Source organism: Cydia fagiglandana, chromosome 6 (genome assembly GCF_963556715.1).
Source record: "Cydia fagiglandana chromosome 6, ilCydFagi1.1, whole genome shotgun sequence".
In the NCBI taxonomy this organism is placed as follows: domain Eukaryota; kingdom Metazoa; phylum Arthropoda; class Insecta; order Lepidoptera; family Tortricidae; genus Cydia; species Cydia fagiglandana.
Genome location: NC_085937.1, coordinates 846,875 through 1,102,328, shown reverse-complemented (window position 1 = coordinate 1,102,328; position 255,454 = coordinate 846,875). Strand labels below are relative to the sequence as shown.

At 39.0% G+C, this 255,454-nt stretch overlaps 7 protein-coding genes and 2 long non-coding RNA genes across 9 annotated transcripts; 5 read left to right on the top strand and 4 right to left on the bottom strand.

Moving 5' to 3' along the window:
• Window positions 1–18,642: 18,642 nt before the first annotated feature.
• Window positions 18,643–161,212, top strand: LOC134664921 (uncharacterized). The gene is made up of 11 exons (XM_063521643.1): window positions 18,643–18,839; window positions 83,414–83,505; window positions 87,257–87,344; window positions 98,930–98,980; window positions 109,222–109,337; window positions 110,710–110,916; window positions 111,087–111,239; window positions 147,389–147,523; window positions 158,375–158,570; window positions 158,820–158,981; window positions 159,128–161,212. Exons 2-11 carry the CDS (start codon window positions 83,432–83,434, stop codon window positions 160,385–160,387), a joined length of 2,442 nt encoding a protein of 813 aa, XP_063377713.1. The 5' UTR covers window positions 18,643–18,839; window positions 83,414–83,431; the 3' UTR covers window positions 160,388–161,212.
• Window positions 73,428–74,624, top strand: LOC134664912 (uncharacterized). The gene is made up of 2 exons (XR_010098322.1): window positions 73,428–73,791; window positions 73,881–74,624. It is a non-coding gene; the product is annotated as an uncharacterized LOC134664912 (long non-coding RNA).
• Window positions 81,870–83,053, top strand: LOC134665545 (uncharacterized). The gene is made up of 2 exons (XR_010098379.1): window positions 81,870–82,220; window positions 82,310–83,053. It is a non-coding gene; the product is annotated as an uncharacterized LOC134665545 (long non-coding RNA).
• Window positions 128,527–131,296, bottom strand: LOC134664911 (uncharacterized). The gene is made up of 2 exons (XM_063521623.1): window positions 129,631–131,296; window positions 128,527–129,551 (listed from the first exon to the last, which is right to left on the bottom strand). The coding sequence occupies exon 1, from the start codon at window positions 131,081–131,083 to the stop codon at window positions 129,809–129,811; it is 1,275 nt and encodes a 424-aa protein (XP_063377693.1). The 5' UTR covers window positions 131,084–131,296; the 3' UTR covers window positions 128,527–129,551; window positions 129,631–129,808.
• Window positions 161,213–167,212: 6,000 nt separating the features above from the next.
• LOC134665490 (protein PRRC2A-like) lies at window positions 167,213–180,439 on the bottom strand. The gene is made up of 11 exons (XM_063522464.1): window positions 179,749–180,439; window positions 179,229–179,461; window positions 174,045–174,148; window positions 173,355–173,508; window positions 172,553–172,729; window positions 171,945–172,114; window positions 171,308–171,545; window positions 170,644–170,927; window positions 168,354–168,537; window positions 168,015–168,122; window positions 167,213–167,571 (listed from the first exon to the last, which is right to left on the bottom strand). The coding sequence occupies exons 1-11, from the start codon at window positions 179,955–179,957 to the stop codon at window positions 167,342–167,344; spliced, it is 2,091 nt and encodes a 696-aa protein (XP_063378534.1). The 5' UTR covers window positions 179,958–180,439; the 3' UTR covers window positions 167,213–167,341.
• A 137-nt stretch (window positions 180,440–180,576) lies between these two features.
• LOC134664910 (E3 ubiquitin-protein ligase RNF185-like) lies at window positions 180,577–191,457 on the top strand. Its single transcript, XM_063521622.1, has 4 exons — window positions 180,577–180,977; window positions 183,198–183,336; window positions 185,456–185,618; window positions 186,529–191,457. Exons 1-4 carry the CDS (start codon window positions 180,823–180,825, stop codon window positions 186,624–186,626), a joined length of 555 nt encoding a protein of 184 aa, XP_063377692.1. The 5' UTR covers window positions 180,577–180,822; the 3' UTR covers window positions 186,627–191,457.
• Window positions 191,458–191,497: 40 nt separating this feature from the next.
• On the bottom strand, window positions 191,498–198,556 carry LOC134664909 (pre-mRNA-processing factor 19). The gene is made up of 9 exons (XM_063521621.1): window positions 198,403–198,556; window positions 198,063–198,212; window positions 197,275–197,408; window positions 196,214–196,351; window positions 195,634–195,816; window positions 195,142–195,297; window positions 194,641–194,726; window positions 194,101–194,245; window positions 191,498–193,362 (listed from the first exon to the last, which is right to left on the bottom strand). Exons 1-9 carry the CDS (start codon window positions 198,419–198,421, stop codon window positions 192,877–192,879), a joined length of 1,497 nt encoding a protein of 498 aa, XP_063377691.1. The 5' UTR covers window positions 198,422–198,556; the 3' UTR covers window positions 191,498–192,876.
• Window positions 198,557–199,195: 639 nt separating this feature from the next.
• Window positions 199,196–228,083, bottom strand: LOC134664907 (uncharacterized). The gene is made up of 13 exons (XM_063521618.1): window positions 227,730–228,083; window positions 226,882–227,649; window positions 224,071–225,927; window positions 223,288–223,509; window positions 212,850–213,075; window positions 207,879–208,018; window positions 207,128–207,299; window positions 206,458–206,626; window positions 205,298–205,369; window positions 204,705–204,765; window positions 203,962–204,120; window positions 202,809–202,958; window positions 199,196–201,956 (listed from the first exon to the last, which is right to left on the bottom strand). Exons 1-13 carry the CDS (start codon window positions 227,880–227,882, stop codon window positions 201,915–201,917), a joined length of 4,191 nt encoding a protein of 1,396 aa, XP_063377688.1. The 5' UTR covers window positions 227,883–228,083; the 3' UTR covers window positions 199,196–201,914.
• Window positions 228,084–234,642: 6,559 nt separating this feature from the next.
• LOC134665463 (BTB/POZ domain-containing protein 9) lies at window positions 234,643–251,271 on the top strand. Its single transcript, XM_063522436.1, has 15 exons — window positions 234,643–234,823; window positions 236,102–236,203; window positions 236,808–236,971; window positions 242,467–242,530; window positions 243,116–243,272; window positions 243,703–243,802; window positions 244,397–244,525; window positions 245,190–245,349; window positions 245,776–245,998; window positions 246,391–246,550; window positions 248,334–248,461; window positions 249,050–249,289; window positions 249,806–249,884; window positions 250,308–250,437; window positions 251,249–251,271. The coding sequence occupies exons 2-15, from the start codon at window positions 236,131–236,133 to the stop codon at window positions 251,269–251,271; spliced, it is 1,830 nt and encodes a 609-aa protein (XP_063378506.1). The 5' UTR covers window positions 234,643–234,823; window positions 236,102–236,130.
• Window positions 251,272–255,454: the final 4,183 nt, after the last annotated feature.

The window sequence follows — 255,454 nt, the reverse complement described above, 5'->3', positions numbered from 1 at the left end:
TTGAACTTGCCCTGGTAGCCATCTCATCCATAACTGCCTTAAGATGCTGTCATCTTTAGATGAGCCTGCAAGAGACTGTAGGTGGCGGAGGAAAGCTGACGGCTTGCGGGTTCCGAGCTCCTCGCTGCTTAACAGTCGCTCGACCCGCTGCTGCTCCGACACAGAGAGCCGCCGGATCAGTTCTTCTTTTAATATTTTATACTTATCATGTTCCGGCGGGCTCATGATAATGTCTTCAATCTCTCCGATTAGTCGTTGGTCAATTATGCTGATGACATGACTGAATTTAGTCATGTCTGCCTTAATTCCTGCCAAATGAAATTGTGCCTCTGCCTGGGCGAACCATACCGCTGGTCGGTCGGCCCAGAACGGAGGCAGTTTGACTGTAACACCGCATATGCCTTTTGTTGGTGCCGTGGTGTCGGATGTAGGTGTGTCATATGTTGAAGGCTGGTTCTGCTGGGCTTGTAGAGCCGCATTTTGCACCTTTAGGGCCTCCAACTCAGTCCGCAACTCCTCAAGAGACATTTTTAAAGTTTGATACCACAACCAAATGTTACACACACACAATCAGAACGAAACACACAGGCAAAACAAGACAATAAAAATGCACATAAATTCAGAAATTAAGATGAAATGTTTCCAAAACAGTAAGAAAATCAGTGGCAAAATCAGGGTTAAATCTAGCAAATTGTATATTGACAGGCAGCAACAGGAGCAATAAATGTCCAGTTAGTATTGTTAATTAATCAGCACCGCACACACCAAACAGTTAGTAAATTTCCAAAACCGGGACGTATTTCAATTTGTATATGTAGCTATTGGTTAGTTTGTTATTATTTAGGCACTGTATATAGCGTAGCACACACACTTTTGTTCTTTGAAATAAATTATCGGACGAAAAACACTGAAAAGTTCCGTGAAAACAGTAAAAGTTTAGGTTTTACTTGCGTGACATCGCTGACACTGGCGGGCGGGAAGTCGCTGGATGACGTATGTCAAGTTTGACGTATGACGTTTCGTAGAGCGATCCGCACTGGCCGATGAGAATGATGCGATCTCGGCGATTGACGGCGAGTTGACAGTGAGTGCTTGTAAGACAATCCGTCCGTCTGTGGGCACCTTTATGGACGAGCTTCAACAGGTGCCAAGGTTATACAAGGTTATGATCACGCCTTTGATTTTCTTGATGCACTTTTTTCTTTAACTCCATCCAGGCTGCGCTTTGTAGATCTTCTTTGTTGATCGATCGACGTCTACGATACGAACTTTGATTCACGTATGGACGCGGACGTTTGAAGAAGTCGGCGTTCTTTCTTCGGAGTCACCAATTTCCCGTCACCGGGCAGGGATGACGAGGGATTTGAAATGAGATGCAGTCACTTTGTATACGTTGTGTAATAGATGGCTTTGCACAATTTACATAATAAAATTACGTTATAGTATTTAATGTAACTAAAGATTACAGAGCGGCGTGTACGCCGGTGCTAGCTAGAATCGACAAGATGGCGTGTAGGGGGTGGTGTTGCCAGGCTTAGGTAAGCTGTTTAAGCTAGGTGTTAACACGCCACAATTTATTTAAATAGGCCCAACGAAAAAATTACTCTTATGGCCCTCTGTTGGGAATCTTCGGGAGGGCCTTTGTCGAGGGTCCTCCAGCAAATCGTACGTAAACAAAGGCCCAACAAAATCCCTACAAGAAAATGCTATTAGGGACGTTCCTGTTAGGTACCTACTTATTGGTCGACATCCGCATCATGCGGATGCTCCGCATCGATTTTATGCGAATGCGGATGTTGAAAATAATGCGGATGTTCCGCGGATGCGGATGCGAATATTCGCAACATCCCTGGTGCGGACCCCCGTATTACTTGACAGAAATGTGGACGATTATGCCGTTCAAAAATTGTGTCATATATATATATAGCCACGAGCGGTCCTGTCGCTAGATCACAGATGCTGCTTAATTATTTTAATCATCTGTAAATATATAAAAGGCCTGATGATGATGCTTTACGCGGCCATTGCCAAGATGAGGGGGGCGAAGTGCACCTGCCGTGTTAATGCGTCGTTTAATTGTACATAAGCCCGAAGTACGGTAAAACCTAGGATTTACCGGAAAACCCCAAGTTTTACCGATGCTGATCGGTAAAAGCCCGAAATGTCAATCAATAATACCGGTAAATCAAAGAAAAATCCGGTAAATTGAGGGCCGCAAGAACCGTTACGGGTTTGTATTTGTAACGTCATAGAAGCGTCGGTTCCGCCAGCATCGTTGTTTAATCTCTCTCCTCACACAAAACTAGTGTCCGACCGAAGGTTGGAGTCTGTGCTCAACTACTTATCCTGAAGCCTGAAGCACGGCTTTGACTCCACATGAAAGTTCCCCTCACGGGGGCACTTCAGACTTTTAGGCCCAGGTGAAGATCGATACCCAGCCTTGCGATATTGTCAACAAAAAATTTGGGGCTCGCTGCGCTCGCGTTTTTGGCTGTTTTGGTTGACCCTGTATCTACATGTTAGCTTGACTGGTGAATGAATAGAGTTAGACCAAGAAAATTCTGCAATGATTTTGATAGCATTATAAGCAGTGCAGTGCAACTAGTGCAAATGTTATTTATACGTCATAATTTCATAGAAGTTTTGACGTTTAATAATAGTCAGGTGGCCGGCTGCATGAAACAAACCTCATCAAAAAATAGAATATACCTACCCTGTAGATAGGGTTGCCAGATGGTCGGGATTTGGCGGGATTCTCCCGATTTTTGGCATGTGTTCCCGATTCCCGACAAGGTGTAAACTGTCCCGAAAAACAATAATTTCATGTTCCAACCTGCCCTCGAGCGAGCGAGCTGACGTAGTGCCAATAATGTGAAATATCATTGTTTTTAATACAATTACTTTAGTGTGAATGTATTTTTTTTCCCGGCTTAAGTCCCAAAATCCCGAAAAATGAATATTGTTTCCCGATAATAGCGCCTTTCGATCTGGCAACCCTACCTGTAGAGGTACCTGACATTTAGTAGCTTCCAACGCACTTGGTCGGCCTAGGCTTAACCTGGCAGATTTTGTACAAATGGCAAAAACGTTGGACAAAAATTCATCAAAAAAAACCTCATCGAAAAATAGAATGAAACTTGTATGGTAGGATACCTGACCTTGAGGACAGTAAAAAAAAAGTGGTCGGCCTCACCTTAGCCTGGCAGTTTTTGCAGTCCGACCAAATTTATTGGGTCACGTGAGAGCTACAATTTACCTCATCGAAAAATAGAATGAAACAAACGGATTATAATAGCTAAAATAAGCCTGTTGACGTATGTCTTGGTCGGCCTCACCTTAACCTGGCAGTTTTTGCAGTCCGACCAAATTTATTAAAAAATCATCAAAAATTTTTTATCGAAAAATCGTATGAAACTTGTATGGTACGATAGCTGCCTTTGAGGACAGTAAAAAAAAAGTGGTCGGCCAAATCCTGTGTTGGCAGGTTCCTGTGTCCGACCAATTTTGTGGTACCACGTGAGAGCTACAATTTACCTCATCGAAAAATAGAATGAAACAAACGGATTATAATAGCTAAAATAAACCTGTTGACGTATGGCTTGTTACGGATGGCTTTCACAAATTCAATGTGGCGGTGTGCGGCAGAATCCACTTGCATCAAATTTGATGCCACACATTGTGACTGGACATTAAGAGATGAAATGTATAAGATAAAATGGTTTGAAGGGCACATAACGCCTTTGCGAGTCGAAGAAATAACAAGATGATTATGATTAACAGTAATTATTAACAATAAAAGGGTTATTTCCACTAGTTCCCACCTTTTACCACTGGTAACTACTGAGAAAAAAAAATCCTAGTAGTTACCACCAACTCGGTTTGGTGGTACCTACTGGGAATTTTTATTCCCAGTAGTTACCACTGGTAAAAGGTGGGAATTTTTTTTCTACTAACCGAGCTTCGAAGGAGAAATGCTACAGTTGATGGAAAAAAGGCTGATTTGATACAAAGATAATCACTTAATATATGTGAGGTTATCTTGTGTATTTTACCATTTATTAAAATTTTGGAAGGCTCACGTGCAGTTTTTCCTGTTATATTACAAGTGTTCGATTGAAAACTAAGCTTTGGTGTATACCTAGATCACCTGCATGTACAAGAAGGCGTTTCATATACGCCCGCCCATCAGATAGGTACACAAAGTCATGATGCGTATGGAATACAGCATGTGTAGCCAAGCCATTATGCCCTAAATTATGTACTACTTCGTTAAAACTTAGCTTACCTGTGTATTTACTCTTTCCAAAATATTTATCTTCCTTAAATTGCAGCCTACACAAACGGTCTTTGTCATTTGCCTTAGTTTTTGGTACTCAAAGCTTTTTCTCACCGATTTATGCATATCGGGTCCTTGGGAAAAAAGGGAGATCCTATAGGTATATTGCAGTATTGTGGAGAAAAAAAAACATACAACCGCATTGATAACCTCTTCCTTTGGGATTTGGAAGTCGGTTAAAAAAGGAGAATGTTTACAATTTATTGGAAACAATGTATGTGATTTGACAGTGACAGCAACTCCACTATGGAGGCGCCACCTGGCGTGATAAAATGTCAGTTATGCCTCCTCATTCTATCTGTAGTGGAAAAGTAGGATATACGATTCAAAACTTGTCAAAAATCGATGAAAACCTTTTTATTTTTGACATCTGTGAGACATCATCTCAACGTAAGTGTTACTCTGAAACCACGTCGGTAGTTAGAAAACGTTATTTAGATATTAAGTAGATAGATTTATGAATAAAATTTGAACTGAATGTTTTCTTTTTTTTTAAAGCCCTCTAAGACCTCCATGGACTCATTTACTTATGACTTTTTTCAGTTAGCATTATTAAGTTAAGTTCAAGCTGCGAAGAAACCATATTTTCAATAAAGAAATTATTATTCTTTATAAATGTGGTCGGACTGCAAAAACTGCCCGGCTAAGGTGAGGCCGACTAAGCCATAAGTCAACAGGCTTATTAAGCTATTATAATCCGTTTGTTTCATTCTATTTTTCGATGAGGTAAATTGTAGCTCTTACGTGGTACCACAAAATTGGTCGGACACATTAACCTGCCGACACAGGATTTGGCCGACCACTTTTTTTTTTACTGTCCTAAAAGGCAGCTATCGTACTATACAAGTCTGCAGCGGATTTGATAGCCCACGCAGTGAAAGTGTTATTTTAAACGTCAAACTTCTATGAAATTATGACGTTTAAATGACACTTGCACTGCGTGGGCTATCAAATCCGCTGCAGACTTTTTTTGGTCCGACTCTATGAATTTTACACGCTTTGGAATGAAAATTGTCGAGTTACGAATTTTTTTCAAAAAAATGTATGGTGCAGAAACAAGAAATCATTATTAAGTACCTACTCAAGAAACGCAAAACAAACCGTAATATTCTCGCAGATGGTTATACTACGAATTATTTGTGATTTTTTGGCATATTACATATATCCGTCACGGGTGCAGCTTTTTAAAAAAAAACATTAATTGTTTCTATGGAAAAAGCACGAAAACCAAAGTCAACTGTTGTGAGATATTTTGATTTTTTGTACCGGCTAAATACATTTTGTTTGAAAAAAAATCATAACTAGTATTTTCGACTCAAATCGTCTGAAACTTACAACTTAGCATAAACATACTGGGCAAGACCCATTTCAGTCAAAAAAAATCTTAATATATATTATGTTGACTTTGGTTTTTGTGCTTTTCCCATAGAAACAATTAATGATTTTAAAAAAAGCCGCACCCGTGACGGATATAATAATATGTAGTATGCCAAAAAATCACAAATAATTCGTAGTATAACCACCTGCGAAGATATTACGGTTTGTTTTGTTTCTTGACTAAGTAATAATGATTTTTTGTTCCTGCTCCATACATTTTTTTGAAGTGAAAACTTCTTTAGCGGCGCTGAGCACTTTTTGAGGTGGGGAAAAAATGATAAACTCGATACAGCGTAATAGCGGAAGCAGTTATAAAGTTGACCCAAAAATTTTTTATTAAGCTATGAGCTTCATCACATATGTTCCTTGAGTAATTCTAAGCATTTCAAGCCTGGGAGCCAATAAGAAATGTGTGTCTACTCGGATTTGTAATGGATTCAAACTTTCAACCCCTTTTTAACCCTGTTAGGGGATGAATTTTACAAAACGCTGAAATTACTTTTCCTGTCTTTTAATAATATCCCCAAATACAAAGATTCAAGTCCCGCGTTCGAAAATTTTTTTGATATCCATACAAACTTTCAACTCCTTTTTCACCACCTTAGGGGATGAATTTTCAAAAACGCTGAAATTAGTTTTCTTGTATTTTAATAATATATCGTTTTACGAAGTTTCAAATTCCTAGCTTAAAATAAAACTTGAACCCCATACAAACTTTCATCCCCTTTTTAACCCCCTTAGGGGTTGAATTTCTCAAAATCGCTTCTTATCTCTTGTACACTTTATAAATGTAATCTAGTGTGCAAATTTCAACTTTCTATCTTTTGTAGTTTCGGCTCCGCGTAGCAAAAATCTCCAACCAAATTTTTCACCTTTTTACGTTTTTCTTGTAAAATTACTATGAAATTGAAAAAACAAATATCAGCAATGAATTCTACGTCTTTGGTTTATACGAAAATGATACCAAACTTGCCCTAGTACCCACCAGGATCAGAGTAGATTTTTTTTAAAGATGACGGATGGCGGCCGTCTTTGTACCCCACCCTCCCCCCCACTTCACGCTAGAAATGCTTAGAATTACTCAAATATCAGATGTGATGAAGCTCATAGCTTAAAAAAAATTTTTTTGGGTCATGTATGGCAGCGTTACATAACTGACTCCAGTATAACACATAACGCGTAACGACGACGACGACGGCTGACGTCATGTGTCACGCACAATGTTATTCACCAAAGAACTTTAGTCATAACCAGGTCATAACGTATCATAATCAGGTGAATTATTTAAAACTGGAACTTTTATATTATTTAAGCAATAAAGCTCAATGTTCTAATCTTGTACGGGCTGAAATACGAGAATCTCAGTTACATTCTAACTTTAGGTATTCAAATATAATTCAATAAAGCTGCATCTTGATAAAATCGCTAATAAAAGTGAAAACTCAGAATATCATGACCAAATATATTTAGATGCGAGGTCTGCAAGGTAACTTTACAATTTCTATTCGAATTTTAAACAATTAACGCTACAAATTTAAGCTCACTAGCCAGCAATTTCGGAACTAAAGTTTTTCAATAGTAAGGAGGATGGGTCAATTATACATATAGTTCGTTTTTTTTAGCATTAGAAAGAACTCCACAGAAGCAAGCGTGCAGTTTTTATCAAGCTCGTTAATGATTAATAATTATTGAATTATCTTACGTAGCATGGTCAATACATATAATTTACTTCAAATTATTACCGCTAAAAGTGCCGGATTTGGAACCACAAGCTTACTTCTGCGAAGTTCTTTCTAATGCTAAAAAAAACGGACTATAGGTAGTGCTGCAGACATTTTGGACTAGTCATTGAGTTTTCACTTCTGTCGGCACTCCAGGGGGCCTATTTTTGAAATTCGATCGTTCGATCGTTCGGAAATCTGTGGAAAACGGCGAAATGCTAATTTTTGAAATACTAGCGATAGAAATTGGGAATCGAGTGGTATTGACCACTCGTTTTCAATTCTATTAGTAGAATTTAAATGCCTAGTAGTAGAGATATTATTGAACGAAATTTAATACACGAAATCGAGTAGTCGAATTTAAAAAATCGGCCCCCAGGAGTGCACCCCGATTTTTTTTTTAATTCGTAACTCTCATTCCACAACTTTCATACCTAATCGTCTAAAATTCATAGGTTACTATAACAATGCCTAGCAAAACCGATTTCAATCAAGAAAACATAAAAATAACTTCGGTTTCTATGTCAATGACAGCCTAATTTCAGCCCACAGTGCCCACAGTGTGGCGTCAGTCCTCACAAATTGGTATTCAACCGTCCGCACCTCATTTTATCGGTAATATCGGTCAATATCGGCGGTTGAATTCGGCGAACCAAGTTGGTGTTTGCATCCGCACCTCCTGATTCGATTGGGCAATTTAATCAGATTGGCGAAAAATTTACTAGTCAGGATCTGGTCAGGATACGCCTTTAGCCCCCATTCCCACGGGCGCTTTTACAACGCGCGTTAAAAAAGCGTTTGAATGACACCAATAGATACATGTGTATTTATTCACACGACAGCGGTGGCGCTAAATAAATGACCGTAGTTATGCAGAAAACGACCAACTCAATTTTTTTATCAATGCAGAAAGAGACCAAAGCTACTGAGTTAGGGTGTAAGTCACTTTGACAAATATAAAAAGTTGGTCGCTTTCTACAGAACTACGGTCTTTTATCACGCGTTGTTAGATTTTCGACTTACCTAAGCCTTGGTCATTAAATCGAATTTAGAGTGCGGACAGATTCAAGCGCTTTTTAACGCGCGTTGAAAAAGCTCTCGTGCGAATGGGGGCTTAGAGTCCGTCGTTGCGACCGGCTGTAACGACCGATTTGTAAAAATGCATCGTTAAGTCCGCTCCACACTCGTGCGCGAATCGCGGCGCGAAGCCGAGTCTGGAGTCGATTTCGCATATCAGCAAACTAGACTCCACACTCGCGTTCGCGGCTTCGCCCGCGATTCACGCGCATAGTCTGGAGGGCGCTTTACATTAGGTCCGTGTTCTATGTATAAGCCCCTTTAGCAATCACCGCTACCTGATTGGCTACTAGGCTAATCAAATTCAAATTTTTCAGTTATGACATTTATAATGGGACCAACTTCGTAATCACTTAAGCTTTTTTGGCCGTTTCATACATTTTGATCGAGTGGATGTCGACGTTTTCTATGGGAAGGCCAATATTTTTTTTGGGATTTCGGGGTTGGTCCGATAGAAAAAGTTGTTCAGTATGACCCAGTATGACGGGCGTAAGCCATAATGCTATGTTGGGGGCTGCAATAGTGTCCTGGCTGCTCCTTCGTCGGATGCTATTGCAGCTTGTACGAAAGGCTTTAGTAGGTATATAGAATAAGTTAGTTGTAAGAATGTATAAATTTGTAGTTTTTTATGGAGCGACATGTTCACCTCAGTGACAAGCTCTAAAAATAAATAGAAAAAAAAAGTATGACGGGCGGCTATACTAATCTGTAGACACATATTATTAATCTGTAGCCCGCTCCACACTCGTGCGCGAATCGCGGCGCGAAGCCGCGAACGCGAGTCTGGAGTCGATTTCGCATATCAGCGAACTAGACTCCACACTCGCGTTCGCGGCTTCGCCCGCGATTCACGCGCATAGTCTGGAGGGCGCTTGTGAGCTAGTTCAGCTAATATTTCACGTGCATCTGTTATTTGTGCACGCTTTTTGGAAATAATTATATCTCTGGCGTCAACAATCGGAATCTTTTTTTTGAGTTGAGGGATTGCGATGTTGAGGCTTGATTTTTGATCTGAAAGAAATTCAATCAAGATTAATTTTATCGTGAGCAATCCAAGCTATAGTCCGTTTTTTTAGCATTAGAAAGAACTTCGCAGAAGTAAGCTTCTGGTTCCAAATCCGGCACTTTCAGCGGTAATAATTTGAAGTAAATTATATGTATTGACCATGCTACATTAGATAATTCAATAATTATTAACAATTAAAGAGCCCGATAAAGACTGCACGCTTGCTTCTGTGGAGTTCTTTCTAATGCTAAAAAAAACGAACTATATTCAATAGCAATACACAACAGTATAAGCAAGTTACCTTTTATTTTAATTCCGTCGTATTTGTATGATATCCTTTAAACTCTTGTCAATTAAAGGCATATCCAGATTAGTCAATTTTTCGCCAATCTGATTCAATTGCCCGATCGAATCAGGAGGTGCGGACGCAAATACCAATTTGGCTCACCGAATTCAACCACCGATAATGACCGATATTACCGATAAAATGAGGTGCGGACGCAAGAATACCAATTTGTGAGGTTAGTATTTTCGTTCTGGGGCATTTATTCAATTTCATCATCATCATCGTCATCTCAGCCATAAGACGTCCACTGCTGAACATAGGCCTCCCCCTTTTTTGGGGGGTGAATGCCATAATCGCCACGCTTGGCAGGCGGGTTGGCGATCGCAGTCGAGTACACCGAATTTGAGGGACGCTGCTGCCTGTCCACCGGTGGTCTTGGACGTGGTTTAAGGACATACCCGTTTATTCAATTAAGAGGGCTCTAATATCACCATAAATCTAAAATTGGAGATTGACGCCAATTTCATTACTGATCAAATCGACCGATTCGATCAGTCCCGAAGGAATAAGGAAGTCTTCGTTAAATAATACAAAAAGAGAGTGTGTAACTCAGAAACTTAGGTCAGATCCAACGGTCTACTTCTGTTAAAAACTATTAATAAGAATTCTCTGTAAAGGCTTCGTCACACAGGCGCGTTTTCCGGGCGGCGCGTGAGCGGGACGCGCCGCGTAACTAAAGCCCCTCATTCACACTCCTACCTTGTCGTCCGCCTCGCAGGACTACGGTGTAAGATATAGCTCACACACCATCCTACTTTGTAGTCCGCCTCACAGGACTACGGAGCAAGAAATAGCTTACACACGGTACTAAGGGCCTACCGCGAACCACGTTGGACGTGCTAGGCAGCACCCCTGCCCTGTCACACTTACGTACGAATTTACACGCGCGACGGAGGGGCAACACGTCGAACGTGGTTCGCGGTAGGCCCTCTGTTTTGCCGTCCATCACCAGTACTATGGCATCCTACTTGAGTTTGTAGGACGGCTCGTAGTCCGCAACCCCCATACACGATCCTACCCAACGAGGCGGATTACGAGGCGAACTACAAGGTAGAGTGTGAATGGGGGGCTTAACAGACTATCGCACCGCACCGTGACCTTGGAGTGTCGCACCCATAAGTGAGAGCGAGAAACGTATATCTCTTTTCTTTGTTAGTAGAAAAAGGCGGCAAATTGGAAAAATGTAGGCGCGAAGGGATATCGTCCCATAGAAAATTTTAATTTCACGCCTTTTTTTACTGACAAGATTTGCTTGACCACCTATAGCTACTTTACATATAAAACGCTCACGCCCCGCTCGCGCGCCACCCGTAAAACGCGCCTGTGTGACGAAGACTTAATTATAGTTCGTCAAACATATGTATCTCTGGTCAAACCAATTTGACAGTCAGTAAGCCCCCATTCGCACGACAGCTTTTTCAACGCGCGTTAAAAAAGCGCTTGAATCTGGGTGCACTCTAAATTCGACTTAACGACCAAAGCTTAAAGTCTAAAATCCAACAACACTGAATAAAAGCGTCACCGTTGTCGTGTGAATACATAAATGGTTATCCATTTGTGTCATTCAAACGCTTTTTTTAACGCGCGTTGAAAAAGCTGTCGTGCGAACGGGGCCTAAGAACCAGGAAAACTATACTCATTTAAAGTAGCTAACACACTATCGCACCGCACCGCGACCCTGGTGCGTCGCACTCATGAATGAGAGCGAGAAACAGATATCTTTTTCTCGCCCTCACTTACCGGTGCGAAGGGTCGCGGTGCGTGCAAATTGCAGGCACCTTTCTCTGTCATTCTATTCTAATTATAGCTGGTTTTGCAAATCTTATCAATAAAAAAAGGCGCGAAATTCAAATTTTCTATGGGAAGAGATCCCTACGCGCCTAAATTTTTCAAATTTGCCGCCTTTTTCTACTGACCAGATCTGCTTGACCAAGTATACATTTCATGGATCGAACAATTGTTTCCGTCTGGAAAGCCCCCTCCACACTCGTGCGCGAATTGCGGCGCGAAGCCACGAACGCAAGTGTGGCGTCGATGTTCGCAGACAGCGAAATCGACTCCACACTCGCGTTCGCGGCTTCGCCCGCGATTCACGCGCATAGTCTGGAGCGGGCTGAAGAAAAATATATCTCTTTCTCGCTCTTACTTATGGGCGCGACGCACCAAGATCGCGGTGCGGTGCGATAATATGTTAGCTACTTAACCTTACCATTATCTGCTTATTTTTTGCGCATGGCAACATTACTGAATCGTAAACTTAAAAATCGTCGCCCCATCCCTAGAATATCACTCTATGTGTCAAATATTTATAGTCTGTGGTGTGGAGCGAAAAGTGGACGCCAATTATTGGGCTGTACATTCTTGGGTTGAGCAATCCCGGGTCGAACATTATCGGTACGGGCCAATAATATGCGACCAATATTCGGCGTCCACTAAATGGATTCGTATTATTGGGTCGTGTATTATTGGGTTGAGCGTTATCAGGGTGTACAAGCTCGGTCCGTGCCAATAATACGAAGCCACTCTTTGAACAGGGCAGTAGTGTACAACCCAATAATACGCATCCAAAAAAGTGGACGCCTATTATTGGGCTGTACATTATTTGGTCGTGTATTAACCGGACTCCCTGTGTTCATAACTATATTATTTGATGCATTTTTAGTACTTCGATGCGTATACTATACTTAAATAACAGAAATAACGCTTTACATACTACGAAACTTGTTAATTATGATGTATAAATATGGTTTAAGGCTGAGAAATATTGCAGTCACAAAGTAGTCGCAATGTTTCGACTTTGTGTCGACTCTGTGTTGACACATGACACGCGCTGTCAAAAGTAATAACAAAGTTACTGGATTTGCAAAATGGCTCCTTGTGTTCATTCGTTTTCAGATATTCTCAAAGTGTAGGAGCCATGCCGTGGAATAAAAAAAAGTTAATCCTCATATTTTAATCGCGATTAATTTAGTCGACCTAACATAGATTGAAATTGCATTAATCTGAATATTAATCGAATAAATTATCGATTAAATCTCGATTGAAAGTTGACAGGGGGACATTTTTGTACGTAAATGGAATAGGATTTGCATGTAAATATTTCCCACCTTTTCGGGGCGGGGACAAATGGGAACACACAATTTTTGGATGTATTCCCATTTATTCCCGCAGGGAACAGATGGAATAGGATTTGAGAGTAAATATTTCCCATTTTTTCCCCCCTTATCGGGCTGGGGACAAATGGGAACACACAATTTTCGGACGTAATCCCATTTATCATTTATCCTCGCAGGGAACAGATGGAATAAGACTTGCATGTAAATATTTCCCATTTTTTCCACCTTATCGGGGTGGGGACAAATGGGAACACACAATTTTCAATGTATTACCATTTATCCCCGTAGGGAACAGATGGAATAGGATTTGCATGTAAATATTTCCCAATTTTCCCACCTTTTCGGGGTGGGGACAAATGGGAACATACAATTTTCAGATGTAATCCCATTTATCCACGCAGGGAACAGATGGAATAATATTTGCATGTAAATATTTCCCATTTTTTCCCACCTTATCGGGGTGGGGACAAATGGGAACACACAATTTTCGGATGTAATCCCATTTATCCTCGCAGGGAACAGATGGAATAGGATTCGCATGTAAATATTTCCCATTTTTTCCACCTTATCAGGGTGGGGACAAATGGGAACACACAATTTTCGGATGTATTCCCATTTATCCCCGCAGGGAACAGATGGAATAGTATTTGCATGTAAATATTTCCCATTTTTTCCCAGCTTATCGGGGTGGGGACAAATGGGAACACACAATTTTCGGATGTAATCCCATTTATCCTCGCAGGGAACAGATGGAATAGGATTTGCATGTAAATATTTCCCATTTTTCCACCATATCAGGGTGGGGACAAATGGGAACACACAATTTTCGGATGTATTCCCATTTATCCCCGTAGGGAACAGATGGAATAGGATTTGCATGTAAATATTTCCCATTTTTTCCACCTTATCGGGGTGGGGACAAATGGGAACACACAATTTTCGGATGTATTCCCATTTATCCCCGTAGGGAACAGATGGAATAGGATTTGCATGTAAATATTTCCCAATTTTCCCACCTTTTCGGGGTGGGGACAAATGGGAACACACAATTTTCAGATGTACTCCCTGGCGTGACAATGTGACGTAACGTGACAGGTGCGACATTTCGACAAGTCTCATTGTTGCTGACGTCACAGGCATCCATGGGCTACGGTTATCGCTTACCATCGGGCGGGCCGTATTCCTGTTTGTCACCATCATTGTATTATTTTTTAAAACTTTATTATATCGGCAAAAATAGGTATTTCTTTTGCGATGTTTATGATGATAATGATGGAAATTGTCACAAGATTTCAAAGAACTTTCGGTAATTCTTGAGTTCTGTGTCGGAATTTCGTGACAATTGTCGTATTTCTTGTGACAAATGTCATTAGCTTCGCAAAATAAGTACTTATTAACTGGCGATATAGTGGAGTTTTTTTTAATTAACATGTTGGTGGCAAACAACCACACCGCCCGTCTGATGGTAAGCGATTACCGTAGCCCATGGAGGCCTGTGACTTCAATTACAGTGATGTAGACAATAGGGAATATTAGGCAAAGCTCTGCGTAGGTGGCACTAGTAGTACACATACAAAAAAACTTGTCTTTGAAAACTTGTCAAAAAACAGTTTAAGGCACAGTATGTATAAGTTAGTCTATGAATTTACTGAGTCGGTAGTGCTGCACTCTGGCGGCAGAACATTGCAGTAATATACCCTGTTGTTGGACCTGTCACGTCCTAAAACCTATAAAACAATATTCATGACAAGTTTTATGACAACATGCGTAGCCGCCATCTTGGATTATAAAATGGTCATCATTTTCGAATTCTGCACTCCCTAAAACCTATAAATCGACATCCGTGACGACGCAAGTTATCTTTATTTTCAGATCTAACCAATTGCTACAGAATACAAAGGACAAAAAAAGAAGCAAGGAGGTAATGAAACAAGCAAAAATACTGATGATTCCTCGACGCAATTGGATGATTCTTAAATTGTGTCCAGATTTTCTTGTCATAAAAGTTTTTATTTTTCACATATAACTCACACAAGCTCCGTGACATTTCGACCTTGTAATTTTATTTATGTTTTTGTTTATATATGCGTATCTCACTAGAATAATATCATCAAGGTATGTTTATGTTTGATGGTTGAAATAGTAACTCTAAAAATTATATTTGTGTCTTATATTCCTGCCGAAGACTTTTATTTTTCCTTTTCCTTCTACACAAGTTAGGCCAAGTAATAAGAATTTAGGGCTCTCAATTTTATCTTGACTTCTACATCAGTAAAGCTACGAGGCCATGTTTGGTATCGTTTTCGTATAAATTCACAGTACCAAATTTAGTTATGGTATCACATTGACACCATTCCGAAGTAAAAACATATAAACTTATTAAAATACTTTCTTTTAAACTCCTCTTCACGCTTAAACTGCTGAACAGTTTTAATTTAAAGGTACACATATATTTTGAGTCCCGAGACAGGACATAATAAGTTATCTCAAAAATCATCTTTTAAAGGTGTGAAATGTGGTGCAGGGGGGAATTCAGAATTGAATTCTTGAAGTTAATACTTACTGTTTAAGTTTAGGTTTGAAGTCATGTTTTTTATCATTTTCAACTAAATCAAAGATGTAGAATTGTAGACCATCCCAAATTTCATATAAATCGGTTCAGCGGTTATTGATTGTCCGTACAAATTTTCACGCCACTTTTCACACCTTCAAAAGATGATTTTGGTTATAAGATCTATCCTATGTCCTGTTCCGGGACGCAAACTATTTCTATACCAAATTTCAACGAAATCGGTTCAGCGGTTAAGCGTCAAGAGGAGTTTAAAAAATACCGGCCAAGTGCGAGCCGGACTCGCGTATTAAGGGTTCCGTACATTAAGTCCGCCTCGCGCTTGGCTGCACATTTCTAATAGGTTTTCCTGTCATCTTAATAATCGTGATAGGTAAAGGACTATTTTGTGTATTTTTTTCAAAATTTAAGACCTAGTAGTTTCGGAGATAAAGGGGAAGGGAGGCAATGGTCATTTTTTGGGTATAAAATCAATTTGTTTACGTTATATGTCCGTCTTTGGGTCCCTAATTTACATATATGTACCAAATTTCAACTTAATTGGTCCAGTAGTTTCCGAGAAAATAGGCAGTGACAGACGGACAGACATACAGACGCACGAGTGATCCTATAAGGGTTCCATTTTTTCCTTTTGAGGTACGGAACCCTAAAAAAATTGTTTTTAAATTTTGTGGAACACGGCCTAGCACCTTCACTGATGTAGAGATCAAGATAAAATTGAGAGCCCTAAATAAAGTTTCAAGAGCGGATATCTCAAAAACTATTCAATATATGGAAAAACTTGACTAAATAAACTTGTAACAAATTAAATTAACTTTCATTTTCTATAAGTGGCCATGTCGCTACGATGCATAGTTTCCGAGATATAATCGAAAAACCGGAAAATGGGACCTTCAAAGCCCCCTCTCTCCCCCCCGCTCAAAGGCTACGGCCGAGGATTTTTGATATGTTCACCCCCTAACTTGTCCAAACCAAGTTAAGGAGCCAAAAATTGTGTTCCGAGCATTTCCCTCTACAACTTTATTGAGCATTCGTTGCCTGACCTAGTAGCGTATTGCATTTCTTTAAAAACTTTTCTGTAAAAGGTTGACGGGTGTTGGGTGTTTATATGGTTTTGGTCGATTTTTATCATTAGCATCGCCCATGATGACTTACTAGAATTACGAGCACACGAGACACTAATAGTAGTTTGACAAACCTTGGTTTTCAAGAGGTATTTTATATTGACATTTGCTGTCACAAATTTGCTGTCAGATTTAGTCGCAAACCGCACGCAAAGTGCACACAAATGTGTCGACACCTTGTTACGGAAAAGTGTAGACACGGCGACGACACTTTGTTTCGAAACAATTCTAGACACATTGTGTGGACTCTGTTACGACACATCTGACATTTAGTTACCACTTTGATGATTCTGCGACTGGAATGGTTATATGGGTAGTACTAGACGCACTCTTAACTGACCGTCTGTGAACCTTATTTCTTTGCAATAAGGTATACGAATCGTCAGTTACCTAAGTGTTGACGACATTCGCAAGAGTACACCGTTTATTATGTTGTGATCTAGAATGAAGAGCCGGAATTCTACCGGATTAACGATTATAACAGTTTGTATTGGAGTCACACGAATCTAGACGCCGTTATATATTAGAAGTTATTACGCTGTAATTTTTAAATGAACATGAAATTTGACATGAACATATTGAACATTCTAGTCCCTTTTATACATAGGTATGATAGCGTCGATTGTACGGCAGCAGTGCCGACAAGGTTTGGTGACTCCGAATATCGTCCGAAATTGGCCTGCGTTTCGCCTAAATTAAGCGACTCCATATATATTTACTAAATATCTTACAATCCAAGTAAATCCCAGTAATCATACCAATGCATAAACGTATCATCAAGCAGTCAATTTAAAATGATTGAACCGATAATTGAGTTCGTAAGCGGTGTACCGTTTCCGATCCCTCTTGATTGACACCGCGATTTCTATGCGTAATTATCATCATAACCGGTAAAACGCATTGTAATAGTCAAAACTAAAACGTCTTACATATCCATTACAATTATACGCATTTATTACCTTCTGAATTTGATAGGCTGTCATTACATTACATTGCGTAGTTGTTACTGAAACATGCGAGGAGTTATTACATTGTTTAATCGGGATATTCATTTAAATATAACATGGGTTTGGTTTTGATTGCACAATAACCGGAGCATTTATATCATTATAGGTACCTATGCTTAGTTAAGTGCTTAAATAAGTATGAGGTGCGATGGTTACGAATTACGAGCGGAAAGTAGATGCGATGGTTAGCTAGCGGAAAATGCTGTTTATACGTTGACAAGCAAGGTTATCAGATTAAACTAAGTACCTACCTACCAACCTATTATAAGATTTAGGATTTCTGTATTTCTTTAACTTCCTTGTTATGAAAAATAGGTGCTTTAACTTATTAATTATTATTATTCTTTGTAAGTTACTTGGTAGAGCTGTAGGATCGCCGACTTTTATATTTTTAAATTCATGCATATTAAAACCTACTTTTGTGAGCGAATTTATTTAAATAATACTTAATTACTTGTTATCAATTTGTAATAGATATTATTTTAGCTCTCAAAAGTGATAGTCGATAATTCTATTTTAAGCGCGAGCTTTGGTTTTATACAAAAATGCGATTGTTTAGCTTGGGAACATTAGATAGCATATATAGATTTATAATTGATCTTATGAATAGGGGTGTAAGTATATTTTAGCTATTAGACCCGCGGTTAATTGCAAGTGAAGTCTTTAGTTAGACACTGATTGATTGCATCGGGGTAGCACCCACTGCATTAAAGCCTACACTTCTCTTCTCTCTTAATGGCTAAGTACTTTTAAGTACTTAAGTAAGTAGGTACCTACGGTTTTATACTCAACTCTAACTGCTTTCTTTAACACTAACAATAAGTTATTAAATTTTATATTTAAGACTTGACGCTGGGCCCTTATGGAAGTCCAAGTGTCCCGGACTTAGGACCTTAGTCCCAATACGGTAGAGCGCGTCTCTTCGCCATGGGCCCAACGGTCGAGTCCAACTCGAAACTTCAGTCCTCTCGCGTACCCGCGTACGAACGCACGTCTCGTGAACGCGTTTTTATAGTTTTAAACTTTCCGTAACTCGTGTATGGTTTCCAACTGGACTTAACGATTTTGTTTTAGTGGGATTTGTGATGTGATTGTGACAATGTGGATTTATGTTTGTGTATGTTTAGGATTCTGAGGAGGATAATTTTGATTTAGTTTTTGTAAGTACATTTTTTTTTCTTTTTTTATTTTAGATGGGACAGAATTTAAGCCGGGGTAATGGCGGGTAATTATTTTTTATTTTTAAACTCTTGTAAGAAATAACCAGGTACAGTCAGCTGCAGAGAAAAGTAACAGCAAAATTAATTTGCTGGTTGTACGAGTACACATAGCAAGTCTAGTTTGTTTTTGCTAACATTATTAGACTTGAGTTGAGTAACTTTCGAAGTATTTTGGCAACTATCCAGGGCAAATGGGTCAGTTAAATAGTGGGTATCGTTATAGAGACATGCAGTCGCTGTATTTGTATAAATAAAGAACAAAAATTTTAGCGCGAGCGTCAAATTCTTAGAATCATGAGCGTTGATTGATGATGAACTGTTTCGGGTGACACACAACTTTTCTTCTCGAGTTATGGAATCTGTCTCTCCTTCCTCTTTCCACCGGTTGCATTTCGTTAAAGTTAGTTAAAAATATCATTCTTACTGTTAGTGTCCTCTCCGTGTGTTAAAATATACCTATGCTTACAAAAAAATACAGACTATATATATACCTATTTATCGGCACATGGAATGTCAAGCAAATACGCGTCTAATACTTACGTCCCGTTTAAATAGAAACGTCAAAACCGTTAAAGGGTTTAGTGTAATGTTGGTACAACGTACGACACCAGGAGGTGACTGTTGATCTGCCATGTTAGGAGTACTTAGTCTAGGTCAGGAGTAGTGAACCTTTTTACAGGTACTGTGCAAGTTACGAAAAGTTTTTTAAAAGCTGGAAAATCTTTCGTTGTGAAAATGGTTTTGTTTTGTTTAGCCGTATTCGTGTCAAAATGTGTGGAGCCACGTACATAAAAGTAGGTATCCTTAAATTATTGGATTTATACGATAGCACGGTAATCTTATTGAAATACAAGACCGTAACTGTCAAATTATTTTACACAAACACCGATAAACATACTTAGTGTTAAGGGCACAACTCACAGAAAAAATTAACATTACAGAATTATTTTGCACGATTGCCATGGGTTCACGATCTCTGTTTTAGGCGGTCTGAACTGTGTTGCAAGTTTAGTTTAGAGTTTTAGACTAGACTGCTTTACAGGTAAAGTTCTAGGCTTCTAGGGCCCAAGTCAAGGACTTGGATAACTTTAATGGATGCTAAAGTTATTTATAGTTAGGTACCTAAGTGCTCTTAGATTGGGACCTAAATTAACATATTTAATAAGCAGACATCGTACATTTTCCACCATTTTTGGTACAGCAGAGTGGTGTTAACGGAATTGGTATAGATAATTTCAACTGAAATGGTAAATTAAGGTTAATATTAACGTTATTAACGCTAATTAATCATTAGGGTTGAAATTTCAGATTATTTATACCAATTCCATTAACACCACTCCCCTGCACCAAAAATGTTGGAAAATGTACTATGTCTGTTAATAACTTTAATAAGTATTTATTACTTATATATGATTTGATGCTTATAAACGTCATAATAATTATTTTAATAGAAAATTTACATTAATGAAGACAATATACTTTGTCACGACTCTGTACAGGCAGACAGTAAAATACGGTTATACTATAGCTTATACTTTGGGTTCCCAAATTATAGTTCACTGGCTTGTGGTTCTATTATAGTTTTAAACCTAGTTACGTATTTACGTAGCTGTAATCCTATAATTTAAGAGCATTACCTGAGTCTTGTACTAAAGCACTAAGTCGTGATCTAAATCGGAACTAAGTAGTTGTTTGTTATTAAAAAAACTGGTTTCCGCCCGCGACTTGAGCACTACGACGATGAATGAATATATTATTAGGTATTTATTTATTCAACTTTTATTGCTCAAAAGAAAACCTTACAGTACAAACCTTTACGCAAAGCAGAGAGATGGTGGGCGGTGCTACTTTAACAACAACAACAAAATATATTATACCTAATAACATTATACCATACAGACATACAAATATACCTAATATATATAGAGGGTCCCCTTGACCTATAATATGGTGGAAAGATTTGCTGCCTATGGATGAGGTCTTGGTGGTTCAGTTGGCAGAGTGCTGGAGTATCGATCCAGAGGCCGTGAGTTCACCCAAGACAGTAATTTTTCCACCTTTAAATTTATTCTAAGCTTAAAAACATATAGGGCTTTTACATAACTACATTGAATCTTAAATATGTATTAAATGTTAATCGGTTTAATACCAGAGTTAAAAATTATTTACTATCGCGATAAGCGGTTAATGGTTATAAAATATGTCGTTGTTTATAGACATTTATGTAAGACCCGTTTTTATTAAACTGGAAACGTGGAAGTCCTAATGTCCATGGAAGCATCTTGGCGAGCTAACCAACCAGAAACTTGTATCTTGATAGTTCCACTACGGTTCAAACGCAGACCACTTACAATAGACGGATCACGGAAAACCACTGACGGTTCCGTCGCAAAGTTTCCAAAATTATCACCATGCATGAACGCTCCCAATTTAGCATTGAGTTCATGACCAGGCGGCTTTTTAGTGCTCCTATCCGTACTAAACTTTGTTCACGGTTCACGGAGCATTTATGGAATTCCTTCGGTCTTACATATCGGTTATTTCTCGGAGAGCGTTTGACGCAGATACCTAAAATTTGGAACAGTTATACCTAGTAGTAACACTACCACTAATACTATAAATTATTCAAACCAGTTTATTTCTTATTTAAGTATTTAAATTCTATTCGAACTTGATATCGCTCCTCTAAATAAGTAAGTATGTGTAGTACCTACATGTTTTGTATATACCCATAAAAATCTTGGTTTTTAATCTACACACTTGTCTTTTTAGTACAAAATTTGTACAAGTTAATTTTGCGATATAACATGGAATAAGGCTAACACTAGTAGGGAATCCTTACTCTTTCCGCAAGTAAAATAAACTATGTTTGTCTTACCCCATCTGACCTTATATTCGTAATACGGAGTCTCCGCGACGTAGTCTGTAGGGTCAAGTAACCATGCGCTCACGGCGCGGCCTATCTCGCGGGTCGCTAGTTCAGGCCCTGCGGTCAGTTTATATAATTCATCAAGTTGCTACTTTCTCTCTGGTACAAGAGAAGAGACCCGCGGGCTGAGGAGCTTAATGAACTACTCTCGGATTACCTATACATACACTATTAGTTGCACTGTGAGCTGTAGGTAGACCTCGCGTTAAAATTAATAAGCTTAAAAATATAAAACAAAAAATACTTACTTACTTCTTTAAATCATTATCACAGCGTACTCGCAATGTAGTCCTGCAGCGCTGGCTATATTTTGAGCCCTAACTTAAAGTATTATTAAAGTCAAATTTTGTTTCGCTTACGAATGCTGTTTTAAGCTGTTAATCTTACATTTTGTTTTGTGTCACAGATATTATTTGCTTTTTAAGTTATTTAATAATTTGTGGTAATTATTTTTATTTTGAATTATTTTGGAGAAAAGAATATTCGAGAGAAAACATGTAACTGTGTCGCATTTAGGATAGTTTTTTTAATGTGAAAACATAGTTTGTGTCAATTACGTCCATTGCAATCGGATACTATGTCATACTATTCAAAATTACTCAAAAAATAATTAAAGTTAAAAAAAAAATGCTGACGTCGCATTTAATCGTGTCAATATGGACATTACATGTTTTTGTGTCTTATTGAGGCACAGCTTCATAAGATTTTTGATAATTTTGTTCTAACAAGCTATTACCATAACAAAAGAATATTAAGGTTACTAGAGTTCACACCTTATTAATATAAAAGGCGGGATAAATAAGAAATATGAATTTGTGTCAGTTTCATCCATTGCATAAACAAATAATACAAAAATAATGTTCGCGTTCATACGACGCTAGCGGGTGGCTCTTAAAGGGCAACGCGGGCCATGCACGGGGAGCGGGCGCGGCGGGCGCGGCGCGACCTTGGCGTGGCGGCGGGTAAGGGCCTCTCTCTAAAAACCACACGTTGCGTACGCAACGCATGTTTACTTCGCCTGCGCGCCAAATTAACGCAACTTATGCAAAGTTATACTACTACAAAGAGAACTTATAAATATTGTACAATGTCACCATTTATCAAAAGAACTGTATCTGTATCTGTAACTGTAAAGAACATCTTATTGCGAGAATTAAGGTCTGTTTATAAATCTATACACATTATGGTTACGCATCATATACTTGTGACAATGACAGGGAATAGGTACCACTTGAGTAAAATTTGCTTATTAATACCGTGACTTGAGGTAACTTTCATTCTTTGATAAAAATATTACTTCTTGAACTTAATTTATATTAATGTTCTCAAAATTTTGATTTCTATATCTAATCAAGTCTAACTTCAATATATCTTAATTATATGGACTAATAAATTTTAATATAATCTTTTTTTTTTCATTATAAATAGCACAAACCAGTCTTTCCATACTTAACGTAAATTATGCACATTATTTTTTTTATGTATTTTTTGTTCTTAGCATTTTTTTATAATAGATATTATTAATTATGTACACGTATTGAGGTTATTTAATGCCTGTTTATTCTGATGTTTTGAATACATTTACCTTAAATAATAATTACCAACACTTTTGATAGTTCAAGGTTCTTGGATAATAATTACCTTTGGGTTCAATTGGCGTAAAGGACATTTTGGCGAAAATGAGTTATATCCACTACCGTAGCCTCAAAGGGTTTAACTGACAAAACGCCAGGATATCTTTCCAGGAGAGCCAAAAATCAGTTTTGTTTTGAGAAAAAAATCAGACCTTTTTTGTTTGTTTGAATTAACTGATGCCTGTATGTGGCTTATTCCTAACTTTTTGAGGTCTTTTAAACTGATTTCTTGAATACAATGCTTATTTACAAAAATAGCATGTCCGTTACGCCAAAAAACACGACTATTGTTAAAAAGGCGTCCCTTACGCCTCTTCTTTAATGTTTATCTTATCAGAAACAGAGCGTAATATACTAAAAATTAAACTGTTTTAGTACCATTTGGCGTAAATTCAACAATTTCATGGCAATATTCGCAACTTGCATTTAGGGAACACTGTACTTCTAAGTACTATAATTTCCATTTTTTATCTGAAAAATTATAGAGATGTATGTATTTACTGTCAAGTTTTCCCCTTTTTTTTATTTTGGATACTTAAACGTGGAAAAGGTCGTTTTTAAAAAAACAATGTTTTTTTACACACTACAAAAACAATGTTTTTTTTTATTTGTTTATATTACTTCAAGTATATTAATTAAATTAAATTTGGTAGGTGAGAAGAGATCTCTGCTAAAAACAATCGAAAACCGAAGGGGAAACATGTTGGGGCACCTGATACGTCACGATACTTACATAAAATCTATAATTGAAGGCAGAATAGAAGAACAGAGAGGCAGAGGAAGACCGAGACGTGCATATATTGACCAGGCCAAAGAGAAAATTAATGTAGTGACGTACCATGAGCTCAAAACAGTGGCAGAGAAAAGAACGGAATGGCGAATACTCCACCGACAAGAGCTAGGCTCTTAAGAACAATGATGATGATGATTACTTCAACATAATCACTGCTGTCCTACCATTTATACAGGGTGTCCAGTAATTAATGGACAACCTTCTAACCATCGACAGGGCACCTTAGGCTGGTCCAGAAAATGCACTTATAGGTTTAGTAAAAGTTTCGTGGTTTTCGAGATAATCGCACTTTTCTAATTTTGGTTCCTTGTTTCACTGTAATGATCGCTTAGGACATAAATGAAAAGATTTTTACCTTCTGTTTTTTGAAAAATATTCTCAAATAGGCCTGCTAACCGAACCGATAGGCAATACAGTTTTTCCATAGCCAAGGTATATTTTTAGAAGACCTTAATCCAAAAAAATACATTGGACTCTAACATTTTTAAGAAGTCTGATCGCTTGTGGTGAAAAAAAAAAACGTATGGAGAACAGAGTGGCCAACTTTTTTTTAAATAGTTTATCTAATACTGATTCTAAAATGGTATCACACATGCTATTTACATTTCTACAAACAAAGATTATGGCCTAGATGGTGGTTAAAGTGAAGTATGGTGCTAACTAGTAAAAAGACATAAAAGTGCGATTATCTCGAAAACCACGAAACTTTTACTAGACCTATAAGTGCATTCTCTGGACCAGCCTGAGGTGCCCTGTCGATGGTTAGAAGGTTGTTCATTAATTACTGGACACCCTGTATATATTGATATACAACAATTTGTAACAAATTAATTTTACTATAGAAAGTATTACGCGTTATTTCTGTTTGTAATGTTAATTGGATTATAAATTTTACTTTTATACATACTAAAGTACTATTAGGTACAGTAGTGGTTTTGAAATTTCGTATGTCTATTCAGTAAAACTTATTGAATATGATCGCATATTTATGACATTATATTAGAGTAGAAACTAATTAGTACTTCTATGGATTTAAATGCAAACGTTATACCTAGACAGTAACTTTCATAAGGTTAATCCTGTAAATTAGGGTTTAAACAAAAAAATATTTATATGACGTCTTAATCAATATTACCAATGACCCAGTCACAAACAAAACTAATAGTTATCAGTTTAAACTTAATTAAACGCCATAATTATCATTTGAATATAGTCATGTTTTATTATTTTTATAAAACTGATGAAAAAGTACTAGAGATGCAAGGGATAGTTGTTTGGCCGGATACCGGATACCGGATATTCGGCCTGACCATCGGCCGAATATCCAGTATCCGGCCGCCGAATATCCGGTCAGAGGAACTATACCTACGTTTGGGTTTTTCAGGTGCGCATTCTGCAGGTTTGACCTGTTTCCTAGTAAAAGTTCGCGCACACTCATTTCTAGGTTCGAAATGAGTGCGCGTACAAGTCAGTGGAATGATTAAATTGTTTTAAAATAATAAATAAGTACGATTATGACCGTGTCTGTTTCTTAAATCCAATTTTATTACTCCGAAATCAAGCAATGTTACTATCCGGTATCCGGCCGGATAGTAAAATAATAGCCGGATAGGTCAATACCGGATAGTAACCGGATATCCGGTGCATCTCTAAAAAGTACCCACTAGTTCAGTTTAAATTGTCAAAATTTAGTAACCCTATAAATAAAGCAATGAGCACATGAGCAGGTAATGCAAGTACCTACTTAACAAAAAAATTGACAAGGAAAGTAGGTAGGTATAACTAGGTCATCCCACGTAAACACAAAAAAGCAACAATTATAAACCCGAAATTATACACAGTATGGGGGCGCAGGCGTATCTCTTACATTGAATCTCTCTCTCGCATAAATATACAATAGTTATATATATTTTTTACATTAGTTGTGGGCGTAACGTACATTTAGCACTCAAAAATTTCCGATGCAAAAGGGCGTATCCTACACAAAGTTGGGAGTTACGCCAAAATGTCTCACAACATTTTTTTGAATTGATACGGCCAAATGCGTTGGAAAACTGTGTTCAAGCATTGATTTTTCATAGGGCTTAACGGACATTTTTTTCAAGTTATCAATACGTTAAATATACTATTCGATAGAGAAAAAAATACTGAGTATAACAGCATTTTTGCAATTTTGTCCCTTACGCCCTTTGAGCCTACGGCAGTCGTTATACGGTAGTCGGTTTTGTTCAGAATTCCAAGCGCTTTCGTTCTGTATAGTGAAATTTTTTATATCTCTTAAAAAGTTGCCTTTACGACCAAATTTTTGCACTATGAGCTTGTAAAAACAGCTTATCTAAAGGGGCGTAAATGACCAGTTATAAATTAGAAATTCCTAGATATTATCGTTAAGGTTACCGCTAAATATAAATATGATTGTAAATGACTTACATGTATTTTGTCGTCCTTTAAGCCCTTCATTTGTCTTGATGATTTTTCATATTGTATCTCGTATGGTCAATATGGTCGTAAAGGACATATTTTACTATTGACAATTTTTATTTTACTTGCCCTTTATGACCCGCCCTAAAATGATTTTACCATAAGTATATGAAGCGAACTAGGTTGTAAAGGACTTTTCTAATATTTGTATCGTTTACTACCACGAATTACTTTCTAAACTCTAAATTTAAAACAAGTAACATGGACTTAGCGAAACGGACTTACATTTCTCTTCAAATTAAAAACCTCAGCTCGGTGTTTTTCAGCAACTATCATCGTTTTACTCGCAGTGGAATTTCTTATAGTATATTATATATATACATAATTTCTTATATTCTATAATATCGTTGTTTATCGACTAAGCCAATCTGTGTAAGAATGTCCTATAAAATCATTCATTCATTCAATTGTTTCATAATCGTTCTAACAGAAAATATTCTGCTCCTCAAAGGAACATATTTTTTTCAATAACTTTTAAAATTTATGAAGTTTTGTATTCAATGTACACCATCATCATTGTAATTGGGGTTGCTTGCCACGCTTTATACATCACAAAATTAGCAATACATTGCATCTTAATATAATCTTAAAAAGTGTACTAAATATCGAATAAAAGTTATTTTTAAAAGTTGCTGATGTAACATTCTCATTCAAAAGGTAGGGACCACTTTGTCCTTTACCATAAAGACGAAATTTTATTGTATCTTTATACAAATAACCTGTCAGAGAGTCCTTATGGCAAGGATAAAGTGGTACCTTTTGATTGCGAACGTCACGAATGTTGGTCAGTATGAGGAGCCTACATTTTATTTTTAAATATACTTACAACATACCTACTCCCACACTATGAAAAGACTTAATATAATAATTATGCCTCCGAATGAAATAAATACACTGTAATGGCTCCTCTACACGATGGGCCAACGCCGGCCACTCCAAGGGAGCAAGTAGGTACTCGCTACCCGCGTAGGTAGCCTTCCCCGCGTACGCCGTTCATGCAAAGTTTTATTTTGCCAAATAGTAAAAAACCGTTGTTGAAAATGACCCAAATTATGAATGTTGTCTCGATGTGGCATTATAATAATGTAGACATAAACTTAATAACATGATTTTTTTTTTGTGGCAGATACATGAAGTTTATAAGAAAAAAAAAGATTAAAAATAAAAGCGGTGGATGAATTTGACACACATTTGTTTGAATAACATATTTTAATATCCTGTGAAGTACAACACTTCACTTACCGACTATAATTTTATTTTAGGCATTTTAGGTTCACTATTAGGTATTTATTAAATGTCATTATATCCGTGGATGAAAATGACACAAAATGCGTGTGTACGTCAGAAGCCACTTTGCTTTTACAGGGAAACAAAGAATTTCATCTCGAATATTCTTTTTACCGAATGCTGTTTAAAAAAAGAAATACCTAAATTTCTACCTAAGCAAATACCTAGGATGACACAAATTATTATTATTAGGTTTAGTATATGGTCTGAAAACTATATGTAAAAAATAGGCAACATTAATAATCTTATAACTTGAAAAGTTATTGCTATCGGACTAATGGTGCCGTAGACGCTAATGGCACTTAAGTTATTAATGCGAATTCAATTCAATTCAATTCAATATCTTTAATGTCAAAAAACACATGTCAAAATATACAATAGGTAACTACACAATAAAATTAAAAATACATAATCCACACAAATTAAAAAAGAATATATACAAATGTCAGAGTACATAATATATATAATGTCAAAAATAGCAAATGACAAACGTCAATAAAACTAACAAAAAATAAAATAATAATAAAAATACAAATGTCAAAAAATATTACTAGATTCATTTTACATTAAATTTACAATAAAATTCTTTCACCGTGTAAAAAGCCTGGTCAATCAAAAAATCTTTTAACTTTTTAACAAATAGCTCATAAGAAGCCGCCTCTTTTATTTCACGGCTCAGGCTGGGTTTACTAATATGTGGCCGAAAATTGTATGGCAAATTATCACTTCCCAAACTATTTTTCCCATAGTATCATTTGGCAAAACTAACAGATGGCAAACCAATGTTTCGCATATATAACATGTCGCAAATGATTATTTACATTATTATTGTATGGCAAAATATTTAGTTGGTCATGTTTCAAAATGTCTTTTATTGTTATGTCGAATGTATTGATAGGCATAAATTATTTTTCGCCTAATATTGTGATGCATACTACTAAATACCCTAATAATATAGTACTCAACTACTCATGGTACAAATTACAGTAGCATTTTATTTCGTTACGTAGGTAGTTTTTTCGAGATGTGCAGTTCAATGATGGAGGTAGTAATTTTGTTTACTACATTTCTGGCAACAGTTTGTTTTCGTGGGGTCGCAATTCTTACCTAACCTAACCCACTTTTCTGGCAACAGTTCGTTTTCTTGGGGGTCGCAGTTCTAACCTAACCTAACCCACCTTTCAGGCAACAGTTTGTTTTCGTGGGGTCGCAGTTCTGACCTAACCTAACCCACTTTTCTGGCAACAGCTCGTTTTCTTGGGGGTTGCTGTTCTAACCTAACCTAACCCACTTTTCTGGCAACAGTTCGTTTTCTTGGGGGTTGCAGTTCTAATCTAACCTAACCCACTTTTCTGGCAACAGTTCGTTTTCTTGGGGGTGGCAGTTCTAACCTAACCTAACCCACCTTTCAGGCAACAGTTTGTTTTCATAGGGTCGCAGTTCTAACCTAACCTAACCCACTTTTCTGCCAACAGTTCGTTTTCTTGGGGGTCGCAGTTCTAATATAACCTAACCCACCTTTCAGGCAACAGTTTGTTTTCGTGGGGACGCAGTTCTAACCTAACCTAAGCCACTTTTCTGGCAACAGTTCGTTTTCTTCGGGGTTGCAGTTCTAACCTAACCTAACCCACTTTTCTGGCAACAGTTCGTTTTCTTGGGGGTCGCAGTTCTAACCTAACCCACCTTTCAGGCAACAGTTTGTTTTCGTGGGGTCGCAGTTCTAACCTAACCTAACCCACTTTTCTGGCAACAGTTCGTTTTCTCGGGGGTCGCAGTTCTAACCTAACCTAACCCACCTTTCAGGTAACAGTTTGTTTTCGTGGGGTCGCAGTTCTAACCTAACCTAAACCACTTTTCTGGCAACAGTTTGTTTTCGTGGGATCGCAGTTCTAACGTAACCTAACCCACTTTTCTGGCAACAGTTCGTTTTCTCGGGGGTCGCAGTTCTAACCTAACCCACCTTTGAGGCAACAGTTTGTTTTCGTGGGGTCGCAGTTCTAACCTAACCTAACCCACTTTTCTGGCAACAGTTCGTTTTCTTGGGGATTGCAGTCATCTAACCTAAAACATGTTGGTACAGTCATCAAATCTATTAGCGTAGTGGCACCTGTCCATGGAAATATGTAGATACGTTTGTTAAAAAAAAAGCCACCAACAGGTCAAATAGCCATCAAAATATATTATGAAAAGTAAGTATAAATAAAGCAAACGTTTTTTGACAATTAAGAGTTAGCTAAGTTGAAACATTTGCTCAGTGACTATTTGTCTTAATGAATTTTGGTAAAATGAACATCTACTAAATAAAATTGTGATCAAATAAAAAGTATGCGAAGTTTCAATTTTGGCAAACGTTATGTAACAATAAATAGTTAGGTATAATAAAACATTTGCTTAGTGACTATTTTTCTAAATAAATCGTGGTAAAATGAACATCTGCTAAATAAAATTGTAGTCAAATAAAAATTATGCTAAATAATAATATGCTAAGCATTGGTTTGCCAACTAAAAGTACTGCAATAAGTTGGTTGGGAAGTGAAATTAGGCGAAAAATATTTCGGCGAGATGGCAGTACACCCTCAGGCTGTTATAAATTTTAATGCCAACTACCCCCAGCGAGTTGGATGATTTTACGAGCCTGACAAGGACAGATTTAATATCGCGATCAGTTTGCCTTTGATCAGGTCGACGCGTAACAAAATCACTCTTGTGCTTAAACATATATTTTGCTACCTCAAAAATGTATAAACACGGCACTGTTAGAATTTTTAATTCCCGGAAATACTCTTTTGTTGGAGTGAATGGCGGCACCCCAGCCAACATTCTAACAGCCCTCTTCTGCAGTATGAAAACTCTATCCCTGTCGGCTGCCAGCCCCCAAAGGTCAATACCGTACACAAGGATTGAGTTCACATACGCGTAATATGCCATACGGAGGTTCTCACGTGAAAGATTTCCACCAACCAGAATATTTTCCAAAAAAACGAAACGGCAGAAAAATTATTCAACTACTGAACCTGCTCACAAAATTTCAAGAGAATCGGTTGAGAATAGCGACTTGTAGAGGAGAACATTATACGAAAGCAGTTTGCTCGAGTCAAAACAGAGACCTTCGCTAACGCCTTGGTCAATTAATAGTAACATAGACACATAAGTAGGTATTTCCCTAAATGTAAATAGTTTTTTAAGCCTTGTTTATATGTAGATAAGTCAATATCATTGATAGAAGGTCGTAAATATTTAAATTGGTACTCCAGCGTTACCTAGTTAAGTAAAGTACTTATCTATGACTTAATTGTAAATAGGTGTAATTATTTAAATAACTTATGACTCTGAACAAATAGCTCCATATACGATAAACACCGTTTCCCATCAAATGGCTAATTTGCTATGTAACAAAAAAAGTAATTTAGGTATAATAAGAAAACTAGTCTTATTAACAATTTTAAACTGATTAAATATTTATTCACTACTAAGTAAATATAAAACATTAAATTAGCTTACAAATAATAATACAAACTATCTCTAAACTAAATAAACTTAAAATAAAAAGCCTATAAATAAAAAACGTCCCCCAAGTCACTGTCGATGGGCAGTGTGCCCAGAAGGCTGGCCGCATTGCCACGTTGTATGGCAATACTTATGCGTTGAGCAAAATACTGGCCAGCCCTCTGGTCTCCTGCGGCATCTATAAGGCGCTCCGCTAAGGCCCTGTATATACGGCGCGCGCTTGGCCCCCACGGCCCCAGCGTTTCGACCCCAAACGCCTCAAAAATATAACTACTGCCAAGGGTGGCATATTTGCGGCGTTTGAGGTCTTCTGCCATGGACGCGGCATGACCAGCATCTCTGCTGGTGCCTGGAAGGTGGGACGGCGCGAGGGTGTCAACACATGTGGCATCCCAGACTAGAGGCCGTCCCATCTTCCAAGGCACCAACGTCATACCGTCGGGCCTCTTGCCATCGTCCCTAGCCAAACCGACGGGCTCGAGTATGGCCGGGACTTTGACGCTGACAAAGGCCCTTCGGATGACGTCGTTTATGCTGGCGTGTCTGGGTATGCGTCCGGCGCTTCTGCCGCAGGAAAGTCCATGATGTCCAAATTTGTCCACCATGGCACCACAACGGCAGTGATGGGGGACGTTTGTTACAGTCCCTATGCGCAAACAAGTCGCCAGTCTGAAGGTGGTGTTGTCCAATAGGGTCCCTATGGATGGAGAGGGTAGGGCTTGTAGCCACAGACCCGACTCCCACTCCGCAGTGGCAAGGAGACGAGCTCGCTCCGCCGTACTAGTTGACGTATCAACGAGATTATTCCGTACTAGACGGCAGAGCGGCTCGTCCCATTGCCTCTGCGAGCAAGGATTGGCAGGCGGGTCCGTGTTGCTGCAGGTTAGTGACCAAACATTCTTGGCCTCGGTGCAATGTGCTGCCTCTATGGCCCCGAGAGAGCGAGATAAAATGCCTCCAATTAGGTTTTGAGCACTATGCACCGAGGACAAGAAGGCAGGCAGCGACACACTGGAAATTTTGCGGATACCCAGGCCACCGTGCCGAATAGGCAGAGAGGCCTGGGTCCAGGACTTTTCTTCAAAACGTATGTTGAGAACAGATGAGAGAGTATCCTGAATTAAGGAGTCAAGTTTTAAAAGTAGGGTGGGATGCTTCCAAAGGTGACTACAGCGGAGAACATATGTAAATTTGGGTACGAAAAGGCAATATCGAATGATGGAAAAGGCGGTATGCATATTAATTTTTAGTAGGCGTTCCGAAACAGAATTGAAATTTTGGATTTTGGCATTGACATATTCGTCGAAAGATTGGTCTAAAATAGGGCAGCCAAGAAGGTGAAGCTGATTGTCACTGATAATTTTGATTCCGGGGGCTATCATAGCAAAGCTGTCCTCTATAATTTTGCAATCGGAGGAAGGGTTCAAAACAAAGAGTTCGCATTTCGAAAAGTTCAGAGTAAGGCCGATAGATTTTAACTCTGATGTTAGTTTTTTTAAATCGTCTAAAACAGTATCGGCTTCACCTCCAAGGGTTCCGTCGTCCAGGTACCAGATATTTAATTTTGAATTTAGATTTTTTATGATAGAATGGATGGCGAGACTGAAAATGGCTGGGCCTAAAGGATCACCCTGCTGACAACCAACGGAGGAGGCCAAAAGGTTTGATTTATATAAAAGTTTCGTAGGTGAGCTGTAACATTGCCATAGGAAATTGTAGGTTTCCGGGATTTTTTCTTTGATTTGGGTCAGCAGGGCGCCTCGGTCCACGGAGTTGAAAGCGTTAGTTACATCCACCTTCAGCAGCACCTCGCCGGCCCGACGCTCCACGTAAGTACGCACGGCGTGGACGGCGGCTTCACAACCGCTTTTGGATCCAAAACCGAGTTGAAAAGGGCTAAATTCTCGGCCGAATTTTTCGAGAATGGCACGGCAGGCTATTTTCGCAGTGAGGCGACGAAAAGTGCATCCAACAGCGATTGGTCGGATACCGCCGTCTTTTTTTTGAAGGGCGCATAGGTTTGCGCCGTACAGGATATCGATAACGTCCTCGGGTACTTTTCCTGTAAGCATAAGGTTAACGAGTGACGTTAACTGTAAAAGGAGCTCGTCACGCGTTCCATTGCATTCACTACTTAAAACATCCTTTAGGTGTTGCGGTGTGAGACCATCTAGGCCGCCAGCCGATCCATTCGGGAACGACATGACGGCTCCTAGGACGTCTTCTGCTGTAGCCTTAAGCGGAATGTCACTTAATTGGGGAGCGTCGGGCAGGACGGAGCTGGCTGCTGGAGATGGATGCTTATTAGATAGTGCTGAAAGCGTGTCTGTACTGTTAGGTGCTATTACGTCGTTGGAGAATATGATGCGAGCGGCTCCCCTAATGTCACCATCGGCTACCTTGCTCTCTATTATTTTAGACATGTTTTGACTGTTAGTATATTGTTGATGTATGTTGTTAATGTGATGCATAGGAGAATCATGAAGGCAGTTTGCTTTAATTGCCACTCCACAATTTTAAATAGATATACTTACTAAGTTACTCTAATTCCAGCAAATAATATCGCTAAAACTTGCTAGTTGCTACTACATAATTTAATACAAATTGAAAATAAGCGCTTAAGGTGGTTCGCCTAGGTTACTCAAAACTTAACTCTCGCTAGATGGCACCACTTTTGCAAAATTTCAGGTTTTATTTTTTTGTGAAATGGTCATGGTATTTGTATACTTAAATAGTACATTTCGATGCTAGTGCGGAAGGTATGTCATTACTTCACGAGTACCGAGATATCTTGCCACGAGCCGCAGGACGAGTGAAGAATGACATTTCCGCACGTGTATCGAACGACGTTTTTTAATACAGTTGCGAAAAAATAAGAAAAACATTGTTAATCGTACACTAAACAAAAGTGGTAACAGTGACAGCTCGCTTAGACGTCGTCTTTAAGTATATTATATCTATGGGCGTTTGGCAGCTATTCCGTTCCATTCAGTCAACTTATTAAGAACGGAATTTTCAATATTGAATATTAAAAAATAAACGTGTTATAATGATGTAGAGGTAAGTAATTAAATATGAAATATGTAATATTTTTCGTATTCTTACATTAACGGTAGGTTTTTATGCTGCTTACGACGTTTAAAGGAAACTAATATTAACACTCATCAATAAGTAGTCGTGAATTGGAACAAGTATAAATTTAAAAAAATTGGAAAAGTAAAAAGCACTAGTTCGAGATAACCAACTTTCCGCACGCTAAACAGCTACGTAAAGTAGCACTTTTTGAGCAACTGTATTAAAAAGTATGTTTCGCGCACTCTTTAAATAAATATTGAACTATTAAAATAAACATTGAATACTTCATTGTGCAAAAACCACCTTTTTAATTCGACGGAGTGTTGCTGTCACGCTTTTTCCTACTATTACTCACACATGCAAACAGTGTTGCCGTGATCCTTGTAGTAGACAATTTCACACAACGTTAGTATGTTGCAATAGCGTAACGGTATGTTCGTGGAAATACGTGCAAGAGGATTGGGGTTCAAGACTGGTGCGAGTAGGTAATTTCTTTTTGTTTCTCCTTTGTGTTATCTTACCTTTAAACGAGCAATTATTATACAGGGTGTCCCAGAATTCGACGTCAAGCCGTAATCGGATGATAGACCAAGTCATAACAGTTATCATAAAAATACAAAAAAATATCCAACTCATGTTCTTTAAAAATTATGGTCACTTTAAAAATTCACAAAAAAATCCACACCCTGTAATTATTCAAGATTACACAATAATAAAAAAAATACAATAAATTATGGAATTTGTAGTAACAAGAGTTAAAGAACCATTACAGGTGTGGATTTTTTAGTGAATTTTTAAAGTGACCATAATTTTTAAAAAACATGAGTTGGATTTTTTTTTTTGGATTTTTATGATAACTGTTATGACTTGGTCTATCATCCGTTTACGGCTTGACGTCGAATTCTGGGACACCCTGTATATATATATGTTACTGTTAAAGCCCGAAGTACGGCAAAACCTAGGATTTACCGGTAAAACCTAGGTTTTACCGATGCCGATCGGTAAAAGCCCGAAATGTTAAATCTTACTAGTTTACTTCGGGCTTTTACCAACACCGATATGGTAAATCCTAGGTCTTACCACGGCGACCGGTAAAGTTTGAATCTTGCACTGATTCTTGAGATTATTAGATGAAAAGTAGGTAGGTTTGGATCTCCCGGTTCTGCTGAAGGTGAAAGAGAACCCTACTAGCCTGCATCGTGGCTAGGCACCCAGGTTTAAGTATAGTTAACTTTAAAACCGAATCTGCAGCTGGCCACTGTATTGGGTAATAGAAACGCGTTCCGTATGTGTTTCGCATTCCAGATGACCAGGTTGCCTAGCCAAGATGCCAATGGTGTACGCTCGCCGTAGCGAACGAAGCGCAACCGTGTCTGTCGCATTAATATGACAGAGTGATAGAGAGAGGTATTACCCTAACGTTCGCTACGGAGCGAACGACTGGCATCTTGGCTAGGCACCCAGATTTAGGTATAGTTAACATTACCGCCGAATCTGCAACTGGCCACTGTATTGAGTAATAGAAACGCGTTCCGTATGTGTTTCGCTTTCCAGATGACCAGGGTGCCTAGCCAAGGCGCCAATGGTTTACGCTCCGTAGGGACCGAAGCGCAGCCGTGTCTGTCGCATTAATATGGCAGAGTGATAGAGAGAGGTATTACCCTAACGTTCGCTACGGAGCGAACGACTGGCATCATGGCTAGGCACCCAGATTTAGGTATAGTTAAGATTACCGCCGAATCATTGTTTTCCTGTTAATTTCGCGCAAACGAATATTCGAAGGAAGATAAATGCGAAAATATTTATGTACTAATAGTGTGTAGTTACTTAATGAGCTTTGATTGAATTTTGTATGAAAATCGAACCACCTTAATTAATTAAAATTGTAGTTTTATTGGTATTTGACATAAATCAAAGAGCATAATACCTTTTTGTATTACGACTTTCCCCGCTTGTATGTTTTTGTACCTACCTAATTAAGGTTGTAATTGCTTAGAACACGATATACTTTCATTCCACCGTAATATTCATGAGCATGCATGAAGATTACTTGCATTGACTACAATAATAGGAGTAAATGCAGGAGCGAATGGAAAATTGTTCACTTGTTAAATATAGTCTTCCTCGCGTTATCCGGTATATTGGCACTGGTCGGGAGCCTGGGCTCCGCTTGACAATCCCAAGAATTGACATAAGATAGGGTTGGTATAGTAATTTATGTGGTTATTTTTCTTTCTTGTCTCTTGTTGTCATGGTTACGTTTTTTACTTTTCTCCGGGGGTCACTTATTAAGTTACACGATATATTTAAGCCATTCTACCCCACGATAGTTCTGTTTATTTTATTTTATCTTATAGGAAAACTTACAGCTACTGTAACAAGAAAGAAAGTGACATAGAAACAGTTAGCCAATTAAAAGCCTGCATGTGGAAGAAACTGCGTAAAATACATGCGTGCGTGCGAAAACTAGTAAGTACTAAATCTATTAATACCTAATTTGCTTATAATTATGTTGCTTAACAGCGGGAATGAAATTAAACATGGGACGTTAAGTAGATAATAGTGATCTCGTCTCCATGATCACTGATTGGCGATAAAACATTTAAATAAGCGCGAAAGCGCGTGCGCATCGCGTGTCGATTGTTTCATTATAATTAACTGCCGTTATTTTATTTAGATCACGCTACGATTTGATTGATATCATTTGGAAAGGAAGATTGATTTAGATTCTTTAACTTTTTATTTTATAACTATATATAAAATAAAAAGTTATATTATAACTTGCAGTTGGTTAAGTTATTTTGTTTTTCAATTCTTTGGATATTTAACCTACTCCCTAACCTACCTAGACCTATTATAAATGTTTCAATAAAAGAATACTCTGAGCGCGCCTCGGAGTCATGCCGATGCTATGCTATTATCATTAAAGCGTATCGTATCATTTATCTGACTGGAGCCTGAATGTAATTCCATTCCTATTGTGGTAATTACAATTATAGTTGGGATTCGAGTCCGTAGGAGCGAGTCTACTAAATATTTCTATAGATATTTAGGTAAAAGTGACTCATTATTTGCATAGCATTCTAGGACTTAATGTCTTCAGAATCTTGGGGGCCTTGCCGAAATGACAATCGTTTTCAGAAAACGAAATGAAACGCTATCATTTCCATATACAGGCCTACATATTATTATTTATTGGATTGGCAGTAACTAGATATCATTGCTGGCCGCGTAGATCGGAGTTGGCGAAGCGAGAAATTAATCGCCACTGATAAGATGGCTCATAAGCCGTAAATATCGGCCGACTGGCCTCTTGCAGGTGAGATTTGCATATTAAGTATAGCTCTCGATTGCATGAGCCTTTTGTTTAAATTAGCACTTTGTGAGTCTTGCATTTAAAGTACGTTCATGTATTATACTTTTTTTAGCGTAGTAACTTAAGGCTTCGAAGTAGCACTTGTATTATAACTCTTATAAGAGTTATAAGTAATGTCTCAAGGGCCTATTTTAGATTTAAGCTAGTTATTAATTTATTTAAGTAATACCACTGTATATGTATATCTTGTTAGTAATAGTTTTTTTTAAATGGTGCTGCTGTAAAAAAGCTCCACAAATTTTTATCAACATTGAATATTTTTGTAAACAATCACTAATTGTAACCATTTTTTTGTGTAAGATTATCGTGTAAAATTGTGTATAACTTATTAGCAATTCAATCCAATTCCAAAGTATACTTATATTAAATATGTACTTAGAAAGCATTCATAACTTAGGAAAACAATTTAGGAACTATCCGCTCTTTTCACAAAAATAAATGACGTATACCGGGAATAGAATCTAGGACCACCTACTTTGTCGGCGGGGTCTACTAACGTATTTGAAAATAACGTAACATATATGTAACGGATATTTGTGAAATTCTATTACAATAACTACCTACTCGGTGCGACACGGTAGTAATTTACAAGTGTAGGAAGTACTTTGTCAGTGTCTAAGCTAAGATGTACTATTAATCACATCTTGCACTAATCTAAGAACAACTTTAGAGCGATCACACGGTGTCAGCCAAAAAAGTCTTGCGTACACGGAATAAGTAGTGCCTTATATTACGCAGCGTAGAGGAAAAGGGGCACATGTAACTGTCAGAATAATATGACGATGTGACGTTTAAGACTTGCGTGATGGAGGGGCTTATGTCGCGCGGCAAAAAGCTCGACGCAAGCGCATAGAGTGCGCGAGCGCACGATGTGAAGCGCGGTATGTACATACTTAGTACCTACGAGTACTTAGACAGTTACGCAATAGTCCAAATAATACTTGTAAATGTGCAAGTTGCAGCATATTTCTAGAAAGTGAGAATAGTACCTATTCAGCAGATATTAAAAGTTTTACAGGAGTTCAAGGAAGTTTTTATTTTAGAAAATTACCAACAGTTTTTTTGTAATCTCATAGTTTTTTGTATGTGAGAATTTTTTCAATTTATATATTTTTGTTGGCACATATATGTTTCAGGATAAATCTAAAAATGAAAATCATCGATAAGACTCTACTTGTAAAATGCTTGTGGCAGACATTCAGCTTAAGAAAAATAAAATAAAAATGCTTGTGGCTTCAGTTATTAGATACGGTCTTCTGTTATGGGGAAACGCAAAAGTTATTAAGAGAGTCTTTATTAATTTACATTCATGCACACTATCGTGACAGTACCATTGCTATTGTTAACTATTTTCGCCCTAACTGTATCTTCAGAAAAACAATAAGCGTTTCTTGAAAGCAACGTCTATTATTATCAAATGTGTAACAAGTATCTTACATGTATGTACATGTCATTTCAAGACAGCTTTCTTGGTTATGACAGACGGTAAAAAGCTAACAAGCGAGGCTAATGGTTTGGAAACAAAGAGTATGTTTCCTGAAACTTGTCGGCCGCCATAATGGATCGCGTGCAGCGCTCGTTATACTCGGGCTGGGTTTGTTATATTATATTTTAAACTAAATACTGTGACTTCATCTGTGCTTCACAGATCGCACAAATTATGAGGGCATGCAAACAGTGCTTGCATTAGAGATCCAATCAACCACAATTTGACGGACTGAGCAACGTCACTCCGCAGTATAGTTGTGCTGTTCTCGAGAACACTCTCCGGTTTGTATAGGTAAGGAACATTCTCGTGCGAGAACATTCCCCATATTAGGGCTGATTTAGACGGCGCGCGAACTCGCATGCGATTTTAGATACATTGCGGTCTGTTGGTTACGTCTAATTCAACCAACCGGTCAAAACCCGCAATGGTATGAAACTCGCATGCGAGTTCTCGCATCGTCTAAATCAGGCCTTAAACGGAGAACGTTCTCTAGAACGGCACGACTATACTTTGCAGTGAAAAAACTTACCATACAATAACATTTTGCGAATAGTGTAGCCAGTTTGGTGTAGTGTAATGAAAACTTAAATAACACAATTATTGTATACCTACAAAATAATTTTAGGGATGCTCTAAATTAAGATAGGTACAAATGTTCATTGTTCATTTATAAATTTTACTCCAATGGTTTTTCTGGCGTTATAAAAATGCCACATTGCTATAATTATACCACAGCACTACACCATAAAACTTAGTCTCATTCACTTAGATATTCCGTTTTTATCCCAAATTAGTTCCATTGTGTACACAATAATGATTTAATGACGTGTATCATTGACACGAAGTATTGTGGTTGCGATTGGAAATATTTCACAAATAAGTGGTCTTATGACGGCCATTGTTCGACGGTTGAACGACCACTTTCCTAGAGTGATTGTTTGTAATGTAAACAATACGTTTCCGCATTTGGTTCGTTTGGTTTTTGTCCGTGAAAAACTGCTGCAATCATTTGTTTCGTACACTATAAACTTTATAGGATATCGACTCAACAATCTCAACATGCCCAAATTTAACTTAATTAAATATGTAGTATTAAATGAAGGCGACCACGTGGAAGAAGCCCAATGCGATGGATAGATCAGATCCGCGAAGGCACTAAATCTAAAATCCACGATGCACTGCACACTGCTGAAGATCGCAACAAGTGGAAGGAGTTAGTCCACAAAATAATTCGTGGAGGCCACGACCCTCAGCAATGAAGAATACGACACATGGAGGGAGGAGGATTAAATGAAAATTAGCTTGAAAATATATTGTTATCTATATTTTGTACACAAAAGATACTTAAGTTCTATTAAGTTAAGAACTATTTTCACAGATGATCGTGATTCGGTTCGGTGAATAATGTTTGATATTATATTATTGATTCAAGTGCACGCGTTTAAGTCTTTTGTTCGTAGTCTATTAGCGTAAGCGTAGTTAGAATATAAACGTAGGTATTTCGTGTTTTAGGTGAAATTAATAATAAAAGTACAATAATTATAATATATGTAAACATTTGGGGTATTTTGGGTATGTAAGAGTAATTTTAATTACTACCTAATTAGACAGTATTCTAATACTGTTTTTGATTAAGGTAATCGAATGTATGTGTTAATCATTTTATTTTAATATATAAATTGCTTAATATCAGCCCACTATATAAAATAACACTGTAATATAACGTATGTGCAATTAGAAATAAAAATTACTCGTCCTAATACTAACCCATAAATCTCAAGACACGAACCCCATGATTTCATTACGCCATTAAAAGCCCCTAATCCCAAATAAAAACCCTTCTGCTACCGAACACTTCACAAAAGAATATTTCTCTAACAAACACCATCACCTTACGCCCTTTCACGAAAAGGGTCAAAAAAGCCGTTAGACACCAAGGGTCCTAATTACTTCAAAAAAACTTGATTATATCGAGTCAGACAACCGGTATAATTATATTTACTATTTTGTTCCAAACTGGACTTAATGACTTAGTCAAGAGGGTATATATTGGCTTGGATATTAAGTTGCATTCCAAATCCTTTGTATTATAAGGAAGGGAGAAATGCCGCGAGTTTCGGCGCTAGGCGGACGTTCCATTGATGGTGATGGTATGCCAGGGGCAAGTAAGGGTTAAGATAAAAATAAAGATTCTGTCACTAAAGTTCTTCAAACTTTCTTGCATAATACCATCGTGTGTTACAAAAATTGCGTCACGTAATCGACACTGGTATAGCTCAAATCTGCACGTTAACTTCTCTTCTTTATTCTTGCCTTTCTCTATCCTTTTTTCTGTAAATTTCCTTTCCTTTTCGTCTTTGGCGGTGAGTTTGTGACGTGGCCGAAACATAGACTTATAATATATAAAGACGTAGTCTCAGCGAGCTAGCTGTCACTGTTGCCACTTTTGTTTAGTGTACGATTAACAATGAGGCCCACGTTGCTGTAGCCATGTCGATAAAGTCATATCGATAAACTATCGACATTTCTTGCAATTTTAATTTTACTTCAAAGGCTTAACGATACCTAAAATGACCAAAAACGCTTTTATTCTTTATTGTGGTTATCAGATCACAATTTTATAGTCACGCCCCAGCAGGGAACCAAGGGAAAGTTCAGATATTTAATTAAAATACATAAATACCTCCTAAAATAGGTGTCCCGCAATAATTGAATTATATTATTATATTATAATATATTCATTATCCATTAGCATTTCAATTATTGACACACAATTAACAATTCAATTAATTATTATTATTAATATTTATGTTTAACGAAGATATTGAAGCTTCACTTAATCGCTATTTCGTTCCGCTGTGTAGCGTTTATCGATATATAACATGATTAAAATCGACATTTCACATCCCTAAAAGAGCACACATACACGCTATTACGCACACATACACAGCCTGGGCGCATCAAGAAAGGCAACACTTGATTTGAAGTCCACCTTGTCAACAGTATGGTTGTCCTTTTTTGACAAACGGCATTTTAAAAGAGCGAGGAGAGAGAAATGATACTAGTTGCTGCGTCGTGAAAGAGAACAGAAAAGGTTGGGCCCTTGGGCCGAAAGGGCAATCTTCTCACAAAAAAAGCTGTCGCTGGTCACTATGTCGACCAAACTGTGTAGGTAATTTAAAAAAAAAGGTATACCCGAAAAGTGATCATAAATATGAAGGTTTCTTTTCTCCTTTTGATTGACGGAACCCTAAACATCACCGCAAACCTACCTTGTTACTTTTTACGAAATTAGTTAATTTTTTGCACAATGGTCACCCGATACTCTTAATACCCTGTTACAAAAACGCCATATTTTCGTAAAGATTTCTCTTGACATGTGACCATTCGTTTCAAGCTCACAATAGTCGAGATCCGATTACTGAGTATTTGTTTGAGACCGCTTCGTCAAAACAAAATGCAAGCTATTCACAGTTAAGAACAATAAGTCCATAAACGTGCGGTTTTTTTTATTCCTCTAAACATTATTAATAAAAAAAAAACATTATTAATTAGTCAAAGCTTATTGGTCTCGACAACGTTAATTAAAGTTTTGATAACATTCCAAAGCCTCGATATCGAGACGTATAAATTTATGTATCGTCCGTGTTGTGTCATATTTATTTAATTAATTTCTGGTTTTTTTTCAGGCACTGTAAAATAACAGTTCGACTGTCAAATTTACAACCCAAACATTCTGCTCTTTAACCAATTTTGTGACTCAACTGTAAGTTTTGGTTACATTAAAAGATGAGGAATATCAAAATCTGAAATACATATGTCAAAACAAAATGTAATGTAGGTAATTAAATGAACGCATTCGTGAAAGTCATATAAAAGACAACCCGACGATGCAAGCACATTGAACATTTCTTTTTCAATCTGACATTTTTAAATAATTTACATACATAACAACAATTGCGATATCGCAAAAACCGTGTCGACAGCGAGGTCTCCCGTTACAATAGATAAATAACAACGATTCATAACAACACTGTGCCAATGCCCATCCTTATTCGACCAAGCAAAAAACGTTTTGAAATTTAATACATACACAAAACCGTATTTGAAATTAGAATGATAAGTGTACAAAATATGTATTTGTGACCCCTTTCCAAGTTCAGTCCCCTTTAGACAAAGCTCCTTTCATTGTGGGAACTAAACTGGTTCTGAATAGAAAGTAACTATCTTGATACGTCACTGTTTTGGACGAATTTGCATTCAAGATGAGCAGTTTTAGTAATGTAGTTTAAAAACAGGCAGTTTGTGAGATAAGCGCGTGAATAATGGGCTTCTGAAATGTGTTGTTGGAATAAGTTACTCAATTGTGTTTGTTTAAATTCCGCATAAAAACAGCCGTAATCCGACGAGATGGATAAATATTTGGAGTTAATCCCACGGTGTTTTGTCCACTAATGTGAGGAAAATACCGAGTTTTTAAGTAAATCTAGACAATACAAATACAGGAATTTGTTTATATTTTGTCTTTAAATGATTAGTGCTAGTAGGATAGCACTGGGGAACGAGTTTCGAGTTTTCTCTTGGTAAATTTTCAAGAATTTATTTTGTATCTTAATTTTACTTTACACGTGGGTGATTTAAGTAGTAGTAGCTTATTGAGTGTGTTAAGATTATGATCGCAAGTTAATAAGATATTCAAGTGCGTGTTTTTGGTAGAAATTCATAATAAAATACATACATAGAGTAATGCATACAGCAATGCAATAGTTAAAAAAATGTAAATAAATAAGGCCACTTCTTTCAGAGTCCAAATAGATCTTAGTCCAATCCAATCTGTTCTGCGTGCAACTAAATCCTTAAATCCAATTAAAATTACAGTTATATTCCACATAGGTGCCTACCCTATCTAACACCAATAACGCCATGTTTGTTTTCATAAACTCATCACACCATTGAAATCCACTGCACATTCGCATTGAAATCATCCCCTAATCTTTTGTTAGCCGGTATTACATCATATTTTCACAGAACCTAAAGGTTATCACTATAAACCCAAGGGGTAAATCACTATAAACCCCCTTTAAGTTTGCCCTTTTGTTAAGGAATACCTCTGGAACCGGTAGTTCTATCCATTGTTCTGTTGCGCTCATTTTCCGCTACAGTAAAAAAGGTCTAATATAATTGGCGCTTACGTCTCAAGTGTTTGCTTTTATACGGTGTTTGTATGTGGTTAGTGTCAGTAAGGCCGTAAGAGCCGATCGTATTGGGGTGGCAATGGCGTGGGGTCAGCTATGAGTGCTCTAGATGACTCTGCTATTGATCGAACAGCGGAATCGGCTCGGTATCCCACTGTGCGCGCACAAGCGACGAAAATCGATCGGCGGTAAACATGTAATTGAAATTTAATTTAATTAAACGTCGCTGTTTATTGTTATTTTATATAGTTTTAACAAAATGGCAGTGTAATAAACGAACAAATGACTTATTATAAACTAAATATACCTGTGTATTAAACTAAATTAAATCTCTTACCGGCATAAATAAATCTAAATTTAAATTGTACTTAAGTACCTACTATTTAAATGAAATGCTACCTGTTATGATTTAAACTGGTGACGGTAAAATCTTACGCTCCCAATGATTTTTGGATGCTTTTTTGTAGGAAATTTGACAATGCCATGGTCATTAAAATTGTCAGCTTTCGTCACTATATCCTGTGGTTCGTTTTGTTCTCGCTTCCTCTTTTCCCTTACGCCAGCACACACACTCGACTGCCACTGCTTAATTTATATGAAGCTGTATACGTCAATTTGATGTCATTGTCACACGGGGGCACACCGGTGCTTTGTCGGTTGACTTTTGTCTGACAAACTAAACTCGAAAACGGCGTATCTCCATTGAATATACATGTAACATACGGCGTTTTTAAGTGAATGTAACGTGACACGGATATGTTTATTACGTAGAGCAAATCAAAATGACATAAAATGTTTGGTGGAGGGTGGATTGACAGTTACACACACAATACAGATAATAATACGAGTACCTACTTGAATTTATACTATTTGACAAAATTTGTCCCGAATGATGTCCCCTCGCGTGCTGATGCTGATTTTAATTTACTGAATACGGCTAACATATTGAAATAATTTTAAACTGTTTAAAGTACATTGGGATAACTTCGAAAATAGGGGTAATTTTCAAAATCACTAATGTCTACTAAGGGTCTCCCCTGATATATCGACGCGCATTCGGCAAAAGCCGATAGGAAAAAGCTTTATGTCTACGCAATAAGAGCGAAAAAGTCGTCGTTCGGCTCGGCTCGCATCGGCCGGCGCCTGCCGACGCGTCGACGGCTTTTTCGCTCTTATTGCGTGGACATAAAGCTTTTTCCTATCGGCTTTTGCCGAATGCGCGTCGATATATCAGGGGAGACCCTTAACTAGAAGCACTTCATACTTTGGCAATAGGTCTTCTCAACCTACAGTCACCTGCAATAATATGTAACACAACGAAGGCCGCAAAAATATCTGTAACGATCTTATTTGTAGAGCCACAAGATAATTAATTATGTTACATATTTTTGCGCTCTTCGAAGAGTAACTTATTATTCCAGGTGAGTGTACTAGTTAAGTGCTTCTATTATTCTAAATATCTGGAAGACCGAGCTTTGCTCGGAAAATATATAAAAACTCAAAAATGCGCGTTTTCCCAGAGATGAGACCTAGCTAGATCGACTTTCCGCCCCCGAAAACCCCCATATAGCAAATTTTATCGAAGTCGTTAGAGCCGTTTCCGAGATCGCCGAAATATATATACATATAAATAAATAAATTAACAAGAATTGCTCGTTTAAAGGTATTAGATAGATAAATAACAAAATTAACAAAGAAGGACAAAAAAAGCATGGTCGATTAATTTAATAATCTTGATGAATCAAGATCATATTATTATTGACGAGAACGTCTCAGCCGGTAGGATGCAATTTGTATGGAAACGTTTAACCAGGTGCAAGAGCTAATTTAAATTCGGCTCCTTCATGCATGATAAATATATATTTTTTGCCTTATTACATTAGCATAACGTTCAAAATTGTTTGACGCCGACAGTATAAACAAGTAAAATTGAATAGTATTCATAAAGAGAGGTGCGTTTAAATAAGATTTCGCATTTTGAACACATATATTTATTCATTTATCTCACAATAATAATCTAAATAACTAATAAATTATAATTTTCACTACAATATTAACATAAAACTACTAACTAATCTAGCTTACTGACTAACTTATACTAAAACTAAACTAAACCACGAATTAAATATAAAAAACCTCACCAAAGTCTCCTGCCTCTGGAATGGTGCCAAGGATGCTGGCGGCGTTGCCCCTTTGCACCGCCAGACTTAAACGCTGGGCAAAGAAGGAGCCTGCTCTGTGGTCGCCCGAGACACCTATTAGCCGGACCGACACAAACCGACCGCTACCGACCGATAAATAAGATTATTAATGTTTATTATTCATATTAAATGATGCTGCTAATTCGAAGGGCTTGCAATGGTTATTCAAATTATTTGTGTTCTGAATCTGTTGCTTAAACTAATAATCCGAAAACAAACGAAATTCGTTCTAATTTACTTATAGAATAAGGTTCAAATTTAAAAACTTAAAACATTTGAAGCGTTTTAATTTATTGACGTTAATATTTTAAATTTTTCATATAACTTAATTTAATAGTCCAAGGATCTCCAAACTACGACCTGTACAAAATCCGGCCCAAGAGCACTTACTTTTGGCACAGACTACCCAGACAAAACGTTTAACAGAGATTTAAAATATTGTGACTCAGGCAACAAGGCCCACATTACGAATACCTTATCGAATAATGTACTATACCTACATTTCGTAGAAACTTAGAACTAAACAGTAAACACTAATGAAGGCGATGAATAGAAGTAGGTACCTATATGTATGTGTACCTACTTAGTTAGCTAGGCTACTGTTACCGTTTTTCAAAAACTGTGTGAATGACTGCTTATGTAAATAGCGAAGCTGTTATTATATAATCTAGTAATTTACTACCACAAAGTATGCAAATACAGTCCATTAGAAGTAAATGCAAATCTGCAGTCCATCAGGAATACGAATATAGAAGTCCATGTTTTCATTAGACTTGTGCCTTACTGTAAAAACTGGGTTCAATTTGTACCAGTTACACGTTAACACTTTCCTGTATCGCTAATTAATTTAAAATGTAATTTATGTAAAGCGTGAATTGCTTACTTAGAACTTCTGGTTTAGAATTGCTACCATTTTAGGGATAGTCTATACTAGAATGTATTATGTAACTGGGATTTCTAAGGCTGTTAGGATCTTTTTGAGTTGAGCGGTGATGAAATGTCACTTGACGGAAGTATCCTTTCTTAAGCGCACGCGCCGAGGCGAGACTTAAATGGGGTTTATTTAATTATTGTCAGATATAGAGACGCAGTCCAGATTATTTATAGCAGTACTTCAACAACATCAACATTAATACTCTGTTCCTATAATAACAGGAGACTTAATAGTATTCATTTAAATGTCCAATAAAGTAAAGAATACATTTATATTTCCAATACTCATATAGTAGGTATTTTCCTGAGATTTTTCACAAGCCTGACTCTGACAAGAGAGCTTAGGGGCAAATTACGTCATTTCAAATTAAGGGCGGGGGAGGTCGGATCGGAAATCGGATGGTAGCATTACGTTAGAGAAAACGGGGTCATTCGGAGCATGATTTTTGGATGATTATAGGTGGGGGGGGGGGGGGGTCAAATTAATTTATGGGCAGCTCCTTAGGTAACGAGTAGGAAACAGTCATCATCCGATGTCATCATCAAATAGATAGCTTAGTTATGTATAGTATGATGGCAAAGGGGCGTTAGATATATTTGGCCACTTTGGCCGTCACCATCTAATGCCCATGATGTCGGCGGTCAATGCCGTTGTGCGAGCGGAACAGCAATATAATGAAGCGCGTGCGATAGAGATAGAAAATGGCGGGTCAATGTACGAAATTCTTCGTGCTTAGCGTTCTTACTTTTTAATGCTAACAGTATTAGATGCAGTTAAGCAACTGCTTGAATGTTTGTACTGTGACGGAAATGTCTTTTCTGTCAGCCGCACGCGTCGAGATCGACTCAGGAATGTGTCTAATTATTGGCAGTTCAGTTCTAGAGACAAGCGCCCGCAAATGCGGAAAGAGAACGCGTCGGTATGTCCTACTCGTTACTTTAGCGTTACTTGAAGTTCTGAGAAAGGACAGCGTATTATGATAGAAGTTTAATGGTCCTACGTATATAACCATCAATTTCCCCCGTTACCGTTGTGTTAGTATAATAGTAAGTAAATATTATTTAATGCAATCAATAAGTAAAATCTAAATAGTGTAGAAATTACACAAAATTTAGGTAATGACAGGCTGCCTTATGGCCAAAAAGCAGTTGTCTCTTTCGGATACCTTTGGGTACAGGTACTATATAAATAGTACGACCATTTTATGACCAAAGTGAGTAATTTCAGTATGCAGTATAATTTTCTAATTAGGATTTATACGAGTAAGACAAGTTCAAAGTTTATAAAGTGTTACACTCGTATAAGTTCCATTGCGCTAGCGAAGCGCGTGGGAGCGCGGCAGTGCGTCACGCGCCGCCGCGCATGCGCCCTGCGCCCTACGACACCGACAGACGGATATTCCTCTTGGGACCGAACAATAAATAGCCTGTAAAGCTGCGGATGCTACTTTTATGTAGTTTCTACTTCTACTAACACCAACACTCATTCTTTTAATAACAAAATTTCGGGTAAAACGGGTAACTCATATAATATATAGTTTAGTTTGTCTCTATGCTCCATAACGAGGACCTTCAACGGTATTTTAACGGTATTTTACAATTAATGTACAGTAAGAGTAACATAAATAAAGAAAATTAGATAAAAGTAACAACAAGCGGTCTTATCGCTTAAGAGGGATCTCATCCAGACACCCTTTGGTCATTGGATGCAATAGAATTGGAATATACTTACATATACCTACTTTAGCTATTGAAGTTTTCTTAGACAACACTTCTTTTACTAGAAAGAACGTCTCTGGTAGCAAGAGGAGCATCCCGTGCCCGCACCTGTCGCCACGCTTGGCCGCTCGCACTTGACCGATAACGACCGGAAACCTGAGCATTATAGAAACGTCTTCAGATGCTGTTATATATTTTGTTTCGTAATAATAATATTAAAAAAAGAAAAAACAGTCATTTTCGATTTGAAACTTCTACTCGCTCTGATGTCATCGTTTTTAATGAGAGCGTAACTTCGTTTGTATGGCGGTGGCTAGATTATACTGTATGCAATATTATTTGCGTTATTTGACACATTGTGACTGACGTATATAGAGATGTAACTAACCCAAATCGATTGTCACAGCAAGCGATTACGATTGGATGGCACGTAGACTGAGGTATCGAATGTGACGTATAATGAATTTTTATTTGAGATTTAAATAAAGCTAGAATTATATGGTTTTCCCGCAAGGTAAATGCATTTAATACACCGACCGAGTAGGTCGCACCCATCGTCAAAATCTAAACTAACTGGGGATCTATTTTAAAGTTTATTTATGTTATTTCTGTGTCAAATTTGTTGTCTGTTAGGTGACGATAAATATATCCATATTTACAGTTAATTATCCACCTTTTCCTTACTTTTATTAAAAGAAAAATGAAAAATTCATATCGATTTACTTAGACGACTACCGATTCATAACGATGGTGACCGGCCAACCCTAAAATTAAAAAAAAAGACGTAGAACGTAAACGTTTGCAGTGCAGTTGTTTTCCTTTGTGATTTCGATGTGCAAGACATTTTACGTAGTATTGCTGTTGTGAGTGACAGACGTCAAATACCGCAAATAATGTTGTATACACTATAGTATGACCCTTAAGAGTCTTAAGGCTGATTTAGACGGCGCACGAACTCGCATGCCAATTTAGTTACATTGCGGACTGTTGGTTACGTCCAATTCAACCGACCGATCAAAAACCGCAATGTAATGAAACTCGCATGCGATTTCTCGCATCGCATAAATGAGCCCTTGGCTTGTGTAACTCATTTTTAGCTTGTTGTTTAGTTTGCATTGCAATGCTTTTGCCGCTGACGGTACCTACAAAAATGCGTATTAGTGTGGGAGCGCGGCGTCTTTAATCTTCGACTAAGTCTAATAATTTGTGCAAATTGTAGAACGTATCTGGCGATTAAAGCTCATAATTGTTTATAAACTAGCTGCAAGCTGCCTTAGATCCCGCCGCTCTGAGTCAATAAAAAATACGCATTGCATTAAGTGCATATTATTATTTATTATGATGTCCATATAGCGTAGGGTGTAATCGCAAGTGGTCTATTTATCTGTATCTCAGCTTGATAGACGGAGCATTCCACGGACTGTCCCGTACAAACGCATTCTATTTCCTGTGTTGCGACTTTTTTTTGGGCATTTAAAGCAGGCGATTATTTTTCTGCCCATATTTTTGACCATTTGTCATTGAAAAGGAAATTCTTATACCTGAAAATCTTCAGAAAATTCGCGTTTGTCCGGGACAAACGGTAGACAATTTCATGGAATGCTCCTAACGTAATAAAAATTGTATTTGTATTTGTTGTTTCGGAGGCCATTTATTAGTACCTTTTCATATGGAAATGATTTCATTTTGTTATCATTCGCCCGTGCGTCAGTATCGTCCGTTTTAGACAAACTGTTTCTGCCCCATAATACGGTGAATTAACCTCGTATACAAGTAAATTGAGAATTTCCTGAATCATATCAACAATCACATTATATGCATTAAGGTTTCAAAGTTGTCAGTGACCAATTTGGAACATGGCACCTAACGGCAGAGAGCAGATCGACTTCGCAGCGGGGCCTAAACCAATTTCTTGCATCTTTTAAACCTATTATTGTATTTTAATCGTTTTGTGGTCAATAAGATAGTTATCAGTGAGCGTTTTTAGGGTTCCGTACCCAAAGGGTAAAACGGGACCCTATTACTAAGACTCTGCTGTCCGTCCGTCCGTCACCAGGCTGTATCTCGCGAACGGTGATAGCTAGACAATTGAAATTTTCACAGATGAGGTATTTCTGTTGCCGCTATAACAACAAATACTAAAAACAGAATAAAATAAAGATTTAAGTGGTGCTCCCATACAACAAACGTGATTTTTGACCGAAGTTAAGCAACGTCGGGCGTGGTCAGTACTTGGATGGGTGACCGTTTTGTTTTTTTTGCCTTTTTTTGCATTATGGTACGGAACCCTTCGTGCGCGAGCCCGACTCGCACTTGCCCGGTTTTTTTACATTCTGTGTTGACCTGGACCCGATATTATAAAGCAACAAGTTACATTTACGGGTGTGAAACGGTCTTTGACACGCGCTTGATTAAATAAATACATATAGAGGGCGTGATTAGTGTAGTAAAGTTGTAACACGTCAAACTGATGTTATTGTCCGCCTGCGCATTTCACTCGTTTCTCTCTTTCTCTCCCTCATGAATAGATCTATTTTTTAAGTCGTAGTCGGTAGCGAATAGTAGTAATTTGCCAGTGAAGCTTCGTTAGTAGATATGATCCTGGATTAAAATAATTAAACCGTTGCCCGTTTAACTCATTTGATCTTTATCGTATAAATACCTAGTGGTTCATTAACGATATTAAATTAAAGGTAGCTACGGTGAGTGGAACTTTAATTGATTGAGGCACGAGATAGGCATTTAATAAGATCTAATTTAATAAGATATCTGATATTTAGTATTCAGTATTAAACTACTAAATTACTCATGTACTTATTATTAACCTATACTATTTAACGGAGAGTAAGCTTCGCCCGCGACTTATGCGTAAGTAAGGTAGAAATTGTTAAAAACTTCCGACCTAAATTTTACTTCTCTTTAATTTCGAATCCTTCCTTCCTTAGTAGTGATTAGCGTCATTAAAAACTGTTGCAAACATTCCAGCTTTTACCTTTTCAACACATTCTGGCAATTGGTTTTCTATTAGTTATAAGTAATAACATAACGTAACTGTTTTACTAATATAATTTAGATCCAGTACTTGCGGCATAGGTCCAACGATAAAAAGTGTTTATTTAGATGTTTGCTTCTAATTTGACTAATTGCAAATTACCATAGCTGAATATTCACTCTACAAACTACACCGAAAAGGTGTCGACAAGTGTCATGTTATCGCGTTCTAATTCTAACAAAAACTTCGCGTGCCTGTTAAAGCACTGTCAAGCAAAATTGTTCCAACTACTAGCCGAACACGCGTGATTAGATTTTTCAGGCTGACCGCTTTAAAAAGATCTCTCCAATTAAGCATTTCATAAATTTAAGACACACTTAGGTTCAGCAACAGCGAATCACTCTTGATTTTAAAAGACCTACTTAGTTAAATGACATTTAAAAATCAGGGAATACGGACAAGAGCAAATTCCATTCATTAGCAATTTAAGTTTTAAGTTATGATTATGAAAGTCGAGACGAATGACATATTGTGAAAAATGGAATGGTAGTCGTATGTTGACAAGTTAAGATTGCATTTGCTTCCGACGCCTGAACCTGCGGTGATATAAAAAGTAGGTACTTAGTTAAATTCTAAAGTGTATTTTTCTAAGATGTATCGACTAAGTATAGGTAGTATCACTTCGAACCAGCTCGCTAAAAACTCATGAAAGCGTTCGCGTTACCAATGCGAATACTCGCCTGGTAAACACAGAGTTTTTAAAACCTAAATTGGCAGTTATTGTGCGGAACGGTCGATAATCAGCGGTTTTCCGTCGATTCCTTCGAGCCAGCTATCTGCTCGAGAAACTAATCATGCGCAACAAACTGGTCGCATCCTGATCGATTAACTATACCAGAAGTATACAACGTACAGTTTACTTCCTTCTTTGAAGCCGGTATAGAATATTTAATCAATATCATTATAATATCAGCCAAATCTCCGTAGTGGCCAGTGCGCAGCCCTCGCCCAATGATTACGTGCAATTTCGACCAAATAGTCGCTGTACCTTTGGAGGTCTTTTTGTTAATCCTCCGATACTGGCTTTACTATGGCCAAGTTCTACGAGCTAGTCCAGCTCACTGCCCCTTAATTCCGGCAAATGTTAGAGTAATGTCAATGATCTTGGTTCATAATTCAAATTCTAAATTAAAAAAAAATATTCTGTAACTCGTGAGTTAGTACTGCGTATTTCTCTTACAAGATCTAAAGAAGTGCTAATTCCACCTTACACTACCTACCTAGTAGTCGACATGTGCATGACTTACATCGAGTTGCTTCCGCGAAGTCTTTCAGTGAAAGTCGATCAAATCAATCGATGTGTAGAGACGCGGAAAATTCAGGAGAGAGATTAGCTATTGGAGATCTTAAGAAACATTAAGTAAGTTAAAATTGGAAAATGATGCACTGATCTACACCTGGGGGCCTAGCCAAGTGTCACAAAACTTAAGAAACTATTTATTACCTACGTGATTTTTCGTTCACATCTGTCCGATTACGAATACATTATTACTTTTTATTTGGCGTTTGTCGACCAACGATTATCTTAATTACATTCCCTGGGAAGTTTTTGATATACATATGTAGATATTTTATGCTTTATGCGTCTGGGGTCTTCCATCTTCTATAGTTATGTCTGTGTCAGCCCGACATTATGATGAAAACGTGCTCCTAAAACTACTGTACCAATTTAGTTAAAAACATGCAGATCATAAATACCTTGTCTTTTAAATATATTCGCACTGTGCTATAGGTACCTACTATACTATAAGTACTACTCGTATAATAACGAAGGAGGTTCAAGGGTAATCTCCACAAAAAGTAAAAAAATAACTTTCTTGCGCCGCCCGCGCCAGGAACCGGTTCCGCCTCAATTTGGAGCCATTTCTTTCATTCCTCTCGTATTCGTGAACCAACTTTATGTTCTCAGATTACATGATTACGAACTAAACGGTAATTGGTCGTAAAATAAAGGTTTTTTAGTCAATCTTACTTAATTTGGTTTTACAGGCCTTTATAAAGTATTGAATTAAAAGCAATTAACTGTACCTGCAGTTATTACTTTTTAGGAAATGTTATGTACAGTTTTGTCTCTTTACTTCCCAAAAAATAATTAAAAATCGTAAAAATACCTACATTAAACACCTATATTAAAAAAAGCAATTTATCTCCTAAGCATATCGAGTGAGGTGGAGGGATTTAAAATATGATAAAGAAATAACTTAGGTAAATGTTTAAAAATCTAATTTGAAAAAGTCTGCCAGCGGGTTTAAATTATTCTTGCGTAAAATAAAGTTGAACCCGCTCGCAGACTTTTCCAAATAAGATTTTCACACACTTAAGTTTTTTTTATAAAGAAGGCTCTTTAGAAAGTAGCTGCTTGAATGTACGCACTAACGGATAAAATATGGGTAAACAGTTATTAATAATCTATGGTAAATCCGATGACAGGCTATATGCGGTTTGATAATTTAAGATACCATAGAGTAACTTATATTTTAAATTATTTTATAGGTAGACAGGGCAATATCCTAGAACCGCATCAGCATAAAACTAACTTTCACATTCATAAGACAACATCTACGAGTATGTATATATTACAACCCTAGCGTCCATCTGGGTTGCTAATCTCTTCGCTTACAGAGTATCTAATACTCTGCTCACGTAAACCAGACTTTGTGAGTCCCAAGCCATATTAACGAAAATACTTTTCAACTGAATACTTACTTTTTTAGGTTTGTTTTAGAATAGTTAGAACTTTAGAATTTAACATTAAATTTAATAATATCGTTTTAACGCGGATTCCAGTGAGTTTTTTGTAAGTATAAGTAGGTAGGTACCTAACTTACTTGTGTACGAAATATCATTTGATAATACCAGTCGCTATTCGGTGAAGGAAAACGTGGTGAGGACACCGTGGGCTAAACCCAATAAAGGCCTAGTTTCCACTCATGGTTTGAAAGTCAGGTGGCAGTAGCTTTTGTAAAAACTAGTGCTTACGCGAATTTTTGTGATTTTTGATAGCAAAAAGCCGTGACAATACTAGAAAAATTATGGCCGTCTCATAAGGCTTTCCACTGAGGCGCAGATGAGCGGAGATGAAAGAAGACGTGCGGGTATTAACCAATAGCATTGGTTGTAAACCAGCGGAGCGGAGTAATCAATGTAATCATATAGATTACCAATTAATGTTATTGGTTGATTTCTACTCCACTTCTCCGTTTCAGTGGAAAGGCAGCCTAAACGAGCCCTAGGCCCTGCTCTGATGTGAGTGCTCGGTAAACGAATGGAACATGTCCCCGCTTTCTATAAACAACTAAAGGTCCCTTTTAATAAAGCTCTGTCATCACGCGAGTTATGGCGCGTTTGAATTTGCATTTAAAGTGTGGATCGACTCTCGCGGATTTATTGTTAGGACACTCCCACACTGCCGTGTTGAATGGACTTCTAAACAACATAACACAAACATTAGAAATATTACAATCTCCTCTCTATTAAATACGCTTTTATATATTAAACAAGGGTACACCACGCTTTTCCTGTTGGTTTAGAAACCTCGGTTCCTCATGGTAAATAAAAGAAGGAATGATTGAGTCTCTTTTTAGGGTTCCGTACCTCAAAAGGAAAAAAACGGAACCCTTATAGGATCACTCGTGCGTCTGTCTGTCTGTCTGTCCGTCTGTCACAACCTATTTTCTCCGAAACTACTGGACCAATTAAGTTGAAATTTGGTATATATATGTAAGTTTGTGACCCAAAGACGAACATGTAACGTAAACAAATGAATTTTAAACATGGGGGCCACTTTTGGGGGGTAAATGAGAAAATAAAAAAAAAAGGCTTTCAAACTATATTGTGTTACATATCAAATGAAAGAGCTCAATGTGAGAATCTCAAACATATTTTTTTTATAATTTTAGAATAAACAGTTTAGAAATAATTCAAGAAAATAGGCAAAAAATGACCATTCCCCCCCTTTATCTCCGAAACTACTGGGTCTAAAATTATGAAAAAAATACATAAAATAGGTCTTTACCTATAGATGACAGGAAAATCTATTAGAAATATGTAGTCAAGCGTGAGTCGGACCAATTACTTAGTTTTTGATCCGACCCCTACGGGTTTTTTAAAGGCAATTCACTCGCGTTTCACATATAAGTATATAAAAAAAATATTGTTAAAAATTTAGTAATGTACGAAACCCTTGGAACGCGAGTCCGACTCGCACTTGGCCGGTTTTTTCTACCTGAACTTTGTCCTGGGGTTTTTATCGGCATGGGAATATGAAGCTTGACCACTGCATCGTATAATTTAAAAGGTCACCTTAGCGTTGGTACCTACGTGTATTAATTTCGTAACAGACGATTTGTTATTTTTACTCACAAAGACATGCACCTCCTGCACCTTTTATAAGTATTTACTTCAAATGTGCCACAGATGATATCTCTAGGTTTATTTATGATCCTTCAATAAGATAAAACTCTCAAACCATCAATGTCGCTAATATCAGTCGCAGTAAGCCGCTAAATACATATTATGGGCCATAACAGTTGGCACCTCCGTTTCTTAGCGGCGTGGCAGCCAAGCGTAAGAGATAAGGAACGGTCTTCTCTAACGTTTCTTAACACATTTATCTCTCTCCTTCACGCTTCTCTCGTAACTGTTGCACAAATCCTTTCAAAACTATGTTCCTACTCGTATCATTCCAATTGTTAACGAGCATGATTGATTCAAACGTTAGAGGAACCAGCATAGGAATGCTCTAGCGATGATCTCCGTTTCAGCTTGGCCAAAAATGCTTTCATAAGTGCGGCTGTCCGATTCTCGTGAAATTTGGTGAAGAGGTTTTGATACTTTATAGATTTTTTTGGATGTAGTTTTCGGATTTTTTTAAAAATGGCGGCCAGCAGCGTTCGCGTGGTCTATATGTACAAATACATATAAATAGCCCACATTTGTATCTAGTAGTAGACCTAGTTTTGTAGTTAGAAATTTTGAATTTCGAAGCCACTTTACAATGGTTGCCCACCAACTTGCACTCACTCAATCAATAAGAATTACGTCTTTTTCCAATAACAGCTGGCCGATAATAGCTCCAAATGCTACTATATTAAGGTTTTGCCACTTAGGTAGCGGTTTCTCGGTTTGCCACGGGATAAACGCTCTAAACGGTATTGTATTAAGGTCTACTGTTATTAAATATGTTCAGGAAAGGCGCCATGTGCCGTCGGATCATCAATCTCGCGCACATGACGCGGCAGTTTGGGATACTATTATAAAGCTATCTTGCTTGTGAGACGGCAGTTTATGTTGACTGCTTGGGTGCGATCTTCGTAGCCTAATGCAGGCTGTTCACTCTTTTTTAAGGAACATAGATAGGTATTGATGTTCAAAAGAATGTACGGTTCGACGGCGTGTTAATATGAAAATCTAGGTAACTGGTTAAAATGAAGGATTAATTTTGGTTTTTTAAGGTGGAATATAATGAATAAAATAATGTTAATTTTAAATTAAATAAGGCACTTAGATTATACATATATCTGAGAACCAGTTTTGCTCTCCTTTTTATACACAACTTTTATACCGTAACTCGTGCCAGAACGCAATCAAAATTATAGCCAATATCCTTATATATTTCCTTATTATCTTCCCGAAATGGAGTGTAAGTTATATCTTGTCACCGAATTAATCGTTATTGATCGGCTGGTCGAGAAAGTTTTTTGATAAAACGGATACAACCAAATAAATTTCACATGGGCGGAAACGTACCCACATTCACATTTCTGAAGCTGATTACTTAAATAAACCAAAGCTAGACAAACACAATAGGTACCCTTATCTGTATATATATAGTTGTTATATTTTCTCGTTATAGCATAAAAAAATCTGTTAAAATAGTTTTATACACTAATGTGGGTAATAAAAATACCTATGTTAAAATTGTAAGTACATCATACTACGTTGCTGTGCGCGAAACGTGTACACTTGTACAGTGTCGTATCAAATCAAGTGATTTTTAAAGTTCGAATAGGCTCCTAGTTTTAGTTATTTCGTATGTTCGGCGATGGCATCTGCTAATGGGCGCGTTGCCAAATGGTTTTCTACACCACCATGTATCACTCGGATTATCTGACTGCTGAGAACTGATGACGTAAGCTTAATGGACTCCGGTTAAGGTTTCTTAAGTTGTAACATTTATTCGACTGTCAGTTGTTTTTAACTGAGATACCGTTATTGCAAAGTGTTAATTTATGCAAAATGTCTCGTAAGACAGATATATTTGACAATATCGTAACTTAAATGTCGTAATTAGCCTTTGGTATCGATATAAATGTTGTAGAATGTCTCGTGATTATTTTAAGCGCTGTCGCTTTGTTAAGTTTATCGGAATGAAAGTGATAAATACCTTATACGGGCGAGAAATAATTTAAAACTGGTCTGTTACGATGTTTTAATATATTGTACAATCAGCAGCAAAAGCTACTAAGCGAGTCCGGTTTCCAAAATGATTTATACATGCTCTTTTTGTGTTCTACAACGTTACGTTGATTAAGATACGTTTACGGTTTAACTACTTCTTTTTAGCCAATCGCGTGACATTTTTCGAAGAACCTTTTTATATCCATATTTTTTAAACTAAGCCCAAATTAATGAGACTTGATGGAACTGTCATAGGGGCTACCATTTGACGCGCGATGTATAGTAATACAAAGAAACTACCGATATTTTATAAACCTGTCATTATAGACTAACAAAGAGAACGTTACAAAGCTACCTATTACGGATAGGAAACGATAAATCAGAGTGTTGCTTGACATACCGTTAGTTATTGTCTATGGGCAATTCCCCGTCAATAATTTCCGATATGTGTGTTAGATTATACTATAGTTATTTTATTACCTATGGATCATTATACTAATTAGTTAACCATTTTTTGCAGTAATAAGTAACAATCATTATGCTAAATATTTACATCATTACTACCGTCGCCTTTCTTCTATTATAAGTAGGTATAAATTAAACATAAATAATAGTTAGACGTTAGACCATGCTATAATTAAAGATATACTTACCTACTAAAATAAATTGCCACTGAATTAAATTATTATTTAGCCCGCGATTTCGTCTCCGTATAATAATGATTATGCATGATTTCTAAAAAAACTGCCCCGTGTATCTCGGGCCACTAACTATGTATCTCCATACGAAATTTCATCTAATTCGTAAGTATGTATTAAAGTAAACTTCATAATCATATATGTACTGAAATATCATGTGGTTATTTGTACAAAGTGATTGGCAGTGATTGAGTGATTGTGACTGATACGATCAGCAGTGGCGCGTATGGACTGACAATGCTTGCTCTGACCAAAAGGTTACATACTCGTAAAGTATGAAATGTGATAGATATCGAAAGACGCGACATTTCAGATTAGGTATGCAGCATTTGAATGTAATCGTTTTAAATATGTTAGAAGAATCAGAAAATGTTTTTCAAACTACTGTCAGCAACGCAACATGCAAGGTTGCAGGGTCGACAACGCGCATGTAGCACCCCTGTAGTTGCCGGCGTCCATAGGCTACGGTGACTGCTTACCACAAGGCAGGTCGCATGCTTTTTTGCCACCGACGTCGTAACTAAAAAAGTTCACTCTTTCTAATTCTAGCTAAATATACTTAGTACGTGTTTGACGTTTGTGCAAGAACGATTTTGGCTAAATATTAAGATAAGATAAGATAAGATAACACCTCAGATTGGAACTGCCATCTACTAACATAACCTGTCAGAAAATCCTTGTAACGTCATCATTATTCGTCTTCTCCACATAATGAATTATATGAAAGTGGAACCAGACAAGAAGAGAAAATGACGACTGCTTAACTAATTGAAAACGGTTAACGATCGTAACGAACATAAAATGTTTATTAACACACTTAAGCGGTTATTACAGCGGATCCGCACGACGCTCCGGTTTATGAGCGAAACAGCGCTATGCACGTATATAGCGACGTCTTGTTTGCACACCGGCGCGGCGTACGGATCCGCGTCCAAAGTGCAAAACCGCCTTAGTGAGCTTTGTTTGATGCGCTGTGCCGGTAGTCTTTATCATGGTTATTTCCTGGCTGCCTGGAAGTAACGCATTAATTCCTGGGGTCACTTTCTCACAGTATAAAACTGTTTAATGTCTTGCCTATTAGAGTGGCTGATTCTGATTACCCTATTGTTCTCCCATTCCACATCCAAAAATATTGCTTTCTTGACTTACAAGGAGTTTCATGTTGTTCCACTGTAAACATTGACTCACCAAACAACCGCATGTTTCTCACTCAGCTAAACTGTTGGACAAACTGGAGTTTACAGATTAACACGAACCGGTCAGCGGTCCGTATTAGTGAATACCATAGATTATCTGCCGCTACATGCCGCATTATTAAATACAACTAATAAAAGGTGCCACGTTTAGTACGGTTCAAACGTCAAGGCCAATGATAGGGGACCTTATAAGGAAAATGTATGGTTTAGGAATAGACACCGACAGTGACACCATAAAATGAAATTATACTTGCATCGAAGCCCCACACACATAAGAAACGTTGCAGCAATTAACAAAATACGGTAAGAAATTGAATGAGTTTGCAACGGCTGTTGCTAAAGCTATTAGTTGAAACACATCGTAAATAATCATAATCATAATAATTTTATTCGTAAAGCTAATTTATATGTCAGTCTGAATACAAATTTAAAAATATACGGAAAAATTAATAATCCTTACATAGTAAGCATAATCCGATTAAATTCTATAAAGCTGAATTCTATAAAGCTAGAATTCAGCTCGTCGATAAAGTCGTGTAGAATGTAGATAGTAGGTATATAATTATGTACGAAAAACTATATGAAATAATGGGCCTCAAAATAATGTCATACTGCCAGCTAAAACTAGCTGTACCTAGTCAGTTACATCCACATAATACATACCTATAACATCGATGCACACAATGAGCACGGCCTCTAGTCTGGGATACCACATGTGTTGACACCCTCGCGCCGTCCCACCTTCCGGGCACCAGCAGAGATGCTGGTCATGCCGCGTCCATGGCAGAAGACCTCAAACGCCGCAAATATGCCACCCTTGGCAGTAGTTATATTTTTGAGGCGTTTGGGGTCGAAACGCTGGGGCCGTGGGGGCCAAGCGCCATACAACGTGGCAATGCGGCCAGCCTTCTGGGCACACTGCCCATCGGCAGTGACTTGGGGGACGTTTTTTATTTATAGGCTTTTTATTTTAAGTGTATTTAGTTTAGAGATAAATAAATATTTTCCAAAAAAAACGTGTAAAATAAAATTGAATTGCAGATTTTAAGACAATCTTAAATGCGACATCTAGTGGTTGTCTGTGATCTGTGATGGACACGGAGCGTTAAATGCGAGACGAACGGTAAACAAAGTGATGGCACGAAGTCATGTAGCCGGCGAAATGACCAAAAAAGGAAGCTAGCGCCATAGCATGCTCGTGCATAATGGAGCGTATCTCAGTTGATATCGTCGGAGTTTCTAAAAATACGATATGTAATATTTTTAAACATTTACTATAGTTCGTTTTTTTTAGCATTAGAAAGAACTTCGCAGAAGTAAGCTTGTGGTTCCAAATCCGGCACTTTTAGCGGTAATAATTTGAAGTAAATTATATCTATTGACCGTGCTACATTGGATAATTCAATAATTATTAACAATTAAAGAGCCTGATAAAAACTGTACGCTTGCTTCTGTGAAGTTCTTTCTAATGCTAAAAAAAACGAACTATAGTTAGGTATGTGTGGGCTGGAGTGACCAGAGTAATTAGATACGAAAAAACTGACATAATAAAATATTTTTTCACGCGACAATTCATTTTGTCCTGTTTTTATGTAAGCCTGTAGAAACCATTAGGTTAAGTTTTACGTAGATTTGTATTGTAAATACTTTTGCAAAACTGGTTTTTTCAAATACAAATGAAACATCATATAAAAAGCTCCGTGATACTTCAAAACTGTGATTCAAAGTTAGATATTTTTTATGGAACAATCTTTTGAATCGCAACCGAATAACTACCTCAAGCTTTTTATATTCAGTTCATTTCTTGTAAGTCAGTGCGTCCGTGTTAAAAAGCGAATGTGTAGGTTTAATGTTGGACTAAAAAAAACTGTCAATGAGTGAGCTCATCAAAAGGAAAGTATAAAAATCACAAGGTTGTTAGCATTGTACAAAACTACAGATAAAACTATGAATGAAAAAGTTTCTTCAAGCCAAACTCTGCTGCGTTTCTAGAGAATCAGACGGCCTACCGCGAACCACGTTCGACGTGTTGTAAATTCGTACGTAAGTCTGACAGGTAGGCAATACATCGAACGTGGTTCACAGTAGGCCCTCAGCAGCGTCCATATGATGTCTCTGATGTTCCAAGCTTCCATAAGACACGGTAACCGCTTGTCATAAGATTCATCGTATGCTTGTTTGCTTTCGATATAGTAGGCATTAACCAGTGAAATGAAATGTTTGATCGAAATGACATTTTGTTAATCTTAATACATCCCACAGAGGTATTTTCATGAACTATGTAGAATTGCCTACTCAAGAATAATAACTAGGTGATTCTATCAAAAGAGACAATTAAGATTCTTTAGGTGTGCTATTATATTTTTCATGTACATAACTCTAAACAATATAAATTAAGTGCGTAGATAATGTCAGAGCTTGCAGCTTTATTATTACATAGAGTGAAGCCTGTCTCGTGACGGCCTGAGGCCTTGCACACTGCACTGAGGCCCTGTTCGGGACGCTTTAATGACAGCTCGTTACATGGCCGATTGGCGGATGGTTCCATTGCAACGATATCACGCTAATGTAATATTACACGTGTACCTTGTACACGTGTAATATTACAAGTGATCAATTGGAAAGTATTTATATAAATAATTTTAGACTAGTCTCCCAGTTCTGTCGTAATTCGCGTGAACACGGTGGCGCATGTATTTATGTAAAAAACTCACTGAGAGTAAAAGAGTTAGACGTATTAACCGCCTTATCGGTTGAAAGATACTGTGAGATTGCTGCCATAGAGATTTTAGATTTTAATATGATAGTAGTTTGTTTATACCGAACAAATCTAATTAGAGCGTCAGACTTTTTAGATGTACTGGAGCGACTGCTCAACAAGATTAATGAATTAAAATATGATTGCGTTATAGTAGGTGATACTAATATAGACTGTTTGACCTTAACCATAAATCCTTGGTAGATATTCTGTCCTCATACAACTTTAAAAATATTGTGAACTTTCCAACTCGAGAAACTAGGACAACATCTTCCTCCCTAGATCACGTTTATATAAACCTAAACGACAACACCCTTGTAACCGCACTTCCAGCAATAACAAATATTAGCGACCACTACGGTGTCCGCGCCGTGATTGAGCGCGGGCGCATGTCAGTGCCACCGGCGCCTGCACGTACCCGCCGTGTCCGCGACTACACAGCTGCTTCCAGACTCGCCTTCGCGCGAGCCGTAGACAGCGTAGACTGGAACGAATTGTATAATAACAAAACCACCGTTGATGATCTCGCCCTTGCAATAATCAACGTTATTATGAATAAAATAGAAATCTGTTTCCCATTTAAACTTAAACCAAGCGTTTCTAAATATTCCACTTGGATTACAGAGGATATTTACAACACAAAACGACTACTGTTTGATCTTGTTCAACTCAAAAACAAGTTTCCCGATAAAGCGGAGATAGTGCAAAAAATCGCTGATCTTAAGAGTAGGTATGATAAGCTTACGTGTAATACCAAAGCAGACTTCTATGCTAGTAAAATCAATAATAGCGACAATAAGATCAAAGCCATGTGGAATATAGTCAACACAGAGACAAATAAAACCAAATCTTCCGCTTTTGACTATACAGATGTCATCAAAAAACCAGATGGCTCGCAATACTCTAGCAAATCTAGACACGCGGCAGCGTGTCAAGCCAAGTTCAAGCAAAGGAACTGGCTAGCCAGCGCCAAGTGTAATATTACACGAACCACTTGGTGCCACTTTTGGCCCTTCTATAACTCAAAACATCTTTAACGTAAACACATAAAACTACGTGTGTTTAATTATATCCATAAGGACATCTAGAAGCCCAAATTTCATGAAGCTAGCTCAAACGGTTATAAAGATATGAAGGTCAAAAAGTCGTAAATTTTAAGACTGACTGACATACCTATAGTACCTAAACCTAACCTACTTCCAGATGACCTAGAAGGATGAAATTTGGAATCCAGCTCAGTTATTGTGTGAAAGCGTAGGAAAAAATCTAAAAATTAAAAAAAGTTATAAAATAGGGGGGGTCCCCATACAAAAAAACCATTTTTTATTGTGACTGACATATAAGTACCTAAACCTAACCTACTTCCAGATGACCTAGAAGGATGAAATTTGGAATCCAGCTCAGTTATTGTGTGTAAGCGTAGGAAAAAATCTAAAAACAAAAAAAAGTTAATAAATAGGGGGGGGGTTCCCATACAAATTTCTTTTTTATTGTGACTGACATATAGTACCTAAACCTAACCTACTTCCAGATGACCTAGAAGGATGAAATTTGGAATCCAGCTCGGTAATTGTGTGTAAGCGTAGGAAAAAATCTAAAAATAAAAAAAGTTAAAAAATAGGGGGGGGTCCCCATACAAAAAACCTGTAATACGCGCTAAACAACCGGCCAACGGTGTGTCGTTGGCGGCGCGCGGCACCACATAATTAATACAAAGAACAGAAGTAAAAAACATGCAGCGGAAACACAAGAAAAAACATTAAATCTCAATACCTGCCTAGTTTTCTTTACAAAAAGTATTGATATCCCATCAAAAACATAAATGTAAAAAAGGAGAGCCAAGTTCAATACAAAAATTATGCTTGGCTGTGGGGTTCGCCGCAAAAAGAATGGAGATTTAAATGAGTGCCAAGTTCTATGCAAAATCCAAATATGTATTTATAGGAACAAAATAACATTATAAACAAGTATTAAACTCTATTTCTTTGCTTTATTGGATACCTATAACAATTGCTGTTATTTAAAAAAAATGTGAGATCTTAAAGTAGGTTAGATTTGGCTTGGCCAGTTTTTATCAGAATTACAAAATATATATGTTGAATAACTTTATAAAATGACTGATGTAATGAAAACTGGCCTAGTCAAATCTAACCTGCTTTAAGATCTCGCATTTTTTTTAAATAACAGCAATTGTTATAGGTATCCAATAAAGCAAAGAAATAGAGTTTAATACTTGTTTATAATGTTATTTTGTTCCTATAAATACATATTTGGATTTTGCATAGAACTTGGCACTCATTTAAATCTCCATTCTTTTTGCGGCGAACCCCACAGCCAAGCATAATTTTTGTATTGAACTTGGCTCTCCTTTTTTACATTTATGTTTTTGATGGGATTAAATTTATTAAATGCTATGAACGAACAATTCGTTTCCGCTGCGACGCGGTGCGGGGCCCCGCCTGCTCAGCCAGCGTGCGCCCTTGCCTCGCTCTCGCACGCGCGCTCCGCTGCTGATCGCTCAATACGATTTAAACCCTTTTCACCGGCAGAGGTGTATACAATTATAATAAAGTATATTGCTAATAAACCCACCCAAGATTTATATGGCATTTCGGTGGAACTCTTACGATTCTCAGCCACTTCCCTCATTCAACCTTTGTCTTTTCTTTTCAATGAATGCCCGAAATATCCGAAATCACTTAAGGAAATAAAGGTTAGCCCGCTGTACAAGGGGAAGGGGAAGCAAGACGATCCAAGTTGTTATCGTCCCATATGTATCATACCTGCGGTCGCGAAGGTTTTTGAAAATGGGCTAACTACCCGTCTATCTCAGTTCCTTCTAAATAACAACTATCTATCGGAACGCCAGTATGCATACAGACCGGGACGATCAACCACAATGATGGCGCGCGAGGTGGTGCGTCGTGTACTTGAGGCGCGAGAGGGCAAGCTTGAGGTCGCAGTTCTTTTCTGTGACCTCTCGAAAGCCTTCGACGTGGTCGACCATGGGTTGCTGAGTTCGAAGCTCCATCACTACGGTATTCGAGGACCTGCGCAAGCCCTCATGTCAGATTTCATGAATAAAAGGACGCAGTATGTAACGGGACAAAGAGGCACCTTGAACTCACACGGCCTGTCGGTCGCCATCGGCGTCCCCCAGGGATCGTCCCTGTCAAATGTGGTATTCTCCATCTTACTTAATGATCTACCTATGGCAGTCAGTGAAGGTGAGGTCTATATGTATGCGGACGACGTTGCGGCAATTGTAACCGCCCCAAGCATCGATCAACTAGAATCGAAGCTAAACCTAGTAGCTGGACAACTGTCGAACTGGTTTGAACAAAACGGTCTCATACTAAACCTAACCAAAACGCATTTCATCCAGTTTGATTTGTCTGGGCGCAAGCGCCGTCCGTTGCATGTAGGCCTCGCCGGCGGCACCATAGACCAGGTTAAAAGTACCTCCTTTTTGGGCTTCCACATGGACCAAAGCCTAACATGGGAGAGTCATATTAATTCCCTGTGCGGCAAATTGGGAAAGGCATGTTTCGCCCTTGGCAGGCTGATGACAGTACTTCCGCTTCAGGCAGGCCGCAGCTGTTACTTCGCCAGCATACAGTCCATCGTTCAATACGGGCTTGAGCTATGGGGACGTGCGGCCGATTGGCTACGTGTCTTTAGGCTCCAAAAACGAGCTATAAGGGCTATTGCCCGAGTTCCATGGTACGAGTCTGCAAGGCCTCACTTCACTAACCTAGGGATTATCACGTTGCCAGGTCTCTTGATACTGCAAATAGCCTCATACACGCGAGAGAATTTAGATAAATACCACAGGCGGGGTGACAATAGCGACCGTATTACACGATACGGGCATAAACTAGCAGCAGTGCCCCGTAGCTTAGCAAAGACGGCAAAAACTATACATGTCATGGGCCCCTCTGTGTATAATAATCTACCAGCAGTAATAACAGACGCACCTAATTTGTTAATTTTTAAAAATAAACTTAAAGCTTGGCTTGTTGAGCGGTCGTTCTATAATATAGAAGAATTTCTGACTTCGAAATATTAATGATAAAAATAGAAATCTACGCAAGTAGCTAATGTATTTAATTTTAATTTTTTAATGTTATTTGTACTAGTTATGTAAGCTGACATGTAATTACCTATTACCAATAAAGAATGAGTATAAGTATGAGTATGAGTATGTGAAGTTATGTCAAAATTACGAGTCAAATTCCCGTTGACTGATTTTTCGACATTGTTGGCTACCTATTAAATCCATATCCATACTGATGTGATATTATAAAGGCGAAAGTGTGTCTGTCTGTCTGTTATCTCTTTACGGTTAAACCGCTGAACCGATTTAGTTGAAATTTGATATAGAAATAGTTCGTGTCCCGGGTAAGGACATAGGATAGTTTTTATGTCGGAAATCATCCCTGAAGAGAGTGCAAAGGAGTGGAATTGAAAGTTTGAGTTGAGCAATTCATTATTGCCTAATAATTGAAGTAAGCAATGCGCGAATTGAATGATTGCTATTTGCATTATCCAGGCGCTATACCTACTTCAGCTGCTGTCACGAATTCCACGCAAACGAAGTCGCGGGCAAAAGCTAGTATGAATAATGCTATACGTATATAACATATCGGTAGTGTATTCGTAATAAGATCGTGTATACATATTTTTGGCATAAATCAGAAACAGTCGTCGTCATTACACACAAACAATAAAGTTATCCGCAACAGGCTTTCAGGCAGACAAGATTAACATGGTACTGACTGGTACCAACTGTATCCGTAAAGATTTGTTGGCTCCATAATGATGCCTTGACCTATGGTTTAACCGGCCGTGATATACGGCCATGTAATGGGCCGTAACGGTACGGTAGTGTAATGAGCGTAATGATATGTAATGACGATTGTAATGACAAGTGTAGCACGCGCCGCGGAATGCAGTCACAAGTTGGTTGTATTTTAATTAAATGATAGTTTTCACATCCCGCTGTTAGACTAATTATGGTGTTGTATTTGATTTAAAACAGTGAGTTAACTTTTCTTGGCAATCACGCGCTATAGTCAACGGTAAGTGATTGACCTTACCTTAATTCAAAGAAATGATCAGTTAAAAATGCTGATATTAAGTATAAGATTAAAAGACGCAACGCAATGGAACTGACTGGATGTCATTCGATACCTCCCTTAAGGAAGGTATGAGAGGCCGTGTCCGCCTTCCGGCTGCGACGGCTGTAGCGGGTCGCTCCCTACCGCGTTGGTGTGAGCCAGCTCTTCGCTACCGATTGTTACCCAACCCCACGACCCCTAGCCTGATGATACCGTTTGAAGTAACGCAATGGAATTTCTTTGGTAAGGTATCTCGGACATGCTCGGACCAATGATTTGGTCAAGGTTGTGTAGAGAGCCCCGCATGCGTTCGACTGACCAATGGGATCATCCCTTGGGGAGCATTTGTCCAGCAATAGACATTTTTGACTGAGATGATTTAAAACGCAACTTTGAGTCATCAACCTGTATGTCGATGCGCTTCGTCGATTTCTCGTGTGGATGCTCCTTTACTCATCTATTCCCACGCATGCAGTAAAAGTCCATTGGTTAATTCGTTAATTTACATATTGTCTGTTCTACCACTAGCCCACGGGTTTCAACCCACAGCGCTAAGCTTCGTTAGCAGATTATTTACAACTTTAATTTAATTGTAGAAAAATTGCTCATTGTTCACCAGTTCAAAAATGACTTGTTAATTATTTCGCGGTTATAAAGTAAGAGTTTTAAAAGAGACTAATTCAATTCATATCGAAAAAGCCCGTGGGATCGCGAAAGTGAAATGAGCATTTCGAAACTCGGAAAAGGTTGTAAAATAGTAATTGGTTTAGGCAATCAGAATTCTGGTCGGATTGCGTCACGCATTTCGGCATTTCACACGAATCTTCGAATTAAAATGTTTTTAAACTACATAAACATAAACTAAGAAATATTTGTTTGCTTGTTTGTAAATATTTGCGGTCTAGAAAACTTCAAGATTTAACAACGAAGTAATACAATCTTTCCCAATTCAATTGAATTTTTGCTGTTTTTCTTCAAGATGCTTTACTCGGAATTTCGGAGGTAATTTTAAAGCTTATACATACGTGATTAGGACCCTTTAAGGTAAATTATAATGTGTATAGGTAATTAATATTGTCAATGATCCAACCTTTATACATTAGCGCCGCCGGAAGAATCTACTATGCGGCGCGGATTCTAAATTTGAAATTGTCAACGACAAGAAAAAACAGCACAATTAATGTCAACATCTCAATGTAAAAGTACAATAAATATTACTAATTTAAGTATTACTAAACACTAGTTTTAATAAGTCTACAACAAAGACAAGAAATAAATAGTTAACGCCAAGACTCGCGTTAACAATATTTATAACATATTTATGATACATAGAGATTCCATATGTATAATATAAGGTGAATTTCGAAAGATTTTTGTAGCTATTTAGGTAAAACACGACGTCGAGCGAATCTAGATGCTTAACTTCTTAAGACATGAATAGCGAACAGGTTACTCATGAAATATCATCGCAACACTCACGTACTTGTTTTAGCGTGTAGATTGCTATCAGATTTCAATATTTATCTTAGTATAATGCATTTAAGTATATTAAAACGAATGAGTAGCAAAAATGTAGTAACATTCCACACAATAACATGACAAGCGATCTGATAGACCACTGCAGATTTAAAGATGATCGGTCACTTCGAATAGCTGTAGCTAAAAATGATCAAGAGACAATAAGTATAGGTACTGGTTGCATTTTGATCTTTTTTTCCTGCGGTGTCTTATCCGTCGCGTTCTGATCTGACAAATTATGAAACTCTACATAGCGGTAAAAATTAAAGACGCGTCCGTTAAGACACATCATAAGCCATTGATGAACTTTGATGAATGGTACAGGCCGGTTAATGTAATAAGTGACTATATTGAATCTTTTAGGTTCATTGAACTATTGAAAACTGGGACACTAATTAACGTTACGTAATGTTACATTAAAAGGAATTTGAGATAATCCTCTCATAAACAACTCGTTAACAAACATGTTCGACATACCTCTGTAATGGCCGTCATCGACCGCACATCAATATTATGTGACAAACAATACCACACATTATGTGCGGTTTACACGAACTTAGTGGTTTAATGTTTAGTATCCGTACTTTGTACAGTCACCTGCAATAATATGTTACTCTTCGAAAGCCACAAAAATATCTGACACGACCTTATTTGTAGAGGCATAAGAGCGTGTCACATATTTTTGCGGCATTCGAAGAGTAACATATTATTGCAGGTACAGGAGTCGCATTGTCTAATTTTAATTTAATTAATTTCTTAATAATTTTTTAATTTCTTCCTTAAAATAAGTTTGGCAGAGCGTCATATCATACCATGCTACAAACGACAGGTGTCACCAAAAGTACCAATTTAACCGACCTTACATAGTAAATAGATACTATTCGGTAAACTCTTTTAAAAACAAATTCGATGAACACTATCGAAGACTAATAAACACAAGTAGACATTGATGTGCACGTATCAGCTTCAAGCTGCCTGTGCATTCACATATATATAAATTATTCACACTAAGTACAAATTAATTTATTATACAAATTATCAATAATCAGGTATTAAATATAAATCAACACAAAGACGTCAAACAAGTTACCCACTCGGCATGTTGGCATGCGCAAGCCATATCTTGTTGCAATTATGGCCAGTTAGCATTGTCGACAATGGTACTGACAAATGCCTAGCTCGTGTAAACCTAGCATTATGCTTGTTACAATATATCGGTGTTACAGACCACCTGGCGAGCTTGCAACGCCCTTCGACTCGCCACAAACAACCTTTGCGGTGGGCCAAGGAGAAGGACACAGAAACTTACATAATTACAAGTTTAGTCGATTATTTGAAACGGCAATCTATTGTTCGTAAATAATCAGTTGTAGCTTGTGTACAAAAAATTATAATTGAACTTGGCCGTCATTAGAACAAGACAATTTGATTAAAATAATGTTTTTCTGTTGGATTATAATGTCTGTTTAAAGGTTGAGAATATTATCAACACTATTTATGATGAATATTTAAAATTTTTAAATTTTTATTTTGTAGGCAGCAGTGGCGGCGCGTCCATAAAAGCCGATTCCCACCGGTTTGCCTAGTTTTAGACGATTGAGCAGAGTTGGAAAGGAAATATGTAAGCCAAATTAGCACCGGCTTGCCTACTGATATGTTTGACGCGCCGCCACTGGTAGACAGACATATCAATTTAGGCACAAAAAAAGTGGTCCAAAATCAAAGAACTTTCTCTAAATTTAGTAATTAACTAATTAAACAAAAAAAAACATCTACAAAGATAATAATAAGATAATTCCTCTATTTAGAGTAAAAAGAAAGTTATAAAAGCAAACTGATGAAACCACTATAACGGCAATTTAAAAACATAAAACCATAAAATTGTGATTCTAAAACTAATCGCTTGTATTCAAATGACCGATAATTATGAGCTTAGCAGTAATTATTAACTCAGATGGTTTTTTTTAATTACAAAAAATTGCATACATTAATAAACTGACATAATAATTTCGTTGTATATCTCTTGAATAATCACCACCTCCTCATTACCATATATTATCTAGCCGCGTGAATGGAAAGAGAAAAGTTTAAGAACTTAAGTCGAACACATTCTGTGAAATGGTTTTATTCTATGAAATATAACTACAATTATTATAGTTTTTACGTCATCTACTTCTGTTCAAAATGAATTAGAAGTGCTAGACAAGGCATCCTATAAAGACCAGTAGGTACATTTTGTTTAAGTAGGTACCTATTAAGTTGTTTTACCCAAATTAAGTCAGGTATCTGGCGAAAGTTAATCGGGTTATTCCGCCCTATTTTTTTCACTTTGCAAAATTATTGGGATGTAGATTGTTACTCGTACGTCTCATGTGGCCTCCTGTGAGTATTGCTCAATAAAGCTAAGTGGGGCAAACGTTTTATCATAATGGATTGCGTAGGTACCTAGGTAGCTGATTTAAATACTCCAGGGAGCTTCTCTATTTTCATAATGTATTAGTCTATGGACCTGTTGCAAGTGTTGCTCACCATCGGTACCTAATCGTATTATTTCATAGCGAGTTGCCGTGAATTACTCGTAGCTGTAGAAGTAGAATACCATCTGATATTAATCCAGACAAGATATGCTAAGGCTGAATGAAATTGGCCACTTCTCTTAAATTCAGTTTTTTTCTACTTGATCGTCTTTAACTTAACTTCTGAGGGACGTTGCTGATATGGGAACCCATTTCTGAACGTGGCACAATAAGGTGGTGGTACTGGTGCCCGACGCGGTCCCAGTAGGTATGTCATCTTGAAACTTAAGTCATTGTCAATAGAGGTGACAGCAGGGTGTCATCTATTGGGCATTAGCATGTCGAGCACTAGTACCACATTACAATCTGTGGATATACATTGTAACGTAGTACATTTTTCTAAATTTGAAATAAATATTTTGGGTCGATTGATAATTAAAAGAAAAATACCTCTTCTTATTTCAACGTTTTTAACGGTGTCCAAAACAAACCTCATTGATTGCATTTCTATGCATAATCTGTTGCATTCAGATGCACCTCTCGATGCTTATCTGTTGTCGGGGTTGTCATATGACTAAAAATAATTAAAACTTGAGATATTTATGTTGTCACTTCAGGAAAACTTTGTATGAAGTAAATATGATTTATTAGATAAAAAACAATTTTGATGTAAAACAAAACATAGAAATTACAGACTTACAAAGTGGCTCTGGAATGAAACAATATTAGATTAAATGGTAAAAATATATTTCTTAGGCTCAGGAGTGATATTGTCTAAATAATTCAGACAGAATTTTCGTGGGATTTGTGTCTTCAAGGGACTGCCACCCTATTACCTTTTGTTAGGGCTCTCAGGGACTCCATATTGGAGATCATTCGAGAATGATATGCACATTTGATTCGGGACCCCCTCTGGGGACACTCGCTCGCAAGAGCCCAATTTGTGGGAAGGCCACACTTTCGGCATGGTGGTCTGAAAGATGGAAACGGCTTGAGTCCTTCGGAAGCTCCACTGAGTGAGTAGAAATTAATTTCGTGGTGATCGACTCCACAATGGCGCGAAACGTTGTGGGTTTGTTCTTAACCAAATTTTGGTTCTTTGCAGAGAGACTCCTGCTCGAGGGAAGGGAGCGCTCCGCCAGAAGGCTTAGCAGCTACCAGTGCGGTGAGCCAAATTTCCAATGGTTTCATCTCTTTTCTAGCGGCCATAAAGGGCGTAGGCTAATATAACCTTTTCTCGGTTTTCAGGAGCCGGGATTTACTGATTTATTCATTCATTTATTTCATTCGTTGAGTAATTTATCTCAAAAGCTTCAAAAATCCTAGAAGTCAATTTAGTTTTGGAGACCTCCTGGAGCGAAGAATTTAAACACGCCATCTACCTCTGCCACGTCATTTTGGTACCACGTGCGCGGCCCCTGAGCTCTACGTCTCCGCTCAGCATCTAGCTTCACCGGGGAAAGCAGCCTGTCACCCCGCTGCATCTGAGGAACGTTTAAATTCTGAGGTCGGTCCTTTCCATGATTTAATTTAGTAGGGCATCAGCGCCAGCTGCAAAGTTTAGAGTAAATTTGGAATTTTGAGCAACCACTAAAGTAAGATAAAGACATTTGAAAATCCTGGTACATAGTATTTAGTATAAAATAAATTAGTTCTTAAATAAGTAGAATTCTGTGTGAAGCTTTATCCTGGACCTGTTAAGCGGCCCAGCTTTCCACTGAGCTAAGTTCTGAAATTAGGTGTCGTCAAATCAAGTTAAAGGTTCACATAGAAGTCAACAAGTTTAGATTTATCAACTAACATTCCATAGGCAAGATATTTAGGCTTAAATAAAGTTTCTATAATATAATTTGTGTTCACCTTTTTCATCTCCCAAAATAGGTTCCTATAGCAAGCAATTTAGACACCACATTTTTTATTAAGATTTAATTTCATTTTTTTTTGTGCTAACGTGCTATAGCTTTCTTTGAACAAGCCGGAGCTTTGCAATATTATTTAACCCCAATAAAATAGCACGTTTCACTGGCGCCCTGGGTATAAACTTGCTAAAGGAATCTTGTGAAATTTCATGTACCAGGAAAGTTGTGAAATATTTACTGTGTTAATCACCTTTTTGTTTAGTCTTGGTTGCTCTTTATTCATTAAATAGTCTTTAGATATAGTAATTTGAAGATTTGATTGCAATCTTGCTGGTTTGCTGCAATTTATTTGATGTTTTTTGGAAGAGAAAGTGACAAGCAATTTTTTGATTTTTGAGGTTATTGCCAACCGTAAAAAATAACGTGGTTTTGTACTTTGCACCAAGTACATGCTAGGAAATTTCACTCATTTTAGATACTAAGATTTAATTTCAACATTTGTTTTAGATTTGTGTTGCTTTTAAGCGTAAAATTGAAATTTAAAAAGGTTTTTGTGCATTCTTTTGTAGTACGGACTTATTACAAAGATATTCGAATTTGAGAAATAACAATTAATTTCGAGTACTTGCTTACATTTCCCTTAAATTTCGTTAGTGTCAGCTCATTGTTACATATTTAAAGTAAAAAGTATTGAATTTCGTTGGAAATATTACTTTCTTGGAAGTTTGTGGTATTGTTTGGAACCAATTTCATAGTAGCTTTCACTTTGCAAATTTAAAAAGAAAGTTGACGTTTGAAAGTGTACACCTGTCAGTTAGAAATTATTTTCGGTAGAAAAAATACTTTACTCATTAAGGATTACAGTTACATTATTTGTAGATTAAGATTGGTTTAAAGAAAATAGTACACTATTTAATATTATTTAATCTTGTTAGAAAACAACATAGTGATACAGTCATACATACAATACATATTGTTAATACCAGAATTTTCAATACAGTAGTTTATACACTAGTTAAAAATGGAGCGCAGCATTCAATTTCACAGTCTTTTGAAGGATGAGTTGATTTATGAGGTTCAAATTCGGTCGGAAACTCCTGCAACCACGGTTGACGCTTTGAGAAAGCAACTTAGGTCTCTTATTTTAGAAGCGCCTAGCGAGGACATAGTGGAGACTGAACTGTCAGCGGAGTCGGAGCTAGGCATTGTCTCGGAGAAAGTGATCGATTTGGCTTCCATTGTTGACAAATATTGTGAGACAAAGGAGAGGTATTCTTTAAGTCGCGTTAAAGCCCTCGGGTACCATATTTATCATCGTCTGGCTAGGGTTCAGCCGGAACGCAACCAGACATTGCTAGAACTGAAGACTAGTTTGCAATCCAAGCTTGAGAGTTTATTGGCGAAGATTGAGGGTCCAGGTTCAAGTCCAGCAGCACCCAGCGGCAGCGCAGAGGTTTCAAATCCAAATCCTTTGGTCTCCGGCAATAATTCTGAAATGTTAACAAGCGGTATTAGGGAAGTGCAGGTTCAGTGCTCTAGTGATTTGAATATTTCAAAATGGCAGGTTAAATTTAATGGTTTAACAGACCCGCGCTCATTTTTGGAGCGTGTGGAAGAGCTTAAGGAAGCAAACGGGGTTTCAGATGCCAAACTATTTAGGGCGGCACCACATTTATTTGTAGACTCGGCATTGTTGTGGTTCAGAGGTGTCAAGGGTTCGGTTTCAAGTTGGCAGGATTTAAAGTCACTTTTGTTGGATGAGTTTGTCCCCGGTGACTATGATTTTAGGCTGAGACAGGAAATTCAAGCTAGAACGCAGGGGGAAAACGAACCCATCCACTTGTATTTTGCGGTAATGTCTGGCATGTTTGCTAGGTTGAAATCAGACTTACCGGAGGAGGCGAAACTGGACATCTTGTTGCACAACATTCGCCCACATTTTACTCAGCAGTTGGCATTGGTAGATATTAGTTCGGTCGCCGAACTGAAGGCTTATTGTCGCAAGGTTGAGTTTTCACAGCAAAGGGCGAAATTATTTGTAGAACCGCCCAAGGTCAGCGAGCATACACTTTGTCGTGATCATGTTTATAAAGGCTCCAGTGCCAAGCAACCTCAGGTGAATGCCATCGCTGCTAAACAAAGCTCAAGCTTCGCGACCAAGTCGGATAGTTCCTTTTCACAGCGAAAACAGCAACCAAGGTTTTCAGACGCGAAGTTTTCGAAACCACATCGTGGAGTTTGTTACAAATGTGGTAAACCGGATCATAATTTTAAATTGTGTAAAGAAAAGCCTAAATTAAATTCGTATAGCTGTTTTGGTTGTGGGAAAGCAAATACAATACGATCGGAATGTGAGATCTGTCAAAAGGGTAACGTTACAAAACCAATGCAACAACAGTCAAAAAACGCCTAAGGTTGAATCGTAGCAAGTGTCAATCGAATCGATTAGAGTTTAAATCGATTGAACAAAATACAAATGCTAGTTCGATTGCTACGATTCTGTTTGCTCCAAATAAAGACGATATTAGACCATATTTAAAATTTAAAGCGAATGATTTTGAGATTTATGGATTGGCCGATAGCGGTTCAGCATTGTCAGTTTTAGGGAACAATGCACATTTGGATTTTGTCAAATTTGGTTTTACATTTCAGGAAGCGTACTCTAGTTCGTGTAGGGTCGCAAATGGAGTAAATTGCGAGTCGATTGGGTACAGTTTTGTCCCGGTTACGTTTGAAAATACTACGAAAGTAATAAAGTTTGTAGTAATACCCTCGATCGTAAATTACGTTATTTTAGGGTATGATTTTTGGAAAGCTTTTGATTTATTGCCTGAATGTTTAAAAAATGCGGAACACATGACTCCACCTGAAAATTATTTTAGTTGTAACGGTTTAAGTGCAGAACAAGTACACACGATTCGGTCTTACGAGCATTTAACTGCGGCCGAGAGGGAACTCGCGGACACCGTCGTAGGGAAATTTAGAAACATTTCGTTCGAGGAGAAGGGGCTTGGCAGAACCAGCTTGACGGAGCATGTTATCGATACTGGTGATGCCACGCCCATCAAAACGAAACAGTACCCGTTATCGCCGGAAAAACGCGCTGCTTTAGCCTCCGAATTGGACCGTATGTTAAAATTGGACGTAGTTACACCCTGTGAGAGTCCGTGGAATAACCCGGCTCTTTTAGTTAGAAAACCTAACGGTGATTGGCGATTTTGTTTAGATTGCAGGAAATTAAATGCGGTCACAAAGGGAGATTCGTATTCCATTCCGTATATACCCCAGATTTTGGATAGTTTGAAGGAAGCGAAATACCTGACCTCGATCGATTTAAGTTCCTCATTCTGGCAAATCCCGTTAGCTGAAACCTCACAGGAAAAGACAAGTTTTTGCGTACCCGGTCGTGGAATGTTTAAGTTCAAGGTCATGCCTTTTGGTCTCTGCGGCGCATCGGCGCGTCAGCAGAGGCTGATGGACAGCCTTATTGATCACAATTTGACAGGTGACATCGAAACCGGTTTAGCTTTTTGTTACATCGATGACATCGTTATTTGCTCATCAGATTTTCAGACGCACTTGCTTTTGCTAAATCGTGTGTTGGCGAAGTTGGAAAAGGCGAATTTAACAATTAATTTTGAGAAGTCTAAGTTTTTCAGGCAGTCCATAAAGTACCTCGGTTACGTCGTGGACGAGTTCGGGTTGCGTACTGATCCTGACAAGGTTTCTGCCGTTCTAAACTTCCCCACACCCACGAATGCGCGTGACGTAAGGGCATTCTTAGGAACGTGTTCCTGGTATCGACGGTTTATCCGAAATTTCGCATCGATAGCCGCTCCTTTGAATAAACTTACGTCACAGGGCAAGAAGGCGCCACCTTTCGAGTGGTCTGCGGAAGCAGAGGAAGCATTTAAAATTTTGAAGAACGCTCTAGTGACGGCACCCATTTTGGCGGTACCGGATTTTAAAAAAGAATTTTCAGTACATTGTGATGCGTCTTCATACGGAATCGGTGGAATGCTTTCCCAGACCATCCAGGGGGTTGAGCATCCGATCGCATACGTTAGCCGCGCCCTAAACAAAAGTGAGCGGAATTACAGCGCCACTGAAAGGGAAGCTCTTGCGGTCATATTTTCAGTGGAGAAATTTCAGGCATATTTAGGCTCACGTAAGTTTAAAGTGATCACGGATCACGCGTCACTCAAATGGTTCATGAATCTTGAAAACCCGTCAGGGAGGTTAGCTCGTTGGGGTTGCAGACTGTCTCAATTCGACTTTGAGATTGAGCACAGAAAGGGATCGCTTAACGTTGTGCCTGACGCACTGTCAAGACTCATGCAAATAGATGCAATAAACGTGACAAATGATGACGTTGAGCCAGATGAATGGTATGATAAGATTTTAAATGGTTGTAGATCTTTTCCCGCAAATTTTCCAAATTTTTGTTTAAAAGACGGGAAACTTTTTAGACTTTCAAAGTCAAAGTATAATTTGTTGCGAGAGTTCGATTGGAAGGAAGTGGTGAAGAAGTGTGATCGTAAGAGAGTTTTGCAGCAAAATCATTGCGAAGCAACTGCTGCGCATTTAGGTGTTTTTAAAACTCATCGCCGGTTGGCGTTGACTTACTTTTGGCCCGGTATGTATAAGGATGTAGTCGAGTTCGTAAAAGCGTGCGATGTTTGTGCAGCGTACAAGCACTCGCAGAAACCGACTGCAGGCCTCATGGGACAGCCAAAGGTATGTCGACGACCATGGTTGGTAGTTAGTATAGATCTCGTCGGTCCACTGCCGCGCTCTCGCGCAGGTTATACATTTTTATTTGTTGTTACATGTTGCTTTTCGAAACACACACTGCTATTTCCACTTCGCCGCGCTACTAGCGCTTTGGTGGCGAAGAATTTTGAAAACCATGTCATGTTGGAACATGGCGTGCCTGAAACCGTGATTGCAGACAATGGAACGCAATTCACGGGATCAGAGTTTAAGCAGTTATTGAAACGCTACAACGTACCTAACATTTTTTATGGCCCGCGCTATACTCCGCAGGTAAATTTAGTCGAGCGTTATAATAAGGTAGTGATGACCGCCGTAGCGTCTTACGTAAAGGACAATCACCGTACATGGGACGAAAAGCTGCACCAAATCAGGTTTGCGATAAACAGTGCAGTAAGTGAGACCACCGGGTATTCTCCTTTCTTTTTAGTGCACGCTAGGGAACCCGTCATTAACGGCTCGTTTTATAAAGATACTGATAAACAGTACGATGTGGGTATGCCTAGAGAGGAGTATGCAGGCGAATTTGGTTGTATGAGAGACATTTTTGAGCAGGTTAGGTTACGTATGCTGCAAGCACATGAAACAAATGCCAAATATTATAATTTGAGACGCCGAGAGGCGAAGTTTTCAGTAGGGGATATTGTTCACAAGCGTACTTATACACAAAGTGACGCCTCTAAGTTTGTTATGTCAAAACTCGCACCTAAGTATGAACCGTGCAGAGTTAAAAAGGTTTTATCTCCTTTAGTTTATGAGCTTGAAAGGCTGGATGGTCACCCAATTGGGTCGTGGCATATTAAAGATTTTAAGTAGGAAATGGAAGTTAGGTTTTGAGGTGGAAGTTATCTCTGGACGCAAGACCCCGAGTCTCTTTTGGCTCGTCGTCTTGCCGCCAGAGTTGACAACCACTATCACCTACCTCTCATAACATAACAAAAACGGTTGAGATCGTTAGTAGTGTTAAATATTCGGTAAATATTTAATTCACGAATTTTGTTCGGAACGTGGCGAACAGTAAAACTGTTACGTTATTATTTTTGCATGGGCGATGAATGTTTGAATCTGTTAGTGCGTGATGTATGTGCGGTGCGATCGAAGCTGTGCTCAGTCTCGGAGCGATTTGGACTATAGGACTTAGTATGGTTTCAGAGTTTGGAAGAGTTATCCTTGGACGCACGATCCCTCGTCTTGTACCAGTCGTCGTGCCGCCAAGGACGACAAACCACTCACCTGCTAAGTACCTCTCAACCCCAACATCGGAGCTATCTTTAATATGACCAAATGGTAACGCATTGTTACGCTTTGTCCGGTACTTACCATACCCGACAAATATCGAAATAGTACTTTATTTTGTTTTTTTAACTTAGCGTATTTTTGTAATTCACGTGTCGTTAGGCGTAAGTCCTAATGATTTTTATAGTACTATTTCGCATGTTGCCGTACCTCATTTTGTTTAGGTATACCGTATTTTTTTGGGGGTGTTGTGCAACATGATTTGGGACGTTTCGTTTCCTCCGACAAGTCAGTCGGGGACAAATCTTTTAGGTAGAGATTAAAACTCAATTTAGCAACTTTGATGGTTTGAAACTTAGATTTTGTTGGATTGTTTTCCGGTTTGGATTTATGGTTGTTGGAGTCGGGTGATGGTTTATTGCCCAGACTTCATCATTTTGCCCGGACAAGGAGAGATTATATTGATGAATGCTGAACATCGGTCCTGGCGGTTGGAATTGGCTTTCTCAGTACAACAAGCTTTTTCCGCGTTGTGCTGAGAAGGCCAACGGTTTGTTCACTGGTTTGTAAGGTATAACGGAGGTTTTTTTCTATGTGTTGCGCAGATGGCCGCATAGTTTTTTTTTCACCTTCCGTATGTTAACGTGGGTTCGAGATTTTATATTTGGTCGTTGGTTTTTTAGATTCGGTTGTTCCATGTTTGTGGAAACGGTAGATTTGTTTTCAAGATATATAGAGTAGAGTCCTTATACTCCTGTGGGACAAAATCTCGAAGCCGCGTTAGATTTTTGTTCAAATTTGAATAGCTTGTTTATTAGGTTAGTTTTCTTGCCTTTGGTGTGTTGTTGGTCTGGTCCAATAAACAAATTTGTAGGATCCGAGTCGCTGAGGACAGCGAGCGGTTCACCTACGTTGAACCTTAAAATCGGGGAGGGGGGTATTGTAACGTAGTACATTTTTCTAAATTTGAAATAAATATTTTGGGTCGATTGATAATTAAAAGAAAAATACCTCTTCTTATTTCAACGTTTTTAACGGTGTCCAAAACAAACCTCATTGATTGCATTTCTATGCATAATCTGTTGCATTCAGATGCACCTCTCGATGCTTATCTGTTGTCGGGGTTGTCATATGACTAAAAATAATTAAAACTTGAGATATTTATGTTGTCACTTCAGGAAAACTTTGTATGAAGTAAATATGATTTATTAGATAAAAAACAATTTTGATGTAAAACAAAACATAGAAATTACAGACTTACAAAGTGGCTCTGGAATGAAACAATATTAGATTAAATGGTAAAAATATATTTCTTAGGCTCAGGAGTGATATTGTCTAAATAATTCAGACAGAATTTTCGTGGGATTTGTGTCTTCAAGGGACTGCCACCCTATTACCTTTTGTTAGGGCTCTCAGGGACTCCATATTGGAGATCATTCGAGAATGATATGCACATTTGATTCGGGACCCCCTCTGGGGACACTCGCTCGCAAGAGCCCAATTTGTGGGAAGGCCACACTTTCGGCATGGTGGTCTGAAAGATGGAAACGGCTTGAGTCCTTCGGAAGCTCCACTGAGTGAGTAGAAATTAATTTCGTGGTGATCGACTCCACAATGGCGCGAAACGTTGTGGGTTTGTTCTTAACCAAATTTTGGTTCTTTGCAGAGAGACTCCTGCTCGAGGGAAGGGAGCGCTCCGCCAGAAGGCTTAGCAGCTACCAGTGCGGTGAGCCAAATTTCCAATGGTTTCATCTCTTTTCTAGCGGCCATAAAGGGCGTAGGCTAATATAACCTTTTCTCGGTTTTCAGGAGCCGGGATTTACTGATTTATTCATTCATTTATTTCATTCGTTGAGTAATTTATCTCAAAAGCTTCAAAAATCCTAGAAGTCAATTTAGTTTTGGAGACCTCCTGGAGCGAAGAATTTAAACACGCCATCTACCTCTGCCACGTCATTTTGGTACCACGTGCGCGGCCCCTGAGCTCTACGTCTCCGCTCAGCATCTAGCTTCACCGGGGAAAGCAGCCTGTCACCCCGCTGCATCTGAGGAACGTTTAAATTCTGAGGTCGGTCCTTTCCATGATTTAATTTAGTAGGGCATCAGCGCCAGCTGCAAAGTTTAGAGTAAATTTGGAATTTTGAGCAACCACTAAAGTAAGATAAAGACATTTGAAAATCCTGGTACATAGTATTTAGTATAAAATAAATTAGTTCTTAAATAAGTAGAATTCTGTGTGAAGCTTTATCCTGGACCTGTTAAGCGGCCCAGCTTTCCACTGAGCTAAGTTCTGAAATTAGGTGTCGTCAAATCAAGTTAAAGGTTCACATAGAAGTCAACAAGTTTAGATTTATCAACTAACATTCCATAGGCAAGATATTTAGGCTTAAATAAAGTTTCTATAATATAATTTGTGTTCACCTTTTTCATCTCCCAAAATAGGTTCCTATAGCAAGCAATTTAGACACCACATTTTTTATTAAGATTTAATTTCATTTTTTTTTGTGCTAACGTGCTATAGCTTTCTTTGAACAAGCCGGAGCTTTGCAATATTATTTAACCCCAATAAAATAGCACGTTTCAACACCTCGACCACTTCTCATCATCGCAATTGGTGTTCTCAGCGGTCGTGTGTAAATAATCGCCCGTGATGGCAACCTCGGGCAGCGTCAGGAGCATTGAACAAGAAGGCTCAGTACCTATTTATTGCTCACTGCCAGTGCCGAAAAGTATAAAGCTTGTATTAATGTGAGATATGTTGTTGTTGCAGGTCACATGAGACGGCGCCATGTCGGCGGTGATGTCCACGCTGTCAATGATCAGCGGCGGCCGCCGCGCGCATCGCAAGCTGGCCAGCTCAAGGTAACGTATTCATAAAAGAACCTCAGTCCCCTTAATATTTGGGAAATAAACAGTTGACAGACGATATCAAGTTAGCAAAGAGTATCAAAATTCAAAACTAAATTTGAAACTACGAGGTCATTTTTTTGGCTTGCAAATAGGTAGCAGTAGGTAGGTACCTAAAACACAATAATTCTAACCGAGGCCGCCAGTAATTAGGTACTCGGTGTGAAAAACTGTATTATGCTATAACAGAGATATTATTATTTATTACCCTATGGTTTGTAGGCACACATTATTCATAATATTCCATTTCTTTTACGTGGGAAGTAGGTAAATGGAAATACAAACACTGCAATGAAAACAATAGATAAAAAAGAAGCTCATAAATTCATAATAGTTTGTAATAATTTACTGTAGTTATCATATATCAATTAAATTTGAACATCAGAAATCGTCATCATTTAAAAAAAATCAATGAAATCCGAGCATATCATGTTCTTCATTCACTAGCTATCCCGCTGTGTTAATCATCTATTATTATGGTGTTTCGACATCATCGTAAAATCACCAAGCTAATTGGAAAATTATGTTTATCATTTGTAATAAAAGAAACTAGTTCGTTGAGAAACGCTGCGGTATCTCCCATGACTGACTGCGAGAGCAGATTATTTTTTTACTCAGAATTAAAATGACGATTCGACTAAACAATAATAGGTGTAGTTGAATCCAAGATAATCAATATAGTTCATGATACAATATTGTAATCAGATAATCTTGCATAAATTAAATTACTAATAGAAATGCCAATAATTGCGTCGTGTCTTCCGGACCAATACACCGGAATCTAAAGCGGCATAAGTCTACTAAACCCAGCTCAATTATGCTTTTTGAGGCCAGCGTGCTCTAAGATAAGATAGCCATATAACTCTACTAAATCAAATAGTCGTATGATCGCTACACTTAGTAAGTTCTTTAGGACATTTTAATAGTCAAGGCTAGAAGAGCTGGCTAATGAGTAAGGCTACGATTCTCACTGATTGCTCAAGACTGCCCAGTATAACTGCACCTTAGGGAAGATCTTAACATTACCTTAGTTTGTTTAAATTACGCTTTTTGTTTTGATCCGGCCATCTAGCGAGAGTCATTCTAGGTGTTGGTAGCGAAGACTCTTCGCTATGAGACCAATAACTACCCACATGGTATGATATATCTAAAATAATAGAAAAAGAAGTAACAAAAACATCGTTCGAAAAATTTATAAGTAAAATAATAAACACACTTAAAAAATTTAATAATACATAAACATATATAATATGTTATATACGTAAATAAAGTGCCCAATATATATACATATATAATTATATATAATATTTGATATACCTACATAAACTGCATAATAATACATTCATAAAAACTAATGAAACGAAGTACTAATAGTTATAGGCCGCCCGTATTGAAAGCGAGGACCTACAACTACAATAATAGTTAAAAAAAAAAAAAAAAACCCACATGGTAGTTATCTCGTAAGCCAAGTCTATGCAGGTACATAACATAGATACATTTGTCCTTCTCGGCTTTCACGAAATTCTCATTATCAACGAATCTATCTACATATATCATAAGTAATAAATAACGATAAACACTGGTTTATTGATAAGGTAGATACAAATATTAAAAATGAAAATAAACTAACTTATCTATAAAATAAAACTAAATTAAAACTAAAAACTAATACTAAATAAAATAAGATAAAATTAAAATATATCTAAGTAATTGGGCCCCTTTGGCATGGTGCCGAGGACGCTGGCAGCATTTCCCCGCTGTATTGCTAAGCTAATACGTTGAATAACGATACATGTAAAAGATCAGTGTATACTGGTCCTCAGTGATATGATAAAGCTATGGGATTAACAGAGCGCTCTTGCGCACTGGTGGGCATTAACAGCGCTTAATTGAATTTATACCAACGGAATTAAAATTGAACGTGCTTTATTTTCTTCAAAGGATGGTCATTGGCAGCGGCACTGCTAAATATATTCAAATATTAAATATTTTAGGACAATCATACACAGATTGATATGATAGATTTCAGGACCGGTATAAAACAATTTATGTTTATGAAACAACGCTATTAACCTGCCATGTATGTCAAGATTGTCTAGCATTTTTATAACAGGACTATAAAACAACTTTAAAACAAAACTATCTGCAAAGTTTTTACGACCATGACGTTCCCACTTGCCAACCAAAGATACATCGCGATAAGTGTAAATATTTTATTGCAGTATTGTTCCTTGTTCAAGAGAATGCTATCGATATATCTGTTAACATGTTCCCATCGTATCAGATTGTGGTATCTGGGTAAACTTACCAAGGTTCGTGGTTGTTATGATACTCGATGTCGATGTTATCAAACTATCGTAAATTGTTATAGGTATAATGATGTCAACGATATTAAGAGTTATTGGGCTCCTGGGCTATAACCACGAAAATCGAAGTTCTCAAATTGCGGGCATTTTTCTCTGTCACTCTAATTACGCCTTCATTGGAGTAAAAGAGAAAGATCCCCGAAATTTGCGAATTTCGGTTTTTGCAGTAGCCCCTCTGAGTATTATGAAAGCTTTTTATTGGTTAGTTTAGGTTAGGTGGTTTGCGATGCATTTAAGCTTAAAAAAACTCAGTGCATTTAACCCACTCTTATAATGCCAATAAACATATAGGTACCTACAAATGCAAAAAACATATTGTAATGTAACAACATTGACCCCTATCCGACAAGCGACGTTTGACGTATCGTGTTGATCTCCCGTTGATGTGGGATAAATCATAAGTTCTCGAATACGTACAATGTCAACATTTGACATTAACAATCCACAGTTAGGGTGACAAGCAAACCAAACCAAACCACCCTTAGTTTAGAGTGGGGTTTTGGTTGTACCAAATGATATTATCCACCGTTGATGGAATCAACACTCAGTATGCAATAAAATCAACGGTTGATTTGACGTGGATGCGAAATTTGACAGTTGTACATGTCGAATTTGGCCCATTATCTGTCAGAGAAATCTAAAGTTAATGTAACATAAAACCCGGATTGTGGCAGAAACTCGAGCAACATCTCAAGGCTAACGTTGTGAAAATTCTATATTCTTTAGTTTCTATTGACAGCAGATAGTATCGCCTTAACTTACTATTTGAGCAGGTTTTACGAAATAGCACGTTCTAATTACGAGTATACTTCATCATCATCAAAAGTAATTTACCATATTAGCTTGTAAAGGCTCACTTTATTCGTTAAAAACTGATGATGTTCATTTTATCCACAGGAATGGCAAAGTAAGCTAATGCAATTTTTGAGTTGTTTCCTCATGTTGGCTGCATGGTAGAATTAACTTTAAGGTGATGATTTTGAATGATAAAAATTTAAAAACGTTCACTTGCACCTATTCGTAATGGATTTGTAATGTTTCACTATTAGTATTTTCCTCGCGTTGGTGTGTTGAAACATTTTCTATTTCACTTAAGTGCGATCAACTATGCCCCATTGTAAAACAAATAACTAATATGTAATCATTTTTAGTGTTCCGTACAAAACTTTGTTCACGGAACACTTATGGGATCACTTCGGTCTTGCAAATCAGTTAAATGCATTTTTCTCAGAGACCGTTTGACGTAGATACCTAAAATTTGGAACAGTTATAGCAATTACCACCCCTCATATTGTAAATAAGTCAAAACTGCTTATTGTATTGTTTGTTTTGTTTGTCAGCGGGCGCAAGTCGGGGCAGCTGTCGGACGCGGGCGAGGACCGCCGCCGCCACCACGACCTCACCAAGCAGCAGCGCTCCGCTTCTCTGGTGAGTGTCTACCGTCTACCAATACCTGAATAGTTGCTATCGAATTCACAGATGGGGTGGATGAAATACTCACATGAAGGAGCACGAGCTTTGCAAATGATAAATAATACCGGGTGTGGCCTGTAATATGACCAAAAAATTAAACTGTAGGCTGTAGTCCTCATACTGACCAACATTTGTTCAGCGACTTTTAAAAATAACTTGTGGTTTGATTTTTAATACGTTCTAAAGTTTGTTATGTTTAAGGCGCGACAAGCAACGTCAATCACAATGATATGGCGTGGCGATGGCGTCCATTGAAGATAATATTTATTTTGTATGAGAGTCAAAATACTTCATAATTTTTAAAAGTTGTAGAACAAAAGTGTCACCGTTTGAGGAGTACAATCTATGTTTTAATTATTTGCTCGTGTTACAGGCCACACCCGGTATATATTCAGTTAGGAATTTACTTAAGCCTATGATGCATGTTATCTCATAAGTTAGTGTTAAGTATATTGCTATACCCTTACAGGGTTCATGTGGAACTGTACTAGTAGTTTTTAAGAACTGTATACTAATATGAGTGCAATAAACAATTCTGATTCTGATTCAAAATGACCGATGAATACGGTATTCGTGTCCGGAGGGGCAGGCAGAGACCACGGATTTCCACTTGCTACGATCCTGACATACTTCTTTCGCTTCCTACGGTTTTCTTCCGTGGTCTCTGCCTACCCCTTCGGGTAATAGGCGTGATTATATGTATGTTTGTATTCGTTTTCGGTCGGTTTCAATAGTGAAGTTTTTCTATGATATACTTGGGAGGCTAACGAGCAGACGAATCGCCCGAGGCTAAGCAATTACTGTCACCTATGGACAACTGCAACACCAGAGGTTTGCAAGTGCGTTGCTGGCGTTTAGGATCGGGAGTACAGAAAGATCTTATCGCTGCGGAAATACCGCAAGCGACTGTTCATTCCACAGTTTAGCTGTGTGGCAGGAAGTTTCTGGAGAAACGTACAGTTGAGGACTGCCAGGCATCTAAGTAATGAAGATGGAAATGTTCGCGTAGCGATGGCGGAAAGAAGCCGCAGGGATTAATCCGAACAATTCCTCGGAGGACTCCCGGTTATGCGTATATTATTACAGCTTATTTTATGTTTTTGTGTATAACTTACTTTTCTCCCTATCATAATTATACACATTAAGTACTAGACCTACATAAAAGATTATCCCAGTATGTAGCAGTACCGTAGCAGATCACTCACAATAACTCCATGCTATCATGACGGCATCGGTACCAGCAATTAGCCGCGATGATCAGATTACATATACCATCGCGACTGCTACGTGACTCGCATGCAGCGCAGCGCGCTTGTTTTACGTGTATTCTGTATTGAAGGTTGTAAAAAATAAATTGTTTGAAGTATTTTTACAAAAAAACATTCTGAGAAGATATCTTAACTTTACGTAGAAACGGAAAGTTGTTTGTTTGAAATCTCAATCCTTACAAGATATAGGTATGAACATAGCGTTCGGGCATGCATAGTTTCACATCTGGTTAGCTAGAACATCCACATAGCACGAATTTCATAAGAGAGAATCAGTACTTATTATTCGTGAATAATTAAAATACGTGAGTGATCCGTTATAAATATACTTAAATTGATCATGATAGAATAAAGCTCTCGGTTGGAAGGTCAGATGGCACTCGCTTTCGTAAATACCATTTCTTGGGATTAGTTGGCAAGTGGACCCCAAGCTCCCATGAGCCATGTCAAGAAGCCTGGACAACGCGAGGAAGATGTGTCCTTTTAATTAATAAAAGTATCAACAACTATTCAGTATTTGCGGAGTAATCACGTAATAAACATAGAAAAACATCGTGTTATCCTCCGTTTTTAGGGTTCCGTACCCAAAGGGTAAAACGGGACCCTATTACTAAGACTTCGCTGTCCGTCCGTCTGTCACCAGGCTGTATCTCACGAACCGTGATAGCTAGACAGTTGAAATTTTCACAGATGATGTATTTTTGTTGCCGCTATGACAACAAATACTAAAAACAGAATAAAATAAGGATTTAAATGGGGCTCCCACACAACAAACGTGATTTTTGACCAAAGTTAAGCAACGTCGGGAGTGGTCAGTACTTGGATGGGTGACCGTTTTCTTTTTTGTTTTTTTTGTTTTTTTTTGCATTATGGTACGGAACCCTTCGTGCGCGAGTCCGACTCGCACTTGCCCGGTTTTTTAATTGGTGCCGTACTTAGAGGTAGGTACTTAATTCCCGAAGTGCGCTTACATCGTTGCATTTGATCTAAGATGGCTGCCCGGCTCCCCGCAGCGTTGTGTCTTCATTCCACTAATTACTACAGAATCTGGTCTTTAATGACTACACCCATTTATCACGTTAATGATCGTGCGCGCTGCAGGCTTCCACCGTGGCATTAGGAGTAAAGCCTCAGTTACACACAAAGTATTAGCACCAAAAGACCAATTCTAACTTACATTGTGACATCAAAACGATATCAAAATTATGTCAGTCACCCTTGCATCTGGCACATGTACACGTCAATACATGTACGGACATAATTTAGATATCAAAACCAATAATAGCATTATTAAAAAGTGCAGTGATATTTACAGTTGCCTCCAGAAACTCGCGAACTAAATTGACATGAGTTTGACAAATAAAATGATACCAGGAATAGCAAAGAAAAAATAGGCAGGGGTATATGTCGATAAAATGATATCGATAAGTAAGATGCACTTACTATACCCATGTGATAATTATAAAGGGGTCACAAACGATTTCGATTTGTATGAATGTGACGAGAAAAGTGGTTGATTCGATTGTAAGATTGTGACGTTACCAATCAAATCAGGAGGTGCAGATGTGAAACTGACAAATTTCAATGTTAAGACGAAACAGGAGCTGAGTTTTAAATATTTTAGGTAAATATACCCATCTCGGTTACGGAAGCGGCTCCTAAAACTAGTGCAATAAGGACAATGCGAAAAATCCTGCGTAAAAATCTCAAAAATCGAGGTTTCGTACTCGACTGTTTCCTCCTCCAAAACTTAACCAATCGTAACCAAATTTGGAAATCTAAATGATTATGAAATTATCTATGCCGGACGGTTTGCTTTTTTGGCTAATTGATATCAGTTTTGAATACTACGCCTGTCATTGCGGCATAGTCAATGAGGCCATTTTGAATGAAAAATCTTATCTTATTTCCCCGTCTGGGTCAGCCTTATGTGTATTTTGAGCCCAAATCAATGTTTCTATGTTATCACCTACAACTTGTTACTCTAGCTGTAAGTTTTCCTAACAAATAAAATTAAATAAATATAATAAAATATTTATTTAATTACCTACAATATGTTTATCCAATATCCTTGTATCGATTACTATAAAATTGCACAATTTTCGAAATACCAAGTAACATTTGTAAAATCATTTAAATTACTTAAAGATACATTTTAACTGACCTCGCAACAGTAGCGCCGATAGCGGTGAATTCTCGCGATATTCTCTAATTCAAACTTTTTTGAAAATATCGATATGAACAGCACTGGCCAAACTGTGGTATCATTTGTGCACATTGACCTGTCAATTTAGTTCGCGAGATTCTGGAGGCAACCTTAGTGTCATTCTGAGCACTAGCTCCATGCATTTTAGAGCTGATACTTAATTTCTCGTAGCTTGTATGTAGTAACGAATTATTGTTTTTATCTCTGAACATGCTAGGTGTGTTTATTTTGTATTGGAAAAGGGGTGCATGGCACTAAAACTGTTAGGATTAATATTACCTATATTCCTACCTACCACAAATTGCGTAGTAAGTAAGTAAGTACATATTCTTTATTGCACCAATAATTATACATAGGGGTTATGCTTAGGTGGGTTAAATGATAATATAGTTACCTACAACATATCTTCCTCCTACTTATAAACGTATAAAGATATCTGTAAGTATCAATAATATGTATCGTACAAATGTGGCCGTACAATAAAGACAGTTGACTGTGTGTATATTTATGTAATTTATAGGAACATCAGCTATATTTCACAGGAAACAAAGGAATCTTTCATTTAGTAAATGGATAATTAGGATTTCCATACAAATATAGTTTCCAGAAATTTTCCGTGTGGAAATTTCGCGATTTCGGAAAATTTCCTGCAGCACATAAGTCCTCGCACCCCAATACCATCTCTGACAAGACGCCGCTCCTGTGTTCCTCTCTCTAATTGACGTCTGAGCTCTCACAATGCTCCGTAGTGGGATGTGGAACGGGATATGGCTATTTCCGCATTATTACCATGAGAATCAGGCAATTATAGCACATATGGGCTAGTTATGAAAACAGAGGGCCAAGACAAGAAGACAATCGTACCTACATCGAAACTTTCCAAACGCAAAGAAAATAAAGTATCGGGATGACAGATGCCGCGAAAAGTCACTTTCAATCTTAGGGGATGAATTTGAGGACAAAAAGCATAAAAAATCTTATTTCAGTAGGTATACAACATTGTATCTGATCAATATGATGTAAATAAAAATAAATAGATGTAATTCATTATGAGAAATATACGTATTATGAGATTTAGATGCAAATTAAATACCGAGAATAATTATGTCTTAATTAATGTCAAATTTCTATGAAAATATGACGTTTTATGATGACAGTCCTTCACTTTGTTCTGTTCAAGTCAATGCAAAGTTAGCTTAAACTTAAACGGAATCTAATACAGACTTCCAGCAATCCTGTACATCTGCTGGAGCATTCCATGAAATTGTCTACCGCTGCCCCGTACGAACGCCAATTTTCTGGAGATTTGGTCAAATGGTCAAAAATATACACAGAAAAATAATCATCTGATTTAAATGCCGAAAAAAAAGTTCAAATACACGAAACAAAATGCGTTTGTAGGGGACAGCCCGTGGAATACTCCTGCATGACTCCTGCTGTATGTCCATAATAGAGCTAATGTTTAAAGTGTCAAACTGTCCAGTATAGTTACCACGCGCACGCGCCTTTGACGAATGCTCCATTGTCACCTCGTCTGGTCACTCTGGTCACGCGATTTTCTAAACAATGCCATTGATTGTTGACGCATTAGTCAGGGAGATGCAATGGCTTCCGGTCGACGTAGGTACTTAAAATAATGACCTTTTGCGCGAAGACAGCAATGACAGTAACATTAGTCATAGTCATAGTATTTTATTCATAAACAATACAGGATTGTGTTAGAAAATACATTTTACACATACAATTAAAACTAAACAAAAACAAGTAAATTACTCATTTCCCGCTACTGCAATAGCAACGGTGCTGCAGGCCGCCGAATGTAACCTTAGGGACCTTATAGTTCGTTTTTTTTTAGCATTAGAAAGAACTTCAAAGAAGGTAAACGATCTTGACATGTCTTTTAATTGAAAAACGCTTTTTAAAAATCAATAACTATTACTTATGAATGCAGAAAAATATAAATGATCGTATTAGATTCATAATTTTTAGCATATTTGCCGTGACTTATTTTTAAAATGTGTTTTTCAATTAAAAGACACATCAAGATTGTTTACCTTATTTCTAATGCCAAAAAAATAAACTATAGGGTAACATTCCATTTCTGACCGCAGCTGCACTACTAGTACGAACGCGTCGGTGTTATTGTCAACTTAAATAGTAAAATGAATGGTAGTGTTGGTGGTCACCTTTAAGGTGACAGTCCATTTCCAACGCAGCACTACCATTCATTTTACTATGGAAATTGACAACAACACCAACGCGTTCGTACTAGTAGTGCAGCTGCGGTCAGAAATGGAATGGTACCCTCGCTGTTTTGGTTGTACAATATTGTACGATTTGTAGCATTGATAAAAATTACAAAATAATCCATAATGTTTGCCTTCATTGTATCTATCACCAAGATATTTATAATACTCACTGTCCTACTAGATCCTAGATGATTTAAATTGCGTTATTTATTTAAAGTAAATAAATCAAATGTGGAAACTACAGTATAATGTCGCATATCGCAGTCAGTTTCTCTACACAAAATCATACAGTTTGTGGTTAAAACATTCGAGAAAATAGTAGGTGTGTAGGTACATTAAATGGGATGACTTTCTTAAGGGCACGGATGTATCTACGTGTACGAGTTAATTCGTCGCTTCCCGAGTATCTCGTGTAAGTCTATGCGACTTCTCTTCCGGGCGAATCCGGTCCGTCTTAACCGCAGAAGTAGGGCGATTAGGCCGCAAATGCTTGTAGTCAAACTGGCTAAGAAATTGTTTAAATGTTGATTTGTTTAACGCGATAACTTATTAAGGCTAGAAATTACAAAAGTGTTTAATAAAAATATAATGGAAATGTCAGTGCCATGAATAGGATGAAACGCTTTCGTTCGTTCGTTCGCTTCGTTTAATTTTTCTAATAATCTATTTATTGGTTGATAAAGATATATTTTTTGTATTTATTAGTTAACAATAATTGGTAATAATAAAAAAAACATTAAAACTAACTATGAATCAAAGATTTAAAAACTAGACTAAAATTAAAATAAACCTACTTAAAAATTAAACTAATACTTATAATATTATATAAAAAATAAAATATACTAATAAAATAGATGAAAATAAAAAAAAATTATAAAAAGAATACCCCTTCTAAAACCTTCTAAAACCTCTAATCTATTATTCTAATAACGTATCAAAATATTTTTTGCCAATTAATTTTGCGTCTAATATAAAATATAGTCTAATCAACTACATAAGTAGTTGATACGCGTGAATAAGAGCACTATCACTATTAGCACAGCAGATAAGAGGCCCAGCTATGGCAGCTATCAGGGCTCGGAACCGGTATTGATATACCGGTTAATATCGTTCATAAACCGTTATATTATTTCGTTCATTAATAAACCGGTTAATTGATGGAACGCGAACTTTAAAATTTAGTTCTCTCTTCTAACCGGTTAGTTGAGAGAACGAAATGTTTTCGTTCTCGAGGAACGATATAATACCGTTTAATCTCAGCCGTCTACAATATTAATACATTACCCGGCTACCCGCTCTAAGTACTCGATCTCGATGTTGACTTGACGGTGCTGCTTGCTGACTGAATTGTTTATTTTTTATACTTTTTGGGCGTGTGAGTTTTGACTGTTGGTGTTGGTGGTGTTTTGTTACATTTAAAATGGTTTCACAAAGTTGTAAATATGTTCCGGACAGTCAACCATTTTTCAATGAAGAAGAGACCGATAATTTCGATTCTTACAACTGTAAGTAAAATAAGTGGGTACACATTTTTTTTTGATAATCCTAGTCTGAAAGGATATAACGCTCTGAATTGTATTAGCAGCTTGCATTTTGTATGCAAATAAAAAAGAATATTAAATGTTGGTGGACGTCATTAAGCAAACAATGCTGACCCGCTGGCGTGCAAATTATTTATTGTCTATAGATATTTATTTTGAATTTTGTTAATCCTTTTATATGACCAATTAGGATAGATTTATATTATAAATTCCAGATGTTCCATTGAAAAGAAAAATGGAAGATCATTTTGTGACCCAAAGACGGACATGTACCGTAAACAAACGAATTTTAAACATGGGGCCACTTTTAGGGGGTCAATGAGAAAATTTAAAAATAAAAAAGTTCAAACTAAATCGTGTTGATATCGACGCCCGAAAGCAAACACGTAGTAACCCACAAAAACCAAATTGTTCACCAGAGACGAAAAACTATTCGAGTTTTGAAAAAAAAATCATAACTACGTTGTTTATTATCATAGCTAACTCAAAATTGGATACAACATTCTAAATTTTTTGAAAAATTAATTTAATTAATTTAGCCGCAAGTTGTTACAAGACCATATTTTGTGGGTTACTACGTTTTGATCTTTTTTACACAGTGCGCAAACTCGTAGTAAATGCCAGTACCAGTACAGTATGGGATAGCATTTCCTTAAAATTTGTATGGACAGAAAAAACACAGTAATCCTCCTGAATATGACAAAAGATATCCGTAATAAAGTCGTAAACGTTGTGGTTTAGAAATTTTGGGTGAACAAAATGCTGTAACAGTATTTTTTTTTCTTTTTGTAAGCAATTTAGAATGCATTAAATGTATTGCCAAAAATTTTACCACACCCTTAAAAATGACTTTAATGGCATCTAAGTAAATTGCACGACATTTCAAAAGTATATTTATAAAATGTGAAGATGTTTTCGAGATTCATAAACGAACATAACACATCTATTATGATGATTTGAACTATTAAAATCAATATAAGCATTCTTAAGACTAAACAAAACACATAAATTTTGTTTAATTTTCAAGAACATAATTAAATCTTATAATAGTTATAATGTTATTATAACCAACTAAAAAATAAGAAGTCCACCTTGGAAAAGACATAACGTAATGGAAGATCAAAATCTAACCAAAGTAGAACAACGACGTTTGATTAAAAAAAGTGGTTTCTACATCCTCTTATAAAATAAAAGTCCACTTTAGACAAAACAAACTTTCATCAGATACCATAAGACCAAATTTTATTTAAGTCCCATAAAAGCATAAAATCGATACACACACCGTAAATATTGCAATTTTACATGCTTACAATTGAAAAAAAATCCTTTCTTAAATAAAAATAATCACTTTATCCAAAATCCCCGTAATCTTTTACTTCGTTACAAACACGTCGACTCACTTTCACCCCCCGAACCACACTGAGCGACGGCGTAAACGTTCAATTAATGGCCGCGATAGCCGCGTTAAAACGAAATGGCACGTATTTAACCGGTCAACTAATTAATCGAAATTGGGTAGTTTAAAAAAATAGAAATGGGTACTAAAATTAATAGTTTGGCAACAAAAACGGAGCCTAAAAATATATCAATATGAGTTGTATTTTAATGCCGTTACAGCTTTTGATTATTTATAGGCAGGTACCAAGTATTTATTTGGCAACTGAATTATTATATTGGAGACCATTTATGAAGCACATTTTAAAAAGAAAACGGCTATCTATTAGTTCAAAAATAAAGTTCTTTTAAAATAGTTTGTTTGGTCATTACGCGGTCAACCTAACACGCTCCTCCTCGCTTTGCTCGTCGTCGCACCTATCTGTTGACTCTAGCAGAACACAGTGGTAACTATTGAAATTAGTAATTAAAAATTTAAAGATTTAATGGTATAATGGCCATTAGCCGTTTCATGATTAGAAATTTCGACTATAACTATACTGACCATTACGTATTGGTAAATTAATTTGAGGTGTTTTGTGTAAAAAGTGACCAATATCCATAAAATTTTACTGCTTTTGTGTTAAAATACTACCTAGCTGAAACGACATGCTCAGTTATGACTATAGTTGATTACTTAGGTGTGAACAACTAGATGACAACTAAATTTTATGATCGCTTTACAATATTAGTTGCCAATTTATTGTTTTAGGCGCCAACCTAACACTTTAAGTTCCCTATAATTTTTTGGGTGGCTTGTTTTTGCTGCCAGTTTTTTAAATAATATGATGCTTATATTTGAGGCTAATATATTTTATTTGGCGCTAAAATATTAATGCACAGCCAAATTATATTATTATATGCCCAATGAAAGTTCCTGTTTAATATTTTAGTTGCCCGGTTAATAATAAGCCAAACGAAATAAGGCGCAGAAGTTTAAACCTTACGCCCTACAACAGTGAAGTAATTATTATGTGGTTAGTTTTACTTGATCCTTCTAAACGTAGTAAAAGACATGTCTCTCATATTTTAATAGTGTGTGAATTTGTGTTAAACCACTACTCGACTAAACATTATTTCCCACCAAATAGCGTAACTGCAAGACATTCACATTCATGAGCGGCAAACACGTAGTAACCTACACTTGCGTCAGACCAACGGAGGTTGTAAATGACAAAAGTATAAATTATATGGAATTAAAAATGCTGTAAATACAATGATTTAAATTATTGAGTGTTTTTGCTATTACTGCGTGTTTGCTGAGTACATTTCAAGAAAAACGAGAACTTTTTGTGTTCCTATTTTCCCCATTTTTCATCGTATTGGCACGTGGATTCGGCCTCTCGACGCAGAAAAAATTGAAGATTCCAAGTATGCAATAATTTTTTTTTGACCTTCTGTGAGTTACTACGTGTTTGCTTTCGGGCGTCGATATGTATCAAATAAAAGAGCACATTGTGAGAATTCAAATATAATTTTTTTATAATTTTAGGATAAACATTTTAGAAATGTGCAGTCAAGCATGAGTCGGACTTAATTACTTCGTTTTTGATCCGACCCTACGGGTTTTTCACACACGTTTCACATAAAAATACATTGTTAAAAATTGTGTAATGTTACATTTCTAATGTACGAACGGAACCCTTGCAACGCGAGTCTGACTCGCACTTGGCCGGTTTTTTTTTAATTTTCAAGCAGATGGGCTAATTGATGGTGGCAAATACAAACTGATTCGTTTTCTTGTATAAATAAATAATTGGTTGATTTTAATAAATAATAAAAATAATTAATAATACCTTCTTCTATGGTCATTCTAAAGCTGCTATAAAAAAATATTAAATTAAAATTATAAAATAAAACATCGAAAACTATTTATTAACAAACAGGAAAAAACATGTAACAAACATACACTAATTAATTAATAAGTAGAAAAGTAATAAAAAAACAATAAACAAAAAAAAACATATTTCGGCGCACACAGCGTACTGCAGAACGCAAAATGATTCCTACGCAGCGATACGCTTCGCTATTTCGAGGAAAGCACTGATATTCTGCCGGTTACAAATAATAATACTCATTTTATCTTGCTGCGACGTTTTCAATTTAACCGGTTTATTTCGTTCCTCAAGAACGAAACGAGAACGTAATTGGTGTAAACCGTTATTTCAAAAGAACAGTTCTTTAACCGGTAACCGCAAACGGAAACGAAATCCATTTCGTTCCCGGGCAAATGAACGAAACCGGTTTGAGCGTTGAGAACGGTTTCCGAGCCCTGGCAGCTATACAGGAAATTCCGACACGCTTTATTACTATAAATTGTATAAGGAATTGCTAACTTTATAGTTTACTTTTACTATCTAATTTACTTTTATTGCGTGTGCGTTGTAGTGAAGATATAAACAATATTAGTTATTATAAGCAATGAAACTTTCACAGTTTAAGTATTTATTATAGACTATATATACTAGTGAGATAGGTAACATGCATACAAAGTCGTGAGGTTCTATGGTGGCAGATACTCTTACCACGTTTCATCCGCAACTATTGATGGTAACTTTACCCTTCCAAAAAGCGTAATTATCCTGTATGAGTTAACCATAGTCTAATAAAACATGGTATTCTCTTCCCAGAGTGACACAAGCCTACGTCACAATAACATGGCCGCTATATATACCGCTATCGCATATTATCATATAGCGCTAGCTGTCGCATGATGACGTAGGCTTGTGTCAGTCAGGTGACCTAGAAAAGACGGGAAGAGATAGGAGATAGTACCAGGCGGAGTATATTATTATTATTTATTATACCATGGAGTTAACAAAGGATTGTTTATTTGTTTCAGCAAACCCTCGAAGCGGGCGGGGTCGTCAACCTCGAGAGCCTGGAGGCCAAGGTCGGTACCACAGCACAGCTGACCTTTCATCAACCTTGTTGTAAAGAGATAAGGTCGAAGTTTGGTTACTGCGTGTTTTCGCTTGTAATTGTAACCCGTCATATCTGGGGGTCGATTTTTTAATTTCGATCGCTCGATTTCGTCACTCGAAAATCGGTGGATAACGCTGAAATGCCAATTTTTGAAATACGAGCGATCGAAATTTGGTATCTATTGGTATTGACCACTCGATTTCAATTCTATTAGTAGAATTTAAACGTCTAGTAGTGGAGATAATATTTAAAGAAGTACACGAAATCGAGTGGTCGAAATTCAAATATTGGCCCCCTGGTCGACATCGGCACGCTCCGTTCATGAAATGATGAAATGCAGGCCTATTCAGATAGTAATTTCTTGTTAAGAGACGGTTGTGGATATGATTTGCCTACTGTCAACATTCGTAGTATTTCAGATTGAAGAAATCCATATCCATCTATCTAAATATGCCACATTGCTATGCTGAGATGAGGTTTGTATGAATATGTCCACAGTTAAATTGTAATTTTTGTACACGAATTGTAATTTTGACGATTTATTCATACAAACGACTTCAACGCGCTATTCATAAGGTCAGTTTAAGAGGCAATTGAGCCTAGAAGATTTCTTTCTACTCTTTGGCGCTCAAAGACGGTCTTCAAATACTCGAATCTATTCAGATATTTAGCTTTACGTAAATATCGTGTTCCTAAATTGCATTGACTCACTTTAGTTTTTGCAAATCGTCTATACTCTACAGCTGTAGGTACCTATAGTTCGTTTATTTTAGCATTAGAAATAAGGTAAACAATCTTTATGTGTCTTTTAATTGAAAAACACATTTTAAAAATAAGTTACGGCAAATATGTAACAATTACGAGTATGAATCTAATACGATCTTTTATATTCTTCTGCTTTCAGTAATATAGTTATTGATTTTTAAAAAGCGTTTTTCAATTAAAAGATATGTCATGATCGCTTACCTTCTTGCAAGTTCTTTCTAATGCTAAAAAAAACGAACTACAGTGGAACCTGGATAATTGCAATCTCAAGGGACCGGCCATTTTTTGTCAATTAACCAGGTTTTTCATTTAAGCAGGTCGTGTCAATTAACAAGGTTCAAAAAATCGTTGTGTCAATTATAGAGGTTTTCATTAATAGAGGTTGCGTTCTGACAAATTTCTTTTATGGAGGTGCAAATAACCATTGAAAGTAGATTTAGACGCTTACGTTCTGGTTTTCTGGTCTATATATTGCTTCTAACTATACTTGCACTTTTACACTACATTAATTACTACTTTATTTTCTTCTCATTTGGGTTTAAAAAAATCCCTTGAATTGTAGAATAAAGTTTTATTACAATGTAAAAAGCATACTTTGTTTTTGATTTAATCTAAACTATTTCACCTACTACAGGCTGTGATAGATACCCAATAAATAAATTGAATTCTGGATGGAGATATAAATAAAATGATCATTGCTATTAAAATATTGTTTCTGCTGTCTACAACTACATTATGTATTTCAATTACAGAGGTAAAAAGTAAGACTCATTTCAATAATAGAGGTAAAAAATAACAGTTTTTTTTAGCACAGTGTCAATTATAGAGGTCTTAGTTGCGATGTGGTCAATTACAGAGGCAAAATTACGAAAAGCACTAAAATCTAAATTGCAATTATAGAGGTTCCAAAATTTCAATTATAGAGGCCCTTTGGTCTCAAGGGACCGGGACCGGGCTTTTCGTTGCAATTATTGAGGTTTTTCATTTATCCAGGTGCCAATTAACCAGGTTTCACTGTATATATATAATTATTCAGCTGAAGTCTTCTGCCAATACCTCAGCTATTATTAAACTCAAGCCCCAGGCTTTAATGGCCCCTTTGCAATTACTTTCTGTGTATCTTACACATTTGCAATATGGTATACTTTGTCCGTTAACAGTGTGGACGGCTCAAGCACATTCATCTCTCAAACGTTGCATACAACAACAATTACACATGCGTAAATGGTATTATGTTTCACCCTGCAATTTGCCGATAAGGGGCGTGTCAGATATTTTAATTGTAGCTTGCGATATCGTGAGGCTTGTGATATGGCGATCCGTAGAATATTGCATTTAAAATTGTACAACTATTAAAATGGAAATACCCAAAATGTACTTTATGTCTCACATTCTTCCTCCTCCTTGTGTCGTATTCACTCTGAGGGTCGTGGCCTCCACGAATTATTTTGTGGACTAACTCCTTCCACTTGTTGCGATCTTCAGCAGTGTGCAGTGCATCGTGGAGTTTGGATTTAGTGCCTTCGCGGATCTGATCTGTCCATAGCATTGGGCTTATTCTTCCACGTGGGTGCCTTCCTTGGACTTTTCCCGTTACCAGAAGCGTCTCCAGGTTGTCATTTCTCTTTCTGGCTATGTGTCTCACATTCTTAACATAAAAAAAAAATTAAAAACAATCGATAAAAACCCAAACGAACAAAAAAATAAGTGACGGATGCTACGAAAAGTCACCGGAATATTTCCATACATTATTTAAGTTTCGATTTGCGTTTTCGACAACGATTCTTACCGTGGCTAGGACCTCTGTTAAGTAGTCGAGATGTTACGAACTGCCGGCCTAGCCAAGGTTACAATCGCTATCGCTTCGACATCGAAAAGCATTATATCTCTCTATCACTCTTCGACAGTGACAGTTGCGTTTCGATCGCTACGGAGCGTAAGCGATTGACATCTTAGCTACGCGGCCTGTAATTAAAACGTCATGAAGACGGCCTCAATTCTGCCAGCGCTACAATCTACCGATCACATACAATGCAGCCTGTAATCTCCACCATACGAATTATCTAAAACAAACGAATGTTCCGTTTACCACGACACTAATCGCTGGTACACTTTCTCTAAATACTGGTATTTATGGTACAGTTAGCCTACAATTAAATGGGAGTTAAGTGCTCGATTATACGTATGGTAATTTATCAAAATGTTGATGTATCTCTGTTTCGTTTTTAAAATAAATAAATATGCGCGAGGTTCCGCACAACACGGCAAATTTAAAAGATGTGTATTCAGAGTTTTAAATCTGTTATGGTTTTGATATGACTGAAAAAAATCGAAATTTCAAACCCCTAATTACATACTCGTAACATGTAAATGGACTACATATGTAGTACCTATATAAAAACTATTGATAGATATGATGGCGTGTGGAATTTTTAGAACCGAGTGCAGTTTTGATTTTGGGTTGCCAAAGCGTTTTTATTATATTTTTTATTAATAAAGAGTTTGAGAAAAGTGACCTTAATATTTAAACTTGCGATAGGTATACCATCGTAGCGATTTACTGCCCCTTTATGAACTTTATTTTAAAGAGACGAGATCTAAAAATTGTCGTAGTTCGCACATAAATGAACTGAACTGTGTCGAGGGCATCGGACGCTTAGCTTAATTAGTGGCTAATTACCAAGGAAAGGAAATGCCATAAACAACAGTCCGTTGAACAATGGGACGGAAACCTTAGCTATTCGGCTGGAACATCCAACTCTTTGCCTATACTACTACCCCGCTTGAAGTACTGCCTAAGTACTGTTTACCCTTTATTGTTTTATTTGGACCTTTTTATTGGCGAAGTTGGTGGTGGGGGTCTCCATATGCCATATGCAGTCTCCAACCACAAGGGCGGCCATGACGCTACTGTTCAACTGGCCCTAAGTATGATTTGAAATCATTGATTTCATTAAATAATTTTCTGGCCGACTGCCCGACGCAAAGTAGCCCTACATGAAACTGTCGAGATCCACTAAAAATCTTCCCAGAAATAGCTCCCAATTATTTATGAATAGGACTCTAGGTTTGATTACATAGTTTTTGAGGTACAAATCGTATTCAAAATACCTACGTGTGGGCGGGTGAGTTGGTGGGCGCATGCGCGATCATGATTAACGCACGGTGATTTACTAATAGCATTGTTTAGACCGCCTGCCAGGGGCTGACTCGTTGTGCCATATTGTTTCCATTACAATAGGGACCTTGACATTCTTACATTGAGTCGGAAAAACAGGCATGGTGTCTTACATTTTGATATTACTGTTACGACAAACTTGCACCCGTAATCTAACAACTATATAAATTCCTGATGAAAGTAAAAAACTGGTCAAGTGCGAGTTCGGACTCGCGTTTCAAGGGTTCCGTACATCACACAATTTTCAACAATTTTTTTGTACATGTAACGTGACGTGAGTGAAACGTCTTGAAAAACCCGATTGGGTCAATTACAAACCAGATGTAACATGAAGTTTTCTGGCGTGGTGGCTTATAGGTATCTCTGCAACTATGCAAAGTAGCTTACATAGGAAGATTAAATGCCGAATAGTAGTACAAGTGTCCAAATACGAAGACTGAAGACCGAGCTCCGCCTAGGGCTAATAGCTCGCGTCCGACGGGTCGCGCTTCCTACAACTTCAACAAGTGTTTTAAAAGCGAAGGCCGAACAGAGATAATACCTACAGGGTGGCCAAAAAATAAGTGCATTCCCGTAGCCGGGGAGGTTTTCAGATTATACTGAGCTTTACAACTTTTACTATGGGACCAACCACGAAATCGCGAAAAAAAAATTTATCCTACCATAGAAAACGAACCACCCAAAATGTATGAAACAGCCAAATTTTTCCTCGCAATTTCGGGGTTGCACGTTGGCAACGGGAATACACTTAGTTATTTTTTTGGCCAACCTGTATAGTGCTTTTTAAAACACGTAACAATAGTAACCTAATCAATCAGTACTACACTTGTACCAATGCGGCTGTGTGCCAGATACAGCCTATAGTCACACCAATAAAAGTCTGCAGCGGATTTGATAGCCCACGCAGTGTAAGTGTTGTTAATACGTCATAATTTCATAGAAGTTTGACGTTTAATATGACACTTGCACTGCGTGCGTGGGCTATCAAAATCGCTGCAGACTTGTTACGGTTTAATTATAGTCGCATTTTTTGTCGTCATTCCGACTCATGCTTGAAGCTAAAAGCAGGCCTCTTCGGGATGCTTCGGGCCTTCGGCCTTATGCGGATATCGGCCTAGGGCCTTCGCAATAGCTGTCTACATCACGTTTCACTTAAACCATTGCGGCTGTGTCCCTAAAAAACCTAAACCGCATTTTTGTTCTTAAATCCGACTCACGCTTGACTGTAGATTTCTAATAGGTTTTCCTGTCATCTTTAGGTAAAGGACTATTTTGTGTATTTTTTTCAGAATTTTAGACCCTGTAGTTTCGGAGATAGAGGGGGGGGAATGGTCATTTTTTGTCTATTTTCTTGAATAACTTCTAAACTATTTATCGTAAATTTATAAAAAAAAAATATTTGAGATTCCCACAATGAGCTCTTTCGTTTGATATGTAACACGATATAGTTTGCAAAACTTTGTTTTTATGTTTTATCTTTTACCCCCCAAAAGTAGCCCTTACGTTTACAATTCATTAGATGACGTTACATATTCGTCTTTGGGTCACAGACTTACATATGTGTACCGAATTTAAACTTAATTGGTCCAGTAGTTTCGGAGCAAATTGGCTGTGACAGACGGACGGACAGACAGACGCACGAGTGATCCTATAAGGGTTCCGTTTTTTCCTTTTGAGGTACGGAACCCTAAAAAAAGGTAAGATAATTATGTTATCTGCGCTATAATAATATTGACAAAATATCTCGATTCATGAAAATCGACTCTGTATATTTTCTTCAGGCTGTCAAAGAGAAGGCAGGGGACCGCCAAACATGGAAATTGCTCCACCGACAAGAGTTATACTCAATATACTCATACTCTTAAATATATGATGAAGATGATGATTTTTGCTACACACACATACAAACAAACAAACACAATTTACAGCAAACTTCATTTACGATATTTACCGTTTGCAAAGGACTTTTAAAAGCGTATAAAAACATTTGCATAAACTTATTGAATAAAGCGGTTGCTTTTATTTTCTTGTTTGAGCGCGACCGAGGAATTCACAACGGCGCGCAGATTTCAGCTCTTCAAACAACCGATCTAAACTTGACTTCGACTAACGTAGGTTACAATTTACACGTAGGTACCTAATTCGGAACACAATAAATATTTCTACTTATAATATGTATGTTTTTTGAACAAAATAAAGTGTGATGAAATAGTAAAATTCACGTGTGACACTATTTTGTTTGGGCCGTTTTTACTCGCAGTCACCTCGCCTCGCCTCGCTTGATCTATTTTCGCGTTACGAAAATTTCTGGCTGGGATGCAAAGATTATGTAGAGATATGAATCTCACGGTAAATAGAATCGATTGACGTCTTCCGAAAAAAAAGCTTTCTTATCCAGGTTCTCGTCGACAAACGATTGGAATAGCCGTGGAACTGGTTCCCAATCATCCCCAATAAAGGTAACGCACGAGACTGCATCGGGATGATATATATATGACCGCGGAATGCATACTAATGCGTGTGCCTGTTTTTAGCACAGTGAAGATACGAGTGTTATAAACAGTATTTTGAATTCATGCCAATAAAGACCTCGCTAAAGACCTAGCCAATCCACAAACACCAAATTAAAAGAAATAATGTAACAGGATGACAGATGCTATGAGACTATTTCGATTGGCGTTTTCTATCAACAATTGTCATCTTGGCTAGGGCCCCCGCTGGACGCCTGTAGATTAGATGAAAGCGAAGTCTAAGATATAGCATATTATTACACACTTTTATTTAGCTTCACTGTGTATATACCTATATATATTTGTAACTATGGTGCTTCAAATCTTGTTACTTAAATTTGAACCTCTTCTGGTCTGATATAACTGAAATTTCGCATACTTCCATATTTCCGATGACAATACACCAATACAGTGGAACCTGGATAATTGCAATCTCAAGGGACCGGCCATTTTTTGTCAATTAACCAGGTTTTTCATTTAAGCAGGTCGTGTCAATTAACAAGGTTCAAAAAATCGTTGTGTCAATTATAGAGGTTTTCATTAATAGAGGTTGCGTTCTGACAAATTTCTTTTATGGAGGTGCAAATAACCATTGAAAGTAGATTTAGACGCTTACGTTCTGGTTTTCTGGTCTATATATTGCTTCTAACTATACTTGCACTTTTACACTACATTAATTACTACTTTATTTTCTTCTCATTTGGGTTTAAAAAAATCCCTTGAATTGTAGAATAAAGTTTTATTACAATGTAAAAAGCATACTTTGTTTTTGATTTAATCTAAACTATTTCACCTACTACAGGCTGTGATAGATACCCAATAAATAAATTGAATTCTGGATGGAGATATAAATAAAATGATCATTGCTATTAAAATATTGTTTCTGCTGTCTACAACTACATTATGTATTTCAATTACAGAGGTAAAAAGTAAGACTCATTTCAATAATAGAGGTAAAAAATAACAGTTTTTTTTAGCACAGTGTCAATTATAGAGGTCTTAGTTGCGATGTGGTCAATTACAGAGGCAAAATTACGAAAAGCACTAAAATCTAAATTGCAATTATAGAGGTTCCAAAATTTCAATTATAGAGGCCCTTTGGTCTCAAGGGACCGGGACCGGGCTTTTCGTTGCAATTATTGAGGTTTTTCATTTATCCAGGTGCCAATTAACCAGGTTTCACTGTATATGCTAACATGGAGCTGATCAGATGATGCAGTTGGAAGGTAGCCAAAGGAACTCTGCGATGGAAAAATATACCTAAACACATTGAGTTTAGGCTCATTTGTAAGGGCTCGAGAAGTACTTTTGATAGACATGAAAAGGAGAGAAAGTACAGTTGGCAATAAAAGTGTGTATCAAAAAGTATTTTTGACGGTTACTTGTCCTACATATTATTATTTAAGGCTACTTTATTTTCCAATATTTTAAAGTCCTTGTGAAAACAAAGTACTGCAAAAGTAACTATGATCGTGTTTCCGCAGTAAGATGGCAACAACGGCTTGTGCCGTTAATTGAGACGTTGAAATATGCTTTCAGATTACCGGCTTAATGTTATTGAAAGAACGATCGGGTTTTTGTTCAACATGTTCAGCAAAATGGTAGTGAAAACATACCTACAGTATCGGCTTTAAATTGAGTTAGGTACCAACACTACCAACGTGTTGCTACATGGCACTTGTAATGACAAAGTGTGGAAATATCATCATATATGTAACATTTCTAAGAAAATATGATCTTTAAGTATGATTAGAAATTTTAAAACGAAGGCACATATCGTCATTAATACATTGTAATTTATTCTCCATAATTTATCATAATTTTTGAGTCAACTTCATAACTGCCGCCAGTATCATCAATATCATCATATCATAACTAAAACGTAATTATCAGTCTATTTTTTATCACGAAATGGTTATCCTTTTTACACTTCGCGCGTTCTAAATACGAAACTATACCAATATAAATATTTACCAATCCGCACATACACACTACACACAGTACCTATATTCGACTTTATTTCATTGCAATAACGACATTGATGGGTGCCATAATTTTGTAGTTTGCTTCTTGATGTATAGGAAAACGGTGTAGTTATAGTTAATAAGAAAATGGCCGCATCATTTGCGTAACGAGCGTCGAGCAGCACTCGCTTCTCGGAACAGAAGGTTTATATCAGTAATTCAACTCCATAAACACTTTCATCAAACTATTATCCATGAAACAAAATAAGGTGCTGATCATGTATATATATTTGCATTTACACATCTGCGAAACATGTTTTTAGATATGTACATGACATGATACTCGAGTATAATGCTATGTGTTACCAAAAGTGCATACCCACTTTTTGAATGGTATTCATTCACAGCCTTCATAATCCACTACATCTTTCTATATGAACTTTGTATAAGGTGTAAATTCACAGCTTTGTAAATACCTGAAATGAAATAAAATACGTGTAAAATATTCTAAGCCTTCCTCGGTTTCCGTTTCTTATAGTAGCAGTTTGGAACACGCGAGTCAATAATCATGAACATGTGTAGTCGAGGTACTGCTTTCACGCTTTGTAGATACAGTGCTTACTTTTTGTTTATGCTCGGCGCTAAGTGCCTTCAATGATACGTTCATTATTTTCTTATTTAAGGTATTCTTACCCTCAGGACTTTCATCAAATCAATGAGAGGATTTCATACCGGCTGCCTCGATATCGTTTTCGTGGAGTTAATAAAAATCATATCACTTTCCCAACACTATTCAATATAAAAAACAAGTTGTATTATACGAGCCATATTAAAATTAGACCAAGAAAAATCTGGAACAATTTTGATAGCAAACGGTAGTGCTAGTGTTATTTTAGACGTCAAACTTCGATGAAATTATGACGTATAAATAACACTAGCACTGCGAGGGCTATCCAAATCGTTGCAGATTTATCTTGGTCTAACTATAAACGTTTATTAGATTCTTCTAAAGTACTTATTTCAAGTATTTCTAATTTACTGTGCAATGAATTGCGTATAGTAGAAGTGCAAATAAATTACCCAGTTCCGGACAGCACGTCATTCATTTCGCTTTACTCTATTAAAAGCTAAGAAAAGCTACAAAACCGTATATAAAGCTGAAAGATCAAAATGAGACAGTTGTGATACATACCTATATGTATCACTATACTCTACCTATATCTATTTCTATACTCGTAGTTGTCACGTATTCGTTATGGGGCATTGTGATCAAGGCGTAGGTGTTTTCGATGGTTCGAAACCACCACCACCACAATACAAATGCTTTCACCATTATCCTTGTACCATTGCAATAAAGACTGATGTTGTCTGATCCACAAATGTTCCTTATTGTTTTATCGGTGCGGGCATTTATCATGCGCAAGAGTTTATTTGCCAATGTCGAAGGCTTGTGAGTTTGTATTAGCATTAGGGTATCTTTGACGCTAATGTACTCATAGTGCACAGGAGGTTATGTAGGCAGTGAATTGGTAGAATACCTACACACCAAAGATATAACGATCTTTGATGGCTCCTCTACACGATGGGCCAGCGCCGGCCGCTCCAAGGGACGCATTGCGTTAGAGGGAGCAAGTCTCTCTACCGCATCTCATCTCATTCTACCGCATGGCTGCGTCCCTTGGAGTGTCCGGCGCTGGCCCATCGTGTAGAGGAGCCATTATTTGTAGATTGAACGCCCCTCCAATAACGGAGTTGTGATTAATATGGGTGATAAATGGCCTGTTTGTTTCAGATGGCCAGCATAGAAGTGTCGCTGGCGGGTCGCCGGCGCAGCGCGGGCGGACGCGACTCCCGTGAGCTAGATGCGCTGCGCACCACGCTTAATGACAAGGATGCGCTTATACACAGGTAATCTTTCTAAATATAATCAACTAGAACTGTATGAAAGTGAAAATAGTACAACAAGATTTTGACACATATTTCTCTTTTCATATAGTAAGTTTCATAAGTTGGCGGTGACTGTCGCCATAAATCTTTTCTTACGCTACGTCTTACGTAGGCGAACAACGCGCGAACGCGGCGCGGCGCGGCGCGGCGAAATCAATCCTTTGATGCCCATAGAAGTGTCCTACGTAAGCGATCTCGTTGCGAACGCGGTGCGGCGCGATTTGCACGCGAATGTCAGGCGGCGCGGCGCGGCGCGGCGCGGCGCGGCGGCGGCCGCTTTCGCCGCGCCGCGCCGCGCCGCGTTCGCGCGTTGTTCGCCTACGTAAGACGTAGCGTTAGCGTTCTTTGCACCGTATGTTCAACTTATCAGAAGGATTAACCGACAAGCAAATCGAGCACATGCTCTCTACGTTTAGTAGGTAGGTACGTCAAGAGTAGAGGTACCAAAATTTACGGAAGGAGAAAGGAAAGCACCATATTCTAGAAATGCTTAAAGCATCGAAATGTTCTGTTTGTGTTGTGACTTGCTTGAATCTCACTGGACCCGAGAAAAGTCAATTAGTGTCAGCCTAATATGGCCAGATCTGGCCGGAAACGTGCTTTCCATATACCGCACGATTTCTACAGTATTGTTGCCTAGTATTATAATTTATATAAAGCCCTTAGAGAAAGTTTTACAGAATTATCATTTGTATAACAAGTAAGTACTCATAGGGTTAAAATGGTAGGTAACCGCAGGTAGAAATTCACGTAACGATACATAATGCCGAAAATGATGTTCGTTGCAATTTGTATAATAAAATCTCACATGTGAAATTAATAAATAAAATAAAATAAAATACAAGATCTGTCACTTTATTTAGAAGTTTTCATACGTAGTGATATGTAGATGTAAAGACAAGGTTTAGGTTATTAGTTAAAATTAGTGAATCGATACACTCTTTAGAATCATTTCTATGCTAATAGAGTTCCCATTCACACGATCTCGTTTCTCTACCTAAAAGATATAATCTGTCTCGACCATCTTCGACTGTATTTTGTTTATGTACTTTAAAGGCGATATAGAAATAAGTTAGCGATGCTAGCGTAGCATTTTGCACGTAAAATTGAACGTATGTGTGCTGTCGAGTATCTTAATATAGTCGAGCTAATGTCATGTGAACTTTTTTCACTCCACCAGCCCAATCGGAAAAGTCCATCTAAAGTACCTAATCTCTTTATACAATAAGTACATAATGAGACCAATTAGTCTGTGACCTGAATATACCCAATGTAGGTATGTAAAATATGTTGTCTAAGTTTAGCCTTAATAGTAAAATTATATCTTCTACAGTCTAAAGAAGCAGCTAAGCGCGTCACTAGCTGCGGCGCGGTTAGCACCCGGTTCGCCTGGCGGTCGGCGTGAAACGCCAACGGCGTTATCGCCGGAGGAACGGCGCGCGTTAGACGAGCGCGCCGCCGCCGTGCGCGCCGACCTGGACGCGCGCCGGGCCAACATACAGGAGTTGAGGCGGCGGCTTGAAAAAACACATGTTACTGAGTAAGTTCTAATGGCAAATAAATAGAGAATTTTAAGGCACTTTGAATATGTCTAATAAAATAAAGACACCCTTTCCCTACTTTTGGTTAAATTGCACCCTCATTGGAGTGCAAATAAAATATAAATTCATGTGTCTCTTTTGTAAATTACTAAACTGACATATATTTCAGCAACATCGACACGCGGATTCAGCAAGCAGAGCTGCAGTACAAGCTGGGGCGAGAAGAGCTAGAGCTACTGACTCTGAGCGAGCAGGCGCGCGCGCTCGCGCAGCTGATCGACCACGCCGACGCCGCCGCGCGCGCCGACGCCACCTACTACAGGTATGATTCACATTAGCATCATGAATTCAGTCACCATGCCCGAATCCGGCCAAGAAAAGATGAAAAAATGTAAAACTTCTGCTGTTGGCTGTACTCTAGATTGCTTATCGTGTTTACGCCCATGTCGTCTCCTTTAACGCGAATTAACTATTGTGGCGTTTCTGTGTTCCCGCTCTTGGGAAATATTCGTAATTTATATTGTTAGCGGCTGAACAGGGTGTTTTGGAATTGATAAATCCATCTAGATAGCTCACGTCTCGTCTGTATACTTAATAGATGTGTGAGGCTATATGGTTGTTGTCTAAAGAGTTTTGTTTTTCGGCTTTTTTGTGAAAATCGCTACCTCTTTAGAAGATGAGGCTAAAAGTTTCTTCATCTTTGTTTGTTCCATCAATGCCATCTAAGCCAACTCTGACTGCACCACCTTACGACTACATATCAAATTCGTATGAAAATATGATGTGTAGGTACCTGTACAGCAGTGGCGGCGCATCAAACATATCCATAGGTAAGCCGGGGCTAATTTGGCTTACATATTTCCTTTACAACTCTGCTCAAACGTCCAAATACAGGCAAGCCGGTGGAAATCGGCTTTTATGGACGCGCCGCCACTGCTGTACAGTGACTTAGGTGAATGGATCAGAGCGGCTACCGCGAAAACCGAAATTCGCAAATTAGGATTGTTAATTTTTTTTAGACCCCCATTTTCATTTTATTTTCTGAAAATATAGGTTAATTTAAGATACCAATTTGAATGATTTAGTAATTCGTGGCTCGGTTGAATATTTATAATTTATTGAAAATATGAGATACAACTTCTCGTAAATTACATGTCGTCGGCTGATTAGGATAATGCACAAGCAACAACAAGCATTAAAAAAATAGTTGTCATTGTCAATTGATTGTAATGTCACCTGTCGACAATGTCAGTGTCACGTGTTTCTATAAATAACAATCATCTGGAATGGAAAACTCGTTTATTTTGAATCATTAATTTCAAAATACCGACGCTCTAAATTTGAGAAAGCTGATTCCAGAAATCTGCCTAAGTTATATAATATAACTTAGTTTTATTGGAGTATGTATCCATATAGCATCCAACTCCAACCATAACTTGGCTGAAATCAAGGGAGCAAAAATACAAATGTAAGTTACCTACATCATATATACATATTTTAACTGATTCGATTTGTAAGAAGATTGGATTCATAAAATCGTTACAAGCGTCCATTGCTAAAGGTAGCTTAGCACCCAGTGGGTGCTTTCTACCGGCTTGTCACCATTGTTTGGATTTTGTACTACATACTTATACTACTATATTAGGAACATGCCAATTTTGCTAATTATATCCTATTATTTCAGGTCATCGTGATTCCTATTTAGATACACCTGTGAGATATGTAACTGCACTTGGGCCCAGAAGGGCCCAGAGCATTTTGTATTGAAACGAACGTCATATTAATTATTAATCGTCGTAATACTTTACGACCGTAAATAATGCCTGGGAACAGAGTAAATAACAAACCATACACTTCTCTTCTGGATGGTCAACAAGAAGCCATCATTGTCAGATGCTCGTGCAGAACATGATAAACATACATTTAATGTAAAGTTACTATTTTTTTTGGAAACATATATAACATATTTCCAAAATTAATAAAAAAGTAGGTAAACAAAAACATGTTTTATTATTCACAACTCTTTATTAAGTCTTGTCCACCATGATATCAGCAGCTTGAACTGCAACATGTACCTGGAAATTAGAAATTATATCTTTTTAAAGCAGTTTCAGGCTGAATTTTGAGTATGGCTATGTATTCTTGTATGTATATTCCTTCTTTCTAGTAGGCACCATCTCTGTTTAACGGTTTGCCTTTAGATACTCTGGCTACATTACCACAGAAAATAAATAGATACCACGACCCTACCAATAAAGTGAGCTTTTAAATACTTAATTGTAGTAAATTAATATTAATTTTATACTTACATCGACGTGATTCTCACAGCAATACTGTGTGTAACACGTGAAGTAGGTAGGTATTCCAAGTTTAATTCACGGCACCATCTTTCACGTCGTAGGTCTTCGTGGATTCGAACTATTATTTTTGTGAATCATTCCCACACATAGGAACAAGGTTTTTGATATATTATTAAGCAATGAAGTCTACTGTTTAGGTATTAATTATAAATCAAATTGTAACAAACAAGCGCAGCGGTTTAACTGAAAAATTTTGTTATGACAATCCATGACAATCGATGACAATGATAACTTTGACAATACGTGAGTGACGGATTTATTTACTATGGTTCGATAACTTTTATTATGCAATGACTTTACATTCAGCCCAGGAGAAGGTCAAACTAAGGTCATAAGGATATTTGTTGAAATATCTTCAATCCTCAATTATTATATCGCAGCAAATGTCGGAAACTGTTTAAAAACCTTATATCTCGAAATGGTTTTCGAAATAGAACATTTGTAAAAAAATGAACAATCCTAATTGCAGGGATCTTTCTCTTTTACTCTAATGAAGGCGTAATTAGAGTGACAGAGAAAAATCCCCGCAATTTGCGAACTTCGATTTTCGCGGTTAAAGTCCTGTGCGCGACGGAGGACCACTCGCCACGGTAAAAATTGCGTGTGCCCGGTGCCGAATATTGGCTTGTCTGACAGTTATTAACTATGTATGTAATGTGGTACATAGCTACCAGGCATAGCACGGACGTTCTAGCAGTTTTTAGACACCATGTGAGCGGCTAGATTTACTATCTCACAAGCTTAACACAATCAGGGTCGTGTAAATCGTGCCGCAGAACTGACGTGATGTGTTAGGTACTCCGCACTTACCGAACGAAGTCAATTGAATATTTATGTCCAGTATAAAAATATTCATGTTCCAAAGATTTATTACAGAGCAAGAGCAAGAGGTCGAGTGACACTGGTTTGACTATGTTTTGGACTTGTCTGAACCATACAGTCAGGAAGATGCGGCGATAGCCAAATAGTGTGTAATAGTTACGGTTATTACGACACGGCTATTGTTCTTTCGCGTTCGCACTAATGTACATTCAGCAGCAGAAGTTGCTAAGTGGCCTAGGTGTTCAAAATGATCTTGAAGCGACTTTATCGTTAAGAGAATTAGAGCGTGTCAAGGTAATTATGAACACCTCGCCCGCTAAGCAACTTCTGCTGCTGACTGTATGATACCTGAGAGACCATCGGCGCAATAGCGCCTGGAAATGAATTAGAGATTAACTAGATACGATATAGTAAAGATATGTGACGTCCCACGGGTAAAGGGACCTTATGGCGGTTGGCGCTAACGCTATTATTAACGCCGCTCCAATATTATTGCAGCGCTATGTGACGTAAGCGCCAGCCACCATAAGGTACCTTTTTCCGTGGAACGTCACATATCTTCACTATTTCATATCTAGTGACTCTCTAATTCATTTCCCGAATCGCGGCGCCAGCCGCCATAAGGTACCTTTTGCAGTGGAACGTCACATATCTTTACTATTTCATATCTAGTGAGTCTCTGATTCATTTCCCGAAACGAGCCGAATGTCTTTTACGTCTTTCTCTGCGTTGAATTGTCTAGGGAATGTCCTCAATAAAACTGGAGAAAGTCGATCCCACAGCGATCTGCAATTTGTAAGTTCCTTATAGACTTATAATATATAGAGACGGTGTCTCAGCGAGCTGTCACTGTTGCCACTTTTGTTTAGTGTACGATTAACAATTTAACACCACATTGCTGTAGCCATGTCGATAAAGTCATATCGATAAACTATCGACATTTCTTACAATTTTAATTTTACTTCAAAGGTTTGACGATATCTAAAATGAACAAAAACGCTTTTATTCTTTATTGTGGTTATCAGATCACAATTTTATCGTCACGCCCCAGCAAGGAACCAAGGGAAAGTTCAGATATTTAATTAAAATACATATTTATGTATTTTAATTATTGCGGAACACATATCTTAGTAGGTATTTACCTACTAAGATATGTGTTCCGCAATAATTGAAATATTTTATTATATTCTAATATATTTATTATTCATTAGCATTTCAATTATGTATATGTTTAACGAAGATATTGAAGCTTCAATTAATAGATATTTCTTTCCGCTGTGTAGCGTTTATCGATATATAACATGATTAAAATCGACTTTTCACATCCCTAAAAGAGCACACATACACGTTTTTACGCACACATACACAGCCTGGATGCATCAAAAAAGGCAACACTTGATTTGAAGTTCACCTTGTCAACAGTATGGTTGTCCTTTTTTGACAAATGGCATTTTTAAAATAGCGAGGAGAGAGAAATTATACTAGTTGCTGCGCCGTCAAAGAGAACAGAAAGCGTAGGGGCCTTGAAGTTCCTACTTTCTGATGATGATCAAGGTCTATGCGTAACATCGCACTACCTGTGCATTTAAAAATATCAATCATCTGAGTGGTTATAGACAGGGCCGGATTAAGGATGTCGGGGCCCCTAGGCAGTGCGAAGTTCGGGGCCCCCTACAGTCTATTCTGCACACAGCACATTCATTCAGTACAGGGAAATAAAAGTTTGCGTTTTTAATTTCAATCTTCAGGCGTCGGCCGAGCCGATCCAAATCGAACGATGTCTTTTTCGCTCTTATTGCGTAGACATAAAGCTTTATTCTATCGGTTTTTGCCGATTCCGCTTCGCGTCAAGTGTGGGGAGAGCCCTTGAGGCTTCCAATTCCCAATGGAATACCAAAGATGAGAGCTTCAGCGTCACTTTCTTGTCTACCTCTAATGGCCAATTTTAAGCGAGGCTAAAAGCTAAGCTCACTAGTGCCGCAAAGTTGATTTTCTCAATAGTTAATATTTTGAGAAGCTGAACAGCCATTGTCCGACCATAAGCCTGCAATAATATTGATAGCACTCGCAGTGTAAGTGTTATGTTAAACGTCAAAACTTCTATGAAATTATGACGTATAAATAACACTTGCACTGCGTATGCTATCAAAATCATTGCAGACTTTTCTTGGTCTAGGTACCTCTATTAATTTACCAGTCAAGCTAACATGTAGATACAGAGTCAATTAAAGAGCCAAAAATAAAGGCGAGCGCAGCGAGCGCGAATTTTTTTGACAATATCGCAAATTGTGAAACCGTGTTAAAAGGCCGGGTATCGATCTTCATCTGGGCCTAAAAGTCCGAAGTGCCCCAGTGAGGCGAGCTTTCATGCGAAGTCAAAGCCGTGCTTCATCAGGCTTCAGGATAAATAGTTCAGCACAGACACGAACCAATGTCCTTTGTATTAAAAAGTGAGACCGCAGGTCGAGCTTGGCGCAGCGACGCCAAAGGCTAAGCTGAAGTAGAGGAGATGTGGAACACAATAAAGAAAACCTCTATTATTACAACTTTACAACAGGTACCTACGCAGAATGCGTCTCGTAAACTTTTACGTATCGGTTCAATTTTATTACAGTATTTCATTAATTTAAAGAATGGATCGAAAAAAAAAAACAATAACAAAGCATATTCATTATTATAACATAAAAAAATTTATTCATGAATTCTGAGCCTTTTGAGAATTTTATTTGGTGCGCGCTGTGCCGCCGGGGCCCCCTAGCCGAGGCGGGGCCCCCAAGCCGAGGCGGGGCCCCTAGGCAGTTGCCTACTTTGACTTAGGGTTAATCCGGCCCGGTTAATCTAAAATATTGAAATATTCTTTTGTTAATCAGGATCCCTATTCGACAAACGACGTTTGGCTTATCGTGTTGATCTCCCGTTGATGTGGGAAAAATCACAAGTTCTTGAATACGTACAATGTGAAAATTTGACATTAGCAATCCACAGTTAGGTGACAACCAAGCCAAACCGAACAACCCGGGGTTCGAATCAACACTTACCTAATAGAATCAACATGCAATAAAATCAACTGTTAATTTGACGTGGATGCGAAATCTGACAGTTGTACCTACTTGTCGAATTTGGCCCTCGGTACCTAACCCTTATTACGGTATCGTCTTGGGTCGTGTCATTAGTTTTTCGTCAAGTTCTTAAATTAGTCCTATTCTGCTTTCGTCACTCATTCTACATTCATCACAATCGTCGGTGGCTTTCAATGTAGAATGCGCGACCAAAGCAGAATAGGACTAATTTACGAACTTGACGAAAAACGAATGGGACGACCCAAGACGATACCCATATTACTTACTTTCGTTGTCATTTCTATCTGTAGAAAAAAAAACTCTAGTGTGTCGGACGGGTCTAATAATTTTCTCGTCACAGTCGACAAAGAGTTGATTGTAGAGGTATAAGACAAAATAGTTTAATTCTAAAAGCGTCATCTACTTCAGCTGCCAAATTTCGGAGCACGATTTTTCCCTTATTACCTCTTCTGGTTTTGGTTGAGATAAATAACTAGAGGTTTTTCCATAATTCAGTGTTGTTTGCATAGCTAATCCGCATGGCCGTCGCCGCATAAGGCGCGTAAATACGGCCGCAATTACTCGATTGCTCTATTACGTGTGGTTGGTTGTTTGATTTTGACGCTATCGGTTTCCCACGGCGTCTGCGGCGGGCGCCTGGCTGGAATGTCACAGGCTCCGTTTACAAGGCTTTTTCTTATCTTATCTTGTACATCGGAGCGGCCAAAGTGCTCACAAATATCTGAACACGCCTCTATTGTTAAGGCGTTAGAGTGCGTGTTCGATATTTTTGTGCACCTCGGTCGCTCCGATATATCTGATGGCGACTGTACTAGACTCTATAGGTAGGTATAGTTACATTTTTTCTGTCAGTGTCAATAGTAACGTTTTTGTTTAAAGAAATGTCACTTTTGATACTGACAGATCATATCCATATCAAATTCAGATCGAATTCTTAACTTATTATTACAATCAGAATACGCCTCTTGGATGCATTTTTTAAAGAAATGTATCGTCAGGAATGAACATCGATTTTTTTTTACTCTTTATGTTTTCCTCAAATTCACAGACACAAAGTAACGACGAGTGTCACATGTCATCTCATTTCATTACACATCGTTGTACTCATGCGCACGTCACGCGTTAGGGCCCCACATCTGGCGTCTTTCGAGCGTCGGCGTTTGTCGGCGTCGGTTCAGCGCTATGGAAAATGACGTCGCTGCGCAGTTGCGTTGACACTGCGTCGACGTTGCGTCGACGTCAGCCATAGAATTGTAGACGCCGACGACGCTCGAAAGACGCCAGATGTGGGGGGACCCTTATAGAGCGTACGATCTAGATTCCGCACTCATATCATAACCGTACTAGACTTCGCAGAAACAAGCACAATGGTAGAGCTACTCGGTTGTTAAGGCTGGATTTACGTTAGCTATGTGAAGGGCTTAATACAGTCAGCGTCGTATAGTAGGTAGCATCCAAAGTATTCCAGTAATTTGGTACATACACACGCCATACAAATATACGGTAAGGTAAGGTCGTAATGTTTTAAACAATAACTCCATATGTCATTTTGTATAATAAACCGGGCAAGTGCGAGTCGGACTCGCGCACAAAGGGTTCCGTACCATAATGCAAAAAAAAAACAAAAAAAGAAACGGTCACCCATCCAAGTACTGACCACTCCCGACGTTGCTTAACTTTGGTCAAAAATCACGTTTGCTGTATGGGAGCCCCATTCAATTCTTTATTTTATTCTGTTTTTAGTATTTGTTGTTATAGCGGCAACAGAAATACATCATCTGTGAAAATTTCAACTGTCTAGCTATCACGGTTCGTGAGATACAGCCCGGTGACAGACAGACGGACGGACGGACGGACGGACGGACAGCGAAGTCTTAGTAATAGGGTCCCGTTTTACCCTTCGGGTACGGAACCCTAAAAAAGGTGCTAGACATGTTTCACACGACATATCGTGTCAACATGTCGTTTTATTGTATAAACGATTCACGAGACGATAACGTTAATATGTATGACACTAGATGGCACTACAGAGGGTGAGAACAACGGATGAAATGTAAATGGGGTTTTTTCCGATATTGATATCGCAATTTTATGGGTTCATGTATCATGTCTAGTTGTGGAGAGTTTTATGCTGGATGCTTAAGCAATTTTCTACTTTATTACGATTCGTGAAGGCGCCTTTTAATTTTACGTTACCTCACATAATCTCCTAAGGCCCACCGTACATAAAAATGCCATTTGAAATATAATTGTTTTTATTTCGATTTGTAAATGTAATCGAACGAAACAAAATAAATGCAACTTTGTTCCAATTTAAAATGGTTTAAATTTGAAGTATGTAATTAGTACTATGGGTAGGTCCATGGGCCTTAGAGCTTAGGTACGACGATATGATACGTACAGTCACGGACTTTAATTGTTGAACCCTTATTTAGGGTTTACTTTACATTGGGCATTTCATACCCTTAGTATTGACAACCAAATTAGCTTGGACCCTAAATGGCTCTACAATTAAAGTCCGTGACTGTACACATATATATCGCATTCATTGTCACATACCTGTACCTATAGATGATGTAGTCTCTTTTATATTTATGTTCAATTTCAAATTTTAGTAAAATCTTAGGGTAACATCTAAATTTAATTTCAATAATAATATAAAACAAGACCGGGAACGGATATTACCACATCTCATACACAGAAGCACGTGACAGTAGACACACAACACACAACATGAGCATCATTACCTTAGTTAAGTTAGATTTATAAGAATTAAGCGTTGTACAGTCTTTTCATTATTGTAAAAGGTCCTGGCAGAATATCAGCGATGTGGCTTGCCGCATCACCATGCTGAGCCAGCGCCTATTCTCTGCCACGACACATGGTTTTGCATTTGTTTTATTTTTCTTCTACTTTAAGATTTGTAAATTAATTTTTATGATAATTTTAAGCTGCATGTCTTCTTTCATCTATGTACCATGTATGTTGTGGAAACGAATAAAGTTTTTATCTATCTATCTATCTATCTATCTATCTATAGTACCTATAGTCTGGTATATACAACATACACATTAATTGATAGGTAATATGAACAAGGGTTCAAACCGGAAGTCGCACTTCTGAATCCTGCTCAGTTTATTAGTGTCAGCTTGTAAAATATTTCATGTTGGATATTTATATAAATTAGCATATAAAGTAGGTATTCCTGTAGCATCGTTACAAACTAGAAGTCATCCCTCACCCGGCGTAGTCGCATTTATCAGGTTAAATGGAATTAACTATTTTATTCCCCTTTATTGCACACTTAATACTGATCCTCATTTAAGGAAGTATATATTGAATTACTGTAGATATTAAATAGTCAATGTGATTAATTAAAACGCTACGATAATAATCAGGAGTCGTGGAGATTAATGGCCTTAGCCCTAAAGTGGGACCTTTAAGCCTATAGTAAAAAAAGATAATCATCTTTCGTTGTAACTACAAAATACCTGAAAAATGCACTAAAACGATGAGTGAGTGAAACTATTACGCACTCCTTTTATTAGTCTTCGCTGTACCTAATTTATGCTAGGGTATGCAAAAAAAGGGAGAGAAAATAATCTTTGGTTCAAATTGCTGTTTTGTGATATAAACATTTTAGCAAAGATTTTTAGAATATAATCTTATTTACACCGCTTGGGTACAAAATTTTATATGTAGGTACCTAGTCTGATTTCTGCTTTAGATTGATAATATAATATTATGTGTCTATTATATATGTGTGTGTATTTTTATTGTGCTCTTACAAAAAAAAGGCTCCTTGTTTCGAATACTTAATTCAACTTTTCGACTAATCTTACACATAAAATAAATAATGTAAACACATCAATCTCTGCCATAAGATAATTTTGTGAGAAACGTTGTCAAATACGTAAGATATCTAATTATAAAATAGTTACGAAATGTGTAGTAATTGTTGTAAAAGCGTGAAAACTCTGTGAAAACTGTACTTTTGTATGCATTGCAAGCTATTGTATTAAGACGTAGCGATTAGTTGTAAATACACATATAAGATCACCTTAAAGATACTTATCATTTCAGCAGAGATGTATTACATTACATAGTATGCATGTGTACTCGTGTTGAGTATATTGATAGCGTTCTAGAGTCCATCGTAACTAACGGGGAAGCTAACAGGGTGCATGTGAAACGTGTGTAACCAATTTTCTCTAAAAATATACGTTTTTAAATAGTGTGGCGCAACCATACTTCGACTCTGCAAAGTCGGAGAGACGCTTAATTAGCAAGTAAAGTGAGCATGTACCAATAAACTTTTTTACTAACTTCGTCATCAAATTACAGAACGAATAAATTAAAATTGAACTTATAAAAACAGACGCGGTAATTATCTCGTTCCACTTGACAACCAAAAAACTGACGATCAAGTCAATCAACAGTTTTTGTCCCCCGATGACCAAGTCTGACATAACTCTTCATTTCATCTGACCACCATTATTTATTTATGTTGCCATTGCTTGAGCGGGCGCAAGACTCATGCGATCCCATAACCAGTGTATTGTGGCGTTTAGATGTTTATTATTTATACATTTAACGGCTTCCTTTAAATGCTTAGCCTAAGTAGTTCGTAATAACCCTACAAAGCAGGAAGTCCCGAGTTCGAATCCTGGTAAGGACATTTATTTGCGTATTTCTTTCCTTATAACAAATATTCGAACGATATTTTGTATTTAAAATGTAAATATTCGTTTCTACGACACAATTAAGTACCTAAGGCTAGAATTTTACACAATTTAGGTTAGGAGGAGATAATAGTTATTTGGTAATTTTTTCGAGATTGTATTTATGTCAGCCTTAGAAGGGCTTGTTTTCCCTACTGGTCTGTTTGAGCCTTAGACTCGCCTATGCTTGGTTAGCGATAGGAATGAGACAGAAGATGAATGGACTAAATAAAAGTAAGAATTTTCTTTACACGAAGCAGTGAAAGTGTATAACAATAGTGTCCGCGGTAACTGACAAAAGATGGAAACCGCTTCCAGCCAGCGTTGCGTATTATTAGGCTTTGATTGTTACAACTTTATAGGAATTGTAAGGCCTGAGAAGTGTCGATTACAAACCCATGTTCAGTTCAGATTTCTCACACTTCATACCAGACATGAATTGCTTTAAGTATTTATATTTAATGTTGATTGTGTATACATACCCACCGTTATTCAAGAGTTGAATGGGATTGTTCCGTATGATATGAATAAACGAAATTGTTTTACGGTGATCAGCAAATAACTCATTAGAAGAGGTGAATTCATTGTGACATGACCAGTGTTCGGCAAACTTGGTGCTACGCCGCGGGATTCCTACTAGAAATCTTTATACGGAGATGACTCAAACGCGATTTTGGTCGAAAAAGTAATTTCACATGACAGATTGTTTTCTTCTAGAATAGAAATACGCGTTGGAAAGAGGAAGGTATGATTAAGATTAGAATAAAAACTGCCTATACATCTCATATGGCCAAATACATAAAAGTCGACCTTAATCTACATATTTTAAAGTTCATAATGCAATCCTACATATAAACTCCGCACTTAAAGCAATTCACTTTAACTTATCCGACAATTACAACCACCGCTTCACGGGGTAACCTTTCAAGCAGTTTCATAAGGTCATAAGCGCTAAGGATTTATAAAGAGGATAATACGTTTTGTACGTAACAGAAACTCAATGAGCTGACCAGTAATAGACTTTAGGTCGTTGGAATAAGGTTTAAGAACGGTTAGTTAAATTTGTTGGGGATAGTACAGCGCCGCCGCTTGATGTATTCCTGTTGAAACAGTATATTCGCAGTCAGTAATCTAACTGCGTAATAAAGTCACAGGCCAATTAGAACGTAGGTACCTACTCTGATATCAGAATGACGTCTAACTGATCTTATTCACTCACTGTACGTTATCTACTTAAAAAACTGGTCAAGTGCGAGTCGGACTCGCCTTTCAAGGGTTCCGTACATCACACAATTTTCAACATTTTTTTTGTACGTGAATGGGTCAATCAAAAACCAGATGTAACATGAAGTTTTCTGGCGTGGTGGCTTATATCTTTACATCTCTGAAGATTAAATGCCGAACAATAGTACAAGTGTCCAAATGCGTAGAGCTGAAAACAGTAAAAACTCGAGCGTCCGACGGGTCGCGCTTCCTACAACTTCCGAAAGTGTTTTAAAAGCGAAGGCCGAAGAGAGTGTCCAGGCGGACAATAAGAACTCCAGCAATACTTTTATATATTTATTACTAAAATTACGAAATTATAAAAATTATAAAAATTGACTCTGAGCGACGTGCGCGTGCTTCAGAGGTGACTCGCCGACTGGTTGGAGCGGCCGATCGGCCGCGCTCTTCTAGCCGTGTGCTGCGTCCCGCACCCCGCAACCCTTCGTGGCCATCAGGTGCTCGTACATCCTCCCGGCGTTGAAAGCCTGGCTTTCAACTAAACAGTTGCAATTCTTTAAGTTGCCTTTCACAGGTCTAGAATGGCGATCTAGTCAACCTTTCGACAACCTGCAACGCGTTTAGCTAGATCCAAAAAATTGCAGAAATTCTTTATGTTGCCTTTCGCGGGTCTAGAATGGAGGTCTAGTCAACCCTTCGACAACCTGCAACCCCATGCTTATAATGTGCATAATGTGCTTGATTGCTTTCGCTTGAAGATGAAAACAGTAGTTTGTTCTTAAACTGTATCTTCTTTAGGTCGTTTTTGGTAGTGTGACAAAGTCCCTTCTACAGAATTCAGTTTTTGTTGCCCTTAATGGGTAGGTAAACCATTCTTCCCTTCGACAACGTCTGTAGTTGGGATAACACACATCTTGTTGATGGCTCTTCTTATTGTTCCTCGATTTGTGATTACATCAGCGACACGATTGACTCCGTCTACACCAGGATACAGACGACTTATCCGCGCAAGTCGCCATTGTAGAGGAGGTAGCTGATCTTCCTTTAGTATGACGAGGTCCCCGACTCGAAGCTCCTGCTGCCTGGTCTTCCATTTTGTGCGTTGCTGAAGCTCTGCGATGTACTCTCGCCGCCACCGGTCCCAGAAGTGCTGTCTCAGTTGCTCTATGCGCTCGTATCTGTTGGGGTACTTAGTAGTGACGGTTCGGGACGGCACTGAAGTGAGAGGCCGTCCGATTAGAAAGTGCCCAGGAGTGAGAGGAGATGGGTCTGTGGGATCCGACGAGAGAGGGGTTAAAGGACGAGAATTTAAAATTGCTTCAATTTGCGAGAACAGAGATCCTAATTCCTCAAACGTCAGGGAAGCCCTACCGGCAATACGTCGAAGATGATATTTAGCTGATTTAACTCCAGCTTCCCAAATGCCACCAAAGTTGGGAGAGTAGGCTGGACTGAACATGAATTTAATTCCTTCCTCATTAGCAAACTCAGTGACCGACTGACGACTAGACTTAATTAATTTACTCAGTTCATTGTTAGCACCCTTAAAATTTGACCCATTATCACAAAATATTACAGATGGCTTACCTCTGCGAGACACAAACCGTCGCAGGGCTAAAATAAATGCTTCCGTACTAAGGTCGCTTACCAGCTCAAGGTGCACCGCTTTAGACGCTAGGCATACAAATATGCATAAGTAACATTTGGAAGTGCGGCTTCCTTTCCCTTTCTTACTAGCAATCATAAACGGACCTGCCATATCGACACCACATGTATAAAAGGCGTACGGGGAGCTTACTCGTTCAAGTGGTACATTACCCATTATTGGTTGCACAGGGTTTCCTCTAAACCGGATACAGACTACGCACTTTTGCACTATGCTACGGGCCAAGTTCCTGCCTCCTACGGGCCAAAATAATTCCTTAATTGAAGCTAAGAGAAGTTGAGGACCGGCATGAAATAAGCGCAAGTGTTCGTGTCTCATTATCAGTCTGGTCAGTCGATGCTTAGCATCCAATATGATAGGATGTTTTTTATCGTATTCAAATTGCGAGTTTTGGAGTCGACCCCCTACTCGCAGGACTCCATCAGAGTCAATGAACGGATTTAATGACAGCAATTTTGACCTACGATTTACTGACTTATTTTGAGCAATATCTTTGATTTCACTATCAAAGCATTCAGACTGACATGCCTTTACGAGACATTGCAACGAATGGTCTAATTCGGTAATATCTAGCTGTCCAGATAATTTTGGCTTATGAACCTTACAATTATTTATGAAGCGTACATATGCGTAAGTTCGCTTCATTTTGTTAAATTCGGAAAACCTATCAAACTGTATGACCCCATCACTCGTGACTCCTACATGGCACTTTATGTCACTGCTTTCCTTAGAAGGTTTTGTCTCTGGCAAATCGACAGTAAGTATACGTGCATGGGTTTGAATAGGCCAGTCACAAGGCTCGGACTTTAGAAATGGTGGCCCGAACCACCAAAGCGAACAAGAGATTAAGGATTTAGGATCAGTACCTCTGGACGCAATGTCTGCAGAGTTTTTGTCGGTAGGTATATGATTAAAAGTATAGCCTGGCGTCAACTCGTGTATTTCATTTACGCGGTTGCATACAAAGGCCTTTAAGTCTTGAGTATGAGCTTTAAGCCATCCTAACACGACAGTACTATCGGTCCAAATGAACTTCTTTTGTATGTCACAACGTAGTGACTTACAAACCTTGTCACATAGCCTCGCTCCTAAGAGCATTCCACATAATTCAAGCCTCGGGATAGTGACCTGTTTAATTGGGGCCAACCGCGTCTTTGCACACAATAATCTAACGTTAACTTCGTTATTATAATCCACTGAACGCAAATAGACACATGCGGCGTATGCATTCTGAGAAGCGTCAACACAGCAATGCAATTCGATATATTTTGGGTTATCACCTAACACACGCCTATTATTATTTATTATTATGTTTATATGGGCCTATGAGTGTCGCCTCGACCAAGCTGTGATCTATTGTGACGGCCCTTTAAAGTTCATTACTAATGCCCGTTGAATCCAGGAAGTTCCAGATTCTTTGGGCCGTAATGCTCTGTACCTCATAGGGTTCCAGTATATGTCGCCCTAGGTAGGTACTTCTTTTGGACATTAGTGGTCCGCAGGAGCAGAGAATGTGCATAGCAGTCTCCTCTGACTCTTGGCAGAACCTGCATGTCGCATCTTGTTTTTTCCCTATTTGAAACATGTGTTTGTTCAACTTGCAGTGTCCAGTCAAAATTCTAGTCACCGCACAAGTTTTGTGTCTTTTGAGCCCTAGAAGCTCCTTAGCAGTTTTGCTGTTGAACCCTTTGATTAGAGCTTTCGAGTGTTCTTGTCCTTTTACGAACTTCCACCAATCGATTGCTCTCGTTTTTTCTATGTTGTTGAGCAGAGAATATGCATCCCGTTTTGTGGTTCCACAAAACGGTTCTGGGCCGACCAGGGGTGTGTCTGCGCCCTTTCTAGCAAGTTCATCCGCTTCTTCGTTTCCGTTAATGTCGGAGTGCCCTGGTACCCATCTAAGTATAACTTTGTTGGAATAAGCCAGTGCATTTAGGTTTGATTTACAGTTCTGGACTAGTTTTGAGTTTGACTCAAGAGATTCTAGTGCCAGCAGAGCAGCCTGGCTGTCTGAGTTGATGTAGATATGGTGGTGTCTTAGGTTTCTATCCAGGTTGATCTCCGCACATTTGTTGATGGCGAAGACTTCTGCCTGGAAGATTGAGGCCTGTGTGCCCATGCTGACGCTAGCTCTGAACTTAGGTCTCTCACCATAGATCCCACATCCTACATCATTGCCTTTCTTGGAACCATCCGTATACCAAATAAGGCTTCCCTCTTCGACGAACATTTGGTCGTTAGTCCATTTGTCTCTAGGAGGTATTTCTACTGTGTACAGTTTAGTAAAGTGACATTGAGTGTGCGTGTCATCTGTGGGCATGCTAAGGGTTCTATTTGCAAAAACCCAGGCCTTTAGTTTGGTTAATGCTTGAGAGCGCCATTTTGGCCTATTTAGCGTGCAGATTCTGTAGACGCACTGCTTGGCCTCCTTTTGCACCTGCAAGTGGAGTGGTATAATATCCAGCAGTGCATCTAGGGCCGCTCCCGGTGTCGAGGAGAAGGCGCCTGTTGCTGTTAAACAAGCCGTGCGTTGCAGGCTGTTTAATGTGTCTATTGCCGTCTTTTGGTTGGTTTTGTTACACCAGACTGCGGAAGCGTAGGTGATAATTGGCCTCACTACAGCTGTGTATAACCACATAGCAATTTTGGGTCTTATGCCCCATCTTGCTCCTGCCATGCGACAGCATGACCACATGGCCATTTTTGCTTTTTGTGTGATGTTCCTCAGGTGAGGGTTCCAAGTTAACTTTTGGTCGAAGGTGACCCCCAGGTACTTGACCTCGTCTGAGAATGATATTATTTGTCCATTAAGTCTTGGTTCTGTGAGCTTTTCGAGCTTGCGTTTTCGTGTGAATGGTACTATCACGGTCTTGCTCGGATTAATGGACAAGTCATTTTCTCGACACCATTTGAATATGGTGTTTAGAGCTCCTTGCATTAGGTTGGATATCGTGTGGAGGCATGGGCCTTTGATGATGACTACAAGGTCGTCGGCATATCCTTGTGTGTCATAGTCTTGGCCTGACATAATTGCAAGAAGTTGGTCCACTGCTAGGGTCCATAAGAGTGGGGATAGAACGCCTCCTTGTGGGCACCCTTTTGTGGTATAAAATTCATGCTCTACAGTATTGAGGGTTAGAGTGGCTACTCTATTCGAGAGCATGCTATGTACCCATCTGGTGGTGGTTTCGTCTACTCCCTTTGATTTCATACCATTGAGTATGGTCTCTGTGGGCGTATTGTCGAAAGCACCCTCGACATCAAGGAACGCACATAGAGCGGTTTGCTTATCCTCTAGGGTTTTCTGCACCTTGTCAACCAGGTCAAGTAGGGCAGTCTCCGTAGATTTTCCCTTTTGGTAAGCATGTTGGTTTACACTTAGTGGTCTTTCCACAAGGTAATTGGCTCTAATGTGCTGATCAATGATTCTTTCCATCGTTTTAAGTAAGAACGATGTTAGACTGATAGGTCTGAAGGATTTAGGCTGTGAGTAGTCCTTTTTCCCTGCCTTTGGTATAAAGCGTACCTTGACCCGAGTCCATTTATCTGGTATAATTCCCCACGCGAAGCTTGCTCGGAATATTCTGGCCAGATGCGGGAGGAGGAGGTCTTGTCCCTGCTGTAAAAGCGCCGGAAACACTCCATCTTCTCCCGCTGATTTAAATGGTTTGAATTTTCCTAATGCCCATTTAATTTTGTTTGGTCTAAAGATGTTAGTTGCCAAATTCCAGTCGGTATTGCGTACCCTATGGATTTGAGGGTTCCTTTGGGCGCAAAGTTGTGTATTACTGGTTGAGTACGAACCGGGGAAGTGGGTGCCTCTGAGCAAGTCCAGAGTTTCCTCTTCTGTGTTCGTAAATGAGCCATCTGGTCTTTTGAGAAGACCAAGATAGTTGGTTGGTGTCTTGGAGAGTATTTTGTGAATTCTCGCACCTTTATGAGTTTGGGCAATCTCTTCACAGAACCTTCTCCATGACCTTCTTTTTGCTTTCCTGATTTGTTTATTATATTCAGTCAACGCTTTACCATACCTTTCCCACCCATTCGGCGTGGTCGAGTGATTGAATATGCGACGTGTGGACCTGCGAAGGTTTTCTAGCTTTTTATTCCACCACGTCGTTGTGTTAGTAGTTTTTGCCTCTTTCAGCGGGCAGGCTTGTTCGTAGGCCCTACGTATGCCTTCTGATATTAAGTTAACTGCCATGTTGAGAGAGTCTTGTGTTTTTACATATTTTGGGACATCCTTTAGACGGTTTTCGAGGTCTGCCTTATAGGCTTCCCATGACGTTTCTTTTGGATTTCTGCGTGTAAGTGGTTCCCTACCTAGAGAGCCTTTAACACTGAACAAAATATGTCTGTGGTCCGACATTGAGTTTTCGCTACTGACCCGCCAGTCGGCTAGGCAGTTTGCCGCCTTTTCAGTCGCGAAGGTTATATCTAATACTTCTTGCCTAGCTCTAGTTACGAAGGTGGGCGTGTTGCCCTTATTCAACAAGTGCAGACAATTGGTAAAGATGAATTGGGATAGTAACTCACCCCTTTTGTTAATTCCAGTGCTCCCCCAGATGGTGTGGTGGGCGTTGGCGTCACATCCCACAATAAGTTCTGCCTTTTGTGCCTGAGCGTACTCTAGCACTTTAGTCAGTTCTTCTGTGGGATCTTGCTTCTCTCCGGGCAGGTAGGCGGAGCAGACTATTACCTTGAGTGCTCCTCTCCCTTTGAGATCGACGTAGGCAGCTACTTGATCTTCGCTGCATAGTTCTGTAACAGGCAAGAAGTTAATATTTTTGTTAAATACGATGCAGGCTCTCGGTTTGGTTCCTTTTTCGTAGATTAGTACCTTTCCTGCTCTGTTCAGTCCTGATGCCATGGACTTGGTGTTGATCCATGGTTCTTGTATGAGGGCGATGTCCAGGCCATTTTCGCCAAAAAGTTTTTCCATGACCGCTGTGGCCGCTATGGCGTGGTGGAGATTGGCCTGGAGGAACATCACCCCCCTGCCCCCGAATGCGTCTTTGTTATTTGCCACCGCGGTGGGCACTGGTGCGCCCTTGGTGGCCCCCTCTATCCCCTTTAACCCTTGGGCGGTTGTTGCCCCTGGATCCTCCCCGGTTGGCGAGAAACCGCTGCAAGCCCGATGGTCCTGGTTTGGGATTGGGTGTTTGGGAATCCGCCCGTTTTGGACCTGAAGGCACCTTTCGGGCGGGCTTTTGGGATAAGGTGGTAGGAGGGGTAGGGTTTGCATCCTGCGGTGGTGGGTCTTGGGAAGGTTGAGTTTCTGGCTGATGGGTCTTTGGTTGGCCCTTTAGCCGAAACTGGACCTCCCGGAAACCTAAGTTTGCCTTTAGGCCCTTTTTTTGTAGATTCTCCACCGACACGTCGTCTAGAGATAGGGTTACCATAACCCCACTCTTCTCGACTTTGGTGTGGAGAATCTTCCAATACTCTGTGTACAGCCCCTGGTTCTGTGCATAGAGTAGAGATAGCGACTGTCTTACCTTAGAGTCGTCTATCTCTGGGATAAACACCATCCCTATATTAGGCTTGGGAAGCTCATTTTCAGGGATGACCCCGAGGTTGGCTTCCGGCCATGGTTTTAGGGACGGTGTTATTTGTTCAAGCCAGGCTTTTGATCTTTGGTCACTACAGGTGATGAGTAACCAGCCTGGCTTGTATGCGTAACCCTTGAACTTTGGTCCCTCGTCCATCTCCAGAGTCGCAATCTTTTGCAAGATGGTGTTGCAGAGGGTCTCCAATTGCGCGACACTCATCGGCTTGGAGTCCTTGATTCCGACTCGGACTTGGCTGAGGACCTCGTTGTAGGGTTGTGAGGGTTGGGGTTGGGTTGGGGGGGTCACCGTCACCCTTGGGTTCTTGCAGATGTTACCCTGCGGTGACTTCTCCTCCGAGCGCGGCCGTTTGGCCGATTTTGGCTCGGGTCTGGAGTGTGTGGACCCGAACTTGTGCCCCATTTTTTTGAGTTCCGCGAAGCTCTTTGCGGACAGTTGTAGCGCCTCCTCATGCGCAACTCCCAGTCCTCTAAGAGCTTTGTAGCGGCCCTTCGCAGAGCCCGTCAATTTCTTGACGGACTTACGTGTTTCAGGGTTGGGAGCCTCCGTTGGGTTGTTTGGGCAATGAGTATCGCTCCTTTCAACCGTGTCGGCGCTCTCCACTCCCTCCATGGCTTGCTCCGATGTATGGGCAGAATCTTCCGCACCTACCATCAGGGGCATTAGTTCCTGGCATAGGTCTTCCAGGGTACCTTCAGTTTTTTTGTTTTTTGCGTTCTCCATACAAATCCCACGAGAAGCTAGGGAAAAATGTTGTCAGTTTCCAGCAGAGCCCCGCTTGCCGGAACAAGGCAAAATACACCTCGAGGTTGCCCGGTATCGAGGGTCATCGTTAGCGACTGAGCTCCCCCTCAGCCACGCATCTCTCGGCACGATTGGTCCACCTTAGATTGGGGTTTTTTAGTAGAGGTTGTCTCCTCTTGGAGTGGAGTAGGATTGTTGGTGTGTAAGGGAAGTCTGGGGTTTGCATTCCGGAGCCCAAATGTGCGGAAAAGTTATTCCGCACATTCAAGCTCCGGACTGCAAACCCCAGGAGAAGGAAGGTTGAGACGGGAATAAAGACAGGAAGTGATGTTTTGGATCATAGGATTAAAGACGGGATTTTAGGGTGAGGAAAGGAACACCTGGCGGGTGGGGATGCCACATCACTTGGCGTGGCCCACGTCAGGCGGTGCCCCCATACTTTGCTACTAGTGGTCCGGGGTATGTTGGTAAATATAGCGACGCCCGATCCGACCACTAGCATTGCCCAGGAGGGACGACCCACCCACCAATGAGACCCTGGGTGGGTTCGGCCCTGATCCGCGGCGGCAGATACAGGGACGACGGGGACGTGTATGGTGGACTTGAGGTGTCGGCCAATAGCCCAGCGTCGCATACCTGAGCGTACCTACTCCCTCCACCCCCCCAACACACGCCTAGGTACTTTGATTTGTGACAGAAGAGCAAAATCTTTCACCAGCTTCGACCAACTCTTTGCAAACTCGTCAGGAACAGGCTGGTCCCAATCAAGTTTTTCGCTCCATAGGCGCTGAAGTAGAATCTTAGCAGTGACTATGCATGGACACATCAGTCCCAGCGGATCAAAGGTTTTGCTTGTAGTGGAAATAACTGACCTTTTTGTACATACAGCCGCGGGTTCTTGATCCCTTGAAAATTGCAACGTATCCGATACTGGCGAATAGTTAAGACCTAGAACACTAGACTCTTTAGACAAGTCGAGAGACGTTGACGCGTTTTCGTTGCCTTCAAACAATTCTACGCAGTTCGTACGAAATTTACGCAAAGGCAAACAGGCAGAATCTAAGACTTTTACTACGCCGTAAGCAATATGTTTTAGTTCTTCTACAGAATCAGCTCCCGTATTTAGGTCGTCTACATAAAAATCGTTTTTTATCACGTTTGAGACCACGGCGTCTGGACACTCTAATGACAACTGCAAAAGACAGCGTGTACTTAAAAATGGGGCTGACGAAGTCCCATATGTTACTGTATTAAGTTGAAAAACTTGTATGGGTTGATTTTCACTGTCGCGCCATAAAATTAACTGCAAATAACGCTGCGATGGGTCTACTTCAATTTGGCGGTACATTTTCTCTATATCAGCAATTAAAACAAACTTGTGCTGTCGAAAACGCAATAAAAGAGACATCAAATCACTCTGTACGATGGGACCAACACGCTGGATGTCATTTAAAGACTTTCCAGATGACGTTTTGCATGACGCATTATAAACTACCCGCAATTTCGTAGTTTCGCGATTTTCGCGCACCACAGCATGATGTGGTAGGTACACACCGAATTTAGGACGCTCAATTTTAGTTAAATGACCTAAATCACTATATTCTTGCAAAAACTCTTTATATTTTTGTTTTAGGTTAGGCTGTCTAGCAAACTTTTTTTCTAAATTTTCTAAACACTTTTTTGCTGTGTTGAAATTATGCCCTAGCGCCTCCTCAGGCGCCTCCTTCAGAGGAATTTGAACAGAAAACCTCCCATTAGGTAATCGAGAAAAGGTTTCTACAAAATGCTGCTCACAGAGCTGCTCCTCCGGAGAATAGGTTTTTTCAGAAGGTAAATCATCAATTAACCAAAACCTTTCTAGTGAGTCACGAATCTCTTGACTAAAGTTGCAAACAACGTTTGATGTTGTATGATAATTGGGCGTAGATCCCGCAACTAACCACCCTAATTGAGTATTCTGCAAAACCGGTTTATCTTTGCCTAAGTTTATCATCTCAGGTATGACCATGGCCCAATACACTTTCGATCCCAACAGAATGTCTACCTCTGAAGGAGAATAAAATCTCGGGTCCGCAAGCTCAAGGTCACTCGGTATCTCAAATTCAGTTGTGTCTATTGGAAACTCAGGCAATACACTGGTAATATCTGGGATTACCAAACATTTGACATTTATGTCATACGTTCGAACCCGAGAGCTTATTTGAAGCCGACATTCTTCCGAAATACGAGTTACATTTTTGTTTATTCCAGTAATATTTACGAACTTTGTGTCTGTATCTATGCGTAACCGCTTTTTAAACGCATTCGTAATAAACGAAGACTGACTCCCGGGGTCCAAAAATGCACGCGCTGTATATGCTTTACCATTGCAAACTACCTTTACTAAAGCGGTACATAGCAAGGCCTGACCTTCAGATTCCTCAGATACCACCGCCGACAACACCACCGGCGCAGCAGAGGTACTAGGCGTCGATTTCTCTACTTCCACGTTTTGTTTATGTAACAACGTATTATGCTTCTTTTTACAAATGCGACAACAACCTCGCAAGTTACATTGGAATGCATTGTGACCTTTACGAAAACAATTTTTGCATACTCGAAGCTTAGAAACCTCATCAAATCGTTCTTCAATATTCATTTCTTTTAATTTGGGACAGTCATATAACCGATGAGCCTGGCTACACATATCACACGTGAGGTTTGATTTCTCGTCTACTGTAGTCGCAAAACTTTTATATTGAACAGGTTGCCCTTTAGGTTTTTGTTCCCGCGACCCAAATTTATGGTCACCCTTGTCAGAGTGATTATTGTATGATGTTTCTAAAGGATTACTAATATGTTGCATAAAATTTATTGCCATATTTTACTTTCGCATAGCAACCCTTGGCAGAATCATCATTTCGCAGAATTACTTTTTGCATAAGTTTCATGGCATACTGTTGTTTCGCACAATTTTGTAAAGCAGAATAATGCAATGGCATAATCTCAATTTGAAGAATAATACTATAATCGAATAATTGTTTTGCCGAAAATTGCGTCGCATAATATGTACTTGGCATACTGTCTTTTCGCACAATTTCCTTAGGCAGAATAATTCATTGGCATACTGTTGATGAGAATAATATTTTGATGGATAGTTAGTTTCTCGCCGAAATAGGTACCCTACTACACCAATGAATACCTACTCCAACAGTACCTATTGAGCAGGGGTCGCAGTTCTAACCTAACCTACACTTCTGGAAGCAGTTTCTTTTGAGCAGGGGTCGCAGTTCTAACCTAACCTAACCTACACTTCTGGAAGCAGTTTCTTTTGAGCAGGGGTCGCAGTTCTAACCTAACCTAACCTACACTTCTGGAAGCAGTTTCTTTTGAGTAGGGGTCGCAGTTCTAACCTAACCTAACCTACAGTTCTGGAAGCAGTTTCTTTTGAGTAGGGGTCGCAGTTCTAACCTAACCTAACCTACAGTTCTGGAAGCAGTTTCTTTTGAGGGGTGTGTAATGATCCGTATAACAATTTTTGATATATTTTCAAAATATATAACAACTTTTGATATAATTTCATGGTGTATAATCACTTAAGCGGTATAATGAACTTTTGATATAACAACAAAATAACTATTTTCATGGGATATAATGTTTAATCGATATAAAAGCTATTCGATATAACGTTTACTGGATATAATGAATATTTGTTATAAGTATTTATGGTATAATGTATTCAAATGTATAATAATAAGTTGAGGTTATAATAAAAAAAGTCGGTTCTGGCGCTTCGCCGGCCGCTACCGCGGCACGCTCGCTTCGCTCGCTCGGCTCGCGCGCTGTAGGGTCGCAGTTCTACCTAACACTCCTCCTCGCTTCGCTCGTCGTCGTACCTAACTGAGATCTGCCTTAAGTTCGAATACGTAGGTTGTTATAATAGTAGTAAATATTACAAATTATACCAGTACTACATTATGCCAACTGAGCGTTATATCGAACTTAATTATATACGCTGTTAATGTTAGATTAGAAGTTGTTATATTACAAGTTCATTATACTTGACGATAGTTAGACTCTTTAAGAATATACCATGTATTGTTATAGCAAAAGTGCATTATGTCCCTCAATCGTTATATCGACTAAAAATATATCAAAAGTTGTTATATGGACCGTTACGCACCCTCTTTTGAGTAGGGGTCGCAGTTCTAACCTAACCTAACCTACAGTTCTGGCAACAATTTCTTTTGTGTAGGGGTCGCAATTGTAACCTAACCTAACCTATAGTTCTGGCAGCAATTCCTTTTATGTAGAGGTCGCAGTTCTAACCTAACTTAACCTGTAGTTCTGGCAGCAATTCCTTAACATTCTGCGAAATTCAAGTCTACAATATGAGCAATATGCCATAAGAAATTCGGTGGAATGTAATTTATGCTACATACAATTCTGCGTATGTAAAATCGACGATAGTAGTATTCTGCTATTCAAAATTCTGCCAAATGAATGTTATGCGACATGACAGTTATGCTAATTATACAATTATGCAAAAGTATCATTCGGTTAAAAATGTTTCTGCGAAACCTGCTATGCGAAGTGTATTTCGGACAATCGTTATTATGCAAGATAAAGGGAAGCCGTTTCTAAAACATCAGCACGGCTCCGCAAAAACGAATAGAATTCATTTAGAGTGGGCAAATCTTTAAGACTACATTTAAGTTCCTCCCATTTTTTACTTGTTGTTACATCCAATTTCACAGATACCATAAATATAATGAGCGCATCCCACTTGTCAGTAGGCTGCCCTAGTGTTTCGAGAGCTCGCAAGTGTTTAGAAAAATGGTCGACAACAAACCTGAGAGCTTTGTAAGACTCCTTTGACATACATTCAAAATTAAATAGTGCCTTTAAATGGTTATTAATTAAAATGTTTTTGTTGTTGTACCGTTCGCATAAAAGATCCCACGCAAGATTGTAGTTATTTGCACTGAACTCGATTGACTTAATAACTGTACTCGCACTCCCTTCCAAGGATGAGCGTAAATAATGAAATTTATTAATCAGCGGAATATTGTTGTTGTTATGTATCATCGACTCAAAACTGTCCTGTCACGGTCGCCACTATTGTCCAGGCGGACAATAAGAACTCCAGCAATACTTTTATATATTTATTACTAAAATTACGAAATTATAAAAATTATAAAAATTGACTCTGAGCGACGTGCGCGTGCTTCAGAGGTGACTCGCCGACTGGTTGGAGCGGCCGATCGGCCGCGCTCTTCTAGCCGTGTGCTGCGTCCCGCACCCCGCAACCCTTCGTGGCCATCAGGTGCTCGTACAGAGAGATAATACCTACAGGATGGCCAAAAATAAAAGTGTATTTCCGTAGCCAGGGAGGTTTTGGGATTATACTGAGCAACTTTTAGTATGGGACCAACCCCGAAATCGCGAAAAAAGAAGTATCCTCCCATAGAAAACGGACCAGCCTAAATGTATGAAACAGCCAAATTTTTCCTCGCGATTTCAGCGTTGCACGTTGGCAACGGGAATACACTTAGTTTATTTTTTAGCCACCCTGTATACCTAGTACTTTTTAAAACACGTAACAATAGTAACCTAATCAATCAGTACAGTCAGCAACAGAAGTTGCTAAGCGGGTGAGTGGTTTAAAATGATCTGGACGCGACTTTATAGTTAAGACAATAAGAGCATGTCAAGGTAATTTTGAACACCTCGCCCGCTTAGCAACTTCTGCTGTTGACTGTACTACAAGTACCATTGCGGCTATGCGCTAGTTGCAGCTTAGTCGCATTTTTTGTCTTCAGTCCGACTCACGCTTGAAGCTAAAGGCACGCCACTTTGGGACGCTTCGGGACTTCGGCCTTATGCGGATATCGGCCTATGGCCTTTGCAATAGCTGTCTACATCACGTTTCACTTAAACCATTGCGGTTGTGTCCCTAAAAAAACGTTAACCGCATTTATGTTCTTAAATCCGACTCACGCTTGACTCTAGATTTCTAATAGGTTTTCCTGTCATCTTTAGGTAAAGGACTATTTTGCGTATTTTTTTCAGAATTTTAGACCCAGTAGTTTCGGATAGAGGGGGGGGGAATGGTCATTTTTTGTCTATTTTCTTGAATAACTTCTAAACTTTTTATCCTAAATTTATAACAAAAATATATTTGAGATTCTTAAAATGAGCTCTTTCGTTTGATATGTAACACGATATAGTTTTCAAAACTTTGTTTTTTAATTTTATCGTTTACCCCCCAAAAGTAGCCCCTATGTTTAAAATTCATTTGTTGACGTTACATATCCATCTTTGGGTCACAGACTTACATATGTGTACCAAATTTCAACTTAATTGGTCCGGTACTTTCGGAGCAAATTGGCTGTGACAGACGGACAGACGGACAGACAGACGCACGAGTGATCCTATAAGGGTTCCGTTTTTTCCTTTTGAGGTACGGAACCCTAAAAATATATATTTTAGGAAAAATTGAAAAATTCACTGCTTCGGGCAAGACTCGAACTTGCGGCCTTTCGGAACTGAGCTTGCAAAACTTACCAGAAGCGTACGAATGAATATGTCCATTCTTTGCTTTTTGCTTACACGCCTTAGATAGGGGCGTAGCAACATCTACTGTAAGATTCTATCTTAACGGTACCAGAGTTCCTAGTTATATTGAGTATTTTGCATTTTTATATATCTTTGTATAAAAAATATAGTATCACTCGCAGATGTATCTGCTTGAAAAATAATTCAATCAGGTTTACTCAAATATCATATTTTCCGCTTCTAAGGGAACCCCCACACTAGCGTCTCCCAAGCGTCGGCGTGTAACTCAACTCTAAGGTTGCTGCTCGACGCAACGTTAGCGCAAACGCGTAGCGACCCTGTTCCATAGCGCTGGTGAGACGCAGACGCTGAAAAACGCTAGAGTGCAGGGGTCTCTCTAAACCGTTACCTTAGTCAAGTTACTGTTCCAGGCGATGTATACCTTCTATGTCGTCACCGTCAGCATCGTTTTTGCGGCAATAAATCAAATAAAATAAAAGGCATTGGGCTAGCGTGTGATAGCCGATCGATGCGCATACATTTGGGGCCCGAGTCGGCGCGATGCATAAAACATGCGCTTGCACATCTACAGCGACAGATGGCAGCAGGGTTGCCAGATTTATTGTGAACTTATTTGACAAATTAAACAACAAAGTCGAGCATTGAGGTGTAGAGTCTGGCCAGCGAATCATGTCACAAGCTTTTTTTTTTATTTTTTTATAAGGCAACTTTTTTCCTATTAAATAATCTGTCAGTTTTTCAAGCTGTCATTTAATTTCATAGTAGCTTTATTGCCAGGTACGGTTTTTATTAAAACTCCCGCTTTTTTTGTGCCACGATTCGCTGGCCAGACTCTATGATTGAATTGCTATTACAAATTACAATATTTTATTTAGTTTTAACGTAATATTTCTATAAAAATATTGTAATATGTAGCTGTATGCTAGTTTTAAGGTATTTATCTATGGGCTACTAGTTGCCAGAAATAAAGCTTTTAGGTACAGACGTCAAATTTTTATACTACATTTGGTGTTTAGGATAAACTATTGGTTTAAGCTTGGTTCTATAATAACTCTTTTTCAGCGCACAAATGTTTTTAGAGCGCAGTTTTTTGTAAAATGCACATGTATAAACTATAAAGTCTATTCTATATACCTAGTTCTTGCATTAGCTGGAGCAGGAGGCCTACAAATTCAAAAATATCTCCGCTTTCACCCCAAACTTGCAAAGAAATACGGACAGTCTATCGTCGAACTTTCATGTTCGCGATAGCTCCGAATGCTGATAAAATGCCTTATATTTAAGCCAGAGAGGCAACCCTATCTATCATTGATTTATCCGATACCCGATAAGGTTCGCTGAGATATGATTCTGTGCTTGATAAAATTGAAATTCTGACGTTTTACATTGCTGCCGAGTTAGGTATCGGAGTAAATCTGGACACTGCGGATATTTCATATACAGCTGTACTTTCACAGTAAATCGCCTAAAAACACGTAAGACTCATGGTGGCTCTAAAAATAAGATTTTATCAGATATTCCTGCGAGTTTCGGCGTGAAAATATTCTGACAGATTAACTGTAGGTACTGTCTGTACTTACCGGTCAATAATGTACTGTGTACTACGTATTTTTTTAACTTTATGGTGCACAATATAGAATATTTACTTACTTAAATACCTACTGTGAAATGAACCTATATATGTTCTATCTCAATACCTACTACCTTAAATGAAAACAAAACGATTAAACACCTCATATTCTCCCTATCTCCAAACGACAGTAATATCAGTAATTATATGAATAAGTAAGTCATTATCATTGGAAGCCATACTCGTAATTTCCAGATAAAAGTATATAGTTATAATAATAATGCTCCGGTTATGAATATCTTGAAGCCTGCAATCAACATGGCACGCGAGAGTTGTTTCAAACGCTATCCTAGACACTACTCACAATATACTTAGGTACTTGAAGTCCTGGGCCAATCGATTATGACAAACACCAATCGAAAAGTAAAAAATTACCGGGATGACAAATGTGACCTCATCATTGCCATAAATCCATACAAAATATTCGATAGATGGCCCATAGCCCCTAGTCGCATATTATAGTCGCGAACCGATTGAGTGACAATGGTTCTGACTGTTCAGTGTTCACCTTCCGCTTGGATGCTACTGATTACCTTCGTCAACTAATCTAGTGGTTAGTATGTAGGTACTTCCTTCTAGCACTGAGTCATCAGTGACCCCATCCTTGTCCTAAATGCATCATAGTGCGAAGATGTGGTCTGGACCCCTTCTGTGTTCCTTCATTGGAATCATTCTTGGGCCAGTATATCTGAAGAATACGCAATATTTTATTATACTTATTCTTTATTAAAAGAAGCCTTGGATACCCTAATAAGTACATTACTACAGCTAAGGACCCTAGTCGCAGCCACCGCGCTCATGAAGCTATTGTAATATCATCTGCGCACACGCAAGTTTGACCGACGGCGAGACATCACGCACTAATACCTGCTGTAGTTACATTTTATCCTCCATTATGGAACTATAAAATACGTTAATGTATTCGTTTATGAAAAAATGCGAATAGAAATAAAAGACATGTTTTCATTTTGAATCAACCGTTATCAATATTTTTATAGAAATTAATTTCACAGGTACGAGTATAACATATTTCGTAGCATTTTCATTTCATATGAAACATTTTTCAACGAAATGGAAAGACACAAATGGCAATACATACTTACAAAATGTTATGGCTGTGATCTATTACGCAACCCGGCAGGGCCAGGAGGCCCGCCGCGGAACCACCGGAACTTCGGACACCCTTCGGCCAAAACTCCTACTTGGTGAAGGTCGCTAGAGGTTCAATCGCCACATTCGTAACGCTCACCACAAAATAATAAGAATTCGCATTATGTCGAGATTTCAACTTCACTAGACTCAGGACAAAAATAACCTACTAGTAAAACCCCTTCAGTTGTCTGGACCACCCAGAAAAAAGTAATCAATAGGTCAATTATCCAATCAATTAGATTTAAATCGAAGTAAGCTCTACTACGATGTACTATTAATGAATGTCCTACGTTTCTATGTAATTAGTTAGTTGGTATTGGATAGGAAGCGAAAGCAATAGAAAGAATCCGCCAAGGACCGAGCTTTCAAAAAGAAACGCCGTTTATTATCTCATAAAGGTGTATAGGAAAAATATTGCAACCAGTATTCTACCTGAGGCGTCAGAAACATAAACATTATCCCATCCAATTTTTACCGTTTTAAGGTTGACTCAGCCGGAGCTTCTGGCGCTTTGTTTTCTATGGAAAGCACCACGTGATCACCGATCAGCCGTCATAGGAAATGACATGTCAGACGCCTCGGGCACGACCCGATCTAGCTTGAGTCATCCTTTAGTCTTCATGCAAATGGAAAATTTAAAATAATTACTGGGAACATGTGTATACAGTGTATACTATACACACATCATTGGCATGATACATTTGTAATTATATTGTAGATTCGTTTATACGAGTGGTGTTTAGAATGTTGGTGTAGGTCTTATTTACAATATTATTTCTCATTTGGTCCTATTAAGTACACTCAATCCATTGACCTCGGAACCCGTCCTGCCTGTCCATCTTTGAAGTATAAATTAAACGAATTATACGAATTAAAAAATATAAATGTATATATTTTTTAATTCCTAAATTAACCCTTCGAGTGGCATTGTCCTCCTCGAGGTCTCTACGGTAAGTGGCGGAGGCCGCGAGAAGGACAGACATAACAAGCCGGTTGAGTGGCGCAGCCATTTTGGAAAAATATACGTCAAGTGGCGGGGCCTCAACGGGTGATTATCGCGAATTTGGCGCGTGACTTTGTTTTACGCGGGAATTCGACCGTTAGGGAATACTGTCCTTGTTTATTGACGAATGCATCTTGCAAGAGTGAGCAAGCAAGGCATAGTTTTAACGGTTTTATTTTAGGCGCGAAATGTTGCGTCGCACAGATGCCGCGAGACGGTCTCTGCCAATTACGGGCTTGTTATGACCGAACCTTCTCGAGGCCTCTGCCACGCAAAGGCATATTTAAAAAAATGGCCGCGCCATTTCTCCTGCCGTTCAACCGAAGGTGCTGCCACCCGAAGGGATAATATACTGGTGTCCCTCATTACACTGCGCCACATAAGCACTGTGTCGATAATTAGAAACCGTTACGAGCACTCGTTGGTTTTTGCGCGGTCCCTTCGCACACTAATCACGAGCTTTTGTTTCCCAAGCTCGTGTGTTGCCTTATTGTTTTATTATACACAACCTTAAATTCAGACATTTAGGGGAGATTGGGAAAAAAATGGTGAGAAGGACAAAAATTTAGAACTACTCACTCGATCAGTAACAGAGAGATTGGTCGCTGATTGTTTTGTCTCATTGAGTGGTAGGTAAGAAGAAAACTGACCCACGTTTTAATGATCCGTATCTACTAATATTACTTATGTGCTCTGGTTTAGTCTGGTCTACTTTTGCATAGGTACTTATTAAAGTAAATCCGCCTCTGACTCTGAAAAAAATCCTAATCCTATTGAGTTGTTTAATTGCTGTTTCTTACTTCTTAAAAAAATCATAACCCTCCTTTTGCCTTGCCGTAGTTGGGTAAAAAAAGCGTTGTAATCATACAAATCATACAATAATAAGTATCTACTTACTTAAAATACATTCTACAAAACGATAATATTTTCCTAATATTAATAAGATGGCGTATTAACTTAGCTATGTAGGGGTGCTGTTTTGTTCTAATCTCCTCTTTCTTAAAAAAAGGTACATAGGTACTTACTCGTATAGTACCTACTTATAGTTAGTGACTACAAGTATGTACGCGAAACCGCAGTTTTCACACGACTTTACGAGTTTATTGCCGTTTTTGCTCGCGCCGATATATTAGCACGATATCTGCTCATTAGGGTACATTTACACACTATTAACGGCATAATGTGGTAATTACCTAATTAAGCTATTTTTCTGTGCGTATTGTTTAAAATTTGTTGCCCTAGATCAGCGGCCGGCAACCAGCGGCCCGCGAACCTCTCACTTGCGGCCCGCAAGCCTCCCTGATGGCTATTTTAAGTATTTTGTATGTAATATTGACAAATGACAATGTCTGATAGTCATAAATATTAACAAAGTGCGGCCCGCGTCCACTTCGTTAACTGCTATGTGGCCCTTGGCTGCTAAAAGGTTGCCGACCGCTGCCCTAGATTTATAAGATACAGTTGAATTGCAATTTAGACACTATGTAAGTACGTACGGTTAGCAGGAGAGGTAATAAGCAATCATTTTGTTAAGACCCAAGAGTCCCAATATTAATACGGGAATATCCAAAACCCACAATCCATATGGGCACTATAGCGCAAACTGTACCCAAACCATCTTGTATTTACAATGAGCAGTGGCTTGTGTCCAGCTGTGGAATGACGGGATATTAACAAGAGAGGCTACTAAGCCGATATCGCACATTTATATTGAAAACAAACTGAAGTACATAATGTAAGTACCTAATATTTGACGATTCGAAATAAGCCAGAAACAAAAATAACGTGTCAGTGACTTAAAACTCTTTCATTGTACAGTCGCCATCAGATATATCGGAGCGGCCAAGGTGTTCACAATATCTGAACACGCACTCTTACTCGTAACGCCTTGACAATAGAGGCGTGTTCAGATATTTGTGAGCACCTTGGGCGCTCCGATATATCTGATGGCGACTGTACGTAGTTTTCTGTCTGTATTAGTGTACAACGCTATATATTGGTTCCCACGCATAAACGGGACGTGAGTGCACCGGTGCGTATGAAAACTAGGGAAACGCTCAGGGATTACCATGCTCACAGGTACTTAGGTACACTTACCATACCACAGACTATATAAACCGCAAAAGTGTAGGTATAAAGGATGACTCTCGTTAGACCGGGCCGTATCCGGGCCGGAGCTCCCAGGGCTTACTTTTCTATGACATGACAGGTGATCACGTGATGTTTTCTATAGAAAATGATGCGCCGGAAGCTCCGGCCCGGACACAGCCCGGTCTAACGAGAGTCATCCTTAAGGTGTATTTGAGTAATTCCGAGTACTAGTTCAAATTGTTTACAACAGTTTACAAACATGCATACAGTCCGCCTGATTGGACGACTGCAACTCCAGGGGCAATACATGCGAGTTGCCGACCCTTTAAAAACCTGTCTTTTTTTGAAGAACCAATGTAGCCCCTCGAGAAAAACTCCTGATGCCGGGTAGTTCCGTTACGATAGTATATAAGAATTATGGGTTTATGGGTTATATTTTGAATTACTCGACACATCATTACTTACAGTACTAATTAAATACGGTAAATAATACCCCTACCCCATGTGAGCTGAAAATATTTACATTTTACCATCTCAAAGCCAATATTATTGTCCACAGACATGTTGAGAGTAATATTGAGAGAAATCATTTGATTTACTCACACAAGCATAATATACGAGTAATGCAAGGTATCGGTACTGTCGGTGTCGGCGTGAGGAACAAAGACTGAGGTGTCGGGACCTTCGTGTTCGGCGTTGTAGGGAGACTGTCCTGTGCGATGAGAAGGGATAGCTTCATCTCATAACAGGATTGTGACAAGTCTGTCCACGTATGTAGGCGAGTACTCACACAAGCATACAGCAAGGATTAGGTGTGAGTGTCAAAGGCCGAAGTGTCGGGTGTCAGAATCTTGGTGTTCCGCGTTGTGTTTAGACTGTCCTGTGATGAGAAGGGACAGCTTCGTCACATGACTTAGGATTGTGACCAATATGTCTGTGTGATGTATATTGCACATGTACATGAGCATATTAAGCAAGGTAACTATCAGTGTAAGGGAAAAAAAGCGAGGTGTCGGGACTTTATCGGCTGAATCAAAAATGAAGATGACGATGAAAATTTAAGAATTAGGTTAAGTAATGTTTCTATTTGTCAAAGGTATTTTATAAGCAAGAATTTATCGTTTTCCCTTGTTATTCTCGCAGAAACTGTAAGTACCTACTGAGATTCATTTTACATTACTACGACGGTATAGCCACGGTACCGATATCAGTCCCTACCAAGTAGACTAAGCGGCTTGCATCCTCGTAAATGGCCGTCCCTTTTCAATCTGCCGTAACAAGGCACGAAACAGAGAGAGCGGTGATTATATTGACATTAACAGTCGGGAGATGCTAACGACGAGGAAATTGCTTCTGTTTCCGAGTAAATTTGGCAATTTAACGCTCTCTAGAACCGGTTTTAAGTATGTGAAGTCCTATATACCGTCATCAAGCATAACAGCCGTAACAACCTTTGGAAAACCTGCTTGAATTTGGAATTTGATGCAAGAGAATACGATAAAACAATAGAATGAGTTTTCAGTAGCTGTTTTTTAAGCCTGGTAAGGTAAGGGCAACTATAATTACTGTAGACCAGGTAAGTATATCAAGTATATGCTATGTTTTACAGCATTGTATTTCTTCAAATATATTTAGGGCTTTTAGCTTTAACAGTACTATCAGCAGCTAGCTATAGCTATTAGTTATTCTGCTATTAGTGCTTTAACGTTTCATATATCCGTGGTGGTCAAAAATCGTGGATTTAAAACCCGGTTGTAGGTACTGTACAGAACAGAAAAAGACATTTTCTAAAAATATGCAAAAAGATAACTAAAACTTCGTTCAGGATACTCATCATACAGACATGATAGTTAAGAACTGTCATTGGTTCTTATTTCGTAAATAGCTATAATTTTTTCTTGATCCCTCTTTGATACCTATATGTACTTAGATACACAAAATGTATACCTATTTGTGCAAAATATGGCCAAGTTGCTGACATTATAAAAAAATGCGGCACGGATAATGCACTAACCGTCTATACAGGGTGATTCATGAGACGTGAGCAGGACTAATCCTGCACACCCAGTAACTGATAATTGATCGATCACCGTCGTATTTAGGTAAAACAACCACACTTTTTCCTGTTTTTTAACTTTTTGGTGAGCGCAAATTTAATTCTCTACAATCATGGTCACCCTACAAGACCTAATTAATAAACATAAAACCTCTTTAACCGTAATGACAGCATTATGATTACAAAGAAAATAAACTGTCAAACTTGAGTGAGATACGAGTTTTCAAAAGTAACCAGACCGTGATGACATTCAATTTGACACAGAAATCGGTAGTTTAGTATTCTAATTGTAGGATGACCATTAATGTCGTAAATAAATTAATAACTTTTTTTTCAACACGACTAGAAAATTAACGTTAACCTCACTAATACTGATACGAAACAGTTGCTTATTAATTACGAAATGCGCAGTATTAGTCCTGCTCACGTCTCCTGAATCACCCTGTATATATCCCCCTTTTCCGGCCTACGCCTTGGCATTAATATTATTATCCTCGGTATTCACCGAAATGATGGAGGCAGTTGCGGTCAGTGCTCCGCGTGCCCTCAGCCGTGACTCCTGCCTGCAAGGACCTATATACATATATACGCCTTTAAACATATCTACAACTTGGCACAGATGTACAAAAGTAGGTAGGTACCTAGGTATCATCCTGCAATGATACGACATTTCGACCAAACAATCAATCGTTTGGTAGCTCAGGTTTTTTTGGCGAATTAATATTTTTTTATTTCAATGTCTAGCCCTCTTTATAACTAATACGAGTATGGAGGCTAAAATGCTGTAAAGCAAGTCTGGAAGAGACCTAGTTTTAAATAATAGGCACCTAGAGTCAGACAGAGAAAACTCTGCAGCGATTTTGATAGCCCACGCAGTGCAAGTGTAATTTTAAACGTCTATCTTCCAGGGCTCGGAACCGGTATTTTTTAAAAACCCCGAAATAGACCAATATTTTGAATTATTTTATGCTTTTTACGTAAGACTGGATCATGTATTTAGGTAACGAATATGTGTTATCAGATTGTTTTGATTAAAAAAGAAATAATAAACCAAAGAACGAAAAAGAACGTAATAATACCGGTATTTTTGTATGGAGCAAATACCGGTTTCCGAGCCCTGCTATCTTCTATGAAATTATGACGTGTAAATAACACTTGCACTGCGTGGCCTATCAAATTCGCTGCAAACTTTTCTTGGTCTAACTCTATACTCTATTCTACTCTATCCCCTATAGGTACTCTATGTTCTATTTGGTTTTGTCTGAGTTTTTTATTCCACTTAGGTATAAAAATATTTACGCATAGAACCTAACTACATTCAAAATGATAGTCCCACCTAAATGAATATATATTACTTTTATAGCTTTTGGACTATAGTTAGGTGGCACTATATTTCTGGCACTGGCACATGGTTTTATACCTACCTACTCGTATAGGTAATGTATGTACACCCCGCGGTAAAGTGCGCACCCAAGCGTGCCCGACGCGGATTATTTCGAGTCCTCTTTTTGCATATCGGCAGAACTTTGCCTTCAACGCGCCGTGTGAATGTCGTTTATTTTCAAAGTACGAGATACAATGTAAGGATGTATACCTACCTACCGTGTAAGGTTTCTCGGATAGTATATAAGACAAAGTCACGAAGCTACTGGGATAGGTGATCCTGGAGTTAGGACGTGCGATGTCATGTGTATGTCAGGGTTAATTAAAGGGTCTTTAAGTAATACCTCCACATGTTAAGTATTCTAAACTTGCAAAATTGTTGCGGCTATCATAAAATGTTGTTTGTTACAGCACGTTGCGGGACTGCGGTGGCAGCGCCTTGCTGGTAGCAGCTGAAGCCAGGGACGGGACCTGGGGCGCCGCCCCTCGTGGAACGGGACTGAGTATAGACTGGTCGCGTGATAATACCCTGAGGGTTGGAGACAGGTTAGTCGTTTTTTCAAAAGCCTATTAGCTTAATAGTTTAATTGCTCTGATATAGTTTGTCTGCACTAACATCCAGGATTTGACATGACAAACTAACTTACTAGGGTAGGCACCCAGCAGTAGGTACCTTGTGGTCCTAATGTCTTCCGATTTTGGTTTGTTATCACATTTACTGCCCCGGAAGCACATGTGCGTCCACCGTCATACAAGTTTGTTCCTAGGCCACCCCCCTGGCAGTAAATGCGTTATCAGAAAAAGTATTTATTTAGTTTGGGGTCATTCCACCGTTTCGGGTGTTACACTTGAACTCATAAAATAAGGTTTTATTCGATATTGTAATAGGAACTAGGAGGTTATAACTATTGATTCATCTACTACTTTGATAATATTTTCTTTTCCTGTACACACATAGGTAATTAAAGTATAAGACCAATAACGAGAGAATCACTAATAATTTTTAAGAAAAAAAAACCGACTTCCATGGGGGCCGATGAAAGATTATTGTAGATGGTACACTATGTAGAAAAGGAGGTAAAACCACCCACTTTTCTACTAGCATTTCGCTTCTGTATAATGGCTCCTCTACAGGATGGGCCAACGCCGGCCACTCCAAGGGACGCAGCCATGCGGTAGAATGAGATAGCAATATCACTTGCTCCCTCTAACGCATAAATGCGTCCCTTGGAGTGGCCGGCGTTGGCCCATCGTGAAGAGGAGCCATAAAAGGGTCGTAGTTCTAGCCTAACCTAACCCACTCCTCAGATAGCAGTTCGGTTCTGTGCGGATCGCAGTTCGAACCTAATCAAACCCACTTTTCAAGTAGTATTTCGTTTCTGTAAGGCTCGCAGTTCTAACCTAACCTAATCCTTGTTCGGTTCTGTGAGGATCGCAGTTCAAACCTAACCTAACCCACTTAATGGCGCATGCCGTGCGGTGTACGGGGGTTTAAGCGGGAGGGACTAGTAAGATTGGCATCATCGTACTTTATACCTACATTAATTTTATGATAGGTAATCATAGTTGTTTATTTAGTTAAGGTATCATAGTGGTTTTCTGGGTCAAGGTCCGGGTCCGAATCCGGGTCCGAGTCCGGGTCCGAGTCCGGGTCCGAGTCCGGGTCCGAGACCGGGTCCAAGTCCGGATCCGAGTCCGGGTCCGAGTCCGGTTCCGAGTCCGGGTCCGAATCCGGATCCGAGTCCGGGTCCGAACCGGATCCGGGTCCGAACCGGATCCGGGTATGAGTCCGAGTCCGGGTCCCAGTCCAAGTCAAAATCGAAATTCGTAATCACCAAACGTGTACCATGCGTCATTGAAGAGTTCTGTTCTGGTCATCATCAGCAGTTCCACTTCATCAAATGCGACAGTTTTTAATGTAAATGCTTGATTTTATGATGAAAATACAAAAAAATCTATACGTATGCCTTTAATATTTGAGGAGTTCCCTCGATTCCTTATGGATCCCATCATCAGAACTCGATCTTGACAAAAATGTGGCTTAAAAACTTAACTTGCTGAACGAACATAACGACGAGGACAAATCGCCAACCGTGAACTATGCGTCGTTGAAGAGTTCTGTTCTGATCATCATCAGCAGTTCCACTTCATCAAATGCAACAGTTTTTAATGAAAATGCTTAATTTTCTGATGTAAATACAAAAATCTCTATACGCATGCCTTTAAGATTTGAGGAGTTCCCTTGATTCCTCATGGATCCCATCATCAGAACTCGAGCTTGACAAAAATGTGGCTTAAAAACTTAACTTGCTTAACGAACATAACGAAAAGGAAAAATCGCCAACCGTGAACTATGCGTCGTTAAAGAGTTCCGTTCTGATCATCATCAGCAGTTCCACTTCATCAAATGCAACAGTTTTTAATGAAAATGCTTGATTTTCTGATGTAAATACAAAAATCTCTATACGCATGCCTTTAAGATTTGAGTAGTTCCCTTGATTCCTCATGGATCCCATCATCAGAACTCGAGCTTGACAAAAATGTGGCTTAAAAACTTAACTTGCTTAACAAACATAACGAAGAGGACAAATCGCCAACCGTGAACTATGCGTCGTTAAAGAGTTCCGTTCTGATCATCATCAGCAGTTCCACTTCATCAAATGTCACTTTTTTGGGTGTATATGCTTGATTTGTTTATAAAAACCCAAAAATCACTATATGTATGCCTTTAAGATTTGAGGAGTTCCCTCGATTCCTCATGGATCCCATCATCAGAACTGGGTTTTGACAAAAACGGGACCAATCTGTATGCATATACATTCAATCAAAAAAAGAATTTTCAAAATCGATCTAGTAATGACGGAGATATGGAGTAACAAACATAAAAAAAAATAAAAAAAAATAAAAAAAATAAAAAAAAACATACAACCGAATTGATAACCTCCTTCTTTGAGATTTGGAAGTCGGTTAAAAAGTAGCTGTTTCGGGCGTTACGCGAATTGGCCTATACCTTCTGACTGTCAGTACCAAAATGCATATTTTAGCGAATTTTGTCAAGTAACCTTCAGTTTTATTTTTGTCAAGTAATAAAAGTTAGTATAGTCTACTGAAACACTGAAGTAACAACTTAGTATCACTTTTTGTTTAATTTTAATAAAATAAATTACCTGTTTCGGGTGTTACTCATGGTTCGTTTCGGGTGTTACGAGTACGAAATTAAGACAGATTTATACGAAATTATGGCTCATTTTATTAAAATTATTGTCTTTTTAATAAATTCGATTAAAATCATAAGTAATAAATGTTGAATTAGTATTAAATACACTAATCTTAACAACAAAAACTGTTTCTCGGGGATATCATTATTATTTTTCTTTCGATGCGAATATTTCCGAAAATATTCACTCAATCAAAAAATGGTTGATAGTGACACCTATTCATTTTGAAAGATCTATCCAACGACACCCCACACCACAGGATTAAAGGCAAAAAAAAAAAAAATATTTTGTACTGAAGCTACTCTAAAAAAATTTTTTTTTTGCAATATTTGTGTTACTACTTTGTCGCCATGATTGATTTTTGTATCCATGCCAAATTGCAGCTTTCTAGCACTAACCACCACGGAGAAAAGCCGGGGACGGACAGGCGGACGATCAACACGTTTCGGGTGTTACACAACTTCAAACTTTAAAACATACGACTAAAGGAGACGCTAAAACAATAATTATTACACATTTGAATAGGTTCACATCATACCCTTTCTTTGGCAAAACATGTTTGGCTATAGTTTATTACGGGAAAAGTTACACATACTTTTATCTCTTTTTCGTTTCGGGTGTTACTTTGAGACCACAGTCTAGAATACTCTTCTAAAAACCAATTAATCCATGATTTTTAATATTTTTAAAGACAAATTATAAAATTACAATATTTTACCTGAAATAACTGCGAGAAATTTGTAACAGTTTACAGTTATTTTCTTTTTAATTAGTCTTGCCAATATCGCTGTATAAATTTAGTTTTACGCCTATCATTTAAACGTTGCTATCAAGTACATGGAAAACATGTAAACCATGGTTTTTTTTCGGGTATTTTTTCTGACATGAAGGTTTGGTATGTTTTCTATGGAAATAGGTTAGTGTTGACTTCTTAAACCAATTTTCATTTTATAACCCTTGGTAGCGTTTATTATGGAATGACCCTTTGGCAAATTATGTAGGTACCTTGTAGTTTTACGAGTATTAAAGTTACGAGTATGTCACATGACTATGAAAATATCTCTTAGGGATACAAAGATATATTCACGTCAATTATCTCATGGAATTTAGCTATGCTAATCAAGTGATAAATGTAAACCGCGGAAAATACCATCTCCTTATACAGCTAGTCAGGATAAATTTATGTTTCACGCATACTTAGGTACGTCAATCGAAAAAACCTGTCTATTATCGATTCGCTGAAGCTTGTATCGGTTGAAAATAGGCACTTGAGCAGTCTGGCTCTAAAACGATGTAAGAGTGGTTAGGTTCTTTACTACTTATGGCGTTTTTGAGTTGAGTGTGTCGGGGGCCAATCATGTGGCGCCGAGCGTGTGCGATACCATCACGATGCGCTGATTGTGGGATCGACCTCGGCGTATGCGCACAATTTGCGCATACTGAGCTTGAAGACTAGCACAGGCATGTATTCAGTCAAGATATCTATGGTTCTGTATACATTTATATTACTTACATTTATATAAAATGGTCATATTGGCGCGACTATGGACCGTTGTCTGAATTAATGATGGGCCTTACTGTGGTGTCTTTCCGAATCGGTAGAATAAGGATCAGACCATAAATGCACTCTAGTACATAGTTGTTACGGATGCAGAGATTGTAGAGTATTGTAGAGTTCAATGTTACTTAAGTATTTTTATATAAAGCTCCACTCACTTGAGCCGAATAAAGTAGGAATCGGGAATAGGTAAATGGACTTGTCAAATGAACGTTGACTACCCCAGCCTACCTCCCCAGCGTGTGGCAATTACCGCTAGCACCAACTAGTACACCAGCACACTACCACCACTAGTAGCACCACTTGTAGTAGTAGTAGGTAACTTTTGTATACCTAGACATAAGTATATTTTTTTGAAATAAATAAATTAAATTAAATTAGTAGTGCAGGGTATGGTTTAGTCAAAAGCTGTGCTTCACATCACGTTCTAAAAAGTTCGAAAAGCTTTCGATAAATTCTGGAAAATTACACAAGAAATAAAAAAAGTTTTGGAAAAAAGTTTTCCAACTTCGTTCTCCATTCAAAAACGTGAGATGTATGCGAAACTTTTCTATTATGTAGGTACTTATATGGTAGAGAGAGACTGGTAGAGAATGTCCTATGGAATTAAATCCGACTTTTGTACTGTAAGGATTTTTTTCGTGCAATAAAGATTAAATAAAAATTTTATGTGGATTTCGATTTTTTTTTCTGTCGACACATCTGTTTATCAGCATATCTGCACAGAACTTACTTGTGCTGTATTGAAACTACAGTGAAACCTGGTTAAGTGGGACCTGGATAAGTGAGAAACCTCTATAGCTGGGACTCATGGTGCGGTCCCGACACTTTAGCACTGAATTACCTCTGTTACTGAGAAAAAACGAACCTCTATAACTGGGATTCGTTGTTGTGATTTTATAGTAACATTTACCTCTATAATTGAGACAGAGAGTGTATTTTACCTCTTTTACTGAGACTATATTTATAAGATTACATTTTCCTAATTGTTATAGGGAATTGACTTCTGTATCTGAGATAACGTCAATCTATGACCTCTCTAACTTGGACTTCATTGAACAATTTCCGTATTCTTACTAACTCTTAGTTTATCCACAAATTCCGCATTTGCCTAATTGTGTCCAAACAACTTCAAGTTTGATTTAGTTAATTTATATAAGCAGTTAAAACTATCGAAACGAAAGCTGAAATTTTGATAAGTAACACGAAAAAATAAATTTTCATTTATTAAATTTCTAATACGCAATGAAGTCCGTATCAAATTTAATTTAATTTTGAAATATCTATCCTTTGGAGAATCATTCAAAATAAATTCAAAGAAATATTTAAACAGACTTAAAAAATATTTAGGGACAAGGATCATTTTACCTTATTTATTTCTAAAGATAATTAATAAATACCTTATTAACCACCTCTATAACTGAAATATACTCTATTCTCACCTCTATTAATGGAACCCTCTGTAAATGAGACAGAAATTTATTTGTACCTGGCTAACTGGGAGCCTGTGTAAGTGGAAAACCTCTTTAAGTGAGACAAATTTGCTCGTCCCTTGAGATTTCACTTATCCAGGTTTCACTGTATTTAGTTAACAGTTTTCGATTCAAAACGAGACCTTACAAATTTCATATCATTACAGTATAAGTAAGTAAATTATGTAAATGCAATGTAAACGAGTAGATGGCCGGCGGGGTGCCATTTGTCGCCGTCTCATTTGAATGTGCGGGCGCCTTCAGCCGCCCATGGCAATTACATTCACTTCACGAGCACGGGCGATCGAAAAACTTCGCTCTAAAGCTCAGCGCAGATCCAGAGGGGCTACCACGAAAACCGAAATTGCGGGGATTTTTCTCTGTCACTCTAATTACGCCGTCATTGGAGTAAAAGAGAAAGATCCCCGCAATTTGCGAACTTCGATTTTCGCGGTTATAGCCCAGATTACCGGCTCGATTCGGGAAATGAATTAGAGACTCACTAGATATGAAATAGTAAAGATATGTGACGTTCCACTGCAAAAGGTACCTTATGGGATTCGGGAAATGAATTAGAAATCCATTAGATATGAAATAGTGAAGATAATTGTGACGTTCCACGGAAAAAGGTACCTTATGACGACCGGGGCTTACGTCGCATAGCGCCGCAATAATATTAAGCGGCGTTAATAACAGCGTAAGTGCCAACCGCCATAGGAACCTTTACCCGTGGGACGTCACATATCTTTACTATATCGTATCTAGTTAATCTCTAATTCATTGCCCGAATCGCGCCGTACGAGTAGGTACTGCAGGTGATAGTTCATTCCACAGTTTAGCTGTGTATAAATGTGTGTGTGTGTATAGCTGTTCATAGTTCATTCCACAGTTTAGCTGTCCGTTATTTACCTAAGTTTAGTTTAGTCAATTTAGGGTCGGTTGCACCAAACTGTTCGCATCGTTAAAGACTTCGCTAAATTTTTATGTATGGGAAGTTTCATAGTAAAGGCGCGGGGCGCGCCGGCTGACGTTGATCAGTCTGTCAAATGTGGTTGGTGCAACTGGCCCTTAATCAAATCACGCGGCATATTCTTCCACAGTCTGTCTATTCCGTCACGTACAGGGCCGTCTTAAACTATGGAACGTTTCTACTATGATCTTCTATTTATTATGGGTAATCAAATATAGGTACTGTTACCGTCTGTCTTTCGGGGCCCCCTGAGGATGGGGGCCACATGTGCCCTTATGGTAAAGACGGTACTGGTTACATATCCCAAGGTTTCGAAGGTCGTCTTACATTGGTTTACCCGAGAACCAGCGCCCGCTACACAGTCAATCGCGCGGTCAGTTATTACTGGACAAATTATTGCGATTGCGGACAAGTAATGAGCCAGGTGTATTGAATGTTTGTGTGGGATGATAGGATAAGTGGAGTCAGTAGTGGGATCGTTCGGGAAATGTTTAGCTGCTGATTTACACGCTAGCAGATCAGACTGAGATGTAGCGAGAAGGGCAAGTTTTTTTAAGAACGTATGTAGGGTCATCGACGGATAAGATTTAACGGATAAGACGAGTAATGCATGCAGGGCACGCACCTTAATGGGAGGAGGAAGGTGCGTGTTAATTGGGGGGTGAATCCTGAATTTTTGTACAAGTATAATTGGCACTCTACTACCTGTAATTTCTGAAATTGTGAATGGGGTATATATGTATATAATTCCTCACCAAAAGTCCCTAATTATACATGATACGTTTTTCTTTCGTTTCGATATCTCCAGTGGTATTAACTGTTGGGACTGACTGTTCCATTTTTCTCAGGTTTGACTCGCGGGTGAAAACTGAAAACTAATGTGGGAACAAATGGGAAGAAGCCAGCCGTATTACTGACACATTTCATCGCATTCATCTCTGTCACACTTACATACGTACCACCTTTGATAGATGCTTAATCTCTAGCCTTATACGTAACAATGATTACCCTCCTTTGCCCTGGAGCACAGATTAATTCAAACTACATGCAGTTCCCAGCAATTAAATGCTAAGTTGGTTGCCCAACAAACGTGTCGCCATTAGGTCGCTTAATCTGTCAACGCCGGCGCAGCGGATAGGCCTAATGGTAGGACATCTGACCTACGCATTAACTTATAGCTTTTTCGCAGATCGACCTAGTCCCAAAATAATTAAAGCTTATTCTATATGTACTAATAGGCGAGGTCATATAAATAGATAAATACATCCATAAGATACCGTTAGGATTGCGACTCCCCAGAAGCGTTAATATACTGCGCAACAAGTTGGTTTTTAGGGTTCCGTACCCAAAGGGTAAAACGGGACCCTATTACTAAGACTTTGCTGTCCGTCCGTCCGTCCGTCCGTCCATCCGTCTGTCTGTCAGTTGAAATTTTCACAGATGATGTATTTCTGTTGCCGCTATAACAACAAATACTAAAAACAGAATAAGATAAAGATTTAAGTGGGGCTCCCATACAGCAAACGTGATTTTTGACCAAAGTTAAGCAACGTCGGGCGTGGTCAGTACTTGGGATGGGTGACCATTTTCTTTTTGCATATTTTTCCGTTTTTTTTTTTGCTTTATGGTACGGAACCCTTCGTGCGCGAGTCCGACTCGCACTTGCCCGGTTTTCAGTGTCACCCTCTCATTTGCTCTGTGGACATACGTCATACTGTTAATGACGAAATGAAGTTATGGAGTTAAAATACTGGCCAAATGTACTGTGTCTACTATCACATTAGTCTATGTCAGCTGTATCATGTATTTATTACCCTCAATTTATTTTTATGCACATAATTTAAACTTCATTACGCAAGCGTTAATAGTCGTGAAGATGCGACCCGGATTAGGAACTTTCACAAAGGAGTCTGTAATCTTGATAAAGATAAAATGATAAGATATTCACGCCAAAAGAAAAGTCGTAAACGTCTATGGAGCTCATAAGGAGATAGTACGTTTCTTAATTCAAACACGTGCATAGCTTGCACGCATCAACTACACATGGTAACTGACAAGCTGATAGTTTTTAAGCCTTATTCCAAAGATGTAAGGTCTACGAATGGTTAGTATTCTTAGTACGCTCTCTTTCACACGCACGCGAGTTGTCGGTAGAATTTCGCTCATGGCAAAAACGCCGGGAGCACGCCATCAGTAATGAAGATGCATTGTTTTTGTTTGACTCGGAGTATGCTGTACACTTTATAAGTAGGTATGCCTGGAAGTCGTTACACATACATACGAGAGATACCAGGTTTATTCGTGACTGTTCATAATTTTCCAGGATTGTCAGGTTCTTTAATGTTTTTCTCTTTTCTTTTATCATATTTATCGTATCTAGTCAGTACCGAGACTGGAATATTTCAGAAGAGTAGGTAATCCTTTACAAATAAGGTAAACGGCCCCAAGTTCGTGTTAGTACGTTATTTCGTTAGTTTTTTTTCTGGCGCAAATAATAAGGAATTAAAATATCTTTTATTCAAATTATACATATGAAAAAAATCTGTATTATTTAATCTCTTCAATAAAATAATAACCAATATTTTAGTGATTAAACTAAGAGTAATACGACGGTCGAAACTGTCAGACGGCCGCGAACAGCTGTCTTGTATGCGTGCACTTTTTTTAGGCGTAAGATGCGCGCTCTCACTTGTTAAGCTTATAGGAAGGAAAAGCTAAACCCATTCGAATAAAAGTTTTTGGGAGTGTTTCTGTGGGTTCCTTAGTAATTGATTTGATAAGAAAAAAGATTGAATATATGCATAGAAATAACTTAAAATTGCAATAAATCGACTCACGAAATAGCGGTCATTTTATCTTTCGTGTGTCTCCTATTTCGTGCCACTAACGAATCAAGGATTTTCTAGATACATTTTGAGTGCTTGTTTTTAAATATAACAACAAAGATAATTAAAAAAATAAATTAGAAAACAATGAATGTATTTCATGAAGTTTCGTATGAGCGAAATTCGGTATATGTTTTTTTCACTAGAATTCTCATAAAACGAGTTTGAATGTGACCCAAGTTAAAAATTTTAAGGTATGTTCCACGTATATTCTCATATTAACTACTAGCACAATTAGCAGCTACCTCGGCCAGAGAATAAGCCTGGCCATCCAAAAAGGAAACGCTGCCAGCCTCCTGGGCACCATAACAAACGAAGGTGACCTGGGGAGCATTTTTTATTTATAAGTTCTGTTAAATTTTAGTTTTAATTTTAATGTTGTTTTTATTATCACTTTATTTGTTATTGGTAAATAAATATATCGATGCACAATTTTATTTATTATTGAAATTTGATTTATTTTTGTGCATGTTTATATTTAACGTATAAGATAGTAAATGATTTTTTGTAAATATTTTTTTTTTAAATTTTTTTTTATTTAAATTAAATAGTTTGACTTTTAATCAAGTATTAAAGTACCCATATGGTTTACCTAAGTCTTAATTCAACCATTAACGTCGACGAGTACAAAAAACTTAAGCTAGCTCTCAATTTAACATTTTTTTAATTATTATTTTTAATTTGACCTTACAATTATTCGTAAGTAGGTTAAATATTTAAAATGATTATCAGCAAATTATCAATTTATCACCAATTACTCTAAGAAAACTTTATGCCGAAACAGGGGACACGAATTCACGAATTTAGGAGCTGACCTAAATTTGTATCACGAAATGGGAGCCATATAAGAGGTTCACAAAAAAATTCATATAAAAAAAAGTTTCAACTAAAACCCTACAGTTTATTCATTAAATTATTAACAAAGAACTAATATAACATATTCAAAAGCTTTCAAGGTATTGATATGCTTAGCAATATTTAAAAAAAATACACAAACTCTCAACTCACTCTCAAGAGCCTTAACCTGCCGAAACAGGGGCCCTTTACCTTATTTTGGCCAATTCCTGTTGTGTGTTTCTGACAAAATCACATGAGAGCCTAAGCTAACTCTGCACCAATTCGGCAAGTAACCGTGTGTGGTAGCGCCACCTTACACATTAACATTTTATGAAGTTAAGATGTTCCTTTATAATTACTAAAGATTGAAGAATTTATCGCAGCCAAATGGTTGAGTGCATAGTCAGCTTCTATATGGAACTATCAAAAATCCCTAAACATACTTTTTGTTCAACAGATTGGTGGAAGTAAACGGCACAAACGTCCTATCATGTCGTAACGTTGAAGAGCTGCAGCGTGCAGCGAGCGCGGCGGCGCCGGCGCGGCTCGTGCTGCTGCGTGCGCAGGGCTCCCCGCCTTCCAGTCCGAACCATCCCAATACCAGCAATACAAGCCCGGCGCCAGTTCCGGCTACTCCCAACACTTTCACACAGGTAAGTACAAAAGTCTCGATTATTAAGGAAAATTATGACCTTCATAATTTTCGGAGCTGGGGTTGCCGCTCAGCTAAAGAAAAGATATACTAAATTCTCTTTGTAGGTACCTACTATTTACGTTTAATACTTATGTGATACTGTGATGTCAGCACCTTTTACTCAGGAGTGTACCTCTGCATTGTTAAAATCGCAACGTCTAGCTCTCTTGATAACATTTGTTTAACTCTGGTAAATTATCTTCTTCAGAACGAAGCAGCATCATTACGTGCTGAGCTCGGCGCGTTGCGGTCAGCGGCCGAGCAAGCCCAGAAAGCCAAGGAGGGCCTTCGCGCTGACAACACGCGCCTTACACACCGCATCTCGTACCTTGAAGAACAGGTGGCCGAGCTGCTAGCGAGGCATCCACAGGTAAATGGACTCAGAACATGATACTATCAATATGATCAATAATAAGGCTTAGAAATCTGACTTCAATGCAAATCTGCCACGTTTCTTGTTCTAATGTTCGACTATATCTGCGCTCCACTTGTAACACTTTGAACATCTGTTTTCAGCTCCAGCCGGTCAGCAGCAGCGACAGTTGCATAACCGTCAACAAGACCAAGAAGAACGTGACCAACATCAGCATCAGCTCCGAGCCGCACGCCAAGAGCCCCAAGTCCGAAGTCCAAGTCTTCCAGAAGGGTCCAGATATCACAGCGATTGTAGCAAAACTACCTGGGCTTGATGGGGCAGAGGCGAGTTTGCCGCTGATGCGACCGAGGTCTAATGCATCTGGTGCGTCCAGTCGCGCTGCGATTTCCCCCCGAGCGTCACCTGCACCCCCCGCGTCCCGCGCGCATTCCGCACACAGCATGGAACCACGCTCCCGTATGAGACACTCCCTCTCCCACCACTGCATCCACGCAGCTGATTACAGCGCGGAAACTGACGCAGCTATACGCATGATCGAGCGCAACCAAAGACACATGGAGAAGCAGCGGCTCAAAGCGGAGAAGCTTAACCGTTCTAAAGAAGATCACTTCCGCTCTGACAGTGATTTGGAGATGAATTCACGTGCGAGCGCGCCACCTGATCGCCATTATGAGATCAAAAAGGCTGCCGACAGGATAGAAGAGAGTATTAAAAAGACCAACTGGGCGGAGCGAAAGACGCTGTCCATTATTGAACAGCTGAAGCGCTCGCAACGCTTAAGAAAGTTAAAGAAAAACGATAGCGCTGAAGATGTGCATGTAGAATCAGAGAGGCACTACATGTACCACAGGATAGACGGGAAAGTTCTAGAAAACGCGCACAAATCTAGCAGAAGAACGTCAAAACTGCACTCCCGGAGCGCCAAATCTTCGGAGTTCGAGTCGGAATCAGATTACCCGAACGGGGATATCTACTCCAGCTCGCCACGGATCGACTACGGATCTGAAACCTGCTCAACAAGGTTGAGTCACTACAAGAAGAACGATGATAGAAGTGAGGTGAAAAGTAGACCAACGCCGCCTCGGAAGCCTCTACGCCTGTCGCTGCATAAAGCAAGGAGCGCGCATTCGCTAATGAATGGAAGCGAATCAGAAACACCAAGCAGACCGCCTTCAGATATGAACGGCGAGGAGTCCTGTAAGAAGCCAGTGAAGAGAACGCACGCCAGTGACAAATGGGGCCGCGAGAGACGGAGTGAGGGTGGACGGGCGACTCCACGTCCTATCAGGAGACACGCGGGGTTGAGCTCTTGCGAGACGCCGGCGGCTGATGATTTGTATCCTGAAACGCATACGCCGCTGCGGGCTATGAGCGCGATCAGTCCCGGCAAGTGGTGCTAACAGCTGGCGAGCGGGAACAGTGTGTTCTCGAGTACAAATGGCCAGCAGATACAGAGAACAAGTGCACATTAACTCTTGTAGGGCCATCGTTTGTCAGGAATGTTTGTACATTAAATAGATAATATATATATATATATATTTGGATAATTTTTAATATATTTGAAAAAATAAGATTTCAACTAGTATGACATCATCTTCATTCTGGATACTCGTATAATATTATCTACTCCTCTAGTAAAATTGACAGCGTGGGATTTATAAATGTACCTACATTCGTACCTATTCGTAAGATAATAATTATATTTAGATTGATAGATTGTTGTAAAAAGTATGCACATCTAAAGCCAAGAGGCTAATTTTATTCAGTTAGAAAGCTAAGTTGTAGTAACTTGCAAGAACATCTTGTACAAAAAAGCGCGCAGAAATATCTGACACTGAAGATTATAAGAGTTTCGTAAATTTAGAGCTCTTCGATCTGCAACGTATTATTGTAGTACTGTCATCATAAGACTGGTGACGTAGTTCACCTGTTTTTGGCATTTGGTAGACATAACAGCGGTAACTTCGTTCAGAGGTTCTAACATTTTAAGAGACAGATCCACTTGCCAAATAAGAAAAACTATGACGCCCCGCTTTAAATATCTGACAATAATTTGAACATGACTGCAAAAGGTTTTAATTAGAAATAAGCTAGATATACTTAAGTCCCCGCACAGTGTATATTGTACATAAGTATATACGGCACCCACCGCGTTAATACTCACTTAGGTACCTTGTATTTATATACGAAAATATAATAAGGTAAATATAAAGATAATAATGAAATTGGAACTTTTTATTTTTTATTAAACCTTACAATTATAGAAATAAATTCAACATTATAACGCTCGCGCGCAGACAAAAAAAGTTATTGACAGTATAAGAAGTGTAAAATCTGAGAAAAAGAACTCGACTTTGACAGCCGAACTATAGTCTGTATCTTTAGGCATTTAAATAAAAAAGTAAAACATTTATATGTAAATTTTCGGGTAGTTATAACATTTATTGGTTAACCGACCAATTACAAAACCGGCCGGATCAGTCACTGAGCGACCTGCGTCCTACATTATTTGATCATGTAATGTTTTATCTACCCTCAACTAGTTTACGGAGCCATTTGAGGGTAGATTTTGTTTACTTTTATTTGAATACCTAAAGATACAGAGTTTAGATGGGACTGTACGGCGGTAGCTGGATTGTCCGTCAAGTTTTAATGAACAACTAAAGTTACCACAAGGCCGTATAGCCAGTGGCGAAGCTAGCATGGGTGGCACCCGGTGCGGAAATTGTGGGTGTCACCCCAAAATTCAATCAAAATTGAAAAATATATTTAAAAAGAGTAATTGTAATTTATGTTAAATAGCTCAGGATTGACTCTATCGCTTTCATTTTACATGATTTTACGAATTTTAATAGGTGGCACTACTGATGTTCACGGTCCCCGCCCCCCCCCCCCCCTAGCTACGCCACTGCGTATAGCGACATCTATTTCAGCTGCCAAATTTGTTGTGAGATATTATCTTACATTTCACAGTTCTTATACTATTAACAACTCTCTGGACATAAGTATAAAACCTCGATATAATTATAATTATAACACATTCAGTCTAAAAGGCCTTTTTCATAGCAGACAAACACGCAGCTATATGATAAAATTAAATTAATACGACTGTCTCATTCAATCATATAGCTGCATCTCTTTCGTGCTAAATTGAACCTGAAAAAGCGATTATTATTCGTAATATTTAATGACATCCGTCAAAAAATTATTTAAAAAAATCCTTTGATTAGCTATATTTGGCCTAAGTATTCTAATATTTCTTGAGTATGTCATTTATATAAAACAAATAATAATCTCTTGGCTACCTCGTCTTAGGTTAAACATCTCTTTCTTTACTAGATCTTTACTATCACGTCAGAAGAGGATAGCAGATTTCGCCTAGCCCGTGACAAATACAATCAAATATGTGACTCCAAGTAAAATCATCTTGCATCTCGATCTAATACATATGATTTAGGTGTGAGAGCATGAAGTGAACAGCTTATGAGATAGTTCCTTATTAGTATGAGAGAAATATGATATCCAATAAATAATATCTTCGCGAAAAATACAATGTACAGTCACCTGCAATAATATGTTACACAACGAAGGCCGCAAAAATATCTGACACGATCTAATTAATGAAGAGCGATAAGAACGTGTCACATATTTTTGCGGCCCTCGTTGTGTAACATTATTGCAGGTGACTGTACCTACCACCTACCTAGTTGTGAAATTCCGTTGCAACATTCTGCATTTAAATTAAAAGTATCATAAAAATCCCTTTTTTAATGTAAATATGTTGTCAGTTTCTAACATAAATGTCAGTGACTAACGAATTGAAGCTTGTGATTAAATTATTACAATATTATTTAGAGTCGGACCAAAAAAAGTCTGCAGCGGATTTGACAGCCCACGCAGTACAAGTGTCATTTATACGTCATAATTTCATAGAAGTTTGACGTTTAAAATAAAACTATCACTGCGTGGGCTATCAAATCCGCTGCAGACTATTCTTGGTCTGACCTTATTATGATTTATGACATTAGCTATGACTTACAAAAATAAGAATAATAATTATGTAATATTTTTAGAAAAAAAAAACATAACAGTTCCGTCATAATGTATCCGGATATATGTATGATATATGTTACCGTTATTCATCAAACATGTGGTATATTTATACTCGGATACTATTAAAAAGACGTAGGTACAAAACAGTGTTTACACGAGTACACTCGCCATCAGATAAATCGAAGCGGCTAAGGCGCTCACAAATATCTGTATAACACGCCTATATTGTCAGGGCGTTAGAGTGCATGTTCAGATATTGTGAACACCTTGGCCGCTCCGATATATCTGATCTGTACAACGATCGATGCAATGGACTTCTGTCTGTACACCGTGCTATGGCACGCCATTGTAACTTCAAATGAAAATTAGTAAATCGAGGCACTATGTAATGTACGTTATTATCAATTCTTATGACTTGTTTTACTAAAGAAAGGACGGGTCAATGCACTAAATTCCTCGGGCTACGCGCCCTTTCTTTAGACGAGTCGTCAGATACAACCGCCGTCAAAACAGGAAAAAAATGTTGTATGATTTTGAACTTTATTTATAAGACTTACGGTTCAGTGGCACAGAGTGTGAGAGTAAAAGCCCCTAATTTCTGTAAGACCTGCTTTACACATTGATGTTAAGTGTAAGTTCATATATTTGCTAATAAACGTAAGTAGCAAATGTATGAACTCGAACTTAGCACTAATGTGTAAATCGGGCTTAAGAACATTAGGTATTTAAACTTGTTCTTTCTTTCAAATCAAATATTTTCGGGGACCTAAGTCGGCTAGAATGGGAACATTAAAGCTTTATAAACAATAACACAATAGTTCAATTCATTACATACGTGATATCAAATTAAAGCGACAACAGGAAGATATAATTATTATGATCAATATGGGCAAAGAAAACTGTCATACTGTAGGGGTATTCCCATCTGTTACCGTTGAGATTGAGAGAGAGAGGGTTTTTCAATAAAAAAGACACCTTTTACTAATGCATGAAAAACGAAGTGTAGCTTGCACCTGTAATATACTCGTAAAGCCTGCTACACACCACGATTTATTCATATCCAGGGCTTACCAGCGATGACTTCACTGTATAGCGATAGAAAATACAAATACAAGAGTTTTCTTTCCCACAACTCACCTTTAATGGGGTTGGCCGATGGAAGTTTTTAACAGATGGCGCCATCATAGCTTGCCCCTTCAATCCCTAGAATTATGTCAAATTTTTGTTTTTTTAATACCCTGGATGTCAGCCCTTTAAGACAAATCTCATAGAAAAAGGGGCAAGCTATGATGGCGGCATCTATGCAAACCTTTGACAGTTGCCAACCCCATTACATGGAAGAGATATGACAGTATTGACAGTTGATATTTACAGCAATATTAAGTATGTACAGTCACCGCGCGGGCGAAGGCTGACTGTACACCATATATGTTTAACGACTATGAAAATCTATGGCTAATGTAAACACGCATATATGATGTACAGTTAGCAGTGGCGGCGCGTCCATATAAGCCGACTTCCACCCGCTTGCCTGTTTTTGGACGTTCAGAAATCAGAAATTATTTATTTGCATTGATACAGTATGGGGATGTTACAATATGGTGTTACAGATCATGTACCTAGCTTGCATGCAAGCGTGCAAATTCATCATTATAATTATAAATTTAAATAAATATAAAATGTCAAATTGAAATTCGTCGTCGTCAAATTAATTGTCGTTTGAAGAGCAAGTTGTAAAGGAAATATGTATGAGTCGCTTAACTTCAAACTCGGGTAAATCCATCTTTCAGATTATGCGATTTTGGTATTAAGAAAACGTAATAGGGTAGATATTTGCTGAGAGGGTCCAATGGATGTACCCGAGTTTGAAGTTAAGCGACACATATGTAAGCCAAAATTAGCCCCGGCTTGCCTATGGATATGTTTGACGCGCCGCCACTGACAGTTAGCCTAAGTCTTTCTACGAGTACGGAATGGCACCAATACACACACGATGGGTATTATATAAAGGTACGATTCGACATCGTTTAAGTTTATTGAAATAGATGGCGCTATGTACGTTAACGTTTGGCAACCTCGTTTTCGTGAAACATACGTCACCATGCTGTATAGTTGCGAAAAGTCACCATATAAGATGGTCTGAACTTTGAAAGATTTCAAAATAATTATTTTACCTAGAGAACATTTGCCATTTAAATTGTCGTGAGTCATACTTACACTAAGCTAATTTTACGATTTAACTCACATATTTTTAGTCACTCGCGCGACATGTTCCGGAGAGTCTAAGCCTCCATTTTCAAGCACTAACAGTGCATGAGTAGCGTTCACGATAGCTGCGCGCCGCGTACTGTCGCTCGCAAGATAACCGGTTAAGGGTGAGCCTGCGCGGTCGTTTTAGGCCGGCACGGGGGTCGGGGTAGGCTGTTAGTGCTTGAAAATGAACACCTAGGCTTACCATAATACGTGATATACGTGAGTTAAACCGTAAAATTAGCTTAAGCTTTGCCATTTCATTAGCTTTAGAAAGACCTTCACAACTTATCTAGACACTAAACCATCCCTAACTCTCAATTTTGACACAAACCAAAATATAAAAATAATATACAAAATTATAATTACAACGGCCACATTCAATTAGTTGATTTTTATAACATTTTTCTTCGTTAGCCTTGAAAAACAGACCTTATTAGTTATGTAATAACGTTCAATTTAATACGACTAAAACGCTAAACGCTAAATCAAAAATAAATGACTAAGACGGTTACGTATCACACTGGACTCGTACGTCGCTCCGATGTGCGAGCGGGATGTCGCTATAATACGCGCATAGCGTTGTCTCGCTCAAACATCGGACCAACGTGCGAATCGCAGCCAGTGAGATAACCGCCTAAAATTGAGCTTCAGACGCTCCAAGCAAAATTAAACTTTGTTACAAGGATTTAAGGCTTGGCCACACACAGAGCGCGACGCAGCGCCGCGTCCGCGCCGCGTGATGCCGACGCGATGCCTGGTCAAACAGGGCGCGCGCCGATCGCGCCGGCCTCACGCTCTCAACACGCCCTCAAGGCGCGCGTGAACGCGGCGCGGCCGCGCGGGAACGCGGCGCACCGCTCGCTGCCTAACGTCCGATCCTACTGATGTGACCTTGCGGGACGCGGCGGGCCGCCGCGTTCGCTCGGCGCAGCGCTGCGCACGCGCCGCGCGGACGCAAGGGGCCGCGCGGCGCGGGGCGCGACAGAAGCGGGGCGTGATACCGGCGGGACGCAGTCTGTTTGACGTCGGTAACCTGTTAGCATGTGCCGCGGTCGCGCGGCGTGGACGCGGCGCGGACGCGGCGCTGCGTCGCGCTCTGTGTGTGGCCAAGCCTTTAAAGTCGTATGCCGTATGGAGCGTCCGGAACTACCAGACAGTACTGGCATAATAGAAACATAAGCAGTACAGTCACTTTATACAGGCATTTCTAGTTGCGACATGATCACGTTAACGAAAGATTATTACTCTACTGAGCTATTTTTACTGTTTAAACACATATTAGTTTAGTTACTCGATTATATAATTTTTTACAAAACGTTACTTAGATTTAAAAAAATTGCAGCATCGAGAGAAATAATCTACCGAAACGGCAGCTGACTTTCACGTGGCTGCATTATACACACTTAACTTTATAATTTATATCGCACGAGAAAAACTCATGATTTAGTTCTTTTTCTGGAGATAGTGGTATTCTTTTAGTAGTGACTTAAAATAGCGTCTGAGAACTTTCTTAACGTAACATCTAATGGATCGAGCGTATTTTCAGTAGACCTAAAACTCAAAGCAACGCTCAAGATTGATATATTTCTTAAACGCATAGGCCAGAGGTAAGGCCTAAGTGGACGCTCGAGTTGGGCGTGCAGCGGGGCGGGGCGTGCGGCGTGCATGTTAAACAAATGCAAACGTACAGTAGCGGCCTTAGTGCACGCTGATCAAATCACTTATGAGTCCGACGCCACGCTGCACGCCCCGCCGAACGCTCCGCTCCGAGCGTCCACTCAGGCCTGACGCTTAGGAGTCGTATGCGCCTCGCGTCGCCTCTATCCGACGCGCGTCCCTTGTGGCGACCACCCGTCGACGAAGCGACAGCTGACTTTCACGAAGCTGTATACGCCGCTAACAATATTACGAGGCATATCGCTCTGTTTTAGTACTTTTCTCGAAGATGGTGGTATGTATTTAGTAGTGCCTTAACTCAAAACAGCTGCTGATAACTTTCTTAGCATATAACATTTAGTAGATCGAGCGTGTTTTCGGTAAATTTATACTTAAAATTCGAAGCAACGGCCAAGATTAACGTACTTTTTAAGGGCGTAAGGTAACGGCAGCTCTTTGACCGATCTTTTCATAAGTATAGAGAGTCGTACGCGCCTCGCGTCGCCGCCGTCGGACGCGCGTCGCTTGTGGCGGCGGCCGGTGGACGAGTCCGACGTGCCGGAGTCCCCGGAGCCCGAGGAGCGCCGGGTGAAGTGGCGCTTTTGGCGGCGGCGGCGGCCTGCTGAGGAAATTATGTTTTGGTCATATTTATACTGATATAGATGTCACTATACGAAAGAAAGTGATCAGAGACTAGGACTGCGAACCGACGTCTTCTACGTTTGCTTAAACTTCTAGGTATATTTTATAAAAATATTGAGGGAACAGCTTTCGTTATTTATGCAATCAGAAGTTAATGTATAAATATTCAGCTTTTAACAAAACTATTACTAAGCCAATTTTCGTGGCTAACGTCACGATGAAAAACACATTTGAAAGCTAAAGTTTAGAGTTTAAAAAGCCATTTTCCACCCGGTTACTTACATAGAATTAAGTAGGGAGATAAAAACAGTCTGGTAAACCAACTTGCCAGTAGAAAAAAAAACGGAAAAAGTGAAACTATTTAGCCGTTTGGACGTTTTAAACTTCGCATCTTTAGTTTGTTTGAATAAAGAATAGACTTACTAGTCCTGGAGCCGGTGTCAGAATCCTGACCGGAGCGGCGAGAGCTGCCGGCCTCGTAGCCCGTGCTGATCGGGGAGGAATCCGCTGAAGGCGTCATTTCACCTATGCCTGTAATAAAAAATAATGAAGTACACTACTTTCGGCATCATAATTTCAAGAAGTCGGTACAGCCTCAAGAAGTCTCACTACAAACGCTTACCGCTGTCCAGCTTCTGCCTCGGCGGCTTGTCGGCGCTAGTCGACGAGCCGGCCTCGGCCTCGCCGTCGGCCTCGAGACTAGCTTGCTTGGCTTTCTTGTCTATTAGTCTCACTCACTTGAGTATCACTACAAACGCTTACCACTATCTAGCTTCTGCCGCGGCGGTTTGTCGGCGCTGGCCGAGGAGCCGGCCTCGGCCTCGCCGTCGGCCTCGAGGCTCGCTTGCTCGGTCTCGGTGTCCTCCTCCGGTTCGTCGTCCTCGACTTCCTCCTCGTCCGCGTCCCAGTCCATCTCCCGGGACGTCGTGGCTTCGCCACCGCCCATCTGGTAAAAAAGAGAACAATCAAATAAACTGGTTCTGAACAATTTCAGTCCATTAACAGTGTACTATTCTTCGGAACAGCAGACACTAAGGGTCGGTTGCACCAAGCCGTCTGCCACCGATAAAGCGTTCCCAAAATTTTATTGTATGGGAAGTTTCACAGATCTCTGCTGCGTGACGTTGATGAGTCTGTTAACTGTGGTTGGTGCAACTGGCCCTAACTATCAGAATCAACTAACGCGCGTCGCGCGCGGCTACAGCCCAATATGAACCTTCGCGCATTCCGACAAAGTTCAGGATGACGCGCCGGGCATGATAAGCGTGGCGTACAAAGGGTTAGTGCCTTTGAAAAAGTAATCAAAATGGTTCTCTATATTGGGGAACTGATTGCCAGATAGACGCAAATAAGATGATTATTAGGCCTGATACGCCTAATAATAATCATGACCCTCGTATTGCGTCGTGGGTCATAGGTTATTGTAAACCAAAAACATGGCATATGTATGTTTGTATCGATGAGTACGGATATGATGGTCGTTCTTGTCTACGTGACAGCGTCATAAAAACGTTGTCCGTCGCTTTCTATCCCACAGTGTTAAAAAGTGACAGTTATTTTATCACGTGGATAAAGATGGATAAAGCTATCCATAATACATGGATAAAGCTATCCATAATACGCCGGCAGTAAGCAGTACAAGTTTGTTCCCGGGTTTGGTGTTTAAATAATCTGCAGACGCTCTTATCTTCTTAACAATAAAGTTGTGCTTAGTTCATTTTGAACAGGCGCTTAGCGACTTCTTTTGCGAATCGTACAAAAGACTATATCACATTAGCTTAGCGTTTGATAATGGCAATCATTATTGGACGTAGTTTAGGGTAAAAGATCCAATCCACAAAAATTTCTGTCAAACGGAAAAGTCGTTCATTTAAATGACAAATTTTAAGCCGCGTCTCCACCAAGCGCACGCGCCCGCGAGGCACCCTTGCGAGCCAAATGCTCGGTCTGTGTGGACGTGCCTCGGGGCCGTTCGGGCGCACGTTGGCTCGGCCGAGCGTGCCTCGGGGTCGAGCCATCCGCTGTCGGTAAATGCGACATGCTCAAAGGTGCCTCGGTGTGCGCTGCTTTTTCGGTGTGGACTGGTGGTGGCTTTGGCTCGCGAGCGCGAATATAGTTTAAATAATTATGAACTCTCAAGAGCAGTCGATCCATTTGATTCAACTATAAGGTGTTGTGGGATACCAAAGATCCAAAACCTTTAAATAATTTTACGAGGGAAAAGACTGTTGGAGGGAAATGTCTAACAAAATGTATTTTTGAAATACTCTGTTTCGATACTCGAAATAAGAATTGCCAACTGGTATAGAGTCTCCGTCTGGTAAAAATCTTAAAATTATTAAAATTCGTTTTCTCACAGTTTTGCTTCTCTATAACTTGTGTTGCACTTTTTAACTTTATCGGTCAACAATGACCTCAAATTTTAAAATTCTTCAGTGCATGTAAAATTCTATACTTACGGTTTTTTCAAGTTACAATTCTTGAAATAATGTATTTGCGTGTTTATTGCGACCCTCATAAAGTTTTTTTTATCCACCAGCAGCGTCTTGTTGGTATTTTCTTAAAACGTGATTTTTTCCTCTTTTTTATACAATAAGCCACTAGAAAAATCACAGCAGCAGAAAATAAAATACACAACTTTCCATCGTGAATTGCCTCGGGCTTCTGATGGCTCGGTCTGCCTCGCGAGGCTCGCCTCAGTGTCTCCGGGCTAACCTCGAGGCTGGCTCGCGAGGCCAGGCTCGCGAGCCACGCATCCGAGGCTGCCTCGCGAGCGCGTGCGCTTGGTGGAGACCCGGCTATAGAGGATGGATATTTTACGCTAAAATACGTCCTATTTAGGGTTCCGTATCCAAAGGGTAAAAACGGGACCCTATTACTAAGACTCCACTGTTCGTCCGTCTGTCACCAGGCTGTATCTCATAAGCCGTGACAGTTGGAATTTTCACAAATGATGTATTTATTTCTGCTGCCGATATAACAAATACTAAACAGTACGGAGCCCTCGGTGGGCGATTCCGAGTTGCACTTGTTCGATTTATTCTCCACTCACCTTCCCCAAGTATATCTCGACCTCAGCCGGCATCTCATCCTGGTCATCGTCGCTGTGTGGGTCCCTGCGCCGCCTGCGCCTGTCCCTCCCCTGTCCTGGCCTGTCCTGTCTGTCCGTCTGTGACTGAGAAGTCCTGTCGCTGTCGCGCGTCTGGCTCCTGTCGCGCGTCCTGTCTATGTCGCCGTCGCTTCTCGTGTCGCGTTCGGGCGTGCCGTCTTCGTCGAGGGGTTTGTCAGCGGCGTCTGCCGGGGTGGACTGTGTTCTGCTGGCTGATGGGACTGGTTCTATAGATTGAAAAAAAAAAGTATAAAGTCAGAGCACACTGGCTGCGTATGTAAAAATTTCACTATCGAAGGTAAGAAGTTAAATATTTACTATAGATAATAAATAACCCAAATTTCTCAATTCACAACGGAAATACGTTTATCAACAAAAACTCAAAAATCTGTACCTACAACAATGAAATATAGTCGGGTGTCGCTCATACTAAGTACTTCATTAACAGTGTTCGGTACAAGGATATTAACCTATCGGTATAAGTATTTGTACAAAACCTTGGGACACTACAGCGTCTCCCGAGCGTTCACCTCATGGAATATGACGTCGCTACGCAGTTGAGCCAACGTCGCTAGGTCGACAGACGCTAGGGTGGGGCGGGTCTTACCCGGTTGAGCGCCAGCGTCATCGGCCTGCGCCCTGGGCCTCTCGTCGTCGCGCAGCTCGAAGGTGAGCATGCCGCGGCAGGGGCGGCGCTCGGCGCGGCCCCACGAGCGCGCGCGCGCGCCTCCCCCCGCCGCCGCCCCTCCCCCCGTCCCCGCCCCTCCCCCCGCCCCGCCCGCGCCCGGCTCGGAGGCGCCGCGCGGCGAGCCGGGGGAGCGCGGCGGGGTGGCGTCGTCCGCCCGCTGGAATTTAATATGGTTTAAGGATTTGTACATTCTATAATATGTAGTTGTAGTTTTAATGGCCGCCATTATCAAGACGTCATAATAGCGATAACAAAAAAACTATGAGAAGAAACATCAAATATGCGGTGCAAACTTTTGGCCGTTGTTGTTACAAATTTAACACTTTTTTTCTGCTACAGTGACGTCACTCACGAAAAAAAAAAACGTAATTTATTATCAAATTACCTGGTCCATGGAGTCATCAGGGTTATCATCAGAGAATATGTCGCTAATACTCGTGTCGTGCCACATAGGCTCTTAAAAACGTACCATGATTATGTACAATTTAAAAGTCGCTACGGCATTGTGGTATGGGGTAAAGTCACTATGACAATACATAATTAATTATTAGATTACCTGATCGGTGGAGTCATCAGGATTGTCGTCTGAGGTGTCGTCCGAGGGCGCGTCGAACCTTAAGGCGCCGGCGACACGGGACGGGCCCATGCTCAACACCAGGGACAGTAATGCGTTCATCTCGCCCGCGCCGCCGTTGCGGTCTAGGTCGTGTAGTGCGTTTAGGCCCTCTGTAGAGGTATATAGTATGAAAAATGGCTAAATATACAGTTTAAAATATAAAATACGCTTTAGAATATTAACCTTAGTGTTTAAAACCGACATTTGCATGCTTTACTCGATATTTTGCGAACTTTACTCCGATAGTGAACCAAATCTTGGACTATGGGTTTTTATACTCGTTTGATTATCCCAGTTGGTAAGACTGATCCGTCATAGTACTAGAAAATTGTCTAGTAAATTAACCAATCAAACTGTCATTTCAGTCTCTGCAACATAAAAGTAAGGGCTGATTTAGACGGGGGAGAACTCGCATGCGATTTTAGTTACATTGCGGACGGTCGGTTACGTCCAATTCAACTGACCGAACAAAACCCGCAATGTAATGAAACTCGCATGCGAGTTCTCGCATCGTCTAAATAGGACTTAAAAACCCTGGTTACACTCACCGACGTCACTCTCGTCCTCAATAGGTATACAGATCCGCCTCGGGCACGGCTTCTTGGCGGGCGGCGGGCGCGGCGGCGGCGCGCGCAGCTCGGGGTGGCGCCGCCACACGCCGCCGCGGAGCGCCGAGCGGACCATGCCGCGGCAGAGGGTTTGGAGACGCGCGGGGCACTGTTCTTCTACGATAATATTCAAAATACATTAAAATGAACGATGAATGATGAAATGGGCAACAGAGAGTTATGGAAGAAAAAGACATGCTGCACCGACCCCAAGTGAACGGAACAAGGGCAAGCGAATGATATGAGTGTCATGCCAAAATATAACCTAATCTACTAAAGGTGGAATGCGAGATGATGCGTACGCATGCTTTCAGCTTTCCGATGCGTACGTATCTTCATAATAACGAGCGATTTCTCATATATAAAATGCGGCTCGATGCTGAGAGATGTGATTCCACCCTAAGATTTTCTGAACAAAGCGGAATATTAACGCACAAAGCGTCCACCACACCACCTAAAATCAACGTCTCAGCCTCAAGAGTCACAAGAACCTGCTGGCCGCCGTCATGAATTGAACTTACAGTCTTATTTTAAAACGACATTTTAAAATAACATAAAATTTGACATAAATATTCAAGTAACATATTAAACATATGTATATCTATGTCTGGTACTAGTTTTCGTTGCTGGAAATTGTATAGAATTCAGGACGAGTAGTTGTAATAGCCATTGCCTAGGCCTCCACAAAATAACGGGGTTTAGTACTAAGGCAGAGAACCACTAATGGAAGAGTATAACTCACCCAATCTAATAAGATCCCCTGCCTCCTCCTTCGTGGGCACGCGCAGCGTCGCGAACGAAACGTTAAGGACGCTGCGCGATGTCCACTCCGACTCGCCAACTCTCTTCACCTGAACAAGGTTGTCGTTCAGGGGCATCACTAGAATACCACCCACCTGGAAATTATTAATAAATAAGTATTGGTTCCAACACCAAATATAACCCTGAATATGCGGCTTAACAACCTTTAAAAATGGTAAAGGCGGGTCCACACAGAATGAGTTGTTTCTCAAGGAAATTGAGGCTGCAACAGCTCTGGCGAGATGACTCGTTCTATCTGGACCCACCTCATGATGTATACACAAAAATAAATACATACATAAGTCAAGTCTAGGTATTCCCCCAACATTAGTTAAATATCCTAAGTAAACTTTAATGAACTGATTGTAGGTTTTCCAAGTTTTATTGCACAATAACAACTGCCTATTACACTGTATTAAAAATGTGAATGATGAAATAGGTATTACATATTACAAAAAACCATTAATGACATTCTATAAATAACTAAAGAGCACCATATTTTAAAATTGAGATACTAATAAACTCCCCAATCTGTTTGGTTTGTAGTTTGTACTACTAAGTGTATGTCAGTTAGATTGAGTAGTAGATTGATCAATCAAAATGTTATGTCTGTCTGGAAAACAACACATACCTTGATGAGCTGTTTGAAGTAATTCTGGTACTCCTCTGGGCATCCGGCACCGCAGTAAACCCGGTCATAGGGTGCTCCCAATGGTGCTATGCACAGTCCATTGCCTATATAAAATGCACAAAGCAGTTTAGATAAGAAAAAGTAACAGAGTTACTTTTAAAATTATAGCATTAGTAAGGATGATAATAAAAACCGGGCAAGTGCGAGTCGGACTCGCGCACGATGGGTTCCGTACCATAATGCAAAAAAAAAAACAAAAAAAAGCAAAAAGAAAACGGTCACCCATCCAAGTACTGACCCCTCCCGACGTTGCTTAACTTTGGTCAAAAATCACGTTTGTTGTATGGGAGCCCCATTTAAATCTTTATTTTATTCTGTTTTTAGTATTTGTTGTTATAATAATAAAATAAAATAAAAAAGCCCTTTATTCATTGTAACGTGTTTACATAAAAAAATTGAAAATAAAACTATGACTTATAATATGTGTTATTACTAATGAATCCCTAGTGGGTAAAGGCCTCCTCCATTGCTGCCCATTTGTCCCTGTCTTGTGCTGTCGCCATCCAGTCTGTGCCGGCCGTTCTTTTTAAGTCTTCCTCCCAACGCATTTGTGGTCTGCCCCGGCCTCTTTTGCCAAGTGGACCTCTCCATTTGGTGACTATTAATGTCCATCTCTTATCTGTAAGCCTTGCTGTATGGCCTGCCCACTTCCATTTTAGTCTTTTTGCATAGCTCAAGGCATCTGTTGCTCCTGTTTTTTCTCTTATTTTTGAGTGTCTTATTTTATCTATTTTTCTTATATTGAGCATGCTCCTTTCTAGCGCCCGTTGACATGTAATGATTTTTCTTTGAGCTTTTGCCGTGAATTTCCAAGTTTGGCTTCCGTATGTCATACATGGCAAGACACTTGAGTTTAGGACTTTAGTTTTAATGGCTATTGGCATGTTACTTTTAAATATACCTTTTAGGCTCCAGTACTTGTTCCATGTTTGTTGTATTCGCCTTTCTATTTCCGTTTCATTATTGTCTTTATTGAAGCTAATGTTCTTTCCTAGGTAGGTATATTTTTCTACATATTCCAGCGTGTTTCCATTTATACTTAGTGGTCTTTTCCAGCTATTTGTCATTGCCTTTGTCTTACTTAGGTTCATTTCTAGTCCTACTTTGATACTCTCTATGTGTAGGGATTCCGTCATGTGATGTAGTTGCGTACATGACTCCGCTATCAACACTAGGTCATCTGCAAATCTTAAATGATTTAAGTAAGTACCTTGTATGTATATTCCTAATTTACTCCATTTTAGCTTGCTGAAGATGGTTTCTAGAATGGCGATGAATATCTTAGGAGACAGTGGGTCTCCTTGCCTTACTCCCCTTTCTATGGGAAAGGTTTGGCCAAGTGACTCTAACTTGATTCTTCCTGAGTTTCTTCTGTATATACTTTTGATGACCTCTATGTATACATCATCCACTCCTTGTTCATTTAAGCTTTCCCATATACTTGTGTGGGTTACGGTATCGAAGGCTTTTCGGTAGTCGATGAAGGCTAGATACAAGGGTCTCCTCTGCTCTTGGTATTTTTCTATGATTAATTCAAGTGTGTGTATGTGGTCTATCGTCGAATATCCTTTCCTAAAACCTGCTTGTTCCACCGGTTGTTTGGCTTCTAATACTGTGCTTATTCTTGAGTTGATTATTGATGAAAACAGCTTGTAGAGGCTGGGTAGCAGGCTTATTGGTCGGTAGTTGTTGATATCCTTTGGGTCGCCTTTCTTATAGATTAGTATAATGTTTGATTCAGACCAGTCTGAGGGTGTCTCTGAACTTTGTAGTATTAAATTGAACAGTACAGCCAACGGTGTTGCCAGGATATTGTTTGCTAGTTTTAGTGCTTCGTTGGTGATGTTGTCTGACCCTGGGCTCTTTTCTAGCTTTAGCTTCTTTATTGCTTCCAAAATTTCAATCTCATCTATAGGTTTAATGTTATTTATGTTATTATTTTTGCTTTGGTTGTTATTAGACCCTACCTCTTTATCGCTGTACAGGTTTCTATAAAATTCTGTTGCCATGTTGATGATATCTGATCTATTGCTAAGATTTTTGTCCTGTTTTTTCAGTTCGCCTATCCAGGATTTGTAGACTCTTAGTTCTTTGTTAGCCTTCTTTGTGCTGCCCGAATGTAGTAGATGTTTTAATGTAGATTCTTGTCTGTATTTTTTATAGTCATTACGTATATATTTGTTTACTAATTTATACAGTGCCGAGAGTTCATTTTTCATGGCTCTTGTTTTGTTCTTGGTTTTTTGTAATTCCTTTCTTCTTTTTAATAGTTGCATTGTGCGTTCTGTTAGTATTTTATGTTGCTTTGTTTCTTCTGGTTTTACTTGACATTGTTTTAAGCTATAAGTAATTGCGTTTTTGATTGTGTCATGATAGGTCTGCACTGTCATGTTATTTTGGGAGTCAGTCGAGACTGGTAAGTTTGTTTGTAAGCATTCCAAGAACTTTTCTTTCTCGACTTCGTTTCTAAGTTGGCTCAGTTGGTTGCTTGTAAATTTTGCTCTACATTGTTTTTGCTTTGTAAGTTTAACTGTAGCTCGGAGTGGTCTATGATCTGAAGAGTAGTTCAGGTTTAATGTACCTGTGTCAGTGAACATCTTTGGTTGGTTAGACAGCATGTAGTCTATCTCGTTTCTAAACCTACCGTCTGGGGATCTCCAAGTCCACCTTCGGGTAGCCTTTTTTTTGAAGCATGTATTCATAATTGTTAATTTGTGCTCAAGTGCAAAGTTGACTAGTCTCTGTCCCCTGTCATTTCGTTCGCCATATCCATGTTGCTTCATAATTAAGTGCTCTTCTGTAGTGGGGATGCCAATTTTAGCATTAAAGTCTCCCATTATTACTATGTGTTTGTGTGTTTTGTTAAGTGCCGAGTTGATTGTACTGTAGAAGTCTTCTACTTCCTTGTCATTTGAAGATTGTGTTGGGGCGTAAACTTGTAAAATAGATATTTTGTACCCTTGTATGTTCATATTTAGTAATGCTACGCGTTCTGATATTCCAAGGAAGCACTCTATGTAGTTTTTTAGGGATTTCTTTACAAGGAAGCCCACTCCATATTGGCCAGGGGTGCTTCCTATATAACATAGAATAAAGTTTTCATATTCTTCCATATTGTTTCCAATTCTCCTTACTTCAGCAATTCCTATTATGTCATATTTAATTGACTTTATGGATTCTTCAAGTTCTATTAGCCTTTCGTGTGTCGACAGGGTTCTAACATTATATGTTATTAAGTGTAATTGTTTTTCATTTCTTTCGTTGGGGTCTGTCCATGTTGAATTCTTTGGAGGGTTTCGGTCTAAAACTTCCTCGGTGACCAGCCGGCTTGGAAGTTGTTCTGTTTGTTTGTGTTTTGATAAAATTAATTCTGGGTATGTTTTATTACATTTATTTGTCTGTATATTTTGAGTTGTTGGTTTTAACTTCTTTGTAGTTTTAGTAGTATTCCGGTTGCCTGTAGCTTTTAGTTTTTTGGAGAGCTGTTTGATGCGTTAGTAGGCAAGATTCCTACAAAATTATTTTTCTTAGATTGTTTAGCTGGCTGCGAGGACGTAGTTCTGCCTTGGCTTGCGCTAAAGTTGTTTGGTGGTGTTTGTGGCGGTGTTGATGGTGTCCTCTTTCTTTTTTCTTGTTTGTTGTCAGTATTTTCCTTGATGATTAGTTTATCGTATTTTATAATAGCAAATTTACCTGCTTTTCTAGCCTCTATCATTTTTGGGAATAGGGCGTTCCTCGCCTCTATAACTTCTTTGGTGAAGTCGTCCGTGATTTTGATATGTTTTGGGATATGTTTCTTGTTCTTTAAAAGTTCTAATTTTCGCCATCTTAGTGTTAGCGTAACTTTTATTGGACGTATTTTGCTATTATTAACAGGTTTCTTCCCTAGTCTTTCCATGTTACTAATCTCCCAAACGTCCCATTCTTGGGATTGTATACCTTCATTGACGATGTTTAAAGTTTTCACTACTAGATCCATTAACTCACTGCTATTCCTTTCACTTTCTTCAACCCCGTGGATTATTATATTATTTTTCCTCGAGTCTGCTTCTAAGGTCTGTATTTTTGACTTTAATGATTGGTTCTCTGTTTTTAATTGTTCAGTATCGCAAGATATTTTTTCTAATTTCTCGTCTATTGTTGAGCTGATTGTTTTTTGTACCGTTGCGTTTATAGAGTCTGTTTGTATACGTAGTTGCTCCAACATTTGGTTCCATAAAGATGTTGTTTGTTCATCCATGGTAGTTTTGCTGATTTTGGGCTGGCAACCTCGACTTGAAATGTCAGCTGTCACTTGTCACTTGTTGCCGGAAGTTGACGTAGTTTTAGGTTATCTTCGTGTAGTTATACTTATGTTTATTGCTAACGACAATTCACTTTTATTGCAGTTTTCGTTGTGATCCTTATCATTTATTCACTTTCCGCACTAATTTAGTGACACTGACACTTTGTCTTCGTTGTGACGTATTCGTATCGTTCGCTCCGCGTCTTTTAGCACTTGTTTCGAATTTATTTTACGAGCAGTTGACGAACGCGTATAGCTACCATGACAGTCGCAACCGGAAGCCCGTGTTTGTTGTTATAGTGGCAACAAAAATACATCATCTGTGAAAATTTCAACTGTCTAGCTATCACGGTTCGTGAGATACAGCCTGGTGACAGACGGACGGACGGACGGACGGACAGCGAAGTCTTAGTAATAGGGTCCCGTTTTACCCTTTGGGTACGGAACCCTAAAAACCAACTAACATTTTAAAGAAATCTTTTATATATCCAGAGACCTATAAACAGAATTCCCATTCCATTGTACGGATTGTACCTATTGCGAATTGTCTTGGCAAGTTTTGTTATGTGAGCAGCTAGAAGTTACATAGGGAATCTATTATATTGAATCATGGATAGAAATTATGTAAAATATGTATGCCTCTGCAAATTTGGCAATAATTATACTGTCTAGCCAGCCAGATCTCATAATTTGCCAAGACAAATGCAATTTGGATTTGTCAAAATAAAGATTTTGATTTGGAACAGAAGAATATTTATTTAGGCCTCTGGGTGGCGTATACTGGTAGTTTTAATAGTTACACCAAGAAAAGTCATAATTTAAGTTTTAATTTGACTTACCCTGATAATATTTAGGTTCACAAAAATCAAATTCATCCAGAACTGGAGAGTTCTCTATGAACTGTCCGAGCCTTTTATTAGCGTATTCAACCACCGTGGGATGCACTTCCACCCCATGGCTGATGCCGCTGGAGCCCAGGATCAACCCCACCAGGGTGCTGAGGTAGCCTGTACCCGAGCCAACATTCAGGAACGACAGCCCCGGGGACAGCTCCAGGCCTTCCATCACTTCACTGTCGGGCAAAGATTTCACCCGTCAAGCATTTGTATAGAACACCTATAATATGTTTAACAAAATGAGAATATAGGATCTAGATGTGTAAAGACATGGGAATATTTACTGTATTTCATATACATGTAAGGTCCACTTTTCAACTGTTGTTGCTACAGTGGACAAAGGGGTCAAGTTTCAGAGAGTTCACGTAAAATGACAAACAAGTGATTATGAATGGCGATTATTATCACAGGCCAAATGTTTACGTTAACTTTTGTTTGTGAGGATGTCGTTAGCGGCGCTTACCTGTAGATGCAGGGCGCGGAGAGGTGCAGCGGGCCGTGCCGCCACGCCAGGTCTTTGTAGGCCTGGTCCCGAGCATCCCGCGTCATGTAATCCGCGCGGTCCAGCGCCCTGAACACTCGCTCCACATCCCGTGACCGGATGTAGTTGCTGCTCACTAAGTTGTCGATCAACTCGTTGTTATCCCTGCCCGAGCTCACGGCGCCTCCCATATTGTTTGTTTTGTTCCGACCCTTCCTTGCACTACCCGACTCCTCAGCTGATAAAAATTGTGACGTCACACTTGTTTTTCAACATAATTCGTCGCCAATATGTCACGTTCACCACGATCTGACGATAATGATGCACCATGTACAGAAAGAAGCCTTTGAATCAATTGTTTTTAGAAGAAAACGCGATCAATTTCGTTAAAAACCAAGAAATCGAACAAGGCAGAGTAGCTCACATGAAGAAAATTGTAGTAGGTATTTTTATTTTTGTTTTCTCTTGACTGTCAAAAAGAGCCGATCACTGATTGGTCTAGATAAGAAAGGGAGAACGACTCGCCAATCATAATTCAGCATAAACAAAGTCAAAAAATCGGAAAGTGAAATCGATTGATTTGTTTATGATTTGTTTTGTAACGTTTTGTGGATTGTTGTTACGTGCATTGTTTTGATTTGGAAGCCTCACTATTAAAACTATCAGTTTTAATTCATAATTTCTTCAAATAAGTTTAATTCAATCCCAATATTATTATTAAATTTTACAATGCATACGTGGATCTCGTGAATATAGCATACTCTTTCTTTCGAGTCTATAGTCTATAGCCAATTTTGACAGATCAAAAGTCATCGAACCACGGGTTAGGATGAGGTGATTTGTTTTCCTAATTTTTTGTGAAATTCCGCTGGCCATTCTTAAAATTTCACAGTAGAAGCTGATCACCAACAGCCCTCTGAAGTGGACATCGATAGTTATATGGATGTTTTATAATAGAAGAATTGTCACGTCATAGTCGGACGTCACGATCAGCGACGTCCGTGATAAGCGTCAGGTCGGGGTTGATGGTGTAGTGATCGTCCTGTGAGGGTTGCGATGGCGGAGACGAGCGAGGCGCAGGCGAGTGCGTCGGCGCCGGGCGGCGACGCGGGAGGAGATGACGAGAAGCGAGACGAGCGGATGCTGGAATGCAACATTTGCCTGGACACAGCGCGGGATGCCGTCGTATCCATGTGTGGACATCTCTTCTGGTGAGCTTTCCTTTCCCGTAGCCTTGAAATTACGTTGGACACGTGTTAAGACCTAAAGATATTCTAACAAGGTCATGTCCAGTATGCAAGTATGCAAATGAGCGTCGTTGTTATTTTGTCTGTTACTTTAATGAATATGCATTCGTTTAAACAACATTAACTATCGTACTTGCTGTAGCTGTAGTGTATTTGCAGTGCTAAATAATAAGCAAGTTAAAAACAACTGGTTTCAATGTACTTCATCATAAATTGGTTTTATAATGAAACAAGAAACTGGTTTAGGTTTTAATTTTATACATTTATGGACTGTATTAAAGATAAACAGCAATATTAAATTCAATGTTACATTCTGTTTTACTATTCATTCTGCCAAATTTAGTAAAATTTATTTTATTTTGAGGTCAAAACAGGAGGTTATTTGATAGACAGACACTGAATAACTTACTAATTAGTTTCAAAACTAGAAACTTCTAATGGGTAATTAACCATCACTTACTTATGTCTACAATTACCTATATGTAAAATTACTAAGAAAAGTCGAATCAAAGTTTGATATTGAAGACATTGAGACTTCAGAGGGTTTTTATGACTACTTCACAATTTTTATTTATCCCATGTTTTTTTTTTGTAGCCAAATATTTTTCACCATACTTGAATATGACAAACTAAATACAATTTGAGCTAAATAATAATAAGGTCAAAATATTGGTTTGCCATTTTGTTGATGTGTCATGTAAAATACACCATGTTTTTTTTATATCTGTTAATTTCAAGGGTATTCCCGAGCTTAAACCAAGTAACTTTCTCAAAGACACCAGTATTCTAATTAACTCCATCCATTTAGGAGATGATCAATTTTTTTTTCTTATACAGGCCTTACGAGCATGTACACTTGCTTTAGGGCCTGTTTACATATTCATTAGTGCTTACTATGAGTTCATACATTTGCTACTAAACTTGAGTTCTATCTCCGACAAACAATGTTTGAAATGACATTGGTATGTCACAATTTTCAATTGTTTGGTCGAGTTAAATGTAATGCCCGTGTTACAACAACGCAAATATCCACAATTAATTGCTTTTAATAAAAATAAATTTAAAATTAACAATTTTTTATAATTAACTATGCCATTTAATTTTCTTAAATCGTCGTTGCGCTTACCAAATCTTATATGTGCGAGATCTTAATCAGATGAATTAATACCTTATGTATTTTGTTGCTAGGTAATTATTTGACAATCAAAAATCGAACACATATCAGCTTTGTAAAGCGCAACTATGAAATGTACTTACTTAACCATACCCCAAAGTAAACGGAATTCAATCAAAGCTCTCTCTGTCTGTACTTTCTGATAACCTTCCATATTAGAGATGCCCCGAATAGTAAATTTGGCCGAATACTGAATATTCGGCCCCCTCTCTCGGCCGAATACTCGGCATAACATGTGAACATTTTGAGTCACAATTATTACGAAAACTGTTCGCCAACAAAGCACAATGTTTGCTAATGTATATGTTTTTGTTGAACAGAATTAATGAATGTAGTTAGAGTCAATCAAATCAGACAAAAAATAAAATATTTTGGAATCAACAAATGCTCAAAAACTTGCCTTCTTATTTAACCACTTTCCAAGAATACATTTTAGATATTAAATATACCTATTTTTGGTTATTTTTTTGTAAAATTTTTCTTTTTAGGTAGGTGTAACAGATATTCGGTATTCGGCCGAATAGTAGGCAACATTCGGCCGAATACCGAATATCTGTTACACCTACAATGAGAAGGGGAGACGAAAGTTTGGAAAGGTTAATCGTTGTTGGTAATACTGATGGCAAAAGGTCACGGGGCCGTTCACCAGCACGATGGACTGACCAACTCAAAGGCGAGGAACCATCTCTCAGAAATTCTATGACGTGGTGAGGAAAGCGATGGACCGGAATCGATAGCGAGAGTGTGTTCGTGCCCGAACAAAACCCACCAACCACGATCATCAGTCATGATGGATGCGACCAAGAAGGAAGGTTACACCTACCTAAAAAGAAAAATTTCACAAATAAATAACCAAAAATAGGTATATTTAATATCTAAAATGTATTCGAATAGTAGGCAACATTCGGCCGAATACCGAATATTCGGCAAAGTGGCCGAATAGGCCGAATATTCGTGGCATCTCTATTCCATATCTTGCGCATCTTGAACAATATTGAATGTGTTCACAGCTGGCCCTGCCTTCACCAATGGCTGGAGACGCGGCCGAGCCGACAAGTGTGCCCCGTATGCAAGGCCGCCATCAGCAGAGACAAGGTCATCCCGCTCTACGGCCGGGGGAACACCAAGCAGGAAGACCCCAGGAACAAGGTATGTAGAGGAAGTACCGCAAACTACGTTCGACGTGTTGCCTCCCTGTCCCGCTTACATACGAATTTACAAGTGCGACAGAGAGACGTCGAACGTGGTTCGCGGTAGGCCCTCAGTAGCCTAGCTAGCTAGGCGTGAATTAACGCCCCTCGCCCTCGGCTTCGTACAGACGCCATCAGATATATCTGAGCGACCAAGGTGTTCACAATATCTGAACACGCACTCTAACGCCCTGACAATAGAGGCGTGCAGATATTTGTGAGCGCCTTAGCCGCTCCGATATATCTGATGGCGACTGTACTAAGGGGAGCGACTTCGCCCACGGCTAGATTAGTTCACTCTTCGCCACTGAAGGTATGTGTGGGTGTTCTTGATTATTCGTATGAGTGAAACTGAAACCCCTTGACTATTTTGTATCCCAAATACTAAAAAAATACCGTTTGATAGGAATCTTGCTCGTTAGAGGGTTCATATCATCATATCATTTTATTTTGTTTCTATAATGGCATTAGGTAATGGTCAAACATAATAATATACACCTCAACTTGATGATAGGTATACTAAGCTGCATAACAATAAATATAAGTATAAATAAGCGGAACTTAGGGAAAAGACTTAAAAAAACCTCGAAAAAAAACTTCATGTTAGCCCGCGAGCCAATCTCGCAATTTGCCGATTTTTTTTCTGAGACGCAATTGATTATATTCATAAAGTTTGCGTCTAAATTATAAGTGTGACATTCGCAATAACCTTCCGCAAATTACGCCTTGTCCAAAGACCTTCCAATCATGGCCGAATTGACTTTAAAATACTTACTTATTTACTTTCGAACTTTTGCTCTTTTTAATGTGTAAGTTTACAACATATTACCTACATTGTTTATTGAAAATATTGCCTTTATGTGATTGGCACGAGGTTTGTATGGTGAGTCAATAAATATTGCAAGTTTGCAAGAAGATCATAAGATTGGATGCATGTTTCAAATATGTTGACTGTATTTAGTTTGTATTAGGATAGAAAATCAAATTTAAACAATGTATCAATCACAAAAACTAACATTCAAATATCAAATATCGAGTTGTGAAAGGTCATTACTACAATTTAGTCGTTTTTCACATTTAGACTGGGTGTCCAAATTTACTCATCACAAAAGGTCTTATTTAATGAATGAATGAATGAATGTTTATTTGCTTCAAACAAGCGTATATATATATATATATATATATATATATATATATATATATATATATATATATATATATATATATATATATATATACGTATATATATATATATATATATATATACGTATATATATATATATATATAGGTGTTAATTTTTGTTTTTGTACGATCCTTGTTGTTGTTGTGTTGTTTTAGAACTAGTTGTGTGACGTATCGTATGCGCAATTATATTTGGACGAAACAGACGCACAATTTTATTATTTAAATATTAAGAGGGTCGAAATTTAAAATTCATGTATGTAAATTATTATGCCATCGACTGTACTTATGTTAAAAAAATGTGAGTCCCTAAAATTGGCCTCCTGTATCTACTATAATTTCTATGTTAATGTCATAGCTGTTGGATCTCGAAATGAATAAATTAACAAAATAAAATATTATGGCCATTAAAAGCTGTACACGTGTCTTCCACATGGTTACGCGACTATCACACTGATGCTGAACCACGCGCCACTCCTGTATCTAAGCGAGACAGCGCTATGTACGTATACACGGTGGCTAAAAAATAACTGCATTCCCGTTGCTAGGGAGGTTTTGGGATTATACTGAGCAACTTTTATTATGGGACCAACCCCGAAATCGCGAATATATAAATTACCCTCCCATAGAAAATGGACCAGCCAAAATGTATGAAATAGCCAAATTTTTTTTCGCGAATTCGGTTTTGGTCCCATAGTAAAAGTTACTCAGTATAATCCCAAAAGCTCCCTGGCAACGGGAATGCCCTTTTTTTTTAGCCACCCTGTATAAGCGTTGTCACGCTCGGACGCCGGATGCGAATCCGTATCCAATGTGTACACCGCCTTTCTGACCAAGCTTCCGGCCAAGGTGACCTTGGCTTTAGAACTCATTCAATAAAAAAATACAATTCTAGGTGCCACCGCGGCCAGCGGGGCAGCGTACGGAGCCCGAGAACAACAGCGGCTTCCCGGGCTTCGGCTTCGGCGAGGGCTTCCACATGTCCTTCGGCATCGGCGCCTTCCCCTTCGGCGTGTTCACCTCCACGTTCAACTTCGGCGACCCGAGGCCTAGCGCTGGTATGTTGTGTAGTTTAGGGCTAACTATAGGGCTTCGGCAAGGGCTACCACATGTCTTTCGGCATTGGGACCGTACCTTTCGGCGTTTGATTTAGCTACACATTTATCTGACTATTTTAACTGTTGGCCCAGTTAAATTAAGGGTTTCACCTCGGAATGAGAGATATAAAGCTGGAAACTCGTATAAAATTTAGTAACAAAGGTGTATACGAGTTTCCAGCTTTATATCTCTCATTCCGAGGTTGACCCCCTTTTTAGGCTTAAGATAACTGGCCTATGTAGTATGCTAAGTTTAGTACAAATTCCATCTGGCAAGGTCGCCATGTAAATACGCGAGGTCGTGTATTAATACAAATTACAATGGGCTTCGGTTCTTTTTTCGGCGCATATTTGGAAATCTCAAAACCGCCAGGCTAAAGTGGGACGGATGCTGGATCGTGAGGATTGGAAGTCCAGGGGGGAGGCCTTTGCCCAGCAGTGGGACACTTTATAGGCTCGTTAATGTTGGTTCCTTCATACTAAACATAACACAACATTACAACTTCGTTTTTAGGGTTCGGTACCCAAAGGGTAAAACGGGACCCTATTACTAAGATTTCGCTGTCCGTCCGTCCGTCTGTCACCAGGCTGTATCTCACGAACCGTGATAGCTAGACAGTTGAAATTATCACAGATGATGTATTTCTGTTGCCGCTATAACAACAAATACTAAAAAGCATGGAACCCTCGGTGGGCGAGTCCGACTCGCACTTGTCCGGTTTTTTTAATGTTTTAATCAGATTAATCCCCTACGTGACACTCGGCATGCAAACTTCATACTTACGTATCGTTTTAACATTTTGTTTAAAAGTAGGCATCTGATTTGACTACTCAATTCCATACCCTATTCAGTTAAATATTTGTATGACAGCCCCGCGCGGCACGGCGCAGTACGAAGAGGAGCAGTTCCTCTCGAAGATATTCCTGTGGGTGGCCATCCTGTTCGTGCTGTGGCTCATCTTCGCCTGACCGACCCTCTGCCCCTCTGGGTCTCACATACCCGCGGTACACTCATATCCGGAAGGTAAACTGATTGCTGTTTGATTGTTTTATATTTTATGGGTGGATCAATTGTTTCTTGTTCTGTCCCGTCAGCCAAGGTTATAGTTGCACAGTTATTGACCCCTAAACTGAGACGTAGACAGGCGCGGACGCCTGCAGCCCAATATCAACCTATATGTGCCTTCAACAAGGCTTACAATGCGCGTCACACACGGTACACGTGCGTTGAAAGGTTTAAAGAACTGTTATACAGACTCTTGCAACAATATATTATACAAAGAAGGCCGCAACAATATCTGACACGATCTTATTTGTAGAGCCAAGCGTGTCACATATTTTTGCGGCCTTCGAAGAGCAACATATTGCAGGTGACTGTACCACGATCCATTAATGTTTGGTTATTATAAATGCCATAAAATTTGTAGACTTAGCTTTGCAGTATTTGAACTTGCCTACGAAACTGGAAGTCCTGGGTTCGGATCCCGGTAAAGGCATTTATTTGCGTGTTTATGACTTATGAGGAATGTTTGTTAATCCTTAACACAAGCCTGTACTTACTGTGGGGCTAAGACAATTTGTGTAAGATAGTCCCAAAACCAAAATATAGATTTACTTATAAAATCCGGGTTTCAAGGAATGACCCAAAAGCGGTTGGGTGACAAGAATAATTGATTCACCCATTTACTTATTGAAAAATATGATAAGGATTGAAACCACGTAAATAAAAGTAACTTTAATTTATAAAAATCATAAGATTTATACGAAATAATATATATGCTCACGAAATAAAATCAGTCATAGCAAGCAAGGTAAGTGCGCCCATACAAGCATCTATGCCTTTGTTTAGTGATGTACGTATCGTAAACACAGATGCCCCGTGGCGCACTCGCCCCAAACCTTACGAATGCGCAGATATTATTGTATTCATTCCGAATACGAAATTAAACATTTATGTCTTATGAATTGCTCTGATGAGACCGGAACTATAAGAGAATGATTTTCAGATGGTTTAAAAGTTTAGATGTTGTAAGCCAGCCTAATAGAGAGTGATGTAAGGCAGCATTAAATATAATGAACATATTTTATTAATAGCTTGGTTTCCACTGTCATCATCATGATGGATAATTTATAGAAAAGTAGCTAAAAGTGAAATTTTAATTTAAATCAAAAATATCGCACGCAGGCAAAACTCCACTTCCGTCTGGGTTAAACAGTAGACTTATAATTTATGTATTCTTTCTCCTAACAATCTATCACAATGTAGCTATATTGTACAGATTATAGTTCGTTTTTTTTAGCATTAGAAATAAGGTAAACAATCTTGATGTGTCTTTTAATTGAAAAACACATTTAAAAAATAAGTTACGGCAAATATGTAACAATTATGAATCTAATACGATCATTTATATTCTTCTGCTTAAATAAGTAATAGTTTTTGAGTTTTAAAAAGCGTTTTTCATTTAAAAGACTTGTCAAGATCGCTTACCTTCTTGCAAGTTCTTTCTAATGCTAAAATAAACGAACTATAGTCGCTATCACATTTCTATGTATAGTCGCCACTAGTTACATGTGAGCGAACAAGATGCTTATAAATATCTAAACATGACTTTGTAGTATCTAGCTTGATCGTTATGAATGTATGTATTCCCTTCGTGGTTTGTTATCGCGTTGTATGGCTGCGTCACTTATGTTTGCTCTGAACATTTGGGCACATCATGTTCAGATATTTTTAAAACACTTGTATTTAAGGATTTGATGTAAAAAATCAATCAATAAGATTATTTTATAAACTTTCAACTTATGAATTGTTAATGTTTATACCTTTGACCTATAATACTGTAAAATACTATGCTGAAAAAGCTTCTTGTGCTGTAATCTCTATACGAATATTTATCTTTATGTAAACTGCCAGTTTTTAATCGAATTTCAACTGAGTTACTAGAGTCAGACCATGAATAGTCTGCAGCGGATTTGATAGCCCACGCAGTGAAAGTGTTATTTTAAACGTCAAACTTCTATAAAATTATGACGTATGAATGACACTTGCACTGCGTGGGCTATCAAATCCGCTGCAGACTTTTTTTGGACCAACTATAAACATTAAATTATTTATAACGTTAAAGTCACGTATTTTTAGTCTATCGCGCTGTTTCGAAGAGCCTACTAGTTACAAGCTTATGAGAAACGAGCCCTATGTCCCCATTTTGAAGCGCTATAAGTTCGCAACTGGTTAGCATGACAGCTTGCCGAAAACGCGGGTCTCCGAAATAAGTCGCATGGGTAAAAATACGCATGTTTAACTAATTTAATTTAATGATAGTTTTGTATAAATATTTTTAAACGCATTTGGGTCTCGCTTTATGTAGGGTCTGTCAATGCAAATTATGAATTTAATCATTCCTCACTCTGAAGAGTTGTTATTGTCTTTATATTGGAAAGAGCGGAATGTTCTCAAGATCTGGTATTAAAAAATCGATCTTAAGAGCTATGCAAGAAGACTGAAATTATAATGGGCGCTTTCAAGGACTTTAGCCCCAGACCATTTTCATATAAAGTTCCTTAGAACTTTTGGCTAACAGATCGATTCGATATAAAGACGTTAGAAATCATTTCGTGGGGACACAGTTTCACTCGCAAATACGCAGGGGCCTTTGTACAGTTCCATAACCTTGGTTCCCTGTTGACGCCGTACGCTGCCACGTTGTATGGGGCATTTCTATACGGGACGCTTTAGCAAGCGTATGGCGTCAAAAGGAGACCAAGGCCTAACATGTCCTTTTTTAGCTTTAGGCTTATAGCAAATAAGTGTCGGTTAACTTCAAACTCGGGTAAATCCAGTCGACCCTCTCAGCAAATATCTACCTAGTATTACCTTTTCTTAGGGCTGATTTAGACGGCGCGCGAACTCGCATGCGATTATAGTTACATTGCGGACTGTTGGTTACGTCCAGTTCAACAGACCAATCAAAACCCGCAATGTAATGGAACTCGCATGGCTCATCTTCTAAATGAGCCATTAATAATAAAATCGCATAATCTGATAGATGGATTTATCAGAGTTTGAAGTTAAGCGACTCATAAGTGGTTTATCATTATATCCAGTGTTAGTAACAAGCAATTGTGAATTTTCAAATCAACTGACATTCATAATACAAATCACTATGTTGATAATTCAAATTGTTTGTACAAAGTTTTTTTGTATCTCAACTAACTTTTTGGTATCTATATGCATGTTTGCAACTGTTAATATCAGTTGGTGTTTTTTCTGATAGTTTGCTTTAGTAGTCAGAAATGTACAGTCAACCACATATCGTCGGGTGACAAGCAAAAGTCATTAACTGACACCATTGAAATTATGGGACAATAAACCGTGTTACAAGTGTAATAAAGTGCATTGCTACTTGAATTTTTTGATAGTACTTAGTAACTTTTGCTTGTCACCCGACGATAATGTTATTCATCCGACAATGAGTTGTCGTGATCACTCCGAAGTTGTAGATGTAGAAGACGTTTATTTAGGGCGGTTACACACTAGCGTATTTTTCTGGCTAATACGGTCGTTTGGGCGTTACGAGCCTAGACGCGCGTTAAACACCCCTACATTTGGTTTTTACGTGCTTATATGCGCACGTTACTTTTCCCTACATTTGGTCTATACGAGCGTATGCGTACGCTAGTTAGTCTGAAGCCGCTCATGTTTATACTTCGTTTTTTTTAGCATTAGAAATAAGGTAAACAATCTTGATGTCTTTTTATTGAAAAAGACGTTTAAAAAAACCAGGCAAGTGCGAGTCGGACTCGCGCACGAAGGGTTCCGCACCACAATGCAAAAAAAAAAAACAAAAAAAAAGCAAAAAAAGAACGGTCACCCCTCCAAGTACTGACCCCGCCCGACGTTGCTTAACTTTGGTCAAAAATCACGTTTGTTGTATGGGAGCCCCATTTAAATCTTTATTTTATTCTGTTTTTAGTATTTGTTGTTATAGCGGCAACAGAAATACATAATCTGTGAAAATTTCAACTGTCTAGCTATCACGGTTCGTGAGATACAGCCTGGTGACAGACGAACGGACGGACGGACAGCGAAGTCTTAGTAATAGGGTCCCGTTTTACCCTTTGGGTACGGAACCCTAAAAATAAGTCACGGCAAATATGTAACAATTATGAATCTAATACGATCATTTATATTCTTCTGCTTTCATAAGTAATAGTTACTGATTTTTAAATAGCTTTTTTCAATTAAAAGACATGTCAAGATCGCTTACCTTCTTGCAAGTTCTTTCTAACGCTAAAAAAACGAACTATAGCTGCTGTGGAGCTCGTACTGTGCGACTGTTACTGCGGAATCAGCCTTATTTACGTAAAAAAAATTTACGGTTAGTCTCATAGTGAGTAGTATAGATAAAAAAATCCACAGCAGAACATTTTTTTTTTCACCTGTCCAATTTCTTTGTCCAATGTGTATTTGCATCTCACATTTTGCTTCGTGGAAGAGTGAGACGCAATGCCCACTGTACCAAGATATTGGACAAGTGGAATGCTAACCTAAGGCTTGAAACAACATTACGTACATCTTTTACTATTTCCCAATCGGTCAAACACTTCGCGATACTATAAGCAAATATATATATATCAAATCGCGTAGAAGAGACCACGAAACTTGTATTTGTTAGATATTGTTTATGTTAATATTCCTGTAAGTTAAGTGTATATAATTATTATATTTTAAAGATTTGAAGGGAAGGAAATTTTATTGTTTAATGTAATTTATAAAAATAAAAATACTTAAACACTGAAAGGAATGTTTTCATTTGAATCTATTGGTAATAAAACACTGGTTGTTGGAAATTAATATATTTATTTTCAAGGACAGAGTAAAGAAATTAACAGTTGGACTGTGAAAATTATATTAATATTTATAACATTTAAGGAATTGATCAACACTTTCCTAAGAATGGCTAATAATTTCAAACACACAACTATTAATTTCGCATACTTTCATACTTAAGCTATCAAGAAAATCAAGTCAAATACTTGAAATTAGATTAGATTTTTAGATAGACCTTACAGTCATTCTAATAAGGATGTTCATTCGCATTAGTGAATGTGAGTAAAATAGTTGTGGCAGTTAAGAATCATCCCCTTTTCTTGATACTTCGTTTATTTTTTTTATCTACATCAATTTAATTTCTCTCTTATTCATCGCGCTATACAATATGTGGCATTTTCCACAGTCAAAGTTGCCAGGATGCCCAAGAATAGGTTGTTATTATAATATCATCTATCATCTTACTATCTAAACTGCAAAACGTAATTCAAGACCAAAAAAAGTAAGGCAATGTTGCCACTGCAATCATTTGTTTGTAAAATAGTAAATTCCTTTTGATAAATAAAAGATAATTTATTTATTAGTAATTTTACTCCTACAATTAAAAAAAAGTACATAAATACAAGACACTAGTAAAAAGTGGCAACATTTTCTTACTTTTTTTGGTCTTGAATTACGTTTTGCAGTATAGTCGAAATTGGATAGCTTATACATACACACATAATATGATGTCAACTTGCAATGTTGCATTTTATTTCAAGACTAGCGACCCGCCCCGGCTTCGCACGGGTTACACAAAATCTTAACAAATTATATACCTAAACCTTCCTCAAGAATCACTATTAATTGCTGAAAACCGCTTGAAAATCCGTTCAGTAGTTTTTGAGCTTATCGCGAACATGCACACAGACAGACTGACGCGACAGGGGACTTTGTTTTATAATGTGTAGTTAAGTTGGCTTTACAAAATAATTTAAACTCTAACATAATATAAAAATAAGAGTTACCCAAATATACCGACTGGTCAACAATTTGACATCCATGACATCAATGTTAAGGATTTGGAAATAAATCCTAAACTAAATAAATCTTATTCTAAGTGGCCACTCATTACCTACTTCTTTACACAGAACGAATACCATTTAATTTGGATGGAGAGGAAAATAGGCGCGTATAAACCCTCTCGCTGTCCTGTTACAGTAATAATAATAGTATTCTCGGAGCTGTCGCATTTTAGTAAAAAAATCTGATAGACTGAGTAGTATACTAGCCAATCGAGCTTAAATTTACTTATTTCCAACAATTACTTGTAGCTATCCTATAAAAACTTGGCGCCAACTGTAATCTTCAATGCTAAACAATACCCTACTAAATTTTACCACAATAAACTTACTCAATACCATACAACTTAAGCGTACGATCCATACTAGTGGACGCCAGACACTGCGCGTGCCGACCAAACCGGACTCCCGTCGCCGCCGCCGTGTGCTCATTAAACACCTTCAGCTCCTGCCACTGCCTACACAAGTACACGCGCACATCCGACCCGGCAACCGCCAGGTAAGTTCCACTCTGGTCAAAGCATAACTCCTTAATAGCATAGCCTTCATCCAGCTGTATAGTTTTAAAGTTCTTAAGCTTACGCAAATCCCATAGTTTAACGCAAGCGTCTTCAGCGGCGGTGGCCAAGTAGTAACCGTTCTCGGAGAAGGAGATGGAGGTGACCGGGCCGACGTGGCCGGGGAAGTTGGCCACGTTGCTCTGCTCCTTCAGGTCCCAGATCTTGACTTGGGAGTTCTCTGTGCCGGTGCCGAAGATAAGGCCGTCAGGATGGAACTGGGCTGTGGTTAGGCTGACGCCGGAGGAGTCACCCACCTGGAAAAACATAAATTATATAATCCTCCTGACACAAGAATTATTTTGCTTACTGCCAGGGGTCCGTTTCTCAAAAGCTTGTAACTTGTAATACAAGCGGATGTCACTTTTTGACAGCTTTTGTTAGAAAGGGACTTCCACTTATATTACAAATTACAAGCTTTTGAGAAACAGGTCCTAGGCCCCATCCCTTGCATCAAAACGTATGTTTCATAAAATAAAGATTTTAGAATTAAAATAAATGTTTTTAGAATGGGTAATAAAGACAAACCAATTATAAACAACCATAGACGCACGCACACAAATGCCCGCACGCAAGTCTGTATTTTTGCGTGCGTCTATAACAGAGATACCCAAACCTCTTTGTGGTGAGACTCACTTTACATGTTATTTTTTACTCTAACGTAAATTACGATATGTGCGTGTAGCTCTATATCAGCGGTCGGCAATCTTTTAGCAGCCAAGGGCCACATAGTAGTTAACGGAGGTGACGCGGGCCGTACTTTGTTAATATTTATGACTTTATGAGACATTGTCGTTTGTCACTATTACATATAAAAAAGCCAAGGCGGCTCTCGGGTCGCAAGTGACAGGTCCACGAGCCGCATGCGGCCCGGCCGACCGCTGCTCCATATTATAGAGTTGCCGATGTAAACAGGCCGACTCCCCAGGAACACACAGTATAGGAACCCCTAATCTTCAAGATTACTTTGGATATGGGCGTTGGCGCATACGTACCTTGGTGAGCAACGCGCCGGTGCGTATGTCGGAGAAGGCCCAGTGCTGGTCCGTGGAGGTGGACAGCACGTAGTCGCCGGTGGGATGCAGGGAGAGACCGGTCACGGGGCCGTCGTGAGAGCGCAGGATCACCGTTGTCTGAGATCTGGAAAGGAAATGAGACATGTATTTAGTTTTTTTACAGTGTCACCAAGAAGTTTTGGTGGGTGTTTTACATTTAAGTCGCAGTGGCGGTGTGTCCATAAAAGCCGATTCCCAGCAGCTTGCCTGTATTTGGCCGTTTGAGCAGAGTTGTAGAGGAAATAGTTAAGCCAAATTAGCCCCGGCTTGCCTATGGATATGTTTGACGCGCCGCCAATGCTAAACAGTCTAATTTTTAAGTCTCAAACAAGGCTGAACTCAAAACATCAATAGTCGCAGAACTAGACATTAGGCTAGGCTTTATTATTATACACACTTTTGATGTTCACATCATGTAAACAACGTCTATTCAGTGTTAAACAAGAGATCCATCAAGAGACTTTAGGCAATTGTACTTACGTCGGCACATTCCATACACGGATAGTGTGATCAGGCGAGGCCGTAATAACGGTGTCTTCGTCGGGATGGTAGATCACCCGAGTGACCTGGAGAAAGACAAAAATACAACTTAGTACCATACTCGAAACTCATGCAAGGCCTGTCCAAGGAATGTTAAAGGAGGAAATGAAAGTCTAATTTCTCCTATAGGTTGGTTGTGGAAATGAATCTTCAACATCTTGAATTCCACGGACCCTATAGCGCATCCGAAATGACAAAAATTCTTAAATCCTGTCGTTTTTTGGCTGGCAAATTTAGTCCTTAGGACCTCTGGACCCTCTGGGAGTAGGGGTTTTAATACAACAGCAGGAACCATAATTTCTAATATAATTTCTAATGAATGTTGTGCTTGGTAGTTATTGAAATGTAAATTTAGTACTATAAGTTTAGCATAATATTAAGACACATGTATCCAATTTACATTTTGTTACCTCGCCTTGAAATAAATAAATAAGAACTCACCTTCTTGGTGTGTCCCTTGAGGATGGCCACCACTTGCTCGGTGTCCTTGTTGAAGACGGTGGCGTTGCGATCGTTTCCGCCCGTCAGGATGCGACTGTGATCCGTCGGGTTGATGTCCAGGGCCAGGATACCTGGTACACTGGCCGAGTGGAGACCCTGTGCAAAAAATAAATTGTCAAAATTGATATTTACAAAAGGTAAAGTTTAGAGTATGGACAAATGCCATGTTAACCGGTATTTACGCCAGCACACTAATTTGGCAAAGGTTTCTCGCGGCACATTAGCATCCCATTGGCTGGAACTGCTGTAAGGCAGGTGATGTTGTTCACAATCACTTCTTTCTTTAATGGCGCGGCCACACTCTGGCTACACACGAGTGGTATGGCAGGGCAGTATGGCAGCCGATGACGAGTAACGTGGCCACACTACGTCTCCGCCCACTTCCCATACCACTCGTCGAGTGTGTTGCCGCACAGTAAGGGTTATACTTACAGGATGGCTGGCCACAGTGAGGAAGGCTCGGATCTGGTCGGGCCCCACGAGCCCCTCGGGCACGGTGCGGCCGCGCCGCTTGCGCTCCTGCGTCAGCGCTGTAGCGCGCTCCTGCAGCCGCGCCACCACCTCCGCGGACATGCCCACGGGGGTGGCGCCGCCGCCTGGTGCTGCTGCCTCCGCCTGTAAATGTTTAGGGTGTTAGTCAACCGTGTATGGGACAAAAGGGAATAAATACTTAACGTTTTCATGTTCAATTCAACATATGTGAATGGTATAACAAAATGACTGCCTGAGATCTTAAATCAACTTAATTTGGGACCTGGAACTAAAGCTGCCTTTCCAGTGAGGTGGAGATGAGCAGAGATAAGTTGAGGCATGCGGGAGACAGTGGAGCAGAGAACGCAACCAACGCTATTGGTGGATTCCTGCATGTCTCCTATCATCTCCGCATCAGTAGAAAAGCAGCCTAACTAGTGTTCTAGGACATGAAATAGGCTCTTTCAATTGCGATCACTAAAAATGACAACTGTTACGTGTTAGCCTTATACCATCGAGATAAGGTCTAAAATACACATACCGGGTGTTGAGGTTGCTGAGCAATGCCGGCCTGCGGCTTGAGCGTGGCGAGGGCTTCTCGGGCCGCCGTCACCTCCTTGGTAAGACGTGCTATTACACGACAAGCTGCATCGTGCTGGTACAGGGCGTGAGACAGCTCCTACAAAGTTACATTAGGAGCATTCCATGAAATTGTCTACCATTTGTCCCGTACAAATGCGAATTTTCTGAAGATTTGTAGTTATAACAGTTTCCTTTTCTATGATAAATGGTCAAAAACATGCACAGAAAAATAATTGCCTGTTTTAAATGCCGAAAAAAAGTCGCAACACAGGAAATAAAATGCGTTTGTACAGTCAAGGAATTTAAATTCCGACCCATTTCGTACTTTGTCACAGTGACAATCAATATGAAAGCCGCTAGAGACCTCATACGGTTGTCACTGTGACAAAGTACGAAATGGGTCGGAATTTAAATTCCTTGACTGTACAGGACAGCCCGTGGAATGCTCCATTAATAAAGTGAGAAAAACCACCACAGAAGTGGTATGTTGTAAATACATTAAAAGTGGTTTATCTCTACCTTTGAAAAGTTAATTGTAATGAGCAATGTTCAATGTATAGGTACACAGCTGGAAATGGATAAACCAATAACAAAAAGTAAAAAATAATTGATAGAGAGAGAAATGGGAAACAATAATTAGGATGTTTATATGATAGACATACATACGTCGGGTGACAAGCAAAAGTCACTAACTAACACCATTGAAATTATTGGACAATAAACCGTGTTACAAGTGTAATAAAGTGCATTGTTACTTAATTTTTTTGATAATACTTAGTTGACTTTTGCTTGTCACCCGACGATATGCAGGTGGTCCAAAAATATATTAAAAATTTTTTTGGGTATCCAATTTGTGAGTAAGAAAAGTATTCCTAAAATTTTTTTGTGTATTTATTTTTTTAGACCACCTGTATAAGAAATTAGGTTCAAAATTTGCCATTACACAGACATTGAAATATCCTTAAATAGTCTCTGTTCTCATTCTTGTGTATAAGTCACAGACATAAAATTCCAACATACCTGTCTAGCTGTCTGCAGCTGCTGGCGCTGCGTGAAGGCATGCAGCATGAGGGCATCCCACTCGTCTTGCATGCTCTTCAGTGTGGCCGGGATAGATGTGGCACTCGGAGGCTTTGGTTTCACAATCGGAGGGGCTATCAAGTAATCACATGTTTTTAAAGTACTGAAATAAGTTCAATATCACATATTTATGACAAGACTGTTTGTTTCTCAAAAAATAAATTAAAATCTATTAAGTTCATGGTTTTAAAATAGTATGTAATATGAATGCTATGATTCTTTTAGATTGAAATACTTTTTAAGTAATGGATTTTCATTTTTATAAATATTTCAGTTTGTTAGTGCCATAACCATAGTTATTATGTATTTGTCAAGTTACAGGTTTTTAATAGTGAAGGAAAGAATGTAATATTGGTCTTACAGGGTGGTCAAGCCATTTAGTAAACAGATATTAAACAGTAGTCTGTTTTTTTAATAAAGTACTATAGTTGGTCAAGCAAATCATGTCAGTAGAAAAAGGCGGCATTACTTGAAAAATGTAGGCGCAAAGGAATATTGTCTCATAGACAATTTGAATTTCGCGCTTTTTTCTACTGACAAATTTGCTTGACCATCTATATTCCATACATTTTCTAGGCAAGAAACAAATGAGTGTTCCATACCATCCTCTTTGGACAGTATTTTACAGTAAAAAAACCATACTGCAAATTGGTTTGTACATTATGGTGCATTTAAATTTAGAAATTAGTAGAGGTCAGTGAATATACTATAAAATAAATTAAGTTTACTTTTGATTTCAATAAGATCTTCAACTCGCAGCTCCTTGCCACTGATGGGATCGACACCATTTTCTATGATGTACTTCTCGATGATGCGCTTCTCGAACACGGAGCCCGACGACGGAGAAACCACCGGGACCTCAGGCACCTCATTCGATACTATGAACGAAAGTTAGGTTATAAACTTACAAAAAATATACCTGATATAACAACCAAGCGGCGAATTTGCAAGAAATGTATAAAATCAGTAATTATTATTCATTAATTAACAATAATTACGTATTTAATTTGCTTAAGAGAAGTGAAAAATTAAAGCGTCACCCGGTACGCTGTTGCCTAGAACACTTACTTGCACAGTATAACGCCATTTTATTTCCGTTTTGGGCTACACAAACACAAGATCGTGAAGCACCACGACACGGTAATTGTAGAACTCCTAGGTACTTTTTATTTCAATTTCGTTGATTCGCGTCCTACTATTTGACGAAAGAAAAGAACCACCGGAACTATACCGGAACCACTAAATTTGACAGCTCGACGCACAACGAAAAAAAGCGTGTCGACCCACAGACAACATAGTAATTTAGGTCAAGGTTATCCTTTATAGCAGCAGTTATACCATTGGCTCAAATAATGTGGAAAAGCCATAACAGACAAACGCACCGCACCGCGACCTTGGTGCGGTGTGTTAGTCTGTTACGTCTATAATGGTGGAAGGGCGAAGGTCAGGATCTGAATCAGTCTGAATAAAAAGTTACTTTAAAATGTATTTGTTAAAATCTTTATATTCTTTTTCAAGTTTATTATCCTTTATTTTACTCTTTGCTTCAAATGCTCAGTTAGATCGATGTTTATGCACGGTAAACTTATCATTCAAAATCGCGTTTTATAAATAGCTGAATCCTTATTGATTTCAACATGCATGACACTAATTTCGTAATATAAGTCCCGCTTTAATGACACAACTGTGTTTGCTGAACTTGCTGTCTGACTTGAGAGTCCAAAAATATAATAAAAAAAAACCTAGATAAGGTTTAGTTTTGCCACTATAATTTAAATTGGTCACCGGTCACTTACCGTAATATTGGGACATATCTTTCATCTGCGGTCGCCGATTACTTGTGAATACAGTAAAACAACACTTTTCTTTCACATTTTATTGTTGAACAACAGTTTAGAATAGCGTATGCCACCGGAAATGGCACCTTCCTTAACACTACACTGTTTTCTGTAAAAACATTACACTATTTAATGTAACTTTGTACATGGCCACCGGTACAAATAGCAAGATTAATTTACTTTTTACAGATTTAACAAAATGTCAACAATCATTTGTTAATCAATCATACAGTTATCTGAATGCATGTGTAAAATACATACAGTTTTGAGACATCGATAAAAACAGGGACAATACCAAAAAATATTTTAGATGAAATATTAGAAACTACACTTAATGACATATTTATTTACATTGATATAAAATGATCTCCATCATTTCCAAAAGGAAAATAGTGAATGTACGAACAAAATATATAATACTCCTTTCATATATATAAAATATTAAGATTTGTCCATTGTATGCAAACTAGTATACAAATGTTTTATTAAGCTGAATATAAGGAAAAGGCAAAACTTTTGAGCATACCTTTAATAAGTGAAATGTATCCCACAAAAACTCGACAGATTGTATGGGAGCGGCTAATAACGGCGGGTTTGTGTGGCTCTTAAACCAGGGGTGTATGTTTTCGCCAATATATAGCGCTCGTCCCTTTCTGACCCGCAGATATTGCGTAAACACGAGAGAGATGAACACTAAAATACATAAAACAGTGATTATAGTACATAGGTACGCTCAAAAATAATATACCCTGCAGAAACTTAACCTAAGAAATATTCTATAATATAAATTATTAAAACAACTAAAATCATGCATTATTAAACCTACAGTTGACTGATACGAATCTCTATAATTAATTCTAAAACAGAAAACTGTCAGCAACTAAAACATTATTTATTTCTATTGAGAACATACCTAAATCATAAATTGCACATTAGTATTTCTTATAGGAATAAAAAATAATAAGTTCATAATTTAAAATATTAAACTTGCTCTCACTTTCCGTGGATTTTTTTAGATAATTTCATAAAAATAAACGTTGATTACATCTTTTACAGAACATTGATTTTTATTGAACTACGCTTGATCCAGCAGGTCCAATAGACCTAACATCGAAAAGCGAAATCAGCTAAGGTCTATACGGATAAGTGAGGCTGGCCTTCACACCGCGACTTGCAACTTTAATTGAGTGATAAATGTATGAACTCGCACTCGTACTAACACTAATCAATGTGTAAACAAACAGGCCCAATGTGAAGGCCAGCCACACTTACCTGTAGAGCCCTTATCTGCATCTCTTTCGTTTGAAAGTTCGAATTTAATGCAAGCGAAAGAGATAGACATAGACTATTTCGAACATCGACAGGGCAGGGCTATAACCGCGAAAATCGAAGTTCGTAAATTGCGGGCATTTTTCTCTGTCACTCTAATTACGCCTTCATTGGACTAAATGAGAAAGATCCCCGCTATTTACGAATTTCTGTTTTCGCGGTAGCCCCTCAGGATCGCCGCAGTCCTAACATGGTTGCATTTATCGCCGTTAGCATTCATCCCGTTCTAGATTAAGATGCAAGAACGAGACAAAAGCTACGTAAGCGTTAAATTTATACAGCTCACAACCTCAAATTTTAAAGCCAATGAATCCATTTGCGCTACCAATAACAAGCTTAGAGTCGTATTCCGTTTGTACAATTTCTTAGTCCAATATGCACTGCGTCTCATTCTCTCACTAAGCAAAATGTGAGACACAAATACACATTGGATTGCATTGGATAAAGATATTGGACAGACGGAATACTACCCTTACGAACAATATTGTCCCTTTCGAAATCCATTATTAAATACAAAAATAAAAGTGAACTTTCTTAATAACTTACATAGTATGTACAATGAATATCAGACAATACCAGTCTCAGACGGGTTTTCAAAAATCGTGTTATTTTCCAAGTACATATTCAACAACGAACACAATTTTAGTACTTTTCTAATACTTTGAAAAATAACACGATTAAATTTCGAGACATTTCATTTTACTTCATCGAAGCAAAATATGAAGTATCATACTTCTTTGAGTACCTACAAATAACTTAAGTATTTCATCAGTTAATAGTCCATTCTGAGGTATGTACAGTCACCTGCAATAATATCTTACACAACGAAGGCAGCATAAATATCTGACACGATCTTATTTGTAGAGCCATAAGAGCGTGTCACATATTTTTGCGGCGTTCGAAGAGTAAGATATTATTGCAGGTGACTGTACACATATGGCAGGGAAACAACTCTTGGCCATACATCATGAAATGAAATAAAGGTTCACAAATTAATCACTGTAGGTTTATTTCAGACCCTAAAGTCGAAAAAAAATCTTGCCCTATACAAATGTAATTTGGCCAAATGTATAATACTGTTAACTTTTTACGCGATTTTGGGGTTGGTTTTAGTAAATTTCGTTCAGTATGACCAAAAATTTCTCTGTGGCCAAGGTCCAAAGGTTAACAAAAATTCCCTTAAGTGTGCCACAAGTTGTCCCTGTGTCACGTAAATGTTTCATTCCTGGATATTGAATAGGAGCAAAGAGGATTTCATACTGGCGAGTGAGCGTTGTATGAAACCATATCAGTGTGGTTCAGCATGAATGTCACGTCACGGCGTCCATTTATGCACTTTAATAGATTTACCGTGAGTACGTGTGGCGGGTCGGCCTGACGTCCTTACATTGTTAAGGAAGCGTAGGGTCTTTTTCATGTGATGGCGCGCCGTAACTGCCGAACGGCGCCGTAGACCTGTAAAAACATTAAAAATGTATGAATTGTCAATAGTGATATAAATAAATAAGAAATATTTTTTATTTAACTGAATGGGTTAGGGTAGCCACCGAGCGGATGCTAGAAGAGCGCGGACGCGGTAGGTCCAGACGGAGATGGCGGGAGGACCGGAGCGGGCGCCACGTCGGGAGTCGGGGAAGATAAGGGGAGAGGCCTTCGTCCAGCAGGGGGACACCATTATAGGCTAGCAAAAAAAACCGGCCAAATGCGAGTCAGACTCACGTTTCTAGGGTTCCGTACATAAGTCCGACTCACGCTTGACTGCACATTTCTAATAGGTTTTCCTGTCATCTATAGGTAAAGAACTATTTTGTGTATTTTTTTCAAAATTTTAGACCCAGTAGTTTCGGAGATAAAGGGGGGAATGGTCATTATTAAATAAATAAATAAATTTTTCGGTTATTTTCTTAAATAACTTCGAACCTAAGTATCTTAAAATTATAAAATAAATATGTCCATCTTTGGGTCACCAATTTACATATGTGTACCAAATTCCAACTTTATTGGTCCAGTAGTTTCCGAGAAAATAGGCTGTGACAGACGGACAGACGCACGAGTGATCTTATAAGGGTTCCGTTTTTTCCTTTTGAGGTACGGAACCCAAAAAAACGTGTATGTGTTGGCAACGCTCATTAGAAAAGTGTACGTACCTTGACGGCGGGTCCCAGCCGTATGTGCAGGCAGGCGACCAGCTCCTCGCACGACGCCATCAGCAGCTCGCGCCCCGCCAGCCGCGCCGCCCGAGCAGCCGCCCCGGCCGCCGCTCCACCCACGCGCGCCACCAGCATGCCCACCTCCTCCTGTATGTACCTTGACGGCGGGTCCCAGCCGTATGTGCAGGCAGGCGACCAGCTCCTCGCACGACGCCATCAGCAGCTCCCTCCCGGCCAGCCGCGCCGCCCGAGCAGCCGCCCCGGCCGCCGCTCCACCCACGCGCGCCACCAGCATGCCCACCTCCTCCTATTAACCGAACACGATGTTGTACTGATGCAATCATTCATCACTCAGTGCCAGTTGCACCAACCACATTTGACAGACTGATCAACGTCAGCTGGCGCGCCCCGGCGCTTTACTATGAAGCTTTCCATACATAAAAATTTAGCGAACTCTTTAACGATACCAACAGTTTGGTGCAACCGACCCTCAAAGAGTTAAAGCAGCGGTCGGCAACAGGCGGCCCGCGAACCTCTCGCTTGTGACGCGCGAGCCCTTCTGGCTATTTTGTATGTAATACTGTCAAACGAAACGACAATGTCTGACAAAGTCACACACAATAACAAAATGCGACCTGCGCCAACTTCCTTACCTACTGTGTGGCCCTTGACCGCTAAAAGGTTGCCGCCCGCCGGGTTAAAGTGCTATCTAGTTACTGTGAGGGGGCAGATGATGGAACCTCACATGGGATGGTGGAAATTAAACGCAGGATCCAGGACGACGGTGGGTACTTGTTTATTTAAATAAAAAGGCACCTCTAACAATACAGGTCAAGGAGGCAGTTACACATATGTATAAAAGCACTTTCTCGTAAATACTTACCCCCTTATTCATAAACGTTTACTAAAGTTGACAAGCCGATAATAATCGTTTGTCCCTTTCCGACGTATTGGTATGATGGAAAAAGGGACAAATGATTATTATCGGCTTGTTAACTTTAGTAAACGTTTATGAATAAGGGGGTTAGACATTACTAAAAACTTACAATTAATGTGCCTTTGAGATGTGGGTATAAATCCGGAGTATTAGGTAATCGTGGACACTATTCACTGCACTTTTCATATTGTATAAACTATTTAGATCACAATTACAATAAAATAAACTTTAGAAAACTATGTTGGATAGGAAGTACAGTCCATTAAAATAAAACTATGTTTATCGATCGAAGTTTTGGATCGAACTGAAATAGTATGAAGGTTGATAGTGTAACGTTTCATTATACGCACCTAAGAGTCACCATAGAACATACCTGCGTCCATATATCGGGGCGGCTGGGCAGCTGCAGCGCGGCGACGTGGCGGTGCACGTCGGGGCGCAGCTCGCGCGGCGCGCGCGGCTCGCGGCGGCGCGCGCGCCAGCGCCGGCTGCTGGCGGCGGTGCTGCTCGATATTGACTCCTCATCGGAGGCCTACAAGTTCATGTACAATTTTAGCACGCGACCTGCCACCTAACACAAAGCTTAGACAACCTCGCTGACTCCAAAACTTGTCTGCCCTAATGAAGTTGGCAACTGTCAAAGGTTTGCATAGATGGCGCCATCATAGCTTGCCCCTTTTTCTATGAGATTTGGCTTTAAAAGCTGGCATCCAGGGCATTAAAAAAACAAAAATTTGACACAATTCTAGGGATTGACAGGGCAAGCTATGATGGCGCCATCTGCTTAATACTTCGTCCGACCAACCCCATTTGCCGGCCAATATTTGAACGATCTGTCATTTTAGTATAAAATTAGTACAAAAACAGGATGATTGTATAATAGTTTATGCAACCGAACGTAATTTAATATATAGTCAGCACAGCAATTAATTTAGCACCCCTGCATACACATTTATATGCAGCTATTAGTTTGGCACCTCTGCTTACACATTTGTATGCAGGGGTGCTCTAATAGATTTCCTGACTGTACGTGACGACAGAACATATTTTAATATCTGGTATATAAATCTTAAATCAAGTAAAATACATAAAAAGTATTCAAAATAATCAACTTACTGGATCAGCTTTCGAGACTTCTTCCACTCTCTTATGTTTTGGAGGTCTTCCTCTTGTAGGTCTAAAACAAGAACAAATCAATAAGTAACAAATATACACTTTCATTATAACATATACAATATACAGGGTGTTTGGTACATCGTTTGCCAAATTAAAACGGCAGATAGGTTGAATCATTTGCTATCTGCTCATGTCTAGAAAAAAAATTGGCCATGTTTTTTTTTACTACTGCTCAAGTAAAAATTTGAAATTTACGAAAAACTGCCATAGAACTAAAAAAAAATGAGCGCAAATTTAAAAAATTCTAGGCCTGGGAAGATAGCAAATGACTCTGCCGTTTTAATTTGGCAAACGACGTACCAAATACCCTGTATATGTTTATACAATATTGTATGTTTATGTATTTTTTAATTTGGATCCCACAAATTGTAAGGCGTCATGGTAGACCTCGTCGGAGAAGACTGGTGGGAGACCTCTGAGGATAGGGATACGTGGAAGAATAAGAGGGAGGCCGTTGCCCAACAGTGGGACAACATAGGCTCATGTTGGGTAAATATTTTTTTAATTAAATCAAATATAATTAGATGACATACTTCTCTTTAGGTGTGTGCGTGTCGCTGGTGGGAGTGAGTGTTTCAGCCGTTTTCGGAGGGCGCCCGAGGGGCCTGCAACAATAATTACATAATTAGTACTAATTATTCGCTAGTCATGCTGCGGTTGAAGGTCAAGTTATAAATACATGGTTTCGAGATTTCACCTTGACATTAATATGTTTTGAAACGAGTCCTATTAGATTGTTTGTAGTTATTGGTAGCAATAATTCAGATGATATTTAGATATCAGTATCAGTTCAAGTTTATGTTGTTCCATAAATTGCATACAATTTTCCGGGGTTATCCCTTAAATTTTACGGGGTTCCCCTTTTAATTCTCCTCTCCCTTTCAATATAAAAAATGTGAACTTTTTTGTTATTTATCCCGCCATCGTCGACGAGGTTTGCCGAGTTCCCAGTTTGAACTATTGGGACAAATAATGTATAGTTATTTTGATTCACAAGCACGGCACGCGGCATCCATGATTAGTCCAGTGCTTCGATTGCTTTTTGGACTTTTGAGCAGAGCCCAGAACCGGTTTTTTCTTCGTACAAAAAATAACGGAATTATTACGTTAAATGAATCTAATAATATAAAGTTGTTACCTAAATACATGATTCAGTCCTACGTAAAGAGCATAAAGAATTAAAAATATTGGGTTACTTCTGGTTTACAAAAAACCGGTTTCGAGCCCAGCCTCTGAGCTTCCGTTAAAGACCAAGTCTGAACCGATAGAGCCTACGTTTGAATCACAGGGATAGGTCTCCTCTTATTAGGTGTGTCACGGACCAATGGGCGTTGGTGAAATTCTTAAAACAAATAAATGTATAACATTTTTTACTTACTTACTTGGTTGGCGCGGTGACCCAAAATGAGTCTTGGCCTCCAACACAAGAGCACGCCACTTTGATCGGTCCAGAGCGGTATCCCGCCAGCTTTCGCCGACGCCGAGCTTACGGAGATCTGCCTCCACTCTATCTGCCCAACGGTATTTAGGACGACCAACAGGACGGTGCCCAGTTGGTCGACCCAAGTAGGCCCTTTTGGCTGCCCGATCTTCACCCATCCTTTTGAGAGATTTCGGTGAGACCAAAGCGCATCGTCTCCGCTGGCTTGGCCATCTCGAAAGGGTAACATTTTTTTAAAGTTTTTTTTTGTACCTCGTGGGTCGTTCAGCGGCGAGGCGGTCGGGCGGGGCCGGCGAGGCGGGCTCGCGGTAGGGGCAGGCGGAGGCGGCCACGTGCTGCTTGTGCGCGCCGCCGCGCAGCGAGCCCAGCCCGCGGCACCCGCCCACCCCGCAAGGGCCCAGCACCACCGCTTCCTCCGCAGCTGACGACACATATACAACGGTTAACTTTGGCTAAAACTTTGGAGAGCGTTTGTAGCGCTGTATGTAGTCCAACATTTAGCACGCTCGACGCTGACGCGGACCATATATTTGTTTTAGCTAATGTGTGGCACTTGACATTAGCGTAAATTCGATTTGACATTTCATAAAGAGTGGCTAATTCAATTACATTATAAAGCTTAGGACAAATTTAAAAATAAAAAAAATGGTAGACTTGAACTCACGGCCTCTGGATAGATACTACAACGCTCTGCCAACTAAGCCACCAAGATTTCATTCATAGCCAGCGAATCTATCCACCATATGGGTCTAGGGAACCCTAGGGACATCTATAGTAAGAGCTCAATAGCATCGTTCGCAGACGTTTCCGCTCGTCAATAATTAATTTAATTACACTATAATTTATGACCTCAATTCTAGACCAATACTAAAGTTATTCAATTCAGCGTAAATCAAACATTCATATAACAGCATGTACTTACTTAATGGCGGCTCAAGCGGATGTCCGGTCTTCAAGCACCAACCAACGGGATGGATATCCGGCGAATCATCGTCCAGCCAATACGAGAGCTCGTCCGGCCAGCCGTCGAACGAGACGCGGACCTGGTGGCCCTTCACTTCGCTTATGCTGGCTACGCGGATCAGGAACGGCACCTGTTCATAAAATAACATCATACAATAAGCCAAATATCAAGTTCAAAGAATCAAGAAACGCAAGAACAATAAACATAATATAGGGTAAACTATATTAGCTCTCCCTCACGCGTATGAGGCCTGTGCCTAGCAGTGGGACGTTTCAAGGCAAAATTATTATTATACATATAGCTCCTTTATAACCATACTTTCCTACATAATAGGCGCAAATTGCAATTTTTTTAACACTCTCAGTGCCAGCGGCCCACGTGGCCTGATGGTGTTCAATTTAAGATAAAAACTCATAGTGGCTCGCTGTACTTCAATTATGTGATCTGCTGCTACAGGGTTTTGACTTTTGGCAGGCGTGTCTCACTCCGCGATTTCGTCGCTTTGCTACAGGTAGCTAAAAGTACATCCGTTCGGCCCTAATTTTGTGGTTTGCCATAAGCCGCGCGTGGCGCTGTCGTCACCTAGCGGCCATATCTGTGCTGATCGTAACGGACGCGTTTTGTTAGAGAGTGAGTCTTCTGTACTTAGTACTATTATTTATTCTGTGCTTTTGGTTAGTTTCATTCAAGGTGCAATGTTAACAGGTACCCTCTTGTCGACGACCTCCAGCTTCATGCCGGGCTTGAAGCCCTGCGGCGGGCGCGTCTTGAAGGCGCGCGGCGGCGCCGCCGCGGCGCCCGTCTCCGCCAGGTAGCTGTCCCAAGAGAACGAGTCCGGGTCCTTGTAGACTGGAAACAATCATATTATTCATCATCATCATCATCATCATCAGCCTACTCTCGTCCACTGCTGGACATAGGCCTCTCCTATTGCACGCCATTGAGCACGATTTGCGGCAACTCTGATCCAGCTCTTGCCAGCCGCCTTGCGAAGGTCATCGCTCCATCTAGTCTGAGGGCGTCCTACGCTACGCTTTCCGATGCGCGGTCTCCACTCGAGAACTCGTCTACCCCAACGGTTATCGGTTCTACGGCTAATATGACCGGCCCACTGCCACTTCAGCTTGCTAATCCGGTGGGCTATGTCGACGACTTTAGTTCTCTGACGGATGACTTCATTTCGAATACGATCCCTCAGAGAGACTCCGAGCATAGCCCTTTCCATAGCTCGCTGAGCGACTTTGAATTTATGAACCAGTCCTACCGTGAGTGTCCACGTTTCGGCTCCGTATGTCATCACGGGCAGGACGCACTGATTGAAGACTTTTGTCTTCAGACTCTGTGGGATTGACGACGTGAAGACTCGACGCAGCTTCCCATATGCTGCCCAGCCCAGCTGTATCCTTCTATTCGACTCTTTCTCGAAGTTGTTCCGTCCTAACTGCAGTATTTGCCCGAGGTAGACGTATTCCTGAACAACCTCGAGAACAGCCCCTTGTACTGCAATAGGTCCCGGAGCAACACGTTCGTTGAACATAACTTTCGTTTTGTCCAAATTCATCCGGAGACCTATGCGTTGAGAAGAATCAGCTAGAAGAATCATATTATTCAAATATGGATAACTTAGCGTAACCTATTTATAGTTCGTTTTTTTAGCATTAGAAAGAACTTGCAAGAAGGTAAGCGATCTTGACATGTCTTTTAATTGAAAAACGCTTTTTAAAAACCAAAAACTATTACAGTGAAACCTGGATAAGTGAGATCTCAAGGGACGAGCAAATTTGTCTCACTTAAAGAGGTTTTCCACTTACCCAGGTTCCCAGTTAGCCAGGTACAGATAAATTTCTGTCTCATTTACAGAGGCTTCCATTAATAGAGGTGAGAATAGAGTATATTTCAGTTATAGAGGTGGTTAATAAGGTATTTAATAATTAATATCTTTAAAACTAAATAAGGTAAAATAATCCTTGTCCCTAAATATGTTTTAAGCCTGTTTAAATATTTCTTTGAATTTATTTTGAATGATTCTCCAATGGATAGATATATCAAAATTAAATTAAATTTGATACGGACTTCATTGCGTATTAGAAATTTAATAAATGAAAATTAATTTTTTCGTGTTACTTATCAAAATTTCAGCTTTCGTTTCGGTAGTTTTAGCTACTTAGATAAATTAACTAAATCAAAGTTTGAAGTTGTTCAGACACAATTAGGCAAATGCGGAATTTGTGGATAGACTAAAAGTTAGTAAGAATACGGAAATCGTTCAATGAAGTCCAAGTTAGAGAGGTCATAGATTGACGTTATCTCAGATACAGAAGTCAATTCCCTATAAAATTCTAAAAAACAATTAGGAAAATGTAATCTTATAAATATAGTATCAGTAAAAGAGGTAAAATACACTCTCCGTCTCACTTATAGAGGTAAATGTGACTATAAAATCACAACAACGAATCCCAGTTATAGAGGTTCGTTTTTTCTCAGTAACAGAGGTAATTCAGTGCTAAAGTGTCGGGACCGCACCATGAGTCCCAGCTATAGAGGTTTCTCACTTATCCAGGTCCCACTTAACCAGGTTTCACTGTACTTATGAAAGTAGAAGAATATAAATGATCATATTAGATTCATAATTGCACATATTTGCAGTAACTTATTTTTAAAATGTGTTTTTCAATTAAAAGACACATCAAGATTGTTTACCTTTTTTCTAATGCTAAAAAAAACGAGGTATAGAAAATAGGATACGCTAAACCCTCAGAAGTTCGCATCGAGGCATTTGCCAGGTAACAGTGATTAATCGGTTGAGCGTTATATACTCAGTCTTTAAAGAGAATTGTTTGAGAAAGAGGTTCGCAGACATCTGGGGTCTATTTACAGTATTTACCCTGTTATAAGGACGGGTTAATTTTGAAAAACCCTAACTTAGCACGTAAGTTACCTAAAAGAGCTTGAGAGTCAATTGGTTATCTTAAGATTTAGCGTAAATACCAATTTCTACGAAAGGGATTGTCTCCCACCACAGCGCCCTCTGACTCAGGGTTTAAATTTACGGGTACAATATTTTGCTGTTTGACTCGTCTTTTATTTAATTACGAAACGTTATATACGAAGACAGTTAAATACCCATTAGTAAACGAGATAAGGCGACTAATGCTAACTTAAATGTGTCTTCAATTACAGATACATTTTAAAGTTTAAATTTTCTCAAATGTACCAAGCATTGAATTCTTTAAATGATAAAATTTGTATTTAATAAATTGGAAAGAACTCAGAGTAGGTAATTGACTTGAAATTCAAGTGTTTTATGTAAACTCCGTAGCTGGCTACCGTTGTAATAGTTCGAAAAATGGAGCTGATTTGGCTTGTTAGTTAACAATCCCAATTAAAACATATATGCACCAAACATTGGATTAACCAATTGTTTACCACTTATTAAGGAAGGAAACATGCGAATCAACATGATGGGATAGATCAGATACAAACGATGTGTATATTGGAACGTTTTTATATAACTGCTACGCGGTATGTCGTGGTAGGAGACTAGTTTAATAAAACAACTGTGTCTGTATTTTTTGTAGTAAACAAACAAATAAAACGCGGTACCTACATGAAGAAATATAAATATATAGATGAAATAGTACACATGTATTACCTATTTGAGTGCAGTGTTAATTTAAGTCTTACACAATTTGAAATTATTACCAAGTATATAATTATTATGACTCGAGTAACACATACACGAATGCATTGTAAAACCAGTGTGACATTACAATAATATTTTGGCAGTGTCCTAAAATGAAGTCAACACAACCATTACTTTAGCATAACTGCTTCAAACAAGTTAAATTGTTCATTATAATTAAAGGTAATATAATATGAATATCATAATACACATATCCAATTCATTATGATACTTATATACTGTAAACACATATAATTCATACTTCGACTTATCAAATACATTTTTCGCTTCTACTTTACCCATGATATTCACACAGCAGGTTTCGTCCAAAACACAAAACGAATATAGTATTAAAGTATGTTTACCTCTTCTAAGTGACATGAGCGAGTGGTCAACGATATCGCAAGTATATTATCGTTACAACATGGCTGGCGCGACGCGTCCGTCACCCACGACGGTCGGCCGCCGACTGACTTCTCACATATAACACTGATAATATATTTCTTTGACTTTGTCCTCGATTGACTCGAAGGATTGTTAATGTGCTTGTTTTCATTCTATTTAAAGTTGAAAATTATTGAGAATGGCCGCCGCTTTGTATATTTCGTGATTCTTATGACATTGCGATATTTTTATATGAAGAGATAAGAAAAACCTTGAGCGATAGTACTACAAGATATAACATAAGGTGTATTAGGATAATTTTGAAAAAAGACACTAATTTGAAGGAATTATGGACGATTTTCGGAATAACCCGACGATCCGAAGTATTCGGAGTTACCCTGATTCCTTTTAAAAAATGGGACTCCGTAAAGAAGTAATTATAATTAGTGTTATTCAGAGCAAGGATAATAATTCAATTATTCTCGGTTATGAATTAAACATCGTTTTAACAATGTAAGCGGAACAGGCTAGTGAAAGTATTTCCTAAGTAAGAATAATAATGGATGTGCAAGTACTACTATTATTTCCAGTTTAAAACGCACAATTACACATATACTAGCGACCCGCCCCGGCTTCGCACGCATTAACAAATTATACACTACAACCTTCCTCAAGAATCACTCTTGTCTTGTTGATAGAAGATGAAAATCGCATGAAAATCCCTTCAGTAGTTTTTTGAGTTTATCGCGATCAAACACACAAACAGACAAGACGCGGCAGGGGACTTTGCTTATAAGGTGTAAAGTGTAAAATAATACATGGTTTTCAACAAGGAATGAAAACTTCTGTCAATTTGCATATCCATTGTTTCAAAATAAACGACGAATGATTTTTTACTGTACAATTATTTCTAGGGGTGGCCAAGAAGTTAAATGTTAACGTCTATTCTATATACTGTGTACGTACACCAGGACTTACCTAATAACTTAAAGTGCACTCATATTACAATGTAATACCATGCATTCAATCATTGGCCTGGGGAATCCCCTAATCTCAACTTACTTTTAATTTATACATGTACTTCTATGAAATTTAACAATACTTCTGCCTACACGTGTGACACGTGTCGGACCTACTTAAATGTTTCAAATTTGAGCGTTTGACCGGTTTTTAATACTCACAGTTGGGCGGCGTGAGTGCGATGTCATTTTCCTCAGCCCAACCAACTTTATGCATATATGTGGAAGTAGGTTCCAGCCATACATCGTACATATCGTCCTATGAGTCGAAGTCGATCAAGTAATCAATATGGCCGACCGGTCACCTCATTCCGTTGCCGGACACCAGATGACATCGACGTCTCCTGATGATGCCCCGTAGGTAGGCGAAACACGTATCGAGTTTTGTCCTTTCGGTGAAGTTTTCTTATATTTATTTTCAATACTCACAGTTGGGCGGCGTGAGCGCGATATCGTTCTCCTCTGCCCAGCCGACTGGGTGTATGTATGGCGACGTGGGATCCAGCCACACGTCGTACATGTCGTCCCACGAGTCGAAGTTGATCAACAGCCGCGCGTCGAGCATGTCGGCGACTCTGACATGTCCAATACTCACAATTAGGAGGTGTAAGCGCGATATCGTTCTCCTCTGCCCAGCCGACTGGGTGTATGTATGGCGACGTGGGATCCAGCCACACGTCGTACATGTCGTCCCACGAGTCGAAGTTGATCAACAGCCGCGCGTCGAGCATGTCGGCGACGGTAGCGACGCACACCATGTCGTTCTTGCGGTCCTCGGCCTCCAGCTTCATGCCGATACGGAACCCGTTGGGTTTTACAGTCTGTTGACAAAATATCATTTTATACGTATACCAAACGTAAATAAAGATATTTGTGTTCTGCTGTCAACAGGTGAGTAGATAAACTTAATACCATCGCCCACACTGGTAACTGTACATCGATGGACCTTATTACAAAAGGCATATGGTCCGCCGATGTAAAGTTAGGAGTGCTGCTGTTTGTACAGAGCATTGACACTGGTGGATCTTATATCATTGCAATAAAGTTTACGAATTATTAGGCTACAGTGAGCGATAGATTGATTGTATAGGGTGTATGTTGCAGACCAGAGGACGTACCGCGAAGATCGAAATCTTGTAATCTTGTAACACTTTAGGGTAGGCACCCAGTGTTATAAACGTCTGAATGTTATTGTAGATAGACACTTTATAGGTTAGAAAAGTAGATGTTTGTTTGGTAAGAATTTGGTGGTTAATATACGTTCTACACAGGTATTAGAGTAGATAGGTCAAGGTCGGAGACCAGAAATGTTGTTTTTAATCCTCACATATACGCTTTTGGCTATATTTAGAGGATAAAACTTACCGGAATGGTAGGTCATCAATCATCTATAAATCGTCGCATTTAGCGCATCCATTGTTCGTTCCTGCATTGTGCTGGGACATAAATACCTTGTTTTCTTTGGAGTTTACACATTTCACAATTGAAATACATTTGTACATGGTTACACTACATATAAATAGCTTTGACTTGGTAATACGGGTTGAATCGGTGTTGTTATTGTCGTAATAAACATTGACGTACGTCAATGACAGTTGGTTTGTTGTCTGTGGTTTTGCACAGACAATCAGTCATACATAAAGAGTATTTATGAATAAACATTTAGTATGTGTTCTTTTATATTTTGCAATTCGTAGTTATAAATAATGTCCTTATTTTTAGCTTTCGAAATTAGTAATTCTTTTTATTTTTGGTGACTTCGGTTTTCTGTAAATTGGATCCGGTCAGTTGCGATGTCATTGAATGGGAAGTTTTCCATTCACCACTTTGTCTGTGGTTTTTGCCATTTGAGTTTTCGCTTGATCACTGGGATATTCCGTGACAAGATGTAAGACGTAATTTCGACATCAGGTCGGCAATTAATTCATGGGGTATGTATTTTATTTAAAGATTGTATTTCCTAAAACTCGGTTAAATTCGGTGTTCAATGTTTTAATCGTTGATATATTTTGTTCCAGCTTGGCCCAAAATATGATTAACCTAGCTTCCTATGCGCCGGTAATGGCGGCATAACCTTTTCACCTCTTTTAAACCAACTTGGTGAGTTGTCCCCACTTTCTAAATATACGGAAGGAAAGACGAAGTTGTTTATTGTCAATTGCAATTAGCTAATGTCGTGTTTTGGTGTGATTTTCCAGCAATCCCTTTACAAATATGAGGCATCATTTTGTTTCACCGCGTGCGCATACGTCGCCACGTCTGGTGTCTAATATAAGGGACTCGGCTTAGAAACCGGTAAGGATTTTTTAATCTCATTATTTCCGCAAGCTAAATCGCGCGTTGTCCCAATTAAATATAAATATAACTTTTTATAACATAACCTCTCTAAAACCTAGAACATTCTCTTTGTTTCTAGGGTCCTTTTGGCTAGGCCTGTCCTTTGGCTAGGCCTACTTCTTGGCTTGGCCTGTCCCTTGGCTTGCCTTCTTCATCTTCTTGGCCCTATGGCTTTTGGAAGATCTAGGGTGGTGTCGCACCATGCTAGTTGAGAAGCCGTCTTCTCCACTTAATTTTTGGACTCGAGGTGAAGTGTTTATACGATAAAACTGTGAGTTAAAAACTTATATTTACATTAATGACTGTGTTCCTTTGCTGGAAAGGATAAACAATATTTAAGTCTGAATTTCTTTTTAACGTGAACTTTCTACATGGTAAATTCTATTATTAATATGAAACCTGCAATTCCTATGTAGGATTTTGTGTGTATTACAGGCCCAAATATGCCTGAGATGTACTTAAGTTAAATTTAATTAGTAATAGTTACGGTACGTAATTTAAATGTTAAGTCTCGAGGCCGCAGCAGGTCTTATAGTGATGTAAAGTGAATAAAAGTATTTAGTAAATAAATTTGTATTTTCATTTGGATATGTCATACGTTTGATGAGTATAGTATCCTGGCGTCCTACTTTAAATATTTGGATATCTATTCTCACTCCATAGTGGCAGAAACCACGACCCTATCTATGCTCGTAGTTATCCGTAAGCATTTTTGAATTTTTAAGTAGGTAGATCTTGGGGGTTCTGGACCACTTACCCAGAGCTCACCCTCCCCTATTACAGTGGCGTGCCCAACGTATGGCCTATGGAGTATGACATTTCCAAGTGAAACATTTTAGAAATATTTTAGTATTAAGGTTTTTATATGTAAAGGGAATTGCAAGTTATTGTTTGAAAGTGTTGTTTGTGTTGGAGGTTAAACTTATTAATTTAACCAACTTATAAATAAAGCTATACTTTATACGCTAAATAATTAGCTATACTTAAAGAGATTTTCTCAATATTTTAAAATACTTTAAAAGGGTTAAAATCTTATAAAATTTTAACTTATCTTTAAAATATTATAACTCTATACTGACTTACTTCTGATATTACATATCAATCTTGAAAAATGGATTTCATAAAAGCTGGTTGTAAAATCACCCATTTACATAAAGACGAAATGTCACATGAATTAGCGATTCGCAGACTTCCGGTTAATCCCATCTCACGTAGATCCAGTCTGTGTCAAGCTTTGAAACAGACGGCAGATTTAGCCAAAAAGGGTAGTCTAAAGTTCCAGGACTTGGTAATAAGTAATGAAGCTTCTGAATTAGAACTCTGTCAGCATAAGGTAGAGGAGATAGAGTTAGAAGCAAAAGGAGAATTATCAGCAGCGGCGATCGACAGGCTATCCTCGCGTTGCAAATATCTATTGTGTCGTATTTCACGGTTGCCTCAGGAGACCGAAGCGGTACTTCTGTTGAAAACGTTAATTACCTCTTTATTGGATCGGTTAAATGAGCAAGGCTCTTCTGCGTCGTCTGGTTCGGATGATGACTTTCAATCTCCTAACGAATCTCGTATTGTTAGGGAGATTATTTACAAAACGGATAAGACTTTTAATATAAATTCTTTAAATTTGAAATTTAAAGGTGACACTTGTGTTCGTACTTTCCTGTCTCGCCTCGAAGAGTTGCGAGATGCTAGAAGAATTTCCGAAAGCCGAATATATAGAGGTTTTCCTGAGATTCTCGAAGGTCCTGCGTTGTCGTGGTTCCGGTCGCAACGTACGAAACTTACTACTTATAAAGAAGTCACCGCGGCTTTACAAGATGAATTTGATATACCTGATTTGGATCATCAGTTGTTACAGGAAATACGGGCTAGGACTCAAGCCAAGTCTGAAACTATTGTTTATTTCGTATCGACCATTCTAGGAATGTATGAGCGTCTTGCAAAAGAGGTTCCTGAACAAGAAAAGCTGGATACTATGATGAGAAACATTCGTCCGGAGTATTCCAAAGATTTAGCTTTACATGACATAGGATCGATTGAGCAGTTGAAGTCGTTGTGTAAACGCATAGAACTAGCTCAGGTTAAGGCTAAACAATTTCGTGAACCGGTTTTATCAAACCAGTCAAATAATTCTTCATCAGAACATCCACCAAAGAACGTTGAACCTAGGAATAGGTCCTTCCAGTCTCGTTTTCCTAATTCTTCCAGAAACTTTGTTGCTGCGGCAGCACAAAGCTCTTCTCAACTAAAATGTTTTAGATGTGGTAGGTCCAACCATAACACTAAAGAGTGCAAGAGCTCTAGAGATATCGTTTGCTTTAAATGTGGAGAAAAAGGGGTGAAAACTCCCGAATGTGTCAAATGTAACTCCAAGACAAAAAACTAAATAAGGTCTTTTCTGCTAATAATAAATGTCGATCTTCTGCTCCCTATCGCGCAGAAAAGACGATTTTCTTTAATCCTCCTAAGGGAGACAATAGGGTATATGCGCTATTGAATATACTTAACTTGAATTTCAAGGCATTGTTAGATTGTGGTGCCAGTGTTAGTTTCCTGGGCCACAACAGCCATTTAGTATTCGCCACAGGTGGGATTCCTATTCAAAAACATACGAAACCTGTTATGGTGAACGTAGCTGACGATCATCGAATCGTATCTACTGAATATATGGTTTTACCAGTAAATTATAAAGGTCAAGTTAAACTTATACACTTTAATATTCAACCGGAGATTGCCACTCCAATGGTACTTGGTTTAAACTTTTGGAGAGCCTATGGATTAGCTCCAGGCCTCATTACTGATATAGAAAAAACTGATTCTCATTATATTGCTAGTCTTGACGCTTTACCGTCAGAGACAGGACTTACTACTTATGACTCTTTATCTTCTGAACAAAAGTCTCGACTTGAGGCTACTAAATCTCTTTTTGATCAAATTGATACTGATAAGGTTGGTTTGGGAAAGACTCACTTAATGGAACATGTTATAAATACCGGAGATACTCCTCCGATAAAACAAAAATATTATCGACTTAGTCCTTTTAAACAAGCTGCACTAGCTAAAGAAGTAGATCGTATGCTGAAAGAAGGAATTGTCGAACCTTCTCATTCCCCATGGAATTCTCCTGTCGTTATGGTGGAAAAACCTAACGGAGACTTAAGACTTTGTTTAGATAGTAGAAAAGTAAACGCAGTTTCAAAATCTGATGCGTATCCCGTACCACATGTTCAATACATACTGGATAATTTACGCGATGCGAAATTCCTTACCTCTCTTGATTTGAGTGCGGCATATCATCAGATTCCTCTTAGTGAAGACTCCAAGGAGAAAACTAGTTTTACTGTACCAGGAAAAGGGTTATTCCACTATAATAGAATGTGTTTTGGTTTGGTAGGCGCTTCTGCGACTATGCAACGTCTCATGGATAACCTCTTTACTTCCCATTTTGATCACAAGGTTTTCTGTTATATTGATGACATAATTATTTGTACATCCGATTTCGATGAACACATAAGATTACTTAAAGCGGTTTTTGAAAAATTAAAATCAGCAAATTTAACTATTAATATGAAAAAGTCATCCTTCTGTAGGAGTGAACTGAAATATCTAGGATATTTAGTTGATAGATACGGTCTGCGAACCGATCCATCTAAAATTGATGTAATTTTAAATTTTCCTACGCCTAAAGATGCTAAGGATATTAAACGTTTTCTTGGAATGTGCGGTTGGTACCGTCGTTTCATTAATAATTTCGCAAAGATAGCTCGTCCCTTATCTCGCTTAACGAGTAAGAAAGTAAAATTTGAATGGACAAATGAAGTTAACGATTCTTTTAACATACTTAAATCTGCCTTAGTTTCTTCTCCTATTCTTAAATGCCCTAACTTTAATGAAAGCTTCTATATACATGCGGATGCATCTTCTTACGCCGTAGGCGCGGTCTTGACTCAGTCTTATAATGGGATCGATCATCCGATCGCATACTGCAGCCGTACACTTAACCAACCAGAGACGAACTATTCGGCTACTGAGCGCGAACTCTTAGCTGTGATTTATGGTCTCGAGCAATTTCGTGCATATGTAGAAGGGAGAAAATGCTATATTATAACTGATCATGCATCTTTAAAATGGTTCCAAAACTTGAAAAACCCTACTGGACGATTAAATCGATGGGCGTGTAGATTAAGTCAATTTAACTTTGAAATTATTCATCGGAAGGGCAAAGAACATGTCATACCTGACTGTCTTTCTCGTATTCATGTCAGTTCTATAAATTCTGTTACTATTCAAGACCCTTGGTATCTTGATATATATAAAAAGGTATCTGAAAAACCTTCTCTCTTTCCAAACTTTAAAATTGAAAATGATAAACTTTTCCGTTACTCTAAGAATAAGTATCGTCTGACAGCTCAATTTGACTGGAAGCTGGTACTCCCTTATGAGCACCGAAATGAAATCTTAAATAAGTATCATGATGATCCTACTGCCGGTCATTTTGGCGTGGCTAAAACCCATTCCAAAATAGCGGACTTATATTATTGGCCTACGTTGTTTCAAGACGTGAAAGAATACGTCGATTCTTGTGAAATATGTAAAACTTATAAACCTGTTAATTTAGCTCGTCCTGGCTTGATGGGTAATCCCCGACGTATATCGTCACCAGGCGAAGCCATATCTTGTGATATTCTTGGTCCCTTTCCTCCGTCTTATTTGAGAAATCAGTATCTCTTTGTATGTGCTGATTATTTCAGTAAGTATGTGACTTTGTTTCCACTACGCAACATAACTGCGAAAGCTATAGTTAAGTGTATGGAAAAAGGGATATTTCTTATACATGGGGTTCCTAAATATATATTCTGCGACAATGGTGTTCAATTTACTTCAAAAGACTTTCGAGACTTAATGTCCAAATATAATGTCCCTCATATTTTCTATAACCCTAGATATCATCCTCAGACGAATCAAACGGAACGAGTGAACCGTGAACTTGTAAGAACTATTGCTTCATACGTGCGTTCTGATCACCGTAACTGGGATAAGAACATATCGGAAATACAATGTGCATTAAATACAGCTCGTCACGAAGTAACTAAAGATACACCGTATTTTCTAACACATGGTCGTCAGATGATTCTAGATGGTTCTCTTTATAATAGTGAAGGTCCTATAGATCAAAACGCGCTCGAATTAGATACCAGTGGTGCTTTTTCTGAAAAACTTAAAGAGCTCAAAACTATATTTCAAAAAGTGCGTAACTCGTTGATCGCCTCCCATGAACGTAACGCTAGGTATTACAACATGAGGAAGCGTCACGTAGAACTAGAAGAAGGACAAATCGTTTATAAAAGATGTTTCCCATTGTCAAATGCAGCAAAACATTTCTCCGCTAAATTAGCGCCCCGTTATGACAAGTGTGTCATTCATAAAAAATTAAGTCCTCTTGTATACTCTTTAAAATCCTTAGAAGGAAAACTTCTAGGTAACTTTCATATAAAAGATATTGTACGTCCTGGTGAAGCCGAGCCGTCTTCGTAGCGGTACTCGTCTTTTCACTTGTTGGCTCAATATTTAAATTTGAAATATCCTATATGATACAAAATACTGAACTTACCTACTGAACTGAATGCAGCCTGGCGCAAGCTTGTTTTCATCAGACCGGGTAATTGTTCCATGTATTTGATTCTATATATATTGGTACCGGATGCATACGGACCAATCTTAATCTTTGATATGTCCTTATAAAGACATAAAACAGTAAATAATCTGAATAAACTACAGAAACTTACTTTACTTATAAACCCTTAAGTGGGACTACTCTATAAAACATTATTAAATCGTGAAACGAGACTACGTTCTCAATAAACTCTGTACTATGACCAAACTTTTGTTTGTCGATTTAGGAATTGTGTATTGGCTAGATGATGCAGCTCTTTACTTAGTTCCACCTTTGTCGGTGATAGGCAATTTCTTTAATAAAGGGAAAGTTTTTTTTTCTCGGGTTGCCGTCTTTGACATCCTCTTCTAGATTTAGGTAAGTATTCACTAGGAATAAGTAGATCCGGATCAAAATTAGTTGTTAGATTTCCTTGGTTGAATTGGCCATTCACCAAGTCATAGGTATAAGTTTTGTCATAAGGTTTGTTTTCTTTACGGATTAGCTGTGTTCTCGTGGTTAAGTTTGGTTGGTTAAGGTGTAACTTCATATTAGACATATAAATTAAAAAAAAAAAAAAATTTTTTTTTTCAAAAAAAATTTTTTTTTAACCCAACTAAAGATGAACTGTAACACTTTAGGGTAGGCACCCAGTGTTATAAACGTCTGAATGTTATTGTAGATAGACACTTTATAGGTTAGAAAAGTAGATGTTTGTTTGGTAAGAATTTGGTGGTTAATATACGTTCTACACAGGTATTAGAGTAGATAGGTCAAGGTCGGAGACCAGAAATGTTGTTTTTAATCCTCACATATACGCTTTTGGCTATATTTAGAGGATAAAACTTACCGGAATGGTAGGTCATCAATCATCTATAAATCGTCGCATTTAGCGCATCCATTGTTCGTTCCTGCATTGTGCTGGGACATAAATACCTTGTTTTCTTTGGAGTTTACACATTTCACAATTGAAATACATTTGTACATGGTTACACTACATATAAATAGCTTTGACTTGGTAATACGGGTTGAATCGGTGTTGTTATTGTCGTAATAAACATTGACGTACGTCAATGACAGTTGGTTTGTTGTCTGTGGTTTTGCACAGACAATCAGTCATACATAAAGAGTATTTATGAATAAACATTTAGTATGTGTTCTTTTATATTTTGCAATTCGTAGTTATAAATAATGTCCTTATTTTTAGCTTTCGAAATTAGTAATTCTTTTTATTTTTGGTGACTTCGGTTTTCTGTAAATTGGATCCGGTCAGTTGCGATGTCATTGAATGGGAAGTTTTCCATTCACCACTTTGTCTGTGGTTTTTGCCATTTGAGTTTTCGCTTGATCACTGGGATATTCCGTGACAAGATGTAAGACGTAATTTCGACATCAGGTCGGCAATTAATTCATGGGGTATGTATTTTATTTAAAGATTGTATTTCCTAAAACTCGGTTAAATTCGGTGTTCAATGTTTTAATCGTTGATATATTTTGTTCCAGCTTGGCCCAAAATATGATTAACCTAGCTTCCTATGCGCCGGTAATGGCGGCATAACCTTTTCACCTCTTTTAAACCAACTTGGTGAGTTGTCCCCACTTTCTAAATATACGGAAGGAAAGACGAAGTTGTTTATTGTCAATTGCAATTAGCTAATGTCGTGTTTTGGTGTGATTTTCCAGCAATCCCTTTACAAATATGAGGCATCATTTTGTTTCACCGCGTGCGCATACGTCGCCACGTCTGGTGTCTAATATAAGGGACTCGGCTTAGAAACCGGTAAGGATTTTTTAATCTCATTATTTCCGCAAGCTAAATCGCGCGTTGTCCCAATTAAATATAAATATAACTTTTTATAACATAACCTCTCTAAAACCTAGAACATTCTCTTTGTTTCTAGGGTCCTTTTGGCTAGGCCTGTCCTTTGGCTAGGCCTACTTCTTGGCTTGGCCTGTCCCTTGGCTTGCCTTCTTCATCTTCTTGGCCCTATGGCTTTTGGAAGATCTAGGGTGGTGTCGCACCATGCTAGTTGAGAAGCCGTCTTCTCCACTTAATTTTTGGACTCGAGGTGAAGTGTTTATACGATAAAACTGTGAGTTAAAAACTTATATTTACATTAATGACTGTGTTCCTTTGCTGGAAAGGATAAACAATATTTAAGTCTGAATTTCTTTTTAACGTGAACTTTCTACATGGTAAATTCTATTATTAATATGAAACCTGCAATTCCTATGTAGGATTTTGTGTGTATTACAGGCCCAAATATGCCTGAGATGTACTTAAGTTAAATTTAATTAGTAATAGTTACGGTACGTAATTTAAATGTTAAGTCTCGAGGCCGCAGCAGGTCTTATAGTGATGTAAAGTGAATAAAAGTATTTAGTAAATAAATTTGTATTTTCATTTGGATATGTCATACGTTTGATGAGTATAGTATCCTGGCGTCCTACTTTAAATATTTGGATATCTATTCTCACTCCATAGTGGCAGAAACCACGACCCTATCTATGCTCGTAGTTAGCCGTAAGCATTTTTGAATTTTTAAGTAGGTAGATCTTGGGGGTTCTGGACCACTTACCCAGAGCTCACCCTCCCCTATTACAATCTGCCTCTCTGTCGTTCCTAAAATATTTGAGCGGATAGACAGGTTAATAGACGAACCGTCGAAAAAAGTGATTCGCGGTAGGAAAGCAGACGCCAATATACTCATGAAGTACAAACAGTGACACTCTTAACTGTCCATCGTTGGGCCTTATGCCTTTTGTAATAAGGTTTACGAACTGTCAGTTAACAGTGTGGGTGATGGTATGCAATGAGTTTCAAGTTAGTAGAGTAAAATTCCGAAGACAGAAAAATGTACTCTTTTCAGGAGTCTAAATTTGGCAGCTAAACTTGCCCTTAAATTTTTTTCAAGAATTAATTTCTTGCGTTCTCGCACGCGACTCCATAAATCAAGCGCGACTTCAAGTATGGACTCGCGCGCGAGAACGCAACTTATACTAGAGCAGCTGAAGGTATCGAGTCGGTTGATGCGTTAAACGTTACCGTGGTGGTGATGTGCGGGAACAGGTGGCGCGGCGCCGCGATGGCGCGCACCTGCTTGAGGTAGAGCGGCCAGCTGAAGCCGTGCGCGTGCGCGGCGGGCGGCCGCAGCGCGCGCTGGTTGCGCTCGCACCAGCCCGCCGGGAACACGTCGGGGCAGTCCGCGTTCACCCAGTAGTCGTGGATCTCGGGGTACGAGTCGAAGTGGAGGCGGAGGCGGTAGCCCTGGAGGAAACATTACATATTAAAACCATGGAATTTACAAGCCTTTATAACCACAGAGTTGAAAGATATAGAGGTAGAATTGTAAGGTATAAATGTAACATTTGTTTAGTTGCAAATTCAATCTAAAGCCGCCCACTGAAACGCGCGTGCATGCCGCCGCCGCTGTCGTCCAAAACAGCTTCATTTGAGTGTATAAGTTTTGCGTACGTCGAGTTAGCGGCCTAATTCTTTAATACTAACATTGATCCAAATTTGATTGATTTTTTTCTTGTTGGTGGGCCCCTAGAGTAGACTATATAGGATAATCAAAGGATATTTTTAAACTGTTTCTTGTTGAGACAATTAAAAGTTCATCCAGTTTTCCACTCGAGACAGTCATCACGCGAAAACAATATAGTGATAAATACAAAAAGACACTGCTAGGACCTTTAGCGGCGCCGGGGTGGTTATTTTTTTTTTCCTCTTACTTTTTCAACATTGACGCGCAAATATTGGGAGAGCTAAGATCGAACTATTGGTAAAAAACAATAAGCGAAACATTGAGTAAAAACTACAACTTACCTGCACTTCAGCCACTGAAACCACGGCCCAGACGGACGCGCGCTGCGGGTCTATCGCTTCCATCCTCATGCCGACCTTAAACCCGTTCCGGTTGTACGGGAACGGATCCTTAAACAACTTCACTGGAGCTGCCTTCGCTTTACAGTAGTCCAAATACCGCATCCACGAGAAACCGTTCTTTCCGCACATCCATGGGTATTTCTCATCTATCACATCATCAGATAGCTTTTCATCATCTGGTTTAGCCGGTTCATCCATCGGTTCATCATGCTGTTTCCTCATGAGGAGTTTCTTCATTTTGTTTCTCCGGCGAGTTAGTTCCGCACGCTCACGATCTCGCTTCTTTTGAGTCACTTTTTGTACATCGCTTTGGCAAGTCAGACTGCAGAAGTTCGGCGTTATGAACTCTGCTGCCATCCCGTGGCAGCCGCAGCCGTCACATCGGTATAGGTCCTCGGGTGATGTTGGTTTCTTTTCACGTGGACGTTCTAAACGCTGTTTTAAAGGCGTGTGGTATTTCGCGCTCGGTGGGAGCGGTAATTCTTCAGGGTCAGAGGCGTCTATGAGATCTATAAGCCCGAATTCATTTGTTTGGAACTGTAGCGTGCTGCCTTGCAGCTGCGCTATTCCATTATTCCAGAATAATCCAGGAGGATCTTCCTCTAATGCGCTATCTACGCTTTCCCTTTTCATTCTCTCATTCTTCATGTCTTTTTGATAGTATAGTAAGCTTTTAGTTTCTGGTTCTTTCTTCTCCTTGTATTCCTCGTCGGAATCGCCGAGAGTGACTTTACATTCTAAGTCCTTGTCTAACTTTTCGTCGCAGAATAGAGAAGGCACGCGATGATCGTCGTTATTGTCAGAATCTGGGGGCTCCTCGGATTTTTCCGCCGGTTTTGGCAGCGGTTGCGTAAATTTCATGTGTTTACTGGATAAATTTTCATTGCAGAGCGATACCCGCCTCTTTAGATTAGCGTTGGAAGCTTTTCTTTCGCTGTTATCGGAGTTTGAGCGCCTTAAAATAGCAGGAGCCGCTATCGTGACATGGGAACCAACTTCATTCCTTTCTATCATGTTTCTATTTAGCAAACTCTTTCCCTTTTCTGGTATGGCTAGAGTGAAGGACTTTTCCCGACTCTGATCCTCATCATCGGCTATTGAGACTGTGTAAATATCATCATTCATAGATGCATTCGTTTCTGGTATTGAAAGTGTATAAGTGCCTTGTTCATCTGTAGGCTCCGCTCGTGACCCAGGAATGGATATTGTGTATGTTTCACATTTGTTAGGACTCTGTGGCACCGGATTAGCTTCCTTACTGTTCCCGTTTACATTACCCATCTTTGCCAGGGGTTGTAACGGTGGCATATCTGCTGATTCTAAGCCAGCACTGTCTCTCATCACAGTAATATTGCCTTGAGGATCGTTCTGTATTTGTCCATTAGCTATTTGCAGATTAATGATAGGTCCTTTAGAAGCCATAGTGGCTGGCAGAGTTACTGGCAGGATAAACTTTGTGTTTTGGATTTTCGGCATGGTCATTGGTGTTAGAAATAGTTTCTGGTTGTTAGAGTTAACTGTTGTCTGGTTATTTGAGATTAGGATGGACTGGTTATCAGCCATATTTTTAGTGTTAGGTTTCTTGACTGAACTGAGGTAGGCTATGGCTTGCTTCCCCGCATTCCCGGGGGCAATGGTCACTGGGACTATCATCTTCTCATTGCTTTTAGGTTTCTGGATAACTATTGGCGGGGTAGCCGCTGGGGCCAAAACAGTCTTGCCCTGGGCTATTTTTGGCGCAATATTTGGCTTGTTGTTTACATTTGATATTAAATGTATGTTGGAGTTGCTGGTGACCTGAAATAATGAGGACAAATTTAGGTCAATCTTGGACAAATATAAACACTTAGTAATATTATGTGATGTAATTACACATATAGGTATCGCCAGGAGAGTTGAGTTGAATGATTACAATAATATTGAATGAATGAAGGTCACTTAAACGCAGATTAAGCTAAAAAAATAACTTGATGAAACTCCATCTTGCAATGGGTTCAACTTGCTAGAGTCTGTTAAGACTGTTAGGAAAGAGTTGTGGAATGTATTGGACCCCATACATTCCTCGACTCTTCTCTTTCCACACAAAGGTATGAAACATATTTCAAAATCTCCTCCTCATTACATGATTTTGTTATTGTGTGCGTGACTTCGTCTCTCATGCCCATACCGATACCTATAGATACACATTCACGGTCAGCTGCCAGTATTTATGGCTTGTTTGGCCCAAAAAAGGGCATCAATCTTAAGTAGTTCCTTGATTTAGTAATTGGTAGTCCTTTATTATTCCTAATTTTTTAAATAATTATGTTATGATACTGTCAAATCAGATTATAGGTATGTTTAATCACACCTGAATTGTTAAAACTAATTTCAACTTGTTAATAAAATAAAACTATAAAGAAAGTAGTTTCCAAAAAATCTATATCTTAAAATGCAATTTTTTTTATTATCTCATTAAAACTAATGAATTCTAATTACTCTGCTGCCTTCACCTTTACCTTCACTTTTGCTGTATTTAAAATTATAAATTATTTTATGTATGTATCAAATACTTACCATGAAAAAGGTATGAATTTCATGAATCAACAGGAATAACAAATTTCAAAAACAGGTAGGTTTCAGGGTAAATATCATGAATAATATTTACCCTAAGAATACAGTGGAATTTTATTTATGGCATAGATATTTCTCTTTGCCTTGAATAAAACATTGTTATGATAGCCATACAGTTACTATAAATAAATTACTTACAGGTCTCCTGACTATGATCTGTGGAGGATTTCCACTGGTGCTGGCTTGGCTGATGACATCAGTGCTCGTGACTGGCTTCAGACCTTGCGGAGTCTGAATGTAAACCACATGAGGCACATTCCTCGTGGCCCCTCTCAGCTGCACAGCTCCCGAACTGACCGAACTAGGAAGCGCTAACTGTATTGAGTTATTAACTGAACTCGGTATCTGCACAACTGTAGAATTGTTCCCCATTTGCACTTGAGCTCCTGAAGTTACAGTTTGTAACTGCGAAGTACTTGTCACTGTCATATCACTACCATTATCCATATTGTTAGCCCTAGGATTAGACCCCATATGCACATGTATAATAGAACTCATTGGCTGACTAGAGCTTTGCAAAATTGGCATGGATTGCATTCCCGGAGCCCCAAGCTGTATGTTCTGACTAGCGCCAGGGATCTGCAGAGGAACATTGATAGTGTCTCCCGCTGGCAACTGAACTGGCACACTGGTAGTCCCGGACACTTGTATTGGAAGACTGACGGGGGCTATTTGCAAAGGTACACTACTGCTTGGTCCAGACAGCTGGACGGGCACGTTGATGTTGGCGCTCGTGCCGGGGATCTGTACCGGGACGTGCACCGTGGACAGCTGGAGGGGGTATGGCGCGGGGTTCGGGTGCAGCTTCACCGGCGCCAGCGAGTGCGTCATCAGCCCGTGCTGCAGCGGCAGCGAGCCCTGCCCGCTACCCACCGAAGACACGATCATGCTGCTCGATATCGGCGTCTACAAATAAAAACACTACGTCACAAACGTCATCAATCACAAATTTATTTATCACTTTCGACAAGAATAACACCACTCACGCGCAAAGTATTCAGCAGCACATTGTGCTGCGAAGCGGTCGGAGCTAGATTGTTGCAGGCGGGAGCGCTGCTCGATTTAAGTAATCTTTTTTTCAAAATCTCACTTTTTGAATCGTCAAAGTTTTGAAGTGGATTACACTGCTGTCTCTCCATTTCTCGGCATCGAGATTGTTTGCGAACGCATTACAGACGTTCGGCTATCTTTTACGATTCATTATTGACGACCTGCAACGTACATAAAAATAAAATATTGTTAGGTAAAAAATCATCTCGACGCTCCACCGACTTCGAAGGCTAAAAACGTGTGACGACAAAGTTATTTGTGAAAATTGGTAAAGTAAAATATGCACAATTAAATAAATAAACACCAACAACGTGTTACACTTTATTCGTAAACACGAATTTTTCTTTCGCGAGTATCGCACTATATCAATTGTGCAGCTACTTTTGCAGATCCACAACCTTCCTCAGAAAAGTTCACCAAATATTGAAGCGACAGTTTGTTACTCAATGATAAATCTTGCAATATAAAGACTACAATTATTAGGATTATTCTAACTATTACAACATCATTATCGTATTGAAAACAATTAAATATAAATAAATAATGTAGAACGAAGCGACGATATTTACCTGCCTGGCACACAACTGGTGAGAAGTAATATTTCTGACAACATAGCCAAAATTACTAAATTCGTTAGGTTGGTATTTGCAAAATGTTCGACCAATAACAAGGAGGCATTTCCATGACGAAGCTTTCGCGCCCGATTGTTCTAAAAAAAAATCAACAGATTATCGAACATTCACTCGATAGGTATTATCATATAAAATAAACGTAATCATTAAACAACTGTACCGCTATTCGGAACCTAATAATAATATTGAGAATGGCAACCCTGTTGTCGGTCGTATTGTCCTTTTCTAGCATATACGTCCCTCTCTCTCCCACACTCCCACCACACAGCAGTTTGCTTTTTGGCGGTTGTCGCAAAAACAAATTTCCAACACATTGGCTTGCTGTTTTTCCATCTGGAAGGTCGTGAAGCTAAACTGCTGGTGAGTTTTTGAATTGTACCCCAGTTTAGCTGACTATATTGAAAAACAGTTTCTAACGGCTTTTGCCGTTCGAAATAAATAATTAAATTTAGTGTCCGTTAAACTATCTAGCAAATAAAAACGATCCGGAATAGTAATGTGTAAGTTTTCAAAGGCTGCCTGCGCGCACCGTGGCTATGCTAATGAAAATACTAAAACACATAATGGTAGAAAACACATCGAGCTGGTAAAGTGTGCACTTGTCACCATTAGAATTTAATTAATATTATACCTACATTAAGTCTCTTCAGAGTCTTATTACTTATTACTTTAAATCTTTGTGTGTCTATAATAACTGTTGAAATTAATATAACACTTAAATGGTGATGTGTGGAGGCATACCCTTCAGTTTTCAAGTGATTTGTGTTTTCGAATACGAAAGGATCGGATAGTTAATACGTGTTACGTAGAACCTACGTATTAAGGTAGAAGCTTATAGACTAGACGTGTAAGGTTTATCTGTCCAAGTATCTATCAGCAACTTGTCGGTTTATCCCGTTCCGGGTTAAATATAATATTGCATTTTTGGTAATAAACTTGCTGATAAATAACGTGTACCCGCTTAGGAGTCGACGAAGCCCCGCTTCGCGGGGCTTCTATTTCCGCTCTGAGGGACACAAGGTAACGAACAAACCTACATCGCAAGAATTGCATTTATTTTTGTGGAAAGTGAGTACTTCGGCAGTACGTAAACTTAAGTCTGACTAGATAAAGAGATATATTAGCATGGCTCTGCGCAAGAATGACATGGAAATCCTTAAGTATTTCACTCCTTATCAATTTACATCTCTCCAACTAGATCTTAGATTTTGAAAAAAAAAAAAAAAAAAATATGGTTAAAATGTAGGTAGATAGGTATCTCTTTAAATAAATAACAGGTACTAACAGCTTAAAAGAACTCTTGCATGTAGTTGCTATATGTGCTTGTATTATTTTGGATTTGAATAACTTGATTATTCATTCTATATGTAACTATAGGTACATACAAGACGGTTCTTTAAGCCTACCTACCTACCTACATAAATAGTACCTACACTTGTAAACGTTTTAAATAAAATCGGAAGCCTGTGACTTGAAAGGGCATTAACAATATGGGAATGTTTAGATTGATTCATTGACGAAGACGCATGGTTTGCTTCATAATTTCAAATTATATTCGCTAACTGTAGAGTTAAAGTTTAGTCATGGCAAATCTCGTCACCGTGAATGACACTTTCTAAAAGTGCCTATTAAAGTAAATCCTTTCCCCTTGTCGAGCGAAGAACTCGCAAATAAGGGAATATTACCCATAAACATAAACTTCATTTGAATGATATTCTTAAGCTATGTCTGTTATGGTTCCACCTGCGTAAGGTGTGCCTAAGAGAATCTTTTATTCAGTCACAAACTAACGTCAAGTTATTTGTGATGATACCAATATGTTGTGTACCTATTTAAGCCTGCGCAAGGCTGCCATGTTTCCACCTGCGTAAGGTGTGCCAAAGAATCTTTGATTCATTCACAAACTGATGTCAAGTTACTGATGATGATATTACAACCTATATAAGCCTGCGCAAGGCATGTCAGAAATTAAATGATATGGTCATAACACAGGCGAGCGAGTAGGCCACAATCATAAAAATATAACAAAGATGAATATGTAAATACCTCCTTTTGGACAAAGGACAAGTGAAAAGGGTTCTAACAAAATAATGTTCTGGGTAAAAATCAGTCGAAATAGGCTTCGTTATTCGAGGTTTCATTTTTGTTTACCAATCTATTTTAAGGGTCCCGGACACCCTATTGGCTAAACTCAAAATTGGAATAATTAACATTTCTAAAATTATAATATAATAGATATGAAATAACCTAAGATTCCAGGCCTATCTCGACTCATTTTTATTTTAAAGATGAAAAAATCTTTGCACCCTAATATAAAATTGTGGTCTAGAGACGCTAAGCCTCATAACGTTGGTGGCATAGATAATACTAAGAGATTTAGTCACCTAAATTCGACCATAAGCCCAGACAGAATATTGATATTTAGAATAAGGTGTGGTCAATCCTCCAAGGTCCAGATAATCTGTGGACTCTAATTAAATCAGGCTCACTTAAGCTCACGACACAACATAGCTTACGGTTCAATTCTGAAATAAGCTATGTTTAATATCACTGATGGTGTGAAAATAAAATTACAAGAGCACAAACAGCCTGCTCAAGGTGTACAAAGGGTTCCGTTTAGCGGCCCTATGAATATCTAAAAACCTTTGAAGTCTATGCCTGCTATGACAGACTAGAAATTAATATAAATTATATTTGCCTCGAGAGCACTAGTCTTTCAGTTAACATTTTTACGAGTACCTACTTATGTAGGTACACGACATAACCAAGGTTAGGTACCTATTTAATTATTATATCCCTGACTGGCATGGTATAGGAAAATTGTCATGTGCTGCACAAGCATGTTGGAAATAAAAATGTACAAAACTGACCTAACGGGGCGTTTATGAATGATTTATTTTACACCCTTATGTCTGCCTTGTGAACCTTGAGGATTCGAACCACCTTGATCGTAAGTGCTCCTATGCACAGATTAAGTTTATTTTAAACTACCCATGCACTAATCTCAAAGGCACGTGCTTCTATGCACGGACCAAATATTGTTATCACTTAATTCACTTAACATTATTCGTCATAGTTTGATACTATACGTTTAACAAATGTACCCACCGTGGAATGTAATGTACCCAGTCATAAGGTTTTTAATAAACAGTGACTTAATAGTTTGCACGAACGATTCTAGTATAACTTCTGGGCGGTCACGTCTAGGGCATGACCCTCTAGTTCTCAATTTATACAAAATTATAGCATTGCGATACTGTTTGCTTTGCACAATGTGAAACAGCAGCAAGCCTTGCGAAAAGGCGAAGCTATTTTGAAAGGCGAGTACTTTTCAAAAATACATTGTAATATATATAAATATGTTTTTGTCGTGGAACAAGTACACCCAAACAAATGCAGTCATTTATTATAATATGTTGGCAAAACTCTGCAAAAGAGTTATATAGTCTGTCTGTACAGTGTAACTTGAAGGCATCAATGCACATGAATCTCTTGAAACATGGTGGATCAATTAATTTACACCCCGTCTGTGTCTTGCTCCTATTACCAAATCCACAAGTTAAGGACCTCAACCTATATATAGGTACCCTTCTTGCTCGAGACCTGTAAAAAATGTACACAATAATTTCATGCAGTCAAGTGTCGGAAAACTAGATCCACACACTTAGCGATATCGTGAATATATATCCAAGAACTCTGTATATTGCCTCCCAGGAGGCGGGATGTTATTAGACTAACCTATATAGTAGGTAGTAGGCCAGAGATATAGTATACAAAAGTACACTGGCCCAAATTAAGTAATATTATATTTCAGAATATAAAATAATTTACAATCTTGCTATTATTGAAATATAAACAAGTAACAATTATCCTTAGTTCATAAGGAGGATAAGTATACCTAAATATCTAATAGATTTGACAAAGTGTTGATTCTAGCATTGGATAAAATAGGTCCCTCTTAAAGGGCCTCTGCGCTGTGGCTTTGGGGCCACAGGCGCCCGGCAAATGGTCGGGAACCCCCTGGTTTCCCACAGCAAATAATGTAAAATCACGAAATAAGCACATAAATTTGTATTTCGGTTAAAAGCACCTATGCGATGAGCTAGGGTTTCGAATTAAGTATCTGATTCCTTATAATTTACACACTGAATAGAGAAAACTGAATATTCAGAATTAAGCAATGTCTATGAATAGTTTACAGAAATTAAGCCACTTTAGCGGTCAGAACCAATAAAGTTTTAAGGCTTATGTCTACCAGTAGGCACCAGATAAAGTAAACCACTAAGAAACTACTCTTACTACATATATACAAATTATTGAGTAAAATTAAGGTTATGATAGCTAAACATGAATTTAATTAGAATGACTCTGCAAATATTATTGATAAAGTTCTGTGGCAATTCTACACAAGAACACCACAAAGCGTCATAACTAGTGCCACAGCGCAGTGAACAATGAGTGTTGTGGCTTAAGCTCTCATAGTACCTAACCTTCACACTTTTAAGTAAGGTTTATTTATGTATGTACAGTGACTTGCGTTCTCGTTAGTAAAGCATATAAAAGGGTTAAATGCATTTTATAGCTATAACTATAACCTATAACCAAGTATATGGCTTACAGTCATTAAATAAATTTAGTGATTCCCTATGACATTTGAATAAGTACCTAATTTTATTAACTCTGTTTGTGGTGATAGTGATATAACGAATAATTAAAATATTCGTCTACCTAATCCCGAGGGATTCTGGAAATAAGAAAGGTCCTGTCCTTGTTATATTCCTGCAACTGCTTACTTTACTATTATAGATAATTATTATCAAATTTGATAAGAATTGCGACTTATAAATAAAAACTACTCTAGTACGTTATTATTTTTATCTTTTCATACTTGAATTACATTACTCCTTATAACAGATGTTGTATGCTCTTTGAAGAGTAAACTGACTTATCACATCTTCTTTTACCTAGTTTTCACATACCTACATTTAAGTAATTAAGTATAGCACCCTTGTGGTGACTCACTTATTCTTTTTGAACATTTATAAGTACATTAAGTACGTATACAAAATGTTAAGTTAGTATCATAATCATAATATAATGGAATATCAAATTGTATGCTTTACTAAATACCTCTCTCCTCACAGGTGTTAAAATAAAGGGTGTACTGCATAATTAATTAAACACTCATAATATAATAATATTACATATACATAATAAGTACATGTATAATCACATTGGCTTGGCGTCTTCCCACCACCAGGCGATAACAAACACGTCTCAATATTATTATTAGGTTCCGAATAGCGGTACAGTTGTTTAATGACAGCGTTTTACACAAAAATAAAACGCTAATTAAATAACTTACCCTATTCGGAACCTAAAGTTTTAATCCTGCCTGGTGTAATTTTGAGACAATGAGTTGGAAATTTGTTTTTGCGACAACCGCCAAAAAGCAAACTGCTGTGTGGTGGGAGTGTGGGAGAGAGAGGGACGTATATGCTAGAAAAGGACAATACGACCGACAACAGGGTTGCCATTCTCAATATTATTATTAGGTTCCGAATAGGGTAAGTTATTTAATTAGCGTTTTATTTTTGTGTAAAACGCTGTCATTATTTCAATGAATATACGACAATTTGAAGTAATAGTATCTTAACAGGCACGTTGTTATAGTAATTGGTGTTAAATTTTGTAAATAAATAAAATAATATTAACCGAAAGTTCGTTTCAATGTTGTTGCTATGCTATTTATAGACTTGAAGTATAGAAAAATATTCTGTTAAAGTTTAAACTGTAACTTTCCTTTAATTGATACAAAAAACTTAAGATATTATTGTCAACAATTAGTGTTTAAATATAATTTCCTCAGAATTAAATTAATATTTTTGGTACATCAATGACCGGATATCCGATTTCCACCATGCCTTTCCTTTTCCCGCTGTAGTAGGTGAAAATAAAAAGAAGAAAGAAAAGTTCTTGTTATTGCTTTTTTGCGATATTATGTTTCTGATACGCGGATTAATAAATAGATGCAAACAAATTATTGTGAATGTTTTTATTGTAAAATTAAATTTTGCTTTAATACAGACCCGTTTGAGTAATGTTTTAAAACGCCTTGCGTTGAAAGCAATCACCGCATCAACCATATCGTCCTCCACCAGGCCACCAGTTGCTTAAACAGCTGTGCAGTTGAGTTGAATGTCAAAATTGTCAGAAATGTCAACTGCGCTGTTTGCGTTTTTCTGCAATATTTTTTTGTAATGAGGAAAATAGTTTTCGTTACAGTTAAATGAAATACATATATGTATTCCGTGCATGTTAAAACGTAAATGCAATAAACCTAGTGTTAAAAGAAGTAAAACTTTCTAATAGCCCCAAGGAATACCGTGACATCATTTGTGAGTGCAATATTATTTCTACATAGCAAACACTAATTCAATTCAACTATCTAGCTTACCTTTGCAATATCCTCGTAAATGACTAAAGTCTATTAATTTTCTATTCTACATTTGATGTTAGAATTGTGATAGTATTGGTCTATTGGTAGTTATTATTTTTATATGCATAATTCAAATTCATACAATCTTCTTACTTAATGTTTTTATTGCCTTTATTGCTTGAATATGTGCTTCAAATAATTGTTAATTGAGTTTTTACCGCCTTATGATATTTACGAGTTTAAGAGGTATTAATTTTAGGTAAACAAGGTTTATATTTGATGGATTTTAATAATTCGTTATACAATATAGGTGCTGTTGTTGTAATAATTTTTTTTACCCAAAATCTTATATTCTCCAATTTCTCCATGGTTCTTTTTAATAACCAATTATTATTGGAAATTAGCATGATATTTGATAGTGATTCAGGGACAAATCATGCTGTTCCTTTCTAATGTATGGCACCATCCCTTTCAGCTATTTAGGGTTGTCTAAATTCAAGTCATTATCTTATCTGTGGTCATGCACACAAAGGGACGTCAAGTTATGCCAACCTGAATAATTGTTCAGAGCGGCATGTGAATGCCGAGCCAAACGGACCCGAGAATGCCTGAAAGGAAGAGTGTTGCCCCACTGATACAACCTGAAATATGTAGACCAAAACATTCAAAGAGTAGTCATGTAGTTCTTTGCCCTGTATATATCTAGCTGTTTTATAAAAAAACAAGGTGTACAGTCAGCAGCAGAAGTTGCTTAGCGAGCAAGGTGTTCAAAATGATCTTCACGCGATTTTATTGTTAAGGGAATAAGAGCATGTCAAGGTAATTTTGAACACCTCGCCCGCTTAGCAACTTCTGCTGCTGACTGTTCTTGCGTAGTTCCAAAACACTCCTCAATGTCAGATAATGCAAAGAACACATTATAATCATATCAGATTCCATTTTAAGAATTATTTGTCATTCAGATGTGTTTCAAAATTACTTTTAGATACACCTTATTAGGTTTTTAGGGTTCCATACCCAAAGGGTAAAAACGAGACCCTATATACTAAGACTCCACTGTCCGTCTGTCTGTCTGTCCATACGTCTGCGTCATATTTGAAATATTCACGGATGATCTTTTGTTGCCGCTACAACAACAAAGAGTACGGAACCCTCGGTGGGCGAATCCGACTCGCACTTGTCTAGTTTTTTTTTAGTAGAGATGAAGGTCAGCAGTATAATTTTTGTTTGTTTGTAGCTCTAACAGTTGGCGGTTAGAGAGAGAAGATGAGTAGCCAGCACCAGTACATGACTGTGAACAACACACCCAGCACGCGGGTTGGGGACATTGAACATATCAGTAAGGAAATATTATTATGATTACCACAATAGTTATTCGATATTAAACTTTCGTGAGACATATTTAAAAATGTTTATACTACAACGGTTTCACTCTCTTGAACCTGAGGAAGGACCCCCGACAGGCCCTAAACATGTCGCCAATAGCGAATAAATTCAAGTGAGTGACACCATTGTTGTTTAAACATTTTACAATAGTTATTAATGAAATAAAACAACTAGTGTGTGAAAGGGTGATGTGAGTGATTGAGTATGTAGAACAGTATTTCACTAATTTCTAGCAAGTTAACTACATTTTTCTCAATTAAAGGAAAAATGGAAAAATTCACTGTTTTTGGCAAGACTCGAACTTGATGACTTGTGAGCAACACAATTTTTCTTTTCTTTTTAAAATATGCTCCATTATCTATTGGTTGTAGGGGTTTTTAGAATTGTTTCGATGAGTATTAGTTGTCTGTCGTAAGAAAAGTACAGTCAGCTATAAAAACTAGTACCAAAAGTAAAATTTTTGCCAAAAACTTTTACGAATCAGTAATACCACATCTCTTATGTTGTGAATGTCTTATGCTAGATTTTAACATCCCACATACCATTGATACTTTTAGGTCACCTCTCGGAACACATTGGCTCACTATGCCTCTCCTCCGAGTACTCGGACGTGACCCTGATCGTGGAAGGTCAGAGGATCCCCGCTCACAAGGTCATCCTGGCTGCCAGCAGCGACTACTTCCGAGCCCTGCTGTACGGCGGCATGAGGGAGGCCAACCAGGTACACTGAGCCACCTTACACACTATCCTCAAGGTTTAAAAATATGCGTTATGGCACAGAATAAATAATAGTACTAGGTACAGAAGGCGCTCTCTCTAACAAAACGCGTCTATTAAGGTGCGTCTCGATATTGCGCGGCGGCCGCGCGAGCAATGTTCGACCGCGGCACACCTGCATTTTGGCGCGCGCGCCAATTTCGACACCATCTAGAACTTATGCGCGGCGGCCGCGCGCGGCAGGCGATCCGACGATCGACCACATTATATCACAAAATAAATATTAATTATTCGGAACGAAGTGTAGCCAAAAAATGATCTGTGGCGATAATCACTACATTTACTGTTCCATAGAAACTGTTTAGTGCCGTATAATTTAATTAAAGTACGACACTTTTCATTACAGTTAGCGATCGAGCGCGCCAGCGACCGGTTATGTGTTATTGTTAACTTACACGTTTAACTGCATAATTAATTTGTGTCATTGAAATCTAAGCCGTATTTGCGACCTGTTACGGTTGAGTCCAAAATGTCTTCGTGTAATAAGTGCGGTGATAATTTTGTTGGTGAGGGTGATGTACCGTGCTCCTGTTGCGGAGGATACTATCACTATAGGTGCTCCGGAATGCTCGAAAACACTTATAAGAGGATGACTGCAGAGAAGAAATCCAATTGGAGGTGCATCCCATGCCGTCAGTCAGATAACAATGACTCGCTGTCTGAACTTGTGAAGGAGTTCAAAGGTTTTAAGGTGCAAATGCAAAATGTGCAAAGCGGGCTTGATCAAGCAAATCAGGGAATTGCCAATCTCGAGGGGAAGTTCGACTTGATTGAAAATCGATTAGAGGATTTCGATGTGCGGCTTACCCTCACAGAGAGTAAAGTTGACCGCCTCCCATCTATTGAAGCCAATCTGAAGCAGCTGGAGGCTGAGTTTGTTACTTTAAAGGCGAATGAACGTGACAGAGACCAGTTTTGCCGGCTGAACAATGTCGAAATTAGTGGCGTTCCTCAAAAAGATAACGAAAATTTAATGTCGATTTTAAATAATATATGTTTGAAGGTTGGTTTTGGTCTGCTTGAAACTGATGTCGACTCAATACATCGCGTTCGCCGTTTCCCTTTATCCGTGGGTAGCGGCAACCGCGCGGACCCCAGGCCCCCGGCGATCATCGTGCGTTTCTGCCAGCGACGTCGCAAGGACGAGCTGGTGGCTGCCGCGCGCGCGCGCCGTGGCCTCACCAGCGCCGATGCCGGTCTCCCGGGCCCGGCGGTTCCTGTCTACGTGAACGAACATCTCACGGCTGTAAACAAGATACTACTTAGGCAAGCCCGCGATAGGAAAGCAGAGTTGAATTACAGTTACCTATGGGTTAAGCAGTGCAAAATACACATGCGAAAGAGTGATAGCTCTAAAGTTTATGTCGTAACTAGCGAAGCTGACCTAAAGAAATTAAAATGACTATTAAAGTTTGATAACTGGCATAACAATAACTTTCGTTATAGATTTTCAATGTTAGTGTTGATATGTGTACTTAAAAGTAATTACGTAAGTCGTGTTCGTGTACTAGACCATTTGTTAGATTGTAAACCCTATGGAAAGGATAATAGTTCAGAATTTCACAGGATCTCATTTCTAGTTTTAATACCGGAATTGACTCGTCTGAATAAAAATAATAAAGTAATATTGTCGTATAATTGTAGTAATTTATTCTTCTATAATAGATAATAGCATCTCAATCTATTATCAGAACGTTAGGGGATTGCGAACAAAGTCACATTCTTTTTTATCTAGCATAATTAACTCGAGCTATGACCTCATTTGCTTATCTGAAACATGGCTCAACCCTGACTTTTATAGTAGTGAGTATTTTGATAGCAGGTATGAGGTGTATAGACGGGATCGAGCGGGGCGAACCGCACAGCGCGGAGGAGGCGTGCTTGTGGCGGTGCGGCGCGGTCTCGGTGTGTCGCGCCGGGACGAGTGGTGCGCGGCGCAGCGGCACGAGGAGCTGTGGCTCACCGTGGAGCCGCGGGCCTGCGCCGGCGCCGCGCCCCACTCCCCGCGCGCCTCGCCCCGCCAGCCGGCCGACCGACCGCGGGCGCATGGGCCGCTCTTGCATATTGCTTGTGTTTACTTTCCACATAATGACAGTCATATGAATTCTCTGCGTTGCTTTTTTGATAATGCTGCTAGGATAATGAATACCTACCCAGATGATATTTTCGTTTTAGTAGGTGATTTTAACGTATCTTATGCCTCATGGTCCCCGTGTGAGGTTTCAAATCGCCTCAATATTGAGACTAATGGAGATCCAACAGCTATAGTTCTTTCCGATTTCGTCGCTCTAACTGGTGTTAGCCAATATAACAATTGTTCTAATATAAATGGACGTGTGTTGGATTTAGTAATGGCCAATGTAGATTGCACGGTTGGTGCCTGCTCGTCACCGCTTACGCAAGAGGATCCGCAGCACAAAGCGTTGAATATTTCACTAGCGCTAAACTTAATGAGTTATTTGCCGCGCTTACTGCCCAATCAATGTACTAGGCCGATTTTTTACCGCGGCAACTATGACCTTATCCGCAAGGAATTATCTGAGACCGATTGGTCGTGTATGAATAACATGAATGTTGAGGAGTCAGTTACGTATTTTTATTCGGTTCTTAGAACACTTATTCTCAGGCATGTTCCACATAAAAGCGTTAGTAGTAATACTGGATACCCTCCTTGGTTTTCTCGTGCACTAATAAAAGTTCGCAAACAAAAACTATCTGTCCATAAAAGGTGGAAAATATATGGTAATCCCCTGGATAGGGCGGAGTTTAATTTACTGAGAAAAAGAGAACACAAATTAGCCACCGAGTGCTATAACAATTTTATTTCGTTGGCTGAGGATAGAATACACAGTGATCCTACTTATTTTTGGTCGTTTATGAAGTCAAAATTCCGTAGTAATTGTGTACCCGACCAAATGTCTTACCTTGGGGAAGTTTCTAAAGACGGTAACATAATTAGTAATTTTTTTAATAGATATTTTAACTCTGTGTTTGTTACTGATTCTTCTACCTTACCCGATTATTTGCATGTAGCTAATGACTCCTTGATTGATCTTAATACCGTTGAAATCTCCGAGGATTGCGTTTTTAAGTTTTTAGAGAAAGTAGATATTAAGAAGGGTAGTGGTGCCGATTTGATTCATCCCCTTTTCATCAAAATGTGCGCCCGTGAATTGACAGTGCCTTTAACTCGAATCTTTATTAAGTCCTTTTCTCATGGTCAGTTTCCCTCTTCTTGGAAAAAAGCCTTGATAACACCAATTTACAAAAGTGGTGATGCGAACCTAGTCACTAATTACAGGCCCATTAGTAAATTGAACATATTTGCTAAAATCTTTGAGAAGATCGTTTACAACAAGATTACTTCTGCTTTCTCTCAGCACATTGCCCCTAGCCAACACGGTTTTTGTCAAGGTCGTAGCGTGGATACAAATCTCCTGACCTTTACCGATTTTATTATCAATAGGATATCTTCTGGCTGTCAGGTGGACGTCGTGTATACCGATTTTTCGAAATGTTTTGACAAAATTAACCATAATAATTTAATCAAGAAACTCTTTGAGCTCGGTATACACGGCGACCTCCTTAGATGGATAAAGTCTTACCTGTCAAATCGCAGTCAGGCGGTTGCCTTGAAGGGTTATACTTCTTGCTTTCTTCCTATACCTTCCGGAGTACCCCAAGGATCACATCTTGGTCCCTTACTATTTATCTTATATGTCAATGACATGGCAACCTGTTTTCGAAACTCTGAGCACCTCGTCTATGCAGATGACACTAAAATCTACAAAGCTGTGTCATCGGAAGCAGATTGTCGTGCATTACAGCATGATTTGGATAACTTTTCCCTCTATTGTTCAGATAATCATCTTTTCTTGAATAATGAAAAATGTTTCATAATCAGCTTTAATCGTAAAAATGATCCGTTAATTTTCAATTACACCTTAGCTGGGAAAAATATAGCCCGGGTATCTTCCATTAGGGACTTAGGTGTTACTTTAGACTCACAATTAAATTTTAGTTTACATATTGATAATATATGTAAGCGGGCTTATAAGAAGTTAGGGATGATTCTCAGGATCGGACAGCCTTTTAGGCGCCCTAATACTTATAAACTATTATTCTATTCCTTTGTTAGGAGTATACTTGAATTTGGTTGTGTTGTGTGGACACCTCAGTATCAAGTTCATATTGATCGCCTGGAAAGGATCCAAAATATTTTTCTAAAATCTCTCTGTTACAGAACGGGCAATTATTTCGAACGTACTTCGTTAGCAGCGAGGCATTTTTGTGTTCCTTCCCTTTATAAACGAAGACACTATTTAGATGTAATGTTCTTATTTAAAATTCTTAATGGAATAATAAAATGTCCGAATCTCTTAGAATTAGTCACTTTTAGTTGTCCGCACCTCCCCCTACGTTCCAGATCTCTATTTCATATCAGCTTTGCTCGTAAGAATTACTCTCGGCACACTTTTTTCAGACGAGTCCCTAGTTATGTTAATAGGCACTTACATGACATTGATCCTTTTCACTCTTCCTTGTCTAGTCTCAAAATTGAACTTAAGCGTAAATTGTTTTAGTTTTAAGTATTAAAAATCGTTTTAAATGACAAAATGTATAAATGTAACTTTCAGATTGTCCTACCTACCAACTAGTAAAATAAATTGATGACAACTTATCCGATAATACTAAAATAGATATTGATCTTGAACTTATTTACCAATTTTCTACTTACCTACCCTACTATAATCTAAAACAATATTGATTTTGTTTGGAAGACTGGTAAATACAGTTTAAGTAGATATGGCTCATAATTACAATTTTATTTTTTCTTTCTGCGGTTATTATGTATGTTAACATTATATACCTACTCATTAATGAACCTCCAGGTCTGTTTCTTAAGTATGTTACGTACACTACATTGTACTAAAAATCCATTTGTATTATGTGACTGTTTGCGTTCTAAATAAATCAAAAAAAAAAAAAAATTATCCATGTATGCTGCCGCGCGAGCCAACTGAAATGTATACACACCCGTCCCAACTGCGCGCGAACATTCCTTTACCGCGCGTCGAAACACCGACAATGAATGGTTCGACCGCGCCAATGTCCGAGTTGGCGCGCGCGGCAGCCCGGTATCCATTGCGCGCGGCTGCCGCGCGCGCCAATGTTCGTTAGCTTGCCGCGCAATACTGAGACGGGGCTTTACGATAGATATGACTGCTAGGTGGCGCAAGCGCGAGCAGGCGTCCTTTCCGTAGCGGTGCGCGGCAACTACTATGGCTAGACACCAAAATTGGTGTGGGCCGCATTTACTTGTAGGGACGCGACGAAATCGCGGAATGAGCCACGCCTGCTTATGGTCATGTAACTCGACAAATATTCCCCTCCCCTTCAAATACAAATTTAAATACTTATCTATTAATTATTTTTCAGGCCGAGGTTGAGCTACAAGCACCCCTTCAGGCCTTTAAGGCACTACTTCGCTATGTCTACTCAGGTTAGTGAATGGTATTCAAATGTCTTTCCCATCACGGAACAATGGTGTTCCGGACCTTTGGGAGGCGTGCGCGGAGCCGAAGCCAACACGCAGAGGCCCTTTTGACACTTTTACACCGAGCGGGTGCTGCCCTTACCCGTGTCATGGGACGCACGCAGAGGCAGCACCCGCCAGGGTGTAAGGGCTATTGAGAGTTGATGAAATCTAAAATGAACTAGGTTATTGGGTGAAAGCGATGGACTAAGTACTGAGCTATGGGGTAAAAAACCGGACGCCTGCCTAATAAAACGGTATGCAAGTATTAAAATGTTATTAGTTATTATTATTAATAATAATTCGCCCCAAATAGAAACTTTGCGAATCTTACATTTATTTTGATGCCTCTAACTATAGAACCTTCAGGCATATGTTTCCCATATTCGGACTTAAATATACCGGTTCTTTTAGCTCTTTAAGGGTACACTTTACACCCACTGGGTCGTTCATCTAACGCAGTCTTCGAACCAAAGTATGGGGTTAATTCTTTTACCGATAAGTTTAAAGACTTATGACGATTTCATATTTCTTATAACCTTATTATTTTAGGCCACATGGGACTCTCAAACCTCCGTGAAGACACAGTGCTCGACATGTTAGGACTGGCCCACCAGTTCGACTTCCAAGAGTTAGAGGCCGCCATATCCGACTACTTGCGACAAGTGTTAGCGCTGCGCAACGTATGCTCCGTACTGGATGCCGCCAGGTAGGTAGAGGTAGACTCCTAAACTGTCTTCTGTTGACGACGTAAAAGTTGTTTGCATCAATGAGCGGGTCAGATGAAAATAATATTTTTGAAGGTTGAAGTGAGCTACCAGCTAGCTAAATTAGCACTGGTGGTTTAGCGGAAATGCGCGAGACTCGTACCAATGATTTTATCGGAAATTATATACCAAAATTGATTAATTACACTTCGATGAAGGAACTTATCGTAAGGAAAGCATTCATCGGCGAACAAACTCAAATTACTTCATGGCTGTTGTAATAATTATTTAATTTTAATAATTCTACCGACAAATTGCCCTTGACATGTAGCCTAATTACCTACTATAAAAAGTATAATCCTGATATTTAAGGTACGCTCGTCTGTAAGGCTAACTAACCGAAAAATTACTTGAATGTTAAATCTGTTGCAGATTGTACGGCCTTGACGCGTTAATGGACTACTGTTACAACTTCCTAGACAGAAATGCCACAGAGGTCCTTCAACATGACTCCTTCTTACAGTTATCTGTTGTAAGTATTCATATTTTTTCTGTCAAAAACTTCATTTTGATAAGAGCTATTATGGCTAACTGTACTTTTTTCAAACAATTAATTAGAGGAACAACGAACAACATTGGAGCAACTAACCCCCTAACTCTTTTTAGCATTCCGTACCCAAAGCGTAAATCGGGACCCTATTACTTAAGACTCCGCTCGTCTGTCTGTCTGTCACCAGGCTGTATCTCATGAACCGTGATAGCTAGGCAAGTAGGCAGTTGAAATTTTCACAGGTGACGTAATTCTGTTGTCGCTATAATAACAAATACTTAGAACAGAATATAATAAATATTTAAGTGGGGCTCCCATACAACAAACGTGATTTTTTTGCCGTTTTTTCGTGTAATAGTACGGAGTCCTTCGTGTGCGAGTCCGACTCGCGCTTGGCCGGGTTTTTAACAGTTTCTAAGATACCACCACTGCTATGTTTTTGTTAATCAAAACCTTTAGTTATGACTTATTGTCCTGTCCAATATTGATCCAATGTGCATTGCGTCTCACTCTCTCACTAAGCAAAATGTGAGCAAGATTATGGCGTAACATAATATATGTATTATTTATAAACAGGAGGCACTACAAGGTCTTCTAGAGCGAGACTCATTCTTCGCACCAGAGGTGGACATCTTCAAGGCGGTCTGCAAGTGGTTCGAGGCCAACCAGCAGTGGGTCAAGTCTGAGAGCGGACAGGCGCAAGTGGTAATTAAAAAAATACTTGCCATGTTACTTCCCTAAATTATAGACCGACCGCTTAAATGAGTCCTCGCCTGCGCGGTACGGTGGCGCGGGGGGAGGACGACTAAGGGCCAGTTGCACCAAACACATTTGACAGACTGATCATCGTCAGCCGGCGCGCCCCGGCGCTTTACTATGAAACTTTCCATACATAAAATTTTGCGAATTCTTTAACGATACGAACAGTTTGGTGCAACCGGCCGGCTGACGTTGATCAGTCTGTCAAATGTGGTTGGTGCAACTGGCCCTAAGGTCGGCGGGGAAGGTGCGGGCGGCAGGCGTACGGCGCATTTAAGTGGTCGGTCTATACGAGTAAACTGCCAGATACCGCAACGAACCACGCTTGCGAGACAATAACCTTGCAGTGGTCCCTACGTATGCCCCAATGGCAATTTTTTCAATCAAGCAGAGCACAATCACAGAATAAATAATAGTACTAGGTACAGAAGGTTCACTCTAACGAAACGGGTCTATTACGACAGATATGACCGCAAGGTGGCGCAAGCACGAGCAGGCATCCGTTCCGTGGCGGTGCGCGGCGACTACTAGTACTAGACACCAAAATTAGGATTATATATTTATATTCGAAAAATGAATAACATTCTAAATTAGTTTCTATTCCCAACAGGAGAAGATCCTAAAATGCGTGCGTCTTACGCTGATGAGTCTTGAAGAACTACTGCGAGTTGTTCGACCATTTGCGCCCGTTACCCCCGACATGTTACTTGACGCCATCCACGATAAGACTCGAACCCGCAGCACAGACCTACGTCACCGTGGATTATTACGTAAGTCCTTATATAAGGCCTAACTTCAGTCGGTAAGAAATGTCTTTTTTCAACGTGTTTTTGGGTGGGCACAAATCTGTAGTCCACCGACGACCGGCAGCTGACTTTCACGAGGTTTCACTATAACTACATCCCGTTTAGCCACTTTCCGCGTTTTCTCAAGAACGTTATTATACAAATCTATTGCTAACTTACGTTCCAAGGGGCTATTCATAAATTACGTCATTTCAAATTGGGGGGAGGGGGAGGTCTGGACATCGGATGCTGGTAGCATGACGTAGGAGGGAACGGGGTCATTCGAAGCATAATTTTCGGATGATTTTAGGGGGGGGGGCAAAAATCGTCAAAAACAGATGACGTAATTTATGAACAGCCCCTGGTGGCCTACGGTATATAGGTAGGATGCATCAATGTTTTTTCTTACAGTTCCCGAAGAAAACGTGGCAACACTAAAACGAGGGGCTCGCGTCATCGCCGGCGATATGCGCTCAGCGCTCCTAGATGGCGACTGCGAAAACTACGATATGGAGCGCGGATACACCCGCCATACTATCAGCGATGACCCCAACAACCCGGGGATACTAGTTCGACTCCCGGCCCCGACCATCTTGAACCATTTGAGGCTGTTACTGTGGGACAGAGACAACAGGTCAGTACGTCTCAATCAGGCTTATTCTTGTATTACTTACTAAACTGAAAATCGTAGTTCAAGACCAAAAAAGTAAGACAATGTTGCCACTGCAATAAATTGTTTGTAAAATAGCAAATTCCTTTTGTATATGTAAGTTGTTTTGTATGTAATTTTACTCCTACGATGTAAAAAAGTACATTTATTTACTTATTTTTACATAAATACAAGGCGCGCTAGTAAAAAGTGGCAACATTGTCTTACCTTTTTTGGTCTTGAACTACGATTTTCAGTTAGTTTTACATAGTTATCTTGTTCGACGATTACAGACGCCTGTTGAGAGAAGAAAATATAAAATTTGGTGCATGTGAACATTAACAGAAAAAAATACAATATCCTGTCTTTTTTCGCAGATCATACGCATACTTCATAGAAGTATCAGTGGACCAGAAAGACTGGGTGCGAGTGATCGACCACAGCAAGTACTACTGTCGCTCGTGGCAGAACCTGTACTTCCCGGCCCGAGTGGTCCAGTACATCAAGATAGTGGGCACCAGCAATACTGTCAACAAGGTAGGTTAGGTAGTAGAGAGACTGGGTGCGAGTGATCGACCACAGCAAGTACTACTGTCGCTCGTGGCAGAACCTGTACTTCCCGGCCCGAGTGGTCCAGTACATCAAGATAGTGGGCACCAGCAATACTGTCAACAAGGTAGGTTAGGTAGTAGAGAGACTGGGTGCGAGTGATCGACCACAGCAAGTACTACTGTCGCTCGTGGCAGAACCTGTACTTCCCGGCCCGAGTGGTCCAGTACATCAAGATAGTGGGCACCAGCAATACTGTCAACAAGGTAGGTTAGGTAGTAGAGAGACTGGGTGCGAGTGATCGACCACAGCAAGTACTACTGTCGCTCGTGGCAGAACCTGTACTTCCCGGCCCGAGTGGTCCAGTACATCAAGATAGTGGGCACCAGCAATACTGTCAACAAGGTAGGTTAGGTAGTAGAGAGACTGGGTGCGAGTGATCGACCACAGCAAGTACTACTGTCGCTCGTGGCAGAACCTGTACTTCCCGGCCCGAGTGGTCCAGTACATCAAGATAGTGGGCACCAGCAATACTGTCAACAAGGTAGGTTAGGTAGTAGAGAGACTGGGTGCGAGTGATCGACCACAGCAAGTACTACTGTCGCTCGTGGCAGAACCTGTACTTCCCGGCCCGAGTGGTCCAGTACATCAAGATAGTGGGCACCAGCAATACTGTCAACAAGGTAGGTTAGGTAGTAGAGAGACTGGGTGCGAGTGATCGACCACAGCAAGTACTACTGTCGCTCGTGGCAGAACCTGTACTTCCCGGCCCGAGTGGTCCAGTACATCAAGATAGTGGGCACCAGCAATACTGTCAACAAGGTAGGTTAAGTAGTAGAGAGACTGGGTGCGAGTGATCGACCACAGCAAGTACTACTGTCGCTCGTGGCAGAACCTGTACTTCCCGGCCCGAGTGGTCCAGTACATCAAGATAGTGGGCACCAGCAATACTGTCAACAAGGTAGGTTAGGTAGTAGAGAGACTGGGTGCGAGTGATCGACCACAGCAAGTACTACTGTCGCTCGTGGCAGAACCTGTACTTCCCGGCCCGAGTGGTCCAGTACATCAAGATAGTGGGCACCAGCAATACTGTCAACAAGGTAGGTTAGGTAGTAGAGAGACTGGGTGCGAGTGATCGACCACAGCAAGTACTACTGTCGCTCGTGGCAGAACCTGTACTTCCCGGCCCGAGTGGTCCAGTACATCAAGATAGTGGGCACCAGCAATACTGTCAACAAGATAGGTTAGGTAGTAGAGAGACTGGGTGCGAGTGATCGACCACAGCAAGTACTACTGTCGCTCGTGGCAGAACCTGTACTTCCCGGCCCGAGTGGTCCAGTATATCAAGATAGTGGGCACCAGCAATACTGTCAACAAGGTAGGTTTATATTAACAGAAGAGTACCTTAGAATATTGGTTTATATCCTACCGGCTGCGCCACTGCCACTCAGGAATCTTTTACGAGGTGTAAAATATTTGTGTTACACTTAGATTAAAATTTATTGTTACAAAATAGTTATCAAGAAGTAATACTTACAAGTAATTAGAAAGAACGGTGTTATAATTTATTTAATGGGTCACTAGGATACGACACTTTCATTTTGAAAAGAAACCGTGTTGTTTATTACAGACAAAATGATTACAGGTGGTATCCCACCTATCCAAATTCTTTGTACAATGTGTGTTGCATCTCACATTTTGCTTGATGCGAGAGTGAGACGCAATAACATTGGACAGGTGGAATACCACCCTACCACATGTTTTTTTTTAGGTTTTCCACGCAGTGGCCCTAGAAGCAATGCACACAGCGCGCGTGCCTCCATTAAGCAATGGCCTCGTGCGGCCTCTACACAACGTGGCTACTGTCGAGCTGTCCGCCGTCGTCATTGAGGGCATCAGGTCAGTCGAATACTATCATCATTTATAACTTAGGAACATATATAGAAGACGATACGGAACGTGATTTTACATGGAACTACCCAAAGATCAAAAAGTTGTTCATATGTGATTTTACATGGAACTACCCAAAGATCAAAAGAAAATAAGTGCCAAGTAGACGTATCGTAGACAGGGTCACTACCAAGAAGGCAAGGCAGTCGCTTTTCGCACGCGACCACAGAATTAATAATAGTACTAGACACAGAAGGTCACTCTCTAACAAAACGAGTCTACTACGACAGATATGACTGCCGGGTGGCGCAAGCGCGAGCAGGAGTCCGTTCCGCAGCGGGGCGCAACTACTATGGCTAGACTTCAAAATTGGTGTGGGCCGCATGTACTCGTAGCGACGCGACGAAATCGCGGAGTGAGCCACGCCTGACGCTACTAAGGGAAAGGGAAGACATTGGACAGGTGGAATACCACCCTAAAATTATTGATATTACTTGGTCCTAAATGTATGTTTTGTTCATCAATGTTGTCTTTGTAGAGGCCCATTTCTAATTGATTTAATTGAGGTTTTACTTACGAAAGCTTTTTGATTCCCAGTCGCTCCCGCAACGCGCTCCTAAACGGCGACACGGAGCACTACGACTGGGAGCAGGGCTACACGTGCCACCAGCTCGGCTCCGGCGCCATCGTGGTGCAGCTGGCGCAGCCGTACCTGCTCTCCTCCATCCGGCTGCTGCTGTGGGACTGCGACTACCGCCACTACTCGTACTACGTGGAGACCAGCGTCAACTACTGGGACTGGGAGACCGTCTGTGACCGCACCAGAGACGCCGCTAGGTATGTACCCATGTTTACAAGAGCGTGTAGTACGAGCAAGCCATCGTGGTGCAGCTGGCCCAGCCGTACCTGCTCTCCTCCATCCGGCTGCTGCTGTGGGACTGCGACTACCGCCACTACTCGTACTACGTGGAGACCAGCGTCAACTACTGGGACTGGGAGACCGTCTGTGACCGCACCAGAGACGCCGCTAGGTATGCTGGATTTGTTATACCGTACTTGTCAGAAACAAGCATACAGCTCATCTGATAATAAGTGGACACCGTAGTCTTCTCTACCTCTCTCTCGCGTTCTCGTACCTTTTGGCAACTTGTACCTAAACTCATTGAAACACACTTAAACTAAAATGATAGTTTGAATAGCCAATTTACTAGGTTTACTAGGAGATCATCTTGCTTTTGTTTGTACAAATTTTTACTAAAATCACAGACCGGTGAGACAAGTTGAACCGAAACTGTTGTAAGTATGCATTGAATTATAGACAGTTCGATCTATATGTGTATTAATTTTTTACAGATCGTGGCAGGTGATCTACTTCTCTCCGCGGCCGGTATCCATTATTCGCGTCGTCGGAACCAACAATTCAGTTAACGAGGTACTTATTTATGTTTTATTACAGTGTTTTGACTTCTAGATTTCTTTGTTTAAGAGGTTCTCAATTTGTTTTGTATTTTTTCCACAATTTCAACGGCTGAGTGAGATCTTAACACATTCACTGCCCCCGACGCACATGTGCGTTCACCGTCATACTAGTTAATGGTGTTATTTATTAATGCGTAAGGGGCTATTCATAAATGGTGACATACTATTCATGAATGGGGTGGGGCGGTTCGGATGATGGTAGCATGAGGTATGAGGAAACGGGGTCATTCGAAGCATGATTTTTTGGATGATTTTAGGAGGGGGTGGGGGGGGTCAAAAATCGTTAAAAATGGATGACGTAATTTATGAACAGCCCCTACTCTTTTTGTTTAGAGTAAACTACTAGTTTTATATGTAATAATGTCTTATTTGGAAGGTATTTCACATGGTGCACTTGGAGTGCCCGGCGCAGGTGGAGGAGGCGTCCGGCGACCCGGCCGCCAAGAAGCCCCGTGCCGACAGTCAGACGCCCACGCCTGTTGGCAACAACAGTAACGCCGTCGCCGGTAAGTTTAATAGTACATTATTGTCGAGGCTCGGAAGTAGCTACTTGCAGGCTGAGGATTCGTTTTAAACGGACGACCTTGGGAGTCCGTTTAATTGAATCCGAAGCCAGCAAGTAGACTTCCAGCCGAGTCATATATAGTGCTTTTCTCAAAAATGGTGCAAGAAATATAAATATCATAGAAATATTTTACAAAAGCAACATTCTTTCGTATATATTTTCGCAGAACAAAGCCCTTGCCGCCTTTTTATTTTTTTTAATAAAAAAATAGAAGTGTATTTTTCTGCCGAAAATACGCCAACCTATTTGAGACAGCTAAATAGTCGCGGTACTAATCATCTGTTTGGCTGTTTAATGGGCCTGTGCCTTCATTTGATATGGCCATTTCAACTTTTAAAAAGTTTGGAACTCGACAAATAATGGAATTTGTATGCAACATTGCAGTCCTAAAATCCAGACTGCAATGTTTTTAACTTTTAAATTTTTGACTGACCATAAACTCCGCGCTTCGCGACCTATTTTTTACACGGCAAAGTCGACTTTGACGTCCATTTTTGAGAAAATTGTCTTTACTAAGCAAATCGGAACTTTATTGTGACAATTTGTCATCCTTTGAAATTTGTGTGAAATAAAATTTTAATTAATAATATATTGCGATCGGATCGAAGCTAATTTTGTACCGATTTGAATAGAGCAAATTGAGAAAACCTTATTATAAACGTCGTATTTTTAAAGGAATTTGACATTAATAATGTAATTGCTATATTTTGTCATCACAAATGCCGTGCAGAGTTATTTTGGCCGTTATCTAGACGGCCGGTGCGGCGTGGCGTAATGGCCTCATCAGTGCAGTCATCACCTTGAGCCTCATTTCCGTAGCTTTTTGTTACTCATTTCCGTTTCAAGCTGTTAATAGTACATTATTGCAGAGGCCGGGAAAGGGCAATTCGTGGATGAGTTTCGATTTTGTCGGACGACGCGAAGCGGAGTCCGACAAAGAAGACGAATCCACGAATTGCTATTCCTGCCGAGGCATATATAGTGCTTTTCTCCAAACATGCGAGGAAATAAGCTAAAATAATTATTATTTAAGCATCAAGCATCACTCAAATCAAACCTTCACATCCAAAATGTCAAAAACAATTTCCCTCTTTAATTAATTTTTAAAAGTTAAAGGCACAAACTTATTCTGCCATTCAGTACCATTCAATATTCGTTCATTCAATATAATTGCGCAATATAGTTTGTCAAACCAACTTTTCAGTCAGTAAGAACAAGGAAATCTATACCCATCCTTATCTTTTGGGTGCTAGTACTAGTGTAAGACAAAGATAGTATGATTCTCTTTGTCTATGTTTGAAATGAGAAAGTCCTTTGACAAACTATGTAAGCTTTATGAACACGGATGAGATTTAAAAAAAAAAACTTTGATTTTATTAAGCAGTATTGGCACGATCATACACGTGAAATGATAGCTGATCGGGTCGTGTAGAAGCGGCTCGCGGCAATAATAGTTGGCTGTTTGCGTTTTTTATTATTAAAAAGTAAAAAACACTACAGTAATAAGTTATTACTGTAGTGTTTTTTTACTTCCCGTCCGCTAGAACAGGACAGCAATAGTTTGATGTTTTTTAGTTAGAGTTTGACATTAACGAAGAACTTCCCGTACTATTTTTGCTACAGTAAGGTGAACATTTCCGAGCATATTGGAGAAAAGATATGTTGTTAATAATGTCCATGTCTATGTAATGTCCATGTTCAGCGCCCGCCGCCGGCGCCGGCGCCGTCCCCCGCGCCGCGTCCCCCCCTCCGCCCTCCCCGCCCGCGCCGGCGCCCGCGCCGCCGCTGCCGCCCGCCGAGACCGCCACCGAGGCCGAGGAGCGCTACGACGACGAATGAACACTACCGGTATGGAACGATTCACAACTAACATTTAATATGTTTCAGTTTACGAGTGCGCACTGAATACAACGAAACAAAGATAAATATTGGACCGATGGTTGTGTACCTCTGGCTGGAAGTGCTAAATTTCTCTGTACATAAACAGAAGTACAAAACCAGATTTTGTTGAGATATATGTATCAGTCTATGTACTTTTAAATATCTGAATATGAAGGTTCTAACACAGGTGATTGAATGATTTTGCGTAATGTTGAATTTATAACAAAAATTACCTTGATTTCCTGTGTTGGTTGGATAACTATATGTATTATGTACAGGCACCTGCAATCATATGTTACTCTTCGAAGGACGCAAAAATATGTGACACGCCCTTACGGCTCTACAAATAAGATCGCGTCAGATATTTTTGCGGCCTTCATTGTATAACATATTATTGCAGGTGACTGTACGAGGAATACGGGGATAGAGACAGTTTCGCTATTTAAATTGTATTCTTTAGCAGCATTAAAATATATTGTTACGATCAAAAAGATATCAAGCCAGGGGTTTACAATCTTCGATCCTATTTCTATTGTCACATCGAGACGTCGTAATAAGTTTATCAATTACTTTCAATAGCGTACACAATTGTCAGTTCAGTTTACTTAATAAGCATATCAAAAGCGCACTAAAGATTGTAAAGGTCCTGAAATGTAAAAATATGTTATAATACATAAGTATATCTCACTTTTAAAATTTCCGACGAATTGTAGAGATTATCGCATTGGACTAAAACGCCTTCTTAGCTAGCGTAAGACTCGCTTTAAGAGCTTTATACCATTAGTATAGGTAAGTAATGGCAGGAGTTCCCAACCATTAGGATGACCTGATGAGAAAATAGTGTCGAAACTACAAGAAAACAAAATGGATTACTTATAAAGAATAAAGAGACATTAAATGTTTGTGTGTCTCAACGCAAAAACATTGGGCAGCCCTGTTTTACAGACATCACTAGCTAGAGAAATACTTGGAAATCACTTTGATAAATCATGAACATGTAATTTAATAATCATGCAATATCGAGAAACTATTTTATATTATGTAGGTTAATTATGTTGAAATTAAATGGTATCAATCGATTCCATTCATTTGAATGCAAAATCATTTGTATTTCTACAGGTGAGTCTTTTGAAAGTTGAACGTTATACATGTATACCTACCCATGAAAGGAGCTGCTAAGTTACTTTTAAGAGAATTACCAAACACAAAAGAATGCAAAACGAGTAGGCTGTCTTGAAGACCAATATTTCATGCCTCGAAAAGCGCGAAAATCAGTAAAGTCTGTGGTCCCATATTAACATTTGATCCTTAATAAATACAATCGATTGATACCATATTAAAATTGTCATAGTACGGTCAAGGAATTTAATGTCAGTACCATTTCGTACCTTGTCACAGTGACAATAATATTTGACGTTCCACGGCAAAAGGTACCTTACGGCCGCTGGCGCTTACGTCGCATAGCGCCGCAATAATATTGGAGCGACGTTAGTAATAGCGTAAGCGCCAACCGCCATAAGGCACCTTTTGCCGTGGGACGTCACATATGAGGTCCCTAGCGTCTTTCATATTATCACTGTGACAAGGTACGAAATGGTAATGAAATTAAATTCTTTGACTGTACTAATTTTAAATGACAGAGCCTCTGTTGATTAGTAGTAATCAGTCATCATCCATCCTTTTCTAACCCGCAAAGCTGGTTAGTGTGAAAGAGATACATGCTGACGTACTTGCGATTCATGTGAAGATAATTGCTAAGTGATTTTAAATTCTATACCATAGGGATAGAGTTCATAATCGAGTGGGAATTGTCGCCTGACCATAGATTCTCGGCACCCTTTTATAAACAGTCACATAAATGATTTGAAAAATAAAAATACAACTGAAATATCATTAATAAAATCAAATTAAGTATAAGTACCTACTAGACTCAACATATATAGTATCATCAAATAAATTATGGTGTACCACAAGCATAGTATAAGGCAAATTAACTATCATATATTTTACATATTTTTCTTAAGGTGGTTCGCTTTTCATACAAAATTCAATCAAATCTCATTAAGTAACTACACAGTATTAGTACACAAATATTTCCGCATTTATCTTCTTTCGAATATTCGTTTGCGCGAAATTAACAGGAAAACAATGTTTCATACAGAAATCATGCAAAAATCATAGTTAACTTTTCATCAATTTTACGTATGTGTGTGTCACAAATGTCGTGTACAGATACATTTGCGACGTTGCCATACCATTTCCGACGTTGCCGGGCTGACCACGGCTCGAATTTGGAGTGCCGTCATGTTTAGTGCAATTTTGTTGACACTGATATTTGACAGGTAGTTAATTGACCTAAGCGAGAAGTTCGTCAGCTTAGCTAAGAACTATCATGGCGTGTTATGCAAACAGTCGCTTTTTTGCTTGCAAACGGAAGATTCCCGGTTCGATCCCCAGTCATTGTATGCTGGAACATAACTTTTTGTATTTTTGTTACACCTACATTTCGTATTGTTTTTTATTTTTATTTAATTTTTCTTATTATCATAAATCGATTATTAAGTATAGGCTACACGTATTCTTTAATTTTTACAAAGATAATTAGAAATTATACTCTTCCTAATCTCTCTGATTTTTACAATCAGGACATCCTCACTGCAATAAAAACCGGGCAAGTGCGAGTCGGACTCGCGCACGAAGGGTTCCGTGCCATAATGCAAAAAAAAAACAAAAAAAGCAAAAAAAAAACGGTCACCCATCCAAGTACTGACCACTCCCGACGTTGCTTAACTTTGGTCAAAAATCACGTTTGTTGTATCACGGGAGCCCCATTCAAATCTTTATTTTATTCTGTTTTTAGTATTTGTTGTTATAGCGGCAACAGAAATACATCATCTGTGAAAATTTCAACTGTCTAGCTATTACGGTTCGTGAGATACAGCCTGGTGACAGACAGACGGACGGACGGACGGCCGGACAGCGAAGTCTTAGTAATAGGGTCCCGTTTTACCCTTTGGGTACGAAACCCTAAAAAGAAGTGTATAAAATTTCCTGTGGTTAAAAATAATGGATTTTGT

Coding starts and splice junctions, on each gene's coding strand:
- LOC134664921 (XM_063521643.1), top strand. CDS start 83,432: ATGTCGGCGGTGATGTCCACGCTGTCAATGATCAGCGGCGGCCGCCGC. Junction 111,240..147,388: donor GCCGACGCCACCTACTACAG/GTATGATTCACA, acceptor TGTTTGTTACAG/CACGTTGCGGGACTGCGGTG. Junction 158,571..158,819: donor CTCCCAACACTTTCACACAG/GTAAGTACAAAA, acceptor TATCTTCTTCAG/AACGAAGCAGCATCATTACG.
- LOC134665463 (XM_063522436.1), top strand. CDS start 236,131: ATGAGTAGCCAGCACCAGTACATGACTGTGAACAACACACCCAGCACG. Junction 243,273..243,702: donor TCCGTACTGGATGCCGCCAG/GTAGGTAGAGGT, acceptor AATCTGTTGCAG/ATTGTACGGCCTTGACGCGT. Junction 245,999..246,390: donor CTGTGGGACAGAGACAACAG/GTCAGTACGTCT, acceptor CTTTTTTCGCAG/ATCATACGCATACTTCATAG.
- LOC134665490 (XM_063522464.1), bottom strand. CDS start 179,957: ATGGGAGGCGCCGTGAGCTCGGGCAGGGATAACAACGAGTTGATCGAC. Junction 172,730..173,354: donor AGGGGATCTTATTAGATTGG/GTGAGTTATACT, acceptor ATATTATCGTAG/AAGAACAGTGCCCCGCGCGT. Junction 172,115..172,552: donor TGAGGACGAGAGTGACGTCG/GTGAGTGTAACC, acceptor ATACCTCTACAG/AGGGCCTAAACGCACTACAC.
- LOC134664911 (XM_063521623.1), bottom strand. CDS start 131,083: ATGGAGAACGCAAAAAACAAAAAAACTGAAGGTACCCTGGAAGACCTA.
- LOC134664909 (XM_063521621.1), bottom strand. Junction 195,817..196,213: donor CTCAGCAACCTCAACACCCG/GTATGTGTATTT, acceptor AAACATTTACAG/GCGGAGGCAGCAGCACCAGG. Junction 194,727..195,141: donor TCAAGGGACACACCAAGAAG/GTGAGTTCTTAT, acceptor GTCTTTCTCCAG/GTCACTCGGGTGATCTACCA.
- LOC134664910 (XM_063521622.1), top strand. CDS start 180,823: ATGGCGGAGACGAGCGAGGCGCAGGCGAGTGCGTCGGCGCCGGGCGGC. Junction 180,978..183,197: donor ATGTGTGGACATCTCTTCTG/GTGAGCTTTCCT, acceptor ATGTGTTCACAG/CTGGCCCTGCCTTCACCAAT. Junction 183,337..185,455: donor AGGAAGACCCCAGGAACAAG/GTATGTAGAGGA, acceptor ATACAATTCTAG/GTGCCACCGCGGCCAGCGGG.
- LOC134664907 (XM_063521618.1), bottom strand. CDS start 227,882: ATGGAGAGACAGCAGTGTAATCCACTTCAAAACTTTGACGATTCAAAA. Junction 205,370..206,457: donor GCCGCTGAACGACCCACGAG/GTACAAAAAAAA, acceptor TTATTGTTGCAG/GCCCCTCGGGCGCCCTCCGA. Junction 201,957..202,808: donor GGCTGGGACCCGCCGTCAAG/GTACATACAGGA, acceptor ATGTTTTTACAG/GTCTACGGCGCCGTTCGGCA.